At 38.0% G+C, this 241,375-nt stretch overlaps 12 protein-coding genes across 23 annotated transcripts; 10 read left to right on the top strand and 2 right to left on the bottom strand.

Moving 5' to 3' along the window:
• Positions 1-3,013: 3,013 nt before the first annotated feature.
• Positions 3,014-5,596, bottom strand: LOC143879570 (putative receptor-like protein kinase At1g80870). The gene has a single exon (XM_077382022.1). The coding sequence runs from the start codon at positions 5,413-5,415 to the stop codon at positions 3,232-3,234; it is 2,184 nt and encodes a 727-aa protein (XP_077238137.1). The 5' UTR covers positions 5,416-5,596; the 3' UTR covers positions 3,014-3,231.
• A 10,673-nt stretch (positions 5,597-16,269) lies between these two features.
• ABCC13 (multidrug resistance-associated protein 11) lies at positions 16,270-83,344 on the top strand. 7 transcript variants are annotated; one of them, XR_013251320.1, is made up of 38 exons: positions 16,270-16,393; positions 16,681-16,721; positions 16,804-16,888; positions 20,168-20,332; positions 20,459-20,590; positions 20,767-20,867; positions 22,502-22,562; positions 27,114-27,368; positions 35,419-35,488; positions 36,653-36,713; positions 38,234-38,321; positions 38,877-38,995; positions 47,842-47,939; positions 48,165-48,231; positions 51,332-51,449; positions 51,557-51,673; positions 51,799-51,879; positions 51,974-52,249; positions 55,455-55,556; positions 55,640-55,707; positions 55,938-56,069; positions 56,172-56,319; positions 60,170-60,456; positions 60,631-60,790; positions 61,702-61,877; positions 62,222-62,333; positions 62,454-62,507; positions 70,788-70,910; positions 78,284-78,382; positions 78,604-78,696; positions 78,822-78,932; positions 79,003-79,164; positions 79,330-79,517; positions 79,719-79,908; positions 80,696-80,863; positions 81,138-81,185; positions 82,037-82,231; positions 82,880-83,344. XR_013251320.1 is itself a non-coding variant. In XM_077382015.1 (38 exons), exons 1-37 carry the CDS (start codon positions 16,355-16,357, stop codon positions 82,115-82,117), a joined length of 4,476 nt encoding a protein of 1,491 aa, XP_077238130.1. In that variant the 5' UTR covers positions 16,270-16,354; the 3' UTR covers positions 82,118-82,121; positions 82,880-83,344. The 7 variants fall into 7 exon arrangements, 6 of the variants coding, with proteins under 6 accessions (XP_077238130.1, XP_077238131.1, XP_077238132.1 ...); XM_077382015.1 differs by having other exon boundaries at positions 82,037-82,121; XM_077382016.1 differs by having other exon boundaries at positions 82,037-82,125.
• Positions 83,345-92,513: 9,169 nt separating this feature from the next.
• LOC143879567 (phototropic-responsive NPH3 family protein NPY1-like) lies at positions 92,514-100,662 on the top strand. The gene is made up of 4 exons (XM_077382014.1): positions 92,514-93,112; positions 95,715-95,784; positions 97,543-98,724; positions 99,877-100,662. The coding sequence occupies exons 1-4, from the start codon at positions 93,051-93,053 to the stop codon at positions 100,408-100,410; spliced, it is 1,848 nt and encodes a 615-aa protein (XP_077238129.1). The 5' UTR covers positions 92,514-93,050; the 3' UTR covers positions 100,411-100,662.
• A 1,644-nt stretch (positions 100,663-102,306) lies between these two features.
• Positions 102,307-106,064, top strand: LOC143879566 (putative F-box protein At1g49610). Its single transcript, XM_077382013.1, has 3 exons — positions 102,307-103,544; positions 104,743-104,916; positions 105,116-106,064. The coding sequence occupies exons 1-3, from the start codon at positions 102,594-102,596 to the stop codon at positions 105,482-105,484; spliced, it is 1,494 nt and encodes a 497-aa protein (XP_077238128.1). The 5' UTR covers positions 102,307-102,593; the 3' UTR covers positions 105,485-106,064.
• An 8,031-nt stretch (positions 106,065-114,095) lies between these two features.
• LOC143878315 (putative F-box/LRR-repeat protein At3g18150) lies at positions 114,096-120,337 on the top strand. Its single transcript, XM_077380617.1, has 3 exons — positions 114,096-115,191; positions 119,224-119,397; positions 119,562-120,337. The coding sequence occupies exons 1-3, from the start codon at positions 114,214-114,216 to the stop codon at positions 119,913-119,915; spliced, it is 1,506 nt and encodes a 501-aa protein (XP_077236732.1). The 5' UTR covers positions 114,096-114,213; the 3' UTR covers positions 119,916-120,337.
• A 1,487-nt stretch (positions 120,338-121,824) lies between these two features.
• LOC143879565 (F-box/FBD/LRR-repeat protein At1g51370-like) lies at positions 121,825-135,274 on the top strand. 2 transcript variants are annotated; one of them, XR_013251319.1, is made up of 4 exons: positions 121,825-122,954; positions 133,731-133,904; positions 134,083-134,723; positions 135,016-135,274. XR_013251319.1 is itself a non-coding variant. In XM_077382012.1 (3 exons), the coding sequence occupies exons 1-3, from the start codon at positions 122,019-122,021 to the stop codon at positions 134,386-134,388; spliced, it is 1,416 nt and encodes a 471-aa protein (XP_077238127.1). In that variant the 5' UTR covers positions 121,825-122,018; the 3' UTR covers positions 134,389-134,896. The 2 variants fall into 2 exon arrangements, 1 of the variants encoding a protein (XP_077238127.1); XM_077382012.1 differs by lacking the exon at positions 135,016-135,274 and having other exon boundaries at positions 134,083-134,896.
• A 4,235-nt stretch (positions 135,275-139,509) lies between these two features.
• LOC143879564 (putative F-box protein At1g49610) lies at positions 139,510-146,114 on the top strand. The gene is made up of 3 exons (XM_077382011.1): positions 139,510-140,659; positions 144,375-144,548; positions 145,170-146,114. The coding sequence occupies exons 1-3, from the start codon at positions 139,589-139,591 to the stop codon at positions 145,518-145,520; spliced, it is 1,596 nt and encodes a 531-aa protein (XP_077238126.1). The 5' UTR covers positions 139,510-139,588; the 3' UTR covers positions 145,521-146,114.
• A 2,557-nt stretch (positions 146,115-148,671) lies between these two features.
• Positions 148,672-153,445, top strand: LOC143878314 (putative F-box protein At1g49610). Its single transcript, XM_077380616.1, has 3 exons — positions 148,672-149,738; positions 152,470-152,643; positions 152,788-153,445. Exons 1-3 carry the CDS (start codon positions 148,773-148,775, stop codon positions 153,124-153,126), a joined length of 1,479 nt encoding a protein of 492 aa, XP_077236731.1. The 5' UTR covers positions 148,672-148,772; the 3' UTR covers positions 153,127-153,445.
• Positions 153,446-174,990: 21,545 nt separating this feature from the next.
• LOC143879563 (uncharacterized) lies at positions 174,991-198,127 on the top strand. Of its 4 annotated transcripts, XM_077382008.1 has the most exons (8): positions 174,991-175,132; positions 175,163-175,329; positions 175,533-175,737; positions 177,089-177,290; positions 189,445-189,638; positions 192,219-192,372; positions 194,239-194,403; positions 197,350-198,127. In XM_077382008.1, the coding sequence occupies exons 2-8, from the start codon at positions 175,164-175,166 to the stop codon at positions 197,791-197,793; spliced, it is 1,530 nt and encodes a 509-aa protein (XP_077238123.1). In that variant the 5' UTR covers positions 174,991-175,132; position 175,163; the 3' UTR covers positions 197,794-198,127. The 4 variants fall into 4 exon arrangements, with proteins under 4 accessions (XP_077238123.1, XP_077238124.1, XP_077238121.1 ...); XM_077382009.1 differs by lacking the exon at positions 175,533-175,737; XM_077382006.1 differs by having other exon boundaries at positions 175,035-175,329.
• A 947-nt stretch (positions 198,128-199,074) lies between these two features.
• Positions 199,075-210,296, bottom strand: LOC143879562 (leucine aminopeptidase 1-like). The gene is made up of 10 exons (XM_077382005.1): positions 209,987-210,296; positions 208,622-209,042; positions 208,255-208,449; positions 206,611-206,836; positions 205,919-206,045; positions 205,685-205,780; positions 204,041-204,118; positions 202,858-202,918; positions 200,063-200,250; positions 199,075-199,479 (listed from the first exon to the last, which is right to left on the bottom strand). Exons 1-10 carry the CDS (start codon positions 210,218-210,220, stop codon positions 199,351-199,353), a joined length of 1,755 nt encoding a protein of 584 aa, XP_077238120.1. The 5' UTR covers positions 210,221-210,296; the 3' UTR covers positions 199,075-199,350.
• A 4,036-nt stretch (positions 210,297-214,332) lies between these two features.
• On the top strand, positions 214,333-223,948 carry LOC143879561 (26S proteasome regulatory subunit). Of its 2 annotated transcripts, none has more exons than XM_077382004.1 (6): positions 214,333-214,563; positions 214,808-214,868; positions 218,149-218,256; positions 220,682-221,033; positions 222,437-222,496; positions 223,707-223,948. In XM_077382004.1, exons 1-5 carry the CDS (start codon positions 214,423-214,425, stop codon positions 222,456-222,458), a joined length of 684 nt encoding a protein of 227 aa, XP_077238119.1. In that variant the 5' UTR covers positions 214,333-214,422; the 3' UTR covers positions 222,459-222,496; positions 223,707-223,948. The 2 variants fall into 2 exon arrangements, with proteins under 2 accessions (XP_077238119.1, XP_077238118.1); XM_077382003.1 differs by having other exon boundaries at positions 223,694-223,948.
• A 4,353-nt stretch (positions 223,949-228,301) lies between these two features.
• LOC143879559 (uncharacterized) lies at positions 228,302-239,633 on the top strand. The gene is made up of 5 exons (XM_077382002.1): positions 228,302-229,382; positions 237,040-237,097; positions 237,216-237,299; positions 237,387-237,528; positions 239,000-239,633. Exons 1-5 carry the CDS (start codon positions 228,917-228,919, stop codon positions 239,363-239,365), a joined length of 1,116 nt encoding a protein of 371 aa, XP_077238117.1. The 5' UTR covers positions 228,302-228,916; the 3' UTR covers positions 239,366-239,633.
• Positions 239,634-241,375: the final 1,742 nt, after the last annotated feature.

Here is a 241,375-nt window from a genome sequence, read left to right as displayed (position 1 = left end):
ATAGAAAAGATGACTTTAGTCCGCTTATGAAGGATCTGAATTCAAAAGACATCTAGCTATGATAGTTGAATTCAATTCATGGGTATGCTGGCTAGAGTCATGTCCCTTTTAAGGTTCCAACATGAAAATCTAACCTTTGATTTCGTCATCATCTGCATGGCATGTGCCATTCAACATGCGAGCAGAGGGTTGCCCTGTCGTTTTGTACAAGATCAACTGTCTCAATTTTTTCAAATGGTTAGATCAACGGCCTTGCTTTCACATACATGTACCCTCGTGGGACCCCAAAACAGCACTATTTTAAGATAAAAGTTGGTATCCATACGAGTTTCCAAGAATCGACAGGACTTGCATCCGTAGGCGCTGCTTGTTTTGGATTTAGAGAACCGATTGTGATTTCAAAATTGATTGTGTTTTGGAATCAGTTTTCGACTTACAATTGGATTTTAGCTGATCGTTTTGGGAAGAGTAAAACCTTTTACATGAGACACTTAGCCGGACAATTTATATTTTTTTATTGAACAAGGATAAGTATTGTAATATTGTTTCATAGATGCCTGATGGAGTCCCAAAAAGGGTTAACAAAATGCTATTCCTAGCTGTACTTCGGCAGTGCCTCAGATCTTATGATCCTACCGTTGGGTTATTTTTGTTCCGGGATACTGAAAAGTGAAAATGGCTTCTTTCGATTGCAAGAATTTTCTGGAAAACCTTGGAAAGGAAAAATATTTCTAAAATTTTCCAATTGTTTTACACGAGCAAAAAAGATAAATTGCGCCAGCCCTTTTTTCAATTTTTAGCTATGGGAACCTTCAACTTTTTATAATCATATAATTCCCCTCTAACCGTGGAAGGAAAAAACATGTCAAAAGAACATAATTTCTGTAAAAAAAATAAAAATTCTTGCAATCCAAACCGGCCTATATTCATCAAATGCCCATTTCAGCGCTTTAAAGTTGAAAAAATATGAAAAAAATCAGAGGCATATATAGAATGCAGAAAGAACGTGTCTTAAATTATGAGAGAACAATGGATATATAGAATGCTAAATTGAAGGGCATTATTCCTAGGGCTGCAACTCGGGTCGGGCGGGTCGGGTTTTGGAGAACCCAACCCTACCCGAGAAATATCTAGGGTCGAGTTTTTTTTCCGGAAAACCCATGATTCCCAAACCCGGCCCTACCTATGATAAATCTCGGGTCGGGTCGGGTTTTTTCACGTTGACGCAATTTTTTAAGGAAAATTCTTATTTGGCAAGGCAACTTAACTCATAGAAGCAGAAATTACACTCACATTACACTTGAATCAAACAATGATGTAATTACACTCACATTACACTTGAATCAAACAATGCTGAATCAAACACTTGAATCAACTCAATTCATAGAAGCAGAAATTACACTCACATACAATAACAGTGGGTGCGTGGGTTTTCACTTTTAACTTTTAACTAACAATAGAAAAAAATGTACATACTATAACTTATGTAACTCGGGTCGGGCCCCTTCAAACCCGGCTCGACCCGAAACCCATGAAACTTGAACCCAACCCAGGCTATTTTCGGGTCGGGTCGATGCGGGTCGGGTAAAACCCGGCTAGAGTTGCAGCCCTAATTATTCCCAACAAGAAAACACAGCTGGAAGGGTGCCCCAGTGCTTGCATGCCACCTCACCTAACTGCATTTATCATTCTTTTACTTTTGTGGCAACTCCGTGCGACTGTTATTGCAAGCATGGTTTTAAATTTTGGACCGAAATTTCAGTTGAAATTTGACCCAAAAATTCTGTTTTTTTAAATTAATTTAATATTTCACAGAAATTTCGGTAATTTCGGCCGAAATTTAATATTGAATAAAATTTCAACCGGTCCGAAACCGGTACCGAAACTGAAATTTTAAACCCTGATTGCAAGTATGCCCTTCAGTTTAGCAATCCTTGGTTACTAAAAAAACTAAGAAAAATGCTAAACTGAAGGGCTCCCTTGCAAAAACCAATTACAAGGACGCCCCATTGACCATCTCATCAAAGTGCAGTTATAATGGCACGAAAAACTCTAGCATTAAATGAATAATTAATGCACTTGGTAGGATGGTCCAATGGGGGCGCCCTTGTGGGCAGGACACACTTTGGTTTAGCATGCCTGATTAGCTGAAGGGTACCCTTGCAAAAAGGGAAGTGATATATTCACCCCCTTTTCTTTCCTGGGTCACACACTTTTCTCCCCTGGGCGCCCGCCTATAGTTTATTTTATTTATGACTACTCCTTTTACACTACAAAGGGTTTATATCATTTCCTGTTATGAAAGACTTTTAAGTCCTACACTGATGGACCAACTCCTAATCACCATCGGGTCATGATCATTAAACTCCCTTTATATTTGTCTGCACTAGACATAAGATCTTAAAATGATTACATATTTTAGCCTTTCTCAGTTCCAACAAAGACATGTATGCAGCTTAAATTTAGTGAGAAACTTTAAGCCATTGATTTGATAATTCAAACATTGCCAATGAATTGTAAGCTAACTCAAGCAGACATATTTGAATATCTTTGTTCTGGGCTTTACAGTCAACAGTCTCACAGTTTCAATGAGAGTGATGGATGACTGAACTGTTTCAATGAGAGCTTTTGGGCTAATGTATGAGACATGTTTCAAATTTGAATTACAAACTAGAATTCAAAGTTCAAACAATAATAAAAACGAGAAATTAAATTTTTAAAAAAAAAAGTAGTAGCTAGTGAAGGATATGGTAGTAGTAGGCTTCAGCACCTAAAGCTTTAAATAAAGAACAAAGGTCTGAACATAAGGAGAACAAATTTGCAACCAAATTTGCAATGAAAAAACAGTACTTGGCAGAAAAAGGGCACCCCAAAAGCTCAATATATCTAGTGAAGGATATGGTAGTTAGTAGGCTTCAGCACCTAAAGCTTTAAATGAAGAACAAAGGACTGAACATGCGTAAACCAAATTTGCAATGCAAAACCAGTACTCAACAGAAAAGGGCACCACAAAAAGCTCAATGGCATTCAGTATCTAGTATTTACTTATAGGAAGTAGCAATCAAGACAACAACATATAATGTTACATCAAGAGCTGCATCATATTCCTCTCACAGTGCAGCTTCATACAGTTTCTGAAAGCATTTAAAAAAGAAGCAGCATTTTCATCTCTTCTATATTACACCCAGCAGAAACTGGAAAGGATGGGGAAAAGAAGGGAAGATCAAGGACTTACTCAGCATCTTTGGGGGGTCGTCTCCTTGACCTAGTGAAGAGTTTGGAAGGTGGAGACGGCGAGAATTCGAATGGGAGGGATGGGAGATCCTTCTCCCCTTTCAGAATCTTGACAATGTCACCAATGTCCGGTCGCAATTCGGGCATCCTCTGCAAGCACATGAGAGCCAAATTGATACACAAACTTGCTTGATCCTTGTCAAATGCACCTTTCAATCGCTCATCAACGAGCTCCAAGACGTTGCCTTTCTGAGCCAACTGCCTACACCAACTAATCAGATTGGCTTTCTCAAGCTTCATAGGTGATGCCAAAACATGTAAAGGCCTTCTACCAGACACTACCACTAGTATCAAAACGCCAAGGCTGTAAATATCGGCCTTCTCCATTAAATACCCACATCCACCATATTCAGGAGCAACATAGCAGACTGTTCCTCTCATGCTCGTCGTACTACTGAGCTCCCTGCTGAACAAATCCCCACTCCACATCTCGCTACTAACAGAACAGTTCTTCTTCTTCTTCCAGCCCTTTCTAAAGCTGAAATCCACATTCAGATCATGATCCTTATGCTCCATTTGCCCACGGCTACTAGCTGATCGAAGACGAAACCTTCTACCCAGATCGAAATGCATGATTTTGAAACCCTTCTTACAGTTCCTCTCGAGTTTCCTTATCTTGTTGCTTTTCTTGCTAATCTCCGCAAAATACTCCTCTTTCCACCACTCTTTCATCACCCTAGGCTTCTTATTACAACAATTACTAGCCTTTGATTCTTTCTTTTCGCACCTTTTCTTGTGACCTTCAAACCCTAGTTCTTCGAATTGGGCTCTATCCGTAACTTCCAATTTAACTTCATGATTTGAGTTATCCAAATCTGGTTTCTTCGCATCAGTCTTCTCCTCGTCCCAATCCGGGTTCCTTGATGGAAAGATCTGGCTTCCAATCCACTCCATAACATAATCTTTGCTACACAATTCGCCTCCCCCATCCTGTCTCCACCACCAATCCCTCCCCCATTGTTTTGAATTCTTCGCTGAATCATCAACAGATGGGGACAAAGCATTCGCATTCAACTCTTTACTGTGATCAATACTACAAGGTTCATCATCACAAGGCACAAACTTGCCCCAGTCTCCCCCACTAATATTTGTTGATACCTCCTTTCCCTTCGAATTATTCTGCTTAAATTCACCTTCATTACAAGCATAGCCATTGGAATTCAAGGAAAACTCATTCAAGTTTTTTACATTATGATCTATTCTACTGTTCTTAGAACAAGAAGCTTGAAAAGCAAGAGCAAAATCTACCTCACTACTCTCAGCTGGAGTTCCATCCGCCGGATTTGCAGAAAGATCTTGGCTTTTCCATAGATTCCCATCAAGATCTTGGCTTTTACATAGATTTTCAGAAATATCTTGACTTTTCCAAAGCTCTTGACTCCTACCCAAATCCTGACTGAACAATTCAATCCCAAAATCTCCTTCCATCTTAACCCTAGAAAGCCCAAAATCTGAAATCTTCGCTCTGTGGTCCGAACCCAACAGCACATTGCTCGGTTTTATATCCCCATGAATAACAGGCGGATCACATTCCAAATGCAGAAACTCAAGCCCTCGAGCAACATCTAAAATTATCTCAAACCTCCGATCCCAATCCAAACCTAACAACACAGCCGATCCCTCCCCAAACAGAGCCTCCTGCAGGCTCCAATTGGGCATATACTCATAAACAAGAAATATCTTCTTCTTCTCCACGCAAAACCCTAACAGCTGAACAATGAACGGAGATCGGAGCCCGCCGAGGATCTGCAATTCATTCTGGAATTCTCTCTCAGCCTGTAATGAGGACGCATCTAGTTTCTTCACGGCAACGGATTTTCCATCCCGGAGGATTCCCCGGAAAACGGTGCCGGACCCGCCTTTTCCGATCGAATAGCTGGAATCAAAGGCATTGGTGGCTGATCTAACCTCTTTGTAAGAGAATCTTTGCAAGTTGAGAGGCGCGCTTGAATCAAAAGGACTGGTTCGAGATCGATCGAGTAGAGAGAACCAGATGTATATGAGAAGGACTAAGAGGGCGATGAGGATGAGAGCTGAGGCGGAGATGGTGAGAGAGAGGAGTAGGACTTTAACTGTGGAAGGAGAGGAGTTAGGGTTTGGAGGGACAGGCCTGGAAGGCATTGGAGGGAATCTAGGGTTAGGGTTAGGGTTTCTGTTTTTGTATTACGAGGTTTGGGAAGGATGAGGAAGAAGAGATAGGGAGGAGACAAGGGAAAGGTGGAGATTCTCATTTGATTGAAAGATAGGAGGAGAGTGAGAGAGAAAAAAAGAAAAAAGGTGGATTCTACAGTTGGAAAATCGAACTGTAATTATTCTAATCAAAGATGAGATTTATCTAAAGAGAATGAGGTCCCAAAGGCCAAAGCAAGATGCTTTTGACTAAAGCAAAGCCGCAGAGAGAGAGGCTAGAGGATAAATTCACCCCCTTGAACGTTTTTCATTACCTTTGAAAGTTAACGGATGACGTTAAAGGAGAATTTTATTTGAAACTGCTTGCGACGTTTTCCCTTGCTTGGGACACGTGTTGGGAAAAAGAGAAGATCCAAGTGATCCCAACCGTTGATGTATACTACACTTTCGTGTGAGGCAGAGAAGAAAGTTAAAGTGACTGGATAAAGCAATACTACAGACTTTAGTAGAGTCAGAGTTGCTGAGTTGACGTGCTTTTATTATGACTAAATTGTATGAGGTGAAATTGAAGAGTATTAAAACATATTCTAGTGACCATTGCAGAAGGCATTTCGCGGACGGTCCGCTCCATGAATAGTGAGCCATGTGGCTACTCTCTCACGCAGCAACCAGACAATCCTCGAAATGCCTTCTGCGACGGTCCCTAGAAAAACCCTATTTTAATAATTGCACAAATTCAGGTATGTGGAATTGCCAGTGGCCTAATATTGTGGTGATTAGAATGACAATTAAAATCAGGGAAATGATATATTAGCCCCTTTATTTACTCTGGACAGCCCCCCCTCATGTGTCAAAGTGGAAGAGTAGCCATAAATATACTAGAGAGGGCTGTCCCAGGCAAAAAAAGGGAGCGCCTTAAAGTTATGTGATTTTTGCCAATTAGTTCATCCCTTGCAAAATTATTTCTAAATTGTTAATAAGAAATGGGCAGTGATAAATCGACTCCCCAAATTGAGGAGAGAGAAAGACACATGGGAGTCGATTTATCAGTTTGGGGAGTCTATTTATCACTCCCCTAAGAAATTCATATATGCCAATTAGTCCCTGCTTTTGGAATCTAATTGCCATATCATAAAAAAATAAAAACGGGAGTTACTTTCTTCTTTTACTTTTTTTTTGTAAATGTCAAAATTACTGTCTACCTTTTCTCTCACACAACCACTGCACACACTCTCCTCCACTGCTAGCAACCATGGTTTAAAATTTCGACTGAAATCCGAAATTTCGGATTTCGGTGGAGACCGACACCGAAACCACACAAAAATGAAATGGTCATTTATTTCGGCCGAAATTTTGGTTTTTCCGAAATTTGACCTAAAAAATCTGTTTTTTTTAATTAATTTAATATTTCACCAAAATTAAATATTGAATAAAATATTGGTTTCGATTTGTGTACTAGATTTCGACCGAAATCTCGAAATTTCAAGGTCCGAAACCGGTACTGAAACCGAAATTTTAAACCTTTTTTTTTTTTTTTTTTTGATGGGCGAAATTTTAAACCTTGCTAGCAACACAATGGTTTAGGGTAAGTGATATCTTCGACCCCCTTTTCTTCCATGTGCCACCCCCTTTATTGTGTTTATGACTGCTCATTTTACACTAAAAAAAGGGCAGCCCACGAAAGAAACGGGGATGAATATATCATTTTACTTATTGCGTAGTATAAGACCCATGAGTTTTATATGGTGTATGTGCATGTAGATCTAGTAGCAGAATAAACCGTGCCGCGCCTCAACATACGGACATGCTAAAGCCAGCCTTTACCCGTGCAAGGCTCTAAAGGCCCTACATACCAACACTTCTTGATGCTTCATATGTGCTCACTATCTCTAAGCTGTTCAACATTCTATTTAGCTAAGATGTTGACTTGTTGACTCTTTCCCTGGTAAGCCTAGCAGGTGTGGGGCGGAACCTTGTGATTTGCTTGTGGAGGGGGTACTGCCCTTGATATTTGATCCAACAACAACGCACTTTTTAAGGTACTGTTGTTGGATCAAATATCAAGGGTGGTACTTTTGAGTTTTGTTGTAATGCCTACACTAATCTACATGCGCATTCGCCATATAAAAGCTCTATGGCCCATTTGCCCATTCTATTTTTAAAAAAAATATGTGGGATATAATACAATGTATATTTTTTTAATAAGCAATTGTGCTCAATTTGTCCAGAGATCCAAACTGTTCATTTGCTAGGCCAACGTAAATCGGCCTTGCCCCAAAATAAACATCCCTATAGGATGATCCTAACCTTTTGATCCATAGAGAATTATATATGGCGCCATTCTTTCGATCCGTAGAGAATTATATATGGCACCCTTCGTCTACAAGTCGGAGGGTAAGGATCATCCCATGAAGTTGATTTCTAGAGAAAAATGAAATCTTTGTACGGGGGTTTTGTAGAGAAAAAAGGCCTTCTCATTTCATGAAATCTTTGTACGGGGGTTTTGTAGAGAAAAATGAATAAAATTTTCAAAAGAATTTTCTGTGAATTAAAGAATCAACTACAAAAATGTATCAAAGTGTACAATTCCCAAGTGATAGAATTAAACAAAGCATGGAAATAAGAATAACATAGAGTAAATCATACATTGAACACCTCAAAGTGTGCAATTCCCAAGTGATAGAATTAAACAAAGCATGGAAATAAGAATAAAATAGAGTAAATCATACATTGAACACCAATGATTTTTGTGGAAAACCCTCAAACGAAAAAGAAAATACCGAGGGGTGAATCCGACAAAAACCTCCGCTAATTAAAATGAGTAATACAGTGTTTCTCTCAAGTATTTGCCCGAAACAAGAAAAAATGAAAGAAATTTGAGGGTCACGTGGGTCCTGCCTTCTTAGCAACAACAAACCCCAATCTCGGTAAAATTCTGCCTCCATCAAGAGGATACAAACAATGGAGAAAAATTTTCGAAGAAGAATGCTAAAAAAAGGCAATAAGTTTTGATCCCAAAAACAAAACCACAAAGAACACAAACCCACTCTTATTTTTTTCCTTCACATTCTCTGTACTTCTCTTTTTCCAAGCTATTTGTAATCTTTTTTCAGTTTGCAGTTTTAAAAGCTTTAACAAGTGGTCATGTGACCACTTAAGTCGTCCATGTCCACCCCGTTGAAGTAAAAAAGATTAAATAACGTACCATCTCCAACAGCTTAAGCTTATGGAGTGGATGGTTGTTTCACACATCCCACTTTTAAGTGGGGAATTTCCACGAGGCGTGGATCCGATACATACACACAAACAATTAATAGCATTTGAAACTAAGGTTCGATCATCCCCCTAGTATAATTTTGTAATTTTTGCTGTCTCTTTTCTTCTTCTTTTTTGTATCTTCTTTCTTATTTTTGTTCTCTGGGTTGTCCGTTCTCGGGTGCTCCCTTTTCATTTAATACAAATTGCTATCTCAAAAAAAAAGGAAAAAAAAAAAAGAAAGAGAAAAGCATTTGAAACTAAGGAAACTTTGACTCATATTTTTCGAAAGGGTGAGCTCGCCGGCCTTGTTTTAATTTTACTCAATTGGCTGCTGAGAGATCTCTTTGGGTATCGTAATAGCCTTTAAAACATGTAAAACTAAGATAAGTTTGCGACTGTGGCCTTATTTTTCAATAAGTATTGTTACGGAATACACTATAGGATGATCCAAACCGTGTTGAGAGTCATCACCGACTCCAACATGTGCCGGAGGGGCCGGGCCGGCACGGCATGTGTGCAAGGCGGGCCCACACATGGGTAAATCCTAGTGTGACTGGGACTTGGGAATATTAGGTAGTTAATTAGGAGTTTAGTTTCTAAATTAGAAAAGTGAAGACAGTGAGAGTAGACAAAAACGTGAATGGAAAAACGTTGTTTTACATACAGAGAGAGCGTGAAGTCTCTATTGTTGAAGCTCTGAGTATAATTCAATAGATAAAATTTACTCTCTCTCTCTCCATCCATCTCTTTTGTCCTTTATTATTTGTGGATATTACTTCTTGCTTTGTTTGTGATTTGTGTGAACAAGTGTATCAAAGCTTGGTTAATTTTTTTGATCTCTTGATTTTCTACAAACCGTCCATGTGATGAGCTAACGTAAATAGGTTGTGCCCAAAAGATCATTTTCCATAGGATGATCCTAGCCCTCCGATCTATTGGTGAACTCGTATAGATCCGAGGGCTAGGATCATCCTATGGAAAATGATCTTTTGGGCACAACCTATTTATGTTATGGCCCATCACATGGACGGTTTGGATCATCCTATAGTGTATTCCGTAACCGTACTTTTTGAAAAATAAGGGAGTATAACGCTTACACCGTATAAAATCTCGTGTAGATAGAGCCTCTACCTTCAATCTCGTCTTTTAGTTCGCGCAGTTATAAAACTTTCCTCTCTTGAATACAAGAAAATCATTCGCTCGCCTCTCTCGACCCACTATTCTCTCCCTCTATCTGCCAGAAAACAAGAATAGACCGAAAAAAAAATGAAACAAAAAGAAAGATTATGGAAAACTATGAGATTATCAAGAAGGTATTAGAGTCTTAAACAAAGGAGAAGCTCATGGATTTTATTGGTGAAGGAGCACATTCCAAGGTATCTGTGGACCGCACTCTTGGACAGAGCTCTGAACTTTGTGGGAGGGATGGGCTCAGAAAAGAGCTACGAAGAACTCCTCACCACTTTCTTATATGGAAAGATAGAGCATTGTACGGTCAAGACGGATTCTGCCACGGTAAAATGCTATGAGTTTATCTTGTACAAAAATCATCCTAGTGCGATGAGGCTCTGGAACAACCTCAGAAGAAGTGAACAAACATCTGTCTGAGGCTAGCGTCCATCGCGGTGCCTCTTCCTACCCAAAAAAACCTAGAACTTTTATCACAAGATTCCCGTACGTCCTCCAGATACTGACATGGAGATCGTACACATGCCACAAACGGATGTGAAGGCCAATCTAGAAAATCAAGGAGATGCTTCTGCATCATACCATCCATGCCCAACGACAAAGAATACATATTATCGGGCATTAATATTGTATTATTGGTGTAATTTTGGGCTCTAAGGAATCCAAACCAAGCCATTTGTAATGGACAATTCAGATCAACTTGAGTGGAACTCACTATGCCTTAGACTATGGGGGAACTAGAGAGGAAAAATATACTATAGAGGATTATATATATACTCACAAAAAAAAAAGAGGCTTGTATACATTGTGGATTGACATGTTTTTGGTGTTTAATTAGTTGTTGGAGTTGGATTCCAACTCAAGCACTAACACATACAAATTTTCGGTTTGGCTATGGCCCCTCTTTAATAATCCATATGTGGGTTACTAGAGATGATAGATGTCAAATTTCTATATTTTCAACTTTCAAATAAAATTTGAAAAAAAAAAAAAACTCAATCATGTCGTGTGTCGTAAATAGATAAAGTAGAAAAAAAATAAAAATATCTAAGTCTATGCACCAAATACAAAGAAAAATGACCTTTTACAGTTTGCAATTTCCTATGCAAGTAGCAAATCTAGATAGCTTTCAAATTGACTTCAATTCCACAAGATAAATAGATTCTAATGGGACATTTATATAATTTTCACTTTGCATCCTATACAATTTTGAATAATCAGCTTCTGGCTTACCATCCATATATATATATATATATATATATATATATATGAGGAAAGTGAAGCTACACCGCCGGTGTAGCTAACTTAGCTACACCGCCGGCTTAAAATAAAATGGGCCCACATTGTTTTGGTGATCCAAAGAATTCATTCGATTGGCCCTCATATAGATAGGGTGTCCACCAAAAATCAGCTACATAGGATCATCCCAACCCTACGATTTGTGGAGGCAAAAATGAACGTGTAAAAACCTTCACAAATTTGTCCATTTTTGCCTCCACAGTTTGAAGGGTTGGGATCATCCTATGGAGCTGATTTTTGGTGGGCACCCTATCTATGTGAGGGCCAATCAAATGAATGGTTTGGATCACCAAAACAATGTGGGCCCATTGTATTTTAAGCCGGCGGTGTAGCTTCACTTTCCTCTATATATATATATATATATATATATATATAGAGGAAAGTGTTAGTGAGCTTAAGCGCCCCAATCACATGGGTCCCACACTTTCTGTGGTGATCCAAACCATTCATTTCCAAGGCCCTATCATAGATAGGGTGTGTACCAAAAATCAGCTCCATAGGATCATCCTAACCCCTCTATTTGTGGAGGACAAATATGGGCAGATTTGTGGACAAATAATGTCTGTTCATTTTGACCTCCACAAATGGATGTGTTAAGATGATCCTATGGAGCTGATTTTTGGTACACACCCCATCTATGTAAGTGCCTTTCAAATGAATGCTTTAGATCATCCTAACAAAGTAAGCCCCAATGTGATTGGGCGCTTAAGCTCACCAACACTTTCCTCTCTCTCTCTCTCTCTATATATATATATATATGTATATATATACATATATATATATACATATACATATATATATATATATATATATATATATATATATGAGGAAAAGGATTGTGAGCTTGAGCGTTGGATCCTTATGGTGCGCTTGAGCTCTCAAACCAATGAGGCCCACATTGTTAGGATGATCCAAAGCATTCATTATAAAGGGCCTTACATAGATAGGGTGTGTACTGTCCATTTTGACTTGCACAAATGGATGGGTTAGGATGATTCAATGGAGCTGATTTTTGGTACACACTCTATCTATGATAGGGCCTTGCAAATGAATGGTTTGGATCCTCACAGAAATTGTGGGACCCATGTGATTGGTGCACTCAAGCGCACCATTTGATGTTAGAGCTCAAGCGCACGAAAATATTCCTCTATATATATATATGTCAATTATTGACAAGTGATGGCGCCTTTAAACGATTAACACATCAGAACATTGAAAATTAGAAGATTATCTTTCCTAATATAGAGATCCAAGCAGATATTAAAGGAAAAGAAAGAAAGCTTATAAACTTTAATTTCAAATGGTTTTATGCTCCTTCTAAATTTGAGATCCAATTACTTAATCTCATTTTGTGCGAAGAAGAAGAGAGTTCAGTTTTTACTTCTAAAAAGGTTATGTATTTAGATAATGAGAAATGTCTTTAGCCCAAATCAATCATTAGTTTGATATATTTATAGAGGAAGCAAAAAAAAAAAAAAAACGTCTAGTAGAGTTAGCTATATATACAAGAAGCAAAGAGAACTAACTCCAAGATCACTAAAACAAATTACGAATGAAGTCCACCTAAAATTTTAAGTAATTATTAACATAATATGAAATCAATTTTAATATTTTGAACAAACTATTGAAAGCAAGAAACAACACCTAAAAGGTTGCAGGGGCAACTAACCATTAAAAAGAAGACTAAGAAGAAGAAGAAGAAGAAGAAGAAGAAGAAGAGAGAGAGAGAGAGAGAGAGAGAGAGAGAGAGAGAGAGAGAGAGAGAGAGAGAGAGAGAGAGAGAGAGAGAGTTCATTTTTTACTTCTAAAAAGGTGATGTAGCCCAAATCAATCATTAGTTTGATATATTTATAGAGGAAGAAAAAAAAAGTCCAAAAGAGTTACCTATATATACAAGAAGCCAAGAGAACAAACTCTACGAGTACTAAAACGAATTACGTATGAAATCCACCTAAAATTTTAAGTAATTATTAACATAATATGAAATCAATTTTAATATTTTGAACAAACTATTTAGAGGAAGAAACAACAGGTGAAAGGTTGCATGGACTACTAACCATTAAAAAGAAGACTACAAAATTTAGTTTCCCCCAATTTCTCATTGCTGGGAATCTATCTATTGAGTTTCCTCCATTTTTAATACGTCTATCACCAAAGAATATAAAAAACTCCAACATCTTTCTCGTCCCATGCACCAAATAATACTCCAAAGAGGATATCAACTTTTTATTTGTAGCTGACTTGGCAAACCTAACATGCATATGATATGATATTCTTCAAGGCATGTGGACTATATGGATGTGATTATCTCCTTCATATACGAAGAATGAAATTGTTGCTTCCATACTATTGGGAGGATTGGCTCACCATATTATTATTGGACAACTAGATTAGAAGAGGATGAGGCACATTGCCCTTAAAGAATATCATAACATTGGAATGGATGCAAATTAGAAGAGGACAAGGCACATTGCACTTGGAGAATATCATAATTTTGGAATGGGTGCTACATTTTCACCGTTCATGTGAAAAAGAAGTTTCGTCCATACACTCCACATGAAGTGGAGAATATCACGTTATGTCTGTGAAAACAACTACCAATATCCGGTTTTATTTGTGCACGTGATTAGAGAAGTGTTGTCTCTCTTTCATTCTTCTGTTGGCATGGATAAGGTCTACAGGCTAGAAATGAAGGAAATGAAACCATATTTTTAGCAATACTACAGACTTTGGTGGGGTCATAGTTGATTTGCATTTACCCCTAAATTTTAAACGGAGAAATTATACAGTTAACGGAAGTGTAAACACGTACCCCATCAGCTTAAAAACAGAGGCTGATGATATCTGCACTACCATATTTTAATAATTGCACAAACTCAGCTTCTCTTTTCTTGTTTAAACAGCTGTCAATGGTTATTATAGTTCCCGAAAAGCCCCCAGAAGACAATTAAAAAAGAAAAGACGAGCCGAGTTTGGGCAGGTATTTATCAGCTGTATAGAATTTACATCTATAAGCTATTTGATAGGAGAACTTTTATATAATGAAAGGCCTTGTGAACATGTACTCATGATCCCATCCTTGATATTTGATCCAACAAATATTTGATCCAACAGCAGCTCCTTGTTGGATCAAATATCAAGGGTGATACCTTTGTCGTACTACCTTTACTTGCCCATAAGGCCTCTCTAATCATATAATTTCTCATTTAACAGCTATAGAGAAATTTGCGTGTAAGTTATTTAAAAGCTTTAGATTTATAAGGTATTAATAGTTAAAGAAGACTTTAGGTTTATAAGGTTTAGAATAAGCTAGGGGCTACCCAAATTTCCTTAATTTATATAGCCTCCTCACCCCTGCACCTTCATGGGCGGGTGCGGGGGTGACGAGGCTGTCATGTATTAGAGAATATGTAATGACAAATCTAATAGGATTATTTTTTATAATGTAAACCGTCAACCGACTAAGGCCATGTTCATTTTGAATTTTGAGAATCAATCTTGAGTCTTTTTTTGATGGACAAGTTGGGGTCAGGCATGACCCCTTCCAGAATTTAATGAAGAAAAATATTACAATATGAGTGTAGAGAACTCCACCAGAGTCATTTCGCACAATATCTAAGAGAGCGGATGGAATAGATACCAGATCAATATCCATCCCTTTACACGGACAATCAATCTTAGACAAAAAACCAGTAGCTCCGTTTGCTTCTCTCCACGTGTGGGATGCTTTTCAGCATGGGCACCCAAATTCCAGTCCGAAACTTTACTAGACTAACAATTAAATTATATTTTGTGTCCAATAATCAGTTTTGGCCTCAAAATCTGTTCTTAAAATCCAAAAGGAACATGGCCTAAGAAAAACCGTCTACCAATTGTTTAATATATAGAGTCCCCAGCAACATTCACCACATGATAGGTAAAACCGTCCCCATGACTAATACACATTATGCGATTCATGAAGCCATACGTCTAATTGATCTAAAGCATATGTAGACCTGGCAAACGGGCGGGCCGGGCCGGATTTGACCCGGCCCGTACGGGTCCGGGTCAAAGTGACCCGGAAAATTCTACGGGTCATTGGCATTGGACCCGCACCCGGCCCGTACGGGCCGGGTCGACCCGCGGGTCACCCGGATTTTTGACGTATTTTTTAAGAGTTTTTTTTCTATTTAGGGATTTGCTAGCCACCTTCTCTTAGGCTATTTTTTGGCTTGTAGCCCCTCCTTTGCTGCAAAGATTGGGTGAAGTACGGTCTGGGGCAAAGGTGGCTAGCAATAAAGAGAATAAAGAGAAGTAATCATTAGGGATTTTTGAAAGATTCTCCGTAAGTTTGAAATGAAAAATTACCGCAAAAAGGTCAAAAGTAAAAAAATTACATATAAAATATGACAATTACCGAAAAACTATGGAAAAAAGTAAAATAATATGACAATTATAAGAAAAAAACCGTCTTTTGCACTTTTCTACGGGCACGGGTCAATTTCTAACGGGTCACCAATAGGTGACCCGGACCCGTAAATTTACGGGCGGGCCGGGTGGACCCGCGGGTCCGGGTCACTTTTTGCCAGGTCTAAGCATATGTGGAGAAAAAGGGTCACTTGAGAAATATTGAATATTATCATTTGCAATCCAATGACATCCACAGCATTGCTTAAAAGTTGTAAAAGGAGTGGGATGAGGAGGTGCTCTGAATCGAGCAGATACTTTTACTGGAGATTGCATTTGTGACGTGGAGGGCACCGTCCTCCACTTTTCCTGTCTGCCAATCACATGTAAAAGGAAGATGATAAATTCGCACCACCTGTAGGATGATTCGCACCACTTGTACGGTAAAGTCTGCCAGAGTTCACATTACAAGTAGCGCGAATCATCCTACAGGGGGTGCGATTATAGCACTGCCCAATGTAAAAATATTAGTACGCACGCGTGCGAATCTCCGGATATCGGAAACGGTAAAGAAAAAAGTACAACGAATCTGGGAATATCACGTGGCCCGTTTTCCTCGTACGCACCATGCGTATGTTAGCAGCCCCCCCACAAAAAAAGGAAACATGGAATATATAAATGCGCTTCAAACCCGGCCTCCCTCTCACTCTGGTCTTTGGGCGCACTCTATTCTTTGTTTTCTTATGCTCTGCATTTCTTCGCTCTCTCCGAAGAAAAGGGAAAAGAAGAAGAAAAAGATATGGGAGTCATGAATTTCATCTGCCCTAAATCTCCAACTGTAAGCGTATCCCGCTTCAATTTATTTTCGTTTCTCATCGCGTTTCACGATGTTTTAATCTTCGCAATTTTCACACTCTTCTCGAAATTCGCTACATGTTTCTTCCTTTCCACACTATTTTTTGATTCAATGGAGCAGAATTTTTTTTTTTTTAATGTTTTTTCTTTACTATTTATGGACGTTCTGGGAATTTTTTTTCAAACCCTAGATTTTCATCTATAGCTGAGCGCCAAGTAAAGCTACTGGTGATTTGATTGAATTTCATTATTTAAGTGTCTGGTTTTCAGGTATGGGAAGGGAATGGCTTCTCGGAGTGTTTCGAGAATATATATCCTTTTGTTTTTGTGCATTCATTTTATACTATCTTAGCGTTGTAAATATAAAATAATCATTTCCTTAACATTACCCACGGTATTTGGTTTTGGAGCAAATATGGTGACTATAGCTATGATTGTTGTGCTTGGATTTACAAGTCGAGATGGCAGAGGAAATAGGGTATGTGCTTCCGTTGGGTTTACTTACTATAAATTTTCTTGGCATTCACACATTATATGTTGTTTAGTAGACATTGATGCTTACGTACATGCAATGAGTTATTCACTTTTGAGAGGATAAAACTCTTTCATGGCATTTTTTTCACGTCGAGGAATGGAAAATCTGATTTTGCATGGAGAATCAATTTTTTTTTTTATGCTTTTGGCATTTGTGGATAAGAGTTACCATCGTTTCTCTCGAAATCATTCTTTGGATTGACCACTGTATGTAAATTGTTAGTACTGATGGTTTCTCTTATCATACAACTGTGATAAAATTGAATTTGTCTGTTTCTTGGTTCGTCCAGTTCTCTCTAGACATTTGTATATGTATTAAAATACCCACACATGCATTTGCATACACCTGCATGTATGTATTCATAAATAAATACATGAAATAGTTGAAATCCCTTTAAACATTTACACATGGGGGCAGATACAAATGTATAGATGTATTCGCGTTAGATACTTAAAATTTTCAAAAGCTTGAAGTGATGGAAATCATTCTGCAGCGTACGCGGTCAAGATTTAAAAAAAAATGCAGTGACTTGGCTGAGTTTCTGAAAAATTAGATAAAAGTAGTGATGCAATGGAAAATAATTCGTAAAATATGTGAAAGAATATTATAAGAACAAAAAAGAAAATATCGTGGAGATGAGATAAGAAAGAGAGACAAGGGGTGAAGATGGGCAGGTTTTGTTTCACTTTAAATATAATTCTTGAACTTCTCAGATATTTTTTAACTGATTATCTCTATATTGAACAGTATGTGGCTTCAATTAAATTTCAGCTATCTACAAGTTTGTGCGTCTGTTTTAGTAAGTTTTTTGGTTTCGTAATATATATATATATATATATATATATATATATATATATATATATATATATATATAGAGGAAAGTGTTGGTGAGCTTAAGCTCACCAAACTTATGGTGAGCTTAAGCGCCCCAATCACATGGGTCCCACATTTTATGTGGTGATCCAAACCATTCATTTGCAAGGCCCTATCATAGATAGGGTGTGTACCAAAAATCAGCTCCATAGGATCATCCTAACCCCTCCATTTGTGGAGGACAAAAATGGGCAGATTTGTGGACAAATAATGTCTGTCCATTTTGACCTCCACAAATGTATGGGTTAGGATGATCCTATGGAGCTGATTTTTGGTACACACCCCATCTATGTAAGGGCCTTTCAAATGAATGCTTTGGATCATCCTAACAAAGTAGGCCCCACTGTGATTGGGCGCTTAAACTCACCAACACTTTCCTCATATGTATATATATATATATATATATATATATATATATATATATATATATATATATATAGAGAGAGAGAGAGAGAGAGAGAGAGAGAGAGAGAGAGAACATTTCCTAGACACTTGTGTAGGTAAGTTACCTACACACTAGCTTAAAATACATAGGGGGCCCACATTGTTTGGGTGATCCAAACCATTCATTTGAATGGTCCTCACAGAGATAGGGTGTCCACAAAAAATCTGATCCATAGGATCATCCCAACCCTACGATTTGTAGAGGTAAAATTGACGTGTATAAACCTTCACAAATTAGTCCATTTTTTGCCTCCATAGTTTGAATGGTTGGGATGATCCTATGGATCTGATTTTTTGTGGACACCCTATCTATGTGAGGACCATTCAAATGAATGGTTTGGATCACCCAAACAATGTGGGCCCAAATGTTTTCTCACACACACACACACACACACACACACACATATATATATATATATGAGAGAACGGTTCCTACACATATGTGTAGATAAGTTATCTACACACTAGCTTAAAATACAGTGGGGGCCACATTATTTGGGTGATCCAAACCATTCATTTTTAAGGCCCTCACATAGATAGGGTGTCCACAAAAAATCAGATCCATAGGATCATCCTAATCATTGGAACTGTGGAGGTAAAAAATGGACTAATTTGTGAAGGTTTAAATACATCCATTTGACCTCCACAAATCGTAGGGTTGGGATGATCCTATGGATCTGATTTTTTGTAGACACCCTATCTATGTTAGGGTCTTTAAAATGGATGGCTTGGATCACCCAAACAATGTGGGTCCCCACTGTATTTTAAGCTAGTGTGTAGAGAACTCTCTACGCATATGTGTAGGAACCGTTCTCTCTCTCTCTCTCTCTCTATATATATATATATATATATATATATATATATATATATATATATATATATATATATATATATATATATAGAGGAAAGTGTTGGTGAGCTTAAGCTCACCAAACTTATGGAGAGCTTAAGCGCCCCAATCACATGGGTCCCACATTTTCTGTGGTGATCCAAACCATTCATTTGCAAGGCCCTATCATAGATAGGGTGTGTACCAAAAATCAGCTCCATAGGATCATCCTAACCCCTCCATTTGTGGAGGACAAAAATGGGCATATTTGTGGACAAATAATGTCTGTCCATTTTGACCTCCACAAATGGATGGGTTAGGATGATCCTATGGAGCTGATTTTTGGTACACACCCCATCTATGTAAGGGCCTTTCAAATGAATGCTTTGGATCATCCTAACAAAGTAGGCCCCAATGTGATTGGGCGCTTAAGCTCACCATAAGTTTGGTGAGCTTAAGCTCACCAACACTTTCCTCATATATATATATATATATATATAGAGGAAAGGGTCTCTAGTCTCTCCCCTAGATAAGCTTATCTACTCCTCCCTTTAAAAAAACACAGTGTGCCCACGCTGTTTGGATGATCCAAAGCATTCATTTGATAGGTCTTAACATAGATAGGGTGTGCCCAAAAAATCAGCACCAAAGGGTCATCCTAGAACTTCGTTTTATTGGGCACACCGTGTCCAAAATGGACGCTGTGTCCATTCTGGGTACCACAAGGCACCACAAAACGAAGTTCTAGGATGACCCTTTGGTGCTGATTTTTTGGGCACACCCTATCTATGTTAGGACCTATCAAATGAATGTTTTGGATCATCCAAACAGCGTGGGCCCACTGTGTTTTTTTAAAGGGAGGAGTAGATAAGCTTATCTAGCGGAGAGACTAGAGACACTTTCCTCATATATATATATATATATATATATATATATATATATATATATATATATATTTTGCATGTTTGTTTAGTTGTTTCATATATGAGTTCCAAGGCAATGGGCATTACTATCTTTTCATGGATTGTGGTTTGAGTAGAATCGTTTCATCATAGTCTTTTCATGTTTTTCTGTAGATTAGAAGGATGCACCTACTGGAGAAGGTGTTCTTGCATTTTGTACCAGCTCTTGTAGCATGCTTATCCTTTTACAACATATTTTTACTTCTTAAGGAAGCCCTGCAAGGGAAAACTATTGTACATGATAAGTGGGTTTTCAGATGTTCTCAATTTATGGAATGGGTATGCTTTCTAAACACAATTTTTTGAGTATGTTATCATGAAATGTGTTTATGATAGGTGGTAGATTGGTATTGCTTAATTTTATGAGTCTTAACTTCTGGCCTTTATTATATTCTTCTCTTGTAGATGACCATTATATTATTCTTGAGATGTGAATACTGGTTTCTTATCTTTTTCAACCGCGTCCTGTGCTTCTGGTGGATTGTCAAAATTCTACTGGAGATCCCTCACTTACAAACGGAGTTTCTTTCATCAGAGGTAATATTGTGAATTGTTTCAATTCTTCTCAGCATTCCATGGATAAATGGAAGGATGTGGGATGCCTTGTTCTTTCTGTTGATATTAATTGTCTTGTGTAAGTGTCTTTGGAACTAACTGTGTGTGGAATCTTGAAGTGGACACTGTAGGAATTGACTTAAAAATTTGTTTGACAGGCAATAGGATGTTTCAAAGAGATCTGTTATGTATTGGCAGGCATCATGTTCGGTGTGTATGTGAACATTGTTAGAGTAATGTGGGCAACTACTAGAAACAGGTACCACATACCAGATTAGTATCTTCAAAATGTCATGCTTATAAGATGATAATCATATTGAAAGAGCATCTTTATTTGAATTGGTTTTGTGCACCAGAGCTGATCTTTTTTCTTGAATCAATTGACTTCTAAGATGATCATCAAACTAGCTTTTGAAATTGCATTCTTGGAAGATGATAATTATGCTACCATTCAAAAAAAAAAAAGATGATAATTATGTTGAAATCATATCTTTTTTTCTGAATGGTGATATTTAAACAATACCTTTCTATGGCAATTTTGTCTTCAATACCTTTCAATGGATTCTGTCGGTAGCATAAAACTAGTTTTTTCTTTCATCCGTCCTTTAAGATGTCCAGGAAAAATTATTGTAGTGGAATCTATCTTTGATATGTGAAGTTGCACTTACGGTTACCAAGATTCCATCTAAATTATCTAAAACTAAGTTGACTAGAAGATGAGGTGGTCTCCGATGACACCGACAATGAAAGAGCTATTATTTATTTCACTTTTGGACATGTATATACCTTGTCGTTAATAAAAAGCCAGGGAAAAATGTTTTTTTTGTACACAATAGTAGTATGTGAAACCTATCCAAAGGATACCATATAATCTGTCCCTAAATAGAATGGCACTGACTAAAGAAAACCCAGAAAGTTTGTCCATCCTAATGCCCTAAAAAATTCATCAATCCATCCAAATGGCCATTTCCCTAGCATAATGTTTCAGGGTAACCACAAAAATCAACAAGTGAGGTAAACATTTACAGGGTTGGTTCGCTTGGCCGACCCTCCATTCTTCTAATAAAAAAAATGTTTTAGGGTATATATGAATTTAAACAAAGATTTAAGTCAAAAAAATTCTTCCAATACCCTCCAACTCTTTTCTCTATGTTTCTGTTTTGATAGTAGCTATTTTTTCATTTGTTCTTTCTTTGATTGGAATATGAGAGCAGTGTAAAAGAGAGGATCATGGTTTTTATTCTTCCCTGTATTTGTGAAATTTATGACTAATTAGTAAGTAATGTATGCATTTTGTCATTAGTTTTGAAGAAGATCCTTGGAGGAAGGGAAGGAATGCAAATGAACAATAACAAGTGGCTGTATTCTTAAACCCTGGGATGAATTAGCACATTAGAAAATGGGTGTACAAGTATAGGGTGCTGATACTTATTACTTAATCTCTGTCAGAATGTCTATCCTTAGGAAATGCATGCAAATCTTTACCTCACTTGCTTCTTTTTGTGGTCTGTTCACAAAACTATTCGCATTATTTTTCAATATAAAAATAGTTTTAAAGATCGTTCTGGTCATATAGATAAAAGCAAAAACAACAACAACAATAATAAGGGAAATGATATCTGCACTCATATTTTGATAATGTCACCCCTGTCTTTATTTTCCAGCATAATTACCATTTATTTGTTTTGTACACCATGCATTTGGTTATACTCTGCTGCTAACAAGATGCTATGCCAAACCTGCTTAATTTTTTCTTTTTAACTTAGACCTTGAATTGTGGCTGCGTATGTCATCTAGCAAGCACCTTTGTTTTTGTTTCTTAAACTGGCACATCTCTGTTGTTCTTGCTAGTGTTTATTTCAAGTTACCTCTATGGTTTTCCTCTACTTCTAGGAAATTTGGTTCGCTGGAAGATGCACTTCTCTCATCTGAAAAAGTTATGGAGGAAATTCATGTAAGAGACTGCACACCTTAGTATTTTTTCAGACTTTGGGTTTTCTGTTTGTGAATTTTATAGAATCAAGATTTATCTGACAAAAGGAATCATTGCCCCGTTAGTTCTCTTATTTGATAAGATGTGTTACTTCTAATTAGGTCCTAAAAATCATTGTGGTATAACCTGATTTGCTGTTTTGTGACACAAAATGTTCCTTCTATTTACCAAAATATTTTAATTTCCATCCCCAGTGAAACGCATGCCGAAATCAAAATGTATACCGAAACCAAACCGTAAGTTCACATATTACATTATTTTGGTCCAAACTTGAAAACATGTCAATTTCATTTAAAATCCTGTAAATCATGGAAATATATAAAAACATATGCTCATGTCGAAATTTAAGATGAAACTTCAGAAAATGCTGGAAAATTGTTTATTTTATTTAAAAATATATAAAACAACTAATTTCGTGCATTAAAACTTTTAAAAAATAACATTGTAGTGTTATGTATTATATTTTATAAATAACACAATTCATACTATTGTAATGTTATGTATTTTATTTTATATTTTTAATACCTTAACTATTTTTACTAAAAAAATAAAAAGTCATTTATCTTTTAGCAAATCTAACAAAATCAAGGAATTTACAAATTTAGCTATGCTTTGATATACATAAAATTTATGTTATATTTTCTCACTATTTTCTTTGTTATAATTTTTCTATTAAATGTTAAACATTATTTTAAAAAAGAAAAACTATCATTATCATTCTTTTCTATTTAGGTATACTACACCAATATGTGTTACATGATTATATTTACATTAATTGCATATGAAATGTGGTGCATGTATTATGTATAAATATTTATATGAATTACATGTGAAATGTGGCACGTACTGAGTTATTAGAAATACATGACAACGCATGTCACTAGGTGTTCGATGTTATTAAAGCATTATTGTTTTTTTTTGCTCATGTGATAGTTTTGAGCGTGTATTTGTATTTATTCTAGCACTTCTTTAAGTTTGATCTTAAATGTCCATCATTTGCATATGTTTCCATATATTTTTGCTTTTTTAGAAGATTTTCGTAAAAAATTTCATCCCAAACTGATATGTTTCTATTTCTATCCATAGTTACCAGTTCGGGAAACGGAAACGGGAAACGGTACGTGAAACGGAAATGTGAAACACGTGGAAAAAATCAAAGGGGAAACGAGAAAAGGAAAACGATAGAGAAACGCATGTGAAACGCATTGGGAAACGTCTTGGGAAACACAAGGGAAACGTTTGAGAAACACAAGGGAAACGTTTGAGAAACACAAGGGAAACGTTTGGGAAACGCAAGTGAAACCTAAAGGAAACGCTAGTGAAACATTTTGTAAAACTTTTTCCAGAAAATTCATTTCCTAAAACACAGAAATTAAAGATGCTTTAAGGAAAATAGGGGAAACACGTTTCTCTGTTTCCGGAAACACGTTTCACACGAGTTTCACATATGTTTCACACGAGTTTCACATAAGTTTCACTTGAGTTTCACATACGTTTCACAGGCATTTCCCCGACGTTTCACAGGCGTTTCATGCCTTTTTAATATCCGTATCGTATCCGTTTCGGAAATGCGTTTCCCATTCCCCAGGGACGTTTCCAGCTTCTATGTTTCTATCACGACTGAAGTGCATATGATAACTGAAACTTGAAACCTTGTCGCTCCTTCACTATGGCCAGGACATGGTGTTGTAACTTTGGATTTATCAACGATTTAAGTTCTTGATATGAATTAAAACCAAAGTTTATTGGCTTCTAACAAGCGTGTGCTGTTGTTAGCCAGGATCCTTTTAGTGCCTGTGCAATGATTAAAATAATAAACAAATATTCATAACATGTATATTTATGTTTATATACCATGAAATGATATTTCCACTGCTCTTTCTGACATTTCCACCCCCTCTAGTTTGTCTTTTCCTGAAACGATTTTATTTTCAGAAAGGAAAAACAAAAGGGGGTGAAAAATTCTTAGAAAGGGAGTGTAATATCATTTCCCGTTGATATAATTGTTTTCATTTTATGTAATTGATACTAAAAAAATTTTACATCTTGGATTTTAATACATACATATTAGTGCTTGAACATTTCCTTGGATTGTGATTCTCACATCTTCTTTTTGCTTGCTACAAATCGTGTGTGATCATTGTTGAGAAGGTATTTCTTGGTTTTCTACCGATACAATGCCAAGATACGTTTTTCCCAATTTCTAAACTTAACTCCATCAGGGTGATCCTATCTCTTGCCACACATAAGTCTTGGGAACTACATCGAATAGATGTAAAAAAATGAATTTTTCCATGGAGACTTACAAGAATTTCAGATGGTGATAACTTCTCCAGTGCAGATGGTAAAGTATGCAGATTGAGAAAGGCCCTTTATGGACTAAAGTAATCTCCTAGAGCATGGTTTCAAAAGTTTAGTTGTGCTATGAAGAAAGTGGGCTATACTCAAAGTCAGTCTGTTCACACATTGCTCATAACATTCACTAAAGACAACATCACTATTCTCACTGTGTATGTTGACAACATAAGTATTCATAGGATGTAGCTCAATTGGGATAGATTTGTTGAAAGTTGATTGCAACAAAACCTTTGAAGTTTTTTACCTGGGACTTTTGGAATATTTTTTGGGAATCGAAGTGGCATGATCTAAAGTTATTTTCATTTTACAAAGAAAATACATCTTGGATCTTCTTAAGGAAGCAGGGAAGTTGGGGTGTAAACCAGCTATACACACCTATCGAACAAAATCACTGATTGGGTGATAAGGATGGTGAACATCTTATCGATGCGGGAAGAGATCAAAGATTGGTTGGTAAGTTGTACACGACCTAATATAGCTTATGCCGGAAGTCCTGTGAGTCAGTTTATGCACGCTCCAAGGACAATGCATTTAGAGGCAATGCTTAGATTACTCATGTATCTTAAGGGGTGTCCAAGAAGAGGATTACTCTTTAAAGCAAAGGTCACATGAGAGTGGAAGTGTGGACTGATGCAGATTGGGCAGGGTTCACTATATGATAGAAGGTGTACTTTAGGCTACTGTACGGGGGAAATTTGATACCTTGGAGAAGCAAAAAAAGCTATCAATTGTGGCCAGATCTAGTGCAGAAGCAAAGATTCAATCCATGAATCATGGTATCTGTGAGCTATTTTGTTAAGAATGTTGTTACAGGAGTTAGGGTGTCAAGTTCATGTGCCTACTATGACAACAAAGCTGCTTTTAGCTTTGCCCATGACCCAATTAAACATGATAGGACCAAACATATTGAGGTGGATCAACACTTAAATAATCGAGAAGCTAACCTCCAGAGTGATATTGTACTCCCTCCGTTACTACACATCAACAATTAGCGAATATCTTAACTAAGGGGGTTAACAAGATAGGCAGCAAAATTGGTATGTGTGATATCTACTCACCTACTTGAGAGGGAGTGTTGAGATATGATATCAATGAAATAAGCTCACATGTTATAAGGGCATTTTTTTCTTTATTTGTTTATCACTAATAATGCATATTAGGGCCACAGGAGAGGGGGAAACCTACGCTTCTATTCTCTCCTCTTTCCCTCTCTCACTTCTCTTTCTTCCATTTACAAGCCATAATCAGTACTGGTTTGTGTTCAACCTGCTTTCAACTGTAGTTTCAGGAACGATGATTTACATTCTGTAGTTAGAGGCAAGGTTTTAAATTTCGGTTTTGGGGGTAATTTTGGTCCACACCGAAACCAAAATTTCAGCCTAAATCCCGAAATTTCGGCCAAAATTCGTTAAAAGGACTCGAAATGTCAGTTTTTGGGGCCGAAATTACCGAAATTTTGGTAATTTCAGCTGAAATTTTGTAAAGAATTAAAATATTAATATTTTATCCGAAATTTAGCCGAAATTATCGAAATTTCTGAAATTTTGACCGAAATTTCGGCAATTTCGGTTTCCGTCTTGACCGAAATCCGAGGCCGAAATTTAAAACCTTTGTTAGAGGGGCACTCTTGGAGCTGGTAATTTATTCATTATTATTCCTTCTATTAATCTTCTATATACTCTTATTAGGTGGAATTCTTTTAATCCGTCTTTGTATATTTGTTAAAGTTATCTTTCTTTTATCTTTTTTTATATAATTATATATAGCCTAAATGGCTTTCATGATGAAGACCACTTCTTATTGGTTCATCTTCGATCTTTTCACAATCAAGCCATATCATGTACCACTACCATCATGGGTCAGATTGCTGATTTAATGAGCAAAGCTTATTTGGTGGTAGGTGCCCATATCTCTCCAACAAGATTTTAATGCACCAATCTCTTCAATCATGAGGGGTTAGGTTGTAAAATAAGTGTCTATTATAATTTTTGTCTCTCAAGCCACATTTGACATTTAAATTTATGTAAGGCCGAATGTAAATTTCCCTAATTTATGCGCTTATAAATGTTACAATGGAATTTTTGATATCGGCATCACTTTACTTCCTCTATTCATTTTTTTCCCCAATGATTCCTTTTTGCTCTCTTAATGCAGGATGCACCTGTACATGGATACTGGCATCTTTTAACGTTCAAGTCTATCAATTCAGTAATGGATCATGGTGTGATGAAGCAGCTTGACTTTGAAGATTTACTTGAGCTACCAATTGAACTGAATCCTTCTTCTTGTCATAGTACACTATTAAACTGTTGGGAAGCTGACCAAAGTAAATATTGCAATAATCCATCGTTGTTTAGAGCTATTTGTTATGCATATGGCTGGCCTTATATGTGCCTAGGTCTGCTGAAGGTACATTTTTTTCTCTAGAAGGCGCATCTTTCTTTTTATAGGAGTAAACTTATGGATAGATTTTTTTTTCCAGTTTATGTATTCTGTCTGATAGTTCAAGGAATGACATCTGTATAAGTGCCATGTTCTTTTTTACGTAATTCACGAAACATCTTATTTCTGTCATGAATTACTAGCATCTCATTTGTTTCGACAATGATCTTGTTCCCTGATATGGTGATTATTTATGTTTTCTTCTTGTCTCGTCAAAACGGTTATGTCAATAATCAATTATTGATGAAGAGTTGTTATCGAGTTCTACAAGCTTAAGCAATCAATATGCTTCTCAACCTTTTACATAGTACAAACTTTATTTTTCCATATTCATGTTTCAAAGCCCAAAATGATCTGCACATTTTTCTTAATTTCTTCACAGGCATCATATTGTTATTATAGAAGTCCATCCATCCATTTCTTTTCTTTTGGTGTATCATATCATGCATCGATATATGATGGCAAAGTCCTAACTCCTAAATTATAATCATTAGACTGGAGAAAATCCTTATGAGATTGAGGGCTTGTGTGGAATTTCGTAGTCCATTTTGATACTTACAGCTTGTATGGAACTTCGTTGTCGAAGGTAGATACTCATTCTGGAGTTCTGGAGTTCTGGAGAATTTTGTGTGTGCGCGCGCGCGCATGCTGCTGCGGCGGCAGTGGCGGGCGATATAGGTCGGTATTAAGAAAGGTTGTCTAGTCTAAAAGTCTAAAACATCCCCAAAAAAATATACGTGCACGAAACATCATAATTTTTTTTTTTTTGAAATAGCAAACGAAACATCATAATTTTGTTTCTAGGTTTTTGTAAATTGATTGGAAAGTTTTCGTTGTGATAAGCATGTAAGCATGTGGCTCTTCTTTGTTGTTATGGTCAATGCAATCATTGCTCTTGGGGGTCCAACCATTGACTGTGTTCATGTTTTTTTTTTTTTTTCGCATGGGAGGTTATAATATACATTAACAAGGTAGTTAAATGCATCTTCTAAATTCTTTTGTATGCGTTCCCATGCATCCTATCAAGTGGGTATTTTTCCTATACTTTATTGAGTTGGCCTTTTTTTTGCACTGGATTATGGTTACTGATGCAGTCCATGTTGGTGCGTAGTCAAAAGTGCTACAAAGAGAGAGGCCCAAAAAAGCTGTAATGGTGATACCAAGAGGGTGCCATCGTAACATCAACAATGGGTCCTCTTACAAATCGGGATAAGGTTAGAGAGGAAGAAGAAGAGGAATGGAGAGGATGCAGAGTCTCCACTTGAGGAGCTCCCATGTAATATGATGTTTATATATAGGCCCAAAGCAGCAGGGCAACCTTGTACAAAGACTACAATACCCTCCACACGTACAAATAATACCTAAACTACCCTTACACACTCTTCAGCACCCACCCTCAAGCTGGAGTGTATATACTATGGAACTCCAACTTTGTACAAAGAAAACTACAATACCCATACAAACAACTATAAAACCCATACAACAAAAAAGGATAATTATCTCATACACACAACCATCTTGGTACAACACTCTACAACAACGAGATCAATGGCCACCAAAACAACGAGCTCCCCCTGAATCAACACTACCGTTAGAGCGATCACCACATAGCCTCCCCTTGAGAGCACGGCTATCAAATGCGCACAACAACGATCGAACAAAGGCGCCTCGACAGGGAAATAACAATGACGCACAGACGCACACAATGAACAACGGCGAAGCACCACGAGTAGACATCAACAGAATATCACATCGCCAATAGAAGAACACCAACCACCAGAAAGGTGAGAAGAGCCAGCTATCAACCAACAAACACGGCGATAGAAAATCAGCCCATCACGACAATGATCAACAACTATCGCTCAACAAAGGGGCGCACGACAACCAACCATTGACGGCCAAATGGCACACCACCTGGACAACAACAAGGTCGAAAGCAATGCCGACAGCCGAGCATATAGCCGCCAACAACGACAATGCCGAAAGCAATGCTAACGACCAGGCATATAGCCACCAACAACAACAAGGCAGAAAGCAAAGCTAACGACCATGCATATAGCCACCACCACCAACAAGGCTGACTACAAATGCAAATGACCGGACATATAGCCACCAACAACGTAGATCGCAATGCAAACAACAAGCAGTAGCAACAACAACAACAACAAAGGCGTAAAACTACGCCAAGCAGCTACACTCACCATGTAGAAGCATTAACAAACATGACGCGGAATGAACCAACCAAGAATCAACCACAACCAACAACAACAACAACTATGATTTCAATCATGATCAACCCAACCAACAAACCAACCATAACTAATACCAACCCAACCAAAGATGATCAGAAACTAATAACCAACCAACAAACTAACCGACCACACAACTATGATTTCAATCACGATCAACCCAACCAACAAACCAACCACAACTACAACCAACCCAACCAAAGATGATCACAAACTAACAACCAACCAAACCAACCAACCAAACAACACAACATCAAGAAATCACCAACAACGTCCAATACCGGCAACACCAACAACCCACCTATGATACAACCAACAAAATGGCATAAAACACAACAAACAACAACGATGCAACGAACAACTCAACGAATCATCCACCAAGAGCACACCACCACCAATACCAACTACAAACCCACTACAAATGCCACCAACAACCAATCACCACCAATAACAACCTCATACGCCAACACCAAGTCACCACCACCAACAATCCACCATCAATGCACAGACAAGTCACCAACGAAATACCAACAAAATGGGTCACCTGCATCAACCTGGAGTCGCCAACGAGACAACAACAAACACCAAGTGGAAGGAAACATCGAACAACACGAAGAAGAAACCAGCCGACCAACAAATCACATACAATGAAGGGTGAACAACATAAAGGAATTATACCAATCAAGGAACTACCAACAAAGAGTGGATAACAACCTCAACTAGAGAAGACAACAAGACAAAAGATGAAGAACAACTACCAAGAAGAACCACCATTAAGGTAACCAAATCAACAAAGAAGACGAAGCTACATCATGCGGAAATGACAAAAACTCACCAACACTCCATCCATGGAACCTTCAACACTCCCCCTCAAGCTGAGGCCTAAGGCCTTCAACTTGCAACAAAAAAAAGGTCAAAGCACAACAACCCTCTTGGACATTTCACCAAACACTTGGTGTGCACCTTTGATATCGACACAAAAGACATAGAATAAAACTAGAACGGAGAAAGAAATGACAAAGATGGATGGAGCGGAGAAGGGGAGGGTCTCAAAACATAAAGAAGAGGGGATCTAAACCGTAGACAAAGGAGTTAAGAGAACCAGCAAAGAACCCAACAATGGACTAATAGTTAGAAAAGAAAGGGATTGATGGATTTAGGTAAAAAAAGCAAGATTGATGGAGAAAAGAAAGAGATTTAGGGAGATAGAGCAAAAAAAAGGAACAAATAAGGAAGATATGTATGGGGGAAAAAAAGGTAAAGAATATACACAAAGGGGATCTTTTTGGATTTTTTTTTGTTTGGGTTGGATTCACAAAGGGTATTTACAAGGGGAAATGGGTTTAGGGATTCACAACAAGGGTTTAGGGAACCACGATTTTGAGGATAGGGTTAGGGATTAGGGTTTAGAGATGAGGATTTAGGGTTATGGATTTAGGTTTAGGGTTTAGGGATTCACGTTTTGGAGGGTTTTGGGAATATGGAAAAGGGTTAGAGTTAAGGAAAAGAGATAGGACAGAGATGGCAGCTAGGGTTTTGGGGTGGGGGTAGCGCACGAGAGAGGGAGAGGGATATGGCGTGCAAGAGATAGAGAGAGATGTGTGGGATGAGAGATGGATAAGAGATGGACTCTTCTTCTTTCTTCTTTCCCTTAGGATCTTAGCTCTGATGCCATGTTAGAAATGGGGATAAGGTTAGAGAGGAAGAAGAAGAGGAATGGAGAGGATGGAGAGTCTCCACCGAGGAACTCCCAGGTAATATGATGTATATAACTATATATAGGCCGTATAAAGACTACGATACCCTCCACACATACACACAATACCTAAACTACCCTTACATACTCTTGAACAAGTCCCATCCACTTTGGTTTTGCTTAAAATTTCAAGATCTTTCCATTTTGAGTTACCTTACATTATCATAGTTTTTTTATTAGAGTTGTTTTTTTTTAAAGTTTTGAGAGGTGCTTGTTTTGGAGATCTGAGAGTTGGGCTTTGGAAATGCTTTATTCTAATTCTGTTTTGGGATTTTTAGTAAGGTTATGAATGATTGCTTAAAGACTCCCCCAAATGTCAGTTGGATAAAAATGAATTACGATGGAAATAGCAAGTTCTCAATTGTATGAACACCTTGGTTAGCAAGGCTGAGATTTGCGTGGCGTGGGGGGGGGGCGCTAATTCATGGATTGTTCTAACTTATGCAAGCCCATGAGGCAATGCAGATGTGTCAGAGGTGAAGTTCGTCCTGTTTGAAATGGTTTCATATTGCACTCCCAAATTAGGGCTGAGAAGCATTGGATTGAGGGCAATTCCCTTGATATAATTCGATGGCTTGGGAAGGAATCACTTAGTCAGATATTCAGACAGATTTTTGATATTTTGAGGGATATTGAGTGTTGTTTTTGTATTATTCACAAAGAAGCAAACTCCTCTGTCGATGTGTTCGGTAATTTTGGGTATTCATGCTCCGTTTGATGTCATCGAATAAGATGCCTAGTTTGTAACAAATTTACATTTGAAACAAATTTTCTAAAAGATGGTGCAAAGGATAGATCTGCTCATGTAGCGTGGGTATTCATCATGTAGAGGGAAATTGGGGAATGGAGATGGTGTTAACAAGGAGTTGAATGTTGGAGGACGTGCCACCGCCAACTCTTTTCATCGATATTGCACTCTGATATGTTAACTTTCAAGGTCGAAATCACAATGATTGAGATCAAGCATGAAATTATGATGATCATCTATTTTTTCGAGCACACGAACATAATCTTGACTAGGGAATAACGGTAAGAATACTAGAATTCCATGATAACTTTTATCTAGAAGTTTTTTTTCCAAAAGGTTCCTATATGGGATGATTCCGTTACCAAAGATCAAATTGGAGAGCGTTTATTGGTTCAAAAGACAATATTATCAACTCCAAAGATAATCGTTGAAGAAGTATGGTAGCGATCTAACATCTTTGTCTCAAGAGAAAAATTGTGTACTCTTGTTATTAATGGAGGATCCGACAAACTTATTGTTTCAAGGGAGATTGTGGACAAATCACAGTTAAAATAAGAATAGCACTGTCAACCGTACAAGATGAAATGGTTCACGAAAAGATGTGAGGTAAATCTCTTTTTATATTGGATCCAAGTACAATGAGGAAGTATGATGCGATGTAGTCCTGATGGATGCATGCAACTTATTGCTAGGGAGTTGGTGGAAATATGATTGAGATACAACTCATAAGGAAAAGAGAATCATGTATTCTTTTGTGAAAGATGGAAACATTCATGTCATTGCCCATGAAAGAAGATTTTAAAAACTTTTAAAGGGGGTTTTAATCATTGTTACTGAAAATGCTATGAAAGGATGGGAAAACGTATCCCAAAATAGAAACAAAATGAATTTTAAAAAAGTAGGAAACGCTTTTGAAACGCCCCGGAAACGCATGTGAAACTTCGGGGAAAGGACGAGGAAATGCATTTTCATTTTCTTTTATCAGTGTTCCTTTCATTCTAATGCTTTTTAAAATAAGGTTACGAGTTACAACTGACTATATGGTTCTTTTCATTTAACTTTAGTGCACATTGATAGTGGGATTCTCAATAAGAAAATACGAAATTAATTTAAGTCCACGAAATATCCAATCCAGTTGGAACAACCCCATTGAAATCAGCCTTTTTTGTCATATTTCATGTGTTTCCCTATGTTTCATGTATGTTTCCCTCATGTTTCCCAAATGTTTCTAATACATTTCCAAAGGTGTTTCTCAATGCGTTGCACATGCGTTTTCTATACCTTTCCTGTTTCTTGTTTCTCCTTTGATTTTTTTTCCTGCATTTCACAATTCGCTTCTCGAATTTGTCTCTCGACATGGCAACTATAGTTCTAATCTTCTTAATTTGCAAAAGATCGTCGGAGAAAGTAAAGAAGTGAGAATTGATCGTAAGGATGATATTCAATTAATATCGATTCCCTACCCAACCTCTTTTTTTCAAAAAAGTGTGAATATCTGGTTGTAAAAACAATGATAAACTCTGAATGAGTTCCACAAATTCAATGGCGATCCATCTATGACAGTGAAGGAAGAATATGCAAAATATGAAATGACTGTGAAAGAAAGAATGAATCTAAGCTCGATTTCAAGCGCTATTTTTGAAAATGGTTTACTTGAAATAGAAATTATTTCTAAATAGAATATGGTTTTTGAAGACAAGGTATTCGAGGAAGGAAATTTCATGCCTTTTATGAATTTATATTTTTCAATGGTAGAAGAGTTTGATCCTATCTATAAAATTGGTAAATCAGATATGGAAATTTTTTGTTTTTTTAATAATGATGAGGCTTTTCAAATGATTACAAAGAAGTGGACAAAATAATCGATTTTATATAATTGTATGTCAAATTGAGAAAAATCAAGAGCAATAACTTCCTAGTTATGATTGGTTGATAAAACCATGAGGGATTAGCAACATTAGTAATTGAACTTCTTGAAGATGGTTATTATCATGAATCAAGGCGCGAAACATAGAACAACAAGCCTACAATTTAAGGCCTATGGTTTCCAAGAGATAACCATTCCAAAAAAGAAAAGAAAAGAAATGGTTTCCAAAAGATGATGTGCAAAAGTTAAATTTCAGCCTGGAGAGTCCGATGCTGTGGCATTAACAATTGATATGTTTATGGATCGATGAATGTGCCAGAAATTATTTTGCAGATAGTTTTTGGGATGTCTGGGAAGCGTCCAGAACGTCATGCTAACATCCATTGTGCATCCCAGTGGCATGTGGTTGTCATGAAAATTGCCCTACATAGTTACAATGATTAATGTAGATTTTTAGTAATATTCATTTAATTTTTGGTAAAGTTTCAGTAGGTTTTGATGGGCCCTATGCAGAGTTGATTGGTGTTCTTAGGACAGCAACATGTTTCACACTTTTTATTTTTTTTGAGCTGCTCTAAAATAGGAATTAGGCATTATTTTGGCTGATCTAAGGTCTGAAATTGATCCAATACCATTGGTTAGGATTAAACTAAGGTGTTAAAGGGGTTTGGGACTTCAAATATGAAGTTTTGATCATTCGAATAAGCCAGTAGGCGGAACAGGCACATTGGAAATAGCGTGTGCTGTGGTCGCATAGAAACCATCACTTGAAATTAGTAGCTGCTGCTATTGATAAACCAACCCCTTAAATAGAGTCTATCTCATAGGCCCTATTGAGTAAAGGCAAGTGGAGCCCCCCTATATTAAGCGTAAAGACTTGACCAAATCGGGCCAATGCTTTCTTTGTAGAGGCTTTGACTTTAAATAGTTGCCTTCCTTCAGTTTTCTTCTTGTTCTTTGCCATAACGCCCATTCTGAGACGAGTTGGAAGAGGAAATATTACTGGCACCAATTGGTTTTAGGAAGGACATCCACAGACTCTATTCTTTTTAGGAGGTCAGTATATAACTATGAGTTTTCCCCTTTGGGTTTTGAGTTTTACCCTATGTTGATCATGTTTTGATCCAATAAGTTACCATTCTATTTCTCTTTCTCTGGCTTTGTTTGTGTAAATCTATTGGAAGATTTGCATGATTGTTCAATTCTCGAGCAAATTTTCCACTTTTGGCATTTTCCTTGTAGTTTATTTGAATTGTGGACTTCATTGTCACACAATATCATCTTTTAACAAAAAAATCCATGTAAATTCATGTTGAAATTAATGTCTGACTAGTAAAACTACCTTTTCTCTGCTACCTAATCGAGCATTTTACACGATGTTCTCTTGCCTTTTGCAGGTATTAAATGATGGTATTGGTTTTCTGGCACCATTGTTTCTCAATAAACTGATTCAGTTTCTTCAAAAAGGTGTTGCAACTGTTAATGAATTTTGCTTCCTTATTGATCATGTTATTAAGTGTTAAAGTATAAAAGATAAATAACGCCTTTCTCCAACAGCTTAAGCTTCTGGAGAAGTTGGTAAGTTGACATGGTATCAGAGCCAAAGGTCTCGAGTTCAAACCTCCCGGATAGCAAAAAGCCACTTGCGATGGTCGCCCAAAGTGGGACCACACGTGCCACGTGTTTGCCAAGTGGGCCACACGTGCGGGGGAGTGTTAAAGTATAAAAGATAAATAATGCCTTTCTCCAACAGCTTAAGCTTTTGGAGAAGTTGGTAAGTTAACATTAAGTTTGTGCTTGTTTCATTATCAAAATCAACTTGATCTGTGGTAAAGTTTTGGTTGCGGTTGTTTTATGTGTTTGGACCATAGTAGCCGGAAACTCCTTGGGTGGGCGGGAAAGTCGTTTTCCTTGAAACTCATTTTGGAAACGTTTTCGAAACGTGATAAAAAAAATCGGGGAAACGTTTACGAAATGCATGGGAAACATATTGGAAACGCGTGAGAAACATATGAGAAACTTATGTAAAAAATGTGAGAGAAGTATGGGTAATGTGTGGAAAGTGTATGTGAAATGTGTGGGAAACATTTGTGAAACTTACGAAAATTGTTTTGCAAAAAACACAGTGAAGAATTGTGGGATGGATATTAGAAAGGAAAAGAATAGCATAGATTGTAATAAAATGCAGTGATCGGGTGCTCTGATACCAAGTTTTATGTGTTTAGACAATTTGTTGCGAGAGAAGAATAGAAAGAAGAATAGAGAGCTATGGTTTCCCCTCTCTCTCATTGTATTTATATTATAATTACAAAAGATGGGAATTTCGATAATACCCTTTCTAAGTAGACTCTAATTAACATAATAAACAGTACCTTGGTTATTTGTTCGTAATAAAATGTTTTTATAGAGTTCAGCGATATTGATACCTTCAGAAAGGTGCAGATAGTAATTGAGTAACTAGCCAGTTTTTTTTTTTTTTAAAGGCTAAACTGTCCAGTTTTAAAACTCGATGTTTTCACAAATAAAGAACGGTCAGTTTCTTCCGTTGCACATGAGTTAGTTTGAATAGAAGCGTTGTTTCTGATATGAAATTGACAATATTTATCCGCTTGCTATTGTTTATTCTTTCAGGTTCGGGGCATGCTGATGGCTATGTTCTAGCTATTTTACTGGGTCTTACATCCACCTTCAAGTACTTATTCTTCAGCTTTTCAGGGATCTCAGTAGATAATTGTCTCGTTATTTTTATTCTTTTACAAAGTAGTGTTAGCTTCTTTATATGTCCTTGCAAGTTACCTAAGGAGAATGGTATTCCCCTCTGGCTAGAAGTATTTTATCAAGTACTTTATTTAGTTTCCATGCATTGTTTTTACTGCATTATGTTCTTGATATGATGTGCTTGCTCTTTGCAACTCTTCTTCCTTTTCTTTATGAAAGATTATTGATTTCTAATGCATTTTGTAATGTCCCTCTTTTACCAAGGGCTAGGCAATAACAAAAAACAGAACCTTAAACAACAATAAAATGGTGGAAAAGATCTAGTTTGATTACTGTTTACCACACTAGATAAAGCTAAAAAGAAAATGCAAACCTAAGATGAAATCCTTATCAAATGAAGCACAAGCTATACAAACTTCCTCGTGGGTGGTGAATACAACAGATCTGAACAAAAGCTCAACAAGTGGAGAATGTAGCAGATCTGAATATTATCCCAAAAAACGGAGAACATACCAGATCTGGATAATAGCCCAAAGAATGGAAAGACAAAGAGTGCTTAGGGTGATTTTGTGGTTTTAGGGTTTCAAATAAGAAAAGGGTCTTGGATTTGCAAACGAGAAAAGAAATAGAATTTAGGGTTTTTTCAAGGTGTAATGATGGTGGGTTTTAGGGTTAAGATGATTGCATGAATAGAAGATTGGTCTAACCTTGATCGATGGGCTTTGATACCGTGTTAAACATGATAATGGAGACAAGGAGGAGAAAGATGGGAATGGGGGAATAGAGAAAATCTGTGGTTCAGACTTCAGAGTGCCCCACGAAAATCCAAAAATATATTATATATGTTCTTATTCTCGAATATTACAAGCGTGCTACTCATAAATGACAAAATAAGGATAGGGGCCATCAGTACATAAGAAAGCTGAGAGAAAAGTGTGAGCCCTACGATGGGGCCGCTACACGCATCCACTTCAACAGCTGTCATGCGGTTAGTAGTTCTTAGAACATTCAAAATCCGGCTAACACTCCAATGGATGTGACTGACTAGTTTAGACCATCATTTACTATTTTATTGTTTCGATTAACTTCTTTGGTTCCAGAGCTACTTTAAGGTTTGCATGGACACCTGACTGTTATCTTTGATCTTCGTAAAATTCTTACATTATAGTATATTTAATTAACTAGCAAAGAAGCTGTTTGAGTATACTTGAGAAGCTGAGGGCTAAGACACAATGAATTCATCATAACTTAACTGGGATAGCAAGCCTGTGGTTCAAAGTTTTGCTGCATGATTGGAATGTGTAATAACCATTGGACGCGTCTACTACTTTCTATCTATACTTTTCATTTGTCATAAAATCTTTCAACTTTGCTCTTGAATTTTAAATGTCATATAGTTTATTCACAATGAGTGTTGTACTTATTGTCAACACAATGCTCTTATCCGAACCAATGATAATATTTTGAGAGATGTTAGACCTTTTGATGGTACAGGTCCTTTCTAGATACACAATACACTTTTCATCTTTCCAAACTAAAGTTAAAGCTGCGGTCAAGTATTATGACATTTATCTATCACAAGGTATGATTATCTACTTCATTTCACCTATTTAAGTTTTAGGTCGTATGAATTAATGGATTACTTGTTCACGCCATTACTTGCAAACTTGTGCTATAAAATAATTTAGAGGTTTGATCACAGTTAACGTAATACATGTATGTGTGGATTCACATGCCCACAGTCCACATGCAACCATATGGAAGTATGTAAGAATGGTTTGATTTTGATCTTCTTCTTTTTTCGGTTTTACTTAGGGGACTAATATCCCCACAACCATGTTTTGATAATGGGACGAACTCACCTTGCTTTACATGTTTTAACCAGCTTTCAAAAGCCACTACAATTCCCAAAAAGTTCTCCGCAGCTGGTTAAAACTTAAAACTTGTAAAACAAGGTGGGTTTGCCCCCATTAACAAAACATGGTCGTGCGGATATCAGTAGCCTTTACCTGATATGTTTTATATAGTAGAAGTGGAGTGTAAAAGGGTTTCGTGCAGATTGTCCAGATTTTTGTATTTTCTTCCTTAAAGCTTAGTATTTTGTTGCTAACAATTTCCTATTTTGCTTCATTTACAGTGTCTTTGTGTTAACCTAGCTAACCGATCAATATTTTCTGAGGGGGAAATTCAAACATTCATGTCTATCGATACTGATCGAACTGTCAATTTGTGTAACAGTTTTCATGATATGTGGAGGTATAGCTTATTGTGTTTTTAATCTTGGATTAGGTTCTTAAACAAGCTACTTGATCATTAACAAGAGTTCTTGACTTTGATTTTTTTAGTTTTGCTTTGTTATTCCTATGATTTATGTCTGTATTCATAAATTGTGATTAGCTTTTTTATCTGTCAGGTTTTTCATTCCATTCTGTCTAATGTTGAGGTAGCATAGGCAAAATATCGCTAAGCTTTTTCATTTTTCTGTCTCCCTATTTTATTCTTTCTAAATAAATGCAAGTATATTCTATATTCTTCTAGATGTTTCATATGAGATATTAAAAAAGGATTTTCTAAATAAATGCAAGTATGAATCTTTCCCACTAGATGATTAAATAGTGGTAGGTTTATTAATGTATTTAGATTATGTAGTGCTGTTGTATGTTTATGGTATTTTGGTGTACCTTCATTATATTTGTTGCATCATAAGGGTTTTTTAGTCCATTTTAAACTATGTTTGAAGATTAACCCTAAATCGGTCATATAATATGCTTTTGTCTAATGATTATCAGTGAAGGGATTGAAGCTCAAATTTTATGAAATCGGACCCTAGTCCAGGATTCTGCCTCTGTGGGTCCTCCATCTAGTTTCCAGACTTGTGTCATTATATACAAACAATGTTTTCTTATGTAAGCCTTTTTGGGAAAAGAAAATACTAGAGCAAGATTAAGGAAGAAAAGAATTTCCATGATTAATATAATGACATGCACACTCCCTTTTTAATAATGGCACCCCCTCTTTGTTTTACACTTATCTAATTTGCTGTTTATGGTTCACACAATTCTAGAAAAGCTATCAAAATAAAATATGATAAAAAATGTGTCTAACAAAGTGAGAAGTGACATTATTAGAACTTGTAGTGAGGATATCATCCCCCCCCCCCCCCCCCACACACACACACACATATATATATGAGGAAAGTGTTGGTGAGCTTAAGCGCCCCAATCACATGGGTCCCACATTTTTTGTGGTGATCCAAACCATTCATTTGCAAGGCACTTATGGTGAGCTTAAGCGCCCCAATCACATGGGTCCCACATTTTCTGTGGTGATCCAAACCATTCATTTGCAAGGCCCTATCATAGATAGGGTGTGTACCAAAAATCAGCTCCATAGGATCATCCTAACCCCTCCATTTGTGGAGGACAAAAATGGGCAGATTTGTGGACACTTTCCAACACTTTCCTCTATATATATATATATATATATATATATATATATATAGAGAGAGAGAGAGAGAGAGAGAGAGAGAGAGAGAGAGAGAGAGAGAGAGAGAGAGAGAGAGAGAGAACTGTTGATGCGCTTAAGCGCACCAAAATATAATGCGCTGAAGGTTTTAAAGAGAAATCCGATTGTTTCTAAAAGTAAGTGGGGCGGGGCCCAACATTTATCGCAAGAAAGAAAAAGGATTTGTCTCCTTCAAAAGACCTCCTGGAAGAGAAAATCTAGGGTTTCTCTCGTCTCTGCTTCTCCTCCTCTCGTCTCTTCTCTACTTCTCCCCCCTCTCTTCTCTCCTTTGTACGACGGTGGCTCCCCCCCTACTGCTGCAAAATCACGGCGGATGAAACAGGTTCGTATCATTTTTATTTTTTTTCCTTCAAACCCCCCCTTTTTTTTGTTTCTTCCAATCTTCTTCACATAACTTATAGAAAAAAATAATCTCTGATTTTTCAATCCATTTCTCTGCAACTTACAATTTTTTTTTTTGTTTCAGGAATTGGTTCTCTCTGAAAGTTTGAAACGCCCCCAACCGAGCCACCCTCTCTTCTCCACGACTTCTTTTGGTGCGATTCTCCCCTACAGCTTCAAACTTGGTGACTGATTTGTTTATTTTATTTTTCTTGTCTTGGTGATTGATTGATCTAACCCCCTATAAGAAGAAGTTTTTTAACTTTCAGAGAAAAAAATGGAGGGTTTCAGTTTGATTGTTTATGGTGTGTTCCTGTGTGGAAAAATTGGGGTTTATTGTATGAAAGAACATACCTTTAACTCTCTTTGAACATGTTCATGAAAATATCACTGCCCTTTTTTTTTGTTTCAGGTGAGTTTATTTTGTGTTATTTTTTTGTCTTGCTGACTGATTTATGAAATGCCCACAATCTGTTTGATGAAATGCCTAGAAGAAGAGGGAAAATATCACTACCCTTTTATTTTTGTTTCATGTTATTTATTTTGTGTTTTTTTGTCTTGGTGACTCATTTGTTAAATGCCCACAATCTGTTTGATGAATTGCCTACAAGAGGAGGGAAAATATCACTGCCACCCTTAATGGGTCTCCAATTTAGAGAAGGCTTAAGGAATGTTAGGTTCACAATCTAAATACAAGTATTTACATAATTTTAAGTTTCTTTTCCATTTGTTTTTACCAGGGGCTCCTGTAAATAAAACAAGGGCTCACACACCACCCATTCCCTGCATATATTATCCTGTTTTGTGGTTACTTTTTGCTATGGTTTGTTGTGGATGTGATATAAGATGACCTATTCGAGATACTATCAGTAGGAGCCGTGAGGGCTATACCCGCCTTAAGCCACCGCACCAGTAGTAAACTCAACACCTGGACACTTCGTGTGTAAAACGGACATAGTTCGTACACTGGATGATAGTCACAGTGTATAAGTAACTATGCACCCGGCCAGGTAGACCTCAGCCTTACCCCCTCTATATATTGGAACCATACAAACGATTTTCTTATGGTTATTTATAATGTGGGTACATTCTTATTTTTCTCGTCTTTTAATTACTAGGAAAATGGAACCAACCTCTTCACAACCGTGTGGGTTACGTATCGAGGATAATGACCGTGCACAGTCTGGTTTTGTTAATGATGCTTTATCGTAAGCCTCTGGGTTAGGTATTGAAGAAGTTGACGCCCATGGTCTTATTGTGGTTGATTATGGGGTTAATCTGATTGAAGATAATATAGAATGGCCAGATACTGATATGAATGATGAAGATGAGGGTGATAGTACGCCCCAATAAGGCTACTAGTGAGAATATTAGTGTGAATAAGCCGTTTCTGAACCAAGTGTTTGATGATTGGATGTCTGCGTCTGAATTCTACAATTCTTATGCCCTAGGCACTGGTTTTGGATTACGGAAATCCAGTACAAATAGTTCTAAAAAAACAAATAATGTGAACTCAAGGAAATTTGTGTGTGATAGAGAGGGGGGTGAAAAAGTATAAGGCAAAGAAAGTGGATGATGGTAAGGAAAGGAGGGAACGACGAGCTGTCAGGTTGAACTGCAAAGCTAAGATGATCATAAAACTAAGAGATAGGAAGTGGGTAGTGACCACCTTTGATGACATTCATTATCACATTCTGACCTCCCCACTAAAGAGGCAAATGCACCGTTCCCATAATAGATTCAGTAAGAGGGAAAGTGTTAAGACGTTGATTGACTGTCTCGATGAGACTCAAATGCCGGCTACGAGGATTGCAAAGGTCATTAATTCAACAAACGATGGAATATCAGGTGTGGTAACACCTGATCAAGTTGCTTCCCATTTGAGAAAAAAGATGGTGAACAATATAGGCCAAGAAGCTGTCTTAGTGGCCAATCATCTCCAAAACAAGCTATCAGAAGACCCTAATTTCTTTTTCTCGATGGAGTTAGATACGGATGGGACCTTCTGATCTATGTTTTGGGCTGACGCTAGGGCTAGAGATGCTTACATGACATTCAGCGATGTCATTGTATTTGATGTCACTTACAAAACCAATATGTTATCTCTGCCATTTGCACTGTTTACGGGAGTGAACCATCATAGGCAGTCGACCCTATTTGGATGTGCCCTGTTAGCTGATGAGACAGAGGAGACCTTCAGTTGGTTATTTGAACAGTGGTTGACGTGCATGCATGGTAAAGCACCTGATGTAATAATAACTGATATGGATCCGGCCATGAAAGATGCAATTGGAAGAGTTTTTCCAGACACCCATCATAGATTTTGTTCGTGGCACATACACAGGCATCTGCTTGAGCATGTTGCAGAGATGAGGGATTCGACTAGTGATTTCTACCTCGATTATAATCGGTGGTTTTTTTTCAAAAAACATGGAGGATTCTGAGCAGTTGTGGGAAGATTTGGTTTGTAAATATGAAATTGGGAAAATTGATTGGTTATCTAGGATGTGGGAGCAGCGAGAGCATTGGGTTCCGGCATATTGGCGAAACACATTCACTGCAGGAATGACTTCGAGTCAACGTAGCGAAAGCATGAGTGCATTATTTGATGAATATGTGAATAGCAAAACTGGCTTGCATGAGTTCTTAGATGCATGTGATAGGGCACTGGTTCAACGTCGTAAAACGGAAGCCGAAGAAGATTTCAAGTCGAAATATTCGAAAGCAAGTATGAAAACGAATAGCCCATTGGAAGAAGAGGCGGGAATATTCTATATGTTTAACATTTTTCAGGATGAGTTGATTTTGTCGTATAAAATATTCCCGACTCTTCTTCCAATGGGCTATTCGTTTTCATACTTGCTTTCGAATATTTCGACTTGAAATCTTCTTCGGCTTCCGTTTTACACGTTGAACCAGTGCCCTATCACATGCATCTAAGAACTCATGCAAGCTAGTTTTGCTATTCACATATCTATCAAAAAATGCATTCATGCTTTCGCTACGTTGGCTCGAAGTCATTCCTGCAGTGAATGTGTTTCGCCAATATGCCAGAACCTAATGCTCTCGCTGCTCCCACATCCTAGATAACCAATCACTTTCCTCGATTTCATATTTACAAAACAAATCTTCCCACAACTGCTCACAATCCTCCATGTTTTTTGAAAAAAACCACCGATTATAATCGAGGTAGAAATCACTAGTCGAATCCCTCATCTTTGCAACATGCTCAAGCAGATGCCTGTGTATGTGCCACGAACAAAATTTATGATGGGTGTCTGGAAAAACTCTTACAATTGCATTTTTCATGGCCGGATCCATATCAGTTATTATTGCATCAGGTGCTTTACCATGCATGCACGTCAACCACTGTTCAAATAACCAACTGAAGGTTTCCTCTGTCTCATCAGCTAACAGGGCACATCCGAATAGGGTCGACTGTCTATGATGGTTCACTCCCGTAAACGGTGCAAATGGCAGAGATAATCTATTGGTTTTGTAAGTGACATCAAATACAATGACATTGCTGAATGTCATGTAAGCATCTCTAGCCCTAGCGTCAGCCCAAAACATAGATCGGAAGGTCCCATCCGTATCTAACTCCATCAAGAAAAAGAAATTCGGGTCTTCTGATCGCTTGTTTTGGAGATGATTGGCCACTAAGACAGCTTCTTGGCCTATATTGTTCACCATCTTTTTTTCTCAAATAGGAAGCAACTTGATCAGGTATTACCACACCTGATATTTTATCGTTTGTTGAATTAATGGCCTTTGCAATCCTCGCAGCCGGCATCTGAGTCTCATCGAGACAGTCAATCAACGTCTTAACACTTTCCCTCTTACTGAATCTATTATGGGAACGGTGCATTTGCCTCTTAAGTGGGGAGGTCAGAATGTGATAATGAATGTCATCAAAGGTGGTCACTACCCACTTCCTATCTCTTAGTTTTATGATCATCTTAGCTTTGCAATTCAACCTGACAGCTCGTCGTTCCCTCCTTTCCTTACCATCATCCACTTTCTTTTCCTTATACTTTTTCACCCCCCTCTCTATCACACACAAATTTCCTTGAGTTCACATTATTTGTTTTTTTAGAACTATTTGTACTGGATTTCCGTAATCCAAAACCAGTAGCCAGGGCATAAGAATTGTAGAATTCAAACGCAGACATCCAATCATCAAACACTTGGTTCAGAAACAGCTTATTCACACTACTATTCTCACTAGTAGCCTTATTGGGCGTACTACCACCCTCATCTTCGTCATTCATATCAGTATCTGGCCATTCTATATTATCTTCAATCAGATTAACCCCATAATCAACCAGAATAAGACCATGAGCGTCAACTTCTTCAATACCTAACCCGGAGGCTTGCGATAAAGCATCATCAACAAAACCAGACTGTGCACGGTCATTATCCTCGATACGTAACCCACACGGTTGCGAAGAGGTTGGTTCCATTTTCCTAGTAATTGAAAGACGAGAAAAATAAGAATGTGCCAACATTATAAATAACCATAAGAAAATCGTTTGTATGGTTCCAATATATAGAGGGGGTAAGGCTGAGGTCTACCTGGCCGGGTGCATAGTTACTTGTACACTGTGACTATCATCCAGTGTACGAACTATGTCCGTTTTACACACGAAGTGTCCAGGTGTTGAGTTTACTACTGGTGCGGTGGCTTAAGGCCGGTATAGCCCTCACGGCTCCTACTGATAGTATCTCGAATAGGTCATCTTATATCACATCCACAACAAACCATAGCAAAAAGTAACCACAAAACAGGATAATATATGCAGGGAATGAGTGGTGTGTGAGCCCTTGTTTTATTTACGGGTGCCCCTGGTAAAAACAAATGGAAAAGAAACTTAAAATTATGTAAATACTTGTATTTAGATTGTGCACCTAACATTCCTTAAGCCTTCTCTAAATTGGAGACCCATTACGAGTGGCAGTGATATTTTCCCTCTTCTTGTAGGCAATTCATCAAACAGATTGTGGGCATTTAACAAATGCGTCACCAAGACAAAAAAACACAAAATAAATAACAAGAAACAAAAATAAAAGGGCAGTGATATTTTCGCTCTTTTTCTAGGCATTTCATCAAACAGATTGTGGGCATTTTACAAATCAGTCAGCAAGACAAAAAAATAACACAAAATAAACTCACCTGAAACAAAAAAAAGGGCAGTGATATTTTCATGAACATGTTCAAAGAGAGTTAAAGGTATGTTCTTTCATACAGTAAACCCCAATTTTTCCACACAGGAACACACAATAAACAATCAAACTGAAACCCTCCATTTTTTTCTTTGAAAGCTAAAATTTTTCTTCTTATAGGGGTTAGATCAATCAATCACCAAGACTTGCAGCCACCATACCAAACCCGCATGCGCACAAGGCTGCTGCTTCAGACTCGAGACTATTCGATTGGCCAAGTTTGAAGTTGTAGGGGAGAATCGCACCCAAAAAGTCGTGGAGAAGAGAGGGTGGCTCGGTTGGGGGCGTTTTAAACTTTCAGAGAGAAACAATTCCTGAAACAAAAAAAAAATTTGTAAGTTGCAGAGAAATGGATTGAAAAATCATAGATTATTTTTTTCTATAAGTTATGTGAAGAAGATCAGAAGAAACAAAAAAAAAGGGGGGGCTTGAAAGAAAAAGAATGAAAATGATACTAACCTGTTTGATCCGCCGTGATTTTGCCACGGTAGGGGGGGAGCCACCGTCGTACAAAGGAGAGACGAGAGGGGGGAGAAGTAGAGACGAGACAGGAGGAGGAGAAGCAGAGACAAGAGGGACAAGCAGAGACGAGAGAAACCCTAGATTTTCTCTTCCAGGAGGTCTTTTGAAGGAGACGAATCCTTTTTCTTTCTTGCGATAAATGTTGGGCCCCACTTACTTTTAGAACCAATCAGATATCTCTTTAAAACCTTCAGCGCATTATATTTTAGTGCGCTTAAGCACATCAACACTTCTCATATATATATATATATATATATATATATATATATATATATATATATATATACTAATTCCATGAAACCAGGACAAGGTAGAAAAAATGGAAATTCCCATTTTTGTCATGGTATTTAGGTTTTTGTGGAGTAACCAAAGAGAGAGCGCAACATTTGGGTTATGTGGTCCGCAGAAAGAAAGGGCTGCAATCTATAATACACAGGTACAGACATGAATACATACACGGGCGCAGACATAGACATGGGAATGCAGATACAACTTTGCATTTTCCAAAATCTTAGACACAAATATGGAAATTATCTCATACCATAAGGTAAGAAACAAGATGTGTACAAATTAAATTACCATAAAACTTACCTAGCTCTGACTTGGAAGATGAAATTAATAATAAATGTAAAATAATATCTATATTACTCACATACATTACTGCAAATATACGACACAGACAGGGAAAAAACATAGTAGTCAATTCGAAGGGAGTGGCATGTTTGAAACATAGTAGTTATTTTATCAAGAGTATTCATGAAAAATCAGTATTGTATTATGCGGACATGATACATTGTGCCTGCACAAGTATCCAGATCTTATTTTGTAGGTAACTTGGGATTGAACCTCTGACCTCAAAGTTGAAGACCAAAGCCTTTATCATTGAGCTAGAATCTCAATTCCCGTAGTATCCAGGTATTATTTATAGGCCACAGGTTTTAGGGTTTTTATTAAGTGAACACCAAATAAAGAAATTAAGTTTGGTTCATGTGGTGCAGAGGAAGAAGTGGAGTCTAATGCTTTGTTCCAATTTAGTAAACGATTGAAGAGACTGGCACAGCTAGCCAGCCTTTGGAGTCTAGGTCAGACTGGCTTATAGAGCAACACTGGCACTGTGACACTGTTGTATTATTACATTTTTCCTAGATTGGTGTTTTTCACACAGAAAATTTTCTACGGAATTCTTTGTTGTTTCTATGAGAACTGATTCAACTCTGAAAAGTTGAAGACAAAGCCTTGACCATCGAGCTTAGACGCTCCATCCTTGTGTTAGATCAATGAATATATATTTTTGCTTCAGGAAAGTTTGCATCACTATTCCAAGCTTTGAAATGCAGACTGAACCCTTAACTTAAGTACTGAATATATTGTCTTCTTATATTGGATGTTTAGAAATACTAGATGCTGATTAATTTCTTGAAACTGTTGTCTCATACTTGTCCAAGTTCCAGCTTGCCTTTGCAGATTGGAGTGGCTCTTTGCATTTTATACACACAAGTTAAATTTGCATTTGTTGCAGGAGTTGCAATAACCATCTTGCTTATACCTGGTACTAATTCCACCAAATGACTTCAATAGCTGGGCAAGCATGATTTTGGTTTTCTTTCTTTTGTTTTTATTTCTTCGACATATATCAAGATTTTTACTTCAATTAAGTGCATCCATAAAGTGATACCATAGAATGGTAAACAAGCAAATTCCTAAGCATTTTATGTGTTGCCATATTAGATTTAGAATTGGAAGGGTGGTCTTAAGTAGAACAATTTCTCTGCAGTTAATAAATGGATCTCTACATTGATTGCAAATGCGACAGAGAAAATGATGAAGCAAAAAGACGAGAGGTAGATTTTCTGATTTATTTAACTCCATGATGAGGAAAAGTTGTAGATGTCCCTGAGATTGAAAATGTTGTTCATGCAATAGAAATTATTTTCTTATACGTAATGCCTATGGTTTCCTTGGATTATGAGGGATATAAGTTACAGTTTAAATAAATTATCCTCCAATTGGAAAATAAGAGGTAAATCTTATATAATAAGAAGATGCCCCTTTTAGCATTTATCATTACCAATATTTACTCTTGCAGAGCCAATCAAGATTCAAGAATTCAAGATTGAGATGACGGACCAAGAAATTGGAGCTTGCCCTCTAGGGATAGTTTCTTGTAGACATCACTATATTAAAAAAAACTATTATGTTGTTTATTCTAAAGATAAGTTAGTTTAAGTAAGCTTCTCCTGACTAGAGAGGAAATCCTTCTCTACTTGGTTCCCTCATGAAAAATTTGGTACTCATATCAGCACTATTATCAATTAGCACGGGCATTAGTGGTGTCACATGAACATTTCTATTGTATAGGTGACCATACATACTTTGCTTCTGTAATCGAGATAGATACCAATCCTTGTTCTATAAATCGAGTAATCCTAAAAGTTGCTGTATCTTATGTTGTGGCAGCCAAAATTTTGGGTCATATCCACTCCGCTGCACACATTATCATATTATAATCACCTCGGAAATATTCAGGCTCATATGGTTTATCATGAAAAAGTGTTGGATGGCCAAAGAAAATTCTTGCCCACTCTCATTTAGTATGAAAAATATATCACTTGATCCCTAACTCAGTCACTGGTCTAGTTTACACGTTTTGTCACTTCATTTATTCTTAAAGTTATTTTTTTCTAGGGAGAGTGTGATGAGTCCAAGATTGGAGGATGTGAAATCAAATCTTAAACCTAATATCTGAGTTGTTACAAAAACCGATATGTTTCCATTTCCGTTGTGACCAAAATGTATTCCGAAACTGAAACCTGAAAACTTGCATGAGAGAAGATTAAGAAACAACTTAAAGGTAAATTTCTTCTAATTGATTTAAGTCCATGTCTTATTTTAGATATATTAGAATCTATAGCAAGAAGATACGAGTGTGAAAGAATATACAAAACTTTTCCAACTCTCTAAACATATACTTAGATCTAAGGTGTAATTGGTTTCGTGCTATATTGTAAAACTTTGATTGCCTTTCCAGGATCATGTTACGTTATACGGGTGATGGTAGATGCAATGAGATTGACTACTTAAGTGGAAACTTGATTGAGAAATTCATACATGATAGGCATCCATATTGTAAAAATGGAAGAATTGAATCAAGTCGCTATGATAGAGGATCAATTGGCCGTAGATAATTAAATTAGGTGCATGCGATTAATATCACGCCAACATAAAACAATTGCTAAATGTTTTGAGCGTAGAGAAGTTGGCCATCATTCTCATGTGTCCAAAAAGAAAATTTGCAAATGTAGGGGATTTCATTCAAGAAGAGAAAAATGACGAGGAAGGTCAGAAAGAGCTCAAAGTAGACCCAACGCTTTGATGATGTGGAAGAAGCTGAGTGATACAAATAAAGGAGATCCAAGAGTTTGAACCCCCAAGTTTGGGTATAACAATACTTACTGAAAATTAGATTAATATTACCCAAAAATACGAAGAAGAGTAATCCACCACATCTTCGTTTCATTCAAGCTTCCAGAACTTCAAAGCTTTTCAACTCGAATATAATCTCTAAGGTTAAACTCCATCTCCCTTGCTCCCATAGTTATAGTGGAGAAATTTACATTGAAAAGAGAAATATAAAATAATTCCTAATGGTAAGTTCTAAACATAGGAAATTAGAAAACTATCTCCCCAAAACCAAGGTGGACTCATGGCCATGGGAGACAACAAAATGAGAGAAAAGGAGGAATATGGAGGGCACCCCTTTTTGGTTTAAAAACGCGGATTTGACGCGGAACGCGGCCAAGAAAAATCCTTGTTGACTTGGCGCGGACGCGGCCGAGAACGCGGTTAACACGGTTAACAAGGTCATAACTCGGGAGAGTCAAAGGAGTTTATTGACTCTGTAAGGCAAAACGCGGAACGCGGATGTGGTGAAACGCGGAATGCGGCCGAGGTAAAAAGGAGTCGACTCGGGCGAGTTCCTTGCCGAGTCAAGGAGTTTTTAAACACTACTTGGACTACCCTGGTAAAATCCCAAAACTACCTTTCCCTTCCTACTCTCTTTCTATTCACTCCTTTGTAGTGATTCCAAAACAGCATCTTTGCTTTAATTGCAGCTCCTATCATTCTTTGTCCTCTTCCTTTTATGCCCTTGACTTTTATAGAAATCGAGCCTAGGTCCTATCTGATAGTGTGTGAATCCTCCTTATGGTTGGTACGCCATACTTTGGCTGCATATTTGAGGAACTACAAGACCAGATAGTGGCATAAGTCTCCTCATCCAATGTGCAAATTTTACAACACAAGACTTACAAGATCAATCTGGAGGTGATGATGGATTAACAGCGGATGCATCACTGGATTCAGCAAATTCAAGCTGTCTGAGTTTTAAGTATTTCCAGTTATTGTTGCTATACAAGTACTTTTCTTCTCGCATCTATCTTTCTGCTTGTTTTCTACTTTATTTTTCTGAAACCCAAAGATACAATCTCTACACTACTTGAGTATCTAACATTGGTGCATGTAAACAGATGAAATTATATATAATTTTCAGTTATTCGAATTGTATTTCTCATTATTGAAACCAGCACGATGTGTTTATGTTTTAATTTTCCCTTTTAAATCAAACTAATCTTGATCCCTTGAATGAAACTCAAAGCTTAGATTTTGCATCTGATTAACGTAGTGCTTGATGATATTTCTTTTGGTTTATGAAGTTCTATGACAGACTTTCTAAACCATCATAATGTCTTTGTCTTTACTTTTTTCTTTTTAAATCATACAAATTCTCTATTCCATGAATGAAACTCAAAGCTTAAATTTTGCATCTGTTTATAGACCTAGTGCTTGATGATATTTCTTTTGGCTTTATGAAGTTCTATAACAGATTTGCAGATATTCTCCTAATTATCCTAGCAATTGTGCATTTCATAACATTCTGGACAGAATCAGAAAGACTGGGGAACTTTTGACATACATCCGAACTTTGAAGATGTATAGTTGGGAGCTTCTATTTGCCAATCGGTTGATGGAAACGAGAGCATTGGAGGTGAAACACCTATCGGTAAGCAATGCTGCTTTGCAGCTAAGCTCCTCAATTTTATGGAAACTCCTCTCTCTTCAGCCTATTGTGTAAATTACTTTACTAACATTTGTAGCAGTCTTTACCAGACTAGAAAGTATTTGGATGCATGGTGTGTATTCTTTTGGGCAACGACACCAACACTATTTTCTCTGTTCACATTTGGACTCTTTGCATTGATGGGGCATCCCCTGGATGCTGCTACGGTATCACTACTTACAGACCTATTTCTTAGCACAGTGATATTCAGTCTGGCAGTGATTTTCAATGGAGCACTGTGTTTCTTGTTGAGGAAAATAATACCTTTCCAGTTACCATGCCACACTTGCAGGTGTTCACATGTGTTGCTTTATTCAACACTCTCATCTCTCCATTAAATTCATTCCCATGGGTGATTAATGGGTTGATTGATGTAAGCCTCTGAATGTTATATTGTCAGTGAGCTGCACATTTTTGTAGGAATTTTATTAATTGAAATGGTATGTTCCATCTTGAGTGCATTCCAGGCCATAATATCTACCAGGAGATTGGGCAAATTCCTCTCCTGTTCTGAGCTTAATTCTGAAGTGATACAGCCGTCTGGTGAACTGTTATGTGAAGCAGATCATTCATCTTCAGGTCCATTTGAAGGCCAAGTTGATACTTCACCTGAACTTATGGCCATTATTTTCCAAGATACATGTTGTACTTGGTCAAAAAGTGATGAAGATGGAGATAACGCAGTCTTAAATCACATAACTATTGACCTTCCTAAAGGGATCCTTATTGCAGTAATTGGAGAGGTCATTTCTCTGCCTTCAGGAATTCTGAGAGTTCCTTGTTATCTGTTCGTAGCTTACACATCATGTAGCCTTATTCAATAATGGAAGCATACTGTATTTTTCTGAATGGATTATTAGTTCACAGGACTTAATTTTTATGTTGTGCATGAAAATGAGTTTGTAAATTGTACATGCAACTTAGTTCTAGAAGATGTTGACCATTGAATTTAGTTCATCTAATGGTTCATGCTAAAATGTGTTGTGAATCAGCTTGTATTTAGTAATATATGCACCATGTTCGTTCAATAAAGATTCAACATTTTTGCATTGGTCTAGTTCTTTTCTGTTAAACACTCAAATGATCTAATCTGTTAGTAGAGTTGAATTCCAATGTTTGTTGGTCACTTGATGATCTTAGATGCCATTAACTGATTAATAGAATTTGATTACCAGGTTTTTGCATCAGTGGCTCATTAATACATACCACTAAAATCCATCCAATAAATTTTTCCTTTTTTTGGAATGGGTAACCCATGTCCCACTCTCTCCCTACCCATGCCTAGAGTCTATTTCTCATGGAAACTCAGTTGGCCCATGTGTCTTGTAATCAGTTGCACTAAAATTTGTGTTGACGAACCACTATTTGTCTTGTTTGTGTTGAAGAACCACTATTTGTCTTGTTTGTGTTGGGACCATTGTTTCTAGAAGTGGGGAGTGCCAGTTAAGTCCAATGCTGATATATTGCACATTATATATCATTGACGGGGACAATCTCGTATGGGTGGGATTCTTGTAATTATGCAATATGTGTCTTATATATAATCCACTTAAGTGGCCGTTGGCTTTCACTCTGAAATCTCATGAACACTCGTTCTCCTCTTCTCTCTTCCCCACCATTGTTCCCTTCTTGGTTTATTTTGCAAGATTGATTCACAACTTGGTATCAATCGTCATGATCCAAAGGACAATGTTTCTTTTTCTTCAAGTTTCGAGCCTTGAGATGAAGTCATTGGGGTGTATGACTGATCTCAGGAATCATATGGCTGCACTTTTGGGATGATAACAACCCCTAGGATCTATATCACATACACTTTATGTGATTTATTAGTAATTTTTAGTGAGTGGTTGAAGCAGTTGAATTAGGGTTTATGCTATATGAGAAAGTGAAGAATAAAAGAAGAATACAGAGAAATTTGTATGCGTAGTTTTAACCAAGGTTTTAAATTTCCATCGAAACCGGCACGAAACAACCAAAATGTTTCTGTTTTCATCCCCACCAAATTAGAAACTGAAGCGGCTGAAATGCATAAACCGTATACTATCTTAGTATGTATTACATAATTATATTTATATCAATGTCATACAAAATGTGATGCATGTATAATGTATAAATATTTATATGAAATTACCTGTGAAATTTAGCATGTACAAAATTACCATACACGCACAACAATACATTTCACTAGGTGTTTGATGTTTTAATTTTAAACTATTATGGATGGTTGTCTTCTGTAAGTGATGGTTTATAAATTTGTATTTATGATTATTCTAGCATTTCTCGAATTTTCATCTTTAAATTCTATCATTTGCATATATTTCTATATGTTTCCTTGATTTTACAGAATTTCCACTGAAATTTCCATCCGAAACATTTCCGTTTCTATGGTGACCGAAACCAAAACCGAGACCAAAATTTAAAACAGTGGTCTTAACCCACAAAAACCCATATAAATATAAACATAACTTGAAGAAGTACAAAAATGCCCTCAGGCTACTTATTTTGTATATGCCCCATCTACATAATATAATCAGATTCACGAAAACCCATATGAATATGAAGATAACTTGAAGAAATTACAAAAAAATTCCACTCATAAGCTATGCTTATGTGTAATAGGCCCCATCTACATAATATAATCTCTAATTAGTCCCATGATAGGGCCCTTGACAACATAAATAACTAATGAACATAATGAAGTAACCCTCGATTGGGCCTATGATAACACTGTTGAGATCTATTGAGATAGATTTATTTAATAATCCCATGAGGAAATTTTAGTCTTTTAGTGTTTATTATAAAGAATAAATGCTAGATATAGTGAGTCACACTTCACTTTCATTTTCTCCTTTGTCCCCAAACCTTTCTTCGTCTCCTCTTCTCCTTCCTTCCCTATAACAAAGAATAAGTATTTCTCAAAGGAGAATTCTTTCTTCCAGCTAGTATCTCTTTAATGTAGGTGGTGGTAGTCCCATTTAGGAGTCCTGACAGTGCTATAAAAAGGTGCATGCCCCATTCGCTGCATGCCCGGGTGGTCAACTGCCTGCTTGAAAGTCGCTTTGTTGTCCCCAGCGTGGTTGTATCAATGGGCATTCTGACAAAATCTTATCTATTCGCTTCATCCATGCAATGTGGGCAAACAAATAAAAGACTAAGTGCCCGTTTAGCTGTCATGCTTTCTAGGAATGCAGCCCCTTGTGGTTGTCACACCAGCTAATGGGATGAGACCAACTTGGAGGTGTCTTCATTTTGTTCATGTTTTGTTGAAACGATGCATGTGAAGCTGCCATTTCATCTTGATTTTTGTGGACGCCCAAATAAGCCAGCCCCAATATTTGGCAATAAGCCCATTCTCAAATGTCAGTACCCAAGGTTTGTGTACACCCAAATTGGGTCTAAATATAGAGGAAAGTTTATGTTGGCTCTAGAGTTTAAGTGACCTAGCTTAAATAATCTTATGAAAAGATAGGGCACTTCATGCCAAGCTTGTCAACCTTTTTCCACAACCCACTAAATATATTAAGCCTGTCCTGATGACCTAGGTCCTAGATTAAAGGGACATAAATATCACCCACGTGAGGAAGATGCATGTAGGAAGAAAATCTTCTAACTAGAAATGAAGGTTTACTTTATTTGACTTCCAAAAAGTGTTGCTTCCACAGAAGCTACAAGTTAAGCTTACCTATACTTTAATGTAATCTATCGTTACAAACTTACAATACAATGCAAGTTCAAGACCTCATTATATGTACATTTGTTTAGCTAGGATAATATAAAGCCAATTCTTGTATTCTTGTAAATATAAAAATCTTAAAAATGAAAAAAATGATTTTTTTCCAGGAATGTTGATCATCTAAGAATTTTGGTAAATATTTCTCGTGTGGAAGATCTCATATCTGCTTCATTTCATTCACTTTTTATCCTTAACAGACAACTGCTTGTGGTCAGGTTGGTTCCGGCAAGTCATCCTTTTTAAATTCTATTCTAGGAGAAATGAGGCTCATTCATGGATCTATACATTCACATGGATCAATAGCATATGTACCACAGGTTTATTTTTTTCCTGGCATAAACTTTTTTGATCTCTCTTTTCAATTTTATCTCATGCTAGTTGCTTTCAATGGCAACTGTAGATCCCATGGATTCTCTCAGGCACAGTACGTGACAATATCTTGTTTGGAAAGGACTATGACGCAAAAAGGTTTACATGAGTCAATTTGAAAATCCTTGCTTATTCAATAAGAAATTTCTTTTAGGTTCTCCTGTTTCTTTAGATTACAACCTCCATTTCTCTTTTGATGTTTTGCTGTGAGACACATTTTATAATAGTCACCTTGTTGGTGATTGATGAACTATCCCAGCCTATCAAATATTCCTGTCAGAAAACTTCCCGACCCAAGTTTTGACGCTGTAATTTTTATCACCAAGCAGATACGCAGAAGTAGTGAAGGCTTGTGCACTTGATGTTGATATTTTGTTGATGGTTGGAGGCGATCTAGCATATATTGGAGAGAAAGGAGTCAACTTATCAGGTGGACAGAGAGCCCGACTCACACTGGCGAGGTAAAATTTTCTCATTTGCAGACTTAATGTGGATAATTACATAAATGGCTCCATCTTTGAAATCTGTTTGTGAGCTTTATCATCGACATAAATAATTTGCAGGGCTCTATATCATGACTCCGATATATACTTGCTTGATGATGTGCTTAGCGCAGTTGATACACAAGTAGCTCGCTGGATTTTACATAATGCTGTCCTAGGTCCTCTGGTTGACCTGAAGACACGCGTGCTATGTACTCATAATGTTCAGGTTGTTCCTTCTCCAAATCATTTCAACCTGTTTATTTCAGCTAATTTTGTGGGACTAGTATAAAATGGAAGTAAATGTGAAAGCAACCAATATGTGTAATTCTCATAGCGCTTTGCCTGGACAGGTTAGAGTTTCTGGAAATTTCTATGAATTTTCTATAGGCTTTGAGAATGTTCTATTGAAAAACGTTCTTCAAAAAAAAAAATGTTCTATTGAAAAACAAATGAAACTTACAGCTTATAAAGAAGCCATTAATTACATTCTTTAATGAAAGAAACACCTCTGATTATTCATCATTCATCAAGAGGTTCCCTCCTATTTAAACACTCTACAAAGAATATTAACAAGGGACTGCCTAAAAGTCTTAGCCAGAGATCCTTGTTGCATAATTTCTCCGTGTCTCCATTGTAGGTTTGTATGTTTCGGAAGAAAGAGAGCACTATCTTTTTAAGAAGAGCCCCGTCTCTCTAAAGAAAGATTATTTAAGGAGTAATTCAGTGAATAGTCCTCTTCAAATGTGACTGTACAGAACCTCCATGAAAGAGTCATAGGAAAGGATTTCTGGTTCACAGAATTTCTTTGAAAAATTTCTTGAGAATAATTTCAGTTCTCATCGTTTGCTTGAGATCCTTTAAAAGAATCCTCCAATAAGAGGGCCTCTTGAATCCTCAAAACTTTGATTTTAGGACCCTCTTAAAGGGTCTTCGTGGAAAAGGTCCACTTTTTCAGTGTTGGCATTGTCAGGCCTCCAAATATGGCTAGAAGGTAGTGGATGAAAAATAACATCTAAGATAAGGATATTTCAACGTTGATCCTTGGAACTGTAATTCCATATGGTTATTCTTCTAAAAATCTATTTTTTTAAGAAAAAAGTTATTCACTTTTTTGGTTCTTTTCTTTCTGTACTAAAAGTGATCATTTTATCTTATAGCATATGATATGTGCTACATGGGAATCTCTCTGTCCTAAGGTGCACCATGACCTAATCCACTTCTTTAAATTCTGTCAACTGATGGTGGGCGTTGTTGCTTCCTTTGTATAGCTCATTACTCTTAATAATTTCTTTTCATACTTCCTCATGTATGTGCCTAATATGATCAATATAGGCTTCGCCATCATCACTAGCTAGAGTATCTTGAGGTAGTGAAACCAAATTGACCATATGCTCCAGTTTGTCCCCATATGCAACTTCGAATGGATTCTTCTTGGTAGATCGGTGGACAGAGTTATTTTAAGCAAACTCTTCCTGTGACAAAAAACGAATCCCATGTCTTCATATGGTTGCTTGCTATGTAACAAAGAAGATTCCCTAAGCTTCTCTTAACTACCTCCATCTGCTCATCGGTTTGAGGATGTGTCGTGCTGGAATATTGTAACTCACTCTCCAAATTCTTCCAAAGCATAGTAGCCGGAATCTCCTTGGGCAAGTGGGAAACTCATTTCCCCTAAAATGCATTTCGGAAAGGTGGGAAACTTGTTTCTCCTAAATGGTGGGAAACTCGTTTCCGAAATGCTTGAGAAACATATAGAAACGTATATGAAACACGTGAGAAACGTATGCAAAACCTGTAGAAAACGTATGTGAAACGTGTGGGAAATATGTGTGAAACTTACGAAAATCATTTAAAAAAAAACACACAAAAGAATTGTGTAATGGATATTAAAAAGAAAAACTACAGCGTATACCGTAATAAAAACTAAAAGTAAGGAATATCCAAATAGAAATTTGAACTTAACAAAATTTAAATCTACAAAACCATATATTTCATATTTTCCTTGTGTTTCATATGCGTTTTCATTAACGTATCTCAATCGTTTCTGAAACATTTCTAATGTGTTTCCTAAGATGTCTCTCTTACGATTTTTTATTATTTTCCCGTTTCTTGTTTCCCCTATATTTTTTTCTTGCATTTCCCATTTCCATTTCCCGAATCCGTTTCCCACCATGGCAACTATGTTCCAAAGGGTGCTAAAAATGACCTAAGGGTTTCTCATTTCAATCTAAACTAATAGTATTCGGTACCCCATCTAGATGCACAACCTTCCTAAAAAATAATTTAGCAACATGCGATGCGTTGACAGTCCGAGAACATGGTATAAAATTGACCATCTCTGAGAATCAATCAACCATCACGAAGATAGAATCATGTTCCTTGACTATCCAAGGTGATCCGAGCACAAAGTCCACAACTCCACATTGATATGAATACACGAGGATGTCGGGACATGTAAGGGCTTACATAATCTGGTGTTATGTGACTGTCCGTTCATACTGAGAAATCCTGAACCGGCAGACCAGTCTCCCTAAATCCCTATGTATGGTGAGCTAATAGTATCGGTGGGCTACATTCTCTCCATGGTCTTATCGTGACCTCAATTGCCCACGAAGTCTCTATCCGTGTTGCTTTCATATGATCTGCTAGCTCAAACAGAACTGTTCGGCTCTGCTCACATTTTTATAAATGGTTTGAAGAGGGGAATGTCGAGCACGAAAAATATGGGTTTTCTCTTGTCTTGTGCACAAGAGTGAGGGTTGCTTCCTTCTCCGTCATACCCCCATACCCAAGAGACAAGACTGATCCTTGTGATAACGGGGAATTCTCCTCCTGAGGTGAGATAGTTGAAGGCATTTCTAGCTAAAGAATTTGGAATCAATGGCTTGGGATAGCTTACTTTCTTGGTATTTAGGTTGCAAGGTCCAAGAAGGGTTATCTTCATTTACAAATGAAGTATATTCTTGACTTAAGGATATAGGAAAGCTAGGGTGATACTCCAATTGATCCAAACTACCTGTTAAGTGAAAGTGAGAGGGAGCTTCTACCAAATAAAGGGTTATTTCAGAGATTAGTTGGTCGTCTATTTTACATATCTTTCACTAGGCCTGATATCACATACATTATTATTGTCGTGAATTAGTTTATGCATGCCCTTGGGTTCCCCACTTAGAGACAGTTGAGAAGGTTCTAAGGTATTAGAAGGGCTCTCCAGGAAATGGGTTGTTTGTTCTCTAATAACGGTCACTTGATGTGGAGGCTTTTACTAATGCTGATTTAGCAAGTTCTGTAGATGATAGACGTTCTACTGTTGGTTACTTTACCCTTGTAGGATGTAATTTACCTTCTTGGAAGAGCAAGAAACTACAGGTTGTTTCCAGATGAAGTGCTAAGGCCGGGTATAGGGCTATGGCCAATGGGGTTGCTGAGTTGCTTTAGCTAACGACTCTTTTATATAATCTAGGAGTGCCCATGAATCTTTACTGCAGCAATAAAGTTGCTATTAATACAGCTCATTATCTGGTTTAGCGTGATCGTTCCAAACACAGGTTTACAGTTTTTTGTTTGAGAGAGAGCTACTTCTGTGGAGATCTATTTGCCGTTTGTGAAGACATGGGATTAATTTGCAGATGCCTTTACTAAAGTGGTTGTCAAACCCAAGTTAGAGTTGATCTTTTGCAAGCTGGGCATGATCAATATCTTTTTTTTATGGGTGGCATGATCAATATCTATGCTCGGCGTAAGGGGGAGTGTTGATATATTTCACATTATATATTATTGATGGGCTGATGGTAGTTTTGTAATTTTGTAATGTTTGTTCACACACACACACACTCTTCCTCGTCTCTTCACCTCGTTGATTATTCTATCTTCTTCCCTTTCTTGAATTTTTTACAGGGTTAAATCACAACTAAATCAAACAAGTAGTCATGGGCAAGCAGGGCCAAGTCTTGGACTCAACTGAGGCATTGCTTTGCGGAGTAGGCCCCAGTGAGCCAGACTTGACTGAGTCCTGGTTTGACTAATATAAAATCTCTGGAAAACAGAAAATTAAAATGTTATTTCTTTCTTTGCAGGCGATTTCTTATGCTGATATGGTTATAGTCATGGATAAAGGACATGTGAACTGGGCTGGCAGTGTAGCTGACTTCTCATTATCTGGATATGCAAAAATTTCTCCACTAGAAAATTCAAAGACCTTACCATCTCAGCTTCTAAAACAAAAAGGCAACCCAAATGTTTCAGGTGAATTGAAGCCAGATCCCTTAGTGGAGAGAGATTTTATAGCAATTTCAGAAGAAACACAGGAAATCACTGAAGCAGAGCTGAGGAAAGAGGGTAAAGTTGAACTTAGTGTATACAAGTGAGTGGTACATAATATCAAAAATAGTTCTCTATGTTTGAATTTTTTCAAGTTGATCTGCTATTAAAATAGTTCCGTAGATCTTATTCAAGTCTCTGAGATCGTTGAATGCTTGGATTCTGAATTTATCTGTGGAAAATTGTAATTGTTTGATGATTTCCATCTCTTTTTCAGAAGTTATGCCTCATTTTCCAGCTGGCCAATTGCGATATTGGTATGTTTATCAGCAGCCTTAATGCAAGCATCTCGCAATGGAAATGATCTGTGGCTGTCTCACTGGGTTGATAGCACTTCTGGAAGTGATAAAGTGAAGTATTCTACATATTTTTATCTGGTAATAATCTGTATCCTCTAGTTCTGGAACTAATTGTAATTTTTAAAGAGAATGAAGTGGGATGATTGTTTCCCTTGTTAAGAAGGATGGATATGCCCCACATTACATATGGTACATCTGATGGCAGTCTGGGACTGCTGGTGGACCACGACAAGTCTGGTTCATCACCATCAGTCAGAAATCACAATCATAATTGGATGACCGGCCGAACCCCTTTATCAGTCCTTTATTAAAAAGGCTTATAGGGTTTTTTTTTTTTAAAATGATGCTATCTGGACTCTATTTTTGTTCTTTCCTTGCTTCATTGATGGAAAGCTTCCCACACCTATTGAGAGATGAATTAGGTGTCCAAGGTTCTCTCCACATCACCATTCACTCAAAACAAAATTAGACCTCTTTTGCATGACATCACTCCCAAGTTTCTTTTCTTCTTTTTTTTGTTGGGGGGGGGGGGGGAGGAAGGATGTGGTTGGCACATGATATATTCACGTTTCATAGTTTAAATTAGTTTATATTTCCTACCAAATAAAAATTGCATGATCATTGATCTGTTCAGTTCTTGATCTAGAGGACATGATCCCCCGGCCCACTGTGTCTTCTGGTACTGGCCCATTAGATCAACATTAATGATCACCAAGCACCTGTGCCACTTGTATGGTGGGAATGGTTGTCCCCAAAAGATTGGAACAGGGGCTGTTCCCTTAGAGAAACTGATTTTTAACCTGTAGTTTTCACCTGGTGTGGACCTCATAAAGCATGCTTGATCAGTTACTGTAATTGATCTATGCAGGTCATGTTAACCTGGATTTATCCCCAATAAACAAGAAACTTTTTGTTAAGAATTCAAGAAGAAAAAGGACTTTAGCCACAGATAATTTCTGTACTGATTAACCTAATAATTGTTGGTGTAGGTTATACTGTGCACCTTCTGCATCATAAATTCTCTTTTAACTTTGGCAAGGGCATTCTCATTTTCGTTTGGTGGTTTACGTGCTGCAGTTCAGGTGCATACTAAGCTTTTGAATAAGCTTATCAATGCACCTGTACGTTTCTTTGATCAAAATCCAAGTGGAAGAATACTTAACAGGTCAGTATAGGATAGAGATATGGTTTTAAATTTCAGCCGAAATCTGAGATTTAGGTGGGGACCGAAACCGAAATTTCTCGAAATCCTAAATTTCCGATTTCCCAAATTTCGAGAAATTGATTTTTTTTTTAAAAATACTATTATTCTGAAATTTCGGTAATTTCGGCCAAATTTTCGAAAATAATAAAATAATGCATTTTTGTTTACCGGATTTTGGCATAAATTTTGGGATTTCGGACGAAATTTCGGTTTCGGCTAAACCGAAATTTAAATCCATGGATAGAGCTCCTAATTACGATTGTTTTCTTTATGATATTTCCATTTTGTATTTACTTTCTGTGCAGGTTATCTTCAGATCTGTACACCATTGATGATTCTCTTCCATTTATTCTCAACATTCTCCTAGCTAATTTCTTTAGCCTCCTGGGCATTGTGGTTGTGTTGTCGTATGTTCAGGTAAAACTGGAAATTTTTTTCTACACGTATTCGATTGATTGTGTTACTTCTCTACAATATTATTTCTTAGTAATCCCTTGGAATAAAGTATCTCATTCATCCATCCATGAACTTTTGCAGATCCTGTTCTTGCTTCTACTATTGCCATTTTGGTTTATATACAGAAAATTGCAGGTATTTCTCCAATACTTTCCTCTGTTATTCTTTCAATGCTTATCCTGTCATGTTTATACTTCCTAAAAGATATAATTTTATTGAAGATGATGAAGAACGGAAGAATTAATTTGTATACTCATCTGCTTGAGTGTAGGATTGTATAACATATTATTTCTTGTTCCTTTCCAAGGACAGAGAGCTAAAATTATATTTGTTGGAAGGCAATGTTAAGAGTTTAAGAGAGAACCACTGCACGAAAGAACCTTTGTAACATCCTATTGAGCATATGATTGCATATCTGAGTATCTTTTTCTCTTTTCAAAGAAAAGAAAAAAAAATTTGCTAAGAAAGCAGAATTTGCAAAGGAAAATGACTAGGTTAACTCTCCCTTCAATTCAGCGGAACTGGACGCATATGACTACTATCACCCCCTATTCAGATTTGTCACCCAGAAAGAAAGGCGTAGTAGGCCTCCCTGTAATGGATGTGAAAGAAAGGGTCGGTCCTACCCCTGTTGCTATACTTTTGAATGTTTGGCAGTTCACCTATGTTTTAGAGCCTATACTTTTGACATCAAAGAGATAGAATAGAACTCTTTCTCTCCTCATAAGATTGCAGATTTTGGCTTTGAAACATGATAGGGGGTGATAGTCAAGGTTTTAAATTTCGGTTCCGGTAGCCATGGAAAAGGAAACATTTCAGTGTCGTTTGAAAATTTCGGTGGAAATCTAGTAAAATCACGGAAACATATGCAAATGATAGAATTTAAAGATGAAACTTCAGGAAATGCTAGAATAAGCACAAATACACACTTAGAAACCATCATATAAGCAAGACAACCATCCATAATGGTTTAAAAACATCGAACACCTACTGACATGCATTGTCTTGCTTGTCTGATAATTTAGTACACACCAAATTGACAATGTTTGAGGGGCCACTTACCCCCTAGTTTTCATTTGGGGGGCTTCAATCCCCAGAGCATTTGGTTGGATAGTAATATAAAAAGGACAGCCCAGTGCACGAGGCTCCCGCCACTGCAGGGTTTGGGGATAGGGGTGCTTATTTGGTTAAAGCCGAATCGAAAAAACCAAAAACTTAAAACTGAATTTATTTCAGTTTCCCAAAATTCGAACCGAAACCGAAACCGAAACCGAATTTATGAGAAACCGAACCGATTAAAAATTCGGTTATTCGGTTATAACAGAATAAATAACCGAATTGTGGGAGGAAAAGAGGGAAAAAAGTAAAATCTTAGTTTGGATTGGAGGGCTAGGATCATCCGATCAAAATGATTTTTTGAGCACAACCTAATTAAGTTGTGATCAATCAAATGGACAGTTTTGATCATCCCACGGAGTGCACATATAGCACTTTTTTTTTTGGAAAAAAAAAAAATGGTTTTCATCCATTATTTTGGTTATTCGGTTAACCGTTTTTTTTTTTGAGATAACCGAAACCGAATAACCGAATTTCCAAAAAAAAAAAAAAAACCGAAACCGAACCGAACCGAACTGACCAAACCAATTCGGTTCGGTTATTCGGTTTTAACCGAATAATGAACACCCCTATCTGGGGAGGGCTAGATGTACGCAGCCTTACCATTGCTTTGCAGAGAGGCTGTTTCCGTGACTCGAACCTGTGACCACCAGGTCACAATGGAGCAACCTTACCGTTACGCCATGGCTCGCTCTCTTTGAATAGTAATACAGATAAAGTTAAATACATGTGATATTTTAAAAGAAAAGATTTGGACTTGCTAATTGTTTTGGACTTTTGTCATGTATGGGTTGTAGAGGGGGTGGTAATCAGGATATGGTTGGACCTCTTCGAAAGATTCAAATTTTCATGAGTGCTTTCATCGCCATTGATTGAACTTTTTTGGATGGTCAAATGGCTAATTGTTGAAATCGTAGGGAAAGAATTGGGGTTATATCAATTGATCACATTCTCTGTAATTGGAAGGTTTTTTCTGTGAATCATTCTATTATGAACTCTGTGGTATTTGGGTTCCTCCTCCCGTAGACACCCTCAAACAAAATTTTGGGTGAGCTCCGTAGGCAACCGGGTTCAGCCAGAGTGTGGAATTAATTATGAATGCAGTGGAGATTATCAAAGCATAGTTCTTCCCTATCAGCATCAAGGACTTGTGTTAAATGGAAATCAAGGCATTCCAGATTGGGCTTCAATCTTCAAAGAGGAGGGGCTTTTATGGGTGGAAGATGATTCAGTGAATGCAATCATTTTGTCTACAAGGTTGAGTCTGAGTCATTGGCATCTTCTGAACACAATTATGGTAGTGATTGTTTAGATAGTTATCCATCAGACTTCGCCGAGCAATGATCAACTAAAACCTCATTACATAAAGTTGCTAGTCCAAAAAACCCCAACCTTAATCTCATCACAAGGAGTGCAAATAATGCTCTTGCTATAGATGGTGCTATAGGTGAACTTAAGTGGTTGTCTAGCATTGCCTCTTTTGATGTACTTCCTTTCATAATGATGAGGGCCTCCCAAAGTGTTTTAGTTCTTTTTCCTTAAGGTTTATCTTTGATGCTGCCTAGTAGGGTCATCTTAGACCTTACGTTTTAGCTTCATATCTCTTTTAATCAATCTCATTACCATTCAAAAAAACAGTACTGAAATACCGGTGTTTGTAGAAACGCTATCTATAAAGATAATGCAAAAACAAGAAAGAAATTATACAAAGGAAAATAGTACAAAACTGGCATTTGTATAGTTGTATGACCCGTGTGATCTCTCTCTCTCTCTCTCTCTCTCTCTCTCTCTCTCTCTCTCTCTACACACACACACACACATCATGTACTTGGATTTGTGAATAATTTGCAAATTTTTTCATGTCCCGTTAAAACTTCTGCAATCTCCAATTCTTAAATCTTAAGCTTTGTACCCACAAACAAACTATTGTCAACCTTATTAATCCTTCCTTCAATGGCCCACCTCACAATAAAATGGGTAACCCTTACAAAATAAGTAATATACTATTATAGAGAGATGGGAAATTTGTTTTCTAGTATAATCTATGGATATTCGAAATTTGGGGTGTAAATTTTGAATATTTGCTTCCTGCAAATGCTTCATGGTTTCAATTATAACTCAATGCTTATGAATTAAGATTTAGTGATCATTGGATTTTTTGAAATCTCTCCTAAAAATTATATAGGTTTCACCAATTCATCTTGAGAAAGGTCCCATTCAGCAATGATCATAATTGACGGTTTATGGGGTGATCTATCTAGGTTTAGATGGATCTTTATTATGGAAAATTTTCCAAGGTCATGTGATGTTTAACATTCTTAAAGTATATTGGGGAGGTTTATATGGTTCATTTGATGTTTTTCCTTTGCAAATTTCCTTATTCATTGGTTCGAGCTGCATCAACCGCTTCTTTTAATAGGTTATTATTGTGGAAGGAAGAGAAAGAGAAGAAGAGTGAGGGAGAAGATGAAGTCTCCTTAGAGATCTCCCATGTAATATGTGTGTGTGTGTGTGTGTGTGTGTGTGTGTGTGTGTGTGTATATATATATATATATATATATATATATATAGAGAGAGAGAGAGAGAGAGAGGTGAGGCTACCCGATCGTGTAGCTAAGAAGGCTACACCCACACTGCTTTAACACCGTACTTTAGCGCTCCACTCACGTGAGTCGTTAGATGAAAATGATCTCAGCCGTCTATTACATTTAAGGTATCGAGAACAACGAGAGTCAGAACCCAACAGTAGGAAAGACCTTCGTCTCTCTTTCTCTTTGCGGGTGCGGGTTTTGGGGTTTCAAAAACAAATCCAGCGCCTCTCTCTCTCTCTCTCTCTCTCTCTCTCTCTCTCTCTCTCTCTCTCTCTCTCTCTCTCTCTCTCTCTCTCTCTCGGGGTTTCGGAACAAATCCAAAAAAGACCTTCGTCTCTCTTTCTCTCTGTTACACGAGGGTTAGGGTTTCGGGAGAAGGCCACCAAATCTCCGTCGCTTTCTCGACTCGCCAGCATCCTTCACGGAAGAGAGAAAAGTTTTGCGTTAGTTTATTTGTACCTTCTTAGGGTTTCGAGTGGTGCGATTTGGGTAATTTTTTCGAAATCTGAAATCCCTTTCTCATGCACTCAATTATAGTTTATTCTTGAGCTCCCTCTCACATTCATCTCTGCAATCAGTTACTTTTTTTTCCTTAGAGTTTCATTTGTTGTGATTTGAGTGAGTATTTTTTTTCCTTCTTAGGGTTTCGTTTGTTGAGATTTGGGTGTGTGTTTTTTTCCTTAGGGTTTCGTTTCATTAAATGTATTGTTGTTCATCCATTTCAAAAAAAAAAATGTATTGTTGTTCATCTATGAAGCATTTTTTTCAAAATTTTTTTGCTTCTTTTTAGCATATTTCATGATGGATTATACACATTGTTTTATACAGTCGCACATGCCTTGTGGATGTGTAAATGAGGAGACTTTTTTGTTCTGTGAAGAAACTTAGATTGGAAGGATTAGAGATTTTTGTGTGTAATATTTTTGATATGCTACATGTCTATTTTTAATAGAGATGCTTCTTTTATTGAAGAGGAAAAAGATTAGACGCTCGATTCCACTTTCTCCTCTCTGCTTCGAGGTTTCCTTCTCCTCTCTGCTTCGAGGGTTCCTCTCTCGTCATCCTCTCCTGACGAGGACTACACACACTCAACTTAGTGTTACATGTACAAGGACTATAATACCCTTCAACACTCCCCCTCAAGCTTGAGTGTATACATCATACAACCCAGCTTGTTACAACTATCTCTCCACCCAACGGTTTGGTGAAATGTCCGCTAGCTGATATGCAGATCGGATAAGCACATTGCATATCTCGCCTCTCTGAATCCTCCGACGAATGAAGTGTCAGTCTACTTCAATATGCTTAGTTCGCTCATGGAAAACTAGATTTGTAGCAATATGGATTACTGCCTTGTTATCACAATATAACTTGCTGGAGATGAAGATGAAATACCAATTTCTGATAAGAGAGAGCGTAACCAAATCAATTCTCCACTCGTATAAAACATGGCTTAGTATTCTGCTTCTGCACTTGATTCGGCTACAACATCTTGCTTCTTACTCCTCTAAGACACCAAGCTACTTCCAACATGCACAATATCTAGTGGTTGACATCCTGTCTGCTGGATATCTTGTCCAATCCGCGTCAGTAAACCCTTCCAGCTTCTCATGACAATACTTCTTGAAGCATAGATCTTTTCTTGGAGTACCTTTTAAATATCTAACTATCTGAAGGACAGCTGCCCAATGTGAAGTACATGGAGAACCGGAGTGATGTGGCGGAGAGGATGGAGCAGTTGTAGCAGTGGACACCAACTCACGAGGGCGAACTTCACCTGTTTGGACGGGGCAGTGACGACAGAACTAGGTAAGATAGGAGGTACACCGGACTTAATGACGATAGGGCTAGGTAAGGTAGGAGGTACGCCAAAATCAATGAAGATAGGACTAGGTATGGGAAGAGGTACCCCAGGCGCTGGAATAGAGCGAGTAGCAGCAGGCAAGAAATACGGGGTATCTTCAAATAAGGTAACACTAGCCCAAACAAAGGCACATCGAAGGGTAGGACTAACACTCAAAGGGAAGTGAAGCTCGAAGAACATGACCCGGGGGGACATATGATGGCGTTTACATAATTGACATGACTCGCTGTGTACGGAGGTAATAAGACCCGATAAAAGGCTAGACCGTCACAATTTATCAACATAGGGATGCCCTAAACAATAGTGCCATTGAAAGACATCAACCGAGGCATGCAAAGTAATAGTGTTCATTAGTTGATCTAGATAATACATGCCATTCACCCCACGGTCAGAACCAAGAGTCCTCCCAGAGTCACCAGATCCTGAAAAATACATGAAGGAGAAAACGTGACAGAACGATGAAGATCCTTGGTCAACTGACTAACAAAAAATAAGTTAATAAGAAAACGTGGAACATATAAAACAGATGATAAGGAAAGACCAGGGGGAAGAAAGACGATCCCATCGCCTGAGACAGGAGAGGCAGTCCCATCAGCTAAAGTAACAGACGAAGAAGGGCAAAAGGCAAAAAGAATACCGGTCACCAGTCATATGATGGGACACACCTAAATCAATAAGCCATGGCCTAGAGGAAGAGACAGAGCAAAAAGGTTGGCTATTTGGTGGTGCGAAGATGCATGCGCAGTATGGGCAGTGGAGGAAGGAACAGGTTCATCGGATATCGTAACAGAAACCGCCCCTGCTATCCGAGAGGGACGCAACTCAGGATGAAGATCATAACAAAAGGCAACAAGGTGGCCATCCCGACCACAATGAGTACAATGGCGAGCGCCACGACCACTAGATCAACAGCCTCCCCTTGAATCAGGATTATTGCAAGAGCGATCGCCACATAAGCTATGAGCCCGGCCAGACAGAGCAAGAACACTTGTAGGAGTTGAATCCAAGAGCGGCAGAGGATGGGAAGGGAATGAGGTGTTGTGTACGAGGGAGTGGGGAAAGTAGGATGTGATATTTGTTTTTTTTTTTTTTTTGGGGGGAGGGGGGGGGGGGGGGGGTTACGGCGCTGATACAGGGTGAGAGTGAGGTTGCGCAAGAGAGGAGAGAAGCGTCTGGTGGTAAGAGGGGTGGGGTATGTGTGTGTGTGAGAGAGAGACTGTTCTTCCTCTTTCTTTTTTTAGGATCAGATTGGCTCTGATACCATGTTATTGTGAAGGGAGAGAAGGAGAAAAAGAGTGAGGGAGAAGATGGAGTCTCCTTGGAGGTCTTCCATGTAAAGTCGAAACGTGTTGATCTAACACCAAATTAGGGAGATGTGTAGCAATAATTCTGTAAATTTGGAAACTACATGTTGATCTAACACCAAATTAGGGAAATGTGTAGCAATAATTCTGTAAATTTGGAAACTTTTTCATGGATGTGCAATTATCATAGTGCCCTTCAATTTGTTTTTTTTTTTTTTTTTTTTTTTTTGAAAAAAAATCATTCCCTATAAAGTAATTGCAAAATCCTATAACCAATTTCTGAGTAGGGAAATTTTATAAAACATATTCGAAAAAATGTTACTACCATCAAACACTGAACATTGCATCAAAGCCAGTTGTCCTTTCTTGTTTGACCTCTTGACCAAGTCCTAATTGTTGCAAATAAGATACGGACTCACAATGGTGATCGCATGTATGCATTACCTGTGCGAGAAGAACTTAAAATAGTGTCTGTTTAGTATCTGTGAGCAACATATGTCACCTTATAAGATTATAAACACTGATTTAGGGTGAGGGATACATGCTACTGACATAATCAAGTGATGTGTCAAGTTTTGAAAGTTGTTAACCACATAACTCCAAAAGTACCTGAAATGTATGCCTCGCATGATAATATACACATGTCAGTCATGTTGGCATGTAAACAAGTGATCATGCTAACGTTAGCTATTGAAACAAAGAGAAAATTAAAAAAAATGAGAAAATGAAGCCAAAAGGATAAGGTATCACTTGATTAATCACGATTCAAGATGGTTTGGAAGGGTGGACAAGAAAATGAAGAAGTCTGAAAGGCCACAAATTCCTACACCAATTAGTTTATTTCACATCATGGCATTGTAATCAAGAATTATAACTACAGGATCGAATATGTTGAGATCTTCTCAAGGCTTTTCTCCTTCTAACTCTATTGTGAGCTTCACGTCTTGAACACTCCAAAAATTATCTGAGTGTTTCATTTTTTAAGATATTTGCATCTTTAACACTCCAAAAATTATCTGAGTGTTTCATTTTTGGAGATACTTTTTCCCCACTGAATTGGGCAAACTAATGAGTGAGATTTCAGTTATAACTTATTATTATGTTTGGAAAGTTGAGACAAATAGATAGGTATAATTGGGTTGTTCTTACATTATCCCTGCAACTGAATTTACTTGACCATGTCAGAAACAAATTGCACATTTGAAACTGTTTACATGTAAAAGTTTTCATCTTTCTATGGCGGTCTTTTTGTCTTAAAATTGAACTTGTATAGTTTACAGCTGCATAGCTTTATGTTTTGTAAATGCCTGTTTAATGTTCAGTCTGCAGCTTGATTTCATAAAGGCTTGTTTGTTATTAATTGATATTTACAGTATGGTTTTTGATAAAAAAAATGTAGAAATATTTCATTCATTTAATTTTGATGATAGCTTCCCATGAAACTACAAAATTCATAATTCGTAATAGTTTACACTAGTTGTATTTTTTTTTTTTTTTTTGAAAAATCCTATTAGTTGGATTAAATTATCGTTTCTTTTAGTTTTACTATAGATCAACATCACGTGAATTGCGAAGACTGGACAGTGTTTCTCGCTCTCCAATCTATGCATCTTTCACTGAGACATTGGATGGATCGTCAACTATAAGGGCATTCAAGGCAAAGGTAAAATTTTGATGTTCTAGGCCGTTTATTTAATTCCACAGACTGATAATTGTTCAGCATATACTTAAATATTGGAAAAATCTGATGGTTGGTTAGTTATACTTTCAAGGTTTTTCAAAATAAAATTGTGCTATGAACTATGATGGCAGAATGGGTTGGGGAACAAGTTATGTGTGCGATAGCAACAGTAACTCCCACTGAAGCATTGTAGCTGCTCTAGCACCTATTGATTTTGCACCTCACGTATGATTATTTGGGGAAGGAATTTTTAGATCAGGTGATTTACGGGTGATCGTGGCATTTCTAGGTGAACTGGATGGAATCCAATCTGAGAAATCAAAGAAAATTAAACTGAAAATATTTAGGGGAACATTCTGTAATTTCTATTTTTAGAATCTGGCCCATGTGATCAGAGAAAATCTGACTGTTGGATCTTATACAAGGTTGGATTTGTGATAGAAGATCAAGAATTAAGAATAATATGAAAATTCGAACTCAATTTGACCATTGCAAAAGTTCGATATGAAGATTTCTCAAATCTGCAGGTGTCAACTATGAGAGAGAGAATAACTTCAAACGTGTTAACCAGATCAATCCCTTTCATCAATGGCTAATGGTGTGCAGACATCTTGTATTCTGGCATTATACAGGAACCTGACGGACTAATGTGCCTGGGGCAGCGCCCTGTTAGAATTTTTTTTCTGTTTTTCACTAAAGGGTATTTCGGTAAATTTATCCATGTAGTGCCGTTGATATATAAGCCACATCGTTTCTTGACGTTTTTTGCTGCACCTCATGTTCGATCTGTGTTGAGAAGATATTTGTCGGATTTTCTACAGCTAAAATGGCTCAACTTGGACTGGAGGCACAATAACAAAGGTCCAAGATAGCAGGTGCAGAAATCTAAAGCTTCAGAAATAAAGATGGGAGGGAAACTGCAGAGGATGAATTGGGCTAATGAGAAAGATTAAGGCTGCACACCTTAGATTTAGGCATCACACTCAGGATTGACAGAGGCCTCACACACCCACGGTTAGTTGTAGGTGAATCACTCATCCATGCAAGTGAACGAACGACTTAAATAATATTTTGCATTCTCCTTGTCATCATAAAATATCCATGGGCCTGCATCTTTTATAGACCTCCAATGATCTAGGGTTTCCAATCCATTTGTCGTGTTTTCCTTTTAATTAGGAGACAACCACGACTAGGTTGGTGTCCTTTAAATCCTAGGAAGCCTATTTTAGACTTATAGTTGAAAGAAACCACCCTAGAACCTTTACTCATTAAATTTAGAAACAACCAACTTAGAAATTCTTCTACTAACCTGAACTCTTAAATAAGAGGAACTCCTAAATAAACTAAACTTACTAAAACATAAAAATATTACAATACCTTAAACTAACTAAAATAAGAGTAGAACTCTTAGATCATGTTTGTGCACTCGGCGGACCCCACTTGCGTCTAAAGCCAACAAAAACTCTTGGGGTTGATCTTCTTGCTCGATTGAGCTCGAGGATGGTCGCCATCCGCACCTTTTGGCTATTTATTTGGAAATTTCTTTGGAAAGCCTTTATTTTGGCCTCAATAACTGTTAGAGTAAAGTCTTTTTACATCTTGAAGATGTTTCAATAGATGTTGGTGAAATCCTATTAAATATTTTACATTGACTTAGTGATGCGGGCCAGGGGAAAATAAAGAGAAGAAAGAAGAGAACAGAGAAGAAGAAGAAAGAAGAGGAATAATAGGGAAGAAATTGGGAATAATAGGGAAGACGAAGGGAAGGGAGGAAGAGAAAATTAGAGGGTAGAAAACTCTGTATTCCAATATAATTTCAAAGCTAATATGTCTAATACATGAGGCCCCATATATATGAACATGAGGCCCCATATATATGGGCAATGGAAATAAAAATCTCTGAAAACTAAATAACATGGAAAATAAAATCACTAAAAGTTCTATTGGGCAAATATGCCACTTATTGGGCCCCACGCGCCTACGCACGATTCTCATCACCTAGGGTTTGCAAAACAAATTCGGCGAACTTTTAGGAGTATTAACGATGATTGATTCAATTAGGGCAGCAAGCATACATTTCCAAACAATTTAAATACATCATTGTAACCTCTCACAAGTTGATCATTTATAGAAATTTATAATTGTTGAGTTCAAAGTTCAAATATCAATAAATAACTTAATCTATCCAGCTAAGTGTCATATAATGGATCCATGATATATCAAACCAACTATAGAAGAAATCATATTAGGAAAAGTGCATATAAAAAATATAATAGATCTAAGATAGGCTTGAAAATGGTTCAGATCAGTCCCTAAAGAGTCGCTAAATGGTGGAAATAAAGGTGACTAGTTTGGGGCAGGATGGTGGTAGGCAACAAGGAAGTTAGGGAATGGTAGGGAAAAAGAGGCGGAGAAGAAAATTAGGAAAGGCCAAAAGGGAGATTAATGGAAAAGGAAAAAGAAGGGAAAAGGAGAAGGGTGTCTTGGAGAAGGGAAAGAGGCGAGGGCAGCATAGAAGGAATGTGGGTGAGAAGAGAGATACAAGGGAAAGGAGAAGATGAGGGGGAAAGGAAAAGAGTGGACAAGAAGAAAGGAGTAGGAGAGAGGAACAAGCGTGAAGTGGGCGAAGGAGAATGGGGTGAGAGGAAGAGGAGCGGGGACATACCTTGGTTGGGGTGGGGGGCTCCATTGCCGTGAGAGAGAGGAAGGTTTCCCCTCTCTTAAGGTTGTCGTAGGGGTTATATAGTTAAGAGGATAGGGGTAGGGTTTGGCTATAAGGTGGCGGGCTGTGTGTTTTAGCTAAGTAGGGTAATGGATTTAGGTCTAATGCATGGGCCATGTGAACTATGGGTCTAGATGGGTTTATAAAAAAGATTTGGGGTCATAGGCATGTGATTAGGTTGGAAAATAGGTAGAGGCGTAAGGGTAGTGGGCCGTGGGTAGTGATGTGGACATCTCTCACATCACATCTAAGGTCTAAATCACATCAAAGCAGGTTGACTGAGATATCTATTTGGAAGACATGAGGGTTCCATCCTTCCCACTGATAGGGGGGTAAGAAGTACATGCAAAACAAAGTGTGGGCAGGTGTCCATGATAAGTTGTGCAACTAATAACCTGACATTTTAATAGTGAATTTGTTGGGACAACTAATTTAATAACACCTCATTGATACCATATTATGTGCAAATCCAGATCATTGGTCTGGAGTCTGGACCATAAATGTGGTGGACTATGATACTCAGAATCTCAGATACTTGTGTAGGCCCAACGTGCTCAAATACTTGGATTCATGGATATTTATGTTGGTCAAATAACTATAATGTTTGAAATTTTGAAACAACAATTACTCCAAAAGCTTAAGCTGTTAGAGATGGTGCTATTTAATCATTTATATTTCAACACTCCCCCTCACGTGTGACCCCTCTTTTGGGTTGGCCATACACATGGATTTTTCAATATCAAGGAGTTGGGTTTTAAACCCCACGACCTGTCGTGACTCGTGAGGCAATAGCTCTGATACCTGTGAAACAACCAATTACTCCAAAAGCTTAAGCTGTCAGAGATGGTGTTATTTAATCATTTGTACATCAACAAAAATATGTCACTCTCTTTGAATTAATTATGATATATTTTTTCTTATTAATAGCACATATTTGTAATTATAATTTGGGAAAAATATAGATAGTCCCCCTCAACTATCTGACATTTTCACTTCTAACCCTATAGTTTCAAAGTCACCAACGACACCTCTTGAGGTTTCATTGGGTTTTTTTAACGCGACGGAGTGGACGGGGAGCAGGAAATGACTGTAATGCCCTCGTCTTCCCCAACTAAAAATTAGGGTTTTCATTCTTGAAAGCTGAAAATTAGGGTTTGATTCAAACCCTCGTTTATTTATCAGCACAAACCCTCAATGTAGGGATTTTATTTGTCTTCATTCACATCATTATCATGCTTTGCACATAAACCGTAATATTTTAGGGCTTTTTTTGTCTTTATCAATGTTTATTTCTTGAGATGTCGGTTTGATGTAGCCATGGAGTGGGGTTTCGTTGTTTGTGGTGGTGGATGTCTTGAAGAAGAGCCACTTGATGCCATTGACGAGGAGGAACTTTCAATTAGGAAGAAACAACGTTGGAAGGAAATGGCATAACCATAGTCCCTTTGCAAATGAATTAAAACCAGTGAGGAGGGTATTTCTTTCCTCAAAATATTAACCCGGGTTAGTTTGAGTCATTCCGTCGGGTTAAAGTGACTGACCGTCAATGGAGGGGGTCTACTTAAATGTGTCATAAAGTTCAGGGGGTGTCGTTGGTGACTTCAAAACTATAGGGTTAGAAGTGAAAATGTCAGATAGTTGGAGGGGTCTATTTGTATTTTTCCCTTATAATTTTGAACATTGGGTGGAAGGAGACCCTAAGCCGTGAGAGAGAGAGAGAGAGAGAGAGAGAGAGAGAGAGAGAGAGAGTGTTTTCCCTATCTTATGGTTGTGTTGTTCGAGGGGTTATATAGTTAAGAACATTGTTTTGAAAATCTTATGATTTATGATTCAAATCAAATTTTATGGATTTCAATTGAATCTCATGATTGAATTTTAATTTGTATGAATCTTGCGATTTTCGATTAAATCTTACGATTTGATCGTAAAATGTATGATTCATGTGATTTATCCTAATTAAGTTTTGTATAAAAGAAAATAAGATTTTCTTTAGAAAGACCTCCTTTCCCTTCTACGTTAGAAAAAAATCTTCAAAAACTCTTGTGAAAAGGAAGATATAGGAGCAGTTCGAATGAATCGAACCAATTTGAATCAATCAAGCACAGGGCACGTGCTTGAGGGCATTATTTACAACATGGAGGGAGATGTCTATAATGAGAACAACATTAGCGACTTACTAATTTTTTATAATTGATATTTGAGAGTTTTAGAATTGATATGATATTGTCTCTTTTATTATTTTCAAGATTATTATCCAATATGTATGGGTTTGGATGAGAAATAGATGATTAATATATGACAATTTTGTTAGCAAACAATTCATATTATGATATGAAATAACTAATCATGTTAGTTTCTATTTAAATTAATGGATTTGTGTGAAAAATGAATAATTGGCTATGTTTATTATTCTCTAATTTTTTTATGTTTATATATATATATATATATATATATATATATATATATATATATATATATATATATAGAGAGAGAGAGAGAGAGAGAGTGAGAGAGAGAGAAGTAGAAAACCCCGTGCGATGCTCAGGGCGCCGAAAAACTAAAGAGATGAAATCAGAAAATTTAATTTATAAATCTCTAAAAAAAAAGGAAAACCCATCCGCAACAAAATAGAATCCATTAAAGCTGTGAGTTATAGTAAGCAAAAGATGACATAAGTTCATAAGAGGTGGGAATGTATTAAGATATATAAAAAGAGGTGGAAATGTATGGGAAAAATAGTAAGTGATATTAAAAAGAAGAGTTAAAATGTTTTAAGAAAATGTAAATGTATTCATAAAAACAGGGCATAAGAAATTGGGGTTCATGGATTCTACACTATTTGCATGGCTTTCAATTTCCTAAATTACCTAACCCAATTCAGTAATAAAGTTCCGTGGATCTGCACTCTTTGCATAAAAAAATAATTGTTCAAACTATACATACTGGGAATCAAGAGTAACAAAAATTACTTTCCTAAGAACAATATGAAATAGGCTAATGACTGCATTAGAAATTTATACATGCTCGGAATCAGGAGTAACAGAAATTATTTTCCTAAAATTCTAATGGAATTAGATATGGAAACTAATAGAATTGGTGGTGTTTTTTCAGCCTATAGCACTTTTTGGTGGGCCCATTTAACATCTCATGACCCTTCATGCCAATAACCGGAATCCGTGAGACATCCAGAAAAAAATACTGAAATAAATACATTAAATGAATAAAAAATTAAAAATAAATTATTTAAGAACTTAAAGGTAAAGAAAGAGTGAATAGAAGATTTGGATCTTCGTTATGCCTCGTTTGGATGATCCAAAGCATTCATTTGATAGGCCGTCATATAGATAGGGTGTGCCCAAAAAATCAGCTTCATAGGATCATCCCAACCCTTCCATTTGTGGAGGTTAAATGGACCGGTGCACACACACATATAGTATATACTAACCATTTTTCTTTCCATTGTCATTTGTTTTCTTTCCAAGAAATATTTTTATTGAAAAAACTTTTCCTCTAGAATTTGGTACTCTCTCTCTCTGTTATGCTTCGTTTCCATTTTTTCACTCTTATTGCTAATTTCTGGAACTTAGCATATGGTGGGGCCCAGCAATTTATAACCATGCCTAGGGTGGGGCCCACCATTTTACACCTCGCAACTCACATTCCCCTGTTTTACCTACCAAGAAAGGAGTGAGTGAGGCCCACCATCCCTACCGAACCAGGCCTACCATTTTACACCCATGCATAGTATGGGCCATGAATACTGGTATATATATATATATATATATATATATATATATATATATATATTTGAATGAGTCTTACATTTTTTACTATACAATTTATGATCTGATACGATTTGAACTCTATTATGATTTACGATTTGATTCCGATTTTCAAAACATTGGCTAAGAGGATAGGGTTTGGGTTTGGCTATAAGGTGGTGTGTAGAAAACTGGGAAATACCTTCTCAACTAATATCAAACACGAAGTGCAGCAAAATGTCAAGAAATGATGTAAAGAAACACAATGACCAAAGAAAACACAAGATTTACATGGTTTGGCACTGTGCCTACGTCTAGGGGAGAATGGTTTTTCTCTATTTCAGTTTTAGGGTTACAAACTCTTTTTCTTTGTCAAGAAAGCACAAAGAAAACCTCTCATATCGAAACCCTAATATGGACACTACATAGAGAAAACAGACAAAACTCATCTCAACCCGTGTGTGCGTCACGCACATTAGTCCGTCAGGGTCCTGTAAAATGTACAAACTCTTTTCTTCACCAAGAAAGCACAAAGAAAACCTCTCATATCGAAACCCTAATATGGACACTACATAGAGAAAACAAACAAAACTCATCTCGACCCGTGTGTGCGTCACGCACATTAGTCCGTCAGGGCTCTGTAAAATGCCAGACTCAGGACAACATGGCGGGCGATGGGTTTTCACTAAGTAGGGTAATAGATTTAGGTCTAATTGATGGGCCATGTGAGCTATGGGTCTAGATAGAAAAGGCAAAATTCAATATACTTTATACCAGCTATCCGAATCTGTTTTCTCCTTTTGAGTTATAATATGAGTTTGCATTGCCTTCATCGAAAACATAGTGCTAGCTTCTGATGCATACCTCTGCAGGAACGTTTTGAGGCTATATTCACTAAACATGTTGCATTATATCAGCAAACTTCTTACTCGGAGCTAACTGCAAGTTTGTGGCTTTCTTTGCGTCTCCAAGTATGTCTCTTTGACTTCATATGTTAAATATTTTCAGTTATTGTCCATGCCTCTGAATTTTTTTTTTTTTTTTTTCAAATAAAGATAGAGCTGAGCTATTGTATTTAGCATCCTCCATTTCTAGTTACATTGGAATCGCTATGACCAGAGACTTGATTTTAGGGTATCTAGTGCTCTCCGTAGTGAGGTATAATGCTTTCAGTATGATGTATTTGTTTTAGTTGCTAGCAGCATCTGTGATCTCTTTCATCGCCATAACGGCTGTCATTGGGTGCCATGCTAATTTTCCAGCTAATTTTGTCACACCTGGGCTAGTAAGTTTTCAATTTGCCTCAATTTTATAATCCTTTTTTTCTACAACATAGAGAAATAAGTTTGTACCATTGCTTTGAGCACTTTATTTTCTAAAACCTGTATAAGATGGTTCGTTTGGCTACAGGTCGGCTTGGCTCTCTCTTATGCAGCACCAATGGTGTCTTTATTGAGCAACTTTCTAACAAGTTTCACAGAAACTGAGAAGGAAATGGTTTCTGTTGAGAGGGTGCTTCAGGTACGAAAATGACCTTCATATTGTTTTATTTACTTCTCAACCATTCTGATGTTTTAACTACTCTTTCTAGTATATGGATATCCCTCAAGAGGAATCCTGGGAATGCCAATCTTTAGATTCAAAGTTTTGCCCTCAAGGAAACATAGAATTTGAACATGTTACCCTGAGATATGTGCCGTCTTCACCAGCAGCACTACATGATGTTTCTTTTAATATTGCGGCATGTATGCAGGTCAGTACAGAAATGAAACCTCGGATAGGAAAATTTATTTTCAAAATATTTACCATATGCTTCCATCCAAATTTTTCTGATGGTTCCTAAGGCTTCATATATATTAGTATGTTGAAGTTGGCGATTAATTTTCTGATCTAATGCCTGGTTTAATCATATTGTCAGGTTGGAATTGTTGGAAGAACAGGTGCTGGGAAATCCAGTCTGATTAATGCTCTTTTTTGCCTTACACCAATCTCTGGTGGACGCATTTTAATCGACGGCATAGATGTAGCTAATGTTGCTGTCACAGATCTCCGCTCACATTTTGCTGTTGTTCCTCAGTGTCCGTTCTTGTTTGAAGGACTATTAAGGTGCCTGAACACTTGATTGGACAATGTTCTTGTCATGCAGTATTTTTAGCAAGTTTGCTCATGTACGTAGGGTAGTGCTGGGTATGATACTTTCACATATAGCATGTAGCATGTGTCCCTGTAGATTTCATATCTAGTTTAACTAATCCAATATTTATCATAAACAATCAATGTGTGCACTCTATTGATGGAAAACTCTAGGGACAACTTAGATCCATTTGGCATGACAAGTGACTCAGAAATTTGGAAGGCTCTTGAGAAATGCCATGTTAAGGAGGAAGTAGAAGCAGCAGGAGGACTGGACATTCATGTGAAAGAAGATGGAATATCATTTTCTGTTGGTCAGAGGCAGCTTATATGCCTTGCACGTGCACTTCTCAAGTCCTCTAAGGTATATTTCTGTTATGTTGGCTCGATAATGGTCATGATCATTGAGATTGCAACTTATCCTACTTGATTGGAAACAGAAACATCAGTAACTCAACATTCATTGAGTCATTGGCATCAACGGGCAGTTTGTGTTTAGACTTTATTTTCTGTTTATGAACTTTTCTCTTCATGCTATAAACACTATCAGTGGAGGGCATATTGTTTGGGCGATCCAAACCATTCATTTGATTGGCCCTCACATAGATAAGGCGTCCACAAAAAATCAGCTACATAGGATCATCCCAACCCTACGATTTGTGGAGGTAAAATGGACGTGTATAAACCTTCACAAATCTGTCCATTTTTTGCCTCCACGGTTCGAAGGGTTAGGATGATCCTATGAAGATGAATTTGTGGGCACACCCTATCAATGTGAGGACCCATCAAATGAATGGTTTGGATCACCCAAACAATGTGGACCCCTACTATATTTTAAGCTAGTGTGTAGATAACTTATCTACACTTGTGTGTAGAAACCGTTTTCTCATATATATATATATATATATATATATATATATATATATGCAAATAAAGCAGTTTCAATATCCTAAAAATGTTAAAAATTAATTATAATATCTGGCTATCACTAGGTATAGTGAAGAGTAGCTTAGATCCAGAATTTAACTTTTGTAAAGAAATATCCAAAGGATTTATGTGAAGATTGTTCCATGAAAGGTTTCAGAAAGTATAGGTAGTTTTTCGCATTTCAATTTGATATTCATTGAGCAAACAACACATTTCTGATGCAGGTACTCTGTTTGGATGAGTGCACTGCCAATGTTGACGCTCTAACAGCATCAATACTGCAGAATACCATTTCCAGGGAATGCAAAGGCATGACAGTGATTACAATAGCTCATCGAATTTCAGTAGTCTTGGAGATGGATAGTGTTCTGATTCTTGACCATGGGATGCTGGTGCGAGTTATTTTTTAAATCTTTTAATTTCAGAACTGATACACATAGACCAGATCAGTTTCAAACATCTTTGAAAATTATTATTTTTTAATAGGTAATGGTTGCCTAAGAAATTTTGTAATTCTGCATGAATTGATTGATGCCCATCCCTTTAATACATAACTAGAGGAATTAAGTTTAACTTCCAATGCTTAAAAGTGCTGGAGGAAGGATATAATATTTTAGGATAATTTAAGATGGCCATTAATTAAAGACTTCAATAATCAAATGGCAGGGTTTGGATGTTAGCAGCTTCAAAAGCTTACGAAGAAAATGTTTGGAGGTAAATTCCTCATATTGGCCTCTGGAATAGTTAGAGCAGAGAAAAGATCCTCTATTCAAGAATGACATTTTTGAAAAATCTATGACAAAGCTGCAGAAAAGTTCCCTCCTAAATTAAGCCTGAGGTTTTGTCATATCAAGTTTTATGCTATCTTCAGCTTCTGCAGATCTCGGGAAGAAAGTACCTTCAGTAGCCTGGAGAACATGATAAAGAATTGTTTTACCTTTAGTGTATCCCCCCGATGTCCAGATAAAAAATATCACTATATAACCATTCTTTGTTTCTGAGAAAAGTTTCTGTAGCGCCAAAGTTATTGAGGGCAAACTTAAAATATCCATTGAACTAATAGTCATGTTTTCTATCGGAATGTGTAAACAGAATTTTCCCATTCTTCACATGTTTTTTGGTGGAAAAAAATTTCCATCTGATTTCTGGGGATTTTCCTGCTGAACAAATACCTGGTTGGAAGTTGCAACACTAATAGACAATGTTGTTTTCTGACGGAATGCATAAACAGCATTTTTGTAATATTCACATATTTTTTGGTAGAAGTTACATCTGATTTGTGGGGATTTTCCTGCTGAATTAAATCTCGGGATCACATAGCAATGATGACATGGTTGATTGGTTTATATTACTGTTCTGTGGAACATGTTGATTGTAGTTTCAGTTCTTCAACCCATATTATTGATGCTCAAAAAGAATAATTACTGCATGTCTTTTTGAAAGTGTACATACTAAATTGTGTACTCAGTTTTTCAGTATTCTAGCAAAAGCCCACAGACATGGTCAAACACTATTGAGATGCAGTTGGAGAGAGAAAATTTTCAGTGAATATTTTTCTTTTGTAGGTCGAACAAGGAAACCCACAGGTTCTTCTGCAAGATGAACTCTCCAGATTTTCAAGCTTTGCCAATGCTTCTACAATGTGAACGAGTGAGTGAGTAGTATTCATATGCATCACTTTCTGTTGCTGTTCCTTGTAGTCTCTTTTGAGAAGACTGCTGCAACTAAACTCGGATCTCAAAATGGAAGTCCAATTGATGGTTGGTTCATTCCCCTCAATCGACCAATGTTTCTAGTGCTGTTTTCATACTTCAGTTCACCGAAGAAGATTTCCATTCTCTTTGCCTCTTTAATGCCAAAAACATGTTAGCATTGGAGAAATTATATGGTGCATTGTGGGCAGTACTTCAAAAGTACTGAGTACTGCCCTTGATATTTGATCCAACAGCAGACTCCGAAAAAGTGGTCTGCTGTTGCATCAAATATCAATGGTGGTACCACTAGCAAGGTACTTGATGGGCGGGCACCATATAAAAACTCTAAGCATTGAGTGTAGATCTCAATCGGCCAAAAACATGTTCTCATAATGTGAAAATTGCATATTTTCCGTGTGTGAGTGGAACTTGTGTACCGGGATTATGGTTGGGGGTATTATATAAGGTCTTGCTTATAGATCTTTGATCTAACTTGGTGATCTTTGCCGAGTGGAAGCTTTTTGTTGTTTTCACCCGTGGACGTAGGTACCACTTGGAATCATGTAAAATCTCTCATGTTCTTGTGCATGATTGTGTGTGCTTGTTTATTTGTTTTTTCATTTTATTTTGCATCTCCATCGAACCATATAGATTGATCGTTTTAACAACAAATTGGTATCTAAGTGAGGTAAGGATTTGTGATGGTTGTGACAGGTTCAAATGCAAGGTTTTTTGTGGAGAAAGTTCGATGGGAAGAATAAGTTTGAATAAGTTTGGGTTTTGGCATGTTATGATTAATACAGCAGGGTTTTAGGTGGAGAAGTTTGATGGCAAAAAGAAGTTTGGCTTTGGCTTAGGGAATTTCAAGGGTTCACATCTCTGCTAATTGAGCAGGGTCTTGACAAGGCACTTAAAGGGAAGTTATAGAAGCTTGAGCATACGAAGGATCCTCATTGGAAAGATTATGATTTAAGGTATGCGAGTGCGGTCTACTTATGTTTTGGGGATGGCGTGTTGCATGACATTATGAACGACTTGGCTCTATCTCAAGCAACGATTGTACACTAGATGAAAGAAGGTTACGTTAATTTCGAACCATCTAAAGGACTATAATAAGATTGTTTGTAAGGTGTTGATTTTCGACTTAAATTTGAAAATAAAACCCTATTATTGTTGTCATCTCTTCTCTCATTATATGAGTTGCTATTTTTTCTGTGGAGATGAGAAGATGGGTATGGAAGATGTTATAGCAACTCTTCTACCGAGCAAGATGAGGACAAGGGTTCCTGATAACTATGTCCATGAAGAAGGTCTAATTGGCCGATACAGGGAAAAGAAACGGGATTACGGAATTTGGAAGTAAACGGCAGTTTCAGATTGAAGCCTAGAGCCAATATGAAGAACATGGAATGCTTTTACATTAGAAGGGGCACTTTTGAAGGAATTTTCATAAACACAAATATAAACTAGAAAGGGAAATGAACTGGTAATTCTAGTGATGTTGAAGGGGTCCCCTTCCTGTGACCACGAATGATGATACTCAAGATGAGTGGATTCTTGATATGGGTTGCATCCATGACTGGTTCACCACCAACAAGAAAAGCAATGTTGTTACTGTCTTGATGAAGATTAACATACATTGTAATATTGTTGGATTAGGGACGATGAAAATCGGGGTGTGATGGGTCACTAAGGCCCTCTTCGTTTCAGATTTTGAAAACCGATTGTAAGTCCAAAACCTATTATTGGACTCAAAATTACATTTAAATTTGAGTCCATTTAGGGCTGACAATCGGTTGTCATAATCTGAAACAAACAGGGCCTAAGAATGTTCATAGATTTTAAACATGTTCCGGATCTAAGGAAGAATCTTATCTCTTAGGCTCTGTTCACTTGCGTTCCCGGGAAAGCAAATCCCTGGAAACAGACTCCTTTTTGCTTGACAAGACATAATTCTGGTGTTCACTTGCTTTCCTGAGAAATTAACAAGCCTGGGTGGAATATGTCAAATAATGACATGAAATTGCCAAAAATGACGTGGAAATGTCTCTTTTCTCACTAGTGTGGGAAACCAAATCCCATTATTTTGGTTGGATTTGCTTTCCCGGGAAAACTAGTGATAAAAGGTGGGCAAGCAGTTTCTCGGGAAACATTTTCCTGCATAGATCCTGCGCACGTGAACAGGCGCGGGAAACCTTTTCCTACACAGTTTCCTTGGATTTCTTTTCCTAATGCCACGTCAGAATCCTGGGAAATCTTTTCTTTTCCTTTCCCGAGAAAACAAGTGAACAGAGCCTTAGGTACGTTGGACTCTAAATGGGTAAGAGTACATGACTCAAGGTGGAGTCATAAAGGTTGTGAATTGTGCCCTTGGATTCTTATGAAGGGGAATAAAGGTCGGGAAGTTCTGTGTAGTTACAGCCTTACAGGTGGAGCAGTTGTGTCATTATCTCAGGATCATGGCATTGATCGAGGTGATTGTGGCATATATAGCAATTCATTTGCCCTTAACTGCTTTGTTTTATGAATAGAAGGGTTCCGTGTACTCTTGTTTTCTGGTATGCTCCCAAGTTTCTTCCTAGGAGAACTAGAAAGTAACCCCTTCAAATTCTTTTCATTTATCTGTAAACATTGTCATTCAGTGAACAAATTATCTCCAAAAGTTGGATAGTTGTGGCTTCTAAAACATACTTATTGAGAGCTAATATGTAAATTCTGAGTTGAGTGCTAAATTACTGTTTAGATTTTTAGATTTTTGACTAATCAGAAGGGAGAGTCCACCCACTGCTGCTGCTTCACCTTGTCGTAAGGTGCTTTTGTTGCCCATATTTACCTCTTCACAAGGAAGGTTTAAAATTTCGGTACGTATTTCGGACCCCACCGAAATCCGAAATTTGGTAACATTTCTTCTTCTTTTTTTAATATTAGATTTCCTCGAAAGTTTGAAATTTCCAAAATTAAAGTCCGAAATTCCGGATTTCGCCAAATTTCGGTTTCGGTCTACACCGAAATTTCGGATTTCGGCCAAAATTTAAAACCATGTTCACAAATCACAATTATTGGAATCGGACACTCAGTAGGGCCAACTGTGGATGGGATATTTTCTTAAATAAATATTTCAGCAATTAGAGCACTTATTATAGATCTGTGGATATTTTGAGTTTGGGTGTTTTCTCAAGGTGATAAATTCACCCCCTTTTACCTGTCGATTGGGACTCTCTCTATGTGATGAATAGATGTTACACGCAACAGTGAGGCCTACACGCCATATGTAATATTGCTATTTGTCTCAGTCGCCATCACCAACAGGATCCTATATCAGAAAGAGGACATATCCTGTAATTATAGAAAACAAGGACGTGATCAAGGTAAAATTTACTTCAACTATTTAAATTCCTTGTAAATATAAGGGATTTGCTAGCAGCATTTTGCGGATGGCCTGTTGCATGTGAGAGCAGCCACACAGGCTCACTTTTCGGCAAATTATGTCTTCATTCATGAGATTGCTGCTCTCACATGCCACAGGCCGTCCGTGAAATGTCTTTTGCAATAGAGGCTAGCAAATCCCTAAGTACAAATTTCCTTTCGAGATTTGCTAGGGACCATCCACAAAATGCGTTCTGGCATGGTCCCTAGCAAATCCCTTTTGTTTATAGCGGCCTTAATCAACGTTCCAACCTTTGTCCTTTGATAGCGAGGCCAAGCTAGTGACTCTTGACCCTTCACAATATTGACCCCAAACGTCCCAACTTGAACTTGGGCTCACTGGTCGGAATACTTAAATGCGTTTACACGTCCTAACAATGGATTTTGAGTTTGGCATTTAACGCCTACGATCACATGTAATTAACGTTTACACGATCCCACATTTAATCGCCTACTTGAATTTATCTCATGCATGCGTGCCGTATCCATACTAGAAGGGTGCCTATATGGCTATATACGTAGGCAAAAGACCGATAAATCGCAAAACGAGTTGGAATTTACGGATGACTGGTTTTTTCAAATCTATTAACGCGTGTTGTAGGGTACAAAAGATAATTTTATCATCTTCAAATATCAAGGGAGGCCCCTATGTCCTACCCCGCTGCACAAAGCTATATGAGAACACCTTATGATTTTAGTACATGTATACTTGTGGGTTACTAATATCAGCACCAAATGGATAAAAGTGAGGCGGTCCCCATAATTGATTGCCAATAGACTCCAATCATGTTGAAATTTGAAACTCGAGTACATAGAACCTAGAGAAAATCTTTATAAATAAGACCATACCGAAAAATTAGCCTTTTATGATTACATCGGTAATAATCTGGCGAAGTGGGGATTAATAAGAGCAGACTCAATGGACAATGGGGATTATTCTAACGAATTTTTTGGGAACTCATAATAAACCCCTTATTCTCCTTATTAAAAGATAAGGACGGGAGAACAAGAATAAAAAAGCAGGAACTCAGATTGGTCCTGTGAACAAAAAAACCTATTAATAGATACGAACACATTCCCACGAGTTCCCAAAAAATATAAATTTGTGTCAAATTAGAAGTAGTAACTAATCCCAACATGGAAGTATTGGAAAAAAGACCAACATAGCACTGACACCAAATATATGTGAGAAAAGTAGCAAAATGAATAGATGTAGGTATAATAATAAGGGGCAGGGGAAGGAGGGTCCCCTAACGTAAAGGCTACTAATTAACAACAATGATACCAAAGGTGACCACACTGTTTATCTATTTGTTTACTGTAACATAATAACTACACATGATTTTCAATAATCAAGTGGAAAGTTGAAAGTTGAAAGTTGAAAGTTGAGTGCAGAGAAGCTAGAGAAAATGTTTATAAATAAGACCAACATAGCACAAACACCAAATATGAATGAGAACAGTAACAAAATGAATAGATGCAGGTATAATAATAAGGCGTAGGGGAAGGGCGTGGTCCCCTAACGTAAAGGCTACTAATTAACAACAATGATTACAAAGGTGACCAGACTGCATGTTTAAGTATTTATCTATTGATTTACTGTAACATAATCAGTACACATGATTTTCAATAATCAAGTGGAGAGTTGAAATTCAAGTATGATGTGGGAGAACCGTAATCATGTGAGAAACGACCGCCTACCACGTGCCTACCTTTCTTTCATCATTGTACTACGTGTGATGATCCAATATGTGGAATTGCTACGTGAGAAAAGTTGAGTTTCTTTATAGGACCCTCTCTGTCTCATCACCATTTGATCTTGATTAGACGGTAACACAAAATTAGTGTTAAAAAAGCTAGACCGTCAGCTCCGTTTGGTTGCCGGGTTTTTTTCTTTTCCTAGGATTTATGTGGGTAAAGGTGGGAGACAAAAGAGGGGACAAGCATTAATTAGAGAAAGATATTATGATGAGTGGAGAAAGAGGGTAGAGAGAGAAAGAGAGACCACCATTTTCAAGACAAGATTTTGCTGATGTCAGCAAGAAAAAGCTGATGTGACCACTAAATATTCTCCGACATAAATCTTAGGAAAAAAAAACCCAGCAACCAAACGGCAGAAAACTCAGTTGTTTGTTGGAAAAATCAGTGAAGATTTGTGGATCACAAAACCATGATTCCAAGGTTAGGTCATGAAACCATCACTACAACTCGGATACAGCCGATGATTGACTTGAGGAGATTTCAAGCAGTCTGCCATCTAAATTAAAAATGATTCGAAGGTGGTTTTGTGAACCAACAAATCACAATGTGAAATTTTTTTATGACCAGACAGATGTAAGGTCCTACTCATTTATTAGGAAGCTAGCCTATGTTCAAGAATTGATCAATTCATATAGATAGCTCTAAAAAAATTATCATTCCATATACTTCAATTTGAGTCATGTTGCAAAGGATAATCTCTATAGTAACTAACCCATCAAAAAAAAAAAATATTACTAAGCAAGTTGTGTAGCTAGATAACAGATAACCTTGGCTGTTACTAAAGTTTAAATCGACTTTGAATTATTTCAAAGTTGTTACCTGTTATATTAGGATTTGTACTTACCCTTCCATCATATGCCCTGCATGTAGTTGCCTGGGTTAGTCCTACCCTATCTTGTATTTTGAATGTATTCAAAACTCCCTATAAATATGATCAATATAGAGCAACAAAGTTGGGTAAGCTAAACCGATGCAATCCAAAAACCTGAATGTCCTCTTGCCTGAGCCTAAAAAGTAGGCTACAAATAAGATAACAAAAATAAAATTTGAAGAACAATGGATTTGTTCTACGCCACACGTTCTTGATAGTTTTTCGCCTACATTATATAGCAATTAATTAGTGGGGCACTTAAAGAGGCAATATAGAGGTGGGCTGCAAAACATTGATTAGTCATTAGAATATCATTTACTTTGATAGGAAAGTATGGTCCCAAACATTACCCAAATGAGGGACCACAAACTAGCTCACACCCATCTGAATTGTGAGATCATGAAGATTCTCTACTCACAGATTTTGTACTTCATTTGCTATATAGAATTCCACATCCCATTTGATTGCACCTATATTTAAATAATTGTACCCATTGGTTCTATAAATGTCCACATCATTTGCGTTAAAGAAATTCTCTACCTTCTTAATTAGTACGAAAACGACTAGACAAAAGTCATTTTTATGATCGATGGTAAGAGGCATTTTGTTAGTTCTTATATGAAAGGGGGCATAGGGTAGCAATGCAGCATGTGTGTGAGATCAAGACTTTTGATCTTGGCTAAACAAAAAGTATGAACGAACAGAAAAATGGCTACCATGTGTGTTCGAAATGCTTCTTGTCACACAAACTTTACAATGCAACATCTGATGCAATAGGGCGAGTTGGAATCAGATACTGACTCCATCATCTGATGCAATCCAAACGTAGTAAGGTACAGGAAAAGCTGTTGGCTGCAGATTAGAGAAATGCAAAGCAAATAGACGGGTGCCATCACTAAAACAAGAGAGTGTGGGTATCATCTCTTTAGATTAGATTCCGAGTTTGGGCACCACATTTCCCTTTTTGCCAATGTATGATAGACATAGTAAGTGTATACATCGTTGTCTTGAAAGATGTATAGATTTTGAAATCCTTTTGATACAACACACAACTAGAAATGGATTTATGGCTCCACAGCAGTCCCTTGAAATATTGAAAGATGTTAACAAGACATTAAAATCCCAACGGAATTTTCCTTGGTGGTTGGATAATGGAAAAGGAATATTAGATATTCCTCTGCTTTTGTGTGGAAAATTGTAGGGCCCAAATTGGGTTCATGGAAAGGGATATATGAGAAGTAGGAGTATGTTGAGAGAGTGGTCCCTTCGTTGAAGAAAAGGCAGAAAAAAGAGGGCCACAATGCTTTCATTAGTGGAATATTAGAGAAAGAAATTTGTAGAGAACAAAAAAAACAAAAACAAGGGACTATGAGGATATGAGGAAAATGAGAGATGAAGGGCCTTTGTATTAAATGAGAAGGAAAAAATCAATAAATGAGGAAAAGGAAAGAGGGAGAGAGAGAGATGAAGGGCTTTTGTATTAAATGAGGAGAAGAAAATCAAGTAATCCTTTTCTTTGATGGGTTTTGCTAACGAGTTAAGCATCATTTAATTGCCTTTGGGATCTTGAATTTACTCATACTTTGAGGAAAAAATCTCAAACCATATGTAAAAGTCTAAAAGTATGTGAAAATTCAAGTTCCCGAGGGCAATTAAATGATGCTTAACAAGTGCCCTTAGGGCACTCGTTCGCAAAACCCTTTTAAAATATCCTACATTTTTTTACACACAAAAAAAGATAATTTGAAGCAACCCTATCCAAATTTTATCTAGAAGGACCTTCAATTTTTGAAGCAACCCTTCCATGAGAAATGTTATTCTTGCAATCCAAACAGGGTCTTAGTTTAAAAAACCATATTTTTTCTTAATTGATGAAAAGAAAATGTTAATTGATGGAAGGGGAAAAAATGGTTTTTATAGGTAAGCTGGGATTAAACCTCCGACCTTGTCTTTTAGAAATAAACCTCCGACCTGGAGGTTGAAGAATAAAACCTTGATCAAATTAGGTAGAGGCTCAATCCCAGAATTATTTTTTTTTTTGCAAGAAAAAATGTTTGATTTCAATTTCTCGATTTCTAGTCTTTTGGTATTTTATTCATCCACATTAGGAGACACCAGCAAGCTATAATTTAATCTTTTGGGAAATGATATTGACACTTTTTTTAAGTAATTGCACTCCCCTTTTTATTTTAGACTTTTTAATTGAAAATGAAAAGATAGTAATTCCCAAAGGGATTTGCTAGGGTCCATCGCTTTTGTCTCCATTCATGAGGTGGTTGGTCTGCCATGCGACAGACCAGCCGGCCGTGAAATGCCCTTTGCGATGGATGCTAGCAATTAAGCTATAAATAGCCAATCGGAAATCTATTTAACAAATTCGGAGGATCATATTATAAAAATAGGGAATGTATTATGTATATATCATTTTTTAAAGAAGGCAAGCGAACAGGACCATCTCAATAACTACTACAAGGGGTTGATGTGAGCACTTATCTCTTACTCACTCTTACTAATGTTGCTTTTCTCCTTCATTAAATTAAGAAAGAGAACAATTATGCAGACCATCTTGGAGTAATCATGAGGCATGATGAAGAAAGGACTATAAAAACCAACTGCTTAGCTTTGCTTGCCAAAACCCTAAACAAGGCATGATGGATCAAAGGCCTAAGGTCATTAAGAATCTCATAGGAAGGAGCATAATAGCCCCTATCTTTTTAGCATTTTTCATTAGGAAATGCACTTTATAGAGTTAATAAAAGAAGATTATTGATACTGGCACTAACATGTTTTGATAATTGTACAAACTCATCTTGTCTTTTATTATTTAAACAACTGTCTAATGTTTTTGCTAAGGTTGCAACTTCGGTCAGGTTTTTACCCGATTTGCACCAACCCAACCCGAAAATACCTTGTTTTGGGTTTAGTAATCTTGGGTCTTGGGTTGGGTCGGGTTTAAGGTTGAAAAAACCTGACCCATTCTCATGTCGGATCAGATTAAAGAAAAGAAAAAAAATGAAACCCAAAACATAACCCGACTCTTATAGGTATACTATGACTTTCTTTAATATTTGTTGAATAACTTGATAAATTATTTTTCATTATATGGATATTATTGTTTTCATTGAGGTGATTAGGTTTGTGATATGAGAAAGTAGTTTCCTTCTTAAATTTATGCACTCGATGATTGTAAATACAGAGATCTTTAGCGAGAAAATTTATTGTTTTATACGTTCTTTGAAATTAGCCATCATCCGAAGCTAAACATAAAAACCCGACTTGACCCGACCCAAGAAATTATCTCAGGTGGGATTTGCTAGCGTCCATCGCAGAAGACATTGCAAGGAGCGTCCTTTGCATGAGAGAGCAGCCACATATGCTCAAATTTTGTCTTATTCATTTAATTCAACATATGCTCAAATTTTGTCTTATTCATTTAATTCAACATATGCTCAAATTTTGTCTCATTCATTTAATTCATCATATGTGGCTGCTCTCTCATGCAACAGAGGCTATGCATAATGCCTTCTGCCTTGGACGCTAACAAATCCTCTATGAATCTCGGGTTTTCTAGTAAAAACTCAACTAGACCCCCAAGACATTTTCGCATGCACGTTAGGGTTTTGGAAAATCCTACCAGCACGACCGGAGTTGCAACCCTAGTTGTAGCAGTTCCCAAAAAGCTTCCATAAGCCAATCAAAAAATAAAAAGACAAGCTTAGTTTGTGCAGCTATCAAAACATCGTAGGGCCAATATGAGTAGCCTAAAAGAATAGTAAACTACTATTTTAGATACCCTACATGGGACCCACCTTTGAATAGAGGCATATACTCAAACAAAGTACACATGGGTCCAGCTGTGTCCACAAAAGAGAGTCAGACAATATCACATGGGACCACCCAAACGGGGACAGCAACTTTAAGTCACCACTTATTTATTTGAATAACGAAAAAGACGAAAAGACTCTCCTCTTTTTAAAGAAATTAATACTAGGGATTTCCCAATCCAACACGTACAGAGATAGAATTAAATTCAAAAGTCATTCAACTACAAGGGTATATATGTATTTTCCTACTCTCCAGTCTCCTTACAACCAATGAAAGAGGCGGGCTACAATTTCCAAGATGCCCCTGCGGGCCACTGACTTTTCTCCTCATTAGAAAGCGAAGCTTCGAAACGCATGGTCAAAGAAGGGTAATATCGAGGATTAGAAAAGGAATTCAGGGTATTCTCGTCAATTTGGAGGTTGGCGTGCAATAACGGCAAAAATTGCCTTAAAGTCACTCGCGCCAGTCCTCCCTCTCTCTCCATTCTCTCTCTCTATCGATTTTCAGAAGAGAGAGAGAGAACAATAAATCGAGATCTTTTTTTTTCTATACGCAGAACTCGAGAATAGAAAATTTCAGGGGAAAAGACGGCGAGAAATTCACCGATCTCAGAGCCCTAAAAAGGAAGGATAATAATTTTTCGAGAATGGGATGGGAAAATCCAAAGGATTAAGCCAGTCTAGGCCCATTTAGAGATCCGGATTTCCGACACAGTGAAATGTTACAGGCCTAGCATAATGGGTTGGTTTTATGGAAAACCGTTTTTTGTGGTTGGGAAAAGCGGTTTTGAGCTGGACAAGTGGTTTTCTCCTGGCTGGTAGAATTAAAAGCGATAGGACGGCTCTGGGTTTTTTTGGGATTTCGAGTAGAAAAAGAGAGGAGGAGGTTTTGTGAGAGGTGGTGGAAGAAACAGAGGGTTTTTCACTTTTTTGTGGTTTTTTGAGAGGCTAGATTGAAATTACCTGTATATTATTGGGTTTTTTTTTTCCTTTGGTTTTTGAGATGAAGTTTATGAAGCTGGGATCGAAGCCTGATGCGTTTCAAGCTGATGGGAATAGTATCAGGTTAGGGCTTGATTTCTTTTATTTATTATGTTGAATTTTCTTTTTGGGTCTCTTTCGATTTTTTTTTAAACTATGATGTTTCATGGTTATCTTTGCTCTGAGCACTTATTGGGATAAAGTTAAAATTGAAAATAAAAATAAAAATCTATTGTTGGCTTTTTTCATTTTCTGTCCTTTTGTTGTTGTTGTTGTTGTTGTTGTTGTTGTTGTTGGGTTTCTTTTCTATTAATTTTGTTTTTATTGCTATAGTCGTCATTTGCTGGCTGGTAAGTGAAGATTGTAAGTACCTTTGATTTTATTTGCTTAAATTACTTTGTAGAATTTTTTGAAATGACTAGAGAGTATAGTGAGAATTCCTGATAATGATCGACGTAATTTTAACCGGAGACGCAGAACGAGATTTAGGAGTGGTAGATGGGAACTCCAGATGTGTGCTGAAGTTCAATTTTCAATGATTTTTGGGCATTCTTATTCAAAAAAGAGCAATGCGCAAAGATAGTAGATAAAAAGAAATAGAAGTAGCCCATTTAGTATTTTGTTAGATAATGCGACTTGATATGCATTTTCTGAGAATCATGGTTCATGGAAGGAGATTGGAGATGCGCGAGATCATCAGCAAGAAACTTTAAATACTAGGAGTTTTGCTTTCAAAATTTCTTTTGCTGCATTAGAGTTTCTCATGTACCCATTAGCTTTGATTTTAGGTTGGGGTTGTGGTGATTGATTTTGTAAGTTTGTGTATTTTCTTTGCCACCGGAGTAACACTAATAAGGATCATGTAGAAAAGTTCTTGTTTATAATTGAAATGAAGGCAATGATTGTTGCTAAAATGGATAAGCTCCGTATTTCTTTTTGTTGTTGGAGGGGAAGCAAAGACAGAAACGATCTACCAGATGGCCTAGCAGGTAATTGCTAGCCATAAAGGGTGAGTGTCCTACAAAATGTTTGATACGCACTAGGCTTAAGAGGTATTGATTTTCGATGATTTATTAACTCAGACGATGGAGGATGGACTGGGTTTGGTTTTACTGTGGCAAGTATTTGAGCTGTTCATGGCGGTGGACGGGAATGATTTTTTTTTTTATGTTGTACGGGGGTCTGAATGGTATGGTTGAGTGATGCTATTAAACATTGTGTGTGACCACTGTTTAAAAACTCTCTGAGTCAGTCTTTGACCACCCAAATCAACTACTTACCTTTGCCGAGTCCTCATCCTCGTCCGAGTTTTGCCTTACCAAGCCAATCAAAACTCCTTTAACTCACCCAGGTTAATGAGAATGAAAAATTGATTGTACCTTGACTAGCCCGAGTCGACTCCTTTTTACCATGCCCGAGTTCTTGTCTAAGTCCGAGTATTGAAACACCGGGGGATAGAAACCCAACATAGAGTGGTTTGTGAAAGTAGTCAGTTTTGGATTTTTTTTGGTAGTTTTGGATTTTTATTATACTCAGAAAACTGGTTTTGTATGTGCTCAAGAAGAATGTGTTAGCCTCATAGGTTCTCAAGTTCGGAATTCTGAAACTTGTTAACACTATGTTTTGATTTTTCTACAGATTTGTTTATCATAGGGCGTCATAATATTTTTGGCAGTATGGAATCTATCATTGTTTTGGCAGCTTCCACATGTAATTGTTATCTGACAACAAAACCTCAACTTAGTGACTCCCTTCATGACAGGGGTACTAGTGGTTGTTCTTGTGCAGCCTTCGGTGACTCCTGTCATCCTGTGCACCTCCTAATACATTTCTTTTCTCCTATCAAATATAGGCTCATGTTTTTTATGATGGGCGTCATCCCCCATGTTGGCATTTTTGTTTCCACCTAGGCATCAATGGAAGGTACAAGTGCTGAGGTTATCCTATGACTAAACAGTCAAGAATTGTGGATTCAGGACAATTCTCCCAATGTTATGTCTTGGATCAGTCCAGATCCCTTCCCTTCTTATCTCCTTTGTTTTGCCAACTTTGGGTTATCCCCTGCTCACCTAGAGATGAATTCAGTAATGGGGCACTGCCTTAATTTTTGGAGCATATGCCCATGCAGGGTCTGAACATTTTCTTATTTGACTCTTAAACTTAAATGCATGATTGCATTTCCTATTTTTTTATTTTTTGACTGAAATGATGAGTTGCCATTTTATTTTTTGAAGATGGGAATCACATTACTATTGGGAAATGCTAAAATTTTGACTTTTGAGTTTAGTCCTCCACCATATCCCCAAAATTTCCGAAACTTTCTACATCAGTGATATCTGCTATACCATTACTTTTGCACCAAACACTTCTTGGTTTCCCGTATGTTAGAAATATGACTTCTGCACACCTTCCCTCATAAGATACTTCTTACATTTAGGTTCTAGTGAAGTTGAATAGTTTTGACTTGTGCTATGCTTTGCTTTCATATTTTTTGCACATCGTCACATGCATTGTTCCTTTCTGGGGTCTTTGAAGTCCAAAATGATTGCATTTCTCATTTCTCATGCATGCAGAGCCAATAGCAAGCGGCTACTATTTTTTTCTGTTTAATTTAAGTTGTAGGTTGGGGTATCCATCATACTGCATTTTTAATTGTACTAAGGCTCAGCATTTACTCATAATGCAGGTATGTGGCATCTGAGCTGGCAACAGATGTCATTGTAATTGTTAGAGAAGTGAAATTTTATCTACACAAGGTATTTTTTCTGCTTATATTCACTTACAATTGATTGATAATTTTTATGAGGATTATTGCAGGACTCTCCACAATATTTCTATGATTAGTTGATAGAATTTTTCATGGAAGTTTAGAACAGCCAGTATACACTTTTCAATGAGTTGTTTTTACCAATAAACCCTTCCTTTCTTCGAGATCGGTTATTATGGTATCTTATCTATCTGTATTAAGTGTAGAATGGTAGAGGATAATCAGTTATCTTTCTCATAAAGAGATGGTTTTCAAAAAAAAAAAACTTACTCATAAAGAGATCTTTTTAGGGTGATGATAAATTCTCACCCCCTGTAGGATGATTCACACCCCTTTAACTTGAATTGATGTCAAAAAGCATTAAAGTCTGATGCTTTTTGACGTCAATTCACGTTAAAAGGGTGTGAATCATCCTACAGGGGGTGCGGATTTATCATCTCCGTCTTTTTAATCTGTAATTGTGGGACATTTAACCGATCAAGGATATCTTTGGCCATATCCAGATTGTCACCCTATTTTAACCGCTACCCGTTATGCAACTTATACTCTGTAAACTATTTACACACTTTTATGGTTTTGTAATTTACTATATCCAAGTCGTGGCTATAAAAGGATATTTGGCCATGTATTTGATGAACAATAGTTAGCACCTATGGTGTGCCTGTTTTCTTTTTTAAGGTGTACCTGTTTTCTTTCCTAAGGTCATAATGCTGTAGGTTGTTGTCGGATGCAAGGTTTCTCTCAACTCAACCGTATCTTTCTGTTCTAAACTAGGTCAATAATTAAGACTACCATTTCTGTTGGCCTGTTTCCAGATTTACTTAATTCTTTTGAGTGGTTTGTTATGACTTCCATTTCCTCAAAAACCTGTGGCTAGTCATGGAATAACTAAAGCTTGATCCACTGTCCTTGTCCTCGTTACTTGTATGACTTATTAATCCATTCAAGTCTTAAGTTCATGTGATTTAAGGATTCATGCCACTCTTGAGTTTAGAAAAACCTTGGCTACTTATAGAATAAGTAGGTTCTGTTTGGTTTATCTCGTCTTTGTTGCTTGTTTTAATTTGTTTATTGCAACTCAATATTTCATAAGACACCAGTATCTTTCCTGATTTTCTGAGACCGCATTGGTGGCTCCTGGTTTCGTGGCTGATGATCCAATGTGACATTTTCTGTGGTGTTATCAGACTCCTGAAGCATGTTTAAAAAAAAAAACCAGACCAGTTACTGCTAGACTGGTTGTATAGAAAATTTGAACAGACTTGAAATTGGCGAAAGGAAATAATAATTAAAGATATATAAAAAAAAAAAAACATAAGTTCTAAAAATTCTGTAATGCACCTGAAAATACCTACATGAGTAGACTAAATGATTCAATATCAATGGTTACCAGCTTCACTATACATCATTCATTAGCACCAAAGAATGAAATTAGTTTTAAAAGGACAGTTAAGAAACAAAGAAATGCCTAATGGGAGAAGTTTACTTTTGTATGGAGGATGGTCCTTTTTCTTTTTGTGTTTTTTTTAATGTTTGACTATTTGAAACATCACAAAGGGCAAGTTTGGTGGGTTAGAAAAGGGACGTAAAATTCACTATTTTGGTCTACTTTCGTCACGATGGAAGGAAAGGAAAAAAGAGAGCCTAATTAAGGCCCCTTTTAATTTTGTATTTTTCATAATTGAAAGCCTACAACTCTCCTTTTAATTTTGTAACAAAGCTGTGGAAACATGGTCTGTGCATGCAGTTTCCTCTACTGTCTAAGTGCAACCGGTTGCAGAAGTTGGTTATGAAAGCCAATGAGGAAAACACTGATGTAGTACAAATGCTTGATTTTCCGGGTGGACCCAAAGCCTTCGAGATCTGTGCCAAATTTTGCTACGGCATGACCGTCACTCTCAACGCTTGTAATGTTGTTGCCGCTCGATGTGCAGCTGAGTATCTGGAGATGACTGAGGATGTTGATAGAGGAAATTTAATTTTCAAAATTGAAGTGTTTTTGAACTCCAGTGTCTTCCGTAGCTGGAAAGATTCAATCATCGTTCTTCAGACAACTAAGTCTTTGTTACCCTGGTCTGAGGATCTGAAGGTGGTTGGGAGATGCATTGATTCCCTTGCTTCTAAAACATCCGTTGACCCTTCAAATGTCAACTGGTCTTATACCTATAACAGGAAATTAGCGGCAGCAGACCAGACAATTGAGAATGGGGCAAGGTTCCAACATAAATTACAGTCTCTCGTTCCTAAGGACTGGTGGGTTGAGGATATATGTGAGCTGGAAATAGATCTCTACAAGCGAGTTATGGTTGCCGTGAAATCCAAGGGAAGAATGTCTGGTGAAATTATTGGGGAGGCCCTCCATGCTTATGCTGTTCAGTGGTTGCCAGATTCTATCGATTCCCTGGCTTCTGATGACTTTGCCAGGAGAAACCGGGCTTTAGTGGAAACAATCATTTGGCTACTGCCATCTGATAAGAGTACTAGTTGTTCATGTAGTTTTTTACTGAAATTATTGAGGTTTTCTGTACTGATTGGAGTGGGTAATGCGTCAAGGGAAGAGCTGGTGAAAAGGATCAGTTTTCAGTTGGATGAAGCTTCAGTAAATGATCTACTGATTCCTGCACAAGCATCAGATGGCACTGTTTATGATGTGAATCTAGTTCAAAGCATAGTCAATCGGTTTATGATGCAAGATCGGAATCCTCAAGATTCTGATTATGTTGAAAGAAACGAAAAGAGTGCAGAGAATTTCATTTTAGGGCGTTGTTCTTGGATTAATGTGGGAAAACTGGTGGATGGTTATCTTGCTGAAATTGCCCGAGACCCAAATCTTCCCTTGTCCAGTTTCGTCAATCTGTCAGAATCGATTCCCGAGCCAGCATGGCCTATTCATGATGGGTTATACAGGGCCATTGATATCTACTTGAAGGTGAGATTTTTGGGTTTTATTTTACTTAAATTATTGCATGCATCTTTAAGCAGATATTTCTATACAGGGCCATTGATATCTATTTGAAGGTAAGATTTTTCGGTATTATCTTACTTAAATTATTGCATGCATCTTGAAGCATATATTCCTATACTTTGGTGGTTGATTGTATTGCTATGGTTGACCTGTAAAGTGCGAAGAATTTTCTTGTATCCAATATTATCTTTTTTGTTTTATTTTATTCTTTCTAACTCATTTTTCTGAAGAACTCAGATTTTAACTGTTGGTCAGATTTGCAGGGATAAATATATCTATAAATTTCTTGTTTTTGGCCGCCAATTTCGTTTTCAAAATTTAAGGCATTTCAGTAGTTTCACTTCCAGCCCATTGGTGTGGCAATTCTATAGATCAATGGATGGTAGTTGTAATGTTGCTTAACATGCTTTTTTATAGCTGAGGGATTTCAAGGAAGGCATTTCAGTACTGTCACTAACAAAACCATATAAATGTAGAGGTGTTTAAATTTAAATTGAATTTTAACTTCTGATATTCTTGTAATGTTATTTCTCCTTGCACACTATAGTGTATTATGGTTGATGCTGTCATTTTTTCAATTGCAGTATTTACCCTTACTCAATTGTGGTCTCTGCTGGTTAGAGCAATAATTTAGGATCATGATATCCACACTCCATTGTTTTGACAATGTTACTTCTCAGTTCTAATAAATGTTTTTTTTTCTAATTGGCAGTTGAAGTGTAATATAGAGACTGACTTCATTTATACAAGGGAGTGTGGATATCATTTCCCTAAGTTTATGGTTTAATACGAAAAATCCAAACTGAATTCAAGGCTTCTTCCATCCAACTTGTATGAATATCTGAAGCCGATGACATTTCCATGTGTTTTCCTAGAAACCTGTAATGCTATCCACTAGCATCCCTGTGATATTAGTGTTTCCATGTCCTAAAATCTGTTTAACAGTGTTGCACTTGACAACTTTCTATAGCATACCCTAGAATATGGTTAGTGACCCATTCAGGAATCTGTTGAAAACGAAAACATGATTTCTATGAATCTTCTTGAGGCTTGCTGGTTTATTTTCCCATCAGTGTTCCTCATGATTTGTTATGGGTTGAATGCTATTATCTTCAGGAGCATTCAGGTTTGACAAAATCCGAAAGGAAGAAGATATGCAGTCTGATGGATGTCAAGAAACTGTCGATGGATGCATCCATGCATGCTGCTCAGAATGACCGGCTACCCCTTCGAGTCGTGGTTCAAGTCCTCTTTTTCGAGCAGGTGAGGGCAGCTGCAGCTGGTCTAACCACCGCTCCACCCAACGATTCACGTGGGAGCTCAAGGTCTGTAACCAATACAGAAGATTGGGAGAGGTTGATGCCAGAGGAGTACAAATCACTGAAGAAACAGATGAAGCATATGAAAATTGGCGATGATGATTCGCGGAGAAATGCGGAGAAGAAAAAGAAGACTAAAAACAAAGGTGGGTTTTTACTGCCTTCGCGGTCAAGGAGAATTTTCGACAAGTTGTGGCTCGGCAAGGGGCAAGGAGAGAACAGGAGCTCGGAAACCTCTGGAACTTCTCAGAGGAGTGCTACTACTGTGAATCCTGGAGAGGCCAAGTCTTCTGGCTCTTCTTCAAGACACAGAAGGCATTCCATCTCATAGAGAAAATTTGGGGTGTGGGGTGTGGATTGTACTGAAGTGTAAAAAGGGGAATTTTGTTCAGGTGATGGGTAGGTGTAGCTCTGCAAGAATCCCAAGGCTCCTGCAGAAAATGATGTTAGCAGCAGAGCCAAAGAAGGTGATAGGGGATGAAAATGTTTGTTTCTTGCTGCCTTCTTTGAAAATGCTGTTGTTGTATCATGATCTATATAATTCCATTTAGATTGAAGAAATACACTCTTGCAGTTGCAGATAGGGTGGAGAGGCTTTTTCTAACCTTCAATCCCCATTCAAACATGTTAGGTACCTTACCAATATGCTAAAAGCTCCAGACCTATGGAACGCGTTAGGCAAATCCCTTTAAACTTGTACATACCAGGCTGGGTCCCACCTAGTCCCATACCTAGGTAGGCTCCCACTCGGGACAGTAACATACAACTGTGCTTCTGCATCCGCCATCAAATAGTGGGCCGAACTCAACCCGAGCCCTTCCTCATTATATATAGATTTCGATTTAGAGTAATTTCCGATTGTAATGGAAATAGTAAACTGCAAGAGTTACAAATTGGGAAGAGTATTAAGTAGAATTGGTTTTTTTTAGAATTTTTATTTCTCACTGCCACATCATCGTGAACCCTTCCTCCTTATAATATATAGATAGATGAGGTGGCTGCTCACATGCAACAGCCTTCAGCTAAATGCCCTTCTGCGAAAGTCCATAGCAAATCCCATAATATGTGGCTGCTCTCATGCAACAGCAAGCATGTGGAAAGTTCCTAGCAGATCTCTGGTTTATCAACTATATAAGGTAATTCGACTAGGTGGTTGGACTATGTTCAAATAGGTTACACATGGCTACAAATTCTTATTAAAAGAAGAAATTTTAAGTATATAAATGCAAAGGGATTTGTTAGGGTCAGTGGCAGAAGGCATTTGCGGATGGGCTGTTGCATGTGAGTGCAGCCTCAGATAAATTAAATGAATAAGACAAAATCTAGGCCTGTGTGGCTACTCTCACATGCAACAGCCATATGCGAAATGCCTTCCACAATGGTACCTAGCAAATTCCAATTACAAAAATGAAAAACCTCATTATCTTATAGCCTAAATTCAAGGAAGTAAAAGGGAAAAAAATGGAAACAAGAAATGGATAAACAATAGAGGTTAAGATTTATAGCTTGAGGGGTCAGGGTTGCCAAGAAATGTTACAAACAATTAACCTCCTGATTTTATGGGTGGGATTTCCCGTTCAGTTATTGGTGGTGGGCCCACCACATCAATGGTTACAATCGCCCCATGTGTTATTATATCATTATGTGGATTTAAAGACCAGATCGTGTGGCTTTCTTCATCACTAGAGAAAAGTTAAAAACAATTTGATTGAAAAGTAATTGCAAACCTTAGACAGTCAAATCTCCTAAACATTCTTGTTATTCCATTCATAATTGCCAAAGAGAGAGAGAGAGGGGAGTTAGGTTAGGATCATTGCACAAGGCATTCTGCGAACCGTAGCAAATCCCAAGAGGGAGATAAAACTCTATTGTTATCTTTCCTACAGTTAAGGAAAACGATTAACATATCCCAAGAGGGAGATTCAACTCTATTCTTATCTTTCCTACTGTTAAGGAAAACGATTAACATATCCCAAGAGGGAGATACTACTTCATTGTTATCTTTCCTACTGCTAAGGAAAACGATTAACATATCCCAAGAGGGAGATACAACTATATTGTTATCTTTCCTACAGTTAAGGAAAACGATTAACATATCCCAAGAGGGAGATTCAACTCTATTCTTATCTTTCCTACTGTTAAGGAAAACGATTAACATATCCCAAGAGGGAGATAACAGTAGGAAAACGATTAACATATTCCAAGAGGGAGATACAACTTTATCGTTATCTTTCCTACAGTTAAGGAAAACGATTAACATATCCCAAGAGGGAGATACTACTTTATTGTTATCTTTCCTACTGCTAAGGAAAACGATTAACATATCCCAAGAGGGAGATACAACTATATTGTTATCTTTCCTACTGTTAAGGAAAACGATTAACATAGCTTCTTAAGCAAACGTCAATAAAATAAAGGAATCAAATCTTATTTGTTATTTGGGGAGTACTTTCGGAGAAGGAAACGCTGTAAGTCCTCTCTCTATATTCCAAGTCTCTTTGTTCTTTCTAAGAAATGGAAGATTTGGATGAGATAAGTGAACTACCAGAGCATCTCCTTTCCAATATCCTCTCTATTTTGGATGATTCTGATTACATCAGCCAACTACCAGACCATCTTCTTTCCAGTATCCTATCTTTCTTGCCAACCAAATATGTGGTGAGGACTGGCATTTTATCGAGCAGATGGAGACACCTTTGGACTTACATCCATAATTTTGTTTTTTCTCATGAATTTCGTTCTTCACCTGCCTATAAAGTAGTTAGATTTCTAGGCCGATTAATGAGCCTTCACAAAGGTTTGAAGGTCGAGAAATTCTGTCTCTCCTTTAGATATCAGAAGAGATTCGCTTATAATGTCAATATATGGATTAGTATTGCGTTACAAAAGCAAGTTGAATTACTCGACCTGAATTTCTTTGGAATTCCTGGTTCTTCTTATAGGGCTGATAGATTTAACCTGTCTACTTCGCTCTTTCACGGTGGATCGCTAAAAGTGTTGAAGCTAAGCTATTGTATCCTACAATCAGATAGTTTCGAGGGATTGCGATCGCTCAAAACCTTACATCTATCGAGTGCTGTTTTAAATGAATCCTTTCAGGATCTCATAGCAGGCTGTCCAATGCTTGAAGATTTGGACATCACATATTGTGTTGGCGTCTATCATCTCAAGATTTCTTCTCCGAATCTGAGACTGAAGCTGAAGCGCTTGAAGTTATGGATGTGTGGTGCTTTTAACATAATAGAAATTGATGCCCCGAATCTTATATCGCTAGATATATCCGAGATGGTGTCAACCAGTAGGAAGTTTTATCTTAAGAACCTAACTGCCTTGCTCCATGCCTCCCTCAATCTTTATTATGATTTTGTTGGGAATGGTCTCGAAGAACAAGGTCGTTGTTTGAAGACAATCCTTCAGGATGTTCGCCATGCCAAAGTTCTTACACTTAGCAGCCATTGTATTCAGGTATGCTTTACTTGATATGACATTGTCATTTCTTCAATGCAATGCATGTCTTGTGAAATTCAAAAGGCTTGTGTTTGATTGAAACATCCCCTAGTAGATGAATTATTCTAGTTGTCTACGACTGAAATCTGAAACAATTTGAATTGGTATATTTTAGCATGATTTCTCTTCTGTGATTTTCTGATGGCGAATTATTGAGAATTTCTTCTGACAATGAATTCCATTCTCTGATTAACCCCTTTATTTCCTATAAAGAGCTTAATGTGCTTTACTAGTACGTATATGTTAGTGTATGTTGTGCCTTTGTAGCTTGAAAACACCATTATCAGTTCATTTAAGAGATAGTGATAATGAGATGGAGATATTTCATTGTTGGATATTGAAGACCCGGTTGTGAATATCTAATCTCCGTAGGGTTGGATCAAACCTATCGTTAGCCATTAAAATCAATGAAAATTAGATGCAAAGCAAATACAATAGACTTACCGGTTATCATTTCTGTTTTTGTTTTGATTGAGCTTTTCCTCTTGAGCTAAACATCGTTCTTGAGGTTTGACGTGCCCAAAATAACTCGAGACTTTCTCTTCCTTCCTGCAAGCTCCTGACGATGGAAATTCCCACAACCGATGTGCAAAAGCTCTAGAATTTGGTGTGCCTTTTGATGGTGCGGGAAGAGGGACCTATGGGTTGTTTTTATAAATGGACGAGCTTCCATCAAGTTTACTCCAACCATAGAATAGATCTCTTTCTATTCTCTTATCTCTCACTGAGCAAGATGCCAAGTTAAGATTAGCGACAACCTTATGAATTCCAAAACTACCCCCAAGTTGCCAATGGACCTGTTACACATTGTTAATCATGGACATTATTGGCAGCCTAGGCAAAGGCCACAAATAGAAACATTCTAAGACCAGTAACATCCTCAACTACTTTAGTAAAGTTAGGTAAAAATTCACAAGGTAACTAGTAATAAAACTCATCCTAGTGCTTTGTTTTGAAAGAAAATCTGTAGCAAACTTTGCCTCCCTTCGAATGCGTGACTGTCCACCGGTTTAATTTGTTGAAGAGGTTGTGGAAATGGCTAAGGCATTTTCTTGCAATATAAAGGGCATTCAACTTCATTGATTTGAATCAACCGTTTAATATTTATATCATTTTTACTTTCCCATTTCTAAACTTTAGGTTGTGTTGTTTGAAGGTGTTGTCTACTTCGGAGTTAAGGAGTATGTCAGCTCCCATCTCTAAGTGCAAGAGTTTGACAGTAGTCGTGGGATTACAGAAATGGGAACTCCCGGGGATAATCAATGTACTGGCAAGTTCGCCTGATCTGGAGACTCTCATTATAAAGATAATTTGTCCAAACCAAGTCTCTGTGAGTGTTGCCCCCAAACCATGTTCATATTTTATTTCCTGCATCTTTTTCATCTTTTTTTTTAATATGAGCTCAAATTTTTCTCCCATTTCAAGATTCCCCCATTTCAAGATTCCTACTGTGTGTCATAAATTCTTCCTCTCTTTTTTTCACTGGTAAGTTTCATCATTTCTTAATATTACTATGCTTTAATTTTCAGTTCGGCAAAGAATTCAAGGAGGCGCACAATTTTGTTGAAAGAGAGTACTTGCAATCGAGTGAGGCCTTTATCCCATGTTTGGAGCATAACCTCAAAATGGTTGAGATTTTCTGGGCATCAGGGGTTGGAAGAGTCGATGCAATAAATTTTTTGTGGAAGAAATTGTCGGTGGTGAAGTTTTTGCTAAAGAATGCAATGGTCTTGGAAAAAGTGACAATTAAACTTCCTGCAAGATCTCCTACGAATATGATGGAGACGTCAAAGTCATCATTGGAGATCAACCGAGCTATGCAAGCTTTACCCAGAGCCTCTTCTGGTGCAGAGTTGTTATTGACAGAGAAGTGGGAACAGTTAGAGGTGCATATTTGACACTCGTTGCACACTGTAATTGGGCCCTCCCAAGTGATATTAGCTAGTTTAATGTGAACCTGTAAGAGATGGGGCTCATTGTGGGTATGCCATAACCTAAAATTGCACTCATGGACGATCCGAACAATCTCAGCGAAGGACTTGAATGTGAGTCACCGATGGAATGGTTAATATCATTTTGACGTGGAATGCATCTCATATTGGAGCCCTTTTGGATTTGTTTACAGTCACGTAGGATTAGGATATGAAACTGGGTAAACAGTTAAAATTAATGCATGTTATTTTAAGAGATGGTACCTGTTAGGTTTTGCAATGAATGATGCTCATGGCATTGGAGTTGGGCTCTCAGAATATTTGGAATGAAAGAAGTGTCCTCTGTTTCTGCCCTTTCTCTTTTTTCTAATGACATGTAAATTTCTAAGAGGACTCCTGCTGCATTTTCTTAGAGTGGTTTCCAAAGGTTCCCCACACTTTCTATAACTTCTCGTGGCTTTTGACTTCATTTCTTCTTACTTTTTGTTGATTACCGAGGATTTTCATTTTCTTAGAGAGGTATCCAAAGGTTCTCTGCACTTTCTACAACTTCTCATGGCTTTTGCCTTCGTTTGTTCTTACTTCATGTTGACATTGATTGTATTCTTAACACATATTTTGCAGAATGATATCTCACCCTCTTACATTTCTCTAATTGGCTTTTGATAGTTTTTTGTTTTCTTGAATAGTAACAGATTTTGGTTGTATTTTAACAGACATTTTACGAGGGGAATGATATCTCACCCCATTGTTTCGTTAATGACACATCTAATTGGAAGCTGTAAACACTCGACAGCTTTTGATGGTATCTTAACTGACCGGGAATGACATCTCACACCATTGTTTCAATAATGACACTCCTCTAATTTGAAGTTGTTATATTTTACCAAGAATTGATTGCATGTTTTTCCGCAGGTTTTCTACCCAGCTGCTTAGTTCAGAGCCTTTTTCCATCACTCCATTTGTGGCTGTAGGCAGAGTTAGCCGATTTTTTTCCGCATGTTTTTATCCTTACACACCATCTCTAAGATCTTTAAGCAAGCTGCATTCAATGCCGATCCCCTATACATGATAAGAAACCCAGCTTCCATTGACCGATCCGGTCGGGATTACATGTGTTTGCAATGGAGCGGAGAGAGATTTATGGCTTTCCCAAGGCCCGGTTTGGATTGCAGGAATTTTCTGGTAAAGTTTTGAATAGAAAAATATTTATTAATTTTCCTACATTCTTACACAAAAAATGATAACTTGAACCAACCCTATTCAATTTTTACATACAGGGACCTTCAACTGATGTTGACATCATCTAAATTAACAATAATTATATCATTTCACTCAAAATTATGTCAAGAAGAAGTTGAAGGAATGGAGTTAGAGCTATAAGCAAGAAGGGATTGAAAGAAAGGAGTGGTTGCTATTCCGAATTCAGGAAATAATCAGGACTAAGGAGAGGAGGGGAGGGGCTACCCGGGAGGAGAAAGATCCCTTGAGGAGCACAATCACCTAGTTATTCAGGAAGAAGTCTTCTAGTGCAAAGACCACATGCTAGATGGCTTAAGGAGGGAGATAAAAACATGTCTTACCAGTTCTTAAAAAAAAAAAGAGATAAAAACACGACTTATTTCCATAGTATAGCCAGTGCCAAAAGACATGTGAATCATATAAGGACACTAAAAGTTGATGGGATGATCAGGGGGATAAGAAATTGATTGTGACGGAGAATATTATAAGAGCCTATACTCATTGGAAGGAGGGACTCACTCTAAAATTGTCAGTGTGCAATTTAGCAGATTGGGAGGAGATAGAAGCCTGCTGGAGAAGCCCTTCGACGAGGAGGAGATTAGGATGGGCCCATTTTCTTTAGGCAGAAAGATGACGTATAGGGGTGCAACTTGGGTCGGGCTCAACCCGAACCTGATGGGTTCAACACAATTTTGGCTCGGGTTGGGTTGGCATTTTCTTAGGTTGGGTTTGGAAAAGCCGACCCGATTTAATTTCAAGTTGGGTTAGGGTTGAGGCCTTGGCAACCCGGCCGGACCAATATCCTCTATTTTTTTCATGATTTTCTTAGGATCATGTTGTTTCCTTGTTTTTTCTGTTTGGCCCCAGATGAACCTGAACTCAACCTGACTCCAACCCTGCTCAACTCGAACCCAACCCGACCCGGTTTGGAGGCGGGTTGGGTTAGGGTTGACCATCCTCAACCCGATGCTCGGGTTGAGTCGGGAATGCTATCTCAGGTTGGGTTAGGGTTGGCCTCAACCCGACCCAACCCGACCCGAGTTGCACCCCTAGTATCTAAATTCTTTGAGGAGTTCTTTGGAGGATTAAAGTTGGATAAAGAAACAGTGGCCACTTTCATCACTCTAATTCCTTAAGTATCTAGGACAGTCAACATAGAGGATTTTCACCCAATTGGTTGCCTATATAAAGTGCTGACAAAAGTTTTGGCAGAGCGACTAAAGAAGGTACTATCAAGGATCATCTCAAGTAACCAGTCAGCTTATATCCAGAAGTGGCAAATCCTTGACAGCTTGTTGATCGCCAATGAAGTTGTTGATTATTCTTTAAGCACGGAAATATGGGGTGATGCAGAGCAGGGAAGAAGAATGGGAAAAAAGAGGACAGGGAGGCAGAGAGGATAGGTGAAGCAAGGAGCATCCCGTGGGAATCTCTACACCGGCCTATGATTGCTTATTAGATTAGGTCTACCTTTGCTTTTGTCTTTGTTAGTGGTGTAAGGGTAGGGTAGTGATGCAAGAGCATCCCCTTGGCGATTACATCAGCCCTTAATGCCTCAATATATAGGCTTTCTTTGGTTTGCCCGTGTTAGTCATGCATTGTCTTCATTTAGTCATTTTGGGTTTTTAGTACTCATAATAGCCATTTACATCGTTAGGCGTAGTTTAGGATATTAACTCTTGTATTACGGCTACTCCATAAAGCCCTCTTATGTCTCTTCGAGTATTGGCTTTCGGAATGTTTTGAATTAGGGGAAGTTTGTGAGTTTTGGCGTGAGTTTTCCTTTTGAAAGAAGAAACGCTCTTGTTACTATTTTCGATGAAAGGAGGGTTGCAATCTAATCGTCTCAGCTTTTTCCTCCATTTTCTTATCTTTCCTTGCCTTGTGCTTGCAACGATTCAGTTGTGTCTGAGGGTCTTGGCATCTCCTAACGGACCTATTCATCCCCTTCCCATAAATCACAGCTAATGACAAGATTTCTGCCCTTTACTGGTTTCTGTAACTGAAATACCTTCTTGCTGTTATTCCCTATAAAAATCATTGGGATTTTGGGTGAAAACTATAGTTAATCAATCCTATGTTGCACTTCTTGTGAGCAACTGTTCATCCAGACATGATTCCACAGTGGAGACAACTGTTGGACTTCCAGCCACATCACGTTGAACACATGCTTCATCTTCCACAAACCCTCGTGAGATTGTTTTGTATAGAGGACTGCTACTGAATTTTGATTTTCGCCAGGAATTTGGGGGGAAAGAGCATCAAGTGATGACTTGATATTAGTGTGAATACGTCATCAAGTGATGGCTGGATACCAGTGTCAATAAGTCACCAGATTTTCAATTGAAAGAGATTACAATTCCAATTGAATCTAAGGACTTATTTCGGTTCACCTGCTTGAGTAATTTTCTGTTGAGTTTTGGAATAGGAGCTGAATAAGTGATTCCAATTGAATCTTAGGACTTATTTCGGTTCACCTGCTTGAGTAATTCTCTGTTGAGTTTTGGAATAGGTGCTGAATAAGTGCCTTGAGTGTTAAATAAATTGAATCCCCAAGCTTGGTATGCACAGGTTTCCCTATTGAAAGGGCTGGTATTACTATTGCAAGGTACATAAATTTTTGGAATAACACCCTCCTTGAGGACAGGGGCGGAGCTACATGTAGCGTAAGGGGGCAGTTGCCCCTGTTGAGTTGGGCCAAATCCTTAATAAGCCCAACTCAATAATTGGGTCCATCCTCCTTTAAAATTTGAAGGCCTGCCCTCCTTAAGTATAAGCCTGTATAAGCTTGCCCCCCTTTTGTATAAATCCTGGCTCCGCCACTGCTTGAGGAGATGAAAATTTTGAGCTATCATTAGAAATTACATGTTCATGAGAACTGATAAACTTGGACTAGGCCCCTTCATATATGCCTTCATATAAACTCGGTTCACAGAGCCTCTTCTTGTACAGTGTTGTTATTGACTGAGTAGGGGGAACTGTTAGATGAACATATATGACACTCGTTGGACACCGTATTTGGGCCCTCCCATGTCACAGCCTAAGATTAACCTTATACAATTTTTACCGAGGGGACCTTAATTTTTTAAATCGTGAAAATATAGGGAAATGATATTTACGCCCCTTTTATTACCAGGGACACCCATTTGCCAGTGCACTTTGCAATCAAAGCCACTAGATTTTTCTGAGATACAGTACATTAGCCCCACTTTTGCCATTGATACACTGACGCTGGGTGTCCTTGGTGATCAAAAGGGGCGTAAATATCACTTCCCAAAATATATTAGAGGGACCTTTAATTTATGATGATATCCATCTAAATTAACAATAATTATATTATTTCACCCAAAATTGAGGAAATAAATTATTTTCCGGAGCAAAATAATTTCTGCATGTCAAAATGTTTCTCTTGCAATCCAAATGGGAAAAGGAAACCCTTTTAAGAAGCGGGTAGAAAATATTTGGATACAAAAATGCATATGTTTTTATAAATAAATTTGGAAAGTTTAGTTGCTACATGTCAAAACGGAGGGGCTGTCCACGTCAGTCGTGAACAGTAACTCATATTATTATTATTATATAATAATAGATAGATATGTTATTTAATATCTTCTAAACGCTAATTTGTTAATAGCTACTCAATACCTTACTTAGCAACCAACTATATTAAAATAATGTATATGGTTATTATATTCTATATCATGAGGCAATTTGACTATATTCTCTTAGTTTAACACGGGGCTAAAAATTGTTATTAAAAGAAGAAATCTTAGGAATATAAATACAAAAATGAAAAACCTCATCATCCTATGTTAGAGATTTTCAAAATAATATTGAAAAATTAAATGAATTTTCATAGACTATTTTTATAATAGAAAAACAATTTTCAAACAGGGCCGGTCGACTGCGGGTTCTCGGTTAACCGCGGATTGGTTACTGGAAGCATAAACAATTTCCAGAAAGGTTTTGCCGGTCGACCGCGGTTCTTTGGATCGATAAAAAATAAAATGTCTAGAAGCCTATCAGCGGACGACCGCGCTAGCCCCGGTCGACCGCGGATGTTCGAAAATTTATATGGCTTTTCACTTCTATTTTTCAACCTTCTTTCATGTCTTTTGCTTCCCAACAGTCATGCATGATTTTCAAATACAAGGGACACTTTGTGGATGATCCAAAACACTTAAATAGCGAAGAGTTGCGATCGAATGGCCATTATTCAAACTAATCCAAGAGGTGTCTTGAAGGGATGTTTCTCTCAATGAAAAGACATCAAATGCTCTATAAAAAAAAGCATAAATCTTTCTTTTCAAAAATAAAAAATAGAAAAACAGTTATTGCTATACTTTTTTTCTCTCTAGCAATCTCCTACTCTCTTGTTTTTCAAGATAAGTTTTTCATAAAAACAATGTACTAAAGACTCTTTTTTGCAAAAAACAGTTTTAGTGATTTTTCTCTAAGACTTGGAGTTCTTAAAAGGTGTTTTGGGTTTGATTCCGCTTGTATCTTGGAGGCAATTTCGCGGATCCCCTTTGAACACAACTGGTGGGGGCGAAATTTGTCTTGACGAAAGCGATTACGTGCCTTGAATCAACTCTACAGAATTCTATTTTCTAGACATTCCCACCAACATCCTATAGCCTAAATTCAAATTCTTTTTCGCTAGAGATACAAAAGAGAAAAAAAATGCTTTGCCCTACCTTAGAAAATGGAGAAGGCCCACTAAAAATTCCTTGCTGAACACGTTTGGTTCGATTCTTCCTCCCATCATTCTCAAAGGTAAAATGATTTTAAGGGCTGCTAGGATATCTATTAAAATGTCTTTTCACCGAGTCTATTATACTGTTGATATGTTATATGGGATGGTCCCAGGCAAATCCCATTTTATAATAATAATGTGAGTTTTTATATGATCTTATAGTCCTATAGTGTGGGCCGTACGGTACGTTTTTGAAAAATAATGGGCTATGAGGTCTTTCATCATATAAAGCGCAATGATAAATTCTCAACCCCTGCTGTACGAACTCAATGTGAGCTGTACGGTACTTATTGAAAAATAAGGGGCTGTTTTTACACGCGGACTTTAGAATTCAGATTTTTTTCAAAATTGTAGCTAAGAGACAACTTCTCGCCCTTCTTTCCGTCAACAAGAGAGTAGCAGATCCTCCCATATTTCTAGGCAGGGGTGGAGCTAGGAATTTGCTCTAGGGGCAGAGAATAGTCGTCATAGCATGCTCCCCCCAACACACACACACATATCACTTTCTACAATGAAAATCCGAATAATTTATGATATTTTTTATATTGTGCGTGCGTAAAGTTTGAGTATTTTTCACAAAATACTATGGGGCTAACTTCACAGGATGATCCAAACCATTCATTTATTGGGCCACAATATAAATAGTCTAGTATTTTTCAAAAAGTACTTTATGTGCCACACCATAGGATGATCCAAACCGTCTATTTTTTGGGCACAACGTATTTAAGTTGTGGCCCATTAAATGGACAGTTCCCACATTACAAATTTACAAATAGGGGCTTACACCATATAAAATCTTGTGGATAAGGTGTGATTGCCTTAATCAATTGAACGGTTTGGATCATCATGTGGCCCGCCTATGGTACTATTTTTCAAACACCTGCTTACACCATATATAATCTCATAGATAAGGTGAGATTCCAATAATGATATGGTAAGGGAACAGAGAGTTAAATCAAACAAATAACCTATTAGCAGGATAGCGATCTGCTTCCTTGATTTTTGGATTTTTACCCCTTGAAATGGCAAAAATACTCCTCTCAAGGGGTGTAGAAACGAGAGGGGGGCCATTAATTTAGAGAGCTTGGGCATTACTTTAGAAAGAGAAGGGTTATGAAAAGTGAAAACCCTGTAATATAGGGAAAAAATCCCAATTTTCATTTTGGGTGGTTGGGAAGGGAGGCAAGTGGGCAACTTTACGAACAACGCTTAAACCTCTATACATACAAAAAAACAATCTGAATTTCAGAGGGGGCAATTGCCCCCCCTTGGCTCCGTCGCTGTTTCTAGGTTTTAGAAATCTCAGGATACAAGAGAGATTTTTTAAAACCTGAATTTCCCACTTAAAATCCAAGAAATGTTGCATACAACAGCTTGATCATGAACCCTCTTTTACACTATTTTCAAACTAAAAATCTAGATTTTAAAATCCACGTATCCAAGACAGCCCCTAATAATGTATATGTTATTAAATATCTTTTTGGCACAAATTTCTTAAAAGCTATTAAATACCTTCAAAGTAAACGACTATATTATAATAATTTATAAGAGAAAAGCGTTGCTGCACTGCAGCGCAGGGAGCTTAACTGCGCTTAAGTCCTCCCATTGGTTCGTACAGCGGGTCCCCCTTTGAAAGTTATAGCGGGTCCACAAGAAACGAACCAATGGGAGGCTTTATAAACCACTTAAGCACAGTTAAGCTCCCTGCGCTGCAGCGCAGGAACACTTTTTCTCATAATTTATATGCTATTATATACTGCATTATAAGGCAATTTGACTATATTAAAAAAAGTTGACACATGGCTACAAATTCTTATTAAAAGAAGAAATCAGACGTGTAAAAATACAAAATGAAAAACCATACCCTAAATTCAAGCATTTTTTTTGCCACACATACAGAAGAAAAAAACTGGAAACAGCGAATGATAGCTCTACTCAGATGTGTCACATATACATAATCAAACTATTCATGGTGGATTGGTGGGCAGTTACAAGGCGAGACCATTTCAGCTGATTCCACTGTAGTTGAATGATCCTACAACCTTTGATAAAATCAGGCCTCTTTTAGAGCCTCTCAGAACAAGGTAAATCATGCTCAATGATTTTTTTTTTTTTGAAAGGGCCGTCTTTTAAAGCATTTACAAACCAACTAGACTTTGGAATTTTTTTTTTTTTAAGGGAATAATATTTTCCATTGAATTTTTTTTCCTTACTTTTTTCCCCTAGATCCAAACATCATCTTAAGCTCCCCATATGGATTGCATGAAAAATATTTTTCATATAATTTTTTTTTGTTTCATAGATTGAAAGAGAGATGATATGGTTACGGACTTATGGCTTATTAAAAGGGGTATGATTACAAATTGAAGGTTCCAGGGAATAGAAATTCCCCTCGCCCTCTCCCCTCTGACGGATAAAATCCCCCCTTTAATGTTATTCGTTAAAACGTTTAAGGGGGGTTGAATCATTCTCACAGAAACCGTTAAAGTGGTGGGGATTTTATCCGTTTAAGGGGGGATATGATTTCCCAAAATCTTTTCCAGACCTAAACAAGGCTCGAGCCTCGAGGGTTTCCCAGGTCCCACATCCTGTCGAGTTACTTTTGTGGTGGCCCACTACATCAATAGTTACAATATTCCCACGTGTGTACAGATCCGGTAGTCCCACTACGTATCTTTCAAGAAAACGTTTCTGAAAAATGGAAGATGAAGAGCGCGTAGCAAAATCCGCTTGTTTGAAGCGAAAACGAAGCAGAAGGGGAAAATGCGATCTGATAAGCGAATTACCAGAGCCTCTCCTTATCAATATCCTCTCGTTTTTGCCTACTAAAGATGCGGTAAGGACGAGCATTCTATCGAGCAGGTGGAGATACCTTTGGACTGATATCCATAATTTCAATTTTTCTACTGCTTCTTACAAGCGTCTAAAAAATCATGATTGGAGTGCATCTGATCATGAGAGATTTGTTGAATTTATAGACCGATCAATGAGTCTTCACAAGGGTTCCAAGATCCAGAAAGTCTGTCTCTCGTTTTGTTACAGAAGCACGAAGAGAATCTCTTATAGTGTCCCCAGTAAATGGATTCGTCTTGCTTTAGAAAAGCAAGTTGAATCTGTAGACCTTGATTTCGTTGGAGTTAATTGTTCTGATCATGTTTATTATAGTTTTGAGCTCTCTACTTCACTCTTTCATGTTGGATCTTTGAAAGTGTTGGAACTAAACAATTGTGTCCTAAAATCAGATAGTTTCGAGGGACTGGGATGGCTCAAAACCTTATGTCTATCTCGTGTTGTTTTAAATGACTCCTTTCATGGACTCATAGAGGGCTGTCCACTGCTTGAAGATTTGAATATGTCACATTGCACTGGCCTCCATCATCTCAAGATTTCATCTCCGAATCTGCAACTGAAGCGTTTGAAGCTATGCATGTGTAATTTGTATGACGGAATAGAAATTAATGCCCCGAGTCTTATATTGTTAGATATATCTGAGTGTCTGTGGTGCAAAGAGTTGTCTCTTAAGAACCTATTTGCTTTGCGTCATGCCTCCCTGGATCTTTGTTATGGTTTGTTTGACGATAGGCTCCACTATGAAATCTCAAGTCCTTGTTTGAAGAAAATTCTTGAGAGTGTTTGCCATGCCAAATTTCTTCAACTTAACAGCTTTTCTATTAAGGTATGCTTTACTTGATGGCATTGTCATTTTTTCAATGCAGTGCTTGTCTTATGAAATTCAAAGACATTCATTTGAATAGAAATTCATGCCCCTGGTAGATGAATGGTGCTAGTTGTCTATGACTGAAATTTGAAACTATTTGAATTAGTAAGTTTTACCGTGAATTTTTTTTTTTAACCATGATTTCTTTTCTGTGATTGTCTGTAGCAAATCACTGAGAATTTCTTTTGACAATCGATTACATTTTCTGATTAAACCCTTATTTCCTATCAATAGCTTAATGCACATATTTTTTTTATATAACTGGAGGAGCTTCAATCAAGCTCACTCCAACCGTAGAATAGATCTTTCTATTCTCATATCTCTCACTTGGCAAGTTGATAAGATTAGTAACAATTCCAAAGCTAACTACCAAGTTGCCAATGGACCTGGTACACATTGTTAATCATAGAGATCCATTCTAACAACAGACCCGTTGTCAACTATTTTAGTGAGGGTAGATAAAATGTCAAAAGGTAACTAGTAATAAAACTCATCTTGATGCCAGTTTTTGAAAGGAAATCTGCAACAAACTTTGTCTCCCTCCGAATGCATTTGATTGTCCACCTGTTTAATTTGTTGCCGAGGTTGTGGAGATGGTTAAGTCATTTTCTAGCAATGCAAAGGGCATTCAACTTCACTGATTTGAATGGCAAGTTGGGAATTAGATTGTGCTCTTGAAGAGCATTTTTATGGCGCTGCAAGTGACCGTGAATTCAGTTAGGAACATTTATTCTTTTGGTCTTTCTGATGTAAATTGTTCGAGTGGGTGTCCTCCATGATTTCAAAATATAACTCCATACTAGGCTTTAAATTGTTTGTTTGAACTGTCCTTATAAACTTTTACTCTTTATATGCATTGAGCCAAGTAAAACTCCTAAGGATGCGAGGTTTTGCTTAAATCCACATATGAGGTTACTAGGAATTTTCTTCTTTGTCCTTGTATCGATGGAGGGAAACTTCCACATTCTTTATGTTGAGTAGAAGCATGTTAGACCTACCATTCATAAAAAAAGAAAAAAAAAGCATGTTAGACCTGCTTCCATCAATGTCAAAGGGGAAAAGGATTATGTTGAATTCTAATGTCAAATGGGAAAAGGAAGATCATTTTTTTAGAATCAGCACTCTTATGTCAAGAGCCTCAGCTAATCAAATGGTTTGTGTCCTAAGTTGGAGCAAGATGTATTTATGATGAATATGTAGGTCATTCCCTTTGCAATCCAATACTTTAGGTGTGGTTGGGAATTAGGCTCAGGTGATATCCCTATGACATCTCTACTATCTGCAAACCAAATTGTTTCATAATGATCATGAGTCAGAATTCTCCCAAACTCTCCTCTTGTAATTGCATAAACAAAGATTATAATCTTTAAGTTCAAGATGATTCTTCCAACTAAAGAGGCTTAGTATTAAACCTTGATAGGGACCATCATTCGTAAAAAATAAGAAAGGGGGTTGATTATGATACTGGGACACACTAAATTTGCTTAAGTTTTTTCTTATATTGTAGGGGTATTGGTCTGGTTGAAATTTTAATTTTAATGTAATTGGAATGTGTTAGTAGTTTGTTTTAGTCAGGGTTTACCATTCACGTCATTATTCACACACATTATAGTGTTGGGTTACTAGTTTTATTTTCTGAGTTTTAAGGGAGAAGTTTTTTGAAGTTAGAGTTTTACGTGTTGAAGTTAAAGAGGACCCACGTATTAGATTTTAAGTCATTTGGAAATCTCTAGAAGTTGCAAAAGAAGTCTATATATTGGAGGGCTGGGGATATAAAAAAATATGTTATGATGGGATAAAAAGGCTCTCTTCTGCCCTCCCTAGTCCGTATTTCTAGTTCTTATTTCCGTGCCCACGATCAACTTGATTTAGGTCGTTTGTCCATCTTATTGCATTGGATTATTGTCGGTAACCCTAATTTCATCTTATCTACCTATTTCAAACCTTATCCCAAAACCCTAGTGTTCCCTTGAGTTTCGTCTTCCACTTTAGTTCTGCGTCATTCATTCTATCAGAGTTAAAAAATTAAGTTTTCTTCTCTTATATTCCTACATCAAACTTTCTTTGATATTCCCTTTTCAATTAACTCAAGTCACCACGGAAAGGCTTAGTAGTCCAAATGATGCAGGTGAAAGTGAACGGACGCTTCTTTGGGATGAAGGGGCTATCACTCTTCAATGTCAAACAATTCTTGCGAAGAGTCCCCTTAAAATTCTGGTCTAAAATGAAAGCTTCCAAGTGCAAATTTAGGAAATTGTTTGTATCTAATTAGCTAGTTGAAAGTCCTTGCAATTTGAAATACTAACATTTGTCATGGGTGTCAAAATATGGTGCAAAATTCTCCCCAGACTTGAGCAAAGCCAATCTCTTGCAAAGGACTGTCTCCAATGCTTGTTTTAAATGACAATTTGAAGGCAGATGGAAATGATATTCTTCAATTCTACTACCTTGTTAGTGCCTTCAGAAATAGGTAATGAGCTATACAAATTTTATAATAAGAATCCTCAACAGTCTTTGACATCAGCAACAACTCACTCAAATACATTATCTTTAGGTTCTGTAATAGTGACAGAATCCAATGCACGATTGTGCTGTAGTAGATTCCAGAGGTCTTAAATTGTGAAGTAGAATTTCCACCATTAAATGTCCTTGGCAGCCAATCGACCATGAAAGGGAAGAATTCTGCTTCTATGAGTTCTCAGTTTCGAAAAAACTCAAATCACCTTTTAAGGAGGCTCAAATGTTGTTCACGGTCTGCATTAAGGCATATATTTAACAACAATACAAACTCAGAATTGGTTAAGAACCTTGTGTTCATTTCCACGAACAGATAAAGGCTGTGCGTGAGATTCATTCTGTGTCTAACATTCAACCAAAGAGGAATTTCATGCAAAGCTCTACATTATAATTGGCAGCAACAAGTTGGACATCGAACAGACTCTAGGCCCTCAGTTTTCTTAATTTCATCCCAACAATGAAGATACACAAACCTAGATCTTCTTGTATGTGCAGCAGTTCAAACCAAAACAATGTATCATCGTGTGAGGACCAGGAGGCAACAATTTCAAGTAGTTGAGGCTTCAAATCCAAATATACTTGTGTTCCTGGAACTATTCAGATACAAACCTTGCTCGCTTGTTGTGTCTTTGAATTCCACTATAATTCCAAGTTTTGAAACCGTTCTTAGACCAGCCCACTTATCTGGAGAGCCGACTATTCCTTCCCTTTGCTTGTTCACCGAAGGACAGCCACCTGTCCTATTGAGCTACGAGCTTCCGCTGGACCTTACCCTTCATCAGCTCCTCAGGGAGGGGTTTCCAGAGAGCACTTTAGAGGTTTTTTTTTTTTTTTTTTTTTTTGAGAGGGTTTTCCTTTTGTAGGTGTTCTTTTTTCCTGTTTTTTCTTTCCATGTATCGACCATCTTGGTCTTTTTTACTATAATTCTCCGCCATTCAAAAAAATGATTCCCCTCGATAAAGAGACTATAAATAAACTTTTATGGGATCCATCATACACAAAAAAAAATATTAAAGAGGTTAATTCTTACGATGGGAGTAGGGTTAATTAGTGTTGTGTTATTAGTTTTTATTTTCTGACTTTTTAGTGAGAAGTTTCTTGAAGTCAGAGTTTTACTTGTTTAAGTTAAAGAGGGCCCATACACTAGATTGTAAGTCGTCTGGAAGTCTGTAGAGGTTGTAGGAGAAGTCTGTATATTGTAAGGCCTAACTCAATAAAAAAAATATGTTATGAATAAGTGAAAAGTCAAACAATAGTTTTTAGCATGCGTCAAAATTTTAAAAAGTCCATTATCTATATAAATCTAGGAATTGTTAATTAATATCTATTCTTTTTTGCATTAGAGAACCATCTTCTTAATATTTATGTCATTTTTACTTAATATCTTTCTTTTTTACATTAGAGAACTATCTTCTTAATATTTATGTCATTTTTACATTCCTATTTCTTAACTTTGGGTTGTGTTGTTTGAAGGTGTTGTCTATTTCGGAGTTATGGAGTCTACCAGCTCCCCTCTCTGACTGTAAGCGTCTGACTCTGAACGTGGGATTACAGAAGTGGGAAATCCCAGGGATAGTCAATATATTGGCAAGTTCGCCTGATCTGGAGACGCTCATTATAAAGATAGTCCCCCCAAGTGAAAGCATTGTGAGTGCTGCTCCCAAACCTTGTTCATTATTTCCTGCATGCATCTTTTTTTCATATGAGCTTACATTTTGCTACCATTTCAAGATTCATAACGTGTTTCATAAATTCTTTTTTTAATTGGTGTGTTTCATTACTTCATAAGATTAATATGCTTTAATTTTCAGTTCGACAGTGGATTAAATTTGGCACACTATTTTGATGAAAGTGAATACTTGCAATCGAGGGAGGCCGCCTTTATCCCATGTCTAGAGAATAACCTCAAGACTATTGAGATTGGCTGGGCATCAGGGGCTAGAAGAGGCGATGCAGTAAATTTTTTGTGGACGAACTACTTGGTGGTGACGTTTTTGTTAAAGAATGCAATGGTCTTGGAGAAATTGACAATTAAACTTCCTCCAAGATCTTCTAAGAAGATGATGGAGACAGCAAAGACGGCAATGGTATTATCGGAGATCAACAGAGCTATTCAATCTTTCCCCAGAGCCTCTTCTCGTGCAGAGTTGTTATTGACAGATTAGGGGGAACGGTGGGCCCGTTGTGGGTATGTCACAGCCTAAAATTTCACTCATGGACGATCCGAACAATCTTAACGGAGGACTGTATTTGAATCACAGATGGAATGGTTAGGATGTGAATGCATCTCCTTGGGGCCCTCTGGATAAGAGGCCTTTTTTTCCGTAGGTAAGCTGGGATCGAACCTGCGATGGTGCCATTTCGCGAGCATCTCATATTGCAGCCATTTTGGATTTGTTTTCAGTCACGTAGCATTTGGATATGAAATTGGGTATATACCTGAAATTAATGCATGTTATTTTAAGAGATGTTATATGTTATGTTTTGCAATGAATGATCTTCATGGCATTTGAGTTGGGTCGAAAGAAGTGAGTCCTCTATTTCTGCCCCTCTCTTTTTCTAATGAGATGTAAATTTCTAAGAGGACTCCTGCTGTATTTTCTTGAGAGGTATCCAAAGGGGCCCGGCACATTTTTTAACTTCAGATGGGCTTTCCACCCATCTGCTGAGTTCACAGCCTTACTACGCCACTTCGTGGCTGCAAATGGTTGAGCAGGTAGCCTGTTTTTTCCCGCTGGTTTTTTTTAATCTTTGCACAAAATCTCTAAGCAACCCTCAATCAACTTAACATTAATCAGGACCAATGGTTACCTTCATCTTTAGAACATATTTTAACAATGATCATTTGGATAGTGAACTCATATAAATATAAGTTCTCAATTCTGTTCTTCATGAATTATGATTTCATCATTTATCAAATTGACAATACCTGACAGGGGCATTTTGAGACCACAGAAGAGAGGTGTGTTAAAATTTAACAATATGGGTTGAGCTTACAGCTCGATTGGTCAGGGTTTTGTATCTCTTTAAGGTCATAGGTAAAATCCTAACTTACCAAAAATAAGTAGAGTAATTTTTTGAAGTAAATCGAATTCCCATCATTTTTTTCTTGGGTAGGTAAGCTAGGATCGAACACAAAACCTCAAAGATTGAGCTACAGTCCATTCCCATTCTACATCTCATCATGCTCAAAGATAAATAGACATTCTTTTAAAGGGCTGCTTGGCTATAGTAATTTTGTATGAGTTTTATGTTGACATCTTTTGTAGAATTCTAAAATCTTATAAAAGATAATTACATGATTGGAAATTACTATAGCCATGTAACTACTATAAATGGGATGGTTAGCAAATTAAACCTAATTGCGCTTAGTTCGCCTTTTTAATTGATTCAAAATTCATGATCCATATTCTCTCTCCTTCCATTGCCCCACCATAATTGTGTCCAAATATTAATTTGATCTAACACTAACAGTAATTAGAAAAACAAAACTGGCAATTATGATACTGAGTTTTCTTTCATAGAATTACATTCTATCTTTTTTCTTTTATTGCCTTTCAATTTCTAAAAGGGTTTTCAATCTAAAATAACTTCTAACCCCTGCATTTCACGTGCATTTCCACTAGTGTTTGTATGTATGAAAATGTCTTTACATGGAAAATAAGTTATGTAGAATTTTTTTTAAACTTATTTTTCCACAATTTTTTTTTATCAAAATAAAATTTTTTCTCCATTTTCAACGATAATTGCAAACCTACTGGACTTTAGAGTGTTTTTTTCAAGGAATAATATTTTCCATGGAATTTTTTCCACACCTTTTTTCATGAGTGAAATCGCATTCTCATCCGATTCATTAAGTGATAAGAGAGGTTTTGACCAAATACGCTTCATAGAACGGTTAGCATTAACAAAATTTGGAGGGTATTTTTGTAAACCATTTCGGATCGAGACTATCCGATGGGCATCTGTGGCTTGCCCATACACAATCCAAAGTTTTCGGATCCTAGATTTGATGGTCCGAAATATGCCTGTGGATCGTATACATATGTTTAGATCCCGTTCATTAACGTTCGGATTCGGACGATCCATCGGACCGTCTGATCCATTGACGCCCCTTAAATGATATGGTCATGGCTTCTTTACAGGGATATCAATGGTTACAAACAATGTCCCTCGTGTTATCATTGGATTTAGGTCTAAATCCAGGTTTTGGGGCGTATAAGTAAACCTAGGGTTTGCAAATTTCTATTTTTTGGAGAAGCAATGGAATGGAAGATGAGGGCCACTTACCCCAATCTTCTTGTTTGAAGCAAAAACGGGACGGAAGCAGCAGCCGAGGAGATGAGATAAGCGAACTACCAGAGCCTCTCCTTACAAATATCCTCTCTTTTCTGCCTACCAAAGATGCGGTAAGGACGAGCATTTTATCGAGCAGATGGAGATACCTTTGGACTCAAATCCATAATTTCGATTTTTCTCATGAATGTCGTTATTCTCATAGCGATGAAATAGTTGGATCTGTGGAACAATCAATAAGTCTTCACAAGGGTTCCAAGATACACAAATTCTGTCTCTCCTTTGCATACCAGAAGAGATTTGCTTTTAATGTCAATAGATGGATTCATGTTGCGTTTGAAAAGCAAGTTGAATTACTCGACCTGGATTTCTTTGGAGTTCCTTGTTGTGATAGATTTGAGCTCTCTACTTCTCTCTTTCACTTTGGATCCTTAAAAGAGTTGAAACTAAGCTATTGCCTCTTAAAATTGGATAGTTTTGAGGGTTTGGGATCACTCAAAACCTTATGTCTATCAGATGTCAAGTTCGTAAACCACTCCTTTCAGGAACTCATAGCTGGCTGTCCACTGCTTGAAGAGTTGGACATGCAAAAATGCTATGGCCTCGGCTGTATCCAGATTTCATCTTTGAATCTGCAACTGAAGCGCTTGAAGATACATAGGTGTCATGTTTGGCGTCGAATAGAAATTGATGCCCCAAATCTTATATTGTTAGATATATCCGACTATATGGTGGGCGTTGAGTATTCTTTTAAGAACCTCTCCGCTCTAATTCATGTGTCCCTCGATCTTGATTTTTTTGTTGATGGGGATTTGCTCAAACAGAGAGGCGCATGTCGTTCTTTGAAGACAATTCTTCAAGGCGTTTGCCATGCGAAGTTTCTTAAACTTAACAGCTCATGTATTCAGGTATGCTTTACTTGATTGCATTGCCATTTCTTCAATGCAATACTTGTCTTATGAAATTCAAAGCCATGCATTTGATTAAAACATCCCCTGCCTGCCAGATGACTTGTTCTAGTTAGCTATGACTGAAATCGGAAACAATTTGAATAAGTATATTTTAGCACGATTTCCTTAGGTAATTATTCAGTGGCGAATACAATGGATTCCATTCTCTAATTGACCCCTTATTTCCTATCAATAGCTTAATGTGCTTTACTAGTGTATTTTGTTCCTCTGTAGCTTGAAAAGGCAATTACCGGTTCATTTAAGAGAGATTGATATATTAAGAGAGACAGAGAGAGATATTTCATTGTTGTGTATTGAGACCCGCTTGTGAACATCTAATCTCCTTAGGGTTTGATCAAACTGATCTTCAGCCATTAAAATCAAAGAAAATTAGATGCAAAGCAAATACTGTAGACTTACCGGTTTCTATTTTCGGTTTCATTTTGACGGATTTCTCATCCTGATCTAAATGTCGTTATTGAGGTTTGGACGTGCTCGAAATAGCCCCAAGCTTCTCTCCCGCAAGCTCCGGATGATGGAAATTTCCACAACCGACATAGAAAAGCTCTTGAATTTGGAGTGCTTTTGATGGTGCAGGAAGAGGGTCCTATGCTGAGAGAGAAAGAGAGAGATGCACATACGCTGAGAGAGAGAGAGAGAGAGAGAGAGAGAGAGAGAGAGAGAGAGAGAGAGAGAGAGCAGCTTGTCGAGAATTAAGAAGCTTTGATGAAAAACCCACTAACTCGTGGGGAATTAATTATGAACTGATTCCTATATCGAAAAAGTGTGCGCTCACACGGAACGGAATGAACCACTCCTTTTTCCAAGAAAGAAAAAAAGAAGGAAATACTCTTCTAATAGGACTTTTAGAAAGCAATGGAGGAAATCTAGAACGAAACCAATACCTTATATGCTTTCATTTAGGATTGAAAATGCAAATATGTCAGTATTGTATTTAGTGATGTTTGGAGATCTTCAAATTTTATATATTTGGGTTGGATTAGAACTGAAACTTTCTTTTTAATAATTGTATATGGCATACATGAGTTTTTTTTATTTTATTTTTATTAAATGTATGTAGTATGGACTATGAAATGATATATATATATATATATATATATATATATATATATATATATATATATATAGAGAGAGAGAGAGAGAGAGAGTACCGGAGCGGCCCGAATTAGCGCTCCACGCCAACATGCGACCCTCATTGTACCGTGTATCAAGCATGATTTTAAATTTCCACCGAAACCGTCATGAGTGACCGAAATAATTCCATTTCCATCCCCACCGAAATCGAAATGACTGAAATGCATAAACCAAAATCATAAGTGTAATTGTCGTATACTACATTAGTATGTATTATATAATTATATTTATACGAAATGAATGCAAACGGTGGTGCGTGCATAATTTATAAATATTTATATGAATTAAATATGAAATTTGGCAGGTATTAAATTGTTTGGCATGCACGACAATGCATGCCATTAGGTGTTTGATGTTTTTAAACCATTATGGATGGTTGTCTTGCTTATATAGTGAATTCTAAGTGCGTATTTGTGCTTATTCTAGCCCTTCTTGAAGTTTCATCTTTAAATTCTATCATTTGCATACATTTTTATATGTTTCCTTCATTTTACAGGATTTCCACCGAAATTTCCACCAAAATCGAAACATTTCCTTTTCTATGGCGACCGTAGTCAAAACCAAAACCGAAATTTAAAACCTTGGGATTGGGCTTCCATTGTAACATGTACTCGTTTCATTACCATGTACCAGAACGAACCGTGTTCCATGTAGCATTGATTTGAATAGCATGTTGGGAATTAGAATGTGTTCTTGAAGAGCGCTTTTTATGTCACTATGAATTTACTTAGGAACATTTATTCTTTTGGTCTGTCTGAGGTAAAATGCCTCCATGCTAGGCTTTAAATTGTTTGAGAGAAGCATCCTTATAAACTTTTACCTTTCATCTTCTTCGAGCCAAGAACAAACTCCTATGGTTATAGTTTTCCTTAAATCCACATTTGAGTTACTAGGAAATTACTTTTCTAACCTTGTATCGATGGAGGAACACTTCCACATTCCTTATGTTGAGTAGAAGCACGCTATATCTGTTTCCATCAATGTTAGAGAGGAAATAGATTAAGTTAAAATCTAATGTGAAATGGGAAAAGGACGCTCATTTGTTTTTTTAGAATCAACACTTTTATGTCAAGAGCCCCTGCTAATGAGGTGGTTTGTGGTCTAAAGTTGGAGCAAGATGTATTTACGATGAATTTGTATGGTCCTTCCGTTTGCAATCCATGACTTTGGTGTAAGTGGGAATTAGAATTATGTGATATCTCTATGACATTGCTACTATCTCCAAACCTAAGAGTTCCATAATGATCTTATGCCATAATTCTCCCAAACTCTTCCCTTGTAATTGCACATGAAAATATTATAATGTTCACATTCAAGATGGTTTGTTCCCCTTTCCAATCGGAGTAGGATCGATTGGTTTCTCATGTCCCCAATGGATTTTTTTGAATCCAGATGTCTGCCAGTCAGCATTGCCTTATTCCTTATCAGATTATTGTCCCGCTCTACTAGATCCTAGATTGTCATCATGGGGCCATATTCAGTTTCGTTTTTAACTTGCTTAGTTGAAGGAGCCTCAGATAGAAGAGAAATTGGGAGAATGGTGGAATGAAGTAATGTCTTCGTGACTCGCAGATATGGTGATTGGCCATAAACTCTGTAATGTCAAGAAGAAGCTGGAGGAATTGAGTCCGATCTACAAGAGAGAAGGCATTGAAAGAAGGGAGTGGTTGCTATTCCGAATTAAAGTAATAACCAGGACTGACGAGAGGGGAGGGGAGGGGAGGAGATAGAGGAGATGGGATCCCTTAAGGAGAAGCACAATCGTCTAGTTTTTCAGTAAGAAATCTTCTAGGGGCAAAGATCACATGTTAGATGGCTTACGGAGGGTGATAAAAATACGTCTTATTTCATGGTATAGCCAGTTCCAGAAGACGTGGAAATCACACGTGTGCACTACAGGTTGATGGGACAATGAGGGAGGATAAGGAATTGATTGTGAAGGAGGGTATTATTGGGGTCATTACACATCGGAGGTAGTGACTCGTCCTAAACTTGATGGGGTGGAATTTAGCAGATCGAAAGGAGATGGAAGCCTATTGGAAGCCCTTTGACGAGGAATAGATTAGGATGGTTCTATTTGCTTTAGGCAGCGATCGAGTCTCAAGGCCAGATGGCTTTTGCATGGCTTTTTCCCCTTTTTTTGTGTGTGCTATTGTTGGATCAGGACCTTTGCTCTTGTTAGAATAAGCTTATGTAGCCTAAGGGCATTATAGTCTTTTCATATTCTTTTCATAATAAATATATGTGTGTGTTAGGGCAAGTAGGCTAACACACAACATTTCATTCTCAAATCTCTCTGTTAACATGGTATCAAAGCCCTAGGGTTTCTCGATGCCCTAGGGACCTCCATTGAGGACCTCTTGTCTTCCTCCATTGAAGCCCATGCCCATGCCTTAACTTCTTCTTCTTCTTTTTTTTCTTTCTTCCTCCATCTTCACTGGTTGCCCCCCCTACGTGCCCCCCAGGGAAGCCCAACTCTTCCCTGAGCGTCTGCAACGTTCTTCAGTTGTTTCTAGTGTTATTAGTCATTTTCATTGTGAGTCCTGTCAGTATGGAAAATACCATCGTGTTTCCTACCCGTCTCGTTCTGTTAGTCGTGTTAGTAGTCCTTTTGAGTTATTGCATTTTGATGTTTGGGGTCCATGTCGTACTCCTATGTTTGGTGGGAAGTACTTTGTTATTTTTGTTGATAATTTTTCCAGGATGACCTGGCTTTATATAATAAAGGATCGTTCTGAGGTGTTTTCTACATTTTGTTTATTTTATGCTGAAATTACAAATCAATACTCATGTTCCCTTAAATGTTTACGTACCGATAATGCCCGTGAGTATTTTTCTGATCGGCACGGTTTTCAGGAGTTTCTTTCTAGTCGTGGAATTATTCATCAGTCGTCTTGTGCCCACACTTCTCAACAGAATGGTGTTGCCGAGCGGAAAATACGGTATCTTGTAGATATAGCTCCCACCATTCTGTATCAGATGCATGTCTCAAATCTTTTTGGGCTGACGCTATGCTTACAGCCTGCTTTATGGCTAATCGTCTACCCTCTTCAGTTCTTAGCAATCAGTCCCATTTTTCGGTGTTACACCCTTCTGGGGATCCGTTTCCGTTACCTCCCAAGATGTTTGGGTGTGTTTGCTTTGTTCAGGATCTCACCCCAGGACTTGATAAATTGGCCCCAAGGGCAATCAAGTGTATTTTCCTGGGTTATTCACGAACCCAAAAGGGTTACCGATGCTACAGTCCTCAGCTTCTCTGCAAATTTATCAGTGCTGATGTCTCCTTTTTTTAGGATACTCCCTACTTTCCTGCTTCCTCTTCTTTACCGGTATCTCCTCCTCCGTTACCATTGCCGGTTTCGGTTCCCAGTTTCCCACCGGATCCGGTTCAGCATCCCTTCCAAGTATATACTCGCAAGCGTTTTACTACTTCAGTTGAGCCTTCATGCCCTGCCATCTCTTCTCAGCAAGCAGGTCCTTTGCCCTCATCCTCTGATGATGCTGCTCAGGTTGATGAATCTCTTGATGCCCCCATTGCGAGCCGTACTCGTTCTCGTACCACTCATCACCTTATTTTTTATGCGGTAAGTTATGCTTGGTTATCTCCTTCGTATACCACATTTATATCATCTTTGTCATCGATTTCTATTCCTTGCTCTGCTCGAGAGGCTATGCTTGATTTGGGATGGCGAGCAGCTATGGAGGCTGAGATGGATGCTTTGGCCAAAAACCAGACATGGCAGTTGGCTTCCCTTCCTCCTGGTGCTCAGGTAGTCGGGTGTAAGTGGGTGTTCACCGTCAAATACCTACCCGATGGCTCTGTTGAGAGGTTAAAAGCCCGTCTTGTTGCAAAGGGCCTTACTCAGACTTATGGGATTGATTATGTTGAGACATTCTCTCCAGTGGCAAAGATTTCATCCATCCGTGTATTGATTTCTTTGGCCGTGAATCAGTCTTGGCCACTATATCAGTTGGATATCAAGAATGCGTTCCTCCATGGTGATTTGCAGGAGGAGGTGTACATGGAGCAACCACCAGGGTTTGTTGCTTAGGGGGAGTTGCAGCATACCGTCTGTAAGTTTAGAAAGGCGATTTATGGTCTTAAACAGTCTCCTTGTGCTTGGTTTGGGAGATTCAGTGAGGCCATCCTACAATTTGGTATGAAACAATGTGCTGTAGACCATTCTCTGTCCAGCTCTCGAAGCAAGGATGGTTTGATTCTCCTAGTTGTATATGTTGATGACATTGTTATTACAGGGAATGACAAAGCAGGAATACAACGCCTCAAAGATTTACTTCAGAATGAATTCAGCACAAAAGACCTTGGTGTTCTGAGATACTTCTTAAGCATTGAAGTGGCACATTCATAAAGGGGGCTATCTTTGTCCCAAAGGAAGTATGCTCTTGATATTTTGGAAGAAACAGGTCTTCTGGGGGCAAAACCTGCACAGACTCCTATGAATCCGAGTGTCAAGCTTTCACCTGATCAGGGGGAGCCACTAGAAGATCCTGGTTGATACAGATGGTTAGTAGGACGGTTGATCTATCTCACAGTCACTCGTCCGGACATTGCATATGCTGTTGGTGTGGTTAGCCAGTATATGAGTGCGCCTCGGACATCACATTAGTCAGCTGTGATTCAGATAGTGAAGTATCTGAAGAAAGCTCCCACGAAAGGTCTTCTCTTCAGGAAGCACAACCATTTGAGAATTGAGAGATACTATGATGCAGGTTGGGCCAGATCTCCTGCTGACCGGCGATCTACTAATGGCTATTGTACCTTCATAGGTGGAAATCTAGTATCTTGGAAGAGTAAGAAGCAGGACGTTGTGTCACGATCCAGTGCAGAAGCAGAATACAGGGCTATGGCTGTGAATTAATTTGGCTACGGTCGTTTATGTCAGAGATTGGATTCTCATACTCCTCACCTGTGTTCCTCTACTGTGACAACAAGTCAGCCTTTCACATTGCTATGAATCCGATATTTCACGAACGAACTAAGCATATAGAAGTGGATTGTCACTTTATTCGTCACAGAATTTAGACAGGCCAAATTCAAACCGAGTTCACTTGAACGAATGATCAGATTGCAGACATGTTTACCAAGCTGTTGAATGGAGTTCGACTCCAGCTTGAGGGGGAGTGTTAGAATAAGCTTATGTAGCCTAAGGGCATTATAGTCTTTTCATATTCTTTTCATAATAAATATATATGTGTGTGTTAGGGCAAGTAGGCTAACACAACATTTCATTCTCAAATCTCTCTGTTAACAGCTCTGATACCATGTTATTTTAGATAAGGAAAGGAGGAAGAAGAAGGGTGAGGGAGAAGATGATGAGTCTCCATGGAGGAAGAAGAAGACTGAAGGAGAAGATGATAAGCTATGAAGCACGGATATAGGTACGGGGTGCGGGTACGACACGATACAGGTACATGGATATGTGATTTTTATTTTTATTTTTAAAAAAGGATACAGGTACGTTGTGGGTACGCTGAATATATTAATATAATATATTTTTAAATTTTATTATATATTGATAAAAATCAAATATGACAACCGATTATGACATACGTTGTTTGTTTTCAAACCATTCTACAATAACATACTTTTGGACTTCAATTTAAGGCCCTGTTCGTTTGGGATCGTCCCAACTCCCAACCGAATGTGAGCCCCAAACAGATTATTGGACTTAAAATTATGATGGGATTTGCTAGCCAATTTGGCAGAAAAGCCATTTCACAACCGACTTTTGCATGAGAGAACAACCACCTCAAATGAATAAAATGAATAAGACAAAATCTACTGAAAAGTTAGCGTGGGTGTGTACCCGGATCGCAACCAGGGCATGTATTTTTCACATACTGTTTGGGTGCGCACCCGGTACGCACCCAGGACCTGCACCCAATCTGGGTGCGTGGGCCTCCGGAGAGTACCCGTGCTTCCTTGATGATGAGTCTCCATGATGGAGCTCCTCATGTAATATGATGCATGTATAGAGCCCAAAGTAGGGTTACATGTACAATGACTACAATACCCTTCAACACATACACAAAGACCAATATTCCCTTCAACACTATTTACCAGCTCTATGCCTTCAAATGCCCTATAAGTGTGATAAACATAATAGAGCAAATCTAGAGGAGATTTCTTTGGTGTGGGAGAGGAGAGGGAGGGGTCGGATGAGAAACAGATAATGCACATTGTTAACTGGAAAGAGGTCTGCATGCCCATCCGAGCTGGCAGTTTGGGATTCAGTAAATTGAGAGGCATCAATAAAGGATTGCTTCACAAGTAGTTATGGAGGTTTGGGGAGGAGAATAATCAACTATGTGCTAACCTTAAGGTAACATAATGCAAATATAGGGTGAGGCCGGGCAATTGGACATCCGATGACAGATTCAGATATAGTGGATCGACTGTCTTGAGAGATATCCTAAGACAAAAATACAAATTTGATGAGGGGATTGGATTCGTAGTCTATTATGGGAAGAGGATTCAGTTTTGGCATGATAAGTGGTGTACAGAGTCTGCACTAAAGGACATGTTATCCGATCTGTTCACATTGGCTTCTGATAAGGGGTATCTTGTGAAGGACTGTTTTTAGAGGGAAGAGGTAAGGATAACCTAGAAGATCAATTTCAGGCGAACCTTTTTGGATTGAAAGCTGGATCGAGTGGCTAAAGTATTGGGGATTATGGAGGCATGCTATATCAAGTTGTCTGGTGAAGATAAGAGGGTTTGGATAGGGTCATCTTCCAAGAATTTCAATGTCAAATCTTTCTCCCATCAAATTTTGTCGTGCTTTGTGACCTCACGCTTAACTAAAGTTTGGGACATTCCATAACCGCCCAGGGTTTGTGTCTTCAGCTGGTCTGACTTCCTTGATAAAATTCTCACATTGGATCACCATCACAATCGCCTATGCTGATTTGCAAGTACCATGCGCTCTGTGTGGAGTATGGCGATATAGTGGATCATCAATCATGCGTTCCTTCATTGCATCTTGGTTCGGGATGTGTTGTGTAGAATCCTTCGCAAATTTGGTTTTGGTTTGGTATTCTAATACAGACTTATTGACCTTCTGGATTGTTGGTCTCTCATTTCTTGAAGTAAGAAGGGAAAGATTCTGTGGAATGTGGTACTACTGTCCACTATCTGGGTGTTATGGAAGGAAAGAAATGCCCTGGTATTTCAAGGTTTGGTTAAAAGTTCACAATTCATCTTCATGAAAGTAATAGACTTAACCATCTCTTGGGTCAAAACTTTCACGTCTTTTAAGTTCGTCTTTGCCTATGATTTATGGCATGTTTGGATAGAGGTTTGCTTTTGCACCGAACAGGTTGACACCCCCTACTCAAGTATGGTCCTCACCTAGCCCCAATCAATTTCTGATGGATCCAGCATGGGAAATCTTGGGTGGACAGGCCTTGGTGGCATCTTCAGATATTAGAATGACGCTACTGATTGGGCATTTTCAGGCCCTATTGAAGTTATAGACTCCATTGAGGGGGAGGCTAGAGAGGCTCTTCAAGGTATTTGATTAACAGAAAGTAGGGACTTGGATCTGGTGAGGTTAGAGTGGCTCTTCAAGGTATTAGGTTACTAGTAAGTAGGGACTTGGATCAAGTGATTATGGAATGTAATTCTTTCAACGTCTTCAGGTGGCCCAAGGGCTCTCAAACCCATTCTTTCGCCAAGGAGGGATTTCCAGAGAGCACTATTGAATTTTTTTTTTTATTCTCTCCCTCCTTTGAGAGTTTTCCTTTTGTTGGTTTTTTTTTCCCCTCAATCCTTCCCATTCTCGGTCGTTGCGTTCTCTTCTTTTTTAATACGTTTCTCTGCCATTCAAAAAAATGATTCCTCCCACTAAAGAGGCTTATTCTTAAATTATGATGGGAACCGTCCATCACAAAAACTAAAAAAGTGGGTTAATTATTATAGTGGGACACACTAAAATTGCTTTAGGTTAATTAGTGTTGTGTTATTAGTTTTTATTTATGCCTTTTAAGTGAGAAGTTTCTTGAAGTTAGAGTTCTACTCTTTAAGTTAAAGAGAGCCCACATATTAGGTTTTAAGTCGTTTGGAAGTCTCTAAAATCGCTTAGACATTCTATGATGTGACACCTTACGAAAATTATTGGTGTGATGCCCTTGGTCAAGTTGTTGTGACTCCAACTATCTATCCTATCTTCTCTTCTATCATAGGTATTTAGCTCTAGCTCTTGCCCTAGTTCTTATTTCCATGCCCGCTATCAACTTGATGATTTGGGTCGTTTGTTCATCTAATTGCATTGGATTATTGTAGGTAACCCTAGTTCCATCTTATCGACCTCTTAGGATTTATAGCTCTTCTATTTCAAACCTTATTCCACCTTTTCATATATTGCTTAATTTTCCCAAACCATAATTGATGTAGAACCGGGAAGGGAAATAGAAGAAAGGGGAGAAAAGGAGAAGGAGAATAATAGAAGAAGAGTAGGGGAAGAAGAGAGTAGAAGAAGAATTGGGAAGGAGAAGAGAAGAATTCTAGCTAGAAGAGAGGAATTTAGGTAGAAGAAGAGAAGAACCGGACAAGAGAGGAGAGGAAGAAATCTATAGAGGGGAAAAATATCAATTCAATTCAATAATCATCAAAGTTAATCATTCTTAATACAATGAGGCCTATATATAGGCAATGGGTTGGAAATAAAATTCCATGGAAAATAAAATCCTAAAACTAAAACATGGAAATATAAATCCTAGAAACTAAATAACATGGAAATAAATCCTAATGGGCAAATATGCCCTTATTGGCCTATTATCTGCATCATTCTCCCCCGCTTGAAAAGAACTCGACCTCGAGTTCTAGTCCACCTGGACCAAATATGTAGATGAGCAACTCGACAATTAGTAGTAGGAACACATCAGGCTCTTTTATGTATAATGCGAGTGATAACCGTGAGAAATATCTGAAATGCCAACGGAATGAGAGTGAAGAAATCGCCCATGTAGAATCATAAATATGCGAACCTCTCCTGACAAGTAATGAAGCTGGAAAAATGGCAACGTACGCCTCCTGGATCAGTGGGATCTGCATAACGGCTATAGGCAGTACCAATCCATGATCAGCCTCAATCCATAATCATCACAAAACCCTAGAGTTCCCCTCAATTTCATCTTCCCCTTTAGTTCTATGTCTTTTTTCTTATATCAAAGCTACATTTTCAAGTTTTCTTCTCTTTTGTTCCTGCATCAAGTGATCAAACTTCTTTTGATACTTCCTTTCCAAATAACTCAAGCCACTGTGAAAAGTTCCAATGAACTTGATCTTTTTAATATTGTTTTCCAACCAACAATTACACATATGGGGGAATAGGGGTCTTTGTTGCCGAACTAGTTATGTATCAACGAAATTCTTGGCCTCACATATGAAACAGTAATTTATAGCAAGTGCTAAAAGTTTTTTTAAAAAGTCCATTATCCATATAAATCTAGCATGGGCAATTAATATCTTTCCTTTTTGCATTAGAGAATTAACTTATTAATATTTATGTCATTTTTACTTTCCCGTTTCTTAACTTTGGGTTGTGTTGTTTGAAGGTGTTGTCTACTTGGGAGGTAAGTAGTCTGCCAGCTCCCCTCTCTAAGTGTAAGTGTATGACTCTATACGTGCGATTACAGAAGTGGGAGCTCCCAGGGATAGTCAATGTATTGGGGAGTTCGCCTGATCTGGAGAGTCTTATTATAAACATAGTTCCTTCAAGCCGAGTCCATGTGAGTGCTACCCCCAGGCCATGTTCAGATTTTATTCGCTTCATCTTTTCCATTTTTTTTCATATAAGATTATATTTTGCTATTATTTTAATATTCCCACTGTGTTTCCATAAATTCTTCTCTCTTTTTTACTGACATGTTTCATCAATTCATAAGATTAATATTCTTTAATTTTCAGTTCAGCAAAGGATTTAAGAAGACATACGATTTTAAGTTGAGAGAGGCCTTTATCCCATGTTTGGAGCATAACCTCAAGACTGTTGAGATTGGCTGGGCATCAGGGGTTAGAAGAGGCAGCCCAGTAAAATTATTGAGGAGGAATTTGTTGCTTGTGAAGTTTTTGCTGAAAAATGCGGTGGTCTTGGAGAAATTGACAATTAAACTTCCTGCAAGTTCTTCTAAGAAGATAGTATCGGAGATCAACCTAGCTATGCATGCTTTTCCCATAGCCTCTTCTCGTGCGAAGTTGTTACTGACAGAGTAAGGGGATCGGTGAGATGCGCATAACTGACACTCGTTGGACACTGCTATGTATACTTAGTATGTTGTGAACCTGCAATAGATGGGGGCTGTTGTGGATATGTCGCAGCCTAAAATTGGACTCGGACGATCCGAATAATCTTAGCGGAGGACTCGAATTTGAGTCGCTGATCAGCTGGTTAGTATCATTTTGACGTGGAATGCATCTCCTTGGGGCCCTTTGGATAAGAGGCCCAATTAATGCTGAGGTTCCATGGGTGGGGGTCCATTTTACGAGCATTTCATATTGGAACCCTTTGGATTTGTTCTCAGTCACATAGGATTTGGATATGGAATTAGGTAAATACGTAAAATTAATGCATGTTATTTTAAGAGATGTTATATGGCAGGATTTGCAACGAATGATCCTTACAACATTTGAGTTGGGATGGGTTTCAGAGGATTTGGAATAAAACAATTGAGTCCTCTATTTCATCCCATTCTCTTTTTCTAATGAGATGCAAATTTCTAAAGAGGACTTCTGGGGCATTTCGTTAGATCCAATGGAGCCCTACACTTTTTATAAGTTACTCATTGCTTCTGGCTTCGTTTCTTCTTACTTCCTTTTTTTTTTTTTTTTTTGATGACGTAGGATGTCCCCACGCCCTTCGGGAGTAGGACTAGTCCCTACGGATACATGCAACGACCCACTCACCACGTGTATCAGGTAAGTCGGGGGCGGGATTCGAACACTCGTCAACAGGAGCAAACCCGTGACTTTATGCCGAAGAGCCAACGCGTCGGTGGGATTGATTGAATGATATCTCATCCTCTTGTTTCGATAATGACACTCCCTTTATTTTACAATTCTCTAGTTGGCCTTTGATAGATTATTATTATTATTATTATAACAGCATTTATTGTATTTTAACAGACATTTTTTTATAGGGAGCTGATATATTCGCCCCTTTTCATTACTAGGGACACCCGATTCAAAACCTTCTGACCGGCTAATGAGAGTATCCGGTTAGATATACTTAGTCCTTTAGGAAATGACCAAAATGCCCAAGCAACACTCGTCCCGCATCTTTGCCCATTACTCTCGCCCAAATCCATAGGAGCCCAAGTTCAGAGATGCCCCCGGAAGTGCAGAGACGCCCTAGGTCTCTCTCTAGAAATCAACAAATCTGGAAATTTTGTTCTTTTAAAACATCTTAATTTGTAACCCACCAACAAAACGAGGAAGATAGAGACCATTGCTGCTTAGGAGAAGAAGCTTTTCTATTTTGACACCCTTCTCACTGCCACCCAAGATTTTTTAACAGAAACATAAACTTGGAGGCAGATTTGGGCAATTTATGGGAGCTGATGGTTTTCTCTTTCAAAACCCTTTGATCTCTAGAAAATTGTGAATGATTCACAAGTTTTCTGCACAAATTGAAATTTTACTTACCCTTTTACCACCAGGGTCATCCCGCCTGAGACAGCTAAGGAACTTTGTACAGAGAAAACTTCTCTGATTTTCTAGATACAGAATTTCGATGGCCCCATGCCATAAGAATACCATTTTTATGCCTAGTTAATATATCACATTTGGTTCCAACACCCATGTCCACCAATGAATAATGAGAGAGACTAGGGCGCTGGATTTGGTTTCTGAAGTTGGGCTTTGCATTTGGGCGAGAGGTAGGTGAGAGAGACAGAAACGGGATGGGATATTGGATGCCTGCATGGGTGTTTTGGTCATTTTCCAAAATAATCCCTACGTGTAATTGGCCACTTGCTTTAGCCGGGACAAATGTTTCAGAAAAGGTGTCCGCAGAATTGAAAGGGGCTTATATATCAGCTCCCTTTTTATATGGATAATGATATTGATATCTCAACCCATTGTTTAGATAATGACAATACTCTAATTGGAAGATGTTGTTTAGATAATGACAACACTATAATTGGAAGATTCTGTATTTAACCGAGGATTGATTGTATGGTTACAAATTCTTATTAAACGGAGAAATCTTAAGTATATTAATACAGAAATGGAAAACCAATTACCCTATGGCGTAAATTCAAGGATTTTCTGCAGCACATACGAAAGATCTAAATAAAAAATATGGGAACATCGAATCGGTTGGCAATGGTGGTTGAGCTTATAGCTCGATTGGTTTGGGTTTTGCATCTCAACCTTTAGGTCATTAGTTAATATATGAGAGCAGTCGCACAGGCTCACTTTTAAGCAGATTTTGTCTTCATTCATGACGTGGCTGCTCTCACATGCAACATACCATCCACGAAATGCCTTCTGCGATGGACGCTAGCAAATCCCATGTTATAATAATGTATACGTTATTAAATATCTTGTAGACGCTAATTTTCTTTATACTTACTAAATACCTCTCATAGCAGACAACTATATTATAATAATGTATATGATATTATATGCAATATTATAAAACAATTCTGACTATACTCAAATAGTTTCCACAATGGCAACAAATTCTTACTGAAAGGAGAAATCTTAGTTATATCCAATCCCCCCGCGTAGTAACCTGATGAGTGTGGTCTACGTGTGATTGCGTGCATCCATAGGGATTTGTCCCGCCCTATAAAATGGAGTGGGGATATCCTATATCATCAAAGACAAAAAATTAAAAGTTTTTTGCCACACACATGAATGATGGCTCTACTAGGATGTGTCGAATACATGGATTTAAATTTTGGTTTCGTAACCAAAATTTCGGTTGAAATCCCAAAATTCGGAAAAAAATGAATTTCATTTTTAATCTGAAATTTCAGATTAAAAGTAAAATTGTAAAAATAAAAAAAATAAAAAAATCATCTTTCCAAAATTTTGGAAACAAAATCCAAATTTTTTTAGGTTTTGTGCATTTCGGTTTGTGTCCCAACCGAAATCCAAAACTTTGGCCGCAATTTAAAACTATGGTCACATATATATAGTCAAATTATTGAGGTGGTAAGCAACAACAAGGTTATCCCACCATAATTGAATGATCCTAGAACCTTTGATCAAATAAGGCATCTTTTGGAGCCTCTCAGAATAAGTTATATCAGTGATTCTACGTACACATTTGAAAGGGACCTCAAATCATGTAAATTGCTTCGTGGGGATCCACCAAATTAATGGTCATAAATCACAGATTTATCCTACGTGGGACCCAAGGTTGATATATAAAACTCTATCTTAACAATGATTATTTGGGTAGTGAACTCATAAATACAAGCTCTCCATTTTTGCTTCTCTATTTTTTATCTCAGAAAAAAGTTAGCCAAAACCACACATGTTTTGCATGACTTATGTTTGCGCGCACACAGTAAAGAAAATGGGTTCCCTTATGTTTCCACATGTTGGATTAGTGATATAAAATCACATGGGTTAACTTCCTTAAGAAGGGCATTCTTGGAATGTGTCTTTTATAAGTTAACTCAAGAGGGCTTTTATCTTTAGTTGGCATGACTTGATTCTTGAGTGAGGTTAAGAGCTTTACTTTACAAGGAAAGGGTTTTTTTCTATCCAAGGGTTTCTTCTTCTTCTTTTCTTGCAAGGGCTTTGATCCAAGGTTGTTAGGTTCTTTTATGGTGTTTTTTGGGTTGTGAAAACATTGTAAGAAGGAGTTGGGTTTTTTGCTTGGGTTGCAAGACGAGAGGGTGTTGGTGGGGTCTTCACCATTGTTGGAGAGGTAAGGGTTTTTCACCCTTATTGTAATTTCCCACCATTGATAGTGAAGTTTATTTGTCGGATTGCCCGTGGAGTGGGTGTTGGTGGTCTTCACCATTGTTTGAGAGGTAAGGGTTTTTTACCCTTGTTGTAATTTCCACCATTGATAGTGAAGTTTATTTGCCGGATTGCCGTGGAGTAGGCCAAAGTGCTGAACTACGTAAATCTCTTGTGTCTATTGCTCTCTTGTTTTATTTCTTTATTTTACTGCACTCTTGATTCGTTGCACACACTCATTTGGGCTTATTCCGTGGGTTGCTTGAGACTATTTGTCATTGTTTGCTCTGAGTAGGCTCCCATAACTGGATTTCTAGCGGCGGGTTCTTGTTGCAACACCACATTTATCAACCTGCATTTCCAGACAATAAAGAGATGGGTTAACAATAGGGGTTGGGTTTAGAGCTGCATTGGATAGGTCATTTGTTTAATCCCAACTTACCAAAAATAAGAGTAATTTTTGAAGTGATTCTACATCCCAACATGCTCAAAGATTAGAAAAAGGCATTCTTTAAAGGCTGTTTGACATATAGATATGTCTGTTCATGGAAAATAAATTCTCCAGTATTTGTAAACCAACTAGACTTTGGAATGTTTCCAGGAAATATTATTGTCCATTGAATTTTTTCCTAGATCCAAACACCATCTTAAGCTCCATGTCTAGATTCCTTGAGAATATCTTGTTTACCAGATTGAAAGGGAAATGATATGGATAAATTGAAGGTTCCTAACTTCCTATGGACATTGCTACGTTTGGTTGCTTGGACTCGCTCGGAAAGTAGTGGAATATGAAGTCAAAGGGAAAAGACAAGAATTTTGATTTGCCTAGAATTACCTCAGAAAATTGTGTAGTAGTGTTCAGTTGCGCGGCAAATAATGGGAGAGTAGGAGAAAAAGTAGAGGGTGTCATTACAAATATATGGATAGAGGAGAGAGAGGGAAGAGAAAGAGAGCATCATTCCCTAGAAAGTTCAATCATAATTCTTTGCTTTTGGAATAAGGGGACAAGAAATAGATAGGCAATCATTACATGAGAGAAATCCAAGGGAATCAATGGGAGTCCAATGCATTTTGGCAACTAAACTTAGAATAGCATGCCAAATCCAAACCAAATTCCGACGGCTGCCGAGCTTTTGTGCAACCAAACGGGAATAAAAATTCAACTGTAATTTTTTTGTACGAGTAAGTAAAGCAAATAATTCTGAGAAAAATTTCTTTTCCAAAGTTTTTCAGAAAATTACTGCTATCCATCCAGACAAGACCTCGAGGGTCAGCAAGAAAAGTTGCAGTAACTTTGGTGTGGCCCACCCTGTCAATGGCCACGTGTTATGATTCGATTTAAGCTCACATCGAGTGGACCCACCACGGAACTAATGGTGGGGCGTACTTTCGTGTACACACATACACACGAGTGCAACTTGCCCTCTTTCTGTTTCCAAATCTCTGTGTTTTTCCTGTAAATAGGATAGGGCTTATTAGGAGGGTAGGAAGAAGAATGGAAGATGAGGGACACTTACCCCAACCCAAACCCAAACGGAGCAGCATAGGAGGTGAAGATTTGGATCAGATAAGTGAACTACCAGACCCTATTCTTTCCAATATTCTCTCTTTTTTGCCTACCAAAGATGCGGTGAGGACGAGCATTTTATCTACTAGATGGAAAGATCTTTGGACTTACATCCATAATTTTGATTTCTCGTTTAGTCTTTACAAGCGTCAAGAAAATCATGAATGGGATGATTCTGGCAACGAGGGATTTGTTGAATTTGTCGACAGATCAATTAGGCATCACAGGGGTTCCAAGATTGAGAAATTCTTCCTCTCCTTTGGATTTCAGAAGAAATTTTTTAATGTTAACAGATGGATTTTTCTAGTTTTAACAAAGCACGTTGAATTACTCCATCTCGATTTTCTTGGAGTCCCTTGTTCTCCTAATCTTCCTGATAGATCGTGCCTCTATGACAACGTATTTAGAGTTCCTGATAGATCTGTTCTCTATAATATGTTCGGAGTCCCTTATTCTGCTGATCCTCCTGATAGATTTCAGCTCTGTACCTTGCTCTTTGATTCGTTCTATCACCTTGAATCATTAAAAGTGTTGAAACTATACCATTGTGTCGTACCATCAAAAAGTTTCAAGGGTTTTCAATCACTCAAAACCTTATATCTATCGTATGTCAAATTAAATGACTCTCTTCAGGAAATCATATCTGGGTGTCCACTGCTTGAAGATTTGGACATGACACACTGTGATGACATCCGTCGTTTCAAGATTTCATCTCCGAATCTGCAACTGAAGCGCTTGAAGCTACATAAGTGTAGTGTTTTTGACATAATAGAAATTGATGCCCCGAATCTTATATTGTTTGATGTATCCGATTCTGTGTGGGGAACTGCTAAGTTTTCTCTTAAGAACTTATCCGCTCTGAGTCATGCGTCCCTCGATCTTGATTTTTCTGTCGATGGCGATTTGCTCCAACAGAGTGTCTCACGTCGTCATTTGAAGACAATTCTTGAGGGTGTTTGCCATGCCAAAGTTCTTACACTTAACAGCTCGTGTATTCAGGTATGCTTTACTTGATGACATTGTCATTTCTTCAATGCAATGCATGCCTTGTAAAATTCAAAGGCTTGCATTTGATTGAAACGTCCCCGGGTAGATTAATTGTTCTAGTTGTCTATGATTGGAATATGAAACAATTTGAATTAGTATATTTTTGAATGATTAATTTTCTGTGATTGTCCAGTGTGAATTACCGAGAATTTCTTTTGACAATTGATTCCATTCTTTGATTGACCTCTTATTTCCTATCATTAGTTTAATGTGCTTTACTAGTATATTGTGTGCCTTCGTAGCTTGAAAAGATCATTATTAGTTTATTTAAGAGATAGTGATATGTTAAGGATATTTCATTGTTGCATATTGAGACCCCGATGTGAACATCTAATCTCCTTAACGTTCGATCAACCTGATCTTTAGCCATTAAAATCAAAGAAAATTAGATGCAAAGCAAATACAATAGGCTTACCGGTTTCCATTTCTGTTTTCATTTTGATGGAGCTTTTCCTCTTAATCTGAACGTTGTTTTTGAGGTTTGGGGTGCCCAAAATAGACTCAGGACTTCTCTTCCCTCCAGCAAGCTCCAAACGATGGAAATTCCCACAACCGTGAGGATAAGATCTTGAATTTGGAGTGCCTTTTGAAGGTGCGAGCAGGGTTTTAAATTTCGGTGAGGACCGAAACCAAAATTTACCAAATTTCGGTCATTTCGAAAATTTTGGTAATTTCGGCGAAATTTAATATAAAATATTGATTTTTTATTCCTTAACATAATTTCAGCCGAAATTTCGGCTCAAAAAACGACATTTCAAGCACCAGTTACCGAATTTTGGCCAAAATTTCGGGATTTCAGCTAAAATTTCGGTTTCGGATAGGACCGACCTCCGAAACCGAAATTTAATATCTTGGGTGCAAGAAGAGGGTCCTATAGATCTTTTTATTCTAATATTTCTCACTTAGCAAGATGCTAAGTTAAGATTAGCTACAACCTTCGGAATTCCAAAGCTAACTAGCAAGTTGCCAATGGACCTGGTACACATTGTTAATCATGGAGATTTGTAGCCTAGGAAAAGGCCACACATAGAAAGTGAATGTAGGTAAAAAGTCACAAGGGAACTAGTAATAAGACTCATCCTAACGCCCGGTTTTGAAAGGAAATCCCAGGAAACAATGCCTCCCTTCGAATGCGTGTGACTGTCCACCGGTTAAATTTGTTTAGGAGGTTGTGGGGATGTTTAAGGCATTTTCTAGCAACTTAAAGGTTATTCAACTTCATTGATTTGAATAGCAAGTTGGGAATTAGAATGTGTTCTTGAAGAGCATTTTTATGGCGCTCCAAGTGACCATGAATTTAGTTAGGAACATTTATTCTTTTGGTCTGTATGAGGTAAATTGTTCTAGCTTGGTGCGGTCGACCGCACAATCTTATTCCTCTCTCTCTCTCTCTCTATATATATATATATATATATATATATATATATATATATATATATATATATATATAGAGAGAGAGAGAGAGAGAGAGGAATACGATTGTGCGCTCGACCACACCAAGCTTGGTGCGGTCGAGGGCAAAACTCATGTGGGCCCACATTGTTAGGATGATCCAAAGCATTTATTTGCAAGGCCCTTACATAGATAGGGTGTGTCAAAAAATCAGCTCCATAGGATCATCCTAACCCATACAAAAGTGGAGGGCAAAATGGACAGACACCGTTTGCCACAACTCTGCCCATTTTTGCCCTCCACTTTTGGAGGGGTTAGGATGATCCAATGGAGCTGATTTTTTGTACACACCCTATCTATGATGGGGCTTTGCAAATGAATGGTTTTGATCACCACCAAAAATGTGGGACCCATGTGTTTGGGCCCTCGACCGCATATAACCTTATATGCGGTCGACCGCACACTCCTTATGCTGGAAAAATTCGTCCAGCCTCCCTTGGAAATTCTTCCAACACCTCTCCACAAATTCTTCCCCCCTCTCTCTCTTAGTTTCAACCTTTTTTTGCTTCTTGAACACCGTATTTGTATCTTTGACATTTATTTCATAACCATCAGAACATCTATACTCTGGGATCCTGGGGTTAGGGCAAGATCGGATCAAAAAAATTTGTTCTTTGCGATTCTAGTTTTCCGCTGCGCATAGCGATCTTGTCCGAGGATGAAAACCCTTCCTAACAGGAAGGACACATTCCACAAGACTATACCTTTTTTTCTTCCACGACACCGCAGACCATCACAGAAGAAGATCAATGAGTTTTGCAGGGAACACCCAAGCAATGCCAAATCTACTCAGTATTTTGCTCCAAATCTCTCTAGCAGCTTTACAATGCATGAACAAATGATCCACCATTTCCCCCGCTCCTAAGCACATAGCACAGTGATCAATGATGATCATGTCCCTCTTACTCAGAAAGCAACCGTCTGAATCCTATCAAGGATAGCCACCCAACCAAAGGTGCAAACTCTAGGCGGAGCCTGGAATGTCCACACTCTAGCTACCTTGGAAGACACAGGGCAAGCCACTAGATGATGATAGAAAGACTGCACAGAGAATTCTCCTGATGAATTCCAAATCCAAATCCATTTATCCTCCCCATCTTACTTTCCATGAAATCCTTCACAAAACCATCCTTTAGCATTGCAATGACAAACAAATCCGAAAAAAACTCTTTTAGCGACTGTTCTGCACGCCACTTATCTTACCAGAATTGAATCCTATCCCCTAAATAGACTCTCAATCTGATCCTATCGAAAACAAATTACTAAACTTCAAGAAGTCCCCCCAAACCGTCACACAAGAACGTCAGATGTTGTCCTCTGATATCCGCTGCCCCGGCAAGGCCCCATACTTTCCTTCAATAACTTTAACCCAAAGAAGAGATTCCTCCTTACCAAATCTACATAGCCATTTCCCAAGAACGGCGATATTTGTTTCCTTAATCCTCCTTATACCTAGGCCACCTCCCTTTGTAGGCTTGCTGAGATTTTCCCACTTCACCAATGGAATACCACATTTATCATCACCCCCCCCCCCCCCCCCACCCCCAATAAAACCCACCTCACCCTCACCCTCACCCTCACGCGCGCGCGCACGCACAGAGGAATTGCCTTTGAATTTGCTTAATTCTATTCACTACACTCATAGGGCATTTGAATAACTCTTATGATACTTAGATCTCCATTCCCCTTGTTCATACATCCCTTAATTTTTTGAAAACCCCAATTATCACAAAATCCTAGAGCTCCCTTTAGTTATGCATCTTTTTCTTCATATCAGAGCTACAAGATCAAGCTTTCTTCTCTTATGCTCCTGCATCAAGCTTCCTTTTATATTCCCTTTCCAAATAACTCAAGCCACTGTGAAAAGGCGTGTAGTCCAAAGAACTTGACCTCTCTAATGTCGTCCTCCAACCAAGAATTTCACATGTGGGAATTGGGGTCTTTGTTGCCGAACTAGTTATGTATCAACGAAATTCTTAACCTCACATATTAAACAGTTATTTATAGCATGTGTTAGAAAGTTAAAAAATCCATTATCCATATAAATCTAGCCATTTGGCCTTATTAATAAATTGTCGCCTTTTCTCAAAAAAAATAATATAAATCTAGCCATTGACAATTCATATATTTCCTTTTTGCATTAGAGAATTAACTTCTTAATATTTATGTCATTTTTACTTTCCCATTTCTTAACTTTGGGTTGTGTTGTTTGAAGGTGTTCACTACTTGGGAGGTAAGGAGTCTGCCATCTCCCCTCTCTGAATGTAAGTGTCTGATTCTTCACGTGGGATTAGAGAAGTGGGAATTCCCAGGGATGGTCAATGTATTAGGGAGTTCGCCTGATCTGGAAAGTCTTATTATAAACATACTTCCCCGATGCCAAGTTCATGTGAGTGCTGCTCCAAACCTTGTTCAGATTTTATTCCCTACATCTTTTTCATCTTATATATATATATATATATGAGGAAAGTGTTGGTGAGCTTAAGCGCCCAATCACATTGGGGCCTACTTTGTTAGGATGATCCAAAGCATTCCTTTGAAAGGCCCTTACATAGATGGGGTGTGTACCAAAAATCAGCTCCATAGGATCATCCTAACCCATCCATTTGTGGAGGTCAAAATGGACAGACAATATTTGTCCACAAATCTGCCCATTTTTGTCCTCCACAAATGGAGGGGTTAGGATGATCCTATTGAGCTGATTTTTGGTACACACCCTATCTATGATAGGGCCTTGCAAATGAATGGTTTGGATCACCACAGAAAATGTGGGACCCATGTGATTGGGGCGCTTAAGCTCACCAACACTTTCCTCTATATATATATATATATATATAGAGAGAGAGAGAGAGAGAGAGACAGAGAGAGACAGAGAGAGAGAGAGAGAGGAATATATTATATAAGCTAATATTTTGCTACCATTTCAAGATTCCTATTGTGTTTCATAAATTTTTCTTTTTTTGACAGTATGTTTCATCAATTCTTAAAATTATTATGCTTTAATTTTCAGGTCAACAAGCCATTTAAGCGGGCACACGATTTTGATGAAAGAGAATTCTGGCAGTCAAGGGAGGCCTTTATCCCATGTCTGGAGCATAACCTCAAGACTGTTGAGATAGGCTGGGCATCAGGGGTTAGAAGAGGCAACGCAGTATATTTTTTGTTGCAGAAATTGTTGATGGTGAAGTTTTTGCTAAAGAATGCAATGGTCTTGGAGAAAATGACAATTAAACTTCCTGCAATAACTTCTAAGAAGATGATGGAGACGAAAAAGACGGCAATGTTATTATCAGAGATCAATCGAGCTATGGAATCTTTCCCGAGAGCCTCATCTCGTGCAGAGTTGTTATTGACAGAGTAGAGGGAACAGTGTGCCCGTTGTGGATATGTCACAGCCTAAAATTGCATTCATGGACACTTCAAACAATCTTAGCGAAGGACTTGAATTTGAATCACCCATTGAATGGTTAGAATTTTTGTTGACGTGGAATGCATCTCCTTGGGGCTGTCTGGATAAAAGGCCATGTTAATGTTGATCGTCTGTCATGGCGCCCATTTCATGAGTATCTCATATTGGAACCCTTTTGGATTTGTTTTAAGACACTTAGGATTTGGATATGAAATTGGGTATGTATTTTAAATTAATGCATGTTATTTTAAGAGATGTTATATTTTATGTTATGCAGTGAATGATCCTCATACAATTTGAGTTGGGTTGGGTTTCAGAGGATTTTGGAATGAAAGAAATGAGTCCTCTATTTCTTCACTGCGTTTTCTTAGACAGGTATCCAAAGGATCCCTACAGTTTTTACAACTTCTCATGGCTTTTGGCTTCGTTTCTTCTTACTTCCTCTTGTTTACCAAGGATTGATTGTATTTTAACACACATATTTTACAAGGGGAATGATATCTCACCCTCTTGTTTTGATAATGACACTTCCTTTATTTTACATTACTCTAATTGGACTTCGATAGATTATTATTTTTTATTTGGGAATAGTAACAACATTTGATCGTATTTTAACTGACATATTTTACAAGGGTAATGATATCTCAACCCATTGTTTCAATAATGACAACACTATTTGGAAGCTGTTATATTTTACGAAGGATTGATTGTATGTTTTTCATAGATTTTCTACCTAGCAGCTGGAGTTCACAGCCTTTTCCTGTTGCTGCAACCAATGCCGATCCCCTCCTATACATTCCAAGAAACCCAGTTTTCCATCAACCGGATCGGGCCTAGAATACTGACGGCATGCATTTTTAAGATGATTTTGAAAAATAGAGGGGCTGTCCATGTCTAACTCAGTCGTTTGGCTTCGTTTCTTCGTACTTCCTGTTGTTTACAGGGGATTGATTGTATTTTATCACACATATTTTACAACGGAATGTTATCTCACCCCATTGTTTAGATAATGACTCTAATTGGAAGCTGCCATATTTATTCGAGGATTGATTGCATGTTTTTCCACAGGTGTACTTCCCAGCTACTGAGTTCACAGCCTTTTTTCAGTCACTCCATCCGTGGCTGCAAATGGCAGAGGTAGCCCGTTTGGATACCTCATATTTTGTATTTGGATTTGGAAATGAGTTTTGAATACAAAACGAGTAGATCCGCCAGGTCATGTTGAGGGAGAGAGAGAGGGAAGGGGGTACTTCCTACTGGAGGGGAGAGGTTGAGGAGCAAAGAGGGTGAAGGAAACTGACAGATCTGTGGATTTCCACTTATTTCCACAGCATATTTGGAAATCTTTTTTTTTTCACTGTCAGTCGCTGATTTGGAAATCCAAGGATTTGATCAGGATCCAAATCACAACACAAAATGGGCTGCAAATGTGAGAAATCCAAATCAAAATCTTCTCACATCCAAACGGGCCCTAATGGAATTTCCCAATTAGAGTATTGAATCTGCATGCTTACAGAACTTTTGGTGTACTTGTGCTCAGTTAATCACTTAATTGAAAGTTGAATAATTACCAATTAGTGCACTTCTTTATTGATTGGAGCCATGGATAACTTTTGTAGGCCGAACGGATGATACTTGTTTACAATCAAGAGAATGCCTTGCGCATTTATGTTTCTGGTTTCTAGGCTTGTACTTGGAAGCTTAAATCAACTTCTGTGTAATGCAGTTTTGTAGTCTATCACCTTAAGAGTGAACGACTTCCACCGAGACTGTCCTACCTTTGGAGCTCAATATGTCATTCCAACATTCTGTAATTTGGAGATGCACTTAATTGTCAGTTGAGTTTCTGATATGAATTGAGTTGCAACTCATGCCGTTTGGAAAAAGAAAATTCTATTCCTTGAAACAAGTGGTTCTCACAGACACCTTTCTGCTTATGATACCTTGAGAAATGTTTCACAAGACAGTTTATTACACAGTCCTGAACTGAATGGTTATATGCTTGCTGATTTAGAGCCTGTCCTATTTGGATATGTTAGTGCCCTTTGAGTAGAGTCTCAGCTGCAAAGGTATTAGTTGCATCCTTGAGTTTGGGAACTCAATCTGCAAGCAAGAGCCTCATGTCGAGTGATTGTTAGCTGAATTCCAAGAGTTGTTAGTGCATCTATTCAATTTGGGCTAGAAGAATCCTTTATTTTTGGGTATGCTCAACTCCTAAATTTGTTGAGAAAAAGGATCCCGATGACCAATTACTAGATTACACTAGTGCAGATTCTCTGAATTTTGGGATCCAATTTCACCAGCCACCTCTACTATCCTCATTGAGTTTAAGTTGCACATCACTCTAGAACCTCAACCTACCACACACCAAAGCACGGCTTCCGCCTTTCACCTGCATCAGGGAAGGAAATAAAAAATCTCCAATCGGCGCCTACCAAACCCTGCCCAGGTTTACCAATCCACTTCATTTTGAACTTTCCCACGCGGTACTGAATCTCATCCACTAAAAGCTCAAATCTTCACTGTTCGGGATGGCTCCCTCGCATCCATCTAACGACATTAAGGTAGTCTCCTTCCAGCACCAGAGAGGCCAACACTCTCATCTCTGAGTCTAATGCCCTGGAGAAGAGCCCTTAGTTCCGCTTCGTTGGAGTCAATTACCCCAATGGGATTAGAGAAAGATCCAAATGGAAGCTAGCAACACCACCTACCACATGATTTTTCCTTTTCTCTTCAAAGGAGCCATAGCCCAACATTCTAGGAAATCAATCAGTTGGGAAGAAAAACAACATAAAATTCCAAATCTCCTAAGGATTAAGAAGAAAAACAAACAAGAGTTTATACAATTCATCCTGGAAAAATATTTCTTTAACATACTTTTTCCATAAAATTCCTGCAATCCCAACAAAGGCCTCTACATCGGTTCCCAAGAAACGTTAAAATACGTTGACCGTGATTTTACGGGATAAGATCATCCGATAACTGTACTCTGGTGATGGCCCACTACATCAACGATTACAATAGTCCAACTCTTTATCATTTTGATTTAAGTCCACATCCAGTGGACCCACCACGCTCGGGACGTACTTTCAGGGACACCAGTCCACGTAAGGAAAAACCACCTAAGGCAAGTCGTCTCTATGTTTCCCATTCTCTCTTCTTTCTGTAAATGAGAACTGTGGCTGGCTGATTAGGAGGGTAGCAATGAGATCGGCTGGTAGAAGGAAGGGGCGTTATTTAAATAGGAAACGAGGAAGTGAAGAGTGGGATCAGATAAGCGAGCTACCAGACCCTCTGCTTTCCAATATCCTCTCATTTTTGCCTACCAAAGATGCTGTAAGGACCAGCATTTTATCGACCAGATGGAGATCCCTTTGGACTTACATCCATAATTTTGATTTCTCGTTTAGTCTTCATCAGGATACAGAAAATCATGAATGGGATGCTTCTTCCAATGAAGGATTTGTTGAATTTACCGACCGATCAATGAGCCTTCACAAGGGTTTGATGATTCACAAATTCTGTCTCTCCTTTAAATACCAGAAGAGATTCGCTCCTAATGTTAATAAATGGATTCGTCTTGCATTAGAAAAGCAAGTTGAATTACTCGACCTGGATTTCTTTGGACTTCCTTTTTCTGATCGTCTTCATGATAGATTTCAGCTCTCTACTTCCCTCTTTCACCTTGGATCTTTAAAAGTGTTGAAACTAAAATATTGTGTTCTAAAATCTGATAGTTTCGAGGGTTTGGGATCACTCACAACCTTATGTCTATCAGATGTTGTTTTCGTAAATGACTCCTTTCAGAAACTTATAGCTGGCTGTCCACTGCTTGAAGATTTGGACATGTCATTATGTATTGGCCTCGGTTCTCTCCACATTTCATCTCCAAATCTGCAACTCAAGTACTTGAAGCTGTATAAGTGTTATAATTGTTACAGAATAGAAATTGATGCTCCCAATCTTATATTGTTAGATATATCCGAGAATATGTGGGGGACTGAGTATTCTCTTAAGAACCTATCTGCTTTGCTTCATGCCTTGCTCGATCTTCATTTTTTATTCAATGGGGATTTGCTCGAACAGAAAGGGTCACGTCGTTGTTTGAAGACAATTCTTGAGGATGTTTGCCATGCCAAAGTTCTTAAACTTAGCAGCTCGTGTATTCAGGTTTGCTTTACTTGAGATGACATTGTCGTTTCTTTTGATGGAATGTTTGTCTAATGAAATTCAGAGGCATGCATTTAATTGAAACATCCCCTGCTTGATGAATTGTGCTAGTTGTTTATGATTGAAATCTGACACAATTTGAATTAGCATATTTTTAGCATGATTTCTTTTAGGGCCCGTTTGGATACCTCATGCGTTTGCATTTTGATTTGGATTCGAGTTTTGGATTCAAAACACATCAATCATCTTCATGATCATGTTTTAAGAGAGAGAGAGAGAGAGAGAGAGAGAGAGAGAGAGAGAGAGAGAGTGAGAGAGAGGGAGGGAGGGAGGGATGTCTCGCTGCTGCCAGAGTAACGTCGAGGAGTAGCGATGGTGACGGAAGTTGCCACAAATATTGATTTCCAAATAATGTCTCGCAGAAAAGATTTGAAAATCGGAACTTTTTGTACTGTTGTTGCTGATTTGCAAATCTAAGGATCTGATCCAGTTAAAAATATCAACTAAATCTAAATCTAAATCTTGCTGGTATCCAAACGTGCCCTTATATGATTTAAAAGTGATGAATTATTGAGAATTTATTTATTTTGACAATTGATTCTATTTTCTGATTAACCTCTTACTTCTTATGAATAGCTTAATGCGCTTTACTAGTATATTTTCTTCCATTGTAGCTTGGAAAGAGCATTACCAGCTCATTTAAAAGATAGTGAACCTGAAATCCCAGGGTTCAGTCAAACTGATATTTCCGTTTCCGTTTCCGTTTCCGTTTTGATGGAGCTTTTCCTCTTGGTTGTCATTTCCGTTTTCGTTATGATGGAGCTTTTCCTCTTGGTCTAAACTTCGTTCCTGAGGTTTGGATGTGCCCAAGATAGCCCACGGCATTCTCTTCCCTCGCACAAGCTCCGGACAATGGAAATCCCCACAATGGACGTGGAAAACAGGAAAAGCTCTTGAATTCGTAGTGTCTTTTGTTGGTGCGGGAAGGACCTATGGGTTGTTTATATAGATGGAGGAGCTTCCATCAAGCTCACACCAACCATAGAATAGATCTTTCGATTCTCATATCTCTCACTTAGCAAGATGATAAGATTAACAACAACCTTATTAATTCCAAAGCTACCTAGCAAGTGGCCAATGGACCTGGTACACATTGTTAATCATGGAGTCATGTGATTTGCAGCATAGGCAAAGGCCACAGATAGAAACATTCTAACACCAGCTCCATCCTCATCCTATTGCCTGGTTTTGAAAGTAAATCTGCAACAAACTTTTTCTCCCTCCGAATCTGTCTGACTGACCATCCACCTGTTTAATTGTTGAGGAAGTTGTGGAGATTGTTAATTGTTGAGGAAGTTATGGAGATTGTTAAGGTATCTACTAGCAACACAAAGGGCATTCAACTTCATTGTTTTGAATAGCAAGTTGGGAATTAGAATGTGTTCTTGGAGAGGGTGTAAGGAACATTTATTATTTTGGTCTGTCTGAGCTAAAATGTTTGCGATTTCTAAAATTGCCTCCATACTAGGCTTTAAATTGTTTGAGAGAACCGTCCTTATAAACTTTTACCCTTCATTTGCTTAAGGCAATTACAAACTCCTAAGCATGCGAGGTTTTACTTAAAGCCACATACGAAGTTACTTGGAATTTTCTTCTTTAACCTTGTATCGATGCAGGGTAACTTCCACATTCCTTATGTTGAATTGAAGGATGTTAGATCTGTTTCCTTCGATGTCATGAAGGAAAAGGATTATGTTGGATTCTAATGTCAAATGGGAAAAGGAAGCTCATTTTTTAGATTATGCACTTTTATGTCAAGAGCCCCTGCTTATCAGATTTGTGGACTAAATTCTGAGTAAGATGTATTTATGATGAATATGTATGGTCCTTCTCCTTGCAATCCAGGACTTTAGGAGAAAGTGAGAATTAGGCTTAGATGATATCCGTATGACATCTCTACTATATGCAAACCAAACAGTACCATATTGATCGACCGTGAGAATCTTGTCCAAGAAGTTGTCCATCCAAAGGTACAGACTTGGGTGGGGGGGGCGCACTGGACCATGTGCGAAGATATGGTAGAAAAACTTCAGAAAGGACCCCTAATGAAGGCCAAAAAAAAAAAAAAAACCTTTAGTTCTACGTCATTTTTTATATCAGAGCTACAATATCAAGTTTTCTTCTCTTATGCTCCTGCATCAAACTTCCTTTGATATTCCCTTTCCAAATAACTCAAGCCACTGTGAAAAGGCTTATAGTCCAAAGAACTTGACCTCTTTAAGAATTTTGCTAACTTACCAACTTCTCCAAAAGCTTAAGCTGTTGGAGAAAGGCTTTATTTATCTTTTATATGGCCCACTTGGCAAACACGTGGCACATATGATCCCACTTTGGGCCGACCATCGCATGTGGATTTTTGCTATCCGGGAGGTTTGAACTCGAGACCTTTGGCTCTGATACCATGTTAACTTTCCAACTTCTCCAAAAGCTTAAGTTGTTGGAGAAAGGCGTTATTTATCTTTTATACTATAACAAATTTGAGCTCGAACAGGCTCGTATTTAGACCAAGTCCGGACAATAACTTTTCACCACTGTGAAAAGTCCACTATCCATATAAATCAAGGAATTGGCAATCAATATATTTTCTTCTTTGCGTTAGAGTGTCAACTTCATAATATTTATGTCATTTTTTTCTTTACCATTTTTTAACTTTGTGCTGTGTTGTTTGAAGGTGTTGTCTACATGGGAGGTAAGGAGTCTTCCAGCTCCTCTCTCTGAGTGCAAGTGTCTGACTTTGAACGTGGGATTACAGAAGTGGGAACTCCCAGGGATAATTAATGTATTGGGGAGTTCACCTGATCTAGAGACACTCATTATAAAGATTGTTCCCCCATGTCGAGTCATTGTGAGTGCTTCCCCCAAACCATGTTTGAATTTTATTCCCAGCATCATTTTCATCTTTTTTTCATATTAGCTTACATTTTGCTACCATTTCAAGATTCTTGCTGTGTTTCACAAATTCTAAAGACTAATATGCATTAATTTTCAGTTCAGCAAAGGATTTAAGGCGGCACATGATTTTGATGAAAGGGAATACTGGCAATCGAGGGAGGCATTTATCCCATGTCTGGAGCATAACCTCAAAACTGTTGAGATTGGCTGGGCATCAGAGATTAGAAGAAGTGACGCAGTAAAAATTTTGAGGAGGAATATGTTACTGGTGAAATTTTTGCTAAAGAATGCAATGGTCTTGGAGAAAGTGATGATTAAACTTCCTGCAAGTTCATCTAAGAAGATGGAGATGTCAAAGGTATTATCAGAGATCAACCAAGCTATGAAAGCTTTCCCCAAAGCCTCTTCTCGCACTGAGTTGTTATTCACAGCGTAGAGGGAACAGTGAGATGCACCCCTCGTTAGACACTGTGGCTGGGTCCTCCCATGTGATCATTCTATGAGCATCTCATATAGGTACATCCTCGAGCTTCATTCCCTTTTGGATTTGTTTTTCATTCATGTAGGACTTGCATATGAAATTGGGTATATACTTAAATTATTGAATGCTGTTATTTTAAGAGATGTTATATGTTAGGCTTTGCAATGAATCCTCCTCGTAGCATTTGAGTTGGGCTTGTGAGGATTTGGAATGAAACAAGCGAGTCCTCTATTTCTGTCCTTCCTCTTTTCTAATGAGATGCAAATTTCTAAGATGATTCCTTCTGCAGTTTCTTGATAGTTCTGCTGTTGCAATTGATTATAGTCCTCTTTCCATGCCGACCAAAATATGGCCTTATTTGCTAATAAGATTAGTTTAATTTTAGATTAGGGAGAGAGTTATTAATAGAGTTTTGTTCCTTGGTTTGCTGCAACATAGAAATGTACTTGGAATAGAAACTGGTTATTCAATTTTTTTATCGTTCATTGACATGCCATGTAGGCCGGATTTGTCAAGTGGAGCTGCAGAGATTTTAGCCTTTTATCTGTTAAAATACTTCAGGGCAGATCATATTAGTGGAACCCAGATATTACACCTGCAATTCTTCTGCTTAGATTAGGTATGGAACCCATGTTTCCTGGATTATTCTAAATGAGCGAAGTACCCGTGTCGGACACGTCTCAGATTCTAATACTTCATGTTTGTTTGCATAAGCGGGGCAGCTGCTCCTGTTGAGTTGGGCCAAACTCCTTAATAGGCCCAACTCAATTGGACCCAGCCTTATGTATAACCTGCCCCCCTTATGTATAAATCCTGACTCCGCCAAATTGGCGGGGACACCTATCCTAATAATAAGTTACTTACATGGAAATAAAACGTTATATCTATTTTAACCTATTAAAAATTTCAAGATATTACTTGTTATATCTATATTATTATGTAAAAAAATTAAAATTTGAGAATTCATTAAAATATTTTGGCGAATCCACGAATCATTCTTTTTTATGTTTGTAAAAAATTAAAATTTGAGACTTCATTAAAATATTTTGGCGAATCCACAAATCATTCTTTTTTATGTTTGCCAAATCCGACACTCGATATCTGTATTGGATTCCAACACGCGTACTCATATCGATGCAACATAGGATGGAACTGATCACTACTTTGGAAACCTGAAGTTTGTTTTGAGATGATTAATCAGTCAACTTTGACACCACTTGCTATGTTTAATTGAGCGAGCAAATTAATGCCAAATTTTCTTCTTCGACAAAAATGGCCTACTATGTATGTTGTAATTCAACTATGAGTAGTTTAAACTGGAGCAGATTTAGGCTACTTGCTACTTGGGTATTGATTCCAAATGTTCATAAGATGAGGATGCTTGCTGAGTTTCTGAGTTTTCACATTGGCTCATGTTCAGTCCAATCTTTAAAGTTGGCTAAAACTGCAAATTACAATCCAGAGCAAAAGAGTTGGCATTTTGGTGTTTGTTTTGACTTTTAACTGAATTTACAAGAAAAACAGCCAGATATACATTTCAAAGAAAAAATAATCAAAGTACAACTTTCCCCTCTAATCATGAACTATGGAGCCCTCAAAATTTTATGCTGCACTTTTTTTTTTTTTTTGAAATGATTTGTGCTTCACTCATCCACAGTTTCATTGTAGATATCTATCAACTTTCCTGTCTTAGATGACACAAGACACAATTGCATATGCCATTTCTTCTGCAATGGGAACACATAGTCTTCATTTCTCTTTAGATAAAAACAATGCAATGGGAACAAATGGCCCAACAGTCTAGGAGATCGACCCCTATTTCCAGGTTTTAGAAATCTCAGGATGGGGGAGAGATTTCTAAAACCTGAATTTCTTACTTAAAATCCAGGATAACGGATTGTAAAATCCAGAATTTTACACCACTTTCAAACCAAAACCTGGATTTTAAAATACACGTATCCAAACAGCCCCCCTAGATAAAAAGTTAAAAACAATGCAATTCTGGACGAACAACAGCATAGGCATCACAGTTATTCAGGATTCGATCACTTACCAATAAAAATACCTGAAAAGTCAGATTTTTCTCTAGTCCTCTAAACATATTCCACAAAAATTCGAGCACTAAAGGGTGTGGGTAGCAACAAATAGAACGACTGTTGTAAGGACTCCATCCAGCTATGACCTTGGTTTATGTGCATTTGCAAATTGTATTGCCACTGTTGTGTTGAACCCAATACTTGAAGGATACTGATACAAAGGATGACTGCATGAATGCTGATTAGATTTACTAGCAGCATGGTCTCTGTCTTAATTAGTTGCATAGACATAGAAGAGTTAGGATCATCCTATGGGCAAGGTCAATTTATTTTGGGACCGAACAAATGAACGGTTTGTGTCCTTGAACAAAGTGGGTCAGAGTTATATTTTGATTTTTCAAAATTTGTGTATATGATGTGTGCACCTAGGTGCATGTACTTTGGCCTACATTGTTCAAAGATCTAAACAATGCACTTGTGTGGACCCCGATCCGAGATAGGCGGCGGTGAGGGAACTGGTCCCCACACCATCCTCTGGATCATCCACATGAATGGAGAGCTCTGCCAAGGAACTCTCAAAACGGATGCCACCCTCATAGCATAGCACGAGTGGCGATATAAAAAGAAAGAGATATGTCCTGATCCGGAACCAAGGTTCGAAACCGAGACATACCTAAAATAAACTCAGAGTCGCCATCCATGGATATGCCATGGAACCCTAAAATCAAATCCTCTGTGCAATGGATAACCAGAAATATATATGGGTTCGTGCCTGGTTACGAATGGGGAAGGTCTGAGAGCACCCCCAATTCGTCCGAGTGCAAGCACTTGGTCTCTTATGCCATTTATTATTAACTCCAAAGAAGTTAGGGTAAAAATCATGTGAAATGGGAACAATCCTCAGGAGTCATCTACCTAAGCATGCATTTCCTGAGGATAAAATAATAAGCACACATAAAATAAAATGAAAGATGTGTCACCTAAGCATAGCTAGGTTATGAGTGACATGCCTAATGGGTGTCTAAATTCTGATGTGCAAACACATGCAAGCTATAGCTAAAGGTATAGGATCAGTACGATAAAGTAAGAAAAACACATCAAAACATATAATAACAATACAACAAATCCTAAGACTCTAAATTATTAACCCCTGTCCTCGGATGGTCTGGTATTCATCCAAAGAAGCCTACGTATCCTCGCCTCCACGAGAATCAAGGCAACGTAGTTCTTCGCGCCTATTCTAAGCTAGGATGCCTAAGACACCTAGACCTCTATCCTAGACTCGATCTAAAAGACCGGACCAGTTATTAAAGTTTCTTGTACGATTATTTAAATTCCAGTGAATTGTGGATTTTAGGACACCCTATATGCCCTAACTAAATGCAGATTAGCCCTAAGCTAATGCGGGTGGATCCTACAACCTATGTGTAACTAGGCTGTGTTTTCTAAGGAAAACAAAGGGTGGACTAACGCATCCTACTCTAGTCATCAGTCGGCGATGTGGATCGCTAACTGACCGGACGGAGGCGCTCCTATAACTCTAGGACAGACCCCTAACTCTAAAACAAGCACACAACAAACAAATAAACAAACAACCTATCAAAAGAAACTCCTAACTCTGAAACTCTCTATCTAGGAGAAACTCCTAACTCTAGAGGAAGATCTTTTGAAAACAAGGTTTTAAAGGTTGCTTATTCAAAAGATTTAAAAAAATGCTATTTACAAAAGTTTGGCTGGACTTGGGATATAAATCCCAAGCTGCACTACGTACCTCAGAAGAGGATCAAGCCAACGTAGTTCGAAACGAACTCTTCTAATTGCTACCTCTAAAACATTCAACACTTTAGATTTTTGATATTTTTTAATGTTTTTGATGTTTTTAAAGTTTTTCCAATGTTTTTAAGTTTCAAATTTCTAATGTTTTTGGGTTTTAAAGCTTTTCAAATGTTTTTGGATTTCGAATTTCTGATGTTTTTAGATTTTTAATTTCTGATTTCACCCTTTTGATCAAAGACCTAAGGGAACACACAAAGCAAAACCCTAGGGCTAAACCCTAGGGCAAACAGGGGAAACCCTTAAACCAGGCAAGCTAACTATCAAAGATGACAAAATGATCTAAGACCTAGAAGGTAAAGCTCCAATGAGACTAGGCAAGTCTCCAACAAACAAGAATAACGACAACACTAAGGAGAAGCTCCTAAAAACAACTATAGAAAAAAGGGGAAATGAGTCAAAGACTCTCTAATACTGCTATCTAAAGGACGAGTGAGTCAAAGACTCCCAGAAAGAAAAGGAATATGAGTCAAAGACTCTAACAATACCAACTAAAAGGATAAATGAGTCAAGGACTCTCTAAAAGAAATGGAAACACGAGTCAAAGACTCCGATAACACCAACTAAAGGATAAATGAGTCAAAGACTCTCTAAAAGAAATGGAAACACGAGTCAAAGACTTCACTAACACCAACTAAAGAATAGACGAGCCAAAGACTCTCTAAAAGAGAAAGAAACATGAGTCAAAGACTCCACTAATACCAACTAAAGGATAGATGAGTCAAAGACTCTCTAAAAGAAAAGGAAACACGAGTCAAAGACTCCACTAACACCAACTAAAGGATAAATGAGTCAGAGACTCCCTAAAAGAAAAGGAACACGAGTCAAAGACTCCACTAACACCAACTAAAGGATAAATGAGTCAGAGACTCCCTAAAAGAAAAGGAACAAGAATTTGCACATTTGGCAGAGGTAAAACACCCAGCCGGGTCGGACAGCTACTTAGCCCTAGGGTGCAACAAATGTGCGCCCAGTACCCCATAAGGGTAGGAGTATGAAGCCAAGCCGAGTAGGGTGTTCTCCCAAAAACCAAACGACGCACAAAGAGGAGAACTAGCGAGAGAATGAGACCGGGCGGGTCTCCCAAACACACACAAAGATGGGCTCCAAGTAACCTTATCATTGCCCTTGCAAGGGGTAAGCAAGGCTAAGACAACTAATTGACCAAATTGGTCTCTAATTAACAGAGGCACAAATTGAGGTGCAACCTCAGAGAAGATTCTATAAATGAGGCCAAGCAGGCCTTCTAAAGGCTAATTACTTACAAAGCCAAGACAGATGACTCCCTAATAACATCAACAAAGATCAAATGAGTCAAAGACTCCCCCGATAACATCACCACACAAACGAATGATTCAAAGGCTCTCTAAATGAGGCAATGCATGCCTCCTATGGGTACACCATTTATCAAAATCAAAGCAACCTCCCTGAGGTTAAGCTAAAAATGAGGCTTGCCTCCAAAGGAGGATTTCCTAATGAGACAGAATATGCCTCCTAGCACTGGTTCTAGTATCTAAAGAAGTCTAGAAGACTGCGTTAGTCCACCAAGAGAGCAGAAAAGAGCTACTAGGCAATCTCAAATTTCCATTCAATTCTTATATAAACAAATCAAGTACCAAGCAAAGAAAGACTTATAACTAAAGAGTACACAACTTGTAATAATAGCAATCATAGCATGATAAACAACATTAATTAGCCCAGACCAGCCGCTAGGTAGCCTAATGAAGTAGAAACAATATCAAACACTTCAAAGCCAACCACAAACCCCAATACGGGGACTCCAATGAAATCAGATGATGCCAAAGTAATCATCTGATTTCCTACACGTATAATATTTCTACAAACCGCCTTGAAATCAGACGATATTCGTGTCAAGGACATCGAATAGTGCAAATCATCTGATTTCCTTCTTCAATTAAATAATTTATTTAAAATAAAATATAAGTATGATAAGCTTTCAAGATAGTCTCACCTGAACAATCCATTCATCTTCAGAATCTAACTCAAAACTTAACATAAAAGAAGAATCTTAAATTTTCAACAAATTATACAAATGCCTGCAATGATATTTCTGATTTTTATAAATTTTGGTGCATAACAGGGGGCATCAACTTGTGCAGATTCAAGTGCAAAAAACGGTGAGCCACAAAACACAAAGACGGGCTCCAAGTAACCTTATCATTGCCCAGAGAAGGGTTCTTTTAAAAAAATGGTTAAAAGAAATCCAAAAGGTTTGGTAGGCCTACTAAACAAAAGAGGGGAGCGCTACTTGGACTGAGCAAGTCCCCTAAGGATGGGCTGAACTGGACAAAGATTGGGACATATTTCAGGTATTTCAAGACAATTTAGATGAGAGAATAGATTGATGAAGGATACACAAATTTTCAAACAAATAAACCTAAACAGGTACGAGGATATACACGTATACTCCAATCCCATAAGATAAACAAAACCTTCTTCATACATCATGGCAATTGTATTCAATTTATATCCCAAACTCAGCTCAATATCCTTCAAATTCTTTGACTTAAAACGGTTTGGAAAAGCACGGATCATGAACAAAATTGAGTCTCAAAAAGCATTTACAAATGTACAGCTCACATTACACAGTATGAGACAATCAGAGCATTTTAAAGCTGAAATTCACCTACACAGTATGAGAGAATTGGAGCATTTTAAAGCTCAAATACATCAACACATACCGAGACAATTAGAGCATATTAAAGTCGAACTTCATCAACACAGTGTGAGACTATTATAACATTTTAAAACTGAAATCCATTTACACAGTATGAAGCAATTAGAGCATTTTAAAGCTGAAATCCATCAACACAGTGTGAGACCATTGGAACATGACTAACAGTGAAAGTTCGAAATCCAAAGGGACACCAATTAAATTCAAGAAAAGTCATTGAAATACGGTATCCGAGCTCATAGAACGAAGTAAAAATATGCAAGTGAAATCATTAAAAATTTCAACCTTCCATTAAACAAACCAAAAGAAGTATGACTAAACTCATTCTTTTACCAGAATCAGAGAAGCAGCGTAGAGAAAATACTAAAATCAAAGAGATCAGATTGTAGGAAATTTGGAGAATTTACTGGAAGTGAAGCGCACGATGCTCGGGTCTGTCGGAGTGATGGCTGTGAAGGAATGATGGCGGCGAGATCGGAGATAAAGATCGAAGAAGGGATCTAATTGCAGGACTCCGGCAAGACATGCCGAAGAAGATGAAGATAGGTGATATCCATTTTCCCTTTCTAAATTTCTCTCCCTCTCTATTTTTCTCAGATTTTTCTCAAGAAAAATGAGCTCTCCCCTTCAATTTTTAGAGTAACGAAAAACAACCGATACAAAGAAAAGAAACACAGCTTTTATTCACAGATCCGAGGGTTTCAAGGCTGGAAGATGAGATTTAAAGGTTTTCTATAAATCACAGATCTCGAGAAGTGATAAAACCACCGGAATCTACGGTTTAACCAGAGAACAATTGAAATCCGGCTAGACATTCATCCGAAAAAGTTGCCGGAGAAGGTGGGAATCAAGCTAGGGTTTAAAATGAAAAACTCAAGATATAGATCTAGAAAAACAAGTTAGGGTTTCATGGCTCAGTTCTAGACTAGGAGAAGAATAAGATGGATTAAGGAAGAAAATGGGGAGAAAGATGATCGGGGGTTGCAAATGGCCGGCCGTAGCTTGACCGGAGCACGGTCGGAGCTCAACCGGAGAAGATGAGAGAAGTGGATGATGGTGTATCTAGGGCGAAAGAAATGGTGGAGCTCGAATCTAATGGAGGTGGGTTTTGATGATCCTATGAAGGGAAAAAAAATTAAAAAGGAGGAGATGACCGGGCTATGGTCGGAAAAAAATGGAGGAGGTAGTCGGAGATGGAGATGACCGGGCCTCCTTCATCTTCTTCTCCGATTTCTCCCTCTTCTCTGCAATCTGAGATGGGTTTTCTCTCAGCTCTCCTCCCTCTTCTCAGATCTCAGATCTGAGATTCCTTTCTTAGATCTAATCCAACCTCACACCAAATCTCTCTTTCTCTCTCTGAAGGTTTAGACGAAGATCAATCTGCGAGAATGAGATTCCTCCTCTCAACTTCGGATCGGAGGTAGGGAGATCATCGGGGAAGATCATCGGAGAGGGGGAAACGGGTTTTTCTCTTTTCTCCTCTTTCTCTCTTTCTACCTCCGTTTTAAACGAGAAATGAACAGTCCCCCTCTGTTATTCGATTTTTTGTTTATATACTAAAATAAAAAAAAGTGATATCTGCACCCTCACTTGATGAGGCGCGCGGAAATTGATGGGCGCACGACAAGCACGGCCCAGACGGGATTATACACCCCCCTTTTTATATAAAAAAGATATATTTGCCTCTCTTTTTCTGCGGACAACCCCCTTTTCAGATGAATCACCCTCCTTTTGGTGTGCACTGCGCACACTGCCCTGGCTCATTCACTGAGCAAACGCGCTTGGATCTCGACGAAATTTTACGGAGACCTAAGGGAGACCTCAAGCTACTCCAGGGTTCAATTTGGGACCCCAGCTCACTGATTTGACGAGGTTTTGCACAATCGGCACGAACTTGGGTCCGGTCAAAATGGGGTGTCTACAACTTGTTGGCCCCATCAAAGTTTGTGTTAAAAGAGAGAGGTGAGTGTATTGGTTGTGAGTGTGTACCAAAGGAAGGAGAGAGAGTGCCTGTTGTGGGCTCCACAATCCTTAATCCTTAATAATAATAATAAGAGGAATGATAGATACAAGGGCCCTCTTTATGCAAGGGCCGGAGAAGGGCCCTTAAATAGATCCACGTCATTTTTAAAGTCAGTTGAGAAACTGAATTCGGTTGCTCCTAATGACGTGGATTTATTCAAGGGCCCTTCTTTAGCCTTTGTATGAAGAGGGCTCTTGCATCTATCATTCCTCTAATAATAATAATATAATATAATAATAATAGAGAAAATTGTTGGTGCTCTTAAGCTCACCATTTTTTTGGTGCGCTTAAGTTGTTATAACGCCTCCCATTGGTGCGCTTAAGCGGGACTCAAACATTTAAATAAATGGGAGGCGTTATAACAACTTAAGCGCAAAGCTCACCAACAATTTTCTCATAATAATAATCTATATACTATATATAAAGCGAGAACCTTAACAATTCGTGCCCTTCTTTTCTACAATTTCCTCTTGTGTCCCATTTGTGTGGGTGAAAATAATTCCCCTTACAGCCAATTGACAAAGGGTATTTTTGCCATTTCCATCGTCAAGTACCTCTGCAAATGCTTCCAAAACCAAACTGGTCACCAGTCATTCTTCCCATCTGCTAGCCACCTTCTCCGAAGGCTACATCTCGCCCGTCCTTTGCAATTGTGTGTTAAGAGATTTGTCTTATTAGCTGTGTTGAAAAACCTCACGGTGATACTAATGAGTACCTAAAGAAGGTACCGATAATAATCATTACTTATTAAAGTTTTGTAGGCAAATTACGGACCATGGATGCCTGTATATGACAATTACGAAAAAAACTACAGAGAGGAGGTGTCGACATATGATAATTACGCACAAACTACTTGTCCTGATGAATTTTTTTGGGATATTACAACTCCGGCACACCTTGCGAAATATATACGAATTCCAGGCGCCTGTAGAGGAACACCATATTATGGAAACCTCTAAAGATTGGAGGGCTAGGATCAGCCTATGGAACTGATTTTTCGGGCACGACCTATTGATGTTGTGTTCCATCACATGGACGGTTTGGATCAACCGATGATGCACGGACCGGATGCAGGTCCAACCCCAATTACCCGTAAATTTCCCACGTCATTTTGACCCGTTTCCCCATCATTTAGAGGGAAATGATGTGATTATGAGAGTTTTTTTATAGTGTAAGTCCTTATAGTGAGTATTTCTTTCAAAAAGTACTGTATGGCTTATATCGTAGGATGATCCAAACCGTCCATTTGATGGGCCACAATGTAAGTAGATTGTGTGCCAAAATTCATTTCCATAGGATAATTACAACCGTCCAATTAATAAATGTTTCCTAAATATGCCGTTCCTCTATAGACTGCAGGGCTGGGATCATCGCATGGAAATGTGTTTTCTTGGGAACATCCTATTTACGATGTGACCCATCAATTCGACGGTTTGGATCATCATATGGTGTAAGTTATACAATACTTTTATTTTTTTAATTGGGAGTGTTAGAAATATCTTTTGGTTTGCAAGCTTTGTCACAAAATTCTTGTTAGAATATATATATGGTGTAAGACTATGTAGTGAAGTATGTTTTTAATAAGCCGGTAGGGGTCCCCGCAAAACCCCAACTTACCTATCAAAAAAGAAAAAAATTTACTGAATATTTTACGGCCTACACCATAGGATGATCCAAACCGTCCATTTGATCATTCCCAAATGATGATCGCATCCCTACAATCTATAGATAAATGACATAGTTTGCAAACCCCGTAACTGTGTTGGGATCATCCTATGGAAATGATTTTTGGCATACAACCTATGGTGTAAGTTCGTACAATCAAGTATTTTTCAAAAGAAGCGTACGCCCTGTATCATAGGATGATCCAAACCATGCATTTAATGGGTCACAATATGAATTGATTGTTCCCAAAAAAAATTTTACATATGATACTAGTAATAATAACCTTCTAAAAGCTACAATCTTAACATTTCGTTCCTATCTTTTGCTAATATTCTTTCAATGTCCCATAATAGTTTTAGAAAAAGTTCCTATTGCATCCAATTTCGGGAGGGCCTTTTTGCCATTTCCAAGGCCAATTGGCCCTGTGTGTCCGTCCAAACGAAAGACACCACATGTCCTCCTCGCCTCAGGAGATTTCTCTCGTACTCTTTCTTTCCCTCTCACCGCTCTGCACTCTCCTAATTTACCCATTTTCTGGAAAAGTTTAGAGAGGAAAAATATTTCTAAATTTTCCGCAATTTTTTACACACGAAAACCCTATTCAATTTCTACTTAGAGGGACTCAGGGACCTTCACTATATGATGATATCCCAACTTACCAAAATAATAATAATAATAATAATAATAATAATAAGAGTAATTTTTCGAAGTGATTCTACGTCCCACCATGCTAAAAGATTAAAAGAAAAAGGACATTCTTTTAAGGCTGCTTGGATGCATAGAAATCCTTGTACATGGAAAATAAATTTTCTAGCATTTGCAAACCCACTTGCCTTTGGAATTATTTCAGGGAATAATATTTTCCATTGAATTTTTTTTTCCATACATTTTTTCCCTATATTCGAACACCATCTTAAGCTCCTTGTCTAGATTGCATGAGAATACTTTTCGTAGAAATTTTTTTGTTTTCTAGATTGAAAGGGAAATGAAATAGTTACTATTGATATAGTTACGGATTGAAGAGAAATTTTTTCTTTTCAAAACTTTTCCAAAGAATTCGTGCAATCCAAACAAGACCAAGGTTTCCAAGAAAAGTATGAATTACTTTAGTGGTGACCCACCCTATCGATCGCCACTTGTTATGATTAGATTTAAGCCCACATCCGGTGGACCACCACGCAACTAATGGTTGGGGCGTACTTTTAGGGACACTATGAGACCGTTTGAATATGCTAGAATCTGGGATTTCTTCAAAATTGTAGGCAAGAGACAAGAGAAGAAGCGGATCAGCCATTGTTTTTTACTCATTTTTTACTTCTCGCCCTTCTTTGGTCAGCAAGAGAGTAGCAAATTCACCCATATTTTCAGGTTTTAGAAATCTCTTTTTAAAACCTAAATTTCTCACTCAAAATCGAAGAAACGTTGTTAAGTACCTTACCAATACGCCAAAAGCTCCAGAGCTGATGGAACGTGTTAGGCAAGGCCCTTTAAACCTGTCCCATACCAGGCTGGGTCCCACCTAATCCCATACCTAGGCGGGCCCACTTAAGGACCCTAACAGCATACAACAGCCTGATCATGAACCCTCTTGTACACTGTTTTCAAACTAAAAAACTTGGGTTCTAAAATCCGCGTATCCAAACGGCTCCGTGGGTAAGCGAAAACCTTAAAACCTAGGGCAACTCTCCCTTTTCAAATATCTTTTTTTTCCCCTCTCTGTTGTAGAGGGATTGAGGGAACTGGTGCTAAAGCAATGGGAGATGACATCCAACGAAAACGAAGCCGAGGAGGAGAAGGTTGCGGTGAGATAAGTGAAGTACCAGACTCTCTTCTCTCCAATATCCTCTCTTTTTTGCCTACCAAAGATGCTGTAAGAACAAGTATTTTATCGAGCAGGTGGAGATATCTTTGGACCTACATCCATAATTTTGATTTCTCGTTAAGCCTTCACCCAAAAAACTATACATTTACTTCTGACAACGAGGTATTTGTTAAATTTGTAGAACGGGTAATTACTTCTGAAAACGAGGGATTTGTTAAATTTGTAGAACGAGTAATTAGACTTCACAAGGGTTCCAAGATCGAGAAATTCTTCCTCTCCTTTGGATATCAGAAGAAATTCGGTTGGAAAGTCAATATATGGATTTGTATCGCTTTAATAAAGCAAGTTGAATTACTCGACCTAGATTTCCTTGGATTTACTAGACGGGTGTATCATATGTTTGCTCCTCCCGATATTTTTGAGCTCTCTACTTCGCTCTTTAAGTTTGAATCCTTAAAAGTGTTGAAATTATACCATTGTGTCCTACAATTAGATAGGTTGGAGGGTTTGCGATCACTCAAAACCCTAGATCTATCGTGCGTCAAACTAAATGACTCCTTTCAGAAACTCATATCAATAGCTTAATGTGCTTTAATTGCATACTTTGTGCCTTTGTAGGTTGAAAAGACCATTACCAATTCATATAGGAGATAGTGATATTTCATTGGTGCATATTGAAATCCAACTATGGGCATCTAATCTCCTTAGGTTCAATCAAACTAATCTTTAGCCTTTAAAATAAAAATAAAAATAGATGCAAAGCAAATACAATAGACTTTCCGGTTTCCATTTCCGTTTTCGTTTTGATGGAGCTTTTCCTCTTGATCTGAATGTCGTTTTTGAGGTTTGGACATGCCCAAAATAATAGCCCCAGGCCTTCTATTCCCTGCCGCAAACTCCAGACGATGGAAATTACCGCAACTGACATGGAAAGGATCTTGAATTTGGAGTGAATTTGATGGTGCGAGGAGAGGGTCCTATGGCTTGTTTATATTAATGGAGGAGCTTCCATCAAGTTCACTCGAACTATAGAATATAACTTTTTATTCTAATATTTCTCACTTAGCGAGATGCTAAGTTAAGATTAGCAACAACCTTATGAATTCCAAAGCTAACTACTAAGTTGCCAATGGACCTGGTTCACATTGTTAATCATGGAGATTTGCAGCCTATGCAAAGGCCACAAATAGAAAGTAACGGTGGCTAAAAGGCCACGAGGTAACTAGTAATAAAACACACAAGGTTACTAGTAATAAAACTCATCCTAACGCCTGGTTTTGAAAGCAAATCTACGACAAACATTGTCTTCCTCCAAATGCATGTGATTGTCCACTGGTTTAATTTGTTTAGGAGGTTGTGGAGATGGTTAAGGCATTTACTAGCAATACAAAGGGCATTCAACTTCATTGATTTGAATAGCTAGTACGGAATTTGAATGCGTTCTTGCAGAGCATTTTTATGGCGCTGCAAGTAACCATGAATTTAGTTAGGAACATCTCTTCTTTTGATCTGTCTGAGGTAAATTGTTCGAGAATGTGTCCTCCATGATTTCGAAAAATGCCTCCATACTAACCTTTAATTATTATTTTGTTTGACTGCCTCCATGCTAGGCTTTAAATTGTTTGAGAGAACTGTCCCTTGTAAACTTTTGTCCTTTGTTCATCTGCTTTGAGCCAAGAAAAAACTCCTAGGGATGCGGGGTTTTGCTTAAATCCACATATGAGGTTACTAGGAATTTTCTTCTTTAATCTAATCCAATTTTCCATTTCAAAAAAAGAGGAATTTTCTTCTTTAACCTTGTATCGATGCAGGGAAACTTCCATATTCCTTATGTTGAGTAAAAGCATGTTATATATGTTTCAATCAATGTCAAAGAGGAAAAGGATTATGTTGGAATCTAATGCCAAATGGGAAAAGGGAGCTCATTTTTTAGAATTTGTTTTATGTCAAGAGCCCCTGCTAATCAGGTGGTTTGTGGTCTAAAGTTGGAGCAAGATGTATTTACCATGAATATATATGGTCCTTCCCTTCTCAATCCAGGACTTTAGGTGTAAGTGGGATAGACTAGTATGATATCGTCATGACATCTCTACTATCTGCAAACCAAATAGTTCCATAATGATACTGAGTCGGAAATCTCCAAAACTCTTTCCTTGTAATTGCACGAGAAAAGATTGCAATCTTTATGTTCACTATGATTCCTTCCAGTTTTGAATTGGAGTAGGATCAATTGTTTCTCATATTTCCCCGATGGATTTTTTTTTAAATCCGGGTGTCAAGCATTGTATCGTTCCTTATCAGATCACTGTCCCCATTTGTTAGATCCTAGATTTTTGTCGTGGGGCCATATCCCATTTCGTTTTGAACTGGCTTGGCTGAAGTAGTCTAAGATGGAAGAGAAACTGGAAGAATGGTGGCATGAAGTATCGGCTTCAATACCAGCAAATGTGGTGATTGGCCATAAACTCCGTTATGTCAAGAAGAAGTTGAAGGAATGGAGTTATCAATTGGGAAAGTTGAAGGAATGGAGTCAGTCATGTAAGCGAAAAGGAATCGAAAGAAAGGAGTGGTTGCTATTCCAAATCCAAGAAATAACCAAGACTGAGGAGAGGCGAGGGGAAGAGATAGAGCCATAGAGGATATGGCTTCCCTTAAGGAGGAGCACAATCGTCTAGTTCTTCAGGAAGAAATCTTCTCGGGCAAAGATCATGCGCTAGATGGCTTACGGAGGGAGATAAAAATTCGTCTTATTTCCATGGTATAGCTAGTGCCTGGAGACATGGGAATCATATAAGTGCATTGTATGTTGATCGGACGATCAAGGATGATAATGAATTGATTGTGAAGGAGAGTATTATAAGTGTCGTTACTCGTCGGAGGTAGTGACCCATCCTAAACTTGACAGAGTGGAATTTAACAGATTGGAAGGAGATAGGAGCATGCTGGAGAAGCCCTTTTACGAGGAGATGATTGGGATGGGCCTATTTACTTTAGGCAAGATCGAGTCTCTAGGGAAAATGGCTTTTGCTGGGCTTTTTTCCAAAGTTATTGGGATACAGTTAGAGAGGATTTATCTAAATTCTTCAAGGAGATCTACGAAGGATAAGAGTTGGATTGAGAAATGGTGAGATCCTCAAAGATGCGAATGGTGTTACTAACTGTGCATTTTTAGGATGAAGTCACAGACTCCAATGAGGCGGAGGTTAGACTTGCTCTTCTAGGTATTAGGTTAACAGAGAGCAAGGACTTGGATCAAGTGATTATGGAAGGTGATTCCATGATTCTCTAAATGTCATCAGGTTGCTCAATGGCTCTCAAACCCATCCTTGGAGATTCACTCACCGGATAAAGGAAATCCAAGACCGATTAGCAGGGACATCCGTATCTTTTAAATATGTAAGAAGATTCACGAATTATGATGCAGATAGGCTCGCTAGGGAGGGTTTACCAGAGAGCACTTGGAGATTTCTTATATTTTCTCTCTCCTTGAGAGGGTTTTCCTTTTGTAGGTTTTTTCCCTTTCCATGTATCGACCGTCTCGGTTGTTGGCTACTCTTATTTTTTTAATATAATTCTCTGCCGTTCAAAATAAAAAAGATTGCTCCCACTAAAGAAGTTTATTCTTAAAATTTGATGGGAACCATTAGTAATAAAAAATAAAAGGGGTTAATTATTATAGTGGGACACAAAAATTGCTTTCTAGTTAATTAGTGTTGTGTTATTAGTTTTTATTTTCTAACTTTTAAGTAGGAAGTTTCTTGAAGTTAGGGTTTTACTTGTTAAGTTAAAGAGGGCCCACATTGTAGGTTTTAAGTTGTTTGGAAGTCTCTAGAAGTTGTGGCCTTGTGGGAGAAGTCTATATATGTTATGAATGAATGGAAAGATTCTCTTCTGCTCTCATGCAATAACGTGGATGCGATGTTCATCGCTTTGACATTCCATGTTCTGATGCCTTACGAAAATTATTAGTGTGATGCCCTTGGTCTAGCTGTTGTGACTCCAACTATCTATCCTCTCCTTTCTTCTATCATAGGTATTTAGCTCTAGCTCTTGCCCTATGTGTTATTTTCATGCCCGCGATCAACTTGATTTGGGTTGTTTGTCCATCTTATTGCATGTGATTACTGTAGGTAGCCCTAATTCCATATTTTCTACCTCTTAGGATTCTTAGATCTTCTTTTTCAAACCCTATTCCTCCTTTCATGCATTCCGTAATTTTCCTAAACCCTAATCATCACAAAACCCAAGATTTCCCTTTAGTTTAATCTTCCCCTTTAATCACACGTCTTTTTTTTTATATATCAGAGCTACAAGATCAAGTTTTCTTCTCTTATGCTCCTTCATCAATTTCATTTGATATTCCCTTTCCAAATAACTCAAGCCACTGTGAAAAGGCTTATAGTCCGAAGAACTTGACCTCTCTAATGTCGTCCTCCAACCCACAATTTCACTTATGGGGAATTGGGGTCTTTGTTACCAAGCTAGTTATGGATCAATATAAGTGAAATTGGGGTCTTTGTTACCGAGCTAGTTATGTATCAACAAAATTCTTAACCTCACATATGAAACAATATTTTATAGCTTGTGTTTAAAAGTCCATTATCCATATAAATCTAGGCATTGACAATTAATATCTTTTCTTTTTGCATTAGAGAATTAACTTCTTAATATTTATGTCTTTTTTATTTTCTAATTTCTTAACTATGGGTTGTATTGTTTGAAGGTGTTATCTACTTGGGAGGTAAGGAGTCCGTCAGTTCCTCTCTGTGGGTGCAAGTGTCTGACTCTAACAGTGAGATTAGAGAAGTGGGAATCCCCAGGGATAGTTAATGTATTGGGAAGTTCACCTGATCTGGAGAGTATTATTATAAACATAGTTCCCTCTTCTGAAGTCGATGTGAGTGCTGCCGCCAAACCTTGTTCAGCTTTTATTCCCTGCATCTTTTTCATCTTTTTTTTACTACATATAAGCTTACATTTTGCTACCATTTGAAGATTCCTACTGTGTTTCATTAACTCTTTTTTTTACTGGTATGTTTCATTATTTCTTAAAATTAATATTCTTTAATTTTCAGTTCAACCGGGCATTTAAGCGGGCACACGATTTTGATGAGAGAGAATAATGGCAGACGAGGGAGGCCTTTATCCCATGTTTGGAGTATAACCTCAAGACTGTTGAGATTGGCTGGGCATCAGGGGTTAAAAGATGCAACGCAGTAAAAATTTTGTCAAAGAAATTGTTGGTGGTGAAGTTTTTTCTAGAGAATGCAATGTTCTTGGAGAAAGTAACAATTAAACTTCCTCCAATATCTTCTAAGAGGAAGATGGAGACATCAAAGACGGCAATGGTATTATCGGAGATCAACCGAGCTATGCAATCTTTCCCTAGAGCCTCTTCTCATGTAGAGTTGTTATTGACAGAGTAGGGTGGATGGTGGGCCTATTGTGGATATGTCACAGCTTAAAATTGCGCTCATGGACATTTTGAACAATCTTAGCGGAGGACTTGAATTTGAATCACTGATCGAATGGTTAGGATCATTTTGACGTGGAATGCATCTCCTTGGGGGCCTCTGGATAAGAGGCCATGTTAATGCTGATGTTCTGTGATGACGCCTATGTTTGAATCTGGATAGGAGGCCATGTTAATGCATCTACTTGGGGGAATGATATCTCACCCTTTTGTTTCGATAATGAGACTCATTATTTTTACATTTCTCTAATCGTATTTTAACAGACATATTTTTCCAGGGTAATCATTTCTCAAAATTTTATATTTCTCTCAGGCCACGTTTGGATACCAGCAAGATTTAGATTTGGATTTAGTTGATATTTTGAACTAGATCAGATCCTTAGAATTTCCAAATCAGTTACAACAATGCAAAAAATTTCCGATTTTCAAATCTTTTCTGATTTGGAAATCAACGTTTGTGGCAACTTCCGTCACCGTCGCTGCTCCTCGACGTTGCTCCTGCAGCAGCGAGACATCCCTCTCTCACTCACTATGTCTCTCTTAAAACATGATCATGAAGATGATTGATGTGTTTTGTATCCAAAACTCAAATCCAAATCAAAATACAAATGCATGAGGTATCCAAACCGGCCTTTTTGTATTTTAACTGACATATTTTACCAGGGTAATGATATTTCAACCCGTTGTTTCGATAATGACAACACTCTAATTAGAAGCAGTGATATTTTACCGAGGATTGATTGTATGTTTTCTGCTTGAGTTCACAGCCTTTTTCATTCGCTCCCTTTGTGGCTGCAAGTGACAGAGGTAAACGGTCCTAAACCTGCCCTCCTATACATTCCGAGAGACCCTGCTTCCATCAACTGGATCTGCCGGGCCTGGATTATCTAAGGCATGCGTTTTTAAGGTGAATTTGGAAAATAAAGTACGGGCTTTCCATGTCAGTCATTACCCGTGAACAGTAACTCAGAGTTCTGGTTCATTGTCATCACCATCCCTAACACTGCCGTTCATCCTTCTGGCACAAAACAATAATGGAAAAAGGAAATGAGAGAGAGAGAGAGATGCAAGATTTCCCCAAACCTTTGGAGATAGATTTGTTGTAGCAAGATATCCAGCATGGGACCCTTCACTTCATATATATATATATATATATATATATATATATATATATATATATATATATATATATATATGAGTTAAGTGAAGCTACACATACGTGTAGCTTACTTAACTACACTGACGGCTTAAAATACAGTGGGCCCACATTATTTGGGTGATCCAAACCATTCATTTGATAGGCCCTCACATTGATAGGGTGTGCCTAAAAAATCAGCTCCATAAGATTATCCCAACCCTTCAAACTGTGAAGGCAAAAATTGATAGATTTGTGAAGGTTTTTACACGTCCATTTTGCCTCCACAAATCGTAGGGTTGGGATGATCCTATGGAGTTGAGTTTTGGGCACACCCTATCTATGTGAGGGCCCATCAAATGAATGGTTTGCATCACCCAAACAATATGGGGCCCACTATATTTTAAGCCACTTTTCTCTCTCTCTCTCTCTCTCTCTCTCTCTCTATATATATATATATATATATATGTATATATATATATATATATGTATATATATATATATATATATGTATATATATATATATATATGTATATATATATATATATGAGAAAACGGTTCTTACACATGTGTAGAGAGTTCTCTACACACTAGCTTAAAATACAGTGGGGGCTCACATTGTTTGGGTGATCCAAGCCATCCATTTTAAAGGCCCTCACATAGATAGGGTGTCTACAAAAAATCATATCCATAGGATCATCCCAACCCTACGATTTGTGGAGGTAAAATGGATGTCTTTAAACCTTTACAAATTAGTCCATTTTTTGCCTCCACAGTTCGAATGGTTAGGATGATCCTGTGGATCTGGTTTTTTGTGGACACCCTATCTATGTGAGGGCCTTAAAAATGAATGGTTTGGATCACCCAAATAATGTGGCCCCCACTGTATTTTAAGCTAGTGTGTAGATAACTTACCTACACATGTGTGTAAGAACCGTTTTCTCTCTCTCTATATATAGTCCATTTTTCGCCCAAACCTTTGGAGATAGATTTGGGTGATCCAAACAATTCATTTGAATGGTCCTCACATAGATAGGGTGTCCACAAAAAATCAGATCCATAGGATCATCCCAACCCTACGATTTGTGGAGGTAAAATGGACGTGTATAAACCTTCACAAATTAGTCCATTTTTTGCCTCCATAGTTGAATGGTTAGGATGATCCTATGGATCTGATTTTTTGTGGACACCCTATCTATGTGAGGACCATTCAAATGAATGGTTTGGATCACCCAAACAATGTGAGCCCCCACTGTATTTTAAGGTAGTGTGTAGAATGTTCTCTCTCTCTCTCTCTCTCTCTCTCTCTATATATATATATATATATATATATATATGAGGAATAAGATTGTACGCTCGAGGGCCCAATCACACATGTCCCACATTTTTTGTGGTGATCCAAAATATTCATTTGCAAGGCCCCATCATAGATAGGGTGTGTAATACAAATCAGCTCTATTGGATCATCCTAACCCCTTCAAAAGTTGAGAGCAAAAATGGGCAGATTTGTGGCAAACGGTGTCTGTCCATTTTGCCATCCACTTTTGGATGGGTTAGGATGATACTAAGAAGCTGATTTTTTGTACACACCTCATCTATGTAGGGACCTTTCAAATGAATGCTTTGGATCATCCTAACAAAGTGGGCCCACATGTGATTGGGTACTCGAGCACACCATAAGCTTGGTGCGCTCGAGCGCACAATGTTTTTCCTATATATATATATATGATCAGCCTTTATATAGTTGTGCTCCAACGAAATCAACAAAAGAGAAATCCAGCATGAGATCCATAAGTAGAAATGATATATAGTTGTGCTCCAACATAATCCACAAAAGAAAAAGAAAGCAGAAATGATATGAGTAGTCCAACAAACAGACTGTAAAAAATGAAATGAGAAAACATACAAATAACAATAGTAAACAGAGATCCTTCCATCAAAAAGTCTTATATTGGTTGGCGGCAAAAATGTAAAAGGAGGCAAATGGGGACTTGGAAGAGAAATTGATACAAGAGGGACTGAGTGACGAAAGGGCAAAAAAAAGCCTAAAATTCGAAACATAAAACTCCACTCAAAATATGTTCAGCCTTTTCTTGATTTTTTAGCTACTTCTCACCTCCACCTCACCCTCTCAAGTCTCTCCTCCCACCTGCCCTACCCCTAACTCACCACTCCCGGACAGTAATTTGTCATGAAAAAAAAGGGCAGTGATATCCCCCTGCGTTTTCCGTTAAGTTTCAAAGCTAAAGGAAAACGTTAACAGTGGTGAATTTATCCTCGTACAGTGAGCCACTCTCACGAAAAACGTTTAACCGGGGGGGGGGGCGGGAGATAACTGCCCAAAATTTTTTGACCATTTTCAAATTGCATTTATTGCTTTATGGGAATTTGTGCTCCCTTCCTTTGTCTTTTAGTGGACCGGCTCCAATTGATGCCGGTTTTTCTTCACAAACCGCAATCCAGTCTTCCTAGCAGTGCTTGTGGTAGCCCACCACCCAAATCACAATACACATACACCACCTGACTTGTGGGTCGGGATGGCTTGGAACATTGCTAGATGTAAGGCTTTGGATTAGTTATTAGCATCATTCCTTTGGCCGTTGATATTGGCCCTGCCCTGTTTTGATAATTGTGCTAACTCATCTTGTATTTTATTTTTTAAAATGTTGTCTGAGGTTATTATGCTTCGAGCATAGTTAGTTAGTGAGACGTGAATTGGCAAAAAATACGAGACAGGAAAAACTCGAGTTTAATAGGGTATTGGTTAAAAAAACTGCAGTGAAAAGAAACAGTCAATACACAGAAACACAGAGAAAAAAAACGTTTTTATTTCATTTACAATTTTGTCATTCATAAAAGGGCAGTGATAAAACAAACCCCATATTGGGCAGTGCTGTGAGTGAGAGAGAGAGAGAGATTGGGGTCGATTTATCGCTGCCCTTGTAAAATATAGCAGGTAAAGTTGGAAAGTTGTCCAAAAACGTGCTTAATATGAAACGTTTTCCTAATAAATGAAGTTTTTTTTTTTCCACGTTTTTTGAAATGCTGTTTAAAACAAAGTTTTGTTAACTATAATCACATACTAATTAAAAAGGAAAAGACACGCTGAGTTTGTGCAATTACATCAGTAGCCTTTCCTTTTTGCCGTTATGTAACCCTTCCAATTTTCAAACCCAGAATCTATAGATTAGATCACACTGATACGGTGATACCAAAGCAAACAATTCTCAAACCTTCTTGACTTTCATTGCCTGAATAAAAAACAGAGAGAGAGAGAGACAGAGACAGAGAGACAGAGAGAGACAGAGAGATGAACAAGCAAAGAAGCAGTTTACTTGTGTTGTTCCATTTCTCATTCGCCCTTATTATACAAACATCCTTTGCTGGATCATCTAGTAGTTGCAAATCATGGCTCGTTCAATCCATTCCCACCGACATGCCTCACCTTTCTCGCGTCCCCGGCGTTCTATCCACCGGTACTCTCTCTCTCTCTCTCTCTCTCTCTCTCTCTCTCTCTCTCTCTCTCTCTCTCAAATTACTGAACAATACAAAAGAAAATTTTATTTTGTTGACATAGGGTATAGGGTATACCCACCCCATTTGACAAAAGAAAAATTCATTTCATATTTCTCTTGTTCTTCCCCAAACTGAAAAACCCTAGTTGGAATCTGACAAACAGCCGATGTTTTCCGCTGGTTGGCGGGAAATTCCACCGTGAAACTCGACGTTATTGCTCAGTACTGGGAGCTCTTAGCGCAGCCCCAAGACCCTCGGTCTGGGGACTATGGATACTCCAAAGATGATATGGAGAGGTTCGGAGCTTACGAGGGTTTTCATGTCTACAAGTCTATTGAAAATGCCGCCGATCGCAAGGTTAACATTAGGTAATTTAGCATGTTTGGATAAAATCTTGTTTACTTTCCCTTCATTTTAGAGAATGATAGAGACAAAACTGAAAAAAAGGAAAAAATTAGTAAGAATGATAGAAACAACTGAAAGTGATTTCATTATTTGGAGGGTCTAACAACATGGGTTGATATTAAATTATATTCCTCATATAGAATATGCTTGTTATATGCTTCAAAGATCTAGTTATATTAGGAATTTAGTAACTTTCCAAGGTACACAAGTAATGTATCTAGTGTTTGTATAAAAAAATATAAATATGGTTGTGCATGTGCTACTGTTTCAAAATGCTAAAACTGATGTAGGGAAAAGTAATATTTTCACCAATATGTATCTTCAATTCCCATTCAATTTTCCCCCTTTCTCCCAATTTTCCCTGCTAAAACACTGGCCTGAAATCATTCAAGAAAAAAAAAAACTGGCCTGAAATTCAGCAGAAACTCCCCACCAAAATCAAAAAATGTTTCAGCAAATAATTTAACTTGAACCCTCAAGATTAAAAGAACTCACTGATTTGACAACATCATACTACCCATCATGTAGCATCACACCTCATGAGCCTCGTAGAATCACTCTACAAGAAGAACCTCCAGTATAGCATCCAAAGGATTTTCATTCCAATATGATAATTGAAAAAAAGGAAACAGCTATTCAAAATCACTACAAAAGAATAAAATCATTTTCAAAAATCTAAAACCCTACTTTTGATCTCAATCCTTGATCTAGTCTCTCAAAAGACCTAACATAACCCAAAGAAAACTCTAACGGTTACCTAATTATAAGTTTTTGCCCCCAAAACACTTTTCAAGTTTTCCATTGATAGGACCCATAAAAATCACTTAAACGTATTAAGTAAAACCTTTTGTTTGCTAGGTAAGGTGGGATTGAACCTACGTCCTCTAGGTTGAGATGCAAAGATACAAAGTCTCCACCAATTGAGCTACTGGCCCAACCCTGATATTGATTAAAACCTTTATAATACCTAAATACCCATAGTCGAAGAACCAACTTATATTAATAATAGATAATAATATCCGACTTAAAGAACCCCCTCCCTAATAAAAAAAATTGCATGCACTTGATAGAGCCCATTTGTAAGTCACTTATGAGACTTGTAATAATAAATCAAATGACCTTTATGTCTTCTCCCCCTTTCCCTTCTCTTTTTCTTGTTATTTGCACATTGAATATGAGCATGCTCCACATCAAAAACTCATCTAACTCCTTTGTGTCAATGAATATGTTATAGGATTTTGTAGTATTGAATATGAGCATACTCCACCTAAAAAAAAATCATCTAACACCTTTGTGGCAATGAATGCATAATAGGATTTTGCAGCATTCTGGAGTCTATCCTGATTATGACAAAGAATCGTCCGACCTTGCTTCGGGAAGACCAAATGTGCAGAATGTGACCTTAATGCTTAGTGATTGGTGGGGATCTGGTATTGTCCATGCAAAGGTTTGGATATCAGATGGTAAAGACATCTATATTGGTTCTGCCAACAATGATTGGAAGTCTCTTACTCAGGTAAGCAGTTGTGTATAATACAAAACCAACCACGTCAATTATGATTTATGAATGAAGACATGATTTTTAACTGCTTATGTAAGTGTCCTGTAATGTTTTTACTCATAGAATAGATAATCTCAAAATCAAATTTGTTGGATAATATATTGTTGCTTCCAATTTCATGTTTCTTGGGAAATATTGTCTTAGACAGAAAAGGTTGCAGTGCTAGTGATGAATATTTTCTGATATTTACACATTCAATAGATGTATTGTTTTTTCTATATCTCCTTTCTGATATTCCCAAATGAGAATTCTAACATATTGACAGTTCTCCATGGATGTATGTGTTTTACAGTCATGATTTATGTCAATTAAATTAGTCAGTCCTTTTTCTTTCAAGTTTCTTGTCTGCATTAGCATTTGAGTGGGGTGCCTTCAGGTTATGTTTTTTACTATTTCTTCATTGCCGCATCAAACACCCATTACTTTGAGAGACCAAAATAGAGAGACCAACGAATTAAAGATTTTTCAAAGAGAAAATAATCACCAGCTTGATCTATAGATCTCTAATACTTATAATTCTAATCAGTCGAGTCTTCTTTAGTTCTTTACCACTTGTAAGCCTGACCTACGTTACCCTTCTTCCCAAACCTATTATAACGCCTTCTCTTTCTAATCTATACACTTATTGTTCGCTTTTAATGAGGCTTATTGCATGCTTCATTGTGACTTTCGATGAAACTTTCCACATGTTTCCCCTTTATTTTCTACAGCTTTTCACTTCCCACATTTTCTCTTTTCTAGATCCCTCGCTTTTCGCTTTTGCTTCCCACTGTAGCAACTATGTGCTAAATTGTAGGTTAACCTTTACATTTAAGCACAAGGTGCCAACCTATACAAATCTCCATGTGATAACATCAATCGGACAACAAAGTACAAGGACTATGTTATCTCCTTTTTCCTACTTTTTTGGAAGATGACATTTGACCATCTATAAACCCTTGCTTGGATGATTTTCGATTCTCCGATTCCCCCATAATTGTTGAGACTTCAACTACAACGTATTAGTAACCCTATGAGATGTTTTCCGGTTTCAAACAAAGATAATGCAGGAACTCCTTTCATCTTGTGAGGTATTTGGACTAGATATCGATGTCTTAACAAATTGTCCATGAATCTATTTCTAAAATTGTTGTTTTCTGATTATTTTTTTAAAAAACTACAAGTCATTTTCTTGATAGAGGTCCATAGGATTTTGTTGTACACAATGTGTTCAAAAATCTTATCTTCTTTGGAATCTTAGTCTAATAATAAGGAAAATTACCAAAAGCTTACCAACAAAACCCCGCCGTAAATTTTTGGATAATTATTTACCCTTTCACGAATAACATTAAAGACCTCAAGTATATAAACAAATAAAGAATAAACAAAATGGAAAAGGATTTGGTAACGCGACATAGTTATCATTTTGTATGGTAACACAGTCTAGTCCATCTTAAATATGACACTTCATAGTGATTGAGTTCTTTGATCTAGTTGACCCCCGCTAGTTTGTCCATTGCCTCTGGTTCCACCATCTTGATAATTATAAATCAATTGATCAATACCTTGATTAGATCATTCAATCGAGATTGTACCAAAGACAATACGCCAGACTAGTGGTGGTCCCTTAGATCAACGAAACTGATCACCACAAAGTGCCACATCTAAGGTGTGTTGGACCGTGTTATAAAATAAAAAAATGGTAGCATGATCGTGTCCTAGCAACCCACTTGGACTGTGTTATAAAAAAAAATGGTAGTATGATCGTGTCCTAGCAACCTTCTTAAACAATTATGAGATACCCTATTATTGAGTCCACCCACCTAAGGTCAAAATGTTTTGGATCATTCGTGTGATGGCACCCACCATAGAGAAGGGTTCTGGCATTTCTTCATAATTTTTTCTTCATCTTTGGAAAGATATGGTTGAAGTTGAACCCTTCTTTGTCAAAGACTTTTCTTCCAGCTCGAGCTTCAATATCACCTTTTGCTTGAGTAGGAGATGGATGTCCATCAAGTCGATCCAATCGATTGATGAATTAGTGTAGAGTTCCATTGGATTCTATTGGTTATACTCCACTTTGTTCTAGCATTAAAACTTGTATGTCTCAATCCATCCCAAGGAAGCAGGATTCTTCCCTAGGAGCCTTCGATTCCCGCTTCGATTCCCATTTCGATTCCCGCTTTCGATTCCCGCTCTGGCAACCTTGAGAAGGATTCTTCCCTGGGAGCCTTTGATTCCCGCTTTCGACTCCCGTTTCGATTCCCGCTTTTGATTCCCGCTCTGGCAACCTTGATCCATCCCATCCATCCAACGGTTCATGGCTTCTATTTGTCTCGTCATAGCACAATTATCACATGTAGTGTATGTAGCAGTGTTCATATGCAAGGTTTCGTGTTTCGGTTTCAATATGCATTCCGGTCATGATCGAAATGTAAACATGACCGTTTCGAATGGAAATTTTGGTGAGAATCCTATAAAATTACGAATACGTATGGAAGCATATGCAAATGATGAACATTTAAGATTAACCTTTAAGAATTGCTAGAATAAGCACAAATACACACTCAAAATCCATCACATAAGCAAAAAAATCGCCCATAATGATTTGATAACATCAAAAGCCTAGTGACATGCGTTGTCTTGCATGTCCGATACTTCAGTACATACCACATTTCACATGTAATTCATATAAATATTTATACAAAGAGTGGTGCTAAGGTGTAACGACCCGGCTTCCATTGCCTGAGGTCGCTACCAAAACCACTGAATTTTTTTTATTTTTTTTTAAAGAACAGATAACAAATAGCGGAAGCGATTAATTAAAACTAAATAAATTAAAACCTTCCCATCATCATTATTCTCGTGGACAACTAACAATAAAAAAAAAAATGTCTTCAAATTTGAGACCCACTAACATAATTAAACCCAAAGTTTGAATAACCAAAATAATAAATCATAAATCCAACTAAACCAAAACCACGGAAGTGACCATGATGTCAATCCGCACTCTATGACTCTAGCACCCCAAATGCCCGCATTGGTCTCATCAAATGTCTTCATTAGCAAAAGCTCCCTCCTCTTCACCTACCATTCCTGTAGGATATGTGGGTTAGAAGTAAGTAAAGGAAACTCTCTGAATAATGAAATTAAGTGACATGCATTTCACCATAATATTTTCTACAACAATAGAACAATAATAAAACATGAACTGTAGCAGTCTTATTATCAACTTATAACTAAAACAAATAATTGTAAGATGCAATGCGTGCGTGAAACTTTAAATGATCTCTCATTTTCCCCAATGATCATGCGGCAGTCCCCACTGATTTTCTCCTCATGTACTGCGGTGGCTTTCTAGCCTGGCCGGTGATCATTGACCATCAAGGACCCTCTGTTCCCTAATGGAACGTGATTCACTTTAGGATTTCGATCGGTTCACCACAAGGGTTCCTCCCAAATGTATCACCCACCAGCTGTCGTACGCTCTCGAACTGGTTGGCTTTTGGCTTTCCGCCCAAGGTTGGATCTAAGGGTTCTCCTTAGTCCTCCCTCCCGTTATTCCCAATCCTAAATATGTGTACAATTATTTTCCAATAAAGCCTTTCTTTTACAATCCAAATCTCAATTTTTCAATCATTATCCAATTCCAAGCATTATTTAATTGAATTCTGAATAACATGCCTAGAACAATCTATTCTTATTACACATGCTAAATTATTCATTTCATTATTACGGAAAATAGAATAATAAAACCACATCAACATTAAAGACATTATTAAGCGAGTAACCAGAACTTGCCTTGTCGTCAGAACTTGGGAAATTCGAAGCCACTTCTAACCAGAATTAGAGAAGCACAAATCCTGGAATCATGGAATCGCGCACACAACTAAGTTTTTCATTCAATCGCTAAATCTCATCCTAAGGTAGGGTACACATCCTAATTACACCTAGTTCTCTTTACTCCAATATTCCCAATTTATCTGAATAAGTGATTACTTATATTTAAGGTGTTAAATTAGCCGTCGATTACCAGCCCCTTACTACTTATATAACGATCATAGACATCAAAGTAATTTGATATTAAAAACATTGATCGAACTAAAATATAAGAAATTTCCTTAACTTAATATGAAAGTACTAATTTAAAAAAAATTCTTATTAGAGGACATCTACCTGTTTATATATATATATATATATATATATATATATATATATATATATAGAGAGAGAGAGAGAGAGAGGAAACTGTTGGTGCGCTTAAGCTCACCAAACTTATGGTGAGCTTAAGCGCCCAATCACATGGGGGCCCACTTTGTTAGGATGATCCAAACCATTCATTTGCAAGGCCTTATCATAGATAGGGGGTGTACTAAAAATCAGCTCCATAGGATCATCCTAACCCCTCCATTTGTGGAGGACAAAAATGGACAGACACAAATCTGCCCATTTTTGTCCTCCACAAATGGAGGGGTTAGGATGATCCTATGGAGCTGATTTTTGGTACACCCCCTATCTATGATAAGGCCTTGCAAATGAATGGTTTGGATCACCACAGAAAATGTGGGACCCATGTGATTGGGGAGCTTAAGCGCACCAACAGTTTCCTCATATATATATATATATATATGTATATATATCATAACAAAATTTCCAATAATTTATACGTATAATAGTACTTTCCTAAGGTACTATAAGATTTTCTTAAAAAAATTTGCACTAGATAACATTCAGTATTCTAGAGAAAATGATAAAGTTCATCGTATGATATTGCATGAATAATTTAAAGTTTCTATGTACCTATTTTCTACACAATAATACTGCCACGTAGAAAATTTTCAAAGTTAATATATATTGCTGACTAAACGGATTGAAAATAAAATCCTACGTTATATGCACGTTTATGTAGATACAGTGCTAACTTATAATACAAAATCACTTGATGTACATAAAGTATTAAAATTTCAGTTGAAAGCATAGTTATAAGGAGATATCAGTTAAATGAAATCTTGTTTGGCATAAAAGTATCGATTAATTTACGAACTCATTTTACATTGACAAAGTACAATTTTGATAATTAAAATCTTTTGCTTATACCTATCTAATACATGTGATATAAAAACAAAACAAAATAATATTTAATTTCTCTTGAACACTAATTTATTTGCCAAATGTCTATATAAGGTTCTGTTCCGAAAACAAAATTATTTATAACTCCAAGAGATATCATAATTATATAGAATATGGGCTTTGAAAGAAGGTTTTAGAAATCCAATCATTTTTTTTATAAGCCTATTCGAAGAAAAGAAATGATTAGTTTACTGAGCACTTACTTGTAATCAAATGGCTCGAGATGAACCTCTCTTCTCCTTTTTCTTTTAATTGTCGAACACCTCTCTCTCTCTCTCAAAAATTTTGTTGGGGATAGAAAAAGAAGCAATACACGATCATAAGAGGGAGAGAAAGAGAGGAAGGCTTCCTAATTTATAAATTGGATTCCTACCCAAGAAATCCCTATTTACATAAGTTTTCTATTTTTATTTACCATGCTTCCAATTGATCCACCAAGAAGATTAAAAGGTTAACAAAAGAAAATTCTTTGAATGCAAGATTGAAGGTGGCACATAAAATATTTTAAGGAAGTATGGGATGGCATAAGTGCACACGTCCCCACTTGGGAAAGTATACACGACCAAAATAGTTTGTAGAGATTTGTAATTCTCCACTTTTACAATCTTCCTTTAATTCCTCTTATTGGCTTTCCTTCTTTATAAGATTAGATCTTTTAGTCCTTTTTTTTTTTTTGTAAACCTTTGCAAAAGAATTATAGTTATCTAAATATGTATATAACTAGGGGCCACATGGGATGCCCAAATGGGGAATTTAATTGCCGTTCCCACTCCAATTTGGAGTGGGAGGCAATTAATTAGGAGAAAAAGGAGGGACGCCCCATGATATTTGGAAATTAGTAATATTTTCCCAATATTAGAGGCCTAAGAATTTTGGCTAAGATTTGATTTGCCATTTTTAAGGGATTGAATTACGGCAAACTTTTTGAGGCCCCCAATCATAAAAGTTATTTCTCAACTTAACTTTATATGCCAAGAATGCCCCTTCACTTATGCCTAGTGTAAAAATCTTGCTTGGGCATTCTTGACACACCCACTTTAATTTAAATTTGGGGTGGAAATATCAATTTTTTTTGTTTTACAAGACATAAACAAGAGGGTCGGTTAAGAAGGGATATGGTTTACACGGTTAAATTGTAGGGTCCCACCAAAAATCGAAAATTAAAGTCTCCACTGACTTTTTATAAAGTGCCAAAAATACCCCTTGAAACCCTTTAAATGAAACATATTAACTAGGTTAATTTAAATACACTCCGTATCATAAACTTTTAGGGTGAAAATATTTTAAATAAAGCCCCAAAAATTTCCAGTTACATTCTACGCCCCTTAATGAGAATCTCGTCCCCAAAATTCCGCCCTATCTAGAATAAGAAGTCAAATTAAGAAATCATGGTGTAGCACATCATACTAAGCAAATATCATAACATAAATCTCACAAAAATCTACGTACCTCATTATTGCTTGATAAGTTACTTCCTATACTTTCTCCCAAGACCAACTCGAGTTTTACCTTCTTCTTTCTAGCACTTGATACCTCTTCCCCAGAATATGGAGGCGTCTGGGTGAAACCTCTCATTTCATACGCCACCGACGACGATGATTCGCTATCCCCCCTTCGACAGATTTTTCTTTTCTCACCAACTGTTGACGGCATCGGCTTCTTTGAATCTCTCTTCGAAGACTTATCGAAGATCGTCTGATCTAGTGACGGAGGATGAACAGGAGAAAGAGGGTGCTCACTAGGTTCGCTTTCCGATGAGGAGTCATTGATTTCAATTATGGCTTCCCTTTGCACCCTATCAATGACTTCATTCACTTGCATAATCATTAAGCACTGCTTTGTCATGCATTTCCTAGTGGTGGTCAACATGCGAACCATCCTAATTATCCAAAACCATCCAAAGGGTTAAGTCATACAAGATGCTTATTTTAAATAAAACCATGCGGTAGATAATTCTTCACAAGTCACAAATTCCTTCACGGATAAGGCTTGACTGCATTTCTATGGGTATCATCATCAATACATATACATATTTGTCATCAAAATCAGAAGAATCATTTAACAATAAAGGTTTCCAATTTTCATCTTTTAGTAGGCCGAAATCACGTACAAATTTAAAATTTTATAAATTTCTATTCCGCCATCTACCACCTACTAAATCCCTTTAGAATCCTCCAACTTATTCGGATCATGCTCCAAAATAAGCGTCACATCTCGCTTCAAGGCTCTAAGAACTACTCCCTATCTCGAGGCTAATGAAAGCCCTAACTAAATTCCCTAAAATCCTCGAATTTCTCCCTTCTATAAATTCTACCATTTGCTACTCACAACTTCCCTACGCCGCTTACGGATACAAGACAACATAAGTTGCTCTCCTAAGCTAAAATTTCATACTCTAGCAATTTCCTCACGAAAGAAAAGATCCCATCTTCTACATGAACATCATATTACACTCAAAACGTAAAAAAAGATGCAACCACTTATGATTTTCTTTACTAACCTCCACCAGAATAAATAGGCGCCTCCGCATCACCTCGAGTAAGTGCGAAGAGACGACTTGACTGAGCGTCCCTTCCTGCATTCTGAGGGCGATTTTGGTTTCCCTTCCACTGGTTTTGGGCAGGTGCAGCTGGATTTGCTGACGAAGTTTGCCTCGAAGGTTGGGTTTGCTGAGGCGGACGAACAGGTGCACCACGGACTGCCTACGCAATCGAGGGCAATTAAATTGCCTATGACCGGGGTCTCCACAAGTGTAACATACCTCCATGGTCCGCCAACATTGACCAGCATGCCGCTTTCCGCAGGTAGGACATAAGACAACCGAGTTATTCCCTTCCACCTTCTGCTTCTTCTGGGGTGGAGCAAAAATCTTGCTTCCAGACGAAGCCATCCTCGAACTTTGAATAATCTTCTCACTCCTTTCGACCACTTCGGCCTTTTTATAGGCCTCGGTTAAGGTTTCGGGGTCTAGGAGGATAACGCTAGCCATAATCGAAGGCCGAAGCCCGCCAATAAACTTTCGCACCTTATCTGCCTCGGTTGATGCATATCCAGGTGCATACCGAGACAAGGTTCTGAACTTGCTTCCATACTGGGCTACTGTCAAATTTCCTTGCCTTCAGGATGCGAATTCCTCGGCTAAAGCGTCCTTGACATGAGACGGAAAGTACTGATTGTTAAACCGGTTTTTAAACTGGGTTCAAGTCCCCTGTCCAACCCCCGGATAGCTTTGCTCTACCGATCTCCACCAAGCTCCCGCATCCTCTGTTAATAAAAAGGATGCCAACTGAATTTTCTGCTCATCATTACATCCCATGACCGCGAAGATACGTTCTATTTCAATAATCCAACTATCAGCTACCATCAGGTCTCCGATTCCCTTGAATTCTGGGGGATGATAATCCCTAAACTGGCGATGTAGCCGATTTGGATCATTCCCTCGATGATGGCCACCAAGATGAGCGGCAATGTTTTGAATAGTCGCTTGACTCGCCGCCTGGGTCTGAGCTTGATCCCTCATAAAATTTGCAATCATCCGCAGCGGATCCTGGTCATCCCCTTCCTGACCATTGCTAGATACGGCAGCACCCGCTCTCCTCTGATATGTATTCATCTGATGAAAAAAAAAATCTAACATATGTTATTATGAAAATATCTTTCTTAATGCAACAAACGGCAATTTAGGGGTGGGTTGGTACATTTTATTTACATGCATCCTAATAATCGATATCGGTGTGTTTTTTCTTTCTTTCTTACATACAAGGGAAGTTCAATTGTGATGCGTAACCCATTTCTAAGACCTACCCAAGACTCAATCCAGGTTCCTTACCGACTAAACCTGGCCTAGCTCTGATACCACAACTGTAACGACCCGGCTTCCATTGCCTGAGGTCGCTACCAAAACCACTGAATTTTTTTAAGGTGCCAAAAATACCCCTTGAAACCCTTTTAATGAAACATATTAACTAGGTTAATTTAAATACACTCCGTATCATAAACTTTTAGGGTGAAAATATTTTAAATAAAACCCCAAAAATTTCCAGTTGTTACATAAGGAAACCTGCTGCCTAACCAAGAGTGGAACTGAACAAATCCCTACATGCCACATGCCACAGGAGGGATAGATTTGCCATTTTGAGAAAAAAAAACTAGAGGACGTTATTGTTAACGTGTGATGAGGTTATTTGTTTAGTTCCATTTTCGGTTCCCAACTCGGTTACCATAGAATTATTCTTATACATAATACATGCATCATATTTCACATTAAATTCATATAAATATAGTTATTGAATACATACTGGTCTAGTGCATTGACAGTTTTGGTTTCGCCATGTGTTTTAGTTTTGGTATGTGTTTCAGTGGGAATGGAAACAACATTTCAGTTGTTTGGTATTGATTTTGGTTAAAATTTAAAGCTATGTTCATATGAACATGACCTTGGTAGTGCCCATCGCAATCATAATTCCTCATAGTTTATCCGCACAAGACCTCAAAAGGAACACTTGCCCCTTGATATGAAATATGATGTAGCCCCCTAGGAAGCACGGGTACTCTCCCGGGGATCCCGTACCCGTATCCAGCACGTATGGGGTGCGGGTACACCCTGGGTACGCACCCCATACTTTTTATAAAAAAAAAACCTTTTTTTTTTGTGTTGTGTGCGTCGAGGGTGCGCATCCGTCTCACCCGACATGGAGTTGGACACGGTTTTTACTTTTTTTTATAATTCCATCTAAAAGATGCAGTTTTCCATGAAAAGTTTTCTATTCCCTGTTAAAAGAGTTTTTTGCTTGTTAGTAAAGATGTGCTGTCTTATATGTAATAAATGCTTTTAATAAAAGTCTGCAGCTTTTGTGTGACTTCTGCTTTATAAGTCTGCTACATTTTGACAATTTGACAAGTTCTGACAAATATATGATCTTTATTATTTTCTTTCTGCATAGAAACCTGACAGCTGCACTGAGTAATATCTTCCATAATACGAAAGCAAATAATACATAAGCATACTAAAAAGCATGTACATTATATTAGACTTGCAAATACTTGTTGACAGCAATAAATATAAATATATATGTATATTGATATGAGAAGGTTGCTGCCCGCGCCATAATGGCACTGACACACTTTGAAATTTCTGAAATGACAACTATGAGAAATATATGATAGTATAAACATAGACTTGCTACAGCAAAACCGAGAGGAAAGACACTTAGTTTTTCCATTTCTAATTTTTAAAAGCTATTTACTAATTTAATGGGGGTGTTTTTTTTTTTTTTTTTTGGGGGGGGACGGGGGGGGAGGGTTATTGTTATTTGATTGTATTTTTTATTTTTTATAAATATATAATAAAAAATTAAAATATATTATTATATTCGGCGTACTCAAACGTACCCGCACCCGGGTTTTTTGGAAAATCACGTGCCCGCGTACCCGTGTCGTGTCGTACCCGCACCCCGTACCCGTACCCATGCTTCATAGGTAGCCCCAAACCAAAGGAAAAAAGAGAAATCAAACTTCATGAACTGGAGCAATAAAATACCTTCATTGAAGGTCAAAATGGAGAGAATAATGGAATAGTGACTGCTTTCACTAAGAGAAAATAATCCAAAGCTTGATCTACAACCTTACTACACCCACTTACTCTTTCTTGCTAGTTTCAATCTCACAAAAGTTTGCAAATCTCACTTATGAAAAAAATCCCTCCTTATGACTATTTATAATTGTCTCTGCCTCCTTTCTTAGTAAGTAAATCTTCATTTTATCTAAGGAGATAAATTAATCCTTATCCTACTTGATAAACTCAATTATTTTTAAACTCAGTGAATCTAGAAACTCATGTAAATCTGCAGGGAGGGCTTCTCATTTCAGTTAATGTGTCAAAATTCCAGAAAATCTGTCAATTCATCCTAATTTGCAGGCTAAGCTTTCCATTTAAGAAAAATATGCCAACCTATAAAAATCTTGATATGCCATCATATGTTGACATCATCTGGGCTGCATACTAAAAATGCTATTTTTGCATATTTTTCTAACTCTTTTGAGATTCTAACGTGGCCACATCCATGGTCCCACGCTCCCTGCCATCATCTCCAATCTGTTCGTTCCTCCTGTGATTAAACATTTCTTGTTGTGACTGTCTCCAACAGACATAATATTCCACTTGTCATCATCTCCAAGAAACATTTGCTACTTCGCCAAACTTGGAGCGTATGTTGCATGAGGACGGATACAAGTGTCAGAATCCGACATGGGCATTGAGTGCCATGTTCGCCTAACGTTGAAATAAAAAAGGATTCATGGATTCTACTAATTTTAATTCTTTTACATGATAAATCAATAATATGGTTATAAATTGAGAATTTTGGTAGGTTAAAAAATATATATAATGTTTTAGTTTCATAAAAAAATAAATTACTACAAGGATATATAAAACTCAAAAGTCAAAACATGTGATAATTGTAAGTTTGTAGTAGCATTTAGAAAAAAATAGGTTAAAGAGATTTAGAGGTGTCCCAGTGAATCATAAAGTACTGGAATCCGACACGTATCCAACACGGTTACTTCCCCGATTCAGAAGAATCCATGTTACATTGCTTGGAGCACATCAATTAAGGTGTCGCTCTCCTAGAAAATCAGATTCCCGCCCCTAAAAGAGGGTTTTGGGACTCTGGCCATATTTTTTAGTTAGGTCCAGTTTTTTGAAAGGTGTTTTGCTGCTTTTGCATCAATTAGGTTTCCTAGGGAATGGAATAACCCATTCTTCATGGAATCTAATTACCCAAATTAGAGTTGTCACTCAGAGAAAAGGCTCGGGACCTTAAGATGATCTCTCTGTACAGTGCTGTCTCAGGATCCAAATTTCATATGAGCAGTTAAATAAATTCATGAAAATGTATTGGAGTACTTTACCCTTTCAAAACTGCTTCTTTGCGAGCAAGTAGTTTGAGTTTTATCCACTAGAATGTTGGTTTGCAGGTTCATTATTTTACCTTTTTTCTAGGTGAAAGAAGTTGGTATTTATCTTGTTGGTTGTCCAAGCATAGCAAAGAAGGTGGAGATCTACTTTGACAACCTGATGAAACTTGCATCTCTCAATTCATCTGTTTACACAAAAATAGTTTGGGATAAACAGTGGCAAGCTCGTAGAAAAGTACCTTGCTGGTCACATTTTGTCCATCTTCGACAGAGGTGTAGGTATGTCATTTGCATAACTTTAAGCATATTGTTCGAATGCCAAGTTTAATTTGATTTTCTCGCTTATTTTCCCTGCACGTTATTTGAATTTATTTTGCATTGTTAAATATCTCCGTATTACTTGACACTGTCCCTTTCATCTCGGGACTGCATGATACTACCACTGTCATCGTCCATAGATCTGTTCAGGATTCATTTATATGCTTGTAGAGTATCCTTTGGCTAATAAATAGTCCTATAATATTTTCAATTTGCTTACCAGTCCTTTCTTGCTTTACTTGATTAATTTGTGGTTGTGTTTAGCTCTAGTTGTCTCTTTCCCAAAGTACCAAACTACCCTCCAAATAAAGATAACAAAGCAACTTAAAAGGGATGCATAGACATTGAGGTCTTAGGTGGTGCTATGGACATCCTGGTGATGGTTCTATGCATTGATTAGAAGTCTCAAAATCTTTTTTTCCATTGGTAATCTCATTTACTTCTGCACTAATGAACACTGCTTAGTATTTCACATGAGCAACAAAGGGACGTGTGGTGGTCCATGTGGACTATAGTCCACAAGCTATCCTTGGTTGGAACAGTTTTGACACCCATGAGTTGATATATGGCTCTCATGCTTCCACGAATGGGGGCCTCTTTACTATATAACCCGTGCCTGCTAAAAGAAAGTACCTTAGGGGAGGAGCTTCCAAAAGCACTCTAGACTTGGGTACAGTTGGGCGACCCTATTTCTCAGTTTTAGAACCTTGATTAGGGTACTTTTTATTTGCTAGACAGAGTGATGGAGAAATGCATGAAAGAAGCTCCTAGTGTCATTTTCTACATTTCTAGAAATGCTTGGAAGAAGCTCCTACTGTCATTTTCTGAAATTTATAGGAAATATCAAATATATATTTATAATCAAGTTGACCTTTTAGAAAGGCTTGAAGATGCCTATATCAGGGCATTTGACCATAGACTATCTAGGTAAGAGAAATATAATGACTTTTGAATACAAGAGTTTCTTGATGGATAGAATTATATGATAAGTTAAGAACCAAATCTCTAGCTGGTAATGACTTTTGAATACAAAAGTTTCTTGATGGATGGGATCATATTACAAGTTTAAGAACCAAATCTCTAGGTAGTTGTTGATTATGAAGGAGTTCTGAATTTTAGATTTTTTGAGGTATCAATCCAAGTTCTATGTAGGAAGTGGGGCTGTCATTTTTTTTAGCTTCATAAAAGGGAGTGTCAAAGCGTCATTTGGTGACCTTCTACAAGCATAATTAAGCTAAATTTGATGGTAGTTACACTGGGAGTAGGGGAATGCTAAAAGAGAGATTTACAAGCTCTTTTCCTGGTGCATTTGGTGTGAAGGACATGTATGAAGCCTAACAGAGAGCCTTACTTGCTAGTCCACATGTTTTAGTCTCTGTGTGTGCGTGCATGCGCGCACACGTGGGTGGGGGTGTGTGGGTGGGTGAGGGGGCGCGTGGGTGAGGTGGCGGGGGCATTTGGTGACCTGCTAGCCATCCTCTTCTTCACAACCTTTTCTCATTGAAACTGTTTTTTTTTATAGTGTGTGTGGTGGCAGGGGCATTTGGTGACCTGCTAGCCATCCACTTCTTCACAACCTTTTCTCATTGAAACTGTTTCTCATTTGGTGACCTGCTAACCACCTTCTTCACAGCCTTTTCTCATTGAAACTGTGTTTTTTCTTTATTACCTCTTCAGGATATTTTGGATAGTATCAACGATTATTGACTTTTTCATCAAGGTTTTTCATGATTGTTGGGTCAAGTTGCCAGTTTTTTTGGAAGGGAAGGATTGTTTGAAAGTTGTGCCCAACGAAGAGCCATTGGAGCTTTGGGAAATTGCACAAGATTTTCAATGGGGAAGCAAAGTTTTCGGTGTTAGAGAACAAAAAATTCCAGTTAGCTACAAGCACAATATTTGTTGATGTAAGAGGTGTTTGAAGTAGGGATGGCATGAATAAGCCTATTAGCTAAACCACAAAAAAAAAGTTTCTATGGAAACCAACTAAACATAGTTTTTGCCCCTTTCAACGAAAAAGTAGGGTACTTTTCTTTTCCTTTCCACGATCTGGAAAGCAACTGAACGGTTTGGAGTTTCTGGATGGAAACAAGTTTCACCACCATAACAAAGAGAATCACCTTATAGAAAGTCAATACTGATCTCTTTTACTTGTTATTTTCATTTTCTATACCCCTTTCTCAAATATAATTTATGTTTCCAACTATGTTAAATGGAGCAGTGCTTCAAAGGGAAATATTGCTTTTTTGTCTATTTGAAATTTCTATCATAATATTTGTTACATGACAGCCATATTCAATGTATATCCAAAGCTACTAACAGTTGGGTTGCATCTTATGCCCTAGTACTTGTGAACTTAACAAGTTATGACCCACTATTGTTATGATCAGGGAATGCAATGTCAACCAAGGTTTCAATCCCAGAACCACCAAGAAAAGGAGAAGAGGAAAAATCCTCACACTGCTTTTTTTGCTTTTTTTAACGGCAACAATCTTTATATTGCTTTGTTAAAAGTTAACAAAGTCAGATTGAATTTATGGACAGGTCGCCTCTGCCTAGTTATGTTGAGGTTCCCCATGTAACAGGCTATCCTGTATTATCAGACCCATATATGTTTCGAGTGCCAATTGAGACTGCTGGATACAACAAATCTACTACTGAACACCACTCAAGCTATCTTTCCTTTGCTCCTCCGGAGGTAACTAACTTACCCCATAACATTTTTCTTTCTAACATGCTTTTTTTGGCAATTCGCATACTAAACTAGTTGAGAAACAATTTCTTGTCGTCACTTCCTGCTAGTCAAGGATTTAAAAATGCTAGAAGATAAAGTTTTTGCTTCTTATGGAAGCTATGCTGGTTATATCATTTCCTCGGTTATGAAATGGCATTTAAAAATGGTCCATTGGTCCATTAGCTGACCATTCAAAGGTATTCATATTATCTGCTTCAAAAGTCATATTGCAGTTGCCAATATTCTGGTAGAACTATAACCATCATAACTTGATTGGGATATTTCTTGTCATCGTCATACTTACTCTGAATCCACCATAATCACCCCATGCATTGTTTGGTTGTAATTTTCTGATCCCTATCTTGGACAGCTGTAGTCAATATATCTGTTATCCTTAGTGTTTGGCTAACTTTTTTTTTTTTTGAAAGATGACAATTTTATTGATAGCTGTGAAATTCCATATAAGTGTGGGGACGAGGCATCCCACCAGTGAGGCATTGCTACAGCTACTGCAATCCCTAAGTTACAGTCTCATCTGAAATCATGCTGCACAGGAAGCAATCCAACCGTCGTATTTTCATAAGCAGACCAACAGGTGTCCCACAGTTTGGCCACAAATTTCTGTTTGATATCCATAAGCTCTGATTAATTATTAGATGCCCAATATTCAAATTCGGAAAATAGCACACACAATTTTCATCTGATTGCTACCCTTTTTAAGATCTTGACAGTTCGGCCCTTTACAATGTGGGTTGGCAATTGCCTACCATTTTGGCCTTGCTCTCTTTAGAGGGTGTGTTCAATATTTGAGAAACCTATTTGTTACTGCATGCAATTACAGTACACAATATGCAAGTTTTAAGCATTACTTGTGATTCAAACATTATGTTTATAAATAGTTTTGAAAGAATTTGTTTCATGATACATATTAGTAGGAGAAAACAGGGGCGGAGGCACATACAGCATGAGGGGGGCCTCCCCCCCCCAATGAATTGCAAAATCCCTTTTTGGTTTATGACTTTACATGCATGCTTAGTGGCCATGGCCCCCCCAATGACCAATCCAGGCAAGTGTAAATTAGTCCGCCCCCCCCCAAGTGTAAATTCCTGGCTCCGCCCCTGGGAGAAAAGATGAATCACCCTTTTGGTCATTGGAACAAAGATGACCTTTTCTTAAAGAAATGGAATTTGGAGAAATGTGTATTACTATTACAATGAAATTTGATAATCTGACATGTACTACGTTTCCCATTTGATTGTGATACCTCCTTTATTGTTTAATGCTTTTATTTTTTTTATTGCATTCTTTTATTCCCTTTTCCATAAAGTAGGGCCAGGACTGCATTGAGGAAAAGAAGTAAAATTAGAAAATATCGAGGAAGCATAGGTTCCAATAAGGAAAGAAAAATGAAATGTTTATTACAACTTTCTATGTCATGCAATATCTTTATCGGTTCATTTTTTTTCTTTTGAAGTTTGAATCTGTTACATTTTGTTTCTATGCTTTTGCATCTTGTTCCACCATGGAAGAGTCGGCCTTTCTATCATTATGTCAAAGCTTTCATATTGAACGTCAATTTTTTGGCTTATTTGGTTCTTTTTAAAGCCAAATCAGGTAATTTGGTCACCTAGATGAAAATTTGAAAATCCAGTACTTTTTAGGAAATGACCAAATTAGATACCTCTTCATTTTCAATAATCACGATTCTTCTAAACCAACAGCATGAAGAACTGAAGATCTGGTATTAACTTCTGGAGATCCTTCTGCATATACCTTCTCCCATCAACTCAATTGTGATGCAGTTTATTTACTTGGATAATTGTTGTGCAGCTGTCATTTGGTAAGTTCCAGTCAGATGAACAGGGATGGGTGGATACAATTAAGTCTGCAAGGTTTGGGGGTACTGTCAGAATTAGTTCTATGGATTGGCTCGGTCAATCTCAATATTCGAAACCAACAGTTTATTGGTCATCCCTTTCATCTGCAATTTCAGAGGTACTTATCATGATTCTTGATGAACAACTATATCTGGCACTTTGTATGACAGAACATGTCAACATATTCTTTCGTCGAAACCAACTTTAGGATGAAAATCCCCATTTTTATGTTTTTTTATTATTTCATTCTCAATTAAATTTCAGTTTCTGCTCAAAAAAGGGGGGCTCAAGCCAGTTTTAAACTTTTAATACATTTTTAAATTAGAAACAGGGAGTTTTTCAACGTTCAAAACTGTCTAGGGGTCAATATAAAACATGATTAGAACTACTCATTCCTTCCACAACCACTGTCTGGGGTTCATACTAAACATGATTCAAAGCATGGTTTGCAATTTCGGATTTCGGTCGAAATTTAAAACCATGATTCAAAGTACACAAATTCCTTCTACAACCAAATTTTACTAGAAGGAAAAGGGTTTCAATCTAGCATACCCTATAACTCATTAAGGCTAGCCACATGTCAGGATCTCTTTTCTTTCTATGGTAAATAACTCGATTTCAGGATTTTCTCATTGTGGCATTACTTAGTTTTCATGTCAAAAAAATCTATATTTACATGCTAGGAAGATATGAAAGATAATAAATGTTAATCAAAATCTATGTTGACCTATCAACAGAAGGTTGAAACAATACGTATCTGCCCGATCGAAAATACATATCGGCCATGTCGGCGATATGCATGTGAATTGGGTTATACTTGTATGGATTCTCAAATAGAGTGGCACACTATTTTCTGGCCACGATTTTGTGTTTACTTATATTTATAATTATTTTTGGCTGCTTGAATTAAAAACTATGATTTGATCATTTTAACATTATTTATTATATTTGTAATGTGCTGAAGAGTATATCAGTTGCCTGTTTGCTTGCTTGCTTGTCAAGTTATTTCTTGCTATTACTTGAACTAAAGCGTAGAAACAGTTATTTTAACTAAAGAAATGATCAAATAAAAAATAGGTAAAACACTAACACAGATCATAAAAAATTCAGAAAAAGTCAATGCACATTTCTTGAAGTTTCATCATTTGCATGTATTTCCATACACATAATTTTTACAAGATTTCAACCAAAACTGACATGTTTCCTTCTTTGGTTGCTACGGTAAAAACGACATTGAAGACCATACCTGCAAATCACAATTCAGTTACCACTGTTGCATTGGCTCCTCTTCGCCTTATGACTAATGCCGGAGTCTTCCCTTCTTATAAGTTGATAACTTCCAAATCCAGCATGGAAAGCTTCAAAAACATGGTTTTAAAATATCTTTATTTCAAAATATCGCGAAATACCGAAGCTTTAAAATGTCGTGATATATTGCGTGATAAAAATTTTTTAAATTGACATATTTTTATTGATACTATGAAAATTACATTGGGGACCAGAAGTCCTACTTGGCATTACATAGCATCAAATAAAGTTGGTCAGGGCTTACCCTGAGCCAGAAAGACTCAACAAGAACAACAAAAAGATGCGCCCTTTCTTCCTGAACCATGCCATGGGCCAGTCTTACACTACAATCAATTCAAAAAAAGCTTTCCCCAACCATGCCCAGCCAACTACCCTGCACTACAATCATTCCAACCTACATCCATGATCCATCATCTTCCTCAAACAGCCTCCAAAAAAACCCCAACACTTCTTTAGCAGTAACACCACCACATTCCTTCACTAACAGCAACGTAGAAGAACTTCTGGGCAGCAATGCCTCGACAAGCGAAAGACCATGGTCTCTCAAGCTATTGAGGATCTAATACTTTTCTTAGCGTACCTGGAATCTGGTTTTATATGGGACAATTACTTCTGCTATCTCTCCAATCCACCATTCTAAAGTATCACCTTAACACCGACCAACAGAACTAAAACCAACTTCATGGATCCCACGAACTAAATAACAAAACGCCCAACTTACCCTTTGAACATCCTTTTTTCCTTCCTCACTCTACTAGTAATTAAAAACAACAAATATAACCATATCTATACTCAACACTTTATTGGAGACAAGTATTTGAAACCCTCAGTACCCCACCTACTCTTAACCAAAAAGCCAAAAAGTACAATCGTCCAGGGGTCAACTACTGAATTAACCATAACTAGGGCCTATCCTACCAGATTTGGAGTAGAATTTTAGGAGGTTCACCAATCTGCTTTTATCTTCTTTGACCCTAATTTTGTAACTAAAATATTCTCCAATATATTCATAAGGACATTTTCTTGAGATCTTGGCCCCCTAGCCTAGGGATTTGAACCATCATAATATCCGCCAGGGTCTTGATAGCCAAAACTCTTCCTTGCTTTTGGGTGATAGCCAATTGACTTGATAATCTTAACGGGTGCACCCAGGCAGGCAACTTTCCGCCTAGGGGTAGGGAATTTTGGCTTAGATGTCTCGGGCCTTGCAAACGGTAAGCCTGATTGATCGCTTTCAGGACTCACCACACCTTTCATCGAGGTGAGCCATCGGCACTTCCTTGGGCGGCAAAACTAGAAGATTCGATTGGTTAGATTTGAAATATTCGATTGGCAAAACCTGATATATTGCCTGGATATACATCGTTGTATTCTAAAATATTGCAAAAATATCGTGAAATGCCGGCCGATATATCATTATTGGAGGTATGCCAATACTGATATACATCAGAATATTGGCCAATATTTTCTGCTATTTAAAGCTATGCTTCAAACCACAGACTTGTTGTCATTAATAGGAAAATATGAATAAGAACCATTCTGTTTCGATAGCATGTTACATCTTACCACAACAATATTTCCATTTCTAGCCATGGTTGTAAACTTTATACCGTCAGTTTGTAAATCAGTCTTTGTTGATAAATTGTTTGCCTTTTGTTTAGTCCACCCTGCACATTCTGACTTAAGTGTTCAGTTCAAATTTTAAATTATCTTCTTGAAGATTGGCTTTGGCATCTAACAATGTGACTGAAAATAGGTTGTCTTTTCCAACCGTGCAACCGTCAAGATACTAGTGGCCTATTGGGCACATTTTATTGAAAATACAGATCAGTATCTGAAGTCCCTCCTGTATTCCAACATTCTATGTACATCTTCAAAGTACAACAAATGTGCCGGTAAAGTCGAGATCAAGTACTACAAGGTGCCTGGGTTCAATATGACTGGAGCAGCCAAACAGAAAGGAAAAAGTACAGGAAATATTTACCCTGGTTTCTCCAGAGTCAACCATGGCAAGTACGCAGTTAGCGATGTGCGGGCCCACATTGGAACCAGCAATCTTTTATGGGATTACTTCTATACTACAGCAGGGGTGAGCTTTGGGACATACCACCCCGCCATTGTCTCGCAGCTTCAAGAAATCTTTGATGCAGATTGGAATTCACCCTATTCTGTTCCAGTTGAGCCATTACAGGGAGCTTGAAGACCAGCTTACGGAGGGCAACACCTTGAAACTTTTTAAGTTCTTAAATTGATTCGAGATGATGAATATTTTATTTGAAGAACCAAAGAAATAATGGAAAAAGAATTGAGAAAAGGGTGTGCTGAATTAATTAGAGAATGACACCTAGATTAGCTGAATTCTTTGCAGAAACGGTAGCAACTGTATCCATTCTTTCAGGAGGAGAAATGAAAAAAAAATGTGCTCAATTTTATCTCTAGTTCTGAGATGTTTTGGAAATGTTTCTATTGAGTTTCATGATATAGAACTGTATGCAGCAAAAGCCAGACCTTATTTGGCGTTGAGCTTTGTTTTCTTCTCAGTGTTAAGCTCTGTTAATGTGGTTTTTGCGTACTTAATCTGAACATTACTTATGTGCCATAGCCCAAAATCACACCAATCAGTCTATCCTAACCATCCAGTTAGAGTATTTTTAGAAATTGATAGCTGGAAACTAAAAAATGTAGACTAAAGTTCTACGTAAAATGGATCGAAGTCCTTAACTGATTAAGATCTTTAAATTGGTATGGCTTTTGGGCTGTGGCCCATCAATGATAGAACTCACTTGATGAACAGATCAGATATATATGTGCATTACATCTAGCAAATGCAATCTCTCTTAACTAGAAGGAATAACATCGCTCTCCCTCCCTTCTCTCCCTCTCTGTCACTGCCAAAACACTGGACTGTCATTTTTATTGGTGCAAATTATGGGAAATGGGAATCTTCCTATTCTCCCTGAGACATGAAGAAAATATATAGGAGAAGGGGTTAACAAGGCCCTGTTCGTTTTGGATTTTGAGTATTGATTTTGACTCCAAAACTGATCATGGGACAACTCAGAAATAAAAATAAAAGGTCTTATCTATTTCTTATATAAAATGGGAACACTTGAGCGGGCTGAAAAATGTTTGTGCACAGGGCATGCCATTTTCTCGTTAGATTCCCCCCCCCCCGCATTGATTATGACACCCGTCACTCTACCGACTGGTTGTGATAGGTTCTCGGGGATCAAAACAGCCTTTAACAGCCAACTAGAATGCAAATGTATTCTTCTTTTTTCCCCTGAAACGGGTCAAGATGAATGAAGTGCCAACAACAGTTCAACTACAGAAGAAGACGAAGAAGAAGAAGACTGTCTTGGACTCTAATGCACTGTATGCATGTGCTTTACGTTTCATATGTGCATTTAAGCAATAGAAACAGCCATAAAGCACATGCATCTAAGGTACATCCATTTCCACATATGAAGATGGGTCACTCTAGAAAGAAAATCAATCCTAACATTTACGGCATTTCTGTAGTCAAAATCATGATGAACAGAGACATTACTGGCAATACGCTATGATGAATAATTTTCAACAGTTCTCATATGATGTAAACAATACCATGCATCTACTGAATGTTTCTCCATTTCCTCTTCATCGCATCTTAATGTTACCCCATTGAATTTGAGTATCGCATAAACCCAGCTGATGTGGTTCAGTTTCTATTACTTAAAAAGGAGACTGCAGTCCAATCAGAGAATTTCCATCTGAGCTAAGATGAATTTTTCAGAACCCATTCCACCAGTGTGGAAACCCCAAATCCTGTCGCACATCGTTTCTTTTCGCTCCATACAGGTCCAGCCATGTCTATATGCAGCCACTGAACCTTCTCATCAACAAACTGCAAAAGTATAGGTTGGTTTTCAGTTTCAAATTATTAATAAGCCCAAATTTGAATTGGAGAAATACTTGATAGGGAGACTAGAACAAAGGGACAGAGAATTGACTTAAATACAATGACACTGCCACCCATGATGGGCTTCATAGATTCGGATCATTTAATTTTTTTTTCATGGTGAAATATTATTAATTAAGGAGAAATATAAGGGAACAGAGACCTACGACCGATACAGTCAAAGGCCTACATGCAGAAAAAAAAAGCAATAATAAAAAAAATCCATCCCTTGAGAGGGAAGATGACAAACATCTCAAGAGCACATCCGGAAACAACACCAGAAGCCAACCCATCAGCCTCAGCATTGACGGATCAAAAAACAAGCCCGAACTCAATAAAGCTATGCTAGTACAATAAGCTATGCGCTTTCAGCTATTGATTTTGATTGGTAGGAATTGATGATGACTGAGGAGAATTTACCACACCAAAATCTAATGGTATGGTACTCGGGGAAGTGTGTGGTCCACGGTACATGTCTTCCTCCACATTCAAAAGTGTAAAAGAAAGAAAAGAAGATATAAGTCCAAACCTGGTTCAAGAATAGAGCAGCAGTGATAGCACCACCTTGACGAGCTCCAGTGTTAACCATATCAGCTACTCCCGATTTCATTGACTCCCAATAGCTTTCTTCTAATGGCATCCTCCAGAACTTCTCACCAGTGATTTCTGAAGCCGCAAAGATCTCCTTTGCTAGGTCATCACTGGGTGTGAAAACTCCTGTGTGATGTAAAGGGTTGTTAGCATCAAATCAAACCAATAAGGACTCAACATTTCACGAATATTTAATCATATACTTGCATGCATACATACATACATATATGGGATTTGCTAGCGTCCTGCAGAAGGCATTTCGCGGATGGCCTGTTGCATGTGAGAGCAGCCACACACTTTTCAGCAGATTTTGTCTTAATTCATGATGTGGCTGCTCTCACATGCAACAGGCCATCCTCAAAATGCCTTGTGCAATGGACGCCAACAAATCCCTTTATATATATATATATATATATATATATATATATATATATATATATATATATATATATAGAGAGAGAGAGAGAGAGAGAGAGAGAGAGAACATTTCCTACACACTTGTGTAGGTAAGTTACCTACACACTACCTTAAAATACAGTGGGGGCCCACATTGTTTGGGTGATCCAAACAATTCATTTGAATGGTCCTCACATAGATAGGGTGTCCACAGAAAATCAGATCCATAGGATCATCCCAACCCTACGATTTGTGGAGGTAAAATGGACGTGTATAAACCTTCACAAATTAGTCCATTTTTTGCCTCCATAGTTTGAATAGTTAGGATGATCCTATGGATCTGATTTTTTGTGGACACCCTATCTATGTGAGGACCATTCAAATGAATGGTTTGGATCACCCAAACAATGTGGGCCCCCACTGTATTTTAAGGTAGTGTGTAGGTAACTTACCTACACAAGTGTGTAGGAAATGTTCTCTCATATGTATATATATAGACACACACACACACACACACACACACACACACCTGTGTGTGTGTTGTAAATATCAGAGGGCCCTTGAGGGTGGAGGGTGGCTCAGCTAATTCAATACCATGAGCATCGAAGGCTTTCCCAAGTGCGTATATATTATTAATTTAATTTTGGAGGCTGTGAGTGTAGTGAGAGAATTAATTATTTCTTTTAAGCGCATAACAAAGAGTGCAATTTGAGCTGGGTATATTCTTTCGCGTTCTTCATGAAAATTCTCGAAAGGATCCATTAGCCGACCCCAACTAGTTTGGGACAAAGGCTTAGTTGAATTGAGTTGAGTAGAGTTGTGGATAACAAAGAGTCCAAACGATATGGAGGACAATCTAGCAAGTGAGGGGTCAATAGAGTTGGTTTAGTCGTGGGCCAAAATTCTTTATTAAGTGATATCTCCTTGAGGTTGTTGTGGAGTGGGGTATCTTTGTGTCACCCTTAGTTAAGTTTTTCTTCCTTTTCCTTTCCTTTTTCCTTTCTATGTTGCAAGTCTATATCAGCCGAGCATAACAAACCTTGAGTTTAAAATCACAAAAGAAAGAACACAAGATTCCTTCTGTGATTTTGTTATGGAAAGGTTTCAAACTAGAGGGTCACATGCAACAGTGTATAGCTCATACTCTAGCAGGACTCACTTGGAAGCGAAATAATCTTGAAAGAAGGCGGTCAATGTATGAGATGATGTTAGAGATAAGGTTTCACTACACCAACCAGATTTAAGCATTGTGGCCTCATGATTAAGCAGTTAAAGGTCGAATCCATGGTTCATAAATGCAGAAGTGGAATCTGATGATGCCCAAAAAGGTGAGTCAGCAAGCTCCACATTCACGAAATGCCGTCTTTATTTGAATAAAGTAATGAAAAATAGTTTAAATCAAGTTTAAAATATCAAAAAAATATATATATAGGAATGACAACAAGGGCATTTCAATCAGGAACAAAACAATAGTTTAAATCAAGTCTATTTGGAATCATGCATGACCCTTTGGGGGTCATGCATGCCATGGATTTTCAGTAGCAAGAAGCAAATACAACACCAAGGAGAATGACTTATTGCAAAATTCCACACGAATGGAGAATTTGAAATAAATAAAAGGAAGCAATACTGATAATCAGAAGTATCCAAAGGGAACAAGTTAGAAAATAAAAATGAAAAATCCAATTTTTTTTAATGTATCCAGCTACATCTATGATGGTCACGGGTTCGAGTCACAGAAACAACCTCTCTGCAAAGCAAGGGTAAGTACATCTATCCCTCCCCAGACCCCGCAATGGAGGGAGCCTCGTGCACTGGGCCGCCCTTTTTTTAATCCAGCTACATCTTTGATTGGGATGCTAATAAAGGTTTCTCTTTGGTATTCAGAAATTTTAAGCCTTCAAAAGAACTAAAATTTAATTATACAATAGTATGTGGTGCTCATATTTTCTGAAGGATTCATTAGCCGACCCCAACTAGTTTGGGACAAAGGCCTAGTTGAGTTGAGTTGAGTTGAGTTGAGTAGAGCATGTGGTGCTAAAAAATACGTAGTTAATGTTTCTTCATAAACAATGTTTTTATACATTTTTTTTTTGTTTCTCTCAGCTTTTCATGGTAGAACCCACTACGACAGGTGTTGATGAAGAAAAAATGAATCATTTTCAGCATAATGGCTCAGAATCATGTGCCATGAATTTGGCATGTCAATCCTTAATTTGTCGAAACCAAACAGTCTTTCAAACAAAAAAAAGAATTTGGCATGTCTAGAAAAATGTAAACAACAATTCTAAGGTGCAGAAACAAAAATCATACACATAATCTGTAATAGCAGTATACCTGCAATACTGGGCCCAAGGGCAACTACACACGCCCCAGTTAGAGTTGCAAGATCAACTATCTGCAGGCAACAGTAAAGAAAAGCGTAAAGAAGATTCCAAACCATGATACAATCAAAATAAACTGCCCTTTGCTCATGCCAGTGATGAGCAAAGGGTACAAAAAGAAACATCTCCAACATAAACTGCAAAGGCTCCAGGTTTTTTTTTTTTTTGATCCAGGGCTTTTTTTTCCTTTTTTTAATTTCTCTGCAAGCCAACAGGCTCATGTATCATAAATTTTTTTTCTTCACTTGTGAGGATTTTGGTTACAATATTTCATGACCTTGGATAACAGTGAGGATTTTAGACCGAAAACAACTTGGGTAGAAACAGTGAGGAAAGACTTGAGGGCTAGGAACATTACAAAGAACATGACCTTGGATAGGATAGAATGGAAGAAAATGATCCATGTAGACGAACCCAACTAGTGTCAGGATTAGACATAGTCAATTTGAGCCCGGTAGATCCTTTCACATTCTTCATGAAAATTTTCTAAAGGATTCATTAGCCGACCCCAACTAGTTTGGGACAAAGGCTTAGTTGAGTTGAGTTGAGTTGTTGTGACGATTTTGGTTACGATATTTCATGCCTTCAGTTTTTTTTTAGGATGGTTTTTTGCATTAACTTGTATCATTTCCTTATAGTTCAAAGCAGCCCAGTCGATAGCATATTCATGTAGGTTACAATCTCTTGAAATTGTCAATGCATGATAATTAATGTTTGTCGCAATTAATCAATTTGTCAGTTAAGATAGTTTTCTACTCAACAACGAATAGGATATAAACTAATACTTTTCCAATTACATTTCGATTTAATTTTTATTATTTTCATCATTATCCCTTTTTGATTTACAAACTGTGTCCTCTTTGTCCGAATTTTTGAAGGTTGTCATGCCAAGACAGTTGATGATGCTTCACATTTGGCGCCATGGACACACGTTCAGTTAACACTACATAAGTCACGTTTTTTTTTTAATGACTACATAAGTCACGTTAATATTACATTATTCTCCAAGTTAATTCCATAAATAAATTGCAAAAATACATGAAACCAACCATGTGTCATGGATTCAAAAGAATTAAGAGATTCTAGTTGGTTCCTGAAACACAATATAGTATCATGCTTTTGAATGTGGCACATACCTTCTGAGCCCCTTGTTTGCAAGCATAAACCAAAGCATCTGCAAGGGTAAGTCTACCTTCTGCATCAGTGTTATTGACCTGCAATATAGAAAAATGGCAGACAACTATGCTTAAATATGCAAGTGGTGAAATCTTCAAATAGAAAATCTGGCTCTTGAAAATGTTAGATAACAACTCTAACATTCAATGAGTCCCTTAAAATAATAGGGATGCATGGCAATGTCATGTACAAAGTACTCATTAACCAGAGACTAAGGCCATTATCAATATTAGTCCTGGGCATCTGACTATCTCCAGTAGCCATTCTATTGAACATCAATTATAGATGTTTAAAATTGACCATCTAAAATAAAAAATCTGATCATCTAAGAAGTTATAAATTTTTTTTTAATAAGAGCAAGCTGTAAAAACAAGATCATTTATAGAAATACTTAGAATGGAACAGAAAAATACCTAGCATCAAGTTTTACATAATGTTAATCCTCGACTCTTGTTTCACTTAGTATAAAGTAGGACTTAAGAACCTTTTTGAAACATCATTAAGTAACTTATGATGTAATCATGTATAAGGAATAAAGTTAATCTTGCTTGGTGAAGTTACAATAATAAATGTGGCATGCAATTCAGAAGCGGATGCGACACTTGCAATGTTGCATCGTGAGGTGGAGAAAGTAAGGAATTCACTGAAATACACCGTAAGCCACACTTGCAAAGTTGCATCGTACGAGAGGGCAAGTAAGGAATTCACTAAAATACGTAGTAAGCCATGCAAAATGCACAGTATTGGTCGAAATCCCTAGCCAATGTGAGATAGTGATACCACACTTCAATGTGGTTCATACACCAAGCATTGAGACCATGTTTGTCATTTCAATAGACTCAAAACTAAGGTCTCCCTCATCTGTGTTAGCAGTCTCTGCATGGAATCATGCGCCACCGGTACCGATAATGGCCATAGATCAGCTGCTTTTTTTGTAAGATTGAAAACCATGATCAATTCCAGAGTAAGAGAGAATTATGTCATCAGCCAAGACAAATACTACAAGCTAAAGGCGTGTTCCAAGAAGAGTGAGGACAATAATGACAAGCTTAATAAAGTACCAAGACAATAAAAGATAAATATAAGGAGCTGAAGACAAGTACAATGATTTTTTTTTGAAATGGAAGACAAGTACAATGATGCGAATATAAAAGGCCACAGAGTGGGATTAAGAGGCATGCAAGAAAGCGAGTGACAGGTGACTCATTTTTTTGGCTTGTTTTCATGAGCAACCAATGAATTTCCATATTAACTTCATTAGCAGTGCTAAGATTCATTTCTTCCTTTAGTTAAGCCTGGTATTCGCAGAGAAATCGTAAGCATATAAAGTCTAATAGATGCCAAGACAAATTATGCTCTGGGAAAATAATTGGAAAAAAAAAATTAATGAAGTTCAATATAACATGGAAGGCAGACCCCTTAGATAGCTCGTGGAGATGGACTGTAAACTTTTTGTTTTCTTTTTTAATGTGGAAGTAACCATCTTTTGTAGATAGAACATAATTTTGAAGCAATATGAAGACAACAGCAAGCATATCAGACAAACAAAACTCAAAGTGACAAGCTTCAATAGATTGAAGCCCTATACAAGCCAAAGAGTTTACCTCGATTGTCTTTCCATTTGAAGCTGTCACTATGTCTCCAGGTCTCATGCCTGTACCACTAATCATGTTCTCACAAGCAGCAACAACGAAATGAACCTGGAAATACAAAGTTATTAACCAGAGTCAAAAGCATGCACACAGTTACCATTAAAAAAAAAAGCACGCTCACAGTCACTTTCAACTGTGAGAACTTCCACCAATGTTGAAGATCTGTTTGGTTGAAGACCAACTTGCCTCTACCCCTGGAGGTTTAATTTGACCTAGAGCTTTTGCCGCACCTAGGGCAGCTGCAGAACCCCCCATGTCAAATTTCATAAGCTCAATTGAACACCCGGGCCCCGTCTTAATGTTGTAGCCACCACTGATAACAAAGAAGATCAAATGCTTATTCAAGAGCCCAAGATAAACTGAGAGCCATCACATTATCTTCATTGCAAGAGTAATTCAATTATGATAGAATGATTTCCACAGTTAAATACACAAATCACAAGATCGATTTCACAATGAATGCATGTGTAGCTAAGTCGAATCAAATTTGCTAGCATGAATGAGATCAGCGTAAGACCAGATCACATAGCAAATCCAGATACAAAATATATAGTAGTAGTTGGGCATTTATGAAAAAGTGAAAGGGGGAAACAATCCCCCTACGGTTAACGACGCCATATATAGTTTTTTTGTCATATTTTTCCCACGGCAAAGAATAACGATATGTGGGCCCTTACAAAAGGAAATGCATTTCTGTCGAATGTTAATCCCTAGATACAAAATACATGGCAATAGTTGGCATTTCTGTAAGATATGTAAAAAGTGAAAGAGGAAACAATCATTCCCTGCTTAACGATGTCACAAATAATTTTTTTGTCATATTTTTTCATCGGCAAAAAATAATGAATATGTGGGCCCTTGGAAAAGGAAATGAATACCTGTCGAATGTTAATCCCTTCCCAACTATTGCCAACTTGGATTTCACTTGCCCATTCGGAGGTTTATAACAAAGGTGGATAAACTGAGGTGGGTTGGCAGATGCCGCAGCAACACCCAGATATGAACCCATCTTTAATTCTTTGCATTGGTCTGCATCCAATATTGTTGCAGTAAGAACATCACTGTACTTGGCAGCAATTTTTGAAGCCTCGGCTGCCAGTACCACTGAAACATAAGAACCAAACAACTCAAGTCATCAAAAGAACCATCATTAACTCTCATCACAAACAGCAATGAAGAAAACATCATCAATCAAATAAATAGAAATGAATACAGTAATGTTTTGTGGATGACGAAAACTCTTCAACACTAAGATTTGGACCCCGGCCCCCAGTGGGGGATTGCGTTCTTTTGGATGGTGACATCTAGAAAGATAAGTACTTGTAAGGGCTCAAGAGCAAACAAATTGGTTTCGTGAGTAGATGCATCCTTTGCAAAAGGGCGGAGGAATCTTTAAACTGCCTAATAGGTCATTGCCCTTTGAAGATTGAAATGCACCTAAAAAAAGGGTGGCCCGGTGCACAAGGCTCCTGTCATTGCGGTCTGGGGAGGGCTAGATTTACGCAGCCTTACCCCTGCTTTGCAGAGAGGCTGTTTCCCACTTTCCCTTTAGTGGTCCAAATTTGGGGGGCTTTACTTTCATTATTTGATATGAAGTGGGTTCTCCCATTCTACATTAGTGGCATAATTTCTTAATGGGAATCTGTCCCTTCGTTCATCTCATATGTTTTAACTTGGCAGGGTTGCAATAAACTTAATAATGGATCTTTCAAGAAAGACGCAAGTCTGTTGGCAAGATCGTAACGGAGATTAAACATGCTCTATTCCATTCAAAAAAAAAAAAATTAAACATGATCTATTACCATGGGCAAAAGTTAAAATCGACAGGAGATCGCTACCATCTAGTATTGCCATAAGCATTTGGACATTGATAGTTTCAGATAAGAGATTGACGCATAAATCCCCATCCCTTCAGCAGCCTCCTATATATGTGATTAAGCTCAACTTTGATAGTTGATGAAAGGATGGCAGATAGCCTCAGACCCACTGGTATTTGGGGAATCTTTAGAAACCATTTAGTTGAGGTACTAAAATCTTATTCTGGGCCAATAGGATAAACGGTCTCAAATGAGGCAGAAGCTAATTCACTACTGATGGGACTACAGACCTTCATGGAGTCTCTCTCCAGCAACTAAGTGATACAAGGTGACTAGTAACATTATTTCATAGGCTAAAGGGCAACCAAATGTACCACGGCCTTGCACCAATCACCTTAGATATCATTGATCATTGTTTAGAGATTAATCCCCAATTAAGGCATCATTCAAGGCCTGGAAATGAAGGGATCCATTTAGCAAGGGAAGGTGTTGATGGAAGGAATCAGCAATTAGAAATTTGTCCCCAATCGGCGAAAATCTTTTAAGCCGTTTTGCAACAGGACATCTCATCTCCCTTTCTTGTACTTTCCATTTTCACAAAAAAAAAAAAAAAGAAAGGAAAAAATAGAATGAGACCATTGAGCCTAATGTCATATGATATGTAAAACAGGAAACACAAATAAAAGATGGTTAATTGTTACGAACCAGGGGTAAGTATATTTGCTGGTGCATTTACAAGCTCCCTTCCAAGAATCACTCCAGAGCAAATATCAGCCGCATGCTTGAGCTTATTTTCTAGCTCAGGTCCAACTCCCAGACCAATAATCTCCACTGACTTAAGTAATGGCTTTTTCGATTCTGACTTAAACCTATTATCTTCATAAACCCCTAGCAAGGTTCCTGGAGTAGTCAAACGAAACCATCACAATAAGTACAAGAACAAACTAGATGTATAACAGATTGGTGCAACACACACACCTTTGTTATTCAATGAAGTTAAAACTTACAAAATAAAAAAATAATCATGAAAAGATCATGCAAATCTCAAACTCAAGAATAACCAAATGTATACCAGATGCAATTGCAGAAGCAGTTTCGAGCTTCATATCTGAGGAAATCCCCTCAGAAGAAGCAAGAACGATGGCCACTTTACTTGCTTGGGAAGCTTTGGCGGCGGCTGCAATGGCCTCACCTAGGCCTCGATAAGTGGTTATATTAGTTGAGGGCTTGCTTTGACCAAGGCCAATCAAAACAAGCCGTCTGAAACCCAAACTGGAAAGCCTGAGAACTGTAGACTGTCCAGCTTTTCCAGTGAAATCCTCCTCCGCCGATGCTTCTGCCAAAAGGCCACTAAGCTGGTTATCTATTCTTCTCAAAATCGCGTTCTCAAACTTGGAGTTACTGTCCTTAGACACGTCCTTCTCCGATACAGCGACTGCAAGAATGTCGCCTTTCCATTCCGAAAAATCGGTCTCTTTTGCAGAAAAAGCAATCTGCAGTGGAAATCAAAGTAGAAAAAGATTTATGATTCGGCTTAAAGCAGCATTTTTTCAACGCACTACTGATGTCTAGATGGTGAAAACAGTAAATTTACATGAACAAAAAATGATATGTGTGGATAAAGAACGACAGATCCTATCAACTACATGCTAAATAGCAATCAAAACCACAACAAAGTCAAATACTATTGAAATGAATAAAATTTACATGAACAAAACTTGATATTCTTGGCTAAAAAACCTCTGATCTTATCAACCACTTGCAAATAAGGCATCAAAATCTAGCTAACAAGAACCACAACGAAAACAATACTATCGACTTTTCTATACCATTTAAAACAAAAATCGAGCCCGAGAAAACCCAAATCAGTCACACAAAAGAATCAAAAACCCAAGTGGAACGCCATACCGAAAACCCAAAAATTACATCTTAATAAAACCGACTCACTCCAGCAATTTCATCAAAAACGACTAAAACAAACATACATTAACAAAAGAAAAACACTTTAAACAAATCAAAAGGAACAAAATATTAAAAAGAAAAAAAAAACTTTATCCAAACAACTTCAAAACACAGGACACAGACATAGTGATCACACAATCCATCTCATCAATAAAAGTTAAAAAAAAAAAAAAAAAGTACCTCCAAAAAACGTAAAACCCCCAAAAAACAGAAAAATGAAAAATGAAAACATAAGCACTGTATCCAAAAAATCAAAACACAGGGCACAGACACAGAGATCACAAAATCCATCTCACCAAGAAATAAAAAACAAGTACATCCAAAAAACTTAAAACCCCCCAAAAAATAAAAACATATAATGCCTTCATGCAGAACTTATATCAAACGGCATGCATACCAAAACCAGATACAAACGCACCCAAAAAGAAACAAAAAAAACAAAAAATAAGAAACCCATCGAGAGAGAAAGAGAGACCTCGGGAATGGCAGAGGCAGCAGGCTTGGTGAGGCCAAGAGTGGCGTGGGGAAGGAGGGTGTGCGCCATACGCACCCGTCGTCTAGTAGAATAGAGAGGAGCGGCAAAGGAGATGGGTTGGATAAGAGATGAATGTAATTTAGTAGGGACGGAAGAAGGGGGTAATTTAGTAGTATATACGGGAGAAGAAGAAGAGCAAAGAAGCGAACAAACCCCGCCTGCTATAGCGGCCATCCTCCTCTAATCCTACGTGGCTTCCTATTTATTTATTATTAATTTAATTAGTTACTAATATTACAGTCACTTCCCTAAAATGCACCGTGCATGCTTTAGTTTTTATACATTGATCATCCAAGCCTACTACTGTTTTAAAAAATCCTTGTCTTTGTCTCGGGTTTTCCATTTTTCTTTTTCTTTTTCTTTTTTCTTTTTTCCTTTTTCTTTTTTCTTTTTCCTTTTTCCTTTTTCCTTTTTTTTTTATGCTAATCCCACTCCCCAAGCCATCATTCGAGCCTTCTTTGCTACTTGAACTGTGTAGATCGTGGGACCCAAATGACAATGTTAGGTCATTTTTATGGGTTGGATTGGATCCGATCCGATCCTTATTAAGCAAAAAAACATGGATTGGGGGTGGAATCAAAGTCGTCACTCATCATTTGGCATATATATATATAATAAAGAGGAAGGGAGTTTTACTGTTCACGGGCCGACAAAGAACTGTAGGATTCCAAAATGTCATTCACCTTTTTTTATAAAAGTTTTTCCAGAAATAATCTTTCCTCAATTAAGATAGTGACATACGGAGAGGTAAAATGGTAGGGTTAAGCCCATAAAATTAAGCATTTTGAATTTACTCGGCTTGATTGATTTGATATGAAAATCTCGCCCCAAATTATGTACAAAGACGTTGGTTTTAAAAATCTCTCCACTGAAAAATCTAATAAAAATCGGCTTGATATTTGTGAGAAAGCCTTATAAAAATAAAAATTAGTTTGAAATCTGTGAGAAAATCTCGCCCAGCTAAAGAATTGGAAAACTACCTTCGTCCCATCTTCTATGGGTGGGTCCCCACCCTCTCACCCAAATCCATGCTAACTCACAGTTTTGCAAGGTATTGATAGATTTGGGCACATCGGTTTGCACTATAGCATGGGTGGGTCCCACCATTTTTACTTCACAACCATACATGGGTGGACCCACCATTTTACACGTCAAGTTTTATGGGATGGGCCACGGTTCCCACCAAAACTATGTATAAGGTAAGGCCAACCATTTTACACTCTGGCTTTATGGCGTAGGGCCCAATATCATTTCACACCTCATGTTTGTATAGGTGGCCCCCATTGTCTCTAGCCAAACCCATGCATCTGGTAGGGCCCACCTTTTTTCACCTCATATTTTGATAGGGAGGAGCCCACCATTTTACACCCATGCATAGCATGGGCCAAGAATGCTAGTATACCCTTAAAAATCTCATAAAAATGGGCTTGATATCTGTGAGAAAATCTTATAAAAATAAAAATTGCTTTGATATCTGTGAGAAAATCTTAGAAAATCTTAGGAAATGGGAGAAAATCTCTCCCGTTGAAAATCTCGCCCAGCTGTAGAATTCGAAAACTGCCTCCGTCCCATCTTTTATGGGTGGGTCCCACCCTCTCAGCCAAACCCATCTAACTCACAATTTTACAAGGTAGTGATAGATTTGGGCACATCGATTTGTATTATAGCATGGGTGGGTCCCACCTTTTACGTCACAACCGTACATGGGTGGACCCACCATTTTACACCTCAAGTTTTATGGGATGGGCCACGGTTCCCACCAAAACTATGTATAATGTAAGGCCAACCATTTAACACTTTGGCTTTATGGGGTAGGGCCTAGGGTTCATTGTAACTTGGAGGCAATTTGCAGATCCCCTTTACACACTTCCGCGCCTCTGGTAGGGGCGAAGGAAGGTGATATCAGGCTCTGAAGCAACTCAGTTTCTGATTCTACCACCAACAATACCCTCAAATTTCCAACAATGCCAACCGGCACACGTGTTGAAAACGACTTGGACGGGCCCTCCAATTGGTCAAAAATCTCACCAATCATGTTGTCAAATCTTTAAGGGTGAGGGATGCTCTCATCTAACTATGAAATCACATTGAGGCAATCCCCCCTCCACTGCGAGGTTTCCCAAGGTTGTACTATCAATAATCCTCTAACCCTGCAGAATCACCTTCACTTTATATTTGTTAGAATCCTTAATACCAATAAGACCACAAGATGCCCAATTAGCCGTGTTAATATATTCTCTCAAGAGCCCCCTGTGCAGTTGGGCCAATGTTATCCAAGCTCAAACCGTCAAAATACAACTTCAACTAGTCTGGTTAGCGGAGACCGTCTGGGGGCAATAACCTCCATCCTTTTCTTGGAGATGCAAATCTACTTCCAACAACATTTCAAGTTCGTCGTTGAATACATGTTGAAGCATGGAAGGATCTTTGTTCCACGAGATGACTAGAGATACGATCATAGAGAAAGTAAAACCTGGCTCCTTCAACACCATTCTTAAACAACCTTGCATTTCTTTCTAGAGAATCCAAATTGCAATGAGAAGCACTGGCATCCAACGAAGCATTCCTTTCATCGGCTAAGGAGCAAAGAACCAGAGTGCGCTTTATGTATAGTTTATGTGGCATGATGCTGCGTTTGCGTGTAAAATCGCAAATTTTGAAGACAGATGACAGCGAAACTGTAATAAAAAGTGGAGAACACTTTTTATTCTCATTTCTTAGGCCATAACTATTTTATCCACCTTGGTAACGAACTAACGGGTTGTGAGATCCACCATCATCTTTGGGTTTTATGGCAGTGGGGTGTACTTGAAGTGCTGGCCTTTTGGCTGTCTCTTGATGGACCTCCCCTTGGGTCCAAGTAAGACCATCTACATTTAACCCCTTTTTTTTAATGGGTGAATGGCCCGCTTTGGAGTTGAATGTCAATTTGGTAATTTAATGAAGATTTTTTTGTTGTTGTCCACACACTTTCAGGTGATCACGACCGCACATTCCATGTGGGATCCACTAAAGTGTGCTTGATGCATTGTTCATGTGGCTCACTTTAGGTGATTGGCTCCATTGATCTAGTGGGTCACCTTTAGTTTTGCCAATTGCGCATGTGGTACACTGGTACATATAAATGGTGATTAAATTTACGTCCTTTGTCTACCCTATGTATTTGTCAAGGTGGCAAACGGTACGGATAGCTACAGTGACACATGCCGTGCATGCACGGAATGAAGCCGCGGGCCGTGCCGGGCTTGGTTGGGCTGCACTGCACGGCACGGCCCACGAGCCCGGTTCCCCTTTATAATATGTATTTTTTTTAAAAAAACCTAAAAATACCCTCTAAAATTGTTTCAAATGGTTAGTTTGGGGGGTATTTTTGTCCAAAACATATATTTTCAAAAAAAAAAAAAAACACGGGCCGGCACGGTTGGCCGGGGGCCGTGTCGTGCCTAGCCTCAAGGATTTTGGCCCGGTCCGGCACAGCCCATGAACCCTTCCGTGCCGTGCCGTGCCCGGCCCGCGGGCCTATCCGGGCCTCATTTGGTCGGGCCATGCCGGCGGCACATTTGCCATCTTGAGGTATTTGGACCACGGGAATTCAAATATCCTTTTTGTTCTAGGGGTGCACCCAAGGTTGGGTTGAGAAAAACTCGAGGGACCATTCCCTCAACCCTAACCCAGACCAACTTGAGTCTCGGGTCGAGGGGGTCAACCCTAACCCAACCAGTTTTAAAATCTATCAATCCTAACCCAACTCAATTAAATTATCTATTTCCAAATCGGGTTGGGTTGAGTCGGGTTCGGTTCAAGTTGGATTTTGACAAAAAAAATTAAAAAAGTAAAAAAGAAAAAGAAAAAGAAAAACCGTAAACCCTATGAATTTGAAAATCATACGATGGGGTTCGTTCAGTTCAGGTCGGGTCGGGCAATGCCTCATGCCTATCCCAATCCGAAATTAAATCGGTTTAGCCAAGGCCTCAACCATAATCCAACCCAACACAAGGAAATGCCAACACAACAAGAGGTGAAATTGGGTTGAACCCATCTGGTTGGGGTTGAGCCGCAGCTAAGTTGCACCCCGACTTCCCTGCATATTGGAACAACAGAAATTATTAATTAAAGTAAACAACCTGTAGATTCCTACTCATAGATAAGAATGAGCCAATAACCCTTGATCGGATCGGGAATCGGAATCGGAATCGGAATCGGAATCTAAATCGGCTTTGCATGCAGTCTTTTATTACCGGAAGTCGGACCCACTAGAAGCTTGCATAAAAAGCAAGCGAAATAGACTAGTTTCCCACATCCACTTTACCTCTCAGCACAATAGTCCGATTCTTTCTAAAACCCTAGAAAGGAAAAACCTTGAGCCATCTGCAAGAATGGTGGCGACAAATCTAAAGGCAGAGACGTTCTCTCTCATGGAGAAAAGGGACGCAATCGAGACCGAGATGAATGCGATTATCGATCTTCTCTGCCGACCTGGAGGTCCCGGAATTTCTGGCAACCTCATTGATTCAGAGGCAAGCAAGCAAGATCTCCCTCTCTGTAGGAAAATAAACCCTAAAAATTAAACAAAATCGAGTCTTTCTTTTATCTTTTGCTCTAATTGGGGAACTCAAAATTTCTGGTTATTTCCCAACGGACAAATCATTCAGAAAGTTGGTCGATTTTTCATGATTTTTTTCCCTTCTTCTATTTTGTTTGTTTGATTTGCAGCAATTCTACGTGCTTTGATTGATTCTGCTATTGATGACGTTTGTGCAGGGATTTCCTCGGTCGGATATTGACATTCCATCTGTTCGATCAGAACGTCACCGTCTTTCTGGTATGCACGTTTGCCCATTGTTCTTCATCGTTATATGAATTGAACTTTTTTATATTTCTTTTCTTCAATAATTTATTTTTAATAATATGGTGATGCCGTTGCGAAAAAGGCTATCTGATATATTCAAATATGTGAAGATCTAGTCTTTTTACATGGCATTGTTAGTATGATCGGATCCATACTGTAAATAAGCACTGCATTGAATTGGGAGGTTACTTTGAGGCGCTATTACTTGTCATCATAACACGATGTCAAAGATGATAACTAAATGTCAATGAAAGAGGGGATAAATCCTGCAGGAAGTTAATTGGGCTTTTTGTTAGGGAACCGTGTAGAAGTCACCCTTAAAAACTAGCTGTTAAGGGGAGGGTGCCCATTTCCTTATAAGCCCATCTACATCCATTCACCTATCCGATGTGGGATCTTTGTTTTCACGTGTGGAACCCCCAGCAGTTTTCCCCTTTTCTGTCTAAAAAAGAAAGAAGTTGATTGGACAATCCAGATTAAGGGATTCACGCAAGAAATTATATTTTCTTTTCTTTTTGATCGATCACAGAATCCTTTTATTCCACCTAAACTTCATTGCAGGAAAAAAAAACCTGAGCTGTTCTAAGAAATAGACAAAAAGCAACAAAAACAACAACTATAATACCTTCTCTACAAATTTGTTTCCTGCCCAATTTGAAAACATAGACCTACAAGTCGGAGATCAGATTGGAGCGCTCTTCAATCTGATGTGCTAGCCTCCAAGAGAACTGTTGATGGACTGCATCCAATTGATATCATTGACTGAATCTTGCTCCAATATGAATGGGCCCTGAAAGAAGGAAACCAACATATTTGCTCCTTGTTTTAGCGCCACAATCTCCACTTCATTTGAGTCGTTTAATCTTGTGGCTCCAGAAAATACTGTCTGACTAGACCACCATAACCTATGACAATGCCTCCAATAGTCCAATGTTATCAGGATAAATTATAATTTTATGTACAATCTACACTAAGGCTAGACTCTTTTCTTATTGATGTCAACTTAAGATAATGAAGTGACCTTGCAAGGCTGTGACATGAAAGCATGGTTTAACATTTAGGGTTTCTAATACTTGTTGGACACTTCAGAACTTGATGTGTATTATACTGTATATCTTGAGACAAACATTATATTGTAAAATATAATTTTTTTTGGATGACTAGTGTCTTGTATTGGATGATAGCTGAACTTTATTGCTTGTATTCTCGAAATGAGAGAGAGAGAGAGAGAGAGAGAGAGAGAGAGAGAGAGAGATTTCTACACACAAGTGTAGATAATTTATCTACACACTAGCTTAAAATACAGTGGAGGCCCACATTGTTTGGGTGATCCAAACCATTCATTCGATTGGCCCTCACATAGATAGGGTGTCCACAAAAAATCAGCTCCATAGGATCATCCTAACCCTTCGAACCATGGAGGCAAAAAATGGACAAATTTGTGAAGGTTTATACACGTCCATTTTACCTCCACAAATTGTAGGGTTGGGATGATCCTATGGAGCTGATTATTTGAGGACACCCTATCTATGTGAGGGCCAATCAAATGAATGGTTTGGATCACCCAAACAATATGCCCTCCACTGTATTTTAAGCTAGTGTGTAGATAAATTATCTACACTTGTGTGTAGAAACCATTCCTCTCATATATATATATATTGAATGGCTATCTTATGACATATTAAAATATGTGACGAAAACTTTCACTTCATTTTGTTTTAAATACTATGTTATATACTTATATCTTTCCCAACATGTGGTGGGTTTCCTACTTTTGTGGAAAACTTAAGAGAATGAAAATGCAGACAAGATTTTTCTTTAAAAAAGGTGTTACATGCGAGGTAAAAGGCTTTGTGATGCACACAAAGTCTTACAATACAGAGATCCATTACCAAGTGATATCATTGCGCACCAAAAGGCAACCAATATGTTATTATTGACAACCAAAACTAAGTACAAGGAAACAAGAATCTGAGCAGCTCATGCAATTGATGTAGAGCATCAGATAACATGGAGATTGCTTTAGGTGGCTATATCATGACAATGAGAATGTTATTGCATTGGAGGAGAATCTAGTATTTCGTTCAAGGATGATACCCATTTTTTAAATGATGATTTTTTTATATAAGAGAGAGAAAAGGGGCCTCGACCGAGATAGTTAATGGTCAATTAAAAAAAAAAGGACAAAATACGCCACTCCTCAAGGGGGGATGATCAAAGACTTCCAAAATCTCCCTTCACTCTATAACGAGCTAGCTGTTCTACTTTCCCATTGGTGGAGTGGAGTATATGCTGGAAAGAAGTGGCATGCCTACCAAATAGGTCTAATATCTCCTCAATAGGATCAACAAATCTTAAAGCAAAACCTGTCCCCTCCTTTCCCCAATGAATGACATTGAGTGAGTTGCTCTCCACCATGAGAGAATCAATAAGAGACGAGTCCACCAGACAAATCCCAGCCAAAAGTGCACGAATCTCTGCGTCAATGGAATCTGCTCTCCACTGGACTCGAGTAAGCCTATCTCGCAATTTTCTCCTCACTATGCAACACAAGGATATGTACCTTTTTTTGGCAACGATATCTTTTTTTGACAAAGATAAATCAGAAAATTTATTATGAAAATCGATTACATGTGCACGTCGGTGGGCAAAATTTTCCCATAGAAACAAAAGAGGTGTGGACACTCCAAGCTAACCTATCAACTAAAGTTTTCACACTCCTTGGGATCTGGAGGAAAAAAAAAAGATCTCACAGCCCCAATCAATCCATGGATATCATCAAATTATACACCTCGCTAGATGCCTAGGCCATATACTCTCCTCTTTGATAAGGACATTGTAAGCTAACTGCTAACCTATCCAACATAATATCCTGAAAGCAATAAATGGTATCTCTATTGCTTTGAGGATATTATTGGTTCTGATATCTCGTTATAAAGCTTACATATGTGCTATGGTACTTGCCTTCAAAGGAGCTGTTTTTTTCCTCTTCTGTCCATAAAGCTATATCCATGATTTGTTGGTGACTTGGTGTTATTATAGATAAATTATCAGATGAACGTGCAAGTGGAAAATTTTCATGATTAGCAAGCTGTCCTGAATCCGCATATTTCATACGTTTTTTCTGAAATTGCTCCTGTGCTCCACAATTACAACTGTCATTTGTTTGCAGCTAGCTTATGTATTGATAAATATGCTTTATTTATTTTGAAATGTTTGATGACCACTCTTTCTTAAATTACATTTATTGCAGAACTACGTAACGACTACAGGGACATCACAGAAAAAATAAGTGACAATCTGCAAGTTTTGCATTCAGGGAGACTTGCTCAAAATGTATCATTGCCCTCAAAAAGTCCAGGTACGACTGCAAAGAAGATTAGGATGATTTACTTTGTTGGAAGAAAATTATGGCAATGGCTTTTTTCTTATTGCTGGACAATTGTTATAGTTTGTTTGGTGAACTGAAATTTCTTTTTGTGATCAGTGTGATATCTTGGGCTCGCTTATTAATATATTTACTTTTCATTAGCTACTGCTATTCCCACTACCATGTTTTGAGAACGAGACAAACTCACCTTGTCTTTTATTATTTAGCTAGCTGTCAAAAACTATTACTCTTCCCTAAAAGCTCTCAACAGCCAATTGAAAAGGAAAAGACGAGAAGTTTGGGGCATTTGAAGATTTTGTATCTTGGGTTTTTCATGTAATTCATCTCTTACTATTAACAAAAAGGCTGTAATTATGCATATCTTAGAATAAACAGTTTGGGATTGCTCTGCAATTTTAGTTATAAATTTCCTCTAGGAAGATGACTCTTTGCAGCTCATGCTGGTTTATGTCAAGCCTTGCATGGTTTCATTTTAAGTTGGTCAATATGATTTGAATTGGCCTATATATAGGGTTCGTATCTATGATACGTAGATATGGATATGGGTACGGATGCGGATACGGACATGGGAACGGGAACTGAGATATGAACCCCTGAATGAAGTCTCACAAGTTCTCTCAGCATCTTTCATCTGCACTCCATCCTGGCCGAATCCATTGGATCTCTCATTCCTTTGTCTCGCATCGGCTTTGTAGAACAACGCCCTAGCCTCTCTTTCTAGCCCTGGAAAAAATAACCCCAACACCCAGCTAGTCACTAAGCAATGATTCTCTACTAGATCTCTGATGAAGTTCTCTTCTGTGCCTCCCTCCAGAAAGAATTCTGGGTTTAGTAACTCCCAATCCAGCAGTCTCCCAGGATCTCCGATCAACGGTACTATAGCCATGGAGTTCCAAACTTGCTCAGCATTCTTGGCTGCATTTTCCGTAACTGATCTAGGCGGAATTGCAAGGGATCTGTTCACTGAGTTATTCTTGATCCCTGCCTAACCCTATCTTCTGATTCCCCAATTGAACTCTGATGAATTTGACCTCTGTTCATTCTCCATCTCAGGCAAGTGCCCAACAACCAAATTCTACAGCAAACAAGTACTTGAAGAAACATCCAAAATGGTAGTCCAAGAGAAAAGTGTATCTTGAAACCCAAAAGCAAGGCACGCCGAATTTTCAGGAGCAATATCCCCACTTGAGTACGTGCCGAAATTGTGAAACAAAATATGCCAGACGTCATAAAAAGTAAATGTGCGTAGGAAAATATATATAGGAATTTGGGGTTGATTCCCACTTCCAAGTGTCCTTTCCCTTTTTGTATGCGAGGAAAAGCAATCTTGGATGCATCAACCAATATGAACTGTCTGTCAGTTGGTAAGCCTGATGCGTATTGGTTTGGGGACTAGATGACATGCTTGCTGGTACCCATATTTAGATACATGTCGTTGCATTCCAGATTTCCCTAAAAATCATGTCGTGCTCAATGCTCCCTGAAATGTTTCAGTAAGTGGCATTCCTTATCGTACAACTGGCCAAGTGACACCCTTGATAAGTTCATGAGGCGATTTTTTTTACAGGCGCACTATGAACTGCATGGGACATCTTTTTGATAAAAGGTAACAATTTATTAAGAAGAGAAGAGATTAAAGGAGAAAATTACCCCGTGGAGGCTACCCTATACGCAAATTTGTTCTACAAACACTGCTTTTGATCAGCCAAGTCATTTGTATATCTGTCCACTACATGGGACACATTCTGTTTGTCCTTTGCACAATTGCTTTCTACAGTCATGATCCAAATAGAAAGAAATGTCAGTATCAGTCTAAAATTCCTGGGTTAAACCCGAGGCGACTCGGTTATACCTTGGTTGAGTACTTGTGTAAGTCTGAGTTTGCCCTACAAAGTTGACTCGTCCAAGTTAATGAAAAATGGACCCGTCAGTTATTGACCTGTCCGAGTTGACTCCTTTCTACCTTGGTGGAGTTCATGTCCGAGTCTGGGGTTTTAGAACATTGGTTAATGCTGCATATAGAAGTGAAGTTTGGAACTCCTGTATAAGACCTAGGATGTAACTGAAATTAATGATGGATTGACTGTTTTATTTCCCTATCTTTCATCATGTCAATTACATATCATGCTTTGTAACGTGTATAAATTAAAAAAGGGATGTGTTTAGTGGATCACTGGATCCTAATAAATGGATTTTCTGTTTATTAATGAGTTGATGTCATCTTGCCAGGGACAGAATGATGATGTTTTGAGCTTTATTTTGTGCTATAGATTGTAGATCTGATCTCTCATATGCTCCCTTCTCGAGTTGTCAAAATGTTGTGACTCAAATATTAGAAGTTTTTGTTATTTAACACTCCTAACTGTTTTTCTTAATTTTCAATCTAATAATGAAGGATTGGATAATCAAGTATTTCACAGTACCGATACTATTTCATCCATCCCCTGGCATGCTAGTATTTCCGAAGATTTTCCCAGTGCCATGGATGAGGAGCCAATTGTGGGGGTACCCTTTGCCATGGTTGATGAAATAGCAGATGCATCTCCTGCAGCAGAAGATGGGATACAGCTTGGTGACCAGATTGTGAAATTTGGGAATGTAGAAATTGGTGAAGGATTGCTTCCGAGACTTTCTTCGGAAGCTCAATCAAACCAGGGCCATGCAATTCCTTTAGTAATTATGAGGCTGGGTGCAGTCATCAACTTAACTGTGACTCCTAGACCATGGCATGGCCGGGGTCTACTGGGGTAAGGATGCTTGCATTTCTTTTGGTCGTTGTTCATTTCACCTTCCTTTCAAATGCTCTTAACATTTTAAGATACTTCAAATTGATTGTTGCCTATGATTTGTGGACACGGACACAGGTGTCGCGTGTTGACATGGACACAGAGTATCGTACACGGCAAACCCCCAAAATTTTGAAACTGGGACACGGCGAAAATAGAAAGTATATATGATGCTACAACAAATATTAGTTAAAAAAGAGCTATAAAAGTGTTTATGATAATAATAAAAGAGATAAACACAATATGCAATAATAAACAAGAATTTCACACTTGACACAAGACAAAAACATGCCCACACACCCACATCAAGTCTATCACTTATAGTAGTACATTTAAAAGTGTCCAAAGGAGTGTCGACACAGGTGGACACGCGTGTCGTGTCGGACACGGCGGGACACGTGTGTTGGCAATAAATTCAAAGTGTCGGCTAAATCATAGATTATTGTATGCTGTCACATCTTCTCCATTTTGTACCTAATTTACACAAATTGATTATTGCATGCTGTCACATCTTCTCCATTTTGTACCTAATTTACGCAAATGCTTCAATTTTTTATTTTACAAAATAATTTAGAAAGATTCTCACAGAGTACTTCTAAACTAAATGAACTGCTTCATTGCTTGTTCTTCTGCACTGATTGCCTGATATTCATGTGTACACCATATGATCCAGTATTTCTTTGTTACCCATTGAATTCATGTTTTCATTAAGGGCAGCCCAGTGCACGAGGCTCCCGCCATTGCAGCCCAGTACATCATTTTTTTTTTTGAAAATTCATGAATTCATGTCATTTGTTTACTAAAAATGATACAGGTTGGTTCTAAGCTGAATTATTGCGACCACTTGCCTTCCATGTTTTTGTCTTGCTTTCCATTCAACTATACATGTTCTCTTGTTTCAGCTGGTCAACTTTTTAGGCATCTCTACAACCTGTGAAAGCAATCAACGTCAACACTCTTTTTAAGTATTTTCAATAAATGATCTTTTGAACTTCTACTCCTTTTATCTCCCACTAATCTTGGGGTTTTATCATTGTTTTGGTTTCAAAACTGCTTCGGCCTGGTATCGTTGGTTCCAATTTTCTTTGCCAACTTTATATAAATTGAAGAGACTTTGAAGAACATAAAATTTAAGCAGATTTTGCATTGTTGGTATTAGCTTTGACCAACTATCTTTTTTAATGGTTGTTCTTATAAATCTTTCCATTGCTCTCTCTTTCATGCCTTTATAACAGATTCTGATTGAATCTTTCTGTCAAATAGGAATTAAAAAGCAGTGCGCTGTACTATTCACTTGAGGCTGCAAATGTTTAGTATGCATAATCAAATGAATGGCTGACAGTTGGGACATGGGTTACTTGCAGGTGCCATTTTCGACTATTGTAATCGGTTCTATTTGAAGCTCTTACAACAAGAAGGAACTGGTAAGTATTTTCTTTTTCCTGGATAGGAGCATCACGTACCGATGGAAGGGTTAGGAGGCTCCTATGAAGTTGATTTTTTGGGCACACCCTATCTATATGAGTTGAATGCTTTGGATCATCCAAACAATGTGCAACCACCCCCCCCTCTCCACACACACACACACATATATATATAAGAGCACGTTTGGCTACCAAGATTTTTTTTTCATGATAAACTGGTGCTTCTAGTGGTGAGAGAGGGGTTGGGTGGGTGAAGTGGCTAAAAATTAGGAAACAAAATTCAGGAAACTAGTGTGAAAGTGGGTTTGGGCGGGTGAAGTGGCTAAAAATCAGGAAACAAAATTCAGGAAACTAGCATCGAAGTGGCTAAAAATAAGGAAACAAAAACCATACTCAAAATCCGATCAACATTTTCCTACTTTTTAGCCACTTCCCATCCTCATCTCAATTGGTCCTCTCAAATCTTTCTTTCTCCCACCCCCCCGCCCCTCTTTCAGACACTAATTTATTATGAAAAAAAATTCCCGGCTGCCTGACATGGCTGAAGTTTATCATTTCCTCTTTGGACAAAAGAATTACAATAAATGTTTTTTTTTTCTGTAACCACTCCTCTTTGTTGGGAAGAAAATTTGAATTCATGAAAGATACTTCTAGGGAAATGATTTTTGCGCTCCAATGTCTTGATAAACATGCGCTCCATTTTTTGTCGTGTGGTATTTAAAGAGGAATATTTCGGTCCTCAAAAAGCTCTTAAAGCCCTTTAAATACTACACGTCAAACAAGTGGACTGCATGTTTATCAAAACATTGCAGTGCCGAAATCATTTCTCAACTTTTAATGTTTGTTTTTGCAACTTTTAATTTCACAACTGTCAAAGTACTAATTGAAATCTGGATGGATGGCTTTCCTGTCTGAAATTCCAAAGGAATAGTTTTTGTCCAGATGGCTTTCTTGTCTGATTTCATGGTTATTCATTTTTTTGTGGCAAATTCTTTTATTTTACTGTCATGTTAATGGCAAACCTTCAGAAAATCAATGCTTGAATCTGACAATTCTTGGCACTTTAATGTTGTATGTTTTCTTTTATGCTCGGATGTTGATCTTGATTTTTCTGAGATATCAAGAGGACTAATGACAACTTTTTTTTGTCAATTTGAAATGCTCTGGTTAAATCATGATATCTGATTTTTTGTGAAGCTGGCAATTCAAGTGGAGGTGTGATGGACGCCATCGCCATTCGCAAATGTCCAATACTCATGTTTTTATATAACTTTGGCTACACAATGAGTGCTTTCTGTTAATCGTTTCTTACGGAGTAATCTAGTCCTGGAAAGCTGGCTTTAACATGTATGTATAAAAATCTTACTGTCATACACTGCCTGAAATCTTGAACTGGTTTTTATCAATGATTGACTGGAGTATGATATGGGATTTGTTGAAGTTTTAGGTTTACATTGAAATTTGAATTGAAAAAACTAAAATTCAGCTCTCAGCCCCCACCATAAGCCCAACAAACTCATTCCTAAAAGACACTTAGTGGGGAATGCCAGCTAAAAAGCCATGTTTAGGCCTTTAGGGTTCGCCAAGAAAAGCTAAACCGGTGATAATGTCCATTCGGGACTGGACCAAGACCACCGGATCGTGTCATGATATTCTATTGCATCAACTCTCTTTATGATTGCTTAAATTTTTAGTCACCTGCCCCACTTACAGAGGCTGTGAACCAAAACCCAAAACAATCTTTATTAAGATAAGGCATTAATGGTCAACCTTGGGTCTCGAGTTAGTATACAAGTGTGATCAAGACCGTTGGTTTAGTGGATCATCATGAAATGACGCATATGATCGTACTCCCACAACACAACCACAACCATGATCACATGTCCCATGTATAAGATGGACATAAAATAAATCAATGACTTAGTTGTTTTTATTCGGCTATGAAAGAAACCTTATTTGATAATGGTTCTAGGAGCATCTAATAATGGTACGACCACCTATTATCTGTTTGACCTAGCCCTCTAAATCAATGGACTCCTACCTGCCCTTGCTAAATAGGAGTCTAGTCTGTGGCTGTTCTGACCACTGACCACCATAAGACTAAACAATGTTTTCTATATAACTACATATAGTATGTACTTATGTATTTTAAACAACATTATTGTTCACTTATATGTATTTGAAACAATGTTTCCTTATAAGGTATTCTCTATTATATCTTATATCAATGGATTTTTGTATTAAGTATTACAATTAAGAGTATAAATTACCAGCATTAGCATATTAGAACAATGTTGGTTTCAAGTCTTAGCAATAAGTTATAAGATATTATAAATATATAGAACATTATTTATTGGAGGAGCCCCATTTGTACACGTGTCACACATTTTGGCCGCATTTGGCCTATGACCACCATTAGGGGTGTAAACGAGCTGAGCTGAGTTTGGCCAAGCTCTGCTCGGCCAGGCTTGCGAGCCTTACCGAGGTCGGGTTATATCGAGGGCAATGATATATTCACACTCTTCATCTTCCCTGGACAACCCTATCTAGTGTAATTTGACTACTCTTTTTATACCACGGGGGGTGGTCCAAGTAACAAATGGGGTTCCAAAAAAGAAGTGACATATTTTGCCTTCCCCTTTCACTTCCCGGACAACCCTTTTAGTGTATATATATATATATATATTAAATCCTTAACGAGCTGAGCCGAGCCGAGCATGGCCTATCTCGGGCTTGGCTTGGTGCCGAGCATGCCCTAGTTCAGGCTCGGCTCAATTCGTTAAGGATTCGAGCCGAGCTTGAGCTGAGATTTTACCGACCCAAGCTCGAGCGAGCTTCCGAGCCGGAGCCAAGATTGACACCCTTAAGTAGCCTTAACCACCATTCTTTTTCTTAGTCTATGGGAGATTAGGTTTTTATAGTGTGAGAACACCTTGTAGGACAAGGGTTTCTCCTCGTTGACTTTGTATCCTAGCTAGCTACGATCTACCCACTGTGAGAGAACATAAAGGGTTAAACAATTTTAAGAAAGAAAAGTAGAAATAATAATGTGAGAATAATAGATTAAGTATATTAAAATTTTAGATTTCTAATTCTATTAAGAAGAGTGATAAACTAAAGGGTGCCATTTAAAAAAAAAAATTATCTACAAGGGGGCATCCCTATTGGTCTTACTTTAATTTTATTTTTATTTGTGTCATTTTTATATATATTTTTCTGTGCCCTTATAAAAGAACTTTGTTGAGATTGAGTGATGGACCAATGAGGCCACCCTTGTAGATGGTTTTTGAAAGGGCACCCTTCACTTTACCATTCCTCGTCTAGTAATCTTTAGAATGGTAATTATGGTATCCACCAAGCTCTTGTTATTTTAATTAAAACACTACCAATTGCATCGTCACTGGGCTAAAAAAACGAGGACTTCTAGAAGTGGGCCCTGTACACTCTTTTGGCCCAAACATTATGTTAACATCAAGGGAAATGATACCATAAAAAACATTAGAGAGGGCCGTCCCACAATGAAAAAAAGTGATGAATTTATCACTTCCCTGGTCCTCATCGGGATGGTTGGTGTACCACAGAGGCTCTGGAAATTAGTAAAGCATTTATATTGATATCTGCACTCCCTTTTTCTATAAGGACACTCCTCACCTTCTATTGAAAGCATTGTGAACATCTTGATCCATTTATCTTAGGCCCTTGATCCATCAAGCCTCGATCTAGCCCTGTTTAGGGTTCCACCAAGAAACTCCATGTAAAATAAAGACCGTTGATCTAAGGTCATTTTTGCCATTCGGATCATATGGAGACAAAAGTGGGTCTTTTTGAAAGGTAATAAAAGTAGCTTTCTTTTTTAAATTATTATTTTACTCCTAATTTGACACTTTGGATCATTCGATCAGTCCAATTTTATCACTAGGATATTTAATTCTTTTAGTAGAAGGATATTTTCTCATTTTTGCACTAACAATGATATAAATATCTCCGGGTGGGACCCTCGAATTGATATTAATACGATCGGTTCTTCTTATTTTATCAGATGATGACATCCCTCAATAGCGACCCTTAGCTACTTGCCCATTCTTTATTTTACCCGTCTGCTAATGACCCAATGCCACCGGGCCCACTGCCATCTACTAATATATTTCTTGCGGGGAGATGATAAATTCGCACCCAGTAGGATGATTCGCACCACTCTCATGTGAATTGACCTCAGAACGCGTCAGAGTTTCACATCTTGGGTATTTTCGTTCTTTAATTTCTTGGGAGTTGGCAGACAGTTGGAGACACCTCCGAGGAGATACCTTTTTTGGTGAGAAAAAATAAAAAAGGAAGAAGAGAAAAGTACGGAATGTGGGTTGAGTTTAGTGAAAATAAGGGTTGAGGGCACCTTTTAAAATAAGAACAAAAAATGGGCTAATCTTCAAAATCGGGTTGGAAAAAGACCCTTGTACCTTTCTGACATCAACAGAAACGTCATTCAGCCTCTTTTTTCATTACTGCCGTGTTTCAAGAGGTTCTTTTGGTTCATCTGGTATTTGAACAGACAGAAGTCACAGAACCTTGGGTTCGTTTCTATCTTGGCCGTTGGAAATACCTAGAGATGGATGGATGCCTGACACGCGTTGAAAAACTTTTTGGAATGCTAGTGGCTCTATACATAGTCGGTTTGGTTTGGATTGGAATCTTTCTGTGAACCCAGAGTCCTTGGGTTCTTTTAAATCTTGGTCGTCGTCAATATGAATAGACGGTCGGATCCACGACACGTGGACATCAGTATGAAACGGTGGCTTATTCTAATAATACCCCTCTCTGTAATCATTATTCCCTTCTCTGTAACTATTATTTCCATCGGCGTACCCATTATTTCACCGGCGTACCCATTATTCATATTCCCCTCTCTGTAACCATTATTTCCATCAGCGTACACATTATTCCCCTCTCTATAACAATTATTTCCATCGGTGCACTGTTCCTATTCCCCTCTCTGTAACCATTATTTCCACCGGCGTACCCATTATTCCCCTCTCTGTAACCGTTATTTCCATTACCGTACCCATTATTTCCGCCGGCGTACCCATTATTCCCCTCTCTATACCCATTATTTCCACTGGCGTACGCATTATTTCCCTCTTTGTAACCATTATTTCCATCGGCGTACATATTATTTCCACCGGCGTACCCATTATTTCTATTTTGGTCGTGGTAAATACTTAGAGACGGATGGATGCCTGACACGTGTTGAAAAGATAAGTCAGAAAAGATAACGTCAACCGTTCTAAGCCATAAGATAAGTGAGAAAAGATAACTTCAGTGTTCCAAAAAGTACAATAACATCAGGGTCCCAAAAAATTTTCCAACACGTGTCAAGATCCATCCGTCTCTAGTTATTTCCCACTGTTAAGATAGAAACGAACCCAATGTTCTCTCGGTTCAAATACACATTTAAATGAACCAAAAGAAGCCTCGTGAATCGGGCCAATTTAAGAGGCAGTAATGAAAAAGGAGGACTTTGTCGATGTCAGAGGGATCAGGGTCTTTTGACCAACTGATGTTGAAGTTTAGCCCTCTTTTTTGCCCGCAATCCTTAGTTTCACTAAACATGGCCCCCATTCCGTACTTTTTCTCAAAAGAAAAAATTCCACAGAGTATCCAATGAAAGAAAAAAGACATGTTAGGTTTTGAGATTTAAAACTATAACGTCTAGCTGGTCCCTTGGTTCCTCAGTTATTAAACAATTACCAAGAGGGTATTTTAGTAATCATAGCTTTCCCGTTCCAGAATTTTAAACACCTCAATACCAGTACACACACACTCTCTCTCTCTCTCTCGGCATTTTCCTGTTTTTTATCTTCCCTGCTTGGTAAAAAAAATTACAGAAGCTTTTCTTATTTAGGTTAGATCGGAAGGAATTCTTTCCATTTTCCGAGGATCGACTCCTCGATCCGTGACGAATTGCAGAGGTTGCAGTTTTTTTTCCATTTTCTGAGACACGGCAGCCTTTTGATTTGGAGTACTGAGAAAAGAGATTTTTAATGGATGGTTTTGAAGTGCAGAGGTCTGTTTTTCGCAATGCGGTGTGGAATCTCTGTGTGTTCTAGGTTTTCTGAACACTGGACTGCTACTAGACTTCCGGTTCAATTAGCCCTAGGTTTTTGTATAAGATCAAGGATTTTCGTAGTCCTAGGGTTTTTTGGTGAATGCAGCCGTTGAATTTTTGCTAGGTCTGGTCAAAGAGGAAGGAATCTGGAGGTTTTTGAAATCTATGTGATTTAGAGGGTTTTTGGTGAATTTGAGCTATAGATGCTAAATGTGGATCGTAGGGTTTGTGTTTGACACTAGTTCTGGTAAAATTGGGAAAAAATCTGTAGTCTTTGGAAGAAAAAGGTGATATCTGAGGATAATCTAGGGTTTCCTCCCATGTCCGGGGCTCCAAAAATTAGGTCAATGAATGTTGCCGATTCGGAGGTGCGTCCAGTCCTTGGGCCTGCTGGAAACAAGGAGGGATCATTAGCTTCGCGGAAACCTGGTTCGAAGCCTTTGAGAAAGGTTGAGAGGGCACCTGAATTCGCAGTTAAAGATAAAAAAAATACACCTCCTGCTGTTACTCCACCACCTTGTCTCAGCGTTCCTTCAATTTTACTGAGGCAGGAGCAGCTTTTGCACACTAATTTCTCGCCAAATGGTTCTTGCTCGTCGGATGCTTCTACTGATTCTTTATGCAGTCGAGTTTCAACTGGAAAGATTGCTCGAATGAATCCTGCACGACAGAGGAGGCAATCTGTTTCAAAGCCTGAAAAGGTGGTCACAGATAACATTTCAGTGTCGTCATCACCGGAAAGTTTGCCAGGCAAAAAGAGGTGTGCTTGGGTGACACCAAATACTGGTGAGTTGTTATTCTACTTATTTCAGATTAGTTGTGCTTGTGCAATTTTAGATACATGTGCTAATTCAGACTATTCCTTTAATTTTTTTTCATACTGCGGTTTGTTGTTTTTGAGAGATGAAGCTTCATATTGAAGTGATACTTCATTTATAAATTGTGTTTCTTTGGTACATCATACAAGTATTTTAGCTGTGTCAAGGGCAGAAAGTCATTAAAATTTTTCTATGTGGAAATGAACATAATCAATCAGATCATGGAGGCAAGTGAAAGTGTGAAACAGCCCTTAATGCTTTCATCCCTGTAGTTTCCATTGGGACTTTCTCTAAAACCAGATTTTGCATGGGTTTTTCATCTACAGCAAATATCAATAAACACATCGGTCAAGAAACTATAGTTTCACAAATCCCAGTTATACACTCTAGAAACAGGTTTGACTGGTCAGTCAATTGACCAGCAGCAAGTATGTGCCTTCATAGAAAGTCTGAAAGCATAAGTTCTGATTGCTTGTGCCTGACTGTAATCTTTTTTAATATCAGTATGGTATTGTTAATTTCATATGACATTTTTGTGTAACTTGTGTTTTTGCTTCAATTTGGATATTTTGTTTGGGTCACTGCAGTGAGGCTAGTGCATCCGGAAATGTATAGCCATGACTGAGGAAATTGAAACTATGGATGATTTAAGCAAATGTATTAGTATTATAAGCGATGATAAAATTATTGAATGTGATACTATGATTTGGTGTACAATGGAACAGTCGTGAAGCTGTAGTGTATACACATACCCCGTGAAATTGCTCTATGTGAGCTTTGTATATTGTAGGATTTGGACGACTATTGATGGAGACCAACTAGTATCTCCAGAGGCCTCAAATTTTGAGTATTTTGTGATCGGTGGATCTGTATTGTTGGTGCAAACCTATAGGATCGCGGATGAATTTCTAGTTATTTATGAGCAATGCATGAGTTTTAACTCTAACTTAAGTCAGCAGAATAGTGACACACATGAAAAAAACAATTGGCTAATGAATAAAATTCAGGAGCAATAATAACACCCCCTCCCCCGACGTAGCTGAGAGAGACTAGGGCTTGAAGAAGAAGAAAAAGAAAAGATGTGGAGAGGGGGAAACCCAAACGTGGGAAGGGGGTGCATTTTTTTCAATCACCAAAATTTAAGGTTTAGAGGGAGGTGTTAGTTTTTTATATGGAGAGAGGTTTACGTTAAGTGGTGAGCCATAAGGTTTTGACCAATATGATAAAAGAATGTGTTTTTAAAAGGCTTAGGTGGGTTTTAAAGTATTTAACTAGTGGGCAATGGAGGATATCCAATAAGTGGTAGGCCTGGGTTTTCAGGGTTTAAGTGGTGGGCCATGTAGGGTAACCGATTATAAGGTTTCTTTAAGTGAATTTTGGGGATTTTAATGGTGGGTCATGGGAGCTACTAATCATGGTTTTAAATATCCACCAAAACCGATACAAAACAACCAAAATATTTCTGTATCCATCCCCACTGAAGCGAATACTGAAACCGTAAACCGTAAACCGTAAGTTAATGGTATGCTTTATCAGTAGTGTTACTAGTTATATTTATACTGAAAAGCATATCGAAACCAAAGTTTGTTGGCTCAAGGTTGTTCCAGAGTTAGTTAGCTCAAGGAGGGAGTAAAAAACACAGACATATTTTCATGGGATTGCCAGCGTGAGGAGAGGAAATAGAATCAATTTATACTGAAAAGCATATCGAAACCAAAGTTAGTTGGCTCAAGGTTGTTCCAGAGTTATGGCTCAAAAAAAAAGGTTGTTCCAGAGTTAGTTAGCTCAAGGAGGGAGTAAAAAACACGACATATTTTCATGGGATTGCCAGCGTGAGGAGAGGAAATAGAATCAATTTATACTGAAAAGCATATCGAAACCGAAGTTAGTTGGCTCAAGGTTTTTCCAGCGTTAGTTAGCTCAAGGAGGGAGTAAAAAACACAACATATTTTCATGGGATTGCCAGCGTGATGGGAGGAAATAGAATCAATTTACTCTGGATAAACAGAGGACTTTGTGAGAAATGAGAATTATGAAGAAATATCCAAGGAAATAATGAGCTAACTCCAAAACCTTTGCTCCTCGGGGGGTGAGTCCTTTCCCATCCCATAGGGGATAGAATTCCAGCAAATCAATCAAGGAGACGTTGAATTTTTGGAAGCTGATTTTAGTGAGGAAATCAGGAATGGATTGTTCGCTCTAAAAAGGGATCTACTGAATTGTTTGTGGAATTCCATTGGGGCTTATCTCTGGAAAAAAGCACAGGAGCAACCTTTATAGCGACTATTCCCCAGAAGTGTCTCTAACGTGTTCATGGCAAGATTATCTCGCGAAACTAAAGTGCCATCATCAAACGTAGACAGATTCTTGATGGAATTTTTTAGGCTATTTGCTGAGCCATATGAGTTTTGGCTCTAGATAACGAGCATGGATCTGTAGCTGCATATCATCTATTGGTGCTCTATCTTAATCAATGGTTCCCCCTTCAACTTCTTCAAAACTTCTTGTGGCATGCGCTGGAGAGATCCGTTGGCCTCCTTCCTCTTTACGATAGTGGTTTAGATTTTGAGCAGGATGGGTTATAAGGCCATGTGGTGCAACCCTATTGAAGGCCTTAGAGCGGGAGATCAGGAGCTAGAAATATATCACACGCAGTTAGTTGATGATACCCTGTTAGCCAATAGTGTGGAGGAGACAGATCAAGAACCTAAAAGTTTGCTCTCATTGGAATTCATCTGAATGAGGAGTATAGTGATTTCGTTAGAATTCTTGGATGCAACATTGTAAGTATCCCTAGTAAGGATCTGGGTTTCCCTTTGTGGAGGCAAACCAAGTCGAGCACTTGGGACCTTGTTATAGAGAAGATTGAGAAGCGTTTTGCAATTTGGAAGAATAATACTTTGTCTTTGGGAGGTGGGATAATGTTAATTAAATCAGTTTTAGAAAATCGTCTTATATATTATTTGTCCTTTTTCAGATAATCTGTGATCATGGCACACATCCATGGTTTTAAATTTCGACTGAAATCCGAAATTTCAGATTTTGGTGGAGACCGACACCGAAATGTCACTTTTCCGAAACAATATTTTATTTCGGCCGAAATTTCGTTTTTTTCTGAAATTTCAACCAAAAAACCTGTTTTTTTTTTATAATTTTAATATTTGACCGAAATTTAGGTAATTTCGGCCAAAATTCAATATTGAATAAAATAGGCGTCTTTTTTTTGTACTGGATTTCAACCGAAATTTCGAAATTTCATGGGTCCGAAACCGGTACCGAAACCGAAATTTTAAACCATGCACACATCATTGTAGAATTGCAAAGTAACTTTTTATGGGATGACTCTGAGGAGAAGAAGAAAAACCACTTGGTTAATTGGAAGGAAGTTTTCATGCCAAAAATGGTGGAGGATTGGGACTTAGAAAAGATCAAAAGACCAAACTTTTAATTAGTGCCTTTCTAGGCAAATAGCTTTGCACTTTGGGGAGGAAATAAGTTTTTGCTTTGGATTTTAGGGTACTCGGTTTAAGAGTTTTTTCCCCCTGAATTGTGAAATGCTTTTATTGCTAGAGAAAGAAGGGGCCAGGCCCATGACCGAGGTGGTCAATACATAGAGGAAGAAAGGACAAAAACCGAAAGCAAGAATAAGACCCTTCCACAAAGGGAGAAAATCGAACACCTCCAACCGGGTTCTGTTAACTCCCGCCCGGGCTAGCCTATCCGCTTCACTATTAGTGGATATTTTGACATGCTGACAAGAAACGAGTTAGTCAGGCTCGGTTTAGTGTTTGCAAAGTAGAGCAAGTTAATATTTGGTAAGACATGTGGTGCGGATAAAGCTCCTGGAAAATCAGGCTCCCGGATTTTTTGCTGTTGCCTTGGATCCACAAAGGACAATTAGGCTCTTTGTCAGGGAGAGAGATCAAGCTACCTGGGTTATTCCATTTCACAGAGCTTTCTTTGATAGGGAACTTGAGAGAGTGGCTCAACTACTTGGTGTTTTGGAAGCTATCTACATTAGGATGCCTGGAGAAGATCACAAGGTGTGGATTTGGAGCCATGATGGGGAGTTCTCCGTTTAGTCTTTCTATCAACAGCCCTTGTCACCTTCAACATTTGGAAGATTCCAGCTCCTACAAGAGTCTACGTCTTTGCTTGATTTACGTGCCTCAACAAAATCCCGATGGTATGTCACACATTCCGAGGAGATTCATCATTGATCATTGTGCACTTTGTCTAGAGGCAGGTGAAGCTACAAATCAATTTTTCACTCATTGTTTATTGGCCAGAGAGATCTAGTCCTTTGTCCTGTTTTTCTTCGAAGTGTATTGAGTCAATACAAAGCACATTGCCGATCTCTTCGAGGGATGGTCTTTTACATCATGGACTAAAATGAGTCGAATCCTATGGTACTTACCTATTGGAGGTGATTTGGAAAGAGCGGAACAGACACATTCATTGGCGTGTCCAGGAAACTCTACTCTCTAGTGCAACAAATCTTCTCTCCTATTGTTGGGTGGGCTGGGGTTCTCCCTGATTTTAGAGGGATGTCAGAATCCTCTATGCATAGATCTTGGTGGAGATCACAAAGAACTATGTGCCCAAGACTACAATAGCACCCTCATGGAATCCCCTCCCCTTGGCTCAATTAAGCTTAACTTTGATGGATCAAAGCCTTGGCAACCTAGGGCCAGTAGAACTGGGAGGCCTCTTCTGTACATCAGATGACATCACAAAGAAAGTTTGTTACTTGCCATTAGGAGTTACAGATGCGACATAAGCGGAGGTGCAAGCGCTTTTGTCTGGGATTCGTCTAGTTGAAACAGTTGACCTAGACCAGCTTATCATGGAAGGTCTCCCTAAACGTAATCTGGTGAATGACCTCAAGGAATGTGCATCCTTGGAGGTTCACCAACACTATAGAGTAAGTCTTGGAGCGGGTAAAAGCCAGCTCGTCTCTTTCCAATATTTAAAGAGATCAGCAAATGGTGAGGCTGATAGATTGGCTCACCTTGGAGTGAATGGTCCGGTGCTGGAGCTCTTGAACAATATCCCTTTGTAATTTTGTTGTTTTTAGTTCAGATTGTAGCAGACCATCTAGGTCCTTTTCTTTTTATTCTACTGAAGGGAGAAACGAAGAAGATTTATCTAGACCAATGTTTGTTACTCAAGAAAGGATAGACGAGTTTGGTCTCACAGAAAACCTAATATACAATCAATTGGCGCCACTTGGCATCTAGGATCAAAATCTGACAAGTCACTAGTTGTAGGCCATGCTTCAGAGCATCTCTGAAGCTGAACCAATTACTGAAGCAGGCCAACAGATGAAATATCAAATAGCCAGTGAGGAGGTTTATCAAATCTGGTGGACTGAAACTTATCGAATCTGGTGGACTGAATCAGACTCCTTATCAGTGGTCCAAATAAAGGATCTGTAGTAGGCCCATGTAAAGTTTAAATAAATGCAAATCATGACAGAAATCTTCTAATAAGAATTCACAGATGGAAAATTAGTCACAGCCCACCAAAAGAATAGGATCTATTAGGGTAGCCAGCTACAAGATGAGAGCTTTTCAATAAAACCATCTATAAGTTTTTTTTGTTGGTATTTGGTAACAATTTTAGCCGACCCCAACTAGTTTGGGACAAAGGCTTAGTTGAGTTGAGTTGAGTATTTGGTAACAATAGTTGCCTTTGTCCGAAACTATAGTAGCCGGAAACTCCTTGGGCGGGTGGGAAACTCGTTTCCCAGAAAATGCGTTACGGAAACATTTCTGAAACGTGATTTAAAAAAAAAAATAGGGGAAACATTTTCGAAACGCATAGGAAACACATGGGAAACATATGAGAAACTTATGTAAAACATGTATGGAATGTATGGAAAACTCGTACAAAACATATTGAAACATGTGTGAAACTTACGAAAATCGTTTTTGGAACCAAAAATTGTGGAATAGATATTAAAAAGGCTTAGTTGAGTTGAGTTGAGTATTTGGTAACAATAGTTGCCTTTGTCCGAAACCATAGTAGCCGGAAACTCCTTGAGCGGGTGGGAAACTCGTTTCCCAGAAAATGCGTTACGGAAACATTTCTGAAACGTGATTTAAAAAAAAAAATAGGGGAAACATTTTCGAAACGCATAGGAAACACATGGGAAACATATGAGAAACTTATGTAAAACATGTATGGAATGTATGGAAAACTCGTACAAAACATATTGAAACATGTGTGAAACTTACGAAAATCGTTTTTGGAACCAAAAATTGTGGAATAGATATTAAAAAGAAAAAATAGCATATATTGTAATGAAAAGAGGGCGAGCCCTGGCTCAACGATAAGGTTGCTCCATTGTGGTCACGGGTTCGAGTCACGGAAACAGCCTCTCTGGAAAGCAGGGGTAAGGCTGCGTACATCTAGCCTTCCCCAGACCCCGCAATGGCGGGAGCCTCGGGCACTGGTCTGCCCTTTATATTATAAGAAAAAAATAAAAATAAGAAATATTCGAATAGAAACTTGAAATTAACAAATTTTGAATCTACAAAACCATATCTTTCGTGTTTTCCGTGTCTTTCATATGTTTTCATTGACATTTCTCATTCATTTCTGAAACGTTTCTAAAGCGTTTCCTAAGACGTTTCCCATACGATTTTCTATCTTTTTTCCGTTTCTCGTTTCTCCTCTATTTTTCCATGCGTTTCCCGTTTCCGTTTCATGTTTCACTTCCCGGATTCATTTCCCACCCTGGTAACTATGCTTCAGACAAACAAATTGCCAAGGGCGAGTTGGAATGCTCTGATCTTGAAACTGGCTATACCAACCACGATCCTTTTTTTTGGGTGAGCTTGGTGCGAATAATTTTCCATTTATGAAAATATTTTTCTAGATATTTTTCAGTATGATTTGCATATTTGAGCTTTACATGGGCCAACAATATCTCTTTTAATGGCTTGGACCACCAATAAGGAGACAAGTTCGGTTGACAGATCCCAATAACATCCTTCGAGCTCTTTGATGCTCATCATGCTCTATCATACTCCTTCAATAATTGGCTGCAACTTCCGAGTTGCTTTCAAGAATTCCCTACAACAAGTGACATGAAATTTTTTGACTTGAGTTGATAAGTAATTCTCACTGCAGAAAAATTACACGACCACCAGGTGCATCTTTTTAGCCCAAAGATGAGTGCGCGCAGGCATAAATACATGGTTGCAGAAAAAATTATCTCACAGCCTTCATCCAAAATAGTAACACCATAGCAGGCTTTTACAATGCATGTTTCCTAGGGATGATGTATGTACGAATATAGACCGGTGGTTGCCAAAAAAAATGACTTGTAACCTTTTGGTCCTTTTCCCCAAGAATTGAAACCATGGCTGGCTTCTAAGATGAAAAAGTGCCTCTTTCCCAGGAAACGGGCTCTGATTTCCATGGCTAGCAAAACAAGGGAAGTGCACTAATAGAAGGATTTATAGTTGAACAGAAATTACACAAACACACGCACACACACACACACGTCCTATTTTCTCGTTCACGGTTAAGCCTTGTGTTCTCAATGTTTACTTGCAGTTTGTTTGTGCCTTTTTTTTTTTTTGAATTATCCTAATCAAATTCATCTGTTCTAACAGATCCGAGCTATGCTGCCTTTCATGATGAAGAATGGGGAGTCCCAGTCCATGATGATAAGTATGTGATCTCAAACCCGTCTGCATTGTTTCGAAAAAAAGGAAACTTTGAATTTCATGAAATAAATTCCAACCATGGGTTAGGATGTCTCTGATCTGACATGCTTGACATCATGCAGGAAACTATTTGAGTTGCTTGTTCTCTCGAGTGCATTGGCTGAACTTGCATGGCCAACTATTCTCAGCAAAAGGCATATATTCAGGTACTATGTTTACTAGTAATTATTACAGCCTAATAAAATGTTTATCAATATTTCCTCGTATTCCCTCCTGACATGCCTTCTAAACAGGGAGGTTTTTATGGATTATGACCCTGCCTCAGTCGCTAAATTGAATGAGAAGAAGATCATAGCTCCAGGCAGCACTGCCAGCTCTCTATTATCAGATCCGAAGCTGCGTTCGGTCATTGAAAATGCACGTCAAATGTTGAAGGTAGATTCTTGTATCTTTTTTTTCTCTTCGTTCCATTTCCATACTTTGAGTTTGGTTTCTCATTCCATTGTAATATAGATTACCCATGGCTTCTATGTCTTTTTATTTATGGTGAGTGTTCTTCATGTTTTACATTTTTTTAGAGCTTCTTGATTCTCGCATTTTCTCTTTTCTAAACCCCTCGCTTTCTGCTTTCTGCTTTCCGCATTGCTTCTTAGACTTGTTTCCCACTCTAGCAACTCTGCCCTTTACAAACCTTTGTTTTTTCTCCTGGAACACTAAAGAAATTTTATTAGATAAGAATGGTTTTAGAAGACAAAATTTACATCAGGGGAGAGATTTCCCTACTACAAAATCATCTCTTATTACCCCTTCTTTAGCAATTACATCTGCAAAATCATTAGCAGTTCCAAGAACATGGAAAAAGGACACTTGAAACTCCTACATTCCACAGTTTCATTTAATAATGTTGACCAATCTCCATGGAGCCACACTCTTTAGATAGTCTGGTATTTTGTGCACATTCCATAAACCCTTATATCCTCCAATTGTATGCTTTGAATCTCCTATAACCCATAAACTTCTCCCTAACTCATTTTTAAAGTTCCGTAATCCTGGGAGAAATAGCCTCTACTTCCTTTGGATGTGTTATCCCAATCAGATCCAAACAGGCAAAAAATCATCATCCTCTTGCATCTCTAAACACTCTTCCCAGTCCTGGTGGCCCCACGTCCCAAGAGAACATCTGTCAAAGTCAAGCTTTAGGGCTTCTTTGGATGCCACAAAATCATCTGCATATAGTCTTATATTCATGTACTTGTATATGAAAATAATGGTTATCCATAGTTTTATATCTACCTTATTTAATGGCTTCCAAAATGGCCACACTGCCCCTTTAGCTTCCATTTTGCCATCTTCTCCCGGAATTTTGCCTTCAATCTCATTCCACTCTCTAAAGACATCTTGTATTGAAAGCACCCCCCAAATTCCTTCCTTTCCAAAGCAGCAAAGCCCAACTTACCAAAGAGGACTTGATACCATAATTACCTCTCCCATGTGTGCAACCTTTTCCTCTTAATAAAATCAGTTATCTGTTATCTTTCTCAACTCAACTCAACTCAACTCAACAAAGCCTTTGTCCCAAACTAGTATCTTTCAAAAAAAAAAAAACTTTTCCTCGAAGATATGCTGGTACTCTCCTACCAGATGGACCTCACCACTGCTTAAGGCACTATCTTCCAAGTTCCAAAGTAACTAACCTCTGTCGCAAATTCCCATCCTCAATAAGGTCCCTAGCTGTTTAGGGAATGTCCACATGATACCAGACCATCTGAGAGCCTCTTGCTAAATCCTTCTGGTCAATGTGGGAACATCTTTCTTCATCTAATCATTAAATCTGCTCACTAAAAAAATCAATATTAGATGCAGCAGGATGATCTAATGATTCTATTACTCTCTTGCTTTGGTGCAGATCATAGAGGAATTTGGATCATTTGACAATTACTGCTGGAGCTTTGTGAACCACAAGCCAATTGTAAGCAGATTCCGGTACGCTCGACAGGTCCCGGTGAAGACTCCGAAAGCCGATGTGATAAGCAAAGACATGGTGAGGAGAGGGTTCCGGTGTGTCGGCCCAACGGTCATCTATTCTTTCATGCAGACTGCTGGAATAACCAATGACCATCTCATCAGTTGCTACAGATTCAACGAGTGCATTGCTACAGCAACAGGAGCTGAAGAGGAGGTGATTAAAGTCAGTGTTGAAGAGAAGAAGATGAACGATGTGGGTAGTTTGGAATTAGAAAGAGTTATGGATGAGTTGGCTATCTCACAGTGACTGTAAAAGAAGAAGGTGGTTATTGGTAGGTGGGCCGGGTTCCCAGTCCGGGTTGGGTTCGGATTGAATCCCACCATCCATGTATGCTGTTAACAGGTAGCCCACTCTTTCATGCGGGAGGGAGGGTTGTATTGTGTATAAAAATATTGTGAAGATTTACCCATCTTTGCTTTGTACATTATTGAAGAGAATTGATTATGCGTGAGTGTCCATGTGTCTCCATGCTTGCCGCTGGGGATTCCATCCTTTTTACCCTTGCCTTCGAGTACACTCGTGTCAAGCCTGTCTCTCAAACAACTCTCCTATTATTGCATACCACATCTATAATAGAGGCCATTGGTATTATTGGCTTATTGCTCCCCATGAGGTGATCCATGAGGTCCTAGGTTCCATGCCACAGGGAAGTCCCATCTCTATATCAATTACTACAATAATCACAATCACTGATCTCGGTGTCCAATTTTCAAGTTTGCAAGGGTACGAGAAGCGAAGATAGTGTCTAGGAGGAAGTTTTATAGAGTGTTTTTGAGGATGGGACGAGGCTCCTCATCATACCTGTCCCTCTGCTCAGAAACAACCCCATGAGCTTACGTCTCTAGGCCGATTCCTCTCATGTGTTTGTATATTATCAAATATTTAGGGGCTGTTTGGATACACGGTTTTAAGAATCCAGGTTTTAGTTTGAAAAGTGTAAAAGAGGGTCATGATCAAGCTGCTCGTATGCTGTCCTAGCAGCGTTTCTTGGATTTTAAGTAAGAAAACCAGGTTTTAGAAATCTCTCCCTGATTTCTAAAACCCGGAAACATGGGACAATCTCCAGGTCTCTTGTTGTTAGAAAGAAGGGCTAGAAATCAGGAAACGACGGCTGCTCTTTTTCTTCTCTCGTCTCCCAGCTACAATTTTGAGGAAATCCTGGATTCTAAAATCCGCGTATCCAAACGGCCCCATAGTGTTTTTAATATCACATGCCACAATAGATCTCAGTCGTAGATCATTGCTAAGGCCACACTAAAGGCCAGGATTAAATCGTAACAGGATTATCTAATCCTAACTTTAACAAATTTTCAATAGTGTGTTCCGCGTTGACAATTCTCGTATTTTGATGTCCTCCATTGGCAATTTCCCCTTTATATATAGTGTACCCTCCTCTTAACGACTACTTTTAAGGGTGAGTTCTACCTGGGTCCCAACAGGCTCACTCTTGACTTTATGATCCCATCCAATTTTGTTGCGAAATCTCACCTTCACACATGTCCATTACTCTTTAAGAGGGATTTAAACTACCACTTTGCGGTGCGTGCCCCCTCCCTTGCAGCGGTTAGGTATCCCTAGACAAAGAGTGGTCTTTTAGGACTGGTCATTGTGTGTCATAAAAGGTGCAACTCGGGTCAGGTTGAGGCCAACTTGAACCAAACCCAAGAAACTATTTGCTCAACCCAAACCGGACTTGACCCGAATTACAACCCTATGAGGTTCAATCTGATCCAACCCAAGGAAACCTTTTTTCCCAACCCGAACCTGACCTGACCCGACCCGAGTTGCAGCGTGAGTTTTTAAGCTTACAAAAAACTAAAAAAAAAATGATAAAAAAATGTCAGGTTTCACTTGGGTAGGGTTGATCAAGCCTCAACTTGAACTTGACCCGAACTCAACTCTGGTTATAATCCCAACCCAAACCCGACCCGAAAAAACCGATCCGACACCAGTTTCCTCCCCCCCGAGTTGAACCCGGCCTGAGTTGCACCCTTATGGTGTCATCACCTCTCACGCTACACATTAGATCAAGGTTGTCACCGTGAAGCTATAATTAAGATGCAGGGGTATTAGCGTCTATCCGTCCCACACCTTCACGGAGAATTCAATTTCAACAGGTCCATGTGGGACACTGAGGGGCTGTCGTTACCTTATAAAAAATATTTTAACTAGTTATTTACAGAAAACGAAGACAATGTTGAAAATGAGTTTGATCTTATCTGATACATTCCCAAGATGACAAGAAAGTGAGCTCTC

Source organism: Tasmannia lanceolata, unplaced genomic scaffold, assembly GCF_043159265.1.
Source record: "Tasmannia lanceolata isolate RefF3 unplaced genomic scaffold, GAP_Taslan_0.1 ptg000006l, whole genome shotgun sequence".
Classification (NCBI taxonomy): Eukaryota; Viridiplantae; Streptophyta; class Magnoliopsida; order Canellales; family Winteraceae; genus Tasmannia; species Tasmannia lanceolata.
Note: the sequence above shows the minus strand (reverse complement) of the source record. Positions and strands in the feature narration are given on the sequence as shown.

Bases quoted from the DNA above. Each gene is read 5' to 3' on its own strand.
- LOC143879567 (XM_077382014.1), top strand. From the start codon at position 93,051: ATGAAGTTTATGAAGCTGGGATCGAAGCCTGATGCGTTTCAAGCTGAT. The intron at 93,113-95,714 runs GTTAGGGCTTGA...CTCATAATGCAG, and splicing joins GCTGATGGGAATAGTATCAG to GTATGTGGCATCTGAGCTGG. The intron at 95,785-97,542 runs GTATTTTTTCTG...CTGTGCATGCAG, and splicing joins TGAAATTTTATCTACACAAG to TTTCCTCTACTGTCTAAGTG.
- LOC143879565 (XM_077382012.1), top strand. From the start codon at position 122,019: ATGGAAGATGAGGGCCACTTACCCCAATCTTCTTGTTTGAAGCAAAAA. The intron at 122,955-133,730 runs GTATGCTTTACT...TGTTGTTTGAAG, and splicing joins TTAACAGCTCATGTATTCAG to GTGTTGTCTACTTGGGAGGT. The intron at 133,905-134,082 runs GTGAGTGCTACC...TTTAATTTTCAG, and splicing joins TTCCTTCAAGCCGAGTCCAT to TTCAGCAAAGGATTTAAGAA.
- LOC143879564 (XM_077382011.1), top strand. From the start codon at position 139,589: ATGGAAGATGAGGGACACTTACCCCAACCCAAACCCAAACGGAGCAGC. The intron at 140,660-144,374 runs GTATGCTTTACT...TGTTGTTTGAAG, and splicing joins TTAACAGCTCGTGTATTCAG to GTGTTCACTACTTGGGAGGT. The intron at 144,549-145,169 runs GTGAGTGCTGCT...TTTAATTTTCAG, and splicing joins TTCCCCGATGCCAAGTTCAT to GTCAACAAGCCATTTAAGCG.
- LOC143879561 (XM_077382004.1), top strand. From the start codon at position 214,423: ATGGTGGCGACAAATCTAAAGGCAGAGACGTTCTCTCTCATGGAGAAA. The intron at 214,564-214,807 runs GCAAGCAAGCAA...ACGTTTGTGCAG, and splicing joins GCAACCTCATTGATTCAGAG to GGATTTCCTCGGTCGGATAT. The intron at 218,257-220,681 runs GTACGACTGCAA...CTAATAATGAAG, and splicing joins ATTGCCCTCAAAAAGTCCAG to GATTGGATAATCAAGTATTT.
- LOC143879559 (XM_077382002.1), top strand. From the start codon at position 228,917: ATGTCCGGGGCTCCAAAAATTAGGTCAATGAATGTTGCCGATTCGGAG. The intron at 229,383-237,039 runs GTGAGTTGTTAT...CTGTTCTAACAG, and splicing joins TTGGGTGACACCAAATACTG to ATCCGAGCTATGCTGCCTTT. The intron at 237,098-237,215 runs GTATGTGATCTC...GACATCATGCAG, and splicing joins GTCCCAGTCCATGATGATAA to GAAACTATTTGAGTTGCTTG.
- LOC143878315 (XM_077380617.1), top strand. From the start codon at position 114,214: ATGGAAGATGAAGAGCGCGTAGCAAAATCCGCTTGTTTGAAGCGAAAA. The intron at 115,192-119,223 runs GTATGCTTTACT...TGTTGTTTGAAG, and splicing joins TTAACAGCTTTTCTATTAAG to GTGTTGTCTATTTCGGAGTT. The intron at 119,398-119,561 runs GTGAGTGCTGCT...TTTAATTTTCAG, and splicing joins TCCCCCCAAGTGAAAGCATT to TTCGACAGTGGATTAAATTT.
- LOC143878314 (XM_077380616.1), top strand. From the start codon at position 148,773: ATGAGATCGGCTGGTAGAAGGAAGGGGCGTTATTTAAATAGGAAACGA. The intron at 149,739-152,469 runs GTTTGCTTTACT...TGTTGTTTGAAG, and splicing joins TTAGCAGCTCGTGTATTCAG to GTGTTGTCTACATGGGAGGT. The intron at 152,644-152,787 runs GTGAGTGCTTCC...ATTAATTTTCAG, and splicing joins TTCCCCCATGTCGAGTCATT to TTCAGCAAAGGATTTAAGGC.
- LOC143879562 (XM_077382005.1), bottom strand. From the start codon at position 210,220: ATGGCCGCTATAGCAGGCGGGGTTTGTTCGCTTCTTTGCTCTTCTTCT. The intron at 208,450-208,621 runs GTATACATTTGG...TGACTACTCCAG, and splicing joins TGCTTCTGCAATTGCATCTG to GAACCTTGCTAGGGGTTTAT. The intron at 204,119-205,684 runs GTAAACTCTTTG...TCTATATTGCAG, and splicing joins CAAATGGAAAGACAATCGAG to GTCAATAACACTGATGCAGA.
- LOC143879563 (XM_077382008.1), top strand. From the start codon at position 175,164: ATGAACAAGCAAAGAAGCAGTTTACTTGTGTTGTTCCATTTCTCATTC. The intron at 175,330-175,532 runs GTACTCTCTCTC...TCTGACAAACAG, and splicing joins CCCCGGCGTTCTATCCACCG to CCGATGTTTTCCGCTGGTTG. The intron at 175,738-177,088 runs GTAATTTAGCAT...AATGCATAATAG, and splicing joins GATCGCAAGGTTAACATTAG to GATTTTGCAGCATTCTGGAG.
- ABCC13 (XM_077382015.1), top strand. From the start codon at position 16,355: ATGGGAGTCATGAATTTCATCTGCCCTAAATCTCCAACT. The intron at 16,722-16,803 runs ATATCCTTTTGT...AACATTACCCAC, and splicing joins TCGGAGTGTTTCGAGAATAT to GGTATTTGGTTTTGGAGCAA. The intron at 20,868-22,501 runs GTACCACATACC...CTCTACTTCTAG, and splicing joins TGGGCAACTACTAGAAACAG to GAAATTTGGTTCGCTGGAAG.
- LOC143879566 (XM_077382013.1), top strand. From the start codon at position 102,594: ATGGAAGATTTGGATGAGATAAGTGAACTACCAGAGCATCTCCTTTCC. The intron at 103,545-104,742 runs GTATGCTTTACT...TGTTGTTTGAAG, and splicing joins TTAGCAGCCATTGTATTCAG to GTGTTGTCTACTTCGGAGTT. The intron at 104,917-105,115 runs GTGAGTGTTGCC...TTTAATTTTCAG, and splicing joins TTTGTCCAAACCAAGTCTCT to TTCGGCAAAGAATTCAAGGA.
- LOC143879570 (XM_077382022.1), bottom strand. From the start codon at position 5,415: ATGCCTTCCAGGCCTGTCCCTCCAAACCCTAACTCCTCTCCTTCCACA.